General features: G+C 38.4%; 2 protein-coding genes and 1 pseudogene across 8 annotated transcripts; 2 read left to right on the forward strand and 1 right to left on the reverse strand.

Moving 5' to 3' along the window:
- Nucleotides 1-3,166: 3,166 nt before the first annotated feature.
- Snca (synuclein alpha) lies at nt 3,167-104,137 on the reverse strand. Of its 5 annotated transcripts, none has more exons than NM_019169.3 (6): nt 102,871-103,008; nt 101,607-101,753; nt 90,832-90,873; nt 85,283-85,425; nt 4,696-4,779; nt 3,167-3,762 (listed from the first exon to the last, which is right to left on the reverse strand). In NM_019169.3, exons 2-6 carry the CDS (start codon nt 101,725-101,727, stop codon nt 3,730-3,732), a joined length of 423 nt encoding a protein of 140 aa, NP_062042.1. In that variant the 5' UTR covers nt 101,728-101,753; nt 102,871-103,008; the 3' UTR covers nt 3,167-3,729. The 5 variants fall into 5 exon arrangements, with proteins under 5 accessions (NP_062042.1, XP_063141748.1, XP_017447989.1 ...); XM_063285678.1 differs by lacking the exon at nt 102,871-103,008 and adding an exon at nt 103,817-104,137 and having other exon boundaries at nt 3,171-3,762; XM_017592500.2 differs by lacking the exons at nt 3,167-3,762; nt 4,696-4,779; nt 102,871-103,008 and adding exons at nt 23,817-24,136; nt 103,817-104,023.
- Nucleotides 104,138-179,297: 75,160 nt separating this feature from the next.
- On the forward strand, nt 179,298-180,594 carry Eno1-ps7 (enolase 1, pseudogene 7; annotated as a pseudogene).
- Nucleotides 180,595-182,154: 1,560 nt separating this feature from the next.
- Mmrn1 (multimerin 1) lies at nt 182,155-257,555 on the forward strand. 3 transcript variants are annotated; one of them, XM_006236596.5, is made up of 10 exons: nt 182,155-182,173; nt 197,417-197,527; nt 209,926-210,752; nt 219,803-219,922; nt 222,411-222,517; nt 230,869-230,970; nt 232,485-232,658; nt 235,343-237,316; nt 255,227-255,376; nt 256,384-257,555. In XM_006236596.5, the coding sequence occupies exons 3-10, from the start codon at nt 210,172-210,174 to the stop codon at nt 256,803-256,805; spliced, it is 3,630 nt and encodes a 1,209-aa protein (XP_006236658.1). In that variant the 5' UTR covers nt 182,155-182,173; nt 197,417-197,527; nt 209,926-210,171; the 3' UTR covers nt 256,806-257,555. The 3 variants fall into 3 exon arrangements, with proteins under 3 accessions (XP_006236658.1, XP_001071128.2, NP_001414136.1); XM_001071128.8 differs by having other exon boundaries at nt 182,156-182,173; nt 255,224-255,376; NM_001427207.1 differs by lacking the exons at nt 182,155-182,173; nt 197,417-197,527 and having other exon boundaries at nt 210,109-210,752; nt 255,224-255,376.
- Nucleotides 257,556-276,954: the final 19,399 nt, after the last annotated feature.

The raw sequence follows: 276,954 nt of genomic DNA on the forward strand, positions 1-276,954 counted from the left end.
AGACTTTTGTTATGATTACATCAATATTTCAATTTGTATTTGGAAAGAAATGAGGAGGATCATCAGGAAATGCATCACTTAATTACAATAAAATATCTATCAATGGGCGACTATATTTCCTATATCAGAAATATCTCTCCAGATATAAAACTCTCATAGCACAAAGGCACCTGAAGAACAATAGAAACATCCCAATATATGTACCTTGAGTAGTAGAATCCACACTACTGCTTAGACATCTAGATGTTTCTTTCCTGTAGTGACACCTTCTTCCCTGAGACTTTGTGAAGGCTGGGACTCAATGTGCTTCCACTTACTAGAGAGGCAGTCTTGATCAGCGCTTTAGCCAGGAGGAGCTTAATCTTGCTCATGTAAAAAACGAGAGAGAAAATTCAATTCTCTGGTGTTGTTTTAAGAATTAAATGACCTAAAATTATGCATTAAAATCATACTTAAATCTACATTAGGCAAATAATGATTTCTGAAAGTATATTCAGAAATATTCTGAAAGTATAGGGACAGAGCTAGAATGATCAGGCCAGTCCTGATGTGCTGCAAAGCCCAAACCAGAAAGAAGAAAGCAGGCATACTCATCCCACATAGAAATACAGCTTCCCCGGGGCAATGCCAGGAGCGATGTGCTGAGTTTTCAGTAAGAAGAATATATTTTCTTCCTTGGGATAGGTTTACATAACACTGTTGCTTGTAAAAATAAAATAAAAAATATTGCCCTCAGGCTAAAGTGTCCCCCAAAACTGTCTCCAATATCAGATTCCAGTAGCAAGTACTAGCTAGGTCTTCTCGTTACTCCTGCCTTCTGACTTGGTTCCTTAATTAGAGGTTCCCAAGAGTCTCTGCTTAGTTTTGATGATTTTCGGGAGGGGTTCACAACTTACTCAGTATATTATCAGGTTATTTTTTTAAAAAAAGATAAAGCCAAATAAGGAAGGCTCAAAGGGCAAGATGATGGGTGTGGGCTGTGAACCTCAGGACATCTCTGGATCCTCACTTGCTTAGAAGCTGTCTAAGCCCTGACATAGGGACTTTTACAACGAAGTAGTAAAGATGGATCTTTGGTTCTTTTTTTTTTTTTTCCGGAGCTGGGGACCGAACCCAGGGCCTTGCGCTTCCTAGGCAAGCGCTCTACCACTGAGCTAAATCCCCAACCCCGTAAAGATGGATCTTAAGTTCTAGATCTTTTTCCTTCCTAAAGGACTGGAATAGGGTTTGAAAGCTTTAGGTTTCTAAACATGGTTTGACATTTCTGCTGGCCAAGGCCAAGACTCAGAACATGTGCCTTGAAATGTGTTCACACTTTGGCATGCTGTGCATTTGGAATTGAAGGAAAGAAAAAACTTTGGAATCTGAAATTGCCCCCACTTTTATCTTTCCATTCCTGAAAACCCTCAAGTAATACCCACCCACCTCCAAAGGAAAGAATGCTAACAAACAAGAAAAATACACACAGGATTTGTCAGCATTAGGTTGTATCTTGCCATTAGGTTGTATGGCATTTTAATTTAACCATAGTTCTATAAAACTTTATTTTTCCACAAAATTCAACCATAAAAATATAGTTTGTATTTTTAGCCCTCAACTCCTGAATACTCATCTATCATGACAAACTTTGGTTTGCTAAGTTTGCTCTTCATTTTGCCCATCTTTCTTACAGCGATGTCTTCTGCCATCCTTGTGCTGATTGAGGAAAATATAGTGCTTCTCTCTTATATATCAGCCAGCTTCAGAAGCCAAATTGTATGTATTTCACCAGAACAAGAGTCAGGAAATTTTTCAGCATTGGAAACTATGCCCAAACCATTGATGATAGACAGGCAGGCAGACAGACAGACAGACAGACAGACAGACAGACAGACAGATGGGCAGATTAGCTATTAGACTAAGAAATACACTTAGCAACCATATGGCTCACAAAAATCTCAATGCTTTTAAGGTATTCTGCCAGAAATTGTAGACAGAAACTACCAGTATATGTTTCCTGAGACAGTGTCTCAAACCCATGATCCTCCTGTCTCTGAATAGATTATTAGTAGTGTACTAGTTGTATGACACTGAATTTATATATTTCAATACATCACAAATAGTTACACAAGTTACTTGCATCTTACAATCTAGGAGAGAGACTTTTGAAAGAGACACGAGTTAAAAGTCCAACGTGTCCACTTGATTGTGTTGTGCGGCCAGCCGTGTGTCCAAGCCTGCTGTGGAAGGCTTTCTTTAAAGTCGTTGGTGGACTCATTACAGATCAAACAGCTCTGACTTGGGATTTCAAGCTGAAAAGCTAGAGCTTTAGTTAAGAGGCATCCTCAGACTGCACTAGTCAGGGGCAGGACCCTTATCAGGGCACGTGTGCACTGAGAAACCACTTTTAGGTGTTGAGTGAAAAATCAATGCTTAGGATAAAACAAAGCAAAGCAACAAAAACCAATTAACTGCTTCTATATCAACAGTCAGACACTGCTTAAGAGAAGAACTGGCTGGTTGATTACCTCCTCCCCAAAGCTCCCTGGGACTAAAGCACCAATGGGTACACATGGAGAGACCGTTGGCTCCAGTCGCATGTGTAGCAAAAGATGGCCTCCTCTGGCATTAACAGGAGGAGAAGCTTTTGGTATTGTGAAGGCTCTTTTTCCCAGTGTAGGAGAATGCCAGGGTGTTGAGGTGTGAGTGGGTGGGTGTGAATGGGAGCACATTCATAGAAACAGGTGGAGGAGGGATGGGGAATGGGAAAGGTACTTCCTGAGTTCTTCCTTACACACACACACACACACACACACACACACACACACACACACACACACACACATGTGTACATGCAATAAATTAAGCAGGTTCTTCCACAGCCTGCCTTGGATATGCTAATATGTCTTATGAATATGTAAAAGGGCTGTAGTCGCTATCCCTCACACCTTTCAGTTCCAATGAAGTGTTTCTCAGTGCTCCCACAGCTCTGAGCAGGACTGTATATCAAGCTGGCTGTGGGCAATGGCACTGGAGAATTCCTCCTGCAGGAGAGAGTTCCATCTCTAACACTTCCCAATTCTTCAAGATAGTGTTAAGACTTTACATTCTAGTTCATTTTGTCAGCTGTTATTTCATGTTCATGCTCCTGATACGCATGATTTTGTTACTAAAGTGAAACAGGAAAAAGGTTTTGCAATGAGATAATGTTTTATTTTATTTTAATTTCCACCATTTATATACAAACACAAGTTAATAAAACACGTCACAAAACTGTAAAATTCATAAATTAATATTTATAGGTGCATAGTCTCATGCTCACATATTTTAAAATATATATTAACAAATTTCACAGCACATCATTCTTCTTAGACAGAAAGAATCATTAAGGACATCTAAAAGTCTTATAGCAAATCACAACTTCTTGAGAACAGCAACAAAAAACGGTGAAGAGTTAGAAATAAGTGGTAGTCACTTAGGTGTTTTAAGTTTCTTCTAACATTTTAGGTTTGAAGCCACAACAATATCCACAGCACACAAGAGCCTGCTACCATGTATTCACTGTAGTGAGAGGGGAGCACCGGGATGCTGAGGGGCAGGTACAGGACTCCGATCACTGCTGATGGAAGACTTTGAAATACACTGTACAGCTTTGAGAAAAGGTCATGACTGGGCACGTTGGAACTGAGCACTTGTACGCCATGGAAGAACACCTGGGCAGATCTTAGGACAGTGGGTACAACGACATTCTTAGGCTTCAGGCTCATAGTCTTGGTAGCCTTCCTAATATCAGGAAAAAAATAAGAGCATGCCTTGTCAGTGAAGTGACAGTTATCAACTGTCTGCTTCACAGGAGGGAGGGCTCAGCCTTTCAATCAGATAAAATTGATCCTCAGCTCAGTGTTTGGGGCTTATCTGTCATGAACATGTATTGGTTTTTCCATACGTAGCATCTGTACGTTATAGGGGTCATCACAGATTATTAGGCCTAATTCTAGATATATCCTTTGATCTGTGATTTCGTGCTGCAGTATGAATTGGCTGGGGCTCTGATTTTCTCCTTTGCTCTGCGTTGTGAGCCGTGAACACCTAGGTGAGCTGCATAAAGCCTCCTCCAGAGCTCATCCTTCTCCTTTCTCCCCCATTAGGAAACCCCACCTTCATGAGAGGTTTCCACACAGGCTCATTTATTCTAAAGCCTGAGCCTCCTGGACAAAATCTAGGTAACATTCATAACAGGAATGGTACTTCCTCAATTAATTGATTATATCAGGATTCTACTGTTAAACTAAACCTATTATCAAACTCTTTTTCAAATGTCAATATAAACTTAAATGACAAAGTTAATTTGGGACTCTACAGTTTGTCTATAACCTTAATTATGTCTTCAGCCTTAATCTATCATATTTTATGTTTTCTAAACATGATTCATAACTGCCCATTGTTGCTCAGGCATTTTCATATGCCTTTGTTTCTGGTAACCTCTTGTGCTAGAATGTTCTAAAATGTTCTTCCTTTGACCTGCCATATCCCTTACTCTCTTCCACAAAGATTAAAATCATTTTCTCAAAACCCTTTTTATGATTGAACTACCCAAACCATAATATGAGGGAGATGTGATAGTGGCTGAGTGTTGCACATAGGCATTTACCTCTGAAGGTACCTAAGAAAATACCTAAGGGTATTTTTCTTGGTTTTCTGTTTGTAAGCATTTACCTCTGAAGGCATTTCATAAGCCTCACTGCTAGGGTCCACAGGCATGTCTTCCAGGATTCCCTCTTGTGGGTACCCTTCTTCACCCTACAGACAGGGAAGTGAAAGCACAGTAAGATAGTGTTTTCACTACTGAAGCATAACTTGAAAAAAAATTATGTCAGGTATACCTTCAAGGCGCTACAAGAAGTGTTCTCAGAAGTGCATTCTTCAGAATTACCGAGCCAAACTGTACCAAACCACCAGAGAAAAACATCATGCAAACATGGGTTACCAATCTGAAGCTTTCAAAGCTTTTGCCCAAGTAACTCATTACCCAGGAAGTTGCAAAGCAAAAGACCCTAAGTTCTCTCCATGAGCACAATGTTATAGTAGCAATGATTTGTAGTGAACTGGTAATGATGAATCAAATAATGGCAAAATATTCTATTTTTTTCTGAAATCATGATAATTCTCTAATAGGGACGACTTAATTTTGGTGTAATGTTTAACAGGACATTGTTTGTGGACAGAATCCACACAACACTTGAATCCGAAAGTAAAAATGTTCCAAGAAAGTGGAACTAATATACAGACACATCATTATGGTTTTCCCTAAATTTGTTAAGGCAAAGTCCATGTGTTTTGTAATTCATTGTTTTATTTTATTTTATGTGTAGGGATATTTGCCCTGTGTGTAGGTCTGTGCACTATGCATGTGTGGTGAAAACAGAGGGCAGAAGAAAGCATCACATTCCCAGAAGCTTGAGCTGTAGACAATTGTGATTCTCCATACAGATGCTAGAACATAAACTTGGGTCCCCTGGAAGAAAAACATATGCTCTTAATGACTAAGCTATATTTCTGGCTCCAATAAATTCATTTATAAATGCTCCCAAAGAAATAGTTCTCTTTGGAAATCTGGAAATTATACATACTTGAAGTTAAAAAAGAAGCCAAAGATTAGATTGGACAAAATTTCAGATTATCTCTCCACAGTGCTGACATCATAGCATTCAGTCTGACATGATGTGCCTTCTTTGTTTTCTCCATCAAAGGCCTTTTTGTTCTTTCCCGTTTGTTCCACCAAAGTAATTACTGAATGATAGAGTTCAGCAAATATTCAAAGAACAGAGATGTAACTGGAGCCTAAATGGGCTAATTTGAAGAGATCAAAGGATGCTTAGCTTCTGTGGACAATATGTTCTGTTTAAATGCTATCTCCTTCTGCTTTTATCATAGACATGAAGGACAGGTTGACAGAGGAAAGAAACAACAGTTGATACTAAGGCAAGATCAGACTCTAAAAATCATGTTTTGGCAGCTGGGCAGGGCAGCTTATAGACAATCTTATCCTGATGTACTGATATCACCAACATCTGTTTACAAACCCAGAGAATCCAATTTCCTCATACTTTCAACAAAATTCAAACTGTTCCTAATATATTACTCTAACAGTATTATACATGGAAGAAGTGTGTGTGTGTGTGTGTGTGTGTGTGTGTTGTGTGGTATTTCAACACCAGGACTTGATCACAAGATGCACATTACAAATGCAGCATGTAAGTTATCAAACTTTTGTGACTATGGGCATGTTATCCACACCACTTCTTAGCATCAACTAGCTTTAGTGAGAAAAGACAGCAGAGAGATCATTTTATTTGTATATAATTGTGAGAAGCAAGTGACACAATGAACCCCTCCCCCTGATGTTTAAATACTTTTTAGACAATTCATGTAAAGGAAATATAGTAAAGCGCATGTTCCGTGCATTTTTAAATGTAAACTGTGAGATTTATGTTATAAACTGAATGAGACAATACGGAAGGCTAATTCTAAGGGTTGCTAACTCTGATATTCCTGAATGAGTAGAAGAGAATCTCACAGACTGTGAGTGTCCATGCATACAAGGGGCTAACTGTGTTTGCCCTTCAAAGTTCAGCCAGATAACTCTGGATGTTGCATAGAAATTTCTTTCTGTGTTTACCATGTACTACAAACAATTAAAATCCATCTATGTCAACTTTAAGCATAATACCAACCAAGATGTAAATGATTAATGGTTGGTTACTTTTTAAAAACACAGTACATGTGTTTGTGTTTCCTAGTACTACCTTTTCGTGTGCTAAAGATTGTACTCCCTTGGCATTCATTTAGGTACTCTATTTGACAAATTCTTGAGGAATTATCTTTATCTATCTTTCATTTTAAGACATTCAAATATTAGTTTGTAGGAAAGGGTTCCATCAAATCATAAATGACCCATAATTTTTATAATAAAATTTAAACCACAGACGTGTCCAAAAGTTTATCTGTGAGCATGTTCCAGGAGAGTTAATCTTTTATCTTTTAAAATATAAATTCACACTCAAAAAAGAGAGATGTCATCTAAATAAAAAAGCAAGAATTTCTTTACTTATAAAAAAACCACTGACAGGTAACCAGTCTGTGGAAAACACCTGTAAGAAGGGCAAAGATAGAAGATCTAGGGTAGGTTGAGGTGTCGGTACAGATATAGTGGCCACGCAAAATACAGGCTCATCAGTCATTTTTCCTACAGAGCAAGTAGTCCAAATCCTGTAGCAAGTATATCAAACATGTACCTTCTCTTTTTCAGAGAGATCTGTGCTGCAATAGCACCTGGCTTCCTTTGCATAGCTTGTACACTACCTGGACTTTAATGTATAACATGCATGCTACTTGGACCTTACTGTATACCTTGCATCATACCTGGCCTCTAATGCATAGCCTGCATCTCACATTGCATTTAATGCACAGCTTTCATACAACCTGCCCTCACCCCATAAATAATTTGAATTCTACCAATTCCTTAATGCACAGCTTGAATCCTTCTAACCCTTAATGTATAGATCCCATCCTGGCTGCGCCCAAATGCATAGCTTGTATCCTACCTGCCACCTCCATGCATACATATCTTGCATCTTCCTAGTTCCTAAAATATAGCTTTCAAGTTACCTGGTTTCCAACCTATCTGGCCCTCATGATGATCTTGCAACTTCCTGGCCCTTAATGCATAGCCTGTATCATAACTGTCTCCCCATCCATAGCTTGCACTCTACTTGGATCCAATGTATGGCTTGCATCTTCCCTGTTCCCCCATGCACATCTTATATCATAACTTCCACTGAAGTTTTCCACAAAGTATTTTGTAGAGGATAATCCTTGGTGGCAAAGTTATAATACAGAAAGCATGGACTGTTCGTGAAAACAAGAAGTTAAGATCAGAACTGATCAGAATTTCCAACTGACCTTGGAAATTATTGTCCACTGTAAGCAATTGTTTGTAACCTTCACAGTGTCATTAGCATAAGAACATAATGTATTAACTGCCAGGATGAATACGGTAAAATAAAAGATGACCTTGCTTCAAAATTTCATGAAGGTAAAAGAAAATTGGTGTTTCTGAAAGACAGTTGCAACAGTATATAGTGATATTTTCAATGGTAAGGGCTAATCAAAGACCGAACAAAGAGAGAGAACTTCAGACCAATTTCCCTTATTAATATCGATGCAAAAATATTCAATAAAATTCTTGCAAACTGAATCTAAGAGCACATCAAAACAATCCTCCATCATGATCAAGTAGGTTTCATCCCATAGATACAGGGATGGTTCAATATATGAAAATCCATCAATGTAATTCGCTATGTAAACAAACACAAAGAAAAAGACCACATGACCATCTCATTAGACACTGAGAAAACATTTGACAAAATTCAACACCCCTTCATGATAAAAGTCTTGGAAAGATCAGGAATTCAAGGCCCATACCTAAACATAGTAAAAGCAACATACAACAAACCAGTAGCTATCATCAAACTAAATGGTGAGAAACTTGAAGCAATCCCACTAAAATCAGGGACTAGATAAGGCTGCCCACTCTCTCCCTCCTTATTCAATATAGTACTTGAAGTCCTAGCCTTAGCAATCAGACAACAAAAAGAGGGAAAAGGGATCTAAATGGGAAAGGAAGAAGTCAAAATATCACTATTTGCAGATGACATGATAATATACTTGTGACCCCAAAAGTTCCACCAGAGAGCTAAGAAGCCTGATAAACAACTTCAGCAAAGTGGATGGGCATAAAATTAACTCAAACAAATCAGTAGCTTTCCTCTACTCAAAGGCTAAACAGGCAGAAAAATAAACTAGAAAAATGACACCCTTCATAATAGTCACAAATAGCATAAAGTACCTGACGTCTACACCTATAACACTGAAAGCAACAAGTCAAGATTTGACCCCCACACTCCCACTGCTCTTAAACTAACATATGTTTTGGATGAGACCTGTATTTTGTTATAATGTCAGGAAGTGTTAATCAACCCATTAATAAAGGAAGCAACACAGTTGCTCTAGAGCAAATCATAAAGATGGAGAAAATAAAGACGAAGAGATTTAAAAGAACTTTGATATAATAGGGAAAGGTTCATTTAGGCAAACATCTGATTATGCTAAGTGCTTCTAATATAAAATATATCCCAGAATTCCATTTTAAATAAAAATAGCGTAGATGTATTTAAAAAAATATGTGGCTGAACAAAATTTCTCCAAAAGCCATAGTTTATTATACCAAACACCAAATTCTAGGAGTGGGATATTTTCTTGAGTTGTTTATCATGAAGACCTAAGTAAAGCCCCCAAACACTACAGGTTCTGTGTACATTTTTCTTTGTTGTCAGTTACAAGTAGATGATAAGGCTATGCTGCTGAAGACACAAAACAACCTGAATGCAGGCCTTAGAGAAGTCAATGAGGATCAGAGCTGGAAGCTTCCCCTCTGCTGGCCAGCTCTCATAGTCATAGAAAGCACTGTACAAGATGCTAAAAGTAAAAGACATCAATCTACTTATCTTATTCTCCAACCTATGAGGCCAACCTTCCAAACACAATATGTATTAGTGCTACTACTGTAGGGGAGGTTACCAATTGCTCTCTGGTTGAAATAATGACCTGCTTCAAACAAGGGAATCCAAGTCTAGTATTAAAAACATTATAAAAAAAATAACACCCCGGCAAAGGATATTGTAGGTCCTTGGACGAACTGAATAGTGCTGTTCAGCAAATTCACTTAGTATCAAACTGCCTTTAAGGATTCATGTTTATACTCTTAAATAAATGCTACTTTCAAGCCTTAATAAGATAAGCCTTTCCTTCCAGTGAACAGTGGTGAATGTAGACACTCATGGTTACAAAAGGCACTGAGTATTAGTGTTCAGCTTTAAACAATACATTTATACTGTCCCCTATAAGGGTCAGTATGCATTGAAGAAGTAATGGCAGAAAGATCGTAAGGGCCAGAAAAAAGAGATAGTGTTCCTTGACAAGACATAGGAATTTCAATCATGAAGGCATAGAAACTACAGCTGCCTACATGGTATATGTGGGAAAATGAGCCTGTCAAAGGTCAGGAATAGACAGAAGGGTTCAGATGACCCTATCTCTCACTGCTCTACTACTTACTACTGATGGTTTGGGGAAAAGGTAAATCATTGCCTTCAATTTTATACCCACTGATGATCACACCATGAACTGATATACAATCTCAACCAATACTTCACATAAAAGGATCTGATTAAACAAAATGGGTCACGAAACAAAACCAAAAGCCATGTATATGGGAAAAGGGCTACTGACAATTGTGGGAGTGAGGTCTTAATAGAGATAAAAGAGAAGTAGAATGTTAGGGAGAGAGTAATTATGAGGGGTGTGTGTGTGTGTGTGTGTGTGTGTGTGTGTGTGTGTATAAAATAGTCAAGTAAATTTAATTGAAAAAATGTACACACCATATATTCCATTTCCCATGTAGGGAAATCCACATATGTATTAATTGAAAAGCATATTTTACTAAGAGAAATAGCCATGTATTATATGGACACATTAAAAAGTAAACTCATCAGGAATGAAAATCTTGTTAGAAAGGAAGTGTAAAATATTTACCATGTATTCAGCCTTTTCTGTTGCCAGGTTTTGCTTTGGCCTAGATATTCACCCTATAGACAGTTTACAACTTGGAGGGGCTTTGTTATCTATGAAAATTGCTTAAGGCCAGGAGACAGTCCTTGAATAGTGCCCTTCTCTTTGCATAAGCCCCTGAGTAGGGTAGTTTGTGCTTGTACTCTCTGGGTAGGGTGTGGGGGGGGGCGATAATGGTGGGCACAAAGGACAAGTAGATCCCTGGAGCTTGCTGATTAGCCACACTAGAGTGGACTCTCAGTTCCATGTCTGCAAATGACTGCCTGTCTGGAACCTAAGGAAGAGTTCTCCCAGGTTGTCTTGAACTATACCTGCTTATTAACTGACAAACACTCATATACAGATCCAGGCACCCTATATTCGTAGATATATAAAATACAACTAAAGAGTTCAGTAATTGAGATTTTTCCCTGACCTTGAGGTCTACCTCTGGGTTAACAAAAACACAACTATAGCTTGATTTTAGCATCCACAGCAAAATAACGAGCCACACAGCTGACTGAAGATATGAGGTTCCCAGTTCATCCGAAAGGCTGCTTTATGATGACAGTGACTTAGCTGCCCTCACTCAGTACAGTATATCCAGCAAAATTACACCTAACAAGATTTTCTCAATGGGCAGAAAATTGCTACGCTATCAGTTGCATTGGAGTAGTAAAGATGGGAAACACTGATAAGAGATGCTGAAAACACTGTTCTCAGGTCACACCTGTAGACCGCTTTTTCAGGTTGTGAACACTAATTTATCCTGTTGGGTGACTTTCATGGAGATTCTAGCCCTACGTGGAAACAATATACACTCCTTCTCAATCAAACATGCACTTGTTCTACTTTGAAAGTCTGATCGCTCCCGTTCTTCATCCCTGAGGCACAGTGATTTAGTGTCAGCAGTCGTGTCAGAGGGACAGAACAGTATAGAGAATTAATAAATACTCCTTTACCTCAACGTTTTAAACGTTTTGAGAGATGATGAAAAACTATATAATATATTAAATAGATTTGAGGAATCTTTTTAGAGGGTTTTAATCAATTATCAAAAACCAATCGTATGAAACACTTGGCAAGCTAAGTAGGTATCCATGCAAAAGCATTTTTAAGTAGAGTTTTCAGGAGGTGACATGCTATCTTAATCTTCATTCTCTTTGGTAAGCAGCATAGTGCTTGCCCTTTTGAATGCACAACCCTGTCATTAGCTGACTCATCTAATGAGCCTACACAGCAAGGCAGCCACTGCTCGCTTTTATTCCTGTTATTTGAATATGATCTAGTGGGAATACTAACACACAATGGAAACCTCAGAATAACCGGCTTTATCATGTTTTAGGACTATTGAGGGAAAATATTATTCCATATGTTTACATATATACCTGAGGATTTTTACTATTATTTTAAACCCTTACAGATTGGGCTTTTAAAGATAAACTTCCTGGTTAGGGAAGGCACAGGGTATCATCAGAGTTCAAGTGGGATGATCTTGGGAAGATTTGCTGCACATTGGACTCAGAAAGAGCTAGCTACATCTTCTTTGCCAGTGTACTGGTTTTGAAAGAAAGTCCTAAAATTAGTAACTGAATGAAAAAGGTAGACATTGACCAACTATAAAACAGGATTAATGGTTTCATTTTAGAAGACCACAAAAATTGCTGAAAGTACTGAGGGGAAAATGAAGGAAACATTAAGACTTTAAAGGACCAAGGCACAAGTGTTTGTTTTAAACAAAGAAGGAAATAATGGATATTTTACCCTACTATTAGACTGATGGAAAATACTTCAGGCAAAACAAGATGCTTGCATGCAAAAAATGACTAGAGTTCTGAGGTTCTGAAGTAGACAATGAAGGCTTAGAAACCAATAGATATGAAATTAAGAAATCTTATAGGACAAAGGAAGGCTGTGTCTTCCTCATCTGAGTGATTAAAAGGCTTTAAGAAAACTGGAGCAAGAATGTGAGCAGAGACCAGGTAAAGTCTACCAGGCCTACCATCTGAAAAGAAAAGTTCCTTGCTTGGGCCTCAGCCTCTTAGATCAACTACGCTATCCAGTGTCTCCATGGAATCATCAGCACTGAGCAGGTAGGGCCTCACAGACCACAGCAATACACTTCAGGAGGATTTGCAAATACTGTCACAGTTAAACATTGTCACACAGTGCTGGTAGCCAGTTTTTTCCTCCTCCTCCTCCTCCTCCTCCTCCTCCTCCTCCTCCTCCTCCTCCTCCTCCTCCTCCTCTTCCTCTTCTTCCTCCTCCTCTTCCTCCTCCTCCTCTCTTTAATTTAAGAATTTTTCTGGGAACTTCAAACCTGTTTGAACAGATTAGTGCTAAAGGGGAACTCTAAACCAGATTATAAAGAAAGCCGATAAGCCAGGGAAAACGTGAGATGGTGGTTCGTGCCTATAATAATGCCCTTGGGGACTGAAGCAGGAACGGCAACGATTCCAGCCCCCCCTTCCTTACATACTTACATAGTACACTTCAAGCCAGTCTGGAATATAGAGTGAGACTTGACTTTAAAACTCAGTAAACAAATACACTAAATTAAATCTAAAAGAATAAGGTAATTAAAAGCAAATGCTTCTACATGTTTTCTTGCCCATCTTGCTTATAAATCAGCCACAGTTAAAACAAATAAACAAACAAACAATACTACCACACTCTCCTTGGTGATTACTACTAGGGTATGGACAAATTCCAAAGATCTTATAAACTTTACCTGAACTCAAACCAGTCCTTACAGAAGGCTGTCATCATCATCCCCATTTTATTCACTGCTAAACAGACTGCACCTGGTTCCAAAGTCTGCCCTCCTAATTATTATGTTGTATTTTTGTGAAACGTCTTGTAAATAAACCCTTCACAATAAAACATTAAGCCAGATTCTGTGAATGAGTTATAATTAATTTCTGAATACCTCAACTATCTCTGGTATTAATTAAAGCTTGTTACTATTTGCTCCAGGAAGAATGATCTCAGATGGCTAAGGGAATTGAGTGTGTGTGTGCGTAGTGTTTTGCCAAGAACAAAAACAGACCTTTTTATTTAGGGGGCAAAAACAAGTTGCTTCTAACGAAGAACCCCACTCAGACAATATTATCTTCTGAATTTGTAGTAAGTCATTTTATTGGTGGTCCTGACACTAGGAACTTTCAGAATAGTTCACATTATTATCATTTGAGTGTTTTCTTCTCCCCTGCTGACAAGGAGCAGAGCTTTGCTGAGCACTGAAGATGGTAATCCCTCCTAAGCCCCTGCATTAATGTCCACTTTGATTATTATAATAAGGCATCATGATCCATTAAGTCCATGGGGCAGATGCTATATCTAGTAATCACGTATTCTTTGCTTACTTATTCACATAGAATATAAAGGGAAAGAAAAGATTACTCCCTCATCATGGCTGAGCTCAATGTTGCCTTTCTCTTCTTCAGAATAAGGCACTGAATGTGTATTTATAGTCTTTTAATTACTTTTAAATCATCCATTATTTCTGGATTACATACATTATAAAACTCTCAATAAGTCACTGCACAGCTCTGTTCAACATTGTCAATGGATCTGCCATCAGTGTGGCTCCTTTAGATCTACTTATGAATGCTCAATAAGAACTCTCAGTTTCCCACAGACACAGAATGTCTACACCAAGACAATGTTAGCATCTTTATGATTGTGAGCAGTAGCTGCAGGCACTCTTATGTGGCGAGAGTGCATGTGTATGTGACAGAGAAGCACATCTGGAGAAAATTAACAGCGCTATCACTTTATGAAAGCTTCCTTACAAATCCACTTCAAGTTCTTTGGAAACTCTGGATAAACCATATCCCTCCCCACTCAGCACAAAGTATTTAGTAACTGACTAACCACGTGGCAAATGGTATCTGTGACATTAAACATGGGACATAAAGTTACCGGGTGGTAATGACCAGTTCATGGTTATATAACAGAATATTTACTGAGGGTCTATGTGCTTGAATGGGATATAATTTTGCTTTGTATTTCAATAAACATTATTTCATTGATGAGTACTCATTATTTTTATACAATCAAATTATAGCTAAGTTTTTTCTTTAGAATACACTTAATTTTTTAATCTTTTATGATAGAAAGTTTTTGTCTGTTTTCATCAATTAGTTACATTGGAGACACTACAAAAACCTCAAGCACCTCATGTGAGAGAAGGAACAGAGCAGAAACTGAAAATGCTGGTGCCAGCATCCTTCCCTCCCCCCTTACCCACAGCACCAGAGGCTGGAGTTCCAACTAAACACTTGGTGGGACATCTTTCCACCCTTGATTCAGAAGGATGAGTAGACTTTTATTGATTCTTATGGTATTGCCAAGAAAACAGCTCTTAATTTCAGTCACTGCTTCTCCTAAGTAAACCAGGATAAGAATTCTATGAAAAGCATGACCTTTTCTTGAGTCTCTGGGTTCAAACTTTCTGCAAAAGTCTATTGCTTATGTTGGCCAGACACAGAAAAGAATTTTACAATCTTAGAGCTGACAGATAAATCACACAGTGTTACTGCTTATGACAGCAACTCGATGCATGGAGGCCAGATTGGGAAAACACGACACATCTTGTGGTTAAGGGGTTATAAAACTTCTGTAAATGAACACTTAAAGTTAATTTATATGAAGAACCAACCAAATTATAAGGACATAGTATTTTATGTAGCAGTAAAGACTAAAACATTTTCGTGAATTTGAATAGAAAACGCTATTTCTTTACATTCTAATTTGTTGACAAGATCTATGCTTAATGCTGCCAAAAATACAATGCTCGTGCTAATATCAACCTATAGGTTCTTCAAAAGAAAGGTGAATTAGCAGTATAAACATTTATATATACTGCGAATGAGGCCAATAATTTCAGAGTATATAGTGATGTATAACAGATAGTTTCATCCCAAACACTATCAAATCTAGAAAAATTAACGATATTTCAGGACTGAAAAACAGAAGACTATAACCTTGATCTAGGGCACTGAGATGTAAAATTTTGATGTCCAAAATAAGGAGAGATTACTCTCAGAAACATTAATATTGCATATCTATATTTTGGGTCTGGCTGGGAAAACCAATGATGGGATATATCATGGACAAAATATGGCAGTAGGAGAGTGACACTGCCCCTGTGGGGATGGAAATTGGAGGCCGATGAGTACCTGGAACACTTGCCAGCAGGACTTGCACATTTAATAACCACAGTGACTTAACTGACCGACATAAGGCTAAAATTAGTTCCAGGTAAATGAGCCTGGCAGTGACCTGCAGAGTGGCTGCAGAACATGAGCGTCAGGTGCATGTGACAGTGAAACCTCATTTGGACAGGCTGGGTATTGAAAATGAAGATGCGGCGACTGTAATCTCCACCATTTATCATTTAAAGTCAGCAATGATTGCTTAAAAGTTGTCCATAGTTTGAAATTCTTTGCTACCTGTAAATTAATACATTTGTCAAGGTCAATATTATAGGTATTGAACAATACAAAATTTTTGAGACAAGTGACCTTACTGCTTACGAGAATAGCAGTAGCCAGAGCACAGTTCTCACACGGAATTCCCAAAGCCATAGGGAACATCCCAATCTCACAGGAATGTTTAAAGAAACCAAGACTCCCAATAACTGGATTCATCATACAAGGGAACTCTGGAGCTTAGGAAAATAGCATCTTTTAAGATTTATTTATTTTTATGTTCAGTGATGTTTTGCCTGCTTGTATTTCTGCGTGAGGGTGCTACGTCCTCTGAGACTGGAGTTACAGACAGTTGAGAGCCGCCATGCGGATGCAGGGAATTAAACCAGATCCTCTGTAAAAACAGCCAGTCTTCTTAACCTCTGAGCCATCTCAGATTTTTTAATAGTCAAGAATAACTATAAACAGATCGTCTGACTAAGGTTGCTCACTCACATCTGTCTTTTACTCAGAAGGCTGGGTCCACCTTCCAAGCCTAGTCATTACACAAGTATCCTCAGGAAGGTAGACCCAAGCAAAAGCAATCAGTGCCTTGTTTAAAATATGTAGAAATGTGAGATTGTATGTGTTCCAAGACTGTGTGAATATGGATAGGTAGCAAAAAGAAAAGGGACGAACCAATTGGTTTTTTCACATTTTTTTTATTTTTTAGATTATAATTTAATTACATCTTCCTTCTCTCTCCAAACCATCCCATATACCACACCTTTCTTTCCTTAAAATTTGCAGTCATATTTTCATTATTATTTCATACCTATATGCATTTGATATACATTTCTAAATATACATTTCTAACATAGCCTGTTGAGTCCATATAATGTTACCCATATGTATGTTTTCAATGCTCACTTATTGGATTTCTTGTCTGACAGGGACTGTTATTAGCTATAGAGAAAAAAGACACAATACATTTCAGGGCACATAAATCCTGTCTAAGATACATTGTCCGAAATGATTCTTCAAATCTGCTATGAATAAGACATTAAAGATGTCAGATCTATAAGTGTGTTTTAAAGACAAATAATAGAAGGCCCCTGTCCCTAAGGCACTGAGCAGAGTTGCTGTATACCATTAAAACATCAGTAATATTTATGATAATCCTTCATCATAAACACTACTTAATGCGAAATTTTCTTTTAAATAAATTATGGGGTCTGTTGGTTTCATAATGTGACTTGCTAACTGACAGCTGCTAGAATTTCTCTGGTACCCTGTCTATTTGAGTGAGAGACTCTCAGTCAATTAGCCATCAGTAGAGTAGCTGATATGGCAATGAAAGAAAGAAGGGGAGCTGCACGGTAATGAAGAGAGAGTGGCCAAAAAGCTCCAGAGAACAGCTGAACAGAGATGATGGGAGAGACGTCATGAAAACCATGAAGACTGTGAGGAACTAGAGATAAGAAGCTGCAGATCTAACCTCCTCTGAAAGCTCTGGGAAGAATTCAGGCATGATGATGACTTAGACCTTAAGCTCATATCCTAGCTGCTGTTAACGGCTGTCAACCCAAACAATCCAGACCGTGGAAGTATGCCACATTGTTTTAGCATGAGAAGGCTAGCAAGAAAGCTCTTTTTCAGAAGGCTACCACACTAGCCATGGTAGCTATGGATCCTAGCCTTGGTGTCCTACCAACAGGCTGTTATCACTGGTAGGACCTGCCTGCATGCCAAGAGCATTCTCTGGCTAATACATAAGCAATAGAACTCTATCCTGATGGGAGAGTCCAAAGATGACACACCTTTTCTGTTTTCTCACCAAAAGTGATAGGACCCAGAACAGGAAAGCAAAAGAAAAGGGGAATTCACTTATTCACCAAGTAACCCTATAAAGTAGCCCATCACAGTGTTGGTCTTCAAGCTCAGTCTATATCCATGCAGATGTTAAACTAAAGCATGAGTTTTAAGTGCTGGGATGTGGTTGTAATTGGAAAAGTTCTGTAATAGATTCTGGAAAATAAATTAGAAGGAAATTAGCCAACTGAGGAGAGAGGCGATGTGTAACTAGTGGTAAGTGGGCATTGTGGAGGAAGAAATGGAACATAACAAGTAGAACCTGGGCATTGCCCCTTGAGGGATTAGTCAGTCAGCCCAATGTCTTCTGTTTTCTCTAAAGATTAAAGACAGTATAAATTAATAGGATGTTTTGCATCTATAATGAAAAAATACTGTCCAATGTAAAAGATAGCAATGATTCTCCAAGGAGAATATTCAGATAGGTCCTACATAAATGACTCAGGTTGTGCTACAGTGTTACAGTTAAACTAAGCACATGTGTAACACACATGAAAAACGTATCTTATCAAATTCTTGAATTAAATTCCTGTGTTAAAATATTAGATGTAGAAGAAAACCAATAAAGACCTAAAAGAAAAAAATTATCATTCAGACATAAAATTGACATACACAAAAGTGTTTTTGCACAATGAGCTTTAAAAATTGAAAGTTGATTTTTGAAATGAAACACAATTGGATCTGTTTTTATTTATTTGTTCTGAGCAAATACTGTTTTGTATTATCCCTCTAGAGAAACTATTCTACCTACCTCATTTGATACATTCTTGTAACTTTAATCTTTTAATTAAATTTTATTTTTACTCCTCGAGATTTTCACACATTGATAAAATGCATATTGATCCTATCACTTACTTTTGATAACTCTCAATTCTGAGCGATTCCCTAGTGACATCTGTTGAATGCTTGGATTTTCCCCTGAAACTGTGGCTCTTCTTGTTTATTATTCATTCCTTAAGTCGTAATTCCATGCCTAGTACTTGAACATTCACTCTGTGCAGATTGGTCATGGTGTAGGCAGCACAAATATGAAGGCTGTGAAAGCCCATCAGTGTGGAGGAGCAGGACATACATCTCTTGTGCTAGCTGCTGCCTCATCAACGTCTCCTCAGGAGTATATATATATATATGTGTGTGTGTGTGTGTGTGTGTGTGTGTGTGTGTGTGTGTGTGTGTGTAGAGCGAAAGGGGGGATATATATCTTGTTTGTTGTTTGATTATTCGAGACACAGTTTCTCTGTGTAGCCCTGGGTGTCCTAAAACTCACTCTGTAGACCAGCATGGCCTTTACTCAGAGATCCATCTGCCTCTGCTTCCTGAGTGCTGGGATTAGATGACTTAGACACGTAAAATGAATCTGTAGGATTCACTGGAACAAGTGTGAAAACCACAGCAGAGAACTCAGTCATGTTTCTATCAAAAGACAGCATGATACAATCCACTGATTAGTGAATGAGGCCACTTCCATTGCACTGATAAATTATGATTTCATTAAGCACCTAATATGCTGCATATCAGCACCCCTATAATATGGGTTTTTTTTAAACAATTCCTCAATGAGAAACTAATTGGGAAAATTTAGGATTTCCCTTTTATTTTCTTCAAACACTAGCAAAATATGTACTGGATGAGTCAGCAACCTGCTAAAAGTGGTTGACAAGGGTTATTCATCACATGCAGCCATTTGTGACTATATTTGAAATGAAGCTGCTCATGGATTGCTCCCAAATTTCTCTTTCACTTGTCATTCCTTCTGCTTTGAATGTCACAGGCCATTGTTGCCTCAGGTCCACTTTTAAAAGTCTCCTATTTCTAGGAGAAAGGATGACTCTCTTGCTTAATGAACACACACTACTGTGTGTCAAGTCACCTGTGAGAAAAGGCTACCGAACTAGGAAAGCAACAGACGAGACACAAGGAGAGTACTGAGAACAGCAACTATAAGCCTTCCTTCTGTCTTGTAGCCTACAACATAGCTGTGACAAAAGGAACATGCATGGCCTGTGGCTAAAATGACCACTGTGACAACTCGATGAAAAGCAATTTGTTCTTTCTTTCTTGAAGGACAGGACAGCTATGAGCTAGCTTGGTCTCTAAGGTGATCTACACAATCATCTTGACTCTCACGGAGAAGATATTACTTATTGTCTTGAGAATCCATTGCCATGATTCAAGTTAGACGGGGTCACTGAGAGCAGGTTTTTTTTTTAAGTTTTAAAAAACCACTGGGGTGAAGTGGTTTTAATAAAACCAAATCCATTTATGTGGGTTCAGATTGACTGAATCTACAAGCCCAGTGAGTCACCTGAAGGCCACAAAGATTCCACTTAAAAAACAAACTGTAAAGGAGGGAACTGGGATTTATTTGGATTCCCAATTATGAGTTTAAGCCAAAAGGAAATTTAGTTAATGAGTTGTTTAAATATTCATAAATACAGTACCTCAGCAAGATTTTTCCAGCATTGCCCATTACTGGATTACTGAAGAATACTCTTTATGAATGCAATATATTGTTGTCTGATATCAACCTTTGCCAGCCATTCTCCATTTGCTGTCTAATAAATCTTATAGTATATATAAATATATCTTATATCTGACCCACATTATTCATTACTGCATAAGAACTTCCCAATTTTATTTGTAAGGAATCCCTAATTTCCACCATTTTAAGAGGCACTTTATTTTCTACTGAAATTCCCACAGGGACTTTACTAGCATTTGAGTTTCTGACATGCGCTGACTTTGTCAATTACAAACACCAACAGGAATGAATAGAAGGCCTAAATCAACATGGAATTTCAAGGTTTCAGGATATCCTGTGTCTTGAAAACCTCCCTCCTGTAATTATCTGAAGCTTTGGTTGGATAATTACTTAGGGACTCTACAGTTGTCCCTTCTCTCTACACAGGTCACCACATTAATTAAGAGAGTTTCACTGGGGACAGGTTGCTGCTCTGAATCTTAAAGTAATTTATTTTTAGTATTTTATTTCTAACAGAGGTGGAGAAAACTTTAAGATGTAAAGTCTGCTTCTCAGCTACATTTTCTCACACAGAGATTTAAAGGGAGGGGGAAAGCAAAGGAAAGAATCTTCTAGAATGAGCCTTCACAATTGTACTGTTACACATTTTTAAAAATAGGTCAGTTTGAAATTCACACATTTTTGATGACTTCTAATATGGTTTTCTGGCTGATTCATTTGAACTAGCATAGACATGGGAACCAGGTGCTGGCTGTGATCAAGAGACTAAAATTGTCTTCACACTGCACCACCATGGTCAGGTGAGAAAGCAAGACAAGAGTAAGCTGAGACCTGAACCGATCAACTGGAGACTGACCCAAATCCACCCGGAGGGCTTCTCTTGGGATGATACTTTGTTGAGGAAATGATGATTAAAGCATGTTTTCCATAGACTTTCTGAGGCTGCCCATGTTACAGTAAAATGTAACTTGACTGAAACTTAGACTCCCATCACTAATTGCCCCAAGAAGAAAAGGGATATGAGAGGAGTAACCTAATGCTGTTCCCTATTCTTACATCCTATTGGTGGGAACCAGCCTTGGTTCTTCTGAAATTATTTCTTTCCTATGTGGTAATGTAAGTACCCTCCCACATAAAGTGCCATGTTAGACTGTTCTGGTGTAGGCAAAAAGCCTTTAATCCAATGGGGTGGTGAAGAACTTAAAAATAGGGATATCATATTTTTATCTGCACCTTTTATAAATCTTTCCTCAATTTCAACGGCAAATTGAAATTGAAAAGCATAAATATGTGAGACAATTTAACTGTTTTTAAACTGAAAATTTTCAGTGATTTGTGGCTGAAATTTGAGCTCCGATAAAAAAGGAAATACTGTCCTAAGCATATGATTTTTTTATATCATAGATCAAATACATGTATTGTTTGACGTTGAGTTTTTTGACATCGAGTTTTCAAAGTACCCTTTTCTTTCATGTTTTAAGATTATAATATAATTACATTATTTATCACTTCCCTTCCCTCCCTCCAAGCCCTCCCATATGCCCTCTTGCTCTTTTTCAAACTCATGGAACCTTTTCCATTCATTGCTTTTACATGTATATATACACATGTATGCACACACACACACACACACACACACACACACACATATATATATATATGTATACATATGTATAATGTTACTTATGTGTGCATTTTCAGAGACAGGTAGTGTTCTATAGCCAGTTGTGCTCTTCCTTAGGGAAGGCTATTTTTCTCACAATGAGAATTAGCTGCCTATAGTTATTTGTATAGGGTTGAGATCTCATGGGCTCTTTTCCTTTCAGTTTACCATGTCATTGTTCTTGTTCAGTTCATGTTTAGGCAGTCACATTGGTGGGACTTTATGGGTACAGTTTCTGACATTACTAGGAGGCACCATTTCCCAGCATTACCAGACAATAAGTTATATGTACAATGTTGAAATATCCAGCATCTTAACAATTAAAGAGGCTGTAAGTAGAGGACTTATGTTGACACACATCTGAAGATTTATTCCTTGACAGACACACACTAGGAATTTCATGTCAGTCTTAGTAGGTGTGCTGAAGGATTAGACTTATTCTGCAGATGGTTAACCTAGAGCTCTCAATGGCAGAGGACAACAAGCTATGTCTAGGAAGTGTGTCTTTGTTCTGAGCTACCAGGTCTCATGGCTTCTCAAAGCACACTCATGTGTGGCTGCATGTTTAGGGGACAGCACGTCAGGATGGCTGAGAGCACTTACCAATCTATACCTCGTGGTCTGAAATCCCAAGAAGATGAGAGAATCCCTTCACTTTTAAAAATAATAGAAAGTGGCACTGAATTCATTTAGTCTGCATCATGCACATTCCAATACTACAGGAAAAGTATAATAGACATGTGGGAACTTTATAATTGATTTGTATACACACACACACACACACACACACACACACACACGTACACATACACATGAAAAATACTTTTGTTTAATTTGACATCTTACTCTCAAATCTAATGTGTCTTCTCAGAAATGAATACATCTTCTTACAAACTTCTATCAAATATTTAGAAGAAAGAAAGCAGATAACACAATGGATCCTTACAATACTGTCACTCTCAGATTGCATCTCTAGAGACTGGCACTTCTCCCACAGTGCTAATCAACAGGCAGCTTTGTACATTAGATACAGTTAAGCTGTAGTTATACAAGGGATACATTTAGGTCACACTTGAGTTAGGCATGCTTTCCTAGAGGTGATTCTGGGGCCCTGGATGATTCTTCATTTTTGTCATTTGTCAGTGTGCAGTTTAGAACTCGAGAACCAAAGCATGACATCCATTTTGTTTTTTCTATTTATGAATATGTGTGCAGGTACATATGGGATGGGGTGGGGATGCAGGCCACAGTAAATCTTGAGTGTCATTTTTCAGGATCTGTCCAATTTGTTTCTTGAACCAGGGTCTCTGTTTAGTCTGGGTATGGGTAGACTGTCCAGGAGCAGCAGCAATCTACCTGTCTTTGCCTCCCCATTGCCATCATACTCGGGCTCAAATTAAGGAATTTGCATTGTGAATGGCAAGAACTTCACTGACTTAGATATTTCCCCAGCTTGATATTAGTCCTTAAAGTGTTAGATTTTTAATGCACAGTTTTGATTTTATTAGTAACTATTTGACTAGAGCCCTAGCACGTCAGTTATATAGATAACTGGTAGTATTCTGCAGTGGAAAGCACAGGTTCCACTCCAGGTAATGGTACCCAGCCTCTTCCCACTGGTTAACCCATTTCAGTTCTTATGATGCAGTGCTTCAGTCTTCCCACCCGTTCCATGAAGTGATTAGATAACATCTTTGACATGTGTTGGTTTTGCTTCTGCGCAAGAATCAACACATCCTTTAGCGTTTGAAAAATGTTCCATTTAATGTAACAAGAACAACTGGTAAACTAAGGTGAAGTGGGATGGCATCGTTTCCTCCTCCAGTTTTTATAATCTGTACAATCTAAACGCTTTGAAACATCAGGAAGTATCTTAGTCTCTCTTTACAGGCTCCGTAAGTACGGTAATGTCTTCTAAGTAGGTAAGAAAGGATCCATAACCACACATGCCAGGGAAAGCTGTTTTCTGGGTCTCCAGCTGTGCTCTCTGTAACGACTCTTGACTCGAAGAGCAATGAGTCTGGGCGGATGGTTTGTGCACTCTCCCATGGGATAGCCCTGTAGGTCGATTTCAGAAATTGCACTGTCTTATTTATTTTTGTATTTGAACACACTATGCCCTTTGAAAATTGCAGATTAAACATGTCACTTGCTCAAAGAATCTTTTTTTCTGAAAATACAGGTACACGAAAAGAAACAAGAATAAACAGATGACTATCTTGTCAAATGGCCTCAGGAGCACATAAGCCACATTCTACAGCCGTAATTGAGTCTAGCCACAGGCAAGCCCTGGGGAGGCAAAGCTTTCATAGGCAGCATCTTTTTGTTCTGTTCCAAAGACAAAGGACCTCCCCAGATAGTACCTTTCCTAGGTCCCCACTCCTCTCTACACATAGACCCAAAGAGATCAATTATACTTGTTCCAGGAAGAAACACAGAAAATAGCATCCGTATTGCAGTATTCCTTTGTGAATAAGTCTGAAACTTGTGGAGAGGAAGAGAACTGTTTTGAGGGAGGCAGAAATAAAACAAAAACTTTGACCTTGCTACTTAAAGACAAGTGTTACTTAGAGTCAAAGGAAAAGATAAGATATTGAGTGTGGATTGTAACTGCATCCTTGGTCTTCTGAGATTACATCAAATGGATAAAGTGTCTAAAGTCTAGTGTGCTTGAACGACTCAGTGAGGAGATCAGTAGAAGATTGAAAAAGCAGACCTACTGTAAGGCGGCCAGCAGAAGGCAGAATCATAGCCATTTGTGAATAAACTTATGTAATACTGGTGTAAATGGATCTTCTTTTTATACAGTAAAATCTACAGCCTTGTCCTCAACAGTATAAAAAGATTTCTTGCTACTCAAAGAAACTCATGAAAGCAAATGCTTTGAGAATGTGGGAATTCTGAGTCTATTTCAATTGACAAATTTCAAGTTCACTTTTAAATTAAATGGCTAGGTTAATTAGAAGTGATTGATTTCCTCACAGTATTTTCATGGGTTGATATCATTGTACTTGATCACATTCACTCCATTGCCCTCTCTTGATCCTCCTCTCCTTCACACTGATGTCTTCCTTCTTCCTAAATGCTCCACCTCTGTCTTCCTGTCACGGTTAGAGCAATGTATATTTAAATCTAGGAGGAGCAGATCCTAGTTATGAGAGAAAACATGAGATATTTGGTTTCTCTTACCAGTGCTGTATTTCTCTTCCTCCCCTTAGCCCCCTTTTCAAACTTAGACAATGGAACAAGCACAGATACTCAACAACCAGAGAATGAATGAAAATAAGAGAATCCCTACCATACATTTGCTTTTCAATGATGGTTTTGAAGCCATCAATCAACCTGTTACAACCCTTCTAGTCACAAAATTACTTGAAAGCCCTTGGATATACTTTGAAATAATTTCTTCTTCCAGAATTCCAAGAAGGAAAGAAAATGCATATGCTCTAACTTAACAGTGATGCTTCTCTTTAGCAAGTGGAAACCTGTTTTGGCAAACATTCTCAATAAAAGTTAGCATTCATAAACATATGCATGTGTAAATTTATAAGCAAAATAGTAAAAGATCTTTACATCTGTATAATACATACACATGCATTTTGTGACCCAGCTCACCACTATCATCCCAATACTACTGTCTGTGATGGTTTGTATATGCTCAGCCCAGGGGGTAACATGATTAGAAGATATGGCCTTGTTGGACTAGTTGTGTCACTGTGGGTGTGGGTTATAAGACTCTCATCCTAGCTGCCTGGAAGCCAGTATTCTGCTAGCAGCCTTCAGATGAAGATGTATAATTTTTCGCTCCTCCTGTACCATGCTTGGCTGGCTGCTGCTGTGTTCCTGCCTTAATGATAATGGACTGAAACTCTGAACCTGTAAGTCCGTCTCAATTAAATGTTGTCCTTGTGAGAGCTGACATGGTCATGGTATCTGTTCACAGCAGTAAAACGCTAAGTAAGACACCGTCCAGGTTTGCTTCTGGATCATGTTTAGCTATAAGTAAAATATGTCTTAAGTTGGACCATAATAATTGTCTTCATAAAATATTAACAAGTCTATGCACAAGATCAAATTTTTCTTCTTACTATAACTGAACTAATCCATCAACCCTCAGTCTGCATCTCTTCTCTCCCTTACTCTGTCCTCGTCCTATGCCCACTTTCATGCAGTTAAGACAGAAGATTCTCAAATCTTTTAAAACTTCATACAGGATTTTTTTCTGCTTTGGATATGTCAATCCTACAATCTAATGGGACTATTTCTACTATTGTGATATGACTTGACTCTTTTCTTGTTTGATTCACATTGAAATGTAAGTTTTATATGAAATGAGCTGTCTTACACTCATATTTCATATGCTGTAATTTTATGATAATTTTAAAAATATGTGTGTGCGTGCATTCACAAATTCACAAAGGATGTACGTAGCTATGGGAGAGATTAAGGAAACAGTGCTAATTTCCAGCCTCGCATGAAGTATTGCACTACTATTCACAGAGGACACTCCAACCGGAATATTCCAGACAGAAGAAACTAGGTCATTAGCAAGGGGAACAGACTTGCATGGTTCCTTCCTGAATAACTCACAGGTAGCTGATTTCAAAAAAGTCAGCCAGGCAGATCAAAGCAAACTTATTCATTCTCAAGTGTATGAGATAACCTTACAGATGCTAATAAATCACCAGTGGTCCAGGAGGGAGGCTTAGGGCTCACAGATAGCATTTACAATGGAAGGAAATCAGGTTCAGTCTCAAGCTACCTGGTCTGAAGAAGTTCAGGGTAAGTAATGGAGCTGTGGGATGGAAAGAGTCAATGATTAACAGTTACCGATCCATCTCTATACCAACACTGTCTAAGACTATGAAAAGCCACAAACCAGCTTTAGTGCCTCATCAGGCAGCCACTCACTGGTCACTCCTCTCCTCCTCCTCGATACTCAACAGCTGTCAAACAGACAAGAAGTGAAGATGTGCATTCTTCTATCAACTAGTTTCTAACTAGTGAAACTCTATCAACATGGATTTCATCTGTCTCTAACCAATTTTCTTCTAGCACACAAATGTTATCATCACTGTCTTTAACCTGATGATGGAGTCCACGTAAGCATTCATTTAACTTTCAACAATGAAAAGCCTGCAACCAATGTGACAGTAGGGATGGGCTCTCATCTCTCTGTGTATTTCATGACACTATCAATGCACGGATTCCAGGGTTGTAGTTTTTCTTGAAATGTCAGTTAGCTTGAACAAGTTTATATCTTCATTGACCTGCTCTAAGTAAAATAGGAAGTATCTGATAGGCAGTGGCTATGGCTGACTACATAGCCAGCCACTAGATGTCTCCTTTAACGTCAAATGAATTATGTTTGTAGAAAACAAACGCGGCATAACTATTCATTTTAAAAACACACTTGCTGTCACATCATCAGTCGGTAATAAGTTTATATAAAGCTGAGTAGCTGTTAGAAACAAAGTTTATACTTAATTGAGATGTTGAATTGCTTTTATAATCTCAGGGATTGTTATTTTTTAATCTAAAAACAAATTTAGACAATCAATTAGATTTTAAATCCTGCTTAATAGGTTTCACAATAAACAGCAAATCTGTGTATGCTTTAAAAATGTGATTGATATCCTCTACAGGCATGAATGCTCACATGTACTCATTTTGTTAAAGATAATTATGACACAATTAAGACAAAAATAAAGACAGCTTCTAATCATGGATAATGGTTTAATGGGAACTTTTAATCACTGACATAATCTAAACACAAAGATCTTTAAGACTTCATCAAGTGTTAACAGTTTTTGTTCATCTACTCATAAGGAAGGTAATGAGATTCAATGAAAGAGGCATCATATGTGAACAGCTCCATTTTGAAACTCCAATTAAGCCATTTGAGTGGTTTATTTATGGCCCCAAGTCTGAGTCCGGCAGGTTTGTGTATCCTCCTATGTGGCCATATTGTGAAACAGTAGGGGGTTCGAAAAAGTAAGGCTCAGACATTCAGTCAGGCTTCCAGAGCAGTGAAGAAAGCTTCAGTTTGCAGTTATGGTGAATTTCAAAAATAGTAACACTGTTTTCAAGTCTATGTTGGTCCAAAGAGCAAAAATATACAACAGCACAAGAGAGTAATTAGAACTTGACTCCTAGTTTCAGACATAATTATTATGATAAAGATAAAATATCAGGACACATTTTTTAAGGTTGAAAATAGATTCTTTTCTCACATAATCTATCCTAATTACATTTTCTCCGTCCTCTACTTCTGCTATCGAGATCAACTTTTTATCTCTCATTGGAAAACAGGCTTCTAAGAGAAAATAATAAAGTATAACAAAGTAAAATATAATAGGATAAAACAAAAACGATCACATCAAAGTTGAACAATACAAACCACCAGAAAGAAAAGAGCCCAGGAGAAGGCACAAGACCCACACCTTCCCGCACTCTGAAGAAACATAAAAGCACTAAACTGGAAGCTGTAATGTGTATGTAGAAGACAGAGGGCTGCCCGTGTTGGCCCTGTGCTTGCTTATTCTGGCTCATATGTGCCTTGGTTTTTTTTTTTTTTATTCAAATCGCCATGTTGTCCGAGTGTCCTCCAATTCCTCATATTCTTTCTGCTTTTCATTCCATGGGGTTACCTGAGCTCTGAGAGGAGGAGTTCAATAGAGACATTGGATTTGAGCTGAGTATTCATGATACACTTCTTAATATATTTTCATTTAATTTATCTCATTAAATTAAAAATATTTAACATACAGAACTGTGGGTTTCAAGTCAATGAGTGCCAAATTATCACAAACTCATATTTACAGACCAATACATACATAGTATACTTTATTTTATATATATATATATATGTGTGTGTGTGTGTGTATATACATATATATATATATATATATATATATGGCATAGGATGGTGATTAGAAAGGCATGTTAAAACATATCCTTAATTAGAAAAAACAAGGAAATAGAAATATTTAATAACTCTCAGCTTCTGAGTGGACTTGATCAACACACTTACAAAAGTTTACTACTTTTATGCACCATCTTTCTCTACCATTAGCCTGGATTTCCTGCTGAATCTAAAGTCAGCCCAGCTTCTACTTCAGCTGCCTTTTCAGTCACACTCCAGAAACGTGGGCTGAAGGTTCCTATCAAGAAATCTTAAAAGCTGTGCTGGTACAGATGTTGTAAAGGGAGTTTCCAGTGGCTGCTGCTCAGGCCATCATCAGAACCCCCATCGGGAAAGGAAAGGTCAGGTTAGTGCTTAGCACAAGCTCAAAACAGTCCTTTGAGTACCACAAAGCCTGGCTCCTTTGTTGATCCTAAAGAATTACAGAAACTCAGTTTAGAAGAGGGTGTCTCTGCTATCTACAGTTCACAGATGATAGTCAAGAAAACTCCAAATGTAAGGGGAGATGTGACATGGATGTAGCAAAGACCAGGACCAAGAAAGCCAAAGTCTTGGATTCACCAGGATGATGAAAAAGCAGCATTCAAGCCAGTGGCCTCACTTCCTTATAATGCCCTTATGTCTCATCTCATGACATATCTGCCAGAGAATTCATATTTCCACTTAGCTCTCCTCTCTGCACAGCTTTTTCCTATCTTTACAGTCTAGTAGGTCAAGTAGGCAACTGACACTGGTCCCTCTCTACTCTGGACCTGTTATTGATGTGCATTCTTTCTCTCCCTCTCTTATTTTTCTTCTCCTCCTGCTTGTCCTCCTCGTCCCTCTCATCTTCATTCCCTTTTTGACTTTCTTTTTCTTGTTTTCCTTTTTTCTATACCTTTCCCACTAATTATTAAGATCAGAGGCTGACCTGTTTTATGGTATTTGAGTACATATTTTTACCTACTCTTTTTAGTGAACTAGCTGGAACCTCCACTCATACATGGCACTTCTCCCCTTTGCATCAATTATTCCCACACATATGTCCTCCCCCTCTAATTCTACCTAATAACCTAATACTTGTCACTGGTTTCCCATCATTTCTGAACTCCTTTTTCCTTTCCAACCATAACCATACTAATTGAGCAATGCCTCTGAAGTCACTTTACCCCTTAAACTAAATGGTAAACAAGTGTCTGGTTTTAGCCACCCCTTTCTTTAATATCAGAGTGGGTTCGCTGTTGCATAAAGACTTTCCATAGAGAGTACACAATGGCCAACTGGATATAGAACCTGGTACTTGAAATACCAGTCTGACAGACAAAGGAATCATCAAACTGTGCTACAACCTAGTGTCCTCTGAAAACAACAAGCACAGAAGGAAACAATGCAACCTCAATTAATTAAAACAAAGAATCTTAACCATTGTTTAAGCTATAGATTGATACGAAAAGTCCGTAAAAACCTACTTACACGGCATTTAGCTTGTATTACGTACTATAAATCTAGAGATGGATTTAAGTATGTAGGAAGGTGCACATTGAAAGCATGTTGAAAGATGGCCTTTGAGATTGATATACTTCTTGTTTCTCTAGAGATTAAATGATACTTTAATTAGCATGAAGATTGATGAAATTAAATGTTTTAATATAAATGTATAAATATTAGATGTTTAAATGTAATTGTTTGAAAGATAAATGTTAAGGAGGTTATATAACAAGCTATGACTTAATATTACTAGTTATCTAGATTTATGAAAATAATACATTAAAAGTTCTGAATGACACTAAACGTGTTTATAAATGAAATATAACTGTTTTCTCTTCAAATATGCTTTTATTTTGACATTCAACAATTGACAAAGCAAAAATCAGGTGGGATAAGTTGAAATTACAATTAAGTAAATTAGTCTGTGATAGCCAAATTCCCATAATTAGAGATAGATACATCAAGCATGATTGGATGTACACAGTCTCTAGTGTGCTGACAACACTTGCTGCTGTTGTCTCTAGAGTTAATCCCTCTCAAACTAGTGAATTTGCCCTAACAAACAATGCTAGGCATTCCTCAAGTATCTTTTCTGGATTCTTGTTCAAAAGTGGCTAGAGCTATGAATCTGTGTATACAATAAAGATAGGAAGTAGTCAGACTAGTAGTCAGACTTCTCTAGTGTCTTCCCTTATTACTCTCTTTATACATATTTATAGAGATATCTTTATATAAAGACAAATTTGATAGTTAATATATTCACTACTTTATGTGTATAATAATGAGAAGTTGGTCTAGTAATATGAGCATTGAGCAGAGTAATGGCAGTACATTTTCCCCTGGGGGCTATGTCTATTGAGGTATGGGAATTTTGACCCAGTAATGGTGGCCTGTATGACTTTCATCTTGTGGAGCAGGCCTAAGTTAAATCCAACCAGAAAGTGGTTGATTACTATTATGACATCCATGCCACTACTACACCAAGGGTCATGTCTTATCAAGCTGGGCATGGTTGTACTTCCTAGACCTCAAAATTGGTTAATACTGGTGACTGTCTTTCACCTCTGGTAATATTATCAAGCACTATGAATACAAAGTAGTAGAGAAGATGTTTCCAAGTGAATTCCATCTTGATTTCTTCATGTTCTATAACTCAAGAATGTGATTACTCCAGCAATAGGGTCACAATATCAGGTTCAAGACGATAAACAATAGTACTAGTAATAACCTGTAATGTTTGTTGATTTCCCCAACAATTCTAAAAGATAATAAGGCATTCCTCACACTGGGCTTCTATTTGTTACCATGTAGAGTCTAATAGAGTCATTATTTCCCTGCTATAGGTAACTATATTTACACCCTTTCTATATAGTGTATGCATATTTTAGAAACATTCCACAATAGTTGGCATCCATATGACATTTTTATTTTTGAAATTTTAACTAAATTTTTCCATTCACTTTCTATATGGTTATTATTCAAAAGGTCTTCAATAGTAGTTATTCCTTTCTATATTCCTTCTTCTGCCCCACTCTCCCATTTTCCCCTTCCATTTAATTCTTCCTGTCTCATAATTTCCACGTAACTATTTCTACCACTGTGCTGTTCCTCCCTTCCCTTGAAATCTTCCTCATGTCCTCTCATAATTTCCTGACCCTTATGGATAGTCCATGTGAAATACATATTTCTATAGTTCTAAACCAGCATGTATAAATGAGAAAAAAAACAGGATTTTCTTTTCTGGGTCTAGGTTATCAGAGAAAAGTGTTTTGGTTGTTTTGTTTTCTTTTGTGTTTTTTTTTAGTTTTTTTGCATCTTTTTCAATAGATGACAATTAACATGGAGATCTACAACTAGTCAAAGTAGAAAGAACAAAAGATTGAATAATGTCCAACTGTAAATTGGTCATCCTTATCAAATCAACCCACCCCAAGGGTCAGTGATAGTAAAGAAAGAGAGGACAGAAAGATTCTAAGAGCCAGACACTGTTTTCAAGGGAAACAGTGTTTTCTCTACATAACCGAGCAGCTGCATAAATGAACTAACAATAGTCCTCAAATTATGGACCAAACCTGTATAAGGTCAAGCCAAAAATAAAAAATCCCTGCATGAGGGGAATGTGTGCAGGAGGTCCCAATACTGGCCAAGGAGCTATTGTCAAGTGTTAGCTGTAGGGAGAGTGGGAATGGATTTTCTTTAAGAGTGCTTCTCCTGGTAACTAGACCATACACCAAGAATAACTAAACATCACAGATTGTATTTGATAGATGTGTGTGTGTGTGTGTGTGTGTGTGTGTGTGTGTGTGTGTGTGTGTGTGTGTGTGATAAAGGAGACACAGAGATGGGTAGAGAAGTTGAAGTTGGCGAACATGATCAAAATGAATTGCACGAAATTCTCAATGAAGTAATAGAAAAGTTGGAAAGTATTTTTGATAGAATTTAAAATTTTAAACTACAGATCCTTATTTAAGAGATGGTAAGACAGTTTATAAGAATTCTATGACTATAAGAAGTGTATTCACAATATAAAATATCTGGAATGAATAATGTCAACATTACATAACACAAAAGTGTTCTGAGATATAGCAACTGTTCCGAGTCACTTTTTAATTGTATTTTACCCACACTTGACACATTTAGGTTGATATAGCCTTTAAACAAATGTCTTCAGGGAGACCGTGAATCCTGACATATAATGTGTTGGAGATAGCTGTATAAGAAAACTAATGAATAAGCATGTTTATAGGTAGAGTGGGAGATGTCCACTTAAGTCTCCCAGGCGATGTCATGATTGTAATGCTAAACAGTTGCATTAAAAAAAAAACAGTGTGTTGGCTCCATCATCACTGTTCTAAAACAAGAAGTAAAGAAAAATATTGGAAATTTATAAACTACAATAAAATATTATAAAACTGTGAGTTTTCTAATACATTAGTAGGAACAAATATTATTTACAATGTGCAGAGAAATGTAAATTCCACACTATGTCTAGGGGACAATGTTTGGGGGATTTCTTGTGATATTAATCATCAATCAAAGTCTCTCTATCATTTTATTGGCTGTTTTCAAAGGAGATATGTGTGTGTGGGTAGTGGGGAGACAGAAAAAATTAGGTTGTGTGCCATTTCCTGATGCAAAAGCAAACATTTATGAAGTCATCCATGAGGCGATGGTTTCCTAATAACTAAGCATTCACAGAAATCTTCAGGGACTCGTGTTCTCTGGAGTGTGACAGAAAAGTCATCTGAAAGGCAGCAAGCCCATTTGCAAAGATCACATGCAGCAAATGGCCCTGGCATTGTTGCTACCGCTCAGTGACAGGTTTATTTTCAATCTGATTAGCATCTGAGGATGAAAAATGATTCTATCCTAAACCTGTCCTGCAATTTTTCTATGTAAGCCCTGTTATCAGGAGTCTTTGCCTATAGTTAAGAATGACCCTTCAAACATTGCAAAGGAGACACTGAGACCTATGTCTGCAAAACCATAGTCATCACCTTTGTTCATGTTGTCCTTTGACCATGATTGGGGAACTATATGCGAGAACAAAGGTTTATGTCACTGCCTAAATCCAGAGTGGGTTAGGCATCATTGGTCAAGATGGGTTACAGCTTTGGTGGAAAAATAGGTTATACTGACATTTAAAATCCACAGTTCTTACTCATTGCCTTCCTTTCATCCATCTGTATGACATCCAGGCATTTTCTGACAGAGACAATGAAAAACTCCCTGTTAAACACCACCAGGGGATACAGGCATTTGCTGAGCTGCAACAGCATAATCGCAACAAAGTAGGCAACATTGTCTGCCTTACTTGCTTGCTTGTCCTTCCAATTTGACTTGTCATTCCTTTATGGGAGTAAAAAGATCAAGTTCATATTATCACAGAAAGGACCATGGGAATTGTACATTCACATGCTGCCAGACTTGTGACTGCCGTGATTCTTCACAGCAACACTTTCATTTAAAATTGCTTCCATTTGTGACACTGCCTTCTTTTCTTACAAGATACTTTGGCACGTGCATATTATCAACATCTACATTATTCAGTGTTCTACACACTTCCTATAGTTATAGCATTAGTTGTTCAGTTTTAGTCTGATTATATTGGTTGTCATTAAAGGAACATCCATAAAGCTTCTACCACCATTAAGCAGGAAACAATTAAGAGATGTCATTTTTCTCTGACCATAAAAGACACTGATTTGCCATGGTGCATGAGTTTTTACTATTAACAGTAATCTATGCTGGCTGCAGTCCTGCAGTGACTGTTAGAAGTAAAGAGAGAATGGACAGGCCTGCTGGCTGGTTGGCAGGCTATTCTTCCCCCATCCCTTCCTCAAAGCTATGGTGGTGCTAGTTAGGTGAAGCTAGTTCCTCTCCTGTGGTGCAGTCAAATGAGTCATACGAATAGGGCACTGGATTGTGGACTGGACAGTAGTACCATGGGCAGTGGACAATAAGCAGAATGCAGTCGTACAGAGGACTTAGGGAAACTTCTAAGACAGTGTCTATTAGTTAGTAACAGGGCCAGTGAAACCTGTAATTACAGGTCTGTTTTATTTGACAGCACTCATTCAAAAGAGCTCATCCCAGAGCGATAATAGTGTACAAAACATCTACCAGGCTTTAGTTGTCACCTAACATCAGCTTTAATTTCTATTTCAACATTTCCACAAGAATGCAATGCAAATGCCATTCATATTTTGGGCATTTGTTGCAGTATCCTTTTCTTTTTATTTTTCCATTTAGATAAATGTACTCTATGAATGAGGAATTGTGGGCGATTCCAGAGCTAAGGACATCACTAACGAAAATGGAGGTTATTAGGCTGCTTAGCAGCGCTGTACACAGAGGGTCAGGAGATGCAAAGAAATGAGAGTTTCTCATCCCAATGCCAAGATTGTAATTTTCTACAGAGGACTGCTGGATGTCTTGCCAAACAACAATCATTCCTGTTGAGCTTTTAACTCTATATTTCCTCAGATATTTTCTCATAATTGTATTTACAGGATGAGCCTACATAATAAAATACCTGCCTAGGATGAGTACTTTGTCTCCTCAACATTTGCTCAATGAGTGAGGAGGCCACTGCTTATGAGAAATTATACTATTGAACTTAGAGAATGGATTTTAGAAGTGGTAAACAGTGACTGAGTGACTAGGGTTAGCACACTGCCAAATTCCCTACAATTTATTGAAGGAAGGTGGTATTGGACAGATATACTTTACATAAAAATTATCTATAATCTCTCTACAGCGTGGACTTTCTTGTTAACTTTAAAAATATAAAGTCTGTGCCATTACAAGCTATAAAACTTTCTGAACTTTGTAGCTATACTTTCTATAAGCACGGGTGCACCCATATAAAGTCTTAAGAAAATTTACTGTAATGTAAATTGTATGATTTTTCCTCTAAGAAATCTATGTGAGAACAGTTATGCTTATAAATACCAGTAGCCCTGGACAGATTAATATGTCTTTCAATAAAGCTGGTACATACCAAAGACATTCAACTTTGAAAGCCTCACTATGTAAAGTCAAATTACATTCAATTTTATCACTTTCAGTGAGAGAGAGAGAGAGAGAGAGAGAGAGAGAGAGAGAGAAGGAGGGAGAGGGAGAGGAAGAGAGAGAGAGAGAGAGAGAGAGAGAGAGAGAGAGAGGGAGGGAGAGAGAGAGAAGCAATGCTATGATGGCGGGATTGAATCGCTTGCACAGCAATTACTGTAAGGGCTGTAGTGAATCCATGCTAGAGGTCTTAATCCTAGTTAAGGAATGCTTCTACAAGCATTCCTATGCAGATTTATCTTCAATGTGAGCCTCTTCGAGAGGAGAAAGGAAAACAGAAAGAAATAAATGTTTCATTTCTCTCTGATCCGGAGAGAAGTAGTTCACTGATACTTAAGGCCTGTAAATTCACATAAAATGTGAACGTTCTAGCTGGTTAGTTACAGTGACAATAAATCTGCACACCATTTTCGGCTCTGTGGAACGCCGTAATAACATAGTTGTTATCCTAAGGTCTTTCCTGAAGTTGTGGTGAGCTTGTGTGCACTAACTGAAAGCTTTATCACACACTAACAGTTCAGGACCTCTCCCTCCAGAGAGCTGCAGCTCATCTTCAGCAGGCTTTGTCTCTGGTCAGCTGTCACAACCATAAAACATTACGTTTAAATGGCAATTGTACATTCATGCTGCAAATTTAAACTGTGAGTTTGGTAATTAAAAGATAATTTGAAAGTAAGGTGACTTTGTTTTAGGACGAAAAAAGGGGCTATAAGTCTTAATCCAAATCTTCTCACTTGCAGTTTGACAAAAACAGGCCCAAAAATATGAACAGTCTTCAAGTAGCTGGGAATGTGGGGATGGCAGTGCACATCTTTAATCTCAGTATTCTGGAGGCAGAGGCAGGAAGATCTTTGTGAGATTGAGGTCAGCCTGGTCTACATAGGAGTTATAAGATAGATAGAAATACATTGAGAAACACTGCTTCAACAACAACAACAACAAGAAGCAAACAAAGAAACAAAAAGCAAAAAACGGAAATTGCTTTAAAAATGAAAATACTATAGAATTTATATTTGCAAATAAAGGGAAGAAAGAAGCCACTAGGCTTGTGGAAACTGATAGAGGGAAAAACAATTCAAAAGGTTTTTAGCTATGGCTTTCTGTGATGAATGCTAAGAGCTACACTTATATATGGGTCTAAGAATAACGATCTAGCCTGCCACTGGAAGTTACACTGAGAATTTAATTCTTTGAGAGTTTCATACAACGTCTTTGGTCTTGTGCTCATATGTACTCATGCTCCCCTCTCCCTATCCCTTGCACATTTTTTAGGAGAGCCCCATATGTTGACAAACTGCCAGGTCATCTGGTCTCACTGTCTTTCTACCCCTTTTTCAAGAATATTTTCTGAGCCTTAGGTATATGTGTTCTTTGTAAATGTATTGAAAGCGATAAGCAAACAAGGGTCTGTTGCATCCTGGCCAGTTATGGATTTCTATACTGGTCTTCTAGTTGGCCTAAGTCCTATTAAATATGGGGAAATTCATGCTTGGTTACTGTAGCTCAGCCAACTACTTGAAGCAGGTGAGTCAATAGACTCTAGAAGAGAAGTTCTACTGCCACATTTCTAAGCAATATTATTCCTAGCTGTGTTCTAAATAGTTATCCCAACGCCCACAGGGAAGTGTCATTCTCACCACTCATAAGGAAAAATAAGCTTTATTTTGCAGCAGCAGACGGAGAGCATCACAGAAAGGTACACTGAATGCCGTTTGAACTATTCTACCCTCTTTAAGTTTCCAAAAGACCAGTGGTTTCATTCTTCCCTTTATTTGCAAATAAAAATTCTGCAGTCATTCCAAATATGCCAAAAATTATGTCATTCTGTAGTCAGTTCTTTCCAGGTTATCCTCTCTGATCCATATTTTACACACACACACACACACACACACACACACACACGCACACACACACACACACACACACACACACAAACGATATATATATCAGAACTCTAAAATCCAATTTAAGTCATGTGTTTTCTCTTCATGATATCATTGAATTGTTATAGGGTAGGCACTATGTTAAACACTTTACTTAAATCTGAGGAAGTAGGGGTCATTTTGATTCCTATCACACATGTACAAAAGCTAAGGGACACAAAAATCAAGATAACGCTGATCAAGACCTCACAGCAGGCAAACAGTCTATCTGGTGGGAAGGTTTTTGTCAACATCTACAATCAGGCATTTGGTGTAACGGCCATGAACCAACTTATTGCAGAAATTACACACAAACTCTTCAAGTTTCATGTTTGCCTCCCATGTGCTAGTGATAATAAATTTTACTTGCATTGGAAGCCAAGTGCTGAAAAAGTAGCAGCAGAAGAAAATGAAATTAGACCACAGAAAACCTGAATGTGTTAATAATATGCTTTACATTGCTTTGTAGGTTTTGAAGAAGTATGTAAGGATTGTAGTTGGAAATGTGTGGTAGTATAATATGGAGAGATCTAAGGAATGTTGAACTACGTTAATGTAAGCAAGCTTAGGCTACATATATGTGAAATTGGTAAAGTATGGTTGGCAATAAATGTGGAGGGCAAGATGGCACCCATTTTGACTATCATTGTAGAGTTGGAAGAGAGACTTGCATGTGGCCCTGCTCTTGTGGCGACGGTTGGCCTGGACAGTTCCTTTCAGAGGCAACTCCCTTCAGCGATAAGCTCTCAGTCTCATAGGTATCAACTAGAGAACATGGAAAGGGGAAAATGAGAAGCCGGAGTCTGCTAGGCTGTGACTAAGAGGTAGAGAAGATTTTGGTCCCTATGTCGGTACATATCTTAGTCATTGATAGGTTTACTTTAAATAATATTATAGTCTGTCTTTAGTTAATATATTAAATCCTTTACAATTTTGTATTTAAACGATACAGAAAATGGTCAAAATAGCATTTAATTAGTTATGTTTCCAAGTAAAACTCCTCACCATGAAGTAGAATTTGAATAGGCAAATGTTTATCAAACACAGATGACAAAGAGCATGATTAGAGATGATCAGGATCTTAGAAGACAGAAACATCTTACATGTAGGGACATATAGCTAAAAGCTATGGAATTAAATGTATTCTAAGGGGTACATTTGCAAAGTGGTTCTTAACTAGCAACAATAAAATAGTTGTCATAAATTTTTACCTTTACCACATCAGGATAAAGGCTCATTTAAAACTGCATCTTCCTTAGCACATCTTACAAAAACCCAAAAGCCTTGCTTCATGGAAGTAAAGTTATTCAGGGAATACTCTGGAGTCCCATAAGCTCTGTTCAACTAGGTCAAGGCAAAAGAGCAAGTCAAAAACAAAATGAAATCAAAATGTTCCAAACAAATATGGGTTCAACAAAGTATTTTTAGTATAAAAATTGGGGAAGCATGTGCTTGTACAAGACATAAAGGGTCTAAGAATACAGATGGGAACCTTCCTGGAAAACACATCTAAAACAGGTTTTGAAGGCAAACAAAGCCTGTTTATTAAAAGACAGTGGTTTTATTACAGCTCAAAAGGAAATAACCAAAGGAAGGCAATCTGTACCTCTTGACAGCTGTCCAGAACAGGAAAATAGGGAAGAAAGGGAGAAACATTACATAAACTGTAGGAAGCACACTTAGAAAAGGCAGAAGAATGAGAAAGTTATGCTCCTCTGACTAATTTAGAAAATGTGGTCTCATTATGACATAGCATAACTACACTCATAAGACGTCTGTCTCATCAAAAGGATAACTGTCCTGCCTATCTTCTATTCAAGGCTTAAGCTGAGTCTGCCTTACTCTAGAGTGGCCCTTTTGCTAGGTGACTGCAGAGCTCAATTCAATTAATTTATTTGTGCTTCAGATAGCTTTCAGTGTTAGTTATTGCTAGAAAAGGTAATGATTCTGAAGAAATCAAATCTTTTATCCTTCACATGTTTCTAATGTGGGCAAGGAGGGGAACAGAAGAAGACACTGTTGAAAATTTCACGGAATATGAAGAAGGCCATGGAGTATACAGAATGGCAGAGCAAACACATACCAGGCTCTTGCTGGGTAGATGATGAAGGATAAATGGTCACAGAAATGAGGGCTGTTCAAGTGAAACGCAGTCAACTGCTCAAGGTGAGGATACAATGAACCAATGCAGGTAAAGGGCACCACCAGTGCCCAGCACATACCAAGTGATCACCACTCAGCACTGAGGTTCTGTCAAACCTAGGAATTTATAAGACTATGCTTCTTATAATACATGTTTTAAGACAGTGGATATATTCTTTTCCTAGCTGGTATATCTAGTCTCTTCCAAATGCTATTAAATTAGTTGTATAATATTGCTGACTTTATAGTCAGGAACAAGGTTATGTTTGATTTGATGGCTGAGATAGAGAGAAAATGAACCCAGCAAGCGGGAGACGTGATTGACAGCTCCTAATGGTTCTTCATCTTATCGCATCTTCTCCACAATGCTAATTCTGTTCCTTGGCCATATTCTTATTTAATTCTCAACAAAAAGAAAATATCTTGTGTGGTGATCATAAGTGGTTTGGGAGTTTCAGAAAATGTACTGTGGTAGTCTTCATCTACAGGACATCAAAGCTAGCACGAAGCAAACATAACGATGGTTTTGCAGCTGTGACTGCAGAAATAGTCAGGTCTCCAAGGATAGAAGTGATGCCAGGTTGTGATTTCAGTGTTCCTCATTTTATATTTCTCTAAAAAGCATCAGCCAAAGAAATTCTGTGATTTTTGTAACCAGTGTAATTCCCTGCATTGACACTGAAGTGTGTTCACATTTCCTATGTGAAAATGGTACAGCTCTCACTCCCGAATGTGTTGCTCCCTGGATTCTGTATGAACTACAAAGGCAAGGAAGGATGGACATGCTAATTTACACCTATCTCGTGTCAGGGAAGTAGATGGCCTGGCCAAGGCTGTACTGACAAGCCAAGTGTTTCTTCTGCTGACAGCAGGGTCAAAATGGGCACTTCCTACTTTAATTACTTCCACCATGGAGATGAGAAGCTTGATGCTTGCTGGCTGTACATAACTAAGGTTCTGTTTAACTACTTTTCTAGCAAGATGTAGGATGCTTTTTTATAATTCATTGAACTCAGTGTTGAAGTCTGAGTTTCAGTTATCAATGGATGTGTCATCTTTAAGTGAACCCATTATGTTATTAGACTGTTGATGTTTCTTATTAATATAAAAAAAGTTGAAAATGCAAAAGAAAATGAGTTTTTTCTAGATAAGAAATGAATTTTCTCCCTCCTTGACTGCTGAGCATTCCCTATATCTGAGCACGCAAGTTGTTTTTGTTATCATGGGTGTTTCCACAGAGTAAAACTCATGTCATTGGCATATGGTAGCTGCTGATAGCTTTACACAATAAATACTGGGTCGTGAGAGTAAGAAACTAAGAAGGCAAACAAATGGTTACTAGCTCTTGTATCTTGTTCCATTGAGAATACATATAATATGGAAATGAGGGAGCAATTGGTTTATGGCTGTGTATCTAATTACAGCAAACATACAGAGGTATGGTTGTGGAAATATGCCTCCACAAAACTGATAAAGATCAAAATGCAAGGTAGATTCAACCCTGTGTAGCTCTATTCTTCCAAAATGTAAAAAATTTGCTCACACAAACTCACTGTTATCTGGCTGCAGTTACTGTTGACTTGGTACAAGCTGCTACCACTAAACCAGAAGCTGAATACTTTCTAACATGCAAACAGTAATATAAGGAGAATAAGAAAAGTTTGTATTAAGTTCCTCTTCCTCCCATGCATTTTACATGGATAGGCTTGAGCTTCATTCATAAACTTCCTAGTTTTTAGAAAATACACAGAAGAAAGAGACACATAGAGACCGTGTCTTTCTAAAGTGACCTACTCTCCATATATTGTACTGGAGGCCAGAATGGCTTCCTAAGCACCGAGGAAGCCAAAGCTTTTATTCTGAAAAGAAGATGGGATGTGTACTATTTTGAAGCTGTCTCTGTTTCCTATTTCTGAATAGAATTCTGGAATCAGGGCACAGCATTTCTGACCTTTGGAATGGAATCATTTTGCAGGGCCAGCCTGATACATGACGCTAAGCCCGATTTGGTGTTTGGCTTTAGAAATGTTTGGCAGTTTCTTCCCTCAGCAACAGGCACCCAGCCAAATCATTTCTAGCCAAATCCCAGAACCCAGTTATGCCTGTACTACTGAAACTATTCCAATCGCTGTCAAGAGAGGCAGAAGAGTGAAATACTGGCACTTCTAGGATAAATAAATCATTCATCAGTATATTCCACCATAAATTAGAGTTGCCAGTGGTTTTTCATGTCCACTATTATTGCTTTGTTTTGAAGCAGCACTTTGAGGAAATGGGGCGTGAGCGTTTTGATTGGAAATATTCAACTTCTGGACTGGTGGCTTATAAAACCCAGTTTTCAGGTTTTCCTTAGGCTGAATCTTTTGTGCTTTACACAAAGTGTGAAGGACTTGAATTTTTTTTCTAAAAAGCAGGAGAAAATTAATCAAATATCTAATGCTATTTTCCCACAACATTCTGTCTGGTATTATTTTTAACATTTTTATAAAGTTTTTTTTTTGTGTGTGTGTGTGTGTGTGTCCACTTTGTAGACACAATCATAGACGTCCACTTTGTAATATAACGAAGCATTTTCCCATATTTCATGTAATTTATTGAGCAGGAGTCCAATATTTTCCCTCTCGTGGCTTAATTATGTAGATTCTAATGAAGTGGCTAAGGAGGATAGTATGTTTTATTGAGGCTTAACGAAAAGACTAGAATAAAAATAGAGAATTTGCAAACAGCACCATAAAAATAATATAGTATGGATATAATGTAGAAGTCATAGTACTTATTTAAATCAATGAGGTATTCTTGCTTAAAAGACAGTTACTTAAAAAGATATTTTATATACAATGTAATATACATCAAATATAATGATATATATCCATAGATTTGAGAATTTATCTACATTTGAATAATTTTAAATTATTATAATAATCATTTCAAAATGTTTTTTCATTAGACTGCAAAGTTTTACCTAGATAAATATAGTTTTCCATAAAAATATTAAATATGTATACTATGTAATATAGTATGATATAATTATAAATATATAATCTATATAATATGCAATAAATATAATATACAATTAGAAAATATAACTGAATAATTACTTATAATATGAAATATATTATCATATTATATGTGACTTACATCATATACATATACAATATATAATATATAATGTATAATGTCATATTATATATTGTTAAATATTTTCATGGAAAACCATATTTGCTTAGTTAAAACTTTGCATTCTAAGGAAACAAGTGTTTTCAAAATGGTTGCTATAATTAATGACTGTATTAAAATTATTAAACTGTAGGTAAATTATTGATTTCATTGAAATAGAGAGTAGAACAGCTGTCACAAGAGGATAGAAAGGGTAAAGAGGGATAGAGGAGGCAGGAAGAAGCTGGATAAACACAGCAGTATACAGATAGAAAGGAAGACTCTGGCATTTCTACTACAGCATAATGTGACCACAGTTTATAACACTTTATTAGCTGTTTTATAGGGATCAAGGGGAATGACATTGGCAGTTTCCTAACAAAAAGAATGAGCAATAGCCAAAGCAATGAAAATTGTAGCCTGTCTTTAAAATAAATGGTGTGTGTGTGAGTATGCATGTGCATGTAAGTGTGTGTGTGTGTGTGTGTGTGTGTGTGTATTCATGTGTGGGGCAGAGGTACATGTGTACATATGAATATGTGGGTATGGGAGGGGAGGAGGAGGTGTGTATAGGCCAGTGCACAGCTTTTAGTGTTGTTCCTTAGATTCTGTTGACAATTTTCTTTCCAACAATATCTCTAGCAGGCTTGAATCATGCCAAGTAGGCTGTGCTGGTTAGCCAAGAAACTCAGAGGCCTTCCTATCATCTTTTCAGAGAGAGAATCATTCACATGTGTCACAACCAGTTGTTTTCAAATATGAGTTCAGGAAAACCGAGTCAAGTCTTTGTGTTTGTGAGGCACCTACAGTGCTGTCTTTCCTGGCTGGAGTCCCTGATCGAATATCACACACCACATATGTGTGTTAAATTATGGAGCAGCACTTTGTAGGGACACACAGTGAGGTTCCCATGAAATGAATTCAGAAAAGCTCTTGTTCAACCTATAGTTAGAAAAATGCAGCATGTCATGGGGATTCGTGGAACTCCCTTCTTTTTGCTGGTCTAGGATTTTTAGTGGGATTTGGTGGCAATAATGTTAGATTCCTTTGGCAAAAGTGAGATATTAAAAAAACACACTTAACCCCACTAGACTTGAGGCTCCAGGGAGTGAGAAGGTCTGATGGGGTGGGGATAGTGGGTAGGGACATGCTCTTGGAGACAGGAGTGTAGGAATGGTATGAGGAACAGTCAGAGGGTGGGCCATGAGGGGCAAAACAACTGGATTGTAAAGAAAGATTAAATAATAATAATAATAATAATAATAATAGTAGTAGTAGTAGTAGTAGTAGTAGTAGTAGTAGTAATAGTTTACATTTTTAGTTTTAGTCCATTGCACAGGCAAACTGTTAAGTCACAAGCATTTTCCTTCATTCAAAAGTAAATATTGGGCCTGCTTAGCACAGATACGTTTGTGCATCTCTTAAAAACAGACCCACACTTAGCCGTTCTTCACACTGGAGCCCTCACTCCTAGCATATATTTTGGGAGCTTTCCTTCATTCTCACCTTACAGTCTGCTTCAGTCCTTCACTGATTTCTCATTTGATCCATAACTTTAAACTGAAAATCCTCTGTCTGTGTATAATTTATTAATTATACACAGGTCATGTCATATTCTTAAAACCCTGAAGTGAGTATGCTGCCCAAAAACAAAAACAAAACAAAACAAACAAATAGAAAACACTGTCAATGTATACACATTGTCCACTAGCTATAGGGTTTCAACCAGCACAGAGCACTCATGCACCATGGGACACAGTCCATTGTCCAACTTCATCTATTGGTGTAGTGCAGAGGATGGCAGCTATTGTCCATGAGCTCACAGTGGAACTCTGGAGCCAGACTCCCAGACCACTATAATACAGTTTAGCTACTGCAAAATGAACATCATATGATATGGAACAAAAAGGAAGGACAGATAAGCATCCAGAACCAGAGGGGGAAGAGTGTTAAAGGAGAGATAGTGGTAGATAAATGATGGGAGCATTTAAGAGAGCTGGCTAAGGTAAGGACAAGGGTAGCAAAGCAGGTAGCAAGACCATGAGCAGAGAAAGTCTAGAGAAAGCAGTTTAGGGACTGCTGGCATTCACATCTGTATGCACTCCTGCAGAGCTCTTTGTATACTCTACATTCTCATGCAATTTTAAATTGGATTCTCCACTCATTGGTACATCTCTCATTTCTGGAGCATGGGCACGAGTAACCATACAGATGCTCTGTGGACATGGGGCTTGCAGGAGATTAAGTGGTTAAAGAGACTTATGACTTGCATAGAAACCAGGAGACCCAAATATCAGTTGTTAAAAAGCACTTGCTAGTAATTCCCCATCATAACTATGCTGAAGCATCAAAAGTGTATTTTAACCAAAGGGTAGAAAAAAACAAATAAACAGTAACATAGTTCCTGGTACTTTAAGACTTGGGATCTTAAACTATTATGAGAACAGCTCTGAGCAATGGCAAACCACCTCTGAGTGCTTCACATCCATTCCAGAATCTCTGGGCTCTCTCATTTCCCTCAAGGTTTCACCTCCTTTTGCATCTCAAACCTGCCAGAAATAAGGCTCAAAATACACCAAGTACCTGTTTAGGTAGCACTGGCAAGTGTCTGCTTCTGTCTCTCTTTTAACTGTTCCTTCATTCACTCTACTCCAAAATGATAGCCAAGGCCCAAGAGGCTCCAGTTGAGTTTAAGGTCAGCCTGGGTGTTCTCCATAAAAAGGACTGTTGTCTGTTTTGCTTTGTGATATATTTTGTGGAAACTGGCATTCACTCCCTGATGGCCATCCAAGTTGCATTTTCTAATACAATGGCTCTCTTCCCTGCACACAAGTGTGTATATGAGGGAGGAAGGGGGGAGTGAGTCTGTCTGCCTGTCCTCCTGTCTGTCTGTCTGTCTGTCTGTCTGTCTGTCTGTCTGTCAGTTACTTGATTTTGTTTGAGTCCTGCAGGAAAATCTTCCACATAACTGCATTCAAATCATATGTTTTGCATCTTTTGGTCAGTCCTCAATAGAATCCACTAGAACTAATGAATTTTCCGACATTGGCTACATGGCCTGACCATTTTGGATGCTTGTTCATTCTGCTTTCCTGTTAAAGAGGAACAGTCATAGAACAATTCCAAAAGAAGACAATGAAAAGATTTCAGAGTTTTCCAGAAACATCTGAATGCCACACTGTGGTGTGAAGTCAGTGTATGAAAACCAATAACAAAAACTTTGCATGTCATTTAAATTGGGGACTTTAAGAGTTACTACATCTGCTTGTAAAAGGATTGGTTTGATAAATTTCAAAAATCTTATTTATTACAAAAATTTTAAAAATATTCCTTTAAGAATACAGAATGTAGGCGCTTGTCTTTACATTGTATGGTATGTATGAGTGTGTATAGAATGTATGGTTAGATACAAGTGCAATGTGTAACATGCGGAGGTCAGGGGACATCTTTTTGCACTCTGTTCTCTCCTTCACCTTTGGTGGGAATTGAATTTGGTACATCATGTATGCATGATCTTTTACCTGTTGAGCCTTCTTTCCTGATTATATGCAAACCACTGCTAACAAAATAATTTTTGTTACTTGTTAAAAAACATTTGTATAGTTTTCAGTGTACAAAACAATGTTGTGTAAAGCAATTTTGGATGAATTCATTATGGACTTCAAATTTTAATTCCCACTTCTAAATTCTGCCCTAAAGTATTTTGCACATAGCCATCAGAGTTCCTTTAAGTTTCAAGTTCATATCCCTTTTCTTACTCAGAATTTTGAAGGACCAGATGAAGCTTAACTATTGTATGGCTATTCCTCAATCTACCCTTCCCCACTACACACACACACACACACACACACACACACACACACACACACACACACATCCATATGTATTTTGCTATTAATCCATAATGTTAGTTTCTTTGTGGACTATGTACTTGAGTATTCTAGTAAATCATCAATCATCTGTTATTAATTTTATTGACTAAGCCTAGTGTCTCTCTTAAACTTTGTATTTAGTATGTGAGTACATATGTGCTAGAGTGAGAATCGGGAGCTCAAAGGGTCAAAGGACAACATGTGGCATGGTGTTGTTCCTTCTACTAGGTGGATCCTACGGGATCAAACCTGGGTCATCAGACATGGCAGAATGTTTCTTTACCCTCTGACTCATCTCACTGATGCTAATACCTCTTTATTAATTACATAGAGTGAGTACAAGTCCTATGAGTGACTGCTGATTGAATTATCCTATCCTTCTCAGCACATAGAGACTCACATAAAATACCAGATTTGATTACAAATAAGATAATTGGTCGATTAAATGGCTGAACCTCACAAAGGCTTCAATAAACAATATCTAACAGGGGCGTTCACACGTCTTTGAAAACAAAGTTGGAAGTCCTGTGGCTCCCTGATTTGAGGTTAATTCATAAAGTCAGAACCTTTATAGATCCCCAAGGATACAATCACTTTTTCACAAAGAGTGAGAGGGGATCTAGGCTGAGTGGCAGCAGTTGTAGTACAAGCCATAGAAGGATGTGCCTAAGGGAACTATGGGTGTGTAGAATTTTTATTTCTATTCAGATTCAGTCTGCAGCAGTCTGTCCACTTTTCCCAGTTGGATAAGTTACTAGAGTAAGATGACCATGTAGAAGTTACCCAAGAGCACTTGTATTTCTGTTGCTTCAAATTGTGACTGAACTTAAAACAGTGATTCTCAACATACCTAATTGCTAGAACCCTTTAATAGAGTTTCTCATGCTGTGGTGACCCCAACCCATATTTTTTTTGCTTCTTCATTACTCTAATGCTGTTGCTGTTATGAATCATAATGTAAATATCTGATATGCAAGCCCAAAAGGGTTGCAACCCACAGATTGAAAACCACTGCATCATCATTTTAAATCCTTTCTATTTTGGATAAAAGAAAACAAGGTTTCCTTAAGCACAGCCCTCAAAGTAAATAATCCAAATACACAAATTTTACTACTTTTCCTTTCCATGTGCCTTTTATGAACATAACCTGAAACTAGTTACAAGTCTAAAAACTGGTCAAGCAGCATGCATGGCATGTCCTCCCTTTCACTGCCACAGAGTGTGGTATTTTATTAGTAGAAATAGGTAGAGTCTAATAAAGCATAAAGTTAATACATCTTCCTATTTGATCATTTGCATTTTGATGGTGTTGGGGGTGGTTGAACCCAGAACCTACGCTGGACAAGTGCTAGCACATTGAACAAGTATGCTACCATAAAGATAACTCACAGCTCCTAGACCTCACAGCTTTAAATGTGATTTAATGATTTTAGTGATGGGCAATGATAGTAGATAATAATGACAGTAGATGGTAAGACCTAGGAAAAAATATTCTTCAGATCTGAGAACAGATGGCTAATCATCATGACAGCAAAGAATATATTCCGGATGAGTGGCTGTCAGGCAGAACTTGTTTTAATTTTTTAACTCATCCGCCAGTTGAAATTCCATGCACTAGTGGAGCCAACAGACGCAGGGCTTTAATATGTCCCCCGTGCTTTGGAGAGTGTCTTGCTGCTTCTGCTCACCAGAACAGCAGTGTAGTCTCAGTGGTGTTTCTCTCTGTCCTCAAGCATCCTTAAGGAATTACTTGTTTCTGCATGACAGATGGGAAATAAGATGTCATATTAATACTGACCTTAGATACAAGTCTTTTCTGTAATTATTTTATTATGTAGAATTCTGTGCCTAATTCTTCACTAATTAGCTTGTCTAATGATCAAAGGCTAACTGAAAATTTACCATTTTAATGTTTGAAGTTGTAAGAGTCAAGTAAGAACAAAAGTTATATGTTTGTTCCAGTCATCAGCATAGTGCTAAGAAAATGTTATTAGGAATGAGAATGGTTTGGAACAGGGGCTGTGTCTGACTCTGTTACCTGCCTGTGGATCCTGTTCCCCTAACTGGGCTCTCTCGCCTGGTCTCAGTGGGATAGAATGTGCTTGGACCTCCATGAATTGATTTGCTAGTGGCTGGGGGATGGGGTGATATCAACAGGCAGGGCTCCCCGTTCTCAGAGGAAAAAGGAAAGAAGGAACAGAGGAAGGTTTGTGAGGGGGGTACTGGGAGGAGAATGGGGGTGGATATTGGGATGAGATTGGTGGTTTTCAATCTCTGTATTCTACCCATTCATAAGGGAATAGGAAAAACATATAAAATGTACAGGGGCTTTTCAATGTGAAGTTTTAACTCTCACATTTACTTTTCATGTTTAGAGGCATAAAACAAAACACATTCCTTCCTGGTATCCCTACATGTGTCATGATGTTCAGAGACTGATGGAGTTGCAACCTACAGTGACTCTTCCTTAGTTCTTGAAATCCACAACCTGTTGACCTTTTATGATCAGTTCTAGCCCCCGTCTGCAGATGTACGCTGTGAATGACAGAAAGTATTTCTATCTCTTTGAGTCCAGATGGATATAGTGAAGGCAGAGTTATGGACAAAACATTTTCATCATATTTTGTTCACAAAAGGTGATAAACAGTATTTAAGGATTTTGTTAACTTTAGTTTCATTAACTGCCTTTAATAAAATCTAAAAATATTTATTTTAGTGAAACATAATATTATATTGCCTATTAATTTCAGAAGTCTAATTAGGCAACCATATTCTTAAATTGAGGGTTTTGGAGAAACACATTTATAATTCGGAGCCTTTGCTATGGTGGACACATTAAAAAAAGAAATTAAATACCTTGTCTAGAGCACAAAAATTATGCAGAATGGGAAAAGTGTTTACTGAAAAGGAGGAAATGAACTCAGACACTTATCATATAATCAAAAGGTGGCATAAAGTGTTTATAAACCCACTGCAGGGGCTCTGAAGATGTTCAAGAGTCAGCCAGTATAGCTAAGAGTGATTCCATATTCAGTGAGAGACAGTGTTTCAAAAATATTATGAGAACAATGGAAAAAAGACATGTGATGCCTCCACACAGAAATGCACATCAGAATATGTATATGTATGTGTGCATGTGAGACATATGTATATCACATGTATATATACAACACACATATATAAAACATATACACATATACATACACACATATATCTGGTATGGAAACTGGAGAAGGCAATAACAAAAAGTCCATTGTTCATATGAGGCGCATTTACTTTTTAATATTGCTATTAAAGCACTATATATTACTGCTATCCAGCACAAATAGGTCTACTGACCATAGTATTGTAACTCATAATCTGGGTCCTGTTATAATGACTTCGGAAACAATTTTTGGATTAACAATCAAAGTATCCAAAAAATTATTTATGCCGCAGATACAATGTTAAAGTGTAAGAAGTCTAAAGTCAAACCCAGGTCACAGTCAAGATTAGGCCAAACAAAAGTAAATATATAATTTTACAGGAATAACCAGTGATGGAAGAGAATGTACAAATGGTCCCTATATTCCTCAAGGTAGGTATTGAAGTTGATTCAATACTGGTCCATAAACAGCGGCCGAAGCAATGGATAACTGGGAATGATCTGGTGAGAGGAGAGGCACCCGGGACCTTTGAGTCTTTGTGCATACTTAATCCAGTCAATTAGAAAGATCATGTGAAATGCTTTCTTCGCCTGTGTCCAAACACGGGGCTGGACTAATACATGGCCATGGAGCTCAGAATGTTACAACAAGGGATGGGGTGGGGGAAATGTGAGAATTCCTCTGCTCAGATAAAGAATGTCCTCTAATGAATCAGGAAACTGCCTGGATGTGAAAGAAAACATTTCTATTGGCTTTCAGTCCTACCAATTAGATTGCAGACTACAAAGAACAGGCGAGTGTGGTTTTTAAAGAGCTGTTGCTATTCTATGTTGAGATGGGAAATAATAAGGTGTCTCATTGTTGATTAACCTATGCAACAGCCAAAGAACCATCACAGGGGATAAAATGTGTGATGATACCAGAGCACAGGGAGATATGTAGGAAGATGGCTCCCCCAGTCAAAGCTAGACATGTGCAGGTGTTCTTTTTCCCATCTAGTTGACGACTGTAAATCAGTTAATCTGGATCCGGAGATAAAACTGAAGATAAAGAACAATGTGCATCCTGCCTGAACCTAGACAGTTAAGCTCAGCCCTTGTCCTGGAGACTTCATTGGCATCTTCTGAAACTTGCACAGACCATTAGGAAATTGTCATCATAGAAAATTACAATGTATTTTCCAATCAAAAAAAACTGCCATAAATATTAAGGAAAATGTCTTGTTGACTGATCCTTCCCATTAAATCGGAATTGAAAAACTTTAGTAACTCATTCAGAGTCAATATTATTTACTCAACTGTAAAACTTAAAATAATCCTCTTTTTTACAAATATTTTGTTTGGAATATATGTCTAGCTACTTATTAATTTTAATTTGCATACAGAGATTGAATATTAAAATAAATCAATTTCAGATGTATAAAATAGAACTATTAATTTACATAGTTTAGGTTTTACTTCCTAAGATAATATAGAAAGTATAAAGTTCTATAATACAAACAGTATTGGACTCATATGTCATGTAATTGTGGAGAGGAGGTGAATATATTTTAAATGTGCTTAAGGTTTATTTTTATGTATATAAATATTTTGCCTGTGTGTGTGTTTGTGTGTGTGTGTATGTGTGTGTGTGTGTGTCTGTGCACGTTGCACCTGCCTGAAGACCATGGAGATCAGAAGAGGATGCAATACTTCCTGGAATGATAGTTACAGACAGTTGTAAATCATGTTGGTGCTGGGAACTATGGCCAGGTTCTATGGAGAAACAGCAAGTGCTCGTAATGATATGTCATCTCTCCATCAACAAGGTGATAACTCTTTCATTGTTTTGTAGGAATTGAGATGCTCTTCTGGAGGAATATCATCTAGCTTTCTCTTTCTAGATCCATCAAGCCCTGGTCATCATATCACTGCATCAATCGCCTACCTGCACCCAAAGGTGGGATAAGATGTCAAGGTAACCTTTCTACAAGCCTCCAAAGATGATCAGATGGTTTTCTCTTACTGCTTTCCTTTTAACATATACCATATGAGCCCCATCTTGGAATTGAGCTATTAGTTATGTTCTGTGTCTAGGAACTGCTTCAAGTAAGTCTACATGTTCAACTAAAACACAAAGGCCAATGGATTACTTTAAATGGAGCTTAGTTAAAAGCAATATTATATGCTTGTGTCTAAGGAAAGTCTGTATAGTGAGTTTCAGGATAGCCTGGGCTACAGATTTAGATGCTACATTTTGAAACATAACCCACTCCAACCAAAAGAAAGAACAAGACTGGATAGATGGCTCAGCAGCTATGAAATCACTTGATAATACTGGCGAAAATCTGAGATTTGTTCCCAAAACCTACATTGTGGTCTACAACCTCCTGTTCCTTGGGATCTGACACTCTCTTCTGGCCCCTGCAAGGACCATGTACACACATGTATTGCACATACTGGTACTCACATATACACATAAAACAAATAAATAGTAGCTATTGACAAATATTATGACACATTAAAGGAAAGCTAATATACCTGAAATTTAAACTAAAGACCTTTTAGTGCACTTGTCTACTTTATTAATACAAAATTAATAACAGTCAAACTATAAAGAGTGTTACTGCTTTTAAACTGGTTATTTTTCCATGTTTCCAACAAGTAAACACTGCCTTACTTTATGCATCAGATACTAACAGCAACTCTCCTGCTATAATTAGATTCTAAGAAGAGGTGTAACACAATAAGACCCTAGAATTCTAAAACTATTTGCTACTGATAACCCCTATGTTCCTTTGGTAGAAGCAACTGGTTCCACTGACATCAAAAGATTGCTTATGAATAAATGCTTTCATGAAATTTTTACTGACACTTTCATGACCTGACAGGCAATTTTTTGGAAAAATGTTGTGAAAATGAAAGGTGAATAAATATTGAAATGAGAAATATTTACTAAATAGGATGTGTTAATTGTATCCATCAGGAATTCATAAAATTTTGAGTGGAAGTTTTGTACTTCTAGTATTTACCACAAATTTTCCAAAAGACTAGTTAAGATATAAAGAGGAATGCCCAACAAAACTATACTTATAATATTTAAAATCTAGTAAAATGGATTTGAATTTTTAAAAATTGAGTGGATGGAGTTTAATTCAAAAATAAATCAGAGAGGCTACCTGATTTCTTGACTGAATTGTAGGAGGGCAAAAGCAGATTTGGGTTTAATCCACTGTTAGCTGCCCAGGCACAGATTCCCCCTGCCTTCGGAACACTGCCATATTCTACCCAAAAGGCTTGTGGTTTGTACAGCCGCATATGTGAATTGACCTTGTGGATACTTTTGGCTATGATCTGTAACCTTTCTAATGAAGATACGAGCAATGATGACTGTGGTACAGCCACACTATTATCCTGCTATCATGCTAAATATTATATAATATGACATGTTAAATCTCCTTCCGGGTTGGGGATTTAGCTCAGTGGTAGAGCGCTTGCCTAGCAAGCACAAGGCCCTGGGTTCGGTCCCCAGCTCCGGAAAAAAAAAGAAAGAAAAAAGAAAAAAGGAAATCTCCTTCCTAGTGTTTTTGCTTTTTGGTCTCTGGAGACAGAACCTCACCATATAGCTGATGTTGGCATTAAACTCACTGTAGGATCCAGTCTACCTAAAACAGAAGCCCTCCTGCCTCTACCTCCTGTGCTGGATTACAGGTGTGTGCTACTGTGTCCCATGCCCAAGGTTGTTACTTCCATATAATATGAGTATATTTGATACTCTATTGAAAACTAGTCTACAAACATTTCACTCACCTAGCAATGAAGGCCTGAGTGGAATGGAATCCAAAAAGTTTATCAAAAAGTAAGGGATAAGTCACTATAAGCACTTATCTGAGTCTACTTACAGCTTACTTACCCACATAATAGTTTTGATTTCCTTCATAAATCCAAAACCTATTTCAAATAAAAGATAACCTAGGGATTCTAATTGGAAGAAAGTTCTGAGCTCCATTCATGAAGGCTGCCAGTGTCCTCCTGGCGGTAGATGCTTCTAGGGGTGAACCATACACAAGGAGCCAAGTTCAAGCTGCCCCACAGGCTGGCTTTAATTACTTGAATCTACGCCCAGTAGGACAATGCCTAAAGATGTTTTCATTGGAATAGCATATAGATTTGTTTACAGGGTTATGTTCTAGCCAAAAGGATGTCTGGTCTCTGAAATTGCCACTAGCAATACTCTCTGGAGAGGATTTGTATGTGAGTGGGTGGAAATCTGCAGCATAAAGGGGTATCCTCACATTCTGGTCATGGCCACATACATGACCAAGTCAATTATATACAGAGACACCAAGGTGATTAGATTGCTGCCTGTGAAAAACGCAACATTTTCATTGATAACATGTTTTCTTACTATGGTTATAAAACTACAGTCTTTACCCTAAATGATGATAGGCATAACATCTTTAAACAACAAAAGAAATAAAATAAAGGAAAAAACTGCTTTAAAAATTGCTCTCTTTGTAACTCATCTTTCTCTCTCATTGACATGATGGCAGTTAATGATGAGATTTAGCCTGCCTACAGCAATTTATTGCTACATTGTACTTGAGAATGCTCCATTTTACTTAAATGGCACAAGCTCTCTACAGTCATTATTTTTCGCACATTCATCTTTTGTGAGCTCACTGACAGAATTGTGTCCTCTTGTTAAATTCCTAGCTTAGTTTCAAGCCAAAGAAAAATGCTCTCAGTTCTCATCTTGAGGGACGTTTCTAGTGTCAGCCGCATGGTGTGCTTCAAAGGGGGCCAAAAATCTGTTCTACCTTCTCTGTCAGGCATGAACTCTATGGGACATTTTTCCAGCCTCCTCAGATTATGAATCAAAGCCCATGGTATGGATAAACAAATTATATGTGCTTCTCCAAACGAAAGATGGAATGATGGACACACTCTTGCATAGGGCTGTGGCCAGTAGCAGGAGAGAGATTAGATGCCTCAACTTCTTTGCTTAAGAAGCTCCCACTTTCAGAAACTCCCGTTATACATTTATTATATTTGAGCATTTTTATAGGAGATTCTATGAACCATGCTTCTTTTGTAGTTTAAGGATTACTTAATTCAAAATTCAAACCTGCAAAAAAGTTTCAACTAACAGTTTAAGGAATGTTATACCCTCACTACCAGAATCTCTAATCATAAACATTTTACCTCATTTGTCTTTTTTTTTCATTGACATTTTCTTCCCCCTTTATCCCTCTCCCTCTTGCCACTCCATCTCTCTCCTTCTCTTTTTCTTTCCTCCTATTCTGCATGTGTGTGTGAGTGTGTGCGTGTGTGCATGTGTGCATGTGCATGTGTGTATGTGTGTATAGCAAAATGGATGATGGGATATAACCCTTAATGTTCAGCATGTATCCCCTGGTAAGAACAAGACTAGTCTATACAGACAACATATAGTTTCTCATCAATCAGGAAGACAAGACCAACCACAACACTACTGTGAAAAACAAACAGTGTTAAAATTATTCTACTTAGTATTCGTTCCATTGTTTTGGTGTGACAGACAATCTGAAGCCATGTTTTCTTTTTCAGAATTCTCTAGACACCTCTTTCTTTGCTCTCCCACTTCAGTGGCTTCTGAATATTAACCTTGACCTCACTTCACGTCATTTTTCCTCACCAATAGGCCTGTTCAGATACCAGGCACTGCGGTTTTCACACCCCCATAGCCATATAGGGGTGGGTAGAAATGTCAAAGGGCACGTGAAAGAACAAGGGAGAAGTGGTGAACAGGCATACTTTCAGTAATGCCAGAATGAATCTGAAAATCAGGTATTTTTTTAAAAAATCCCTATCAGAAACCTAATATGGACATTCACATTTCACTCAAGATCTTATTATAATTGGGATGGTCTATGAACAATTTGAGAACAACAAATGTTCCTTTAAACCATCCAGTTGCGATAACAGTCAGAGGGCTGGCAGAGCCTTATTCCTATATGCTTGGCATTTAGCATCTTATAGCTTTTACTACATGATGCAGCACTGCCTGGTTATAAAATATCTGTGTAAGTCAACATGACTTTGGATCATCGCAAATCTTTTCTCTTAACTCAACATTGCAGAAGAAAACGGGTTTGTTTAAAGGAGATAGGAGAGTATGGTACACATTGAGAAACATTTGTTTCACAGTAAACACTTTCTCTCTATGTAGGAGATAGAAGGGTGCTGCCAAAAATATGTTCCCTTCAGTGAACATTCACAGCAGCTTGTCAAAAATTCTCACAAACGTATTAAGGCAGGACTGATTATCTGTGCCATGTTTTGCACAAATAATAATTTGGATTTTAAATAATTTCATCATCTATTCATTGTTTTAAATAATCATAAAAGTCTCTTGGTTTAATGCATTTTCAGCAAAATTAAAAAATGTCTTTGTTCCCTTCAATAATGCTGTTAGTTTCAACTGAAAGCACAGATAAAGAATATACAAAACAATCGTGTTTCCTAATGTGACATGAAAAGAACATGTCTTTTAGGTTATCAATGTACTTCTCCCCAATATGGACTTACCAAATATTTACTCTGAAAAGAAAAAAAAAATTACCTGAGAAGTTTTATTAAGGGTATATTTAGTTTTCAGGAAAAGTCCAGAATAATTCTTTTAAATTTACTATGTTATAATATTTAATGCTATGTTTTACCCTTCATGATTCCAAAAATCCATTCTCAAGACCTTCCTTTCTCTACCACCTCTAGCTGAACTTGAAATCCTTGCCACATCCATTTGAGTGATACATGTCCATTATTTAAATCTCAAGAAAAGTATTTTTTAAATTATTTATTTTTATGTGAGTACATTATAGCCATCCACAGACACACCAGAAGAGGGCATTGGATCCCATCACAGATGGTTGTAAGCCACCATGTGGTTGCTGGGAATTGAACTCAGGAACTCTGGAAGAGCAGCCAGTGCTCTTAACCTCTGAGCCAGCACTCCAGCCTATATGTTGGCAAGGATGTGGAGAAAGAGGAACACTCCTCCACTGTTGGTGGGATTGCAGACTGGTACAACCATTCTGGAAATCAGTCTGGAGGTTCCTCAGAAAATTGGACATTGAACTACCTGAGGACCCAGCTATACCTCTCTTGGGCATAAACTGAAAAGATGCCCCAACAAATAACAAAGAAACGTGCTCCAGTATGTTTATAGCAGCCTTATTTATAATAGCCAGAAGCTGGAAAGAACCAAGATGCCCTTCAACAGAGGAATGGATACAGAAAATGTGGTACATCTACACAATGGAATATTACTCAGCTATCAAAAACAATGACTTTACGAAATTCATAGGCAAATGGATGGAACTGGAAAATATCATCCTGAGTGAGGTAACCCATTCACAGAAAAACACACATGGTATGCACTCATTGATAAGTGGCTATTAGCCCAAATGCTTGAATTACCCTAGATGCACAGAACACACGAAACTCAAGAAGGATGACCAAAATGCGAATGCTTCACTCCTTCTTTAAAAGGGGAACAAGAATACCCTTGGCAGGGAATAGGGAGGCAAAGTTTAGAACAGAGGCAGAAGGAACACCCATTCAGAGCCTGCCTCAGATGTGGGTCACACATATACAGCCACCCAATTAGACAAGATGGATGAAGCAAAGAAGTGAAGGCAGACAGGAGCCGGATGTAGATCTCTCCTGAGAGACACAGCCAGAATACAGCAATTACATCGGTGAATGCCAGCAGCAAACCACTGAAGTGAGAACAGGACCCCCGTTGAAGGAATCAGAGAAAGGACTGAAAGAGCTTGAAGGGGCTTGAGACCCCATATGAAGAACAATGCCAACCAACCAGAGCTTCCAGGGACTAAGCCACTACCTAAAGACTATACATGGACTGACCCTGGGCTCCAACGACATAGGTAGCAATGAATAGCCTAGTAAGAGCACCAGTGGAAGGGTAAGCCCTTGGTTCTGCCAAGACTGAACCCCCAGTGAAGGTGATTGTTGGGGGGAGGGTGGTAATGGGGGGAGAATGGGGAGGGGTTAGGGGGATGTTGGCCTGGAAACTGGGAAGGGGAATAACAATCGAAATGTAAATAAGAAATACTCAAGATCATAAAGATGGGGAGGAAAAGTATTTTTAATGGGTTAGAGGATAGCTCAGTGTGTTAGAGTACTGTCATATCTATGAGGCTCTGAGGTCAAATCTCCAGAATCCATGTAATCACAGCTGCTACAGCTCCTGAGTTATGGGGCAGACACAGGAGGGTTGCTAGTGTTGCAGGCTGCCCTCCTAGCTCTGGTTCAGTGAGAGACCTTGTTTAGAGGGAATAAGGCAGGCAGTGATTAACAGGATGACCCTAGTATCCACCTCCACCTCTGGCCCTGTGAACATTTTCAGACAGGTAAACACACACACACACACAGACACACACACACACACACACACACACACACACACACACACACACACACACAAATACATTATACACATAAACTATCACACACATGCAAAAAAAACCCCAAAAAGAAACCATTCTAAAGTTTGAAACTATTTTCTCTATCATATTTTCCATTGCTATTATTTCCTTGTCTACTTACATTAGTTTTTTTTCAGTCAGCTTAATAAGACAAAAGATTCTATGTCCATCATAGGTAGCCTGGGATTACAGACACACAGTACTATACCTGGATCTGCACTGGTTCTAGTGATTCAGAGTCAAGTCCTCACATTCGGACAGCAAGAATCATCTCCAAGCCCTCAATTGCTGTTGTTCTTTTTAGGCTTCTTGTTTTGAAAACTTTATCCCTCTTGCTTAATTCAATTTCCAGTAATCAAGCAAAAGGTTGATAGTAACCATATGCCAAAGTGTTAATGAATAAGATTATTAATGAAAGGTTTTAGAGAGGGTAGCTTTCAGTACTGACAATAGGCATAAGAAGATATTTACCCTATCTTGTTCAGCCTCATATGAAGTTGATACTTTGATAGTTTCCAAATGAGTCAAGTTAAATTGTGAGATATGGGTATAAAGAGTGTACTGGATTTCCAAGACATAGTATCTTTTAAATAACATAAAATTTTTGATAATATTACCTAGCTTCCACATACAACCATTGGTACGTAGATTAAATAGGTTACTTTGTAGTTTGTAATATGGCACTCAGAAGTTTATTTAATCTATGTCTCAGTTGAGTGTGTGTGTAGAATCCTATTTGACCTATGTATCAGTTGAATGCTTGCTACAACTGTATCTCATTTCTAAAGGTTCAGTGGCAACATCAGGCCAGTGACAAACACCTTAGACACACAGGAGTAGAGATCAATAAGAAGTACTTATCAACCACTGTCTTAGAAAATATAATTTCTTGGATCTTCAGTTCAAATGTATGAATAGACAAATGACAGAAAATCTATGTACACAATGAGGATGGAGAAAAACGGAAGCTTAGAACAAACTCTAGCTTATCGTGAGGACCTGGTAAAATGTGTGTTCACAAGAAATGATGTGGCTAGGGGAAAAGGCAGATAAGAGTTAACTGGAAGGAAAGGCCAACCAGATAGACAAGTTGATGGTCTCCTACACTCTCCAGGCGAAGTGTCTCTGAACCTTCTGAATGAAATGATGGAAGAGAGAAAGGAATACAGAGTTGGAATGACAAGGAACCTAGGTTCATTTTATCGGAGAAAGCATAATTACAAACCTTAAATACATCTGTGATTTGTTTTGTGGATCACAGTGAACTACTGTTTCCAATGGTAGGAATGCTTATTTGAGAAAGAGATTAAGTTGAACGTTTTGTCCTTTTGAGGCAGAAATGGGGGATCAAAGGAAACATGTGGTATATGAAAAGAAATATTAAGTAAACAATCTAGCTAGAATTATAAATAAAATCATAAATGGTTTTGAGAACATATGGCATTTCTGGTGGGAAAGGCAAAATTGGATAATATGTCTGTAATCCACACAGTGGTTTAAAAGCTTAAATTGTGAAAAGTGTAAGAAACAATTTTGTGGATAATGCATTGGGTAATAAATAAGAGATGAATAAAGAATCAAATAATAACTAGACAGGAAGCTTATGTGCCTCATGTGCAAATATGTACAGGTGCAAAAATGTCAAGGTTACTGTCTCATGTGGCTGCATCACTATGCAAATCACAGCCTCTAAAAGTGCACAGTGAAGGCAGAAGTATTATGTGTTATATCACAAAATCCCTTGTGCAAACACTGTTATCCTATTACTTTCTTGTCCTGTTTTACATAACATGTCTGATTGTATTATGAGTGCTGTATGTGTCCTTTATTAACAGATCCTTGTATAAATCCCACAAGGATTTTTCTAAAGACAAACCTCACTTGCTAAATATTGTACACTCCTTGTTGAATTTTAATAAATCTCATAAACACCACCAGATGTATTTGCGAGCTGTCTTCTATTTTTCCTGCTGTCTCTCCCCAGGTCTCTTTTCACCTGTCTTTTTTGTTTGTTTGTTTGTTTGTTTGTTTGTTTGTTTCTTTGTTTCTTTGTTTCAGACACTGGCACCATCCTACTCCTGCCACACGTAGTGAAGAGGAACTATATGTAATGTACTGGGGCTTGTTGTGTCTCACACTACTGACATCTAAACAGTTGACTGAATCATAGAATATGTCCTGAGCATTAGAGGTTGGACAGAGAATTCTCAGCCCATATGCAACCTATGCTAGGAAGCACATCTCTCTCACAGATTGAGGTACACTCAGAGTCCCTTTGGAGAAACCTGTCCTACATAAAAAACTACTCTATGTCTGACATGTCTATACAACTATGGGACATTGATAAATCGGAGCACCATAAAGACAGACATCGGGGAGGTCATATGAGGTGAGGCAATCTGTTCCCAGACAGTCCCTAGGCACTTCCTGCCGGGCCAGGGTAAGCAGGCAATTGTCAGTTCACAGATGGCAAGCCCAGTCAGGAGGCCATTTTCACACAGTGCTTGCTGCTTGCTCCCCCTGCTCTCACGTCCTCTCTCTTGTCCTCCCTTTCCCAACTCCATCTCTCTCCTTAGCTCTCGTTCTTCCCTTTATGGTGACCTCTCCTGATTGTTTTACTGGTTGCTATAAGGTGCTTTTATTACCAACCTCCACAATTAGTCACTTAATGAAGTTGTCTAATCTGTGCGTACCATCTGTTCTTGCAGGATTTTTAATAAATACAGAGGAAGTATATACCACAATATTTAGAGAAAAGTAAAATTGTTAATAGTTACTGAGTTTTCTCTGTCTTGGCCCTCGTCACTGGGATGTTTGTGCACACAGCCTTGTAGTAATCATGAGCTAATGCTTTAGTTCCTTTTATACCTACATTTGCTTAATTGGAAAGATTATTAAAAACCTACTTTATCCTTCTTATGTGAGATGATACATGTTTACAATAAGGAGTAGCTCATCTTGGACATTGCAAAGACACCCAAAGGTACCCTAAGTTGGTGGACCCTGAGACCATGTCCTGAGCCTATGCCCTGAGCCTATGCCCTGAGGCCATATCTTGAAGCAGCACCCAGAGGTCATGACTTGAGGCCACGCCTTGAAGCCATGGACAGCATGTACCTTTGGTAGCATTCACCTGTCTAATGTTATAAATGAACAAGGAAGGAGAAATATATGACTGACTACTCCTTCAGTCAAGGGATCATTTCTAGGTACCTGTGAAATGTGATCAATACTGTAGAAGGACAAATGCAGCTAAGATGCAGCCTTAGCCTGAAGAAGGTATATAATCTTCCAAAGCAATTAGGATTATACATGGACTGGACATAAACTTCAATGTCAAACCATCAGTGTCACTACAAAATCTTTACAGTGCCTATAAAAGGTCTACTCAGCAATGCCACAACAAATAGTTGCTGAGCACACAGATTACATGGAAACTGAAGAGAGAAGACAAAATCTCTACCCAGTGCTCCAGTTTTGTGTGGAGCTATCAGAGCAAACACTTCCCCAGGTTCTAGGTATACGGCAGACATAGGTAATGCCTACCAATTTCCCATGGTTAAGGAACCCATTAGACATGTTCTGCTCCTCTTTATATGAGGAACACTATAGTACCAAGATTACTGTTTTATTTATTTACTTACTTACTCACTTTGCATCCAGCCCACTGCACCCCTCTCTGCCATCACCTCCTGCAACCCTTCTCTCACCCCCTTCCCCTTTTCCTCTGAGCAGTTGGGTGCTCCCTGGGTATCCCCCTCACCCTAGCACATCAATATGCTTCTCCTCCCACTGAGACCAGTCAAGACAGCTTAGCTAGAGGAACATATTCCACTTAGAGGCAACAACCTTCGGAGTAGCCCCCACTCCGGTTATTATGGACCCACATGAAGACAAAGCTGCAATTCTGCTGCATAAGTGCAGGGAGACCTAAGTCCAGCCTGTGCAGTAATGAGATTATTTTTAAGATACAAATTTTTTCTATACATTTTCAACCTACATATTTCCATTTCTAATTTTATCAAGGTGAAAGAAAAGGGATGACACAGAATGGTAAAGGATTTAAATGAGGCTCCTAGCATCTAGAAATACAGATAATCAAGAAGGTACACCCTTCTGATATACTATTTTTAGATATGCTTTGGGAAGAATAATAATGCAGAAATAAAAAGGATTTCCAGATTTCCCAATACCACCTTATTATCTTGCCTTACTAGGTTTACGAACTTTAAAGTTTTTAAAGTTAATGAGAGCTGAGATAACGTCACTGAAGATCACAGTTGGCATCCCCTTCTTTTATATGAGTCAACAAATGCCCAGCATGGAAAACCATGGCATCATAACTTCCTTGCCTAGTGGTGCCCCACCCCGACCATGTTGCTTCACTATGCAACCTTCCCCCTATCCAGAGGCCCCTACAACCCCTGCTTTATTTTCTTACTGGCCTCAGAATTTTGTCATTCCAAAACCATCACACTTTTTACATATTATCACATTCTTGATTCATAGTCTAAAGACTGTCTTATTTCATTTGGTATATATATTTACTTTCCTCCACATGTCTTTGCGCTATGATGGCCGTTTTTTAATCATCACTGAATAAAATTCCATTGAGTGGATGCATCAAGTTTTACTTGTTAAGAAGTTCTTGGCTGCCTCCACATTTGGAGAACTGCAGATAAATCTGGTAGCACACTACTTAGCAGGTTCACCACGTAGAAACATAAGTATTCAACACAACCAAGTAAATACCAAAGATTTTGACTCTTGGATCATATAATAAGTTCAGAGTTAGCTTTGTTAAAAACAAACAAACAAAAAACAAAAACAGAAACAAGCATCCACACTATATTCCAAAATGTCAAAGCATGCTTTGTGTGTACAGATGCAGTGCACGGGTTTCTCTTGCTAACTACCCCTCCTCTATGGACTAAAGATTTGGTCATCCAACAGTTGTATAATGAGCTTATCAGGCGGCTAGCTGTCATGTAGACTTTTAAGGAATGAAGGAAAGCAAAGCCAGAGACTCTGCTGTTCCAATGAATCACTGAAGAAACGAATAGATAACTATTGAAAGGCAACATGTTAAATGCAGAGAATATCAGAGTAGTTAAACTAAGATTTGTAATGGGTGACTTTTAAAATCTGACTTCTACATACACTGGACATAAATCCTTCACTACCCATTTGCTACTGGTTTAAATATTTCATAGGATAAAGATTTGCTAACTGTTAGGAATTTTGATTAAAAGGCCATATGTTGTGATATATCTGATTATATTCGTGAAAATACTATAAGTTAGAATGAAATTCCTTTGAGGCACAGTACTCTTCATGAGCCAGGTTGACATGGAATTTCAAGTCACTAAACCATTTATGAGATTTGGGGTATAACTGGAATTTTTTACAAACTTTAAAATGTATTTGTAAAAAGGAATTGCATCACTCTTTATGTAGCATTAGTGTTGACAAATAGAAATTAATAAATACCCCATGCACTTTAAACAGTAAAAATCTGAAATGCATGAAACCCTATAAAAAGTGTATTGACTCATTAGTGACAGTCCTTTCTTTGTAACGTTTATAACTTGTCAGGGTAATGTGACACTCACCAACCACAGTGCAACTTGGTTCATCCTAAATGTCAGGATGAAACATTAAAATTTCTAGACCTCAAAAGAATACCAAGGCTATAAACTCTAAGCTCTTTTATGGCAGGCACTAGGGCATTTATCACCATACCTCTAAAACGTGATTTTTCTTAAAGTTCCCATTATTAAATAACTAATGAAGTTGTGCGTTCCTGACACTGGAGAAAGCTACATTACATAGCCTCACTGCACAGACTCGTTCAGAATTCTAATTTCTTGAAACCAAACCATACACATACATTATCACATAGCATATGGATGGTGCCAAAATCTTGGGTCTCTTTGCCAGATGCTCTTACAGGCAGGATTTATACTTTGAGTGTTGTTTTTGATCATGGCTCTGTAGCAATAATACTGTTTTACTTTTTCCTTTTATTAAATAAATAACAACAGCAGCAAAACTCTTAACAACCTCAATTCTGTTTGCCACACTCAGTAAAAGTGAGTCTAGAGAGAATATCAAGATAAATTTGTGGACGATTTAGTATCTTAGCATTTCATCTTCAGAACTGCCCAGGGGTTAAGAGATTTGGGGAGGGATTCCATTGTGAACAGGAGAAAGGTACACTGAATAGAATGTCTAGTGCTAAGACGGACTGAGGAAACTATTCCTTTAGATTAATTCTTGAATTCAATATGGGTATGGAACAGAAAAGAGGAGTCAGAGGTGTCCCATGCAAATGCTATGCTCATTATTCTGGATCCAAGAAGGCATCTTAATCACTCTTGTATCTCAGGACTTATGACAACATGTGATGCTCCCTGGGAATCGATCACACAATTAGATTTTCATGTGATAGAACATAATAACAGACTAGGACAATGTACAATTTGTGTTTTTGTACATGCTGAATATTTACTTATATGGTTGCTTTGGAGAGAGTTTTGTTATTGATATTTTTATCATTTTCTGTGTAGGAATTACCTTCTCCTGTCACCCAAAACCCTCTGTGTGAATGGAACATTGAATATTAATATATTTCCAGCTTAGGTTGCATAAAAGATCTGAAGTGTGCAGACAAAGTATGATGCTGTTGGTACCTAGGCATTGATAGGTCCTGACCAAAGTATTATCATATTATCACTACCAGCTTATGGGAAATATAACTGGGTGAGATGATACAATAGAATTTCACTTGATCCTAGAACACTGAACATCAGCCAGGCACAGTGAAATGCACAAAAACCAGACACAACTTTTGGAGAAAACTGTGTTGTAGTAACAGTGATGATTTTTAAAACACATTTCAATTGTATCAAATATAAGTATTAAAAATTGTACATCTTTCAATTTTCCAAAAGGAAACACATAGAAAAGAAATTGAGAAAAGCAAGCACAAAATTGAGAGAAAACTTAGAGGAACTAACATCAAGAGCCCACAGAACAAAACCACATGATCATTTCATTAGATGCTGAGAAAGCATTTGACAAAATTCAACACCCCTTCATGATAAAAGTCCTGGAAAGAATAAGAATTCAAGGTCCATACCTGAACATAGTAAAAGCCATATACAGCAAACCAGTTGCTAACATTAAACTAAATGGAGAGAAACTTGAAGCAATCCCACTAAAATCAGGGACTAGACAAGGCTGCCCACTCTCTCCCTACTTATTCAATATAGTTCTTGAACTTCTACCAGAGCAATCAGACAACAAAAGGAGGTCAAGGGGATACAGATCGGAAAAGAAGAAGTCAAAATATCACTATTTGCAGATGATATGATAGTATATTTAAGTGATACCAAAAGTTCCACCAGAGAACTACTAAAGCTGATAGACAACTTCAGCAAAGTGGCTGGGTATAAAATTAACTCAAATAAATCAGTTGCCTTCCTCTATACAAAAGAGAAACAAGCCGAGAAAGAAATTAGGGAAACAACACCCTTCATAAAGACCCAAATAATATAAAGTACCTCGGTGTGATTTTAACAAAGCAAGTAAAAGATCTGTACAATAAGAACTTCAAGACACTGAAGAAGGAAATTGAAGAAGACCTCAGAAGATGGAAAGATCTCCCATGCTCATGGATTGGCAGGATTAATATAGTAAAAATGGCCATTTTACCAAAAGCAATCTACAGATTCAATGCAATCCCCATCAAAATACCAATCCAATTCTTCAAAGAGTTAGACAGAACAATTTGCAAATTCATCTGGAATAACAAAAAACCCAGGATAGCTAAAGCTATCCTCAACAATAAAAGGACTTCAGGGGGAATCACTATCCCTGAACTCAAGCAGTATTACAGAGCAATAGTGATAAAAACTGCATGGTGTTGGTACAGAGACAGACAGATAGACCAATGGAATAGAATTGAAGACCTAGAAATGAACCCACACACCTATGGTCACTTGATTTTTGACAAAGGAGCCAAAACCATCCAATGGAAAAAAGATAGCATTTTCAGCAAATGGTGCTGGTTCAACTGGAGGTCAACATGTAGAAGAATGCAGATCGATCCATGCTTATCACCCTGTACAAAGCTTAAGTCCAAGTGGATCAAGGACCTCCACATCAAACCAGACACACTCAAACTAATAGAAGAAAAACTAGGGAAGCATCTGGAACACATGGGCACTGGAAAAAATTTCCTAAACAAAACACCAATGGCTTACGCTCTAATATCAAGAATCGACAAATGGGATCTCATAAAACTGCAAAGCTTCTGTAAGGCAAAGGACACTGTGGTTAGGACAAAACGGCAACCAACAGATTGGGAAAAGATCTTTACCAATCCTACAACAGATAGAGGCCTTATATCCAAAATATACAAAGAACTCAAGAAGTTAGACCGCAGGGAAACAAATAACCCTATTAAAAAATGGGGTTCAGAGCTAAACAAAGAATTCACAGCTGAGGAATGCCGAATGGCTGAGAAACACCTAAAGAAATGTTCAACATCTTTAGTCATAAGGGAAATGCAAATCAAAACAACCCTGAGATTTCACCTCATACCAGTGAGAATGGCTAAGATCAAAAACTCAGGGGACAACAGATGCTGGCGAGGATGTGGAGAAAGAGGAACACTCCTCCATTGTTGGTGGGATTGCAAACTGGTACAACCATTCTGGAAATCAGTCTGGCGGTTCCTCAGAAAATTGGACATTGAACTGCCTGAGGATCCAGCTATACCTCTCTTGGGCATATACCCAAAAGATGCCCCAACATATAAAAAAGACACGTGCTCAAGACGGATGATCAAAATGTGAATGCTTCACTCCTTCTTTAAAGGGGGAACAAGAATACCCTTGGCAGGGAAGAGAAGGGCAAAGATTAAAATAGAGACTGAAGGAACACCCATTCAGAGCCTGCCCCACATGTGGCCCATACATATACAGCCACCCAATTAGACAAGATGGTTGAAGCAAAGAAGTGCAGACCGACAGGAGCCGGATGTAGATCGCTCCTGAGAGACACAGCCAGAATACAGCAAATACAGAGGTGAATGCCAGCAGCAAACCACTGAACTGAGAATAGGACCCCCGTTGAAGGAATCAGAGAAAGAACTGGAAGAGCTTGAAGGGGCTCGAGACCCCATATGTACAACAATGCCAAGCAACCAGAGCTTCCAGGGACTAAGCCACTACCTAAAGACTCTACATGGACTGACCCTGGACTCTGACCCCATAGGTAGCAATGAATATCCTAGTAAGAGCACTAGTGGAAGGGGAAGCCCTGGGTCCTGCTAAGACTGAACCCCCAGTGAACTAGACTGGTGGGGGGAGGGCGGCAATGGGGGGAGGGTCGGGAGGGGAACACCCATAAGGAAGGGGAGGGGGGAGGGGGATGTTTGCCCGGATACCGGGAAAGGGAATAACACTCGAAATGTATATAAGAAATACTCAAGTTAATTAAAAAAAAGAAAAGAAAAGAAAAGAAATGTAAAAAAAAAGAGCCCACAGAAAATGGAATTTTATGAGAAAACTATAGATATATAACCAGTGGGACACGAAAGCAGAAATTATAAACGTGTTTTTTCTGAGAAACGTATTTTGAAATTAATTTTAAAAGAAAAATTGATTCTGATTGCAGCAAAAGACCTGTTCATGTGCATGTACACAGCCTGCCTTGGGTTTGCTTAAAATGCTGGGTAAAGAACACTTAAAAATGAAGGAAGATGTAATTCCACATTAAATACGGTGAATAAATACAGCAAAATCTAAGCTGATGATTTATATAACCAATTCCCCAACATTTTTGTTGTGTTACAAACAACTTATTATGTCCAAGTATATGCCCATATCACAAGATGAGGTGTGGATGGGTGACCTGTGATTTCAGAATGTTTCAGGGCCAGCTTTGGACTTCTCTAACACTATCATCTAGATGAGGGTCAAGCAAGTACAAAAGTGAAAGACTGTGTCTGTCAAGTATCTGGCTTACATAATTCTCACTGGCATCCAGGTCCCATGGATGTGTTTTGTATCTAGGAATAAGCACTAATAGGTAGCAACATGATTTAACATGGTTGTGCTATAGAGTATCAATTAATTCTTTCACACCAAAGAGAAATTGTTAACTATGTTTTGAATAAGAATGGCCCTATAGATAAAATGGCATATATTTGAATGTTTAGTCATCAGGAAGTGACACTACTTAGGAGAATTAGGAAGTGTAGCCTTGTTAGAGGAAGCATGATACTAGGGAAGAACTTTGAGGTTTCAGAAACCCAAGATAGGACTAGCAGCTTTCTTTCTTTCTGCATGCTTCAGATCTGGATGTAGAACTCTCAGCTATTTTTCCAGCACCATGGCTACCTGTCTGTTGCCATGCTCCCTGCCACAATGACAATGGACTAAGCCTTTGAAACTGTAAGCTAGCCCCAGTTTTAAGAATTTCCTTTATAAGCGTTGCCTTGTTCATAATATCTCTTTCTAGCAATAGAACACTGACCAAGACACTTACCTACAGTGGTTTAAACCAGAACAAACAGCACAGTGGGCTAAATTTCTTGGGAATTTTGGATACACTTTTTTAATTAAAAAAAATGATGCTCTTGAAGATTTACCCCCCCCAAATGAGAAATTTCTAGATAGACTATTGTAAGCTATAAATAAAGGAGGTCATAGTTTTCCTTCTGGAATGTTGAGAAACCTCGGAAGTGAATACTCAGACTCACAAACGCTAATGTGCTTTGACATGTATAATGACATGAAGTGTCATTGGTGTATGAGCAAGTATCGCCTGCTGAAGCCCATGGTTTCAGCAGGGCCTCAAGTCTTCCACTCGAATGAAGAGTCCGGGACAAAGGCACACGGTCCTGTCAATCAATAGAGTTTCATTCACGGTCCTCAACATACCTTCTCAGTGTGTGTGTGTGTGTGTGTGTGTGTGTGTGTGTGTGTGTGTGTGTGTCTGTGTGTGTGTGTGTCTGTCTGTCTGTCTGTCTGTCAGGTGTGTCTGTCTCTGTGTGAGAGAGAGCTATGTGTGCATGTGTATATTCCCTCTCTCTCTCTCTCTCTCTCTCTCTCTCTCTCTCTCTCTCTCTCTCTCTCTCTCTTGTCACTGAGTAAACCATAGTGTTCCTTTCCAAGGAATTTACTTTGCTCTTTTTAAAAAGGCAGCCTGCCTAGCCAGTTAAAGGCAGTAAAGGCAGAAGGAACATGAAATCTTTTTTGAGTCTACCTCAGAGTTTCATTTTATTATTTATGATCTAATTGCTACAGGAAATCATTGGTATATCTGGATTTGAGATGTGGAAAATTGTTTTGGAAGGCATTATTTCCAAAGGAAAACCCACAGTTAAATGACGCTTTCACATATAAACATGTATAGTTCAAAAACTCCCACAATATACATGAGATTCCTGTTCACCTGTGAAATAAACCAATACACTATAGATGTGTCTAACTACTGGGAGTGTAATAATAGAGAAGTTCCAGAATGTGCTTTTGTGGCTTTTTGTGCCTTATCAAACAGGATAACAAGCAAATGGGGAATGATATGTAAGACAGGGATGTGTCCCCACTGTGAATGTTATTAATGAAGAGAAGAAGCTAACATTCAAATGGTACATGAAAATAAAGATAATAGCTATTATGTCCCAAATATCCCCAAACCCATTACTTAAAATACAATCACTAATATAACAGCATTACGAGGTAGGGCTCTTTATGGATAAGGTGCCATGAAGGATTTGTGGTCCAATAGCAGGGTATAAGGGGACAAATTTACCACTTCAGTTCTATCCACCTTGTAAAACCTCCCCTCAAAGATACAGTAACAAGATGCCGTCCTCGAACAAAGATGAGATCCTGCAGGACTTTAAACTCATCGATCTCTGATTTTACCAGTTTTACAGTGTGATGAGTAAATTCTGTGTTCCATAAATTACCCAACTGAATGTGTTTAGTTACCCTAGCACATACTGACTATGAGGACAGCTCTCTCCGAGTCCAAAGATAAGAATCAGCAAAGCCAGTTAATTATCAAGGCTCAAAAGATCAGAAATTCTTGTCAAATATACATAAGCCAATAAATTAACCACTCAGGCAATATAATCCATTGCTCTTAGAAAGTTTTTGTTTAAGATATTTTGATATTTAGATATTTTTGTTCAGGATATTTTGTTCTGATATTTGGATATGGCATGGAATTATCATTAGCCAACAGGAAAGAGAATTGACAAAATGGTATTTCATATTGATTTGATATTTATAACCAAGAGTAATATATAACAAAAAACTTTCCAGCTAGGAAGGTTTAATTATCCAAAGCTTCAGAACTTCACAAGAGAAATCTCATTACATACTAGAAGGAGACAAGATGATTGATGTCAATGCACTGGGTCCCCAAAATCAATCTTCTACATCACTACGCTTATAATACTTGGTACAGTGTTGAACACATAATATGAATTAGATAGGTCAACACATGCATGTGTGGATAGTAAATGAATAAACATCAATGGTCACAGCCATATTAATAATTTCAAGTCCTTCACTGCTAAAATGATTTTATGTGTCAATTTAATTGAAATTTAGAAACATACAATAACATTTTGTATCTTTAATTTCTAATTGTAATTAAATGAAGATAGCGCTTAGAAACACACACATGCATACATATGTGTATGTGTTTTAAGAACAAAAGTTTTACAAACTTTATTACTTTTTCATTATCTTGTCTTTTCACTTAATGAAGCAAGAGCAACATATTATGCCATCCATTACTCTTCTGCACCTTTCTGTTCAAGTAATTATTACATAGGATAAGCCATCATGTATTTGGCCCAGTGGCTATTGCCAAGCTTCTAGCATTTAAGAAATGTATCATTATCAATGTTTTGATAAATAACCTTATATCTAAATCTAGAACTGTTAAACTCTTGAACTCAAAATACACTGAGTGGAGAAGCACTTGCCGTGCTTTTCCACCAGTGTCCTGTGTGTTCCCAGGGATTCTTCTATCAATACATTCTTAACCTGTGTCACAGAGATTCTCAACATGTGAGCATCAGTAGAAAGCAGTGTGTCCTTCCCACACCAACCTCAGTTCCTGAGATTCAACACTTCAGTGACAAATTCTTGGGTTATCTGGGTTCAAATTAGGTCTTGGAAAGAAGTGTAGGCTGGCTTACCATAAGGGAGAAAAGAGCAGGGAGAGGGCTCTCCTTCCAAAGGCCATAGGTTGGGACTGTACCAGTGAGGCACCATTCAAGCACATAGAAGAGTGGTCACAGAGCTATTGAGGAGTCTGGAATGACTACCAAACACCAGGCAGAGCAAAAGCACTCTGTGTGTCTATTGTTTTTCCTCTCAGCAGAACCATAGTCCTATGTTCAATAGACCTTAGATAAGATCTCTTGAAGGTCTGTGTGGAGTTTCTCTATGGGACAGCTCCCACTTTTAGGATTTCTAGCACATTGAATTAGCACAAGGAAACCATTTCTGTGTGTTCCTCTATAATGTCTGGGAGGAAATGGGTTGAGATGAAGAGGATGCCAATTTCATAGTTGGTCTAGATGGGCCACTCACCATCTAGGCTATCAGAATATTTTCCAGGATTTGATGCAAAACCTCACAGGAAGACAGGGAATATTTCTTTGTCCTTCTTTCACAATGTTTTAAAATGTGTCTCCAAAAAATAGATTATGATATAACATGCTGAGTTATCATTCATTTACTTGCTCTGAATGTCCTTTTATCTGGGATCCAAAGCAGCTATTACTGAGAAGAGGAAAGCAGAGTGAGGAGGGTCATTATCTAAGCCATCTCCTATTTGTGGTTCATGAACATTTAGAATTATTCTCTATGCACGGTGCGAAGAGCCACTAAGAAAGATAAGTGTCTTATATTGCCCCTATAATATAATGCTAAGTACTTGGGTTTTTTTCAATTTAAAAGATAACTTTTAAAACTTTGTTTATACCAGTGTTTCTCAAAGTCATTTGAACTGAACCCTTTCCAATTATAACATGAAGATATCATTTAATAAAACCTAGTGGTTTTGAGAAATTTAAGAAAAAGTAACAAATGTATTATTGCTAGCCTCAATTGTAAATTTGATAAGATGTAGAATCATGTAGATTAGCCTCTGGAAATGCCTGTAAGAGGTTATATTGATTAGATAACTGAACTGGTAAAAACCAGTCCACTGTGAGTGGCACCATACCCTAGGCTAGGATCTTGAATTGTATAAAAAGAGCACATGACTGAACTGTTAGCATTCAACACCTTCTGCACTTGACTAGGTTTTTCTTTTTTTAAGTGACTCGATGTTTCAAGTTTTTGCTACCCCAGTTTCCCTGCCATGGTAGACTGTACCCATGATTATGAGTCAAAGAAAACCATTCTACTTTATATTGCTTAAGTCAGAGGAATTTAATCACATCAACATGAGAAAAAAACTAAATCAAGGGATGTGACTAATTTTATTAAGCCAAATAAAGTGACCTCCTCTCTGAAGAATATTACTTTCAGTGTTAAACCACTTAACAAAGCCAAACCACACAATTAAGAAAAACGATCTCGATAATCACATGTGTAAACCAAAGATATAAATGTGAACATCAGGCTCTGTACTGACAAATACCACAATTATGCTACAATCTATTTGATTGATTGTCTTTGCTGTTACATTTCCTTCTCACTCCAACTCTGTAGTTGACTGGCCAATTACAGAGGACAAGCTCTTATTTAGAAAGGTTAAATGAGTTGCCAGGGGGCTGGAGATGAATAATTGAAAAACAAGTGGCCTAGAATTCAAGCCACTGAATCGAGATACAAAACATTTTGAGCTCATTTCATTCAGCAATTATATTTCATGGATAAAAATGTCAGTGCTCAAAGCAGTGTGGTGACCTCATCCAGCATGGTGAAAGAGATGAGAATAATGCCACACTCCATGACGAACAGAGTTGTCATCTATACCCAGCCACAATTTCTATATGCCTGAGCAAACAGGGCATAGAAACCAGACACTGGGGCTAAAGGCCAGGACCAGATGGTGGTCAAAATGGATTGAGTAGCAGGTATGAAGTAGCTCTAACCAGAACATGTTTGAACTATCTTCGTCTCAATGTTACAGTGGCTGTCCTCCATGGACAGATGATTGCTACTATAAGCGATTCTAGAAGTTCTAGCAGAGATATTTTGAAAGGTATCTGAATTACATATGTTGTAAAATTAAAGATGAAATATTGTAGTAATTTTTAGACTTTGTTTAACAGATTGATTAATTCCAAGCTTGGTGGCAAAAGTAGGAAGCACATGCCTACCCCCAGACACTTAACAAATAACATACAATTCACTGAACAAAATCTGAAATATCAAAGCTAAACTGAGTATGCATTCCCCAAAGTAGTATGACAAGAAATCATATAACATACTTAAATTTTATTCTCATTTTTTGTGTGAACTCTCAATAATCAAATAGAAAGAAGTGTGTGTGTGTGTGTGTGTGTGTGTGTGTGTGTGTGTGTGTGAGAGAGAGAGAGAGAGAGAGTGAGAGAGAGGGAGAGAGAGAGAGAGAATGTGTGTTGCTGATGGTTTGTTATTGTGAATTTTCAAACTCATCCCCTCACAAGTATAGTTAAAATCTAAATTTCATTTTACTCCTCAAATACACAGACCTGCAACTGTATTCATTTGTGTGAACTGAGTTCTGAATAAATTAGCCAGATTATTTTAATAAGAAATACTAATGAAAGATAAGGTATAAAGGAAATTGAAATAAACTTAATTCTTCCCATTTTTCATTTATTTCATCATCTTCTATTCAACTGATTCCAGACTACATTTTTTTGTTTTAATGGAAATTAAATACTACCATGAAAATGTTATAAATATATTTAATGATTCTACTACACCAGAAAGTAGGGCGGATCCTTAAAGTATACCTAAATATTAAAGTGTTAATAAAAGTCATTAATAAAAATATGGAGTAATTACCTTATATCAGAATTGACAATTTATATTCACCTAATAGATTGATGATATATGTCATCTACTTCCAATTTTCATGATAATATATTCTAATGCCAACACAACAAGTCTTATTTACTTTATTTCTACTCCTGAAATTGTCAAGGGAAATATCAATAATTGTGTTATATCCTGAATCGTTGTATATTGTTGAATATTTGGAAAAGTATAGAATACGTTCTGACATTTATTTTGATAAGTAACAATACAAGCTATGTTTCTATGGGATTAGAATCAAAGCCTCCATGCAAAAAAGGAACAAATCAAATGATTTCTTACTCTTTGAATTTGGATAAGACTAGTGACTATCATGCAAACATATTTTAATCAGGTTCTGTCCCCATGTGAAGATTTTGCCACTTTGTTACAAATACAAGTGAGATGTGGAAAGACATTAAAAAGAATACAAGCAACTATATGAGTAAGTCTGGAGAGTTCAGGTATGTAAAGACAATATGTAATATTCAGTATATACAAGTAATTTTCCAAGAAAGTAACTTTTAGCCTCTGTTACTAAAAAATAAAGAGTAGTAATTCTGTGAGATTGCAAACATGTTAACTTGTTTGATTGTAGGAGTGTGGGGGGGGTGAAGATGAGTTTATCATTTTTAATCCCTTTAGTAAATAAATTTAATAAAATCCTTAACTTTGAAATCACCTTAAATATAATGATAGCAGTTCAAATGAAACCCTATCAAAGATATTACAAAAAGTTTTATGTGAAGACAGTAGCAATAAATGTTCACATGTGAACAATAAAACCAAATAGAATAACAATATCAACCAGCCAGACACCGACCCCCCAGAGCTCCCAAGTATTAAACTCCCATCAAAGAGTACACACGGAGGGATACATGGCACCAGGTGCATACGTAGAAGAGGATGGTCTTATCTGGCATCAGTGTTAGGGGAGGCCCCTGGTCATGAGAAGGATTGATGCCCTAGCATAGGGGAATGCTAGGACAGTGAGGTGGGAGTGAGTGCATGGGAGTGTGGTTGGGAGGGTAGGAAGGGGGCTGGGTTGGGGAGCACTCTCATAGAAGCAGGGGGACAGGGATGGGATAGGAGGTTAGTGGAGAAAAAACAGGAAGGGGGATAAAATTTGAAATAGATAAAATAACCAATAAAAATTTAAAAAATAACAATTCATGAAACCGTAGTCATTGTTCTTATGTAGCACTTGTTAGAGGGTCAATCTATACCAGCATTTGTGAAGAAGTAAAGTGGTTGCATAGTATAGCCTGTATTTGTCCACTGGTATGCTTAAAGTCATACTGCCATGCAGGCCTTACAGTGCATTTCTCTTGTAAACCACAAAATCCATTGTCTAGACTGAACATTTTTATTCAAGGTCTGTGTTGTGAATATTTCATGCTGTCAGATTATAAACCACTGAACGTAGAACTGGAGTGAAAGCAGTTTTATGTTCTCATGTTTAAACAGCTAAAATATTATGGTTACTAGTTGTCTGAGGCTACTCCATTTGCCTATGGCCTGTGTATTCTTTGTGAGATTGTGATAAAATGAATCAGCTAGAGGCAGTGTATGTCATCTGATCAAGCTTGATTTCAGGGTTTAAGAGTTAATTTGTGCAACAGTGCACACATCAATCATGCCAACAGGAAGCAGGGAGAAGAATGTCATTATCATTAAAGACCATGCCAAATATGACACTGTTCCTTCTGCCCTTAGTTAGCTATCTTCTTTTGAATCAGGAGATAATTATAGATGGTATGTGTTTTATTCTGTCTTGAAATTGAGTACTTCAAACATTATTTATATTCTAATGATGAATGTTTCAAAATTATCAAGTTTCAGAACTACCTTCTGATTCTGGAGAAAAATAACGAACACTCCTGATTCTTGGTACTTCAAGCTCACCTGTGTGAAAACTATGAGTTAGCATGTAGATAGGATGTACCTAAAAGGACAGGATGGAAGGCAGGGTGATATCATGTATACAAGGCAGCACACTCCAAAACTGATTCAGTCCATTCACACCTTTTTTAAACATGTTTAAACATCTGGCTACAACTTTTCTAAATTGAACTAGAGATATCCATTTATTTAGCAATGGTTGATTTGAACAGTAGGCTCAAACAGAACACCATTAAGCAGCTATAAAAGACAGACAGGCCAGATGTCCCAGACAGATGCTCAGTGACTAACTCTGCATTGTAAACACTGTGCCATTACTCAACAACATGGCGTCCAGCGTTCTTGGTACAACCAGAACTTTCTTTGTCAAAAGGGTTAATAGTTTCATCTGTTGTACATAATATCACTACTAGCTTTTATTTGTGCCAATGCATATTAGTCAGTTTCCACTAAATGAGCTTAGCAAGTTTACTAAGTTTGTAGCAACTGATAAGCTTTTACACACAGCACATTGTAGATCAGGTCTACCTATTACTGAGTCATTCATAAAATCTTCCATATTTCATATCATTAAGTGTTTATGGCTGACTGTTTATAGTACAATCATAACATATACATGTATTTTATATGTGCAAATTGATATATACATTACATCAAATAGAACTAATAAACATGTAAAGTGGTTTCAAGATATGAAGTTAATGTGCAAAACTAAGAATCAGTTTTATACAGATATCTAACTACCTAAGAAAGAAACCAGTGATTCATTCTAGTTAAATGGTGTCAAAAGTGTCAAGACTATCAACAAAAAAGAACATAGAAATAAATTTAATGTGTGTGTTAAAGCCTAAGTAGCTGAAAATTATAAAACATTCATTTTAAAGAATGAGAAGGCAGAGGTAAATGGGAAGAAAACCTGTATTTATGGATCTGAAGAATCACCAATATAGCCAAAATGGCTTAGATTTGGGATGTGACTCCTCCCCAAATTAAAAGTGTTACAATTTACAGAAATAGACAAAAACCATAAACCCGCAAGAGTCAAATCAGAGGATTTTAAATATCCAAAACCACCTTGAGCAACAAGCAATAACACCAGAATTTCAGCTCAGACCTGGAGGCATCAGAATGGGAGATTAAAACAATCTGTTACAAAACCAGAGGAACCAGAACAGCATTATACTGGCACAATGTGTGCACTGGAACAGAGAATGGTAAACCCACAGACTTGACAGCAGGCAAGCTTTGCCAAAAGTGTCAAAGGCACACAATGGGAAAGGCGGCTCTGAGAAGTCTTCAATAGACATCACTGGGGAAACTGAACAGCCAATTACAAAACAGAAAGTAGGCCTAAGCCCAAACACAACATTTAATACCTGAAAACTGCTATAACAAAGCATAAAGGAAAATTTCTCCCCATTGGTCTGAGCCTCAGACTGACAGCTTCTCCATGGCTAATTAGAATACTATCAAGATATAGGAGTAACTTGTAAAAAGAAGAAACAATTTGCAAATTGTGTATCTGTTCAGTGCTCAATAGAAAGCAAGTAACTTGGTTTAAAAATGAGCAAAACAGTGTCTGAGCCAGAGGGAATGGGAGACAGCAGGGAATAAAGGCCTTCTAAACATGTCAGGACCAACACACATAGGAACTCACACAGCCTGAGGAAACATATGCAGAGTCTGCACAGCTGCACCAGATGGAGTTCTAAAGATGAACTAATGGACACATGCCACCACCCCTAACCCAGAAGCTTGCTCCAATAAGTAAACACTTGCAAATAAAAACTTGGTTTCTTGGGAAATCACCATCTCTGACCTAAGCTGTATTAAAAAACAGTAGTGATAAAATCAATATGGTATTAGTACAGAGACAGGTAGGTAGATCAATGGAATAGAATAGAAGACCCAGAAAAGAACCCATACACCTATGGTTACTTGATCTTTGACAAAGGAACTAAAACTATCCAGGGGAGAAAGGATAGCATTTTCAACAAACGGTGCAGGTTCAACTGATGGTCAGCATGTAGAAGAATGCAAATCGAGCTATTCTTACCTGCTTGTACAAAGCTCATCTCCAAGTGGATCAAAGACTTCCACATAAAACCAGATACACTCAAACAAATAGAAGACAAAGTCGGAAAAATCCTCTAGAACACATGGGCACTGGGGAAATTTTCCTGAACAGAACACCAATGTCTTATGCTCTAAGATCAAGAGTAGACAAATGGGATCTCATAAAATTGCAAAGCTTCTGTAAAGAAAAGGACACTGTCAATAGGTCAAAACTATTGACAACAGATTGAGAAAAGATCTTTACCAATTCTACATATTGGTAAAATATATTTAGCCCAATAGGTAGAGGGCTATTCTCTAATATATACAAAGAACTCTAGAAGTTAGACTCCAGAGAATCAAATAACCCTATTAAAAATGGGGTATAGAGCTAAATAAAGAACTCTCAACTGAGGAATATCAAATGGCTGAGAAGCACCTAAAGAAATGCTCAACATCCTTAGTCATCAGGGAAATGCAAATCAAAGCAACTCTGAGATTCCACCTCACAACAATCAGAATGGCTAAATAAAAACCTCAGGTGATAGCAGATGCTGGTGAGGATGTGGAGAAAGAGGAGCACTCCTCCACTGTTAGTGGGATTGCAGACTGGTACAACCATTCTGGAAATCTGTCTGGAGTTTCCTCCAAAAATTGGACTTAGTTGTACCTGAGGACCCAGCTATACCTCTCTTGGGCATATACCCAAAAGATGCACCAACATATAACAAAGACACATGCTGTACTATGTTCATAGCAGCCTTATTTATAATAGCCAGAAGCTGGAAAGTGCCCAGATGTCCCTCAACAGAGAAATGGATACAGAAAATGTGGTACATCTACACAATAGAGTACTACCCACCTATGAAAAACAATGACTTCATGAAATTCATAGGCAAATGGATGGAACTAGAAAATATTATCCTGAGTGAGGTGACCCAATTACACACATACACACACACACACACACACACACACACACACACACACACACACACACACACACACGGAATGATCTCACTAATAAGTGGCTATTGGCCCAAAAGCTCGAAATTACCCAACATACAATCCACAGACCACATGAAGCACAAGAAGAAGGACGAACAAAGATGTGTCATTCTTTCTTAGAAGGGGAAACAAAAAAAATTTCACAAGAGGATATAAGGAGACAAAGTTTTGAAGCAGGGACTGAAGGAATGGCCATTCAGAGACTGCCCTACCTGCGGATCCAGCCCATATACATACAGCCACCAAATCCAGTCACTATTGGGGATGCCAAGAGGTGCATACTGACAGGAGCCTGATATAGCTGTCTACTGATAGGCTCTGCTAGAACATGACAAATACAGAGTCGGATGCTAGCAGCAAACCATTGAACTGAGAATGGGGTCCCCACTAGAGGAGTTAGAGAAAGAATTGAAGAAGCTGAACGGGTTTGCAACCCCATAAGAACAATAACAACCAACCACAGCTCCCAGGGATTAAACCACAATCCAAAGAGTACACATGGATATACCCATGGCTCCGGCTGCATATGTAGCAGAAGATGGCCTTGTTGGGCATCAATGAGAGGAAAAGCCCTTGGTTCTGCCAAGGTTGGACCCCCCCAGTGTAAGGGAATATCATGGCAGGGAGGCAGGAAGGGTTAGGGGAACACCCTCATAGATGCACAGAGACGGGGAAGGGTAAAGAGGGGGGAACTTGGAAAAGGGGATAACATTTGAAATGTAAATAAATAAAATACCCAATAAAAATTTACATAAACACAAACTCACATGCACATATTACACACATATAAACATGTAAACCGCACACACCATGCATACACATATATACTATATACACCAGAGACATACACAGCACACACACACATACGCGCACACACACACACACACACACACACACACACACACACACACACACACACACACACAAACACTGAATTAATTGGCTGGATAGACACTTATCAAAGAAAATATACAAATGACCAAAGGCTATACAGAAACCATTCATCATTAATCCTTAAGTAAATACAATTCAAAACCACAATGATTATATCCATTAGACTGGTCATCAAAAAGACTACTCACAGCAAGAATAACAAGGATGTAGAGAACAGGGAAGTTTGAGCACCAGATGCTAGGAATATAACTGAGTCATTACCAAGATTGTATGCAACTTCCTTAAACACTAAAATCCCAGCTACCATATTGTCTGATAATCGTATTGTTATGTATAAAGAAAGAAATCACTCACAATAGTTAAGATGTGGAAACAAACAAAAGGTTAATGTACCCCACCAGGTGATCCATCCCATCTGCAGCCACCAAGCCCATTCAATATTGCTGATGCCAAGTAGTGCTTGCTGACAGGAGCCTGATACGGGTGTCTCATCAGAGGCTCTGCCAGAGCCTTACTGATACAAATGATGATGCTTGCAGCTAACCATCAGACTGAGTACGACCCCAGTGGAGGAGTAAGAGAAAGGACTAAAGGAGCTGAAGGGATTTGCAACTTCCTATGACTAACAATAATATCAGACCCCACCAAAGCTCCCAGGTACTAAACCACCAACCAAAGAATACACATGAAGGGACCCCTGACTCCAGCTGCATGTGTAGCAGAGGAAGGTACTGTCTGGTACCAATAGGAGAAGCCCTTCGTCCTGTGAAGGCTTGATGCCCCAGTTTAGGGGAATACCAGAGTGTTGAGGTGGGAGTGGATGGGTGGGAGGGGAAGCATCCTCATAGAAAAAAAGGGAGGGGTATGGGAGAGGGGGGAATGGGGAAAAGGGGTAACATTTGAAATGTAAATATATAAAATATCCAATAAAAACTTTACAAAAAAGAGTAATTATAGTAAAAGATGTGTACAAATGCAATATTATTCAGTCCTCAAAATGTGTTTACAGATAGAGAAATAATTACATTTGCCACAGCATAGATAAACCTTGAGGACATTATATAATGCAAAATAAACCAGATACACAAATGTACATACTTTGTGATCTCTCTTCTCTGTAGAACGTATTCTAAAATAACATCCAATCCATAGAAACAGGTTAGCATGGTGGCTACCAAAAGCTGGGGACTGGGAAGAAAAAGCAAGATGCAGGTAATAAGTTATCAAGGATAAGGAGAGGGGAGGAAGGGAATACCCATGAAACTTAACATGTGACACAGTTCTTGCAGTTAATAATACCTGACTGTTAGCACAATAAGAGAAAAAGTCATTTAAGGCATTGATTATGTTAAATATCTTGATTACTACAAGAACTTTGGGTTGTATGAGTACTTGACATAACACTGTGCTGTTAACATGTGTTAGAAGATAAATACAATTTTCTACAGTTTAATAATTGTACCTTATTAAAGTTGGGGACAAATATTACCTTAGGCACCGCAAATCAGAGATGAAATTACAAAATAATAGGACCGAGAATGAACTGTTACTGATTAGTTCCGAACAAGAAGGCACAAATATGAAGAAAGGAAGGAAAGAAGAAAGTGTGCCTGTTCCCTTATCATCGAGGAAGCAATAGGACAAATACCCTCAGAAAGCATGTTGGGTATATCCAAGGTCACTCTAGATTTCCCCAATGTTCCTGATCCTTGAGACTCCAACAACCAAAAAATAAAGTGTGGCTAATTCCTTCTATTAGACAGCTGTGTATGAGCACTACTGATCCAAACCCTCTTCTCCAAGTTTCTTACAAATGGGCCAAACGGGGTCACTGACAATCAGTTAAAAAAGTAAAGGAATACATGGACTGACCCTGGGCTCCAACCTCATAGGTAGCAATGAATAGCCTAGTAAGAGCACCAGTGGAAGGGGAAGCCCTTGGTCCTGCCAAGGCTGGACCCCAATGAATATGATTGTTAGGGGAGGGCGGTAGTGGGGGGAGGATGGGGAGGGGAACACCCATAGAGAAGGGAAGGGGGAGGAGTTAGGCGGATGTTGACCTGGAAACCTGGAAAGGGAATAACATTTGAAATGTAAATAAGAAATACCCAATTTAATAAAGATAAAGAAAAAAGTAAAGGAATATGTGCTTGTTTCTTTTCATCGAGATAATTTTAACTAGAATCTGAAAGATGAAATAAAATATCTCAAATTTCATTAGAAACAAATTCAATTCTATTTAAACTCTAGATATGTATAAGCATCAAGAAATACAGCCATACTCACTGGCTTTTATGTGAGTATTCCATGAGTGATGAGACCTATTCAGAGCTTCAGTGCTGGACTGGGCTTTATCAGCTTTCTGATAAAGTAGCAGCACTGGGAGCTCCCTCACTGCATAAGAAAGGGGCTTGGGCACATAACACAAGCTTTCATCGCTACCAAATGGCCCCTGTGCTACAAAGATCAACCATTTAAGCACATACCCGCTGGGTTTCATCCCAATTTTTTTTACTGCAATTTCTGTTTATGGCTTCATTTTTATATTAGAAAATTTTAGGAACCTACAGCTAATTCCCTTAGGAGAGATATGTGCAAATGTTTCATTTTGTAACATTGTTAGATTTCTACTTTAGAATACTAAGCTAAGGAGTGGTATTTTAAAAGGTAGAAAACGAGTCCGAGTTGACAAAATGTGAACTGTTTTTAATAAACCATCTGTGACTTTTAATGTGTATTCTGAATGCAGGCAACGTGGGAAATGGAGTGAGGCATACGTCCTGGCCTGTATACATTCGGAAGCAGTAAGTTTTTCCACTAACTCTACTATTGCTCAACCCAGTCTATAGACAAAGGAAGGTATGTCTTGCTGTCATAGCTAGGCAAGTGATACCGCAGATAGATGTGTGCAAGGGTCATCAGGTAACTCACCTGACACTCACCTCCCTTCTACAAATCCCATATTCTTCATTGTACAATCAGGAGTTGGTTTTAAATTGAGGGTCTGTTGATGGCCTTCCTTTGGTGCTTTGGTGCATGTGTGTGTTCATATATTTTTCAGACAAGTGGTTCCCTTTTTTTCATTAGATTGTCAATGAATCTACAATTCCATTCTAGACTCCTCAATATTAAACTGATGTCTCTTAAATTTTGAAATATGGTAAAGATAAACATATTATTACAATTTCAGATGGAAAATAGGCATTAATATAATTATTACCACAAGCAAGATTACTACAATAGCATATTACACTCAAACAAAGCTGACTTCATTAGTCCTGTGTTCACATTAGCAACGCACTTCTCTGAGCACTCCCTAGATTATCTGGGATTGCACTTAATTGCTCTAACAATGGAACTGTCTGTGGAAAGCACATTATGGATTTCCCAGTCCTTTATCCATGAAGTTTATCTTGCCACCTAGGATGACTGAGATAAAGAAAGAGAGACTGAGATAGTCTGCCCACAGATGAAAGTGTCTTTCTTTTGGGTTTTATGATGTCCTCTTCAGAAGCCATTTGATTACAACTTTTGAATCAGTCAATACCCAAAGGTTTTAATAGCATCTATATGATTATTAATACTCAGAAAATTGTCATTTCTCCTTCTTTCTATCCTTAATAAGCACTTAGTAAGCGCTGAATTTGTAGTTAGTAACTTGCCTAGGCACATGAAGTATCAACAAACAAAATAAATATTTACATTATGATAGTGCCTACCTAGACAAGGAAATCTAAACAACATATTCAAAATAAGTAAATTATTAATTTATTTGAAATACAATGACACTTTATCGAACAAGAAGAAATAAGAGTAGAAAGATTAGGGTTTTCATGGGTAAGAATGGTTCCAACTTTAAATAAGTCAGGCATTTCAAGGAAGGTATCATTTAACAAAGACCCAGGAGAAGAGGAACTGAGAGCAAAGTGCATGCTTTGGGGGAAGAGCACGGGGAGAAGCCCGGCCAGGGGAAGCTGGAGTCCCTCAAAAAATGTAAAAGGACATGTGACATAAAAATGCAAAACTTATCCTACTGTAAGATCATGAGGGTTGTGAAACATCTTTTCGAATACCTAGAATATGTCACTACCATCCTATATTCATCCAGAAGCAGATTTAAAATTCTGATAATGTAAGAATCACCATATGAAGCCATGGTCTGTGTTTGGTATGCACTTTAAGTAGCCCAGTTTGCAAAATCATGTTTGGTACTGAGTAGTTATGTGATATGCAAATATGTCATTTCATAAGAGATTAAGTCATTACAAAGAAATCAGATAAAAGATCTTCGTCCTGGAAATTTAGAAATTACTCATGAAAACATTTTCTATTGCCATAAAGAGGAATTCCAGACCCACCATTCCCATGAAAGCAGCCATTCTTTCTGAAATGTCACTGATTTCTTAGGGATTACTACAGTGTTCAGTTCTGTAGCTTTCCTCCAGAAACTATAACAATCGGGGTTATTGTACAGTGTGCATGACCTTTCCCAAGGAAAACAGTGCATCGAAATAAGAGCCTTTTAAAGTCAGCCCTTCCTCATATCGTATGCATGCTTTCTTAGGCATGCAAGGACCATGGTGTCCAGGGTTATCACTGTAGCATAAAACAGGCAGCCATACCTTGCCCATCTGGTCCTTCTTGACAAAACCAGTGGCAGCAGCAATGTTCCCAGCTCCCTCCACTGTCTTCTGAGCGACTGCTGTCACACCAGTCACCACTGCCCCTCCAACATTTGTCACTTGTTCTTTGGTCTTCTCAGCCACTTAAGAAAATCAAGAGTGACAACAGATTAAAAGATGGTGGTGTCACAGAGACCTGACCAATTCCACTTCCAGCAGCTGTCGACTTCTATAGGCACATGTACCATAGGTAACAGGAGTCTGAAGAAACAGGACAGCAAGGTAGAAGTGACATGTTTCAGCCAAACACTAAACATGAGTTTAGTGCACAAATTAGAAAATATTCAGAAGTTAATTATAATCCATAACAACAAGTGAACTGGATCTGGTTTGCGTTGAAGTGAGAGGACAGAAAACATTGCATCCAACAGTGTCAAGTGGTGAGTCTGAGCACCTCTGCATGGTTTCAGCTCTGGGACCTCACTTCCCAGGGTCACTTCCATTATCCCTTCTAAGTATACACTTCAAACATATCTAGCGTCAATACTTTGAAAGTCCAAAATCCAAAATGTTCCTAAATTCTTCACTTTTGAGCAGCACCAATGTGATACTAGCAGAAACTTCATAGCATGAATTTTATTACATTTTGAGAATTATTCTAAAATGGTTAAGGTTTCTATTGCTATGAAAAGACACCATGACCATAGAAATGCTCCTAAAGGAAAACACGTCATTAGGGCTGACTTACAGTTTCAGAGGCTTAGGCCATTATTGTCATGGCAGCATGCATGTAGGCAAGGTGCCGGAGAACAGAGCTGAGAGTTCTACATCTTTATCTGCAGGCTGCAGAAGTGACCGTGTGCCACACTGGGCACAGAGTGGGCACATATGCCCTCAAAGTCCACCTCCACAGTGACACACTTTCTTCACAACACATCCGCAACAAAGCGACACCTCCTAAATGATGCCACTCTCTATGGCCGAGCATTCAAACACATGAATCCTTCGGGGTCATTTAGAGCATGAAATTGCCCTCAGACAATATGTACAAGGAATTTGAAATATAAATGCATTTCACATTTAGACTTGCATTTCATTGCCAACATGGCTCACAGCGGTGCATATATTCCCAAACCTAACAGCTGAAATCTCAAACAAGTCTTTCCTTAAACCGCCTTTCATACAAAGGACCTATGGGTACATATGTGCTCTTCATAGATTTTGGAGATAACAAAGGAACATGGTAGAGAAAAAGGGTGCATCTTTTAAAAATATTTAATTTTAATTATATATATTTTCTGGCAGGGTGAAGTATGTGCACAGTTATGCAAGTACACAGGGATGCTAGGTGGTGGTGTCACATCCCCTGGGGTTGAAGTTGCAGGAGGGTGAAAATCTCCCAGCATGGGTGCTGAGGACAAAATTCTGATCCTCTGGAAGTAGCCAGTGCTCTTCAGCACTGAGCCATCTCTCCAGACAAACAAAAATATTAAGACAGAATTTCAGTCACATTAGTGATAACACAGTATCTAGAGCTTTATTAAGGTGAAAATGAAGAGATTTGCTGAGTATACTTTTATTTTAATTTCGTAAAAGGAATATGGTTGTTTAACATGTCTTTAAGCAAGTTAAATTCAGAGATGATGCTATGAGTATTTCAGGTGGGACTTATAAGCAGAGAATTACTTAGATCAAAAATTTTCCATCCCATCCGAGAAGTACGTTCTATTGCTAAGTCACTCCTTCTTTTCTAGTCCCATGTACACATTATAGAAACACGAAATAAAAGTAATGCTGTTTCCATTGACTCCATAGTACCATGCAAGAAGTGAAAGACAAAAGATTATACTTTTAAAATAATTCTACATTAACCAAATAAATAAAAGAAGCTGTCTGCGCCTGAACCTCTGCACCCTATTTCCACAAACGCTGGCGTCTCCCACCTGGATGTCATGTTCGCCTTTCATTACACTACAATTTTTTTTGCTTTTGTATAAAATTTCAGACTGTTAGGTTTTTGAGTTCATATTGTCCTCTATTCTCCTACCTAAGCAAATAACACGTGTTTTTCTTCAAGCTTTCCTGAAAAGCCTGCCAAGGTCCCTGAGGAGAGGAATCACACCACATCAGAGCTATTCACATGTTATTGTCCTATATACACTTCATGGCATCAGCCAGAAAGGCCAAGAATTCAATGTCGTGGGCAAAGAAAATCATGTTGGAAAAGACAAGTTTTATAACTGAAGTTAAGTTGGTTTGTAAAGGCATAGAGATTACCCCTTAAAACCAGACAGTGTGGGGAAGCCTAACAGTCAGGCTTATTGCAACCAGCATTTACATAAGAGACTCTGTAGCTGTCTTTCAGGTTAGACCCCTGTGAGTCTGCATATAAACTCCTTACCATACTGTAGGTTTCCAGAAGTGCACTGGGCATCCACAGTCTAATTTTAAAGGCCAGGGTCTCCCTAGAAATTTTGTTATAAACATTGCTGTAATCATGCTGAATTCTGTGTTTCAGGTTATTATGTTTTTCTTCCAAGAATATGATAAAAAAAGTTTTGCTTCAGATGAACACATTTTTCTTGTTGAAAAATCTCAAAGCAAGGCAAAGATAGGTTTTGCCTTTTTGCATAGTAATATTTTTTGCTAGCCATAATTTCACTTTATATGCATACTTCTTTATTTTAAAACATTAATATGTTGTTTTAAAGCACAGAATTTGTTTAGTAAGTATAATTCATGCATGATTCCCATCAGTGCTTTATCTTAATAACAAATAAGGAACATTTTAAATATGGCAATGATAAGAGATAAACTTTAAAAATATATAAACATCTATAGGATTATCTCTTTTTTGTTTTGTTTCATTTATTGTTCTTGTCCGTTTGTTTGGCCTTTAAGGTTTTTACCCTGTTTTGCTACTCATTGACATTGCCTTAAAAGACAAAAGGACACAAACTTATTTGTACTTTTTTGTTCAATAAATGGCATTTATTTTGTGGCTAAAGACCTTGTAATCAGAATCAGAGTATTTACATCCCAATCAATAGATATGGTAGAACTCTAATTGACTTGTTTATCCCAATGTGTCAGTTTTGCCTGCTTGATAAACAGACTTCTATCTAATCCAAAGTCTTTATCTACTGTTCGTGCAGTGGCTCGGTCCCGTATCATAATTTGCTCAAGTGTCACAGCCTGTTTCTCCCTCCATGGCCCTATGCGTTTTTGGCCATATCATGCTGGCTATATCTCAGTGGCAAACACTGAGAATGTTACCGTGATATACTGAGTGTCTCCCTATCTCTAGCTCCATGTTTGGAGTTCTTTAAAATTATGGGCAGAGTTGTCTTGTTCCTCACATAATGCAATGGCATATAAGATATTTTATACATCTATATTGAAGGGTTATCTGGCTAAGAAAAATTGGATTTAGTAAGTAGAAAAGTTACCACCAGAGTTTCTAGGTTTGTATTCCTGCTAAAGAAGCTACTGGCATAAATCTTGGGAGAACTTCAAGAGTGGTGAGTAATTGTATAGGCTGTAGGATGCTCTCCTGCTTCTTTGTGTAAACATTACTAAGAATAATAGAAACATTTACTGGACAGGTGTGATGCAGCTCTGGTATGCCTTTTATACCCAGTATAATAAACCATCTATCTTCATATTGAGGGGATTACCAGAAACATTTATCCCTGTAATTGAACTTTAGGGTTTATATTAAATAATACTACTCAATAAATTAAGCAATTTATTTATATGCAATGGGGAGAAATAGTACTTACTACACCCTCCTTTCACGATGCATTTATTCATAGCCAGACTAACTGTGACAGTATATTTCATATTGTATATTACTGTCAGGGTTATTAACTGGTGGAATTGTAATGCACATTGCCTACAACTACACATGGTATCCTGGTTGCTTAACAGTGTCTTTCATAGTGTTTTATAACACTAGATTCATTTGACACAGTTAGATATTGAAAGGAAGTTTCAGTAGCAAATGTTTCAAGACCCCTGAGTTATATTATATTATGTGTCTTTATTTACTGTGGATTATTTCAAATTCTTTAACAAACTAAATGGATACAGCATTTAAAAATTGTCAGCATTATAAAATTATGGAAATGCAAGCTTGCTGAAGATTATTCTCTAGCAAATATTTGTAAAATGTTGCCTATTGCATAAACTTGCTATACCCCTCTTCCCTTTCTTGCTCCTTCAGTTTCACCCCCTGTTTCGCACACAGCATAAAACTTATGCTTTATATTCTGTTATTCAGGGAATATTAAACATTTCCAAGCTTGTCAATAGAGAATGCTGCATGATCAACATACTCTGAACCCCACCAATTGCTTCTCCTCAACACCATTGCTCTAGACATGTCTCTACCTGTCTAATCTCTCTATCCTACTACAGTCACGCTTAAGTTTCAGCCTCCAGAAACCAATGAGCCTGCTTACTCTCTCGCTATCTGAACTTTTTTGTGGGACAACAACTGAAAGAAGGGCTTCAGTGTTGCTTTTGCATCTGTATTCTATATCAGTGTGCTAAAAGAGATGAGCTGTTTTCTTCCATGGCTGGCAAATATTTCTCAGGAAAGGGCCACTGGAAGACACAGGTTGCCTCTGTGTGATGCTTTATAATCCAATGTTATATTACATGGTATAATGGCCAAGGTTTCCTGATCGATCATATTGCATTCCTGACAGGTCTCTTCCCATTGAAGGAAGTCTGATGCATGCCAAATGCACATTAGGGGGTTGGCTAAGACCAAATTATGGCAAATTGTTTATATTTTTTCTCTTTTGCTTTTCTCATCTTATTACTCTACTGTTTCTCTTCCTCCCCATAGTCACTTCATTCTCTTTGTCATTTTTGATCTTATTTTATCCTGTTAGTTTAGTCTTTATTATTTCAGTCTTACTGAAATTGTTTTTTAAATTATGCTAAGTGAACATAAGTACAATAAAAATACATAGTTATTTTAAATAACACACTACTAAATATATTTTCTAAAATGGAGCCTTAGTTGCAGAGGAAATGTTCTAATCAGTATAGTTTATGGTGCAAATACTACATACTACAGAAATGTTTGCACTAAATATTTAAAGAAAGAATAGCATCAGCACATTTTATTTATTTAGCCCACTATCCAAATACCAAACCATTACAATTAAATACCATTAACAAATTTAAAGCTATCATTCTCAGCCACTAGAAAATTTGGCTATAAGTTATTAATTCATATTTGTCTATTAAAATACTTCATAAACAGTAAACTTTAAAGGAAGCCGGTGTGGAAGATATGTTGGTGATGCCTGTAATATGGCGAGGTAGAAGGCTGAAGCAAAAGCCATTCTGGTCTATGGAGCAAAACTCAGCCTCCCCATACTAAAAGAAAACAATAGATTCATAAAAATAAATTGACCAAGGTTCCTCTGAAGACAATGGCTTTTACAACTGTATCTTGAACTATATATGTCAAGTGCAGTTAGCCTAGAAGGCATTAGGGATATCACCCCTGGATAAAAGACAACAGAGCTTACCTGTTGTCACTCCATGAACGACTCCCTCCTTAGTTTTGGAACCTAAAAAAAGAATTGAATGCATAAATATTAAACTGTCCTTGGATTTCTAACAGTCAGTTAAAAATTCTCAATATTCAGAAGTTTATGTACAAAGATAACCTCAGAAGACAAACAGCCACCATTTGCACTCAGAAATCACGTAAGTGGGAGACCTGTTCACTACCCCAGAGGAAAGTCAGCACAGGCATGTCCATGTTGAGTTCAGGAGGGAAAAATGCAGAGATTTTAGTGGGTAGCCAGCTGAGTTAATCAGCAGTATGATGGACTTGTGCTGTTCCAGGAGGGGTGATCATAGACACCAACTGGGCACTGTGTAGCTCAAAAAGCTATAAGCTACAATGGTTCATGTCATAAAGATCTGACAAATGCTTGAGACAATAGAGATGTGTAATTTGACCTCACATTGCAAGCACGGATGGGAACATCATGAGAAGCATCACTGATAAGTAAAAGTTTTGTGCCTTTATGTATCAGATAAATGTAAACTTAATTTTCTCTTCTAAATGAAGATTTTGCACAATATATAATAACCTTTTTTGATGCTTTATATATATTGATTTACAGATAGAAGGAAAGGGGAGATAACATGGGCATAGTAAGGTTCTCTGTGCAGACTTGAGAATGCTGTGAAAGTACAGCAGAGCAGAGACTGCACAACCCACAAACAAACAAACGAAAGGAAAGAAGGTCTCATGTCTGCCCAACCTCTGGTACAGATTCACCTCATCTCATCTCTGAGGCAGCCATTCAATACCCATTTCATGCATAAGGAAATTTAAATCATAATTCAGTTACTGGCCTCATGTTGTTGTGAGCACTTTCAAACTAGTTCTGTATGTAAGATAAGATAATTCTATCTATGCCATGGACCATTAATAAACAAATAAATAACTATTGCACATATTATCAAAGGTAAGTTTGTTAACCGTTTTAATAATAATCTCTCTAATGCTGAAAATTTCAGTATAATAAATACACTTAGGTTTAATTTTTTGCATGTTTAAGGTTCATTTGAAAAGCACCTGTTTTGATTTATACCAGAGTCTCTTCTTCTGTCATCCATATGTGAGTATCTGGCTGATTCCATAACACTCTATGGTTGAATGGTCAAATATGCACGGGTATGCAGCAAATCATTTTGTATGCTGACTCTGGTGATTGCTCAGAAGTGGCATGGCTGGAAATTCTATTTTTAACTTAGTGAGAATTCCCCACATACAGAGTTTCATAACTGAGTTTTACTTGGTAATAAAGAAGAATGAAAAGATATGTGTAGGGAAGCAGACAGATCATCATGTTAAGTGAAATGACACAACTCACAAAGATAAACATGGCATTATTTTTTCTCCCAGACATGCAATATAAAAAAATACAAAAGCAATAGTGCTCTACTAAAGATGCAGAGAGGAAGAGCAATGGAAAGAGAGAATAATGGAGGGGAACCTTGAGGAAAATACATACACAAATTGGGGAAAATCGTGTTGTACATACTTACATAAAAATGTCCTTATGGAATGGTACCATGAACAATGATTATTCACAACAAAAATAAAACATCAAGAACAACAAAGAAATATAAAAAGGATCATCTCTACAAATAATAGCAAGATGGCTATAAGTCTGTATATTCAATGCATATGTGGGAAGATCATTGTGAGCATGTGCAGCCAGCAGAGCGGGCTTGGAGCAAGAGTGAGGCTGAGAAGTGATTGGAAGCCTGAAAATCTCATCCTAAGACAGGATGAGTTAGGATCACTCTCTCCCTCACTTCTAAGGACAATCACATTGTTACAGCCAGATTACAGATTCATCTTCCTCTTTCCCAGTAAATAATTCTTGGAATGCCTCTTTATGTAAATGAAGCATCCCCAGCATCTCAGTTCTAGCCAATAATGTACGCCCACCCTAGAAACCCCTACTACTGTGCAAGCTGTTCTGTCTCACTGAAGCTCACCCCAGAAGTCAATCTGTTGTACTTAAGGTAGTCTGAAGCCTGACCCTCCTCTGCTCCACTCAGCCTCTTAGGCCAGTTGCCAATGATCTCCAAGAGAGAGGAGACCCACAGATCATAATAAGACCTCTCATTTTGTGCAATTAATATTGACAATTTTATATACACATAAAAAACCTTTTAAATATCTACATGTATGCATAATATACATATATATGCAATATATATACACATACATACATATAAGTAATACACATTTAAGTGAAAGTTATCCTATAGGGATGAAGATATACTTCTTATTAGAGCAATGTTTTCTGATGTTTAAGGACCTAAATTTGAGCCTCAATATTACCAAGAAAACAAAGAAAAAAGGACTAAAGAAAAGGAGAGAAGAACATTAACTAAAATAATCATATGTAGATACAGAAGAATGTAGAAGATAAAAAGACACGATGGCATATAAATTGAAAAAGATTTAGATCAAGATATGGGGGGAAATTATTAATCTTGATTTTTAAAATGCACTATTTAAGAAAAAAGGCTTGCTAAGTGTACAGGAAATAGGTTGAAAAAATTGAAAAAAAAAACATATCATATACATAACTTCCTAGAAGCCAAGTACTCAGTAATAAAGTACAGATACCAACATTTGTAATAAACATTCCCTCTACATAATTAATTTACAAAACCAAAGTCTTCTGTTTTGTGATAAACAATGTGACCAAATTCACATTCTTACAGTTTCCAGTTTAGAAGTTCATTATCTAGGGAACCAAATGTGGAAACTCAAGCATGGCAAGAACTCGGAGGCAGACACTGATGAAGAGGCCTTGGGGGAGAATGCTGCTTACTGGCTTGCTCTCCATAGCTTGCTCAGCCTGCTTTCTTACAACACTCAAAAACACCTGATTAGGGGTGGTGCAATCACAATGGGCTGGATGCTCCTCCATCAGTTGTCAATCAAAAAATATATTCACTAATATTAATGCAGGTAAATCTAATATAGACAATTCCTCAAGTGACATATCCTCTTCCCACGTATCTCTACTTCCTATCAATTTGACAAACACTGAGAGGTAATTTCTTTTTCTTTTTTCTTTTTTTCTCTTTTTCTCTTTTTTTTTTTCTTTTTTTCAGAGCTGGGGACCGAACCCAGGGCCTTGCGCTTGCTAGGCAAGCGCTCTACCACTGAGCTAAATCCCCAACCCTGAGAGGTAACTTCTAATTGCAAAATTGTTTAAAATTCAGAGGTACATTTCTACATGCTGAATAATATGATCAATAAGATGATGTAAGTACATATGCAAAATTCTGTTAAAGTATTTAGTAAATGTTTTTGAACATATATAAACACAGCCTTAAGTGAAATTTTTGTCTATCATATTTAAAATGATATTTTAGAAAGAAGTCAATTTAAAAAAAAACAAGCATATAGAGGAATGTTCAATTTGTAAATGAAGAATGTCCCCACCCCAGTACAGCATCCAGATTTAACTCTCTACTTCACTAAAGGACAACCAAATCTGCATCACGATCTTGGCAAAAGAATAAAAGTAAGTAGTTGACACAAAGCCCTGAGTGCTGTTTAATGCATGATACAGACATGGTGCAAGCTCTAGTTCTTACCCACACAAATGCTTCTGAAGGAGAAGCTGAAGCCAAAAGCAAAAGAAAGGTCAGTGAACTAGAAGCAGCGCAATGAGAAAGGCAAATGTGTTAACAGGAATGGACATGTTCTAGTGTTTTGCATGTGTGCTGTCTGGGTGCATTTCACAGACATCACTCATTTTGCAAGGGACTCTAGAGCTGTGAGAAGGACAAGCTGTGCTGTGTGGTGTGCATAATCTAACAATGACTGGGGAAACTGTATAAGCAGGGAAAGTTTCATGGCTATTAGTCAACTTATTAAACATTCTGTGCCTTTTTGAGTATTTTTGGAAATGATAATACAGCTAACATTTATCTTATATTTTATAGATTAAATTTTTTATTATTTTGCAAAAAAATATAGTAAGTAGTTTCAGCAATGCTTGCCTTCTTCTCATTGTGTATGCCTTACAGGGTGGGTATCTTTCTCATGTCCTAAAAACTTCCGCCTTTTAAGAGTCTACAGTGGTGTAGGGAGGGGAAAACAGCAGGAATAATGGAGAGCTTGAATATTGATCTAAAAGCAGGAGACCAAGAGTACAATGGGAATGACAGATAGCTCTTGAACCTGCAGAGTCTCCCCCTGTGACATACCTCCTCTAAGGATGCCACACTGAATACTCCTTTCCAAACTACCACTAGCTGGAACCAGACTCACGGGACTCTGGGTGGCATTCTTATTCATACAACTCTTCATGCTGTGATCTGACTCTGATAGCTCTTTTAGCACGGAGTTGAGAAGGCATTACTTTACCAATGCTACATCTGATAGAGGGCTAATATCTAAAATACACAAAGAACTCAAGAAGGTAGTCTCCAGAGAGCCAAACAGTCCCATTAAAAATGGAGTACAGAGCTAAACAAAGATTTCTCAGCTGAGGAATATCAAATGGCAGAGAAGTACCTAAAGAAATGTTCGACATCCTCAGTCATCAGGGAAATGCACATCAAAACAACCCTGATATCCCACCTCACATCAGTCAGAATGGCCAAGATCAAAAACTCAGGTGACAACAGATGCTGTCAAGGAAGTGGAGAAAGAGGAACACTCCTCCACTGTTGGTGGGATTGCAAGCTGGTACAACCACTCTGGAAATCAGTCTGGAGATTCCTCAGAAAATTGGACATTGAACTACCTGAAAACTCAGCTATACCTCTCCTGGGCATATACCCAAAAGATGCTCCAACATACAACAAAGACACATGCTCTACTATGTTCATAGCAGCTTTATTTATAATAGCCAGAAGCTGAAAAGAACCCAAATGCCCTTCAACAGAGGAATGGATACAGAAAATTGTGGTACATCTACACAATGGAGTACTACTCAGCTATAGGTATCAAAAACAATGATTTCATGAAATTCATAGGCAAATAGATTGAACTAGAAAATAATCATCCTGAGTGAGGTAACCCAATTACAGAAAAACATACATGGTACGCACGCACTGGTAAGTGAATATTAGCCCAAAAGCTCAAATACAATCCACAGACCACATGAAGCTCAAGAAGAAGTGAGGATCAAAATGCTGATGTTTCAGTCCTTATTAAAAGGGAGAACAAAAATATTCATAGGAGGGGATATGGAGGCAAAGTTTGGAGTAGAGACTGAAGGAACAGCCATTCAGAGCCTGCCCCACATGTGGCCCATATATATACAGCCACCAAAACTAAATAAGATTGATGAAGCTAAAAAAATGCATGCTGACAGGAACCAGATATAGCTGTTTCCTGAGAGGCACAGCCAGAGCATGTCAAATACATAGGCATTCCCAACAACTCATTTGCTCTCAGCAAACCATTGAATTGAGAACAGGACCCCAGTTGGAGTTATTAGAGAAAGGATTGAAAGAGCTGAAGGGGCTTCCAACTCTATAAGAACAACAATGCGAACCAACCAGAGCTCTCAGGGACTAAACCACTACCCAGAAACTATACATGAACTGACCCATGGCTCCAACTTCATATGTTACAGAGGATGGCTTTGTTGGGCACCAATGGAAGGAGAAATCCTTAATTGTGCCAAGGCTAGACCCCACCCCCAATGTAGGGGAATGTCGGGGAGCAGGAAGCGGGAAGCAGCGGGTGGGTGGGGAGGGGACCACCCTTATAGAAGAAGGAGGCATGGAATAGGGAGCCTATGTCAGGGAAACCGGGAAAGGGAATAACATTTGAAATGTAAATTTAAAAATCCAGTTTAAAAAAAAGAGAAAAACAATCAAACAAAACAGATTGATGCTTCAACAATGGGGAGAGAGAGAGAGAGAGAGAGAGAGAGAGAGAGAGAGAGAGAGCGCATTACTTTCTCTGAAACAATGGCTTCGAGTATGTCAAGATCCTCAGTGTACGCGTATACATTTACCTCCGGTCCTTTAACTGCATACATACTATCTAGGACTGCACTACCACATCTGCTACCTCTACTTTGCTTCAAGTTGACAAATACTAACCAGCATATGAGGTAACTGCTAATTCCAAAATTATTAAATACATAATTTACATTTCTGCAATCTGAATAGTCAGCTGTTTCTTCTGTAAAGCAATTGCTCCCAGAAAATTTCACTTGATCGCCTTGATGTGATTTCACCTCAGTTTTCCCTTTCTTAGCTGCATGTCTGTAAACTGTTACATGGATTTATCATCAGGGTACAAGAGACAACACACCCACAGGTGTTGCTCTATGTACGAATCATGTAACAGATGGAAAGTGGCAACTCATGGACAAATTCTGAATGCAGTTTAATTTAGTCACCAATTATAATTTCATTATTTTATTTTGAGGGGAAGAGCTATCAGTAATGTCTGTACCTTGAATAATTACTATTAATTTATGCATTACAATATCAGATGATTAAGTTGTGTTGTTTGAGACAGATGCTATTAAAGTCATAACTGGAAATGGTGAGGGCCAGGGCACCCTGAACAAGTTATAGTAGAACAACTTGCTTGAGAGAATTATTCTCATCTGTATTTTATCTTCACTCTCAACAATCTTTAAGACCATGACAAATGGAAAGAAATGCTCACTGAATGGTCTCTTGTCTGTCTTCTTTGTCTCAGCAGTACCATATAATTTGTCATTTGGTAAAAACCACGAAATGTCTCTTTAATTAAAGACAAATGACAGTCTTGAAAGCCCTATATCTCAAACCATACCTCACCTTTGTTGTCTTAATTATGAGTTATGTTCTAAATAATTTATCTTCAGTTTATAGGAGAGCACTAAGTGATAAGATGTAGCAAAAAGAAGTAGGTGTCAAGAAGCAAATAAGAAGTAAGATATGAAAGCTGGTGGACAATATAATAATGACTTCTCTGAGCCCAGAGGGTGCCTTGCCCTCCACCCTGTCTTGTTTTTGTGGGGTATCACAAGGGTGCAGACTGGAGAGGGTTGTAAGAACTGAATTATATCATTGGCTTTTATGTTGACTGCCTAAGCACATATAGTAAGTTTCACATATCAGACTTAAGAAATGTGACTAGAAAATATGATCCTGAATGAGGTAACCCAGTCACAAAAGAACACACATAATATGCACTCTCTAATAAGTGGATATTAGACCAAAAGTTTAGAATACCCAAGATATAATTCACAGACCACATGAAGCTCAAGAAGAAGAAAGACCAAAGTGTGGATGCTTCAGTCCTTCTCAGAAGGGGAAACAAAATACTCACAGGAAGAAATATGGTGACAAAGTATGGAACAGAGACTCAAGAAAAGGCCACCCAGAGACTGCCCTATCTGGGGATCCTTCCCACATACAGCCACCAAACCCAGACACTGTTGTGGATGCCAAAAAGTGCATGCTGACAGGAGCCTGATATAGCTGTCTCCTGAGAGACTCTGCCAGAGCCTGACAGATACAAAGGTGAATGCTCGCAGCCAACCACTGAACTGAGAATGGAGTCCCCAATGGAAGAGTTAGAGAATAGACTGGGGGAGTTGAAGGGATTTGCAACTCTATAGGAAGAACAGCAATACCAACCAACCAGAACCCCACAGGGCTCACAGGATCTAAACCACCATCCCGAGAGAACACAGGGATGGCCCCATGGCTCCATGCTCATATGAGCAGAGGATGGCCTTGTTGGGCATCAATTGGAGGAGAAGTACTTGGTCCTCTGAAGGGCTGATACCCCAGTGTAAGGAAATGCCAGGGCTGGGAGGTGGGTGGGTAGAAGGAACACCTTCATAGAAGCCGGGGTAGGGAAGAGGGGATAGGGGTTCTCTGGAGGGGAAACTGAGAAAAGATATAGCATTTGAAATGCAAATTAAGAAAATATCCAATTAAAAAAAAGAGATATGTGACCATGGTGCTCACCAAGCAGTGAAACAGAATTTGAAGGTGATTTTCTTCAACTTAATACTGTAAAACTAACATGAGGTGAAGAAAACTTTTTGACTTTAAATTCAATTTATAATGATACACCACACCATTGAGACTGTTGATTATAAAGCTAGAATATGTTAATTGAGATTTCTGTGCAAATATCACAAAGACAATCACCACACTGATTACTATGGCAGCTCTTCAACTCCTTGGAAGGCAGTTGTCCAACGCATGCTGTGTTATTAGAGACGTGACTTTTGCCAAGCTTTCATAAGTGCTGAAATTTAAAAACTTTTTCAATTACTTCTAACCTTTTATTTTTAATCTTTTGTTTTTCTGGTACAGGGATAGAACCCGGTGCTGCACGCTGGCAGACAAGCACTGTGCCACAGGAGCTATGGTCAAAGCCCAGATTATTTCTAATCCTTCCAGTTAGTTATTAATAATAGTTTCATATCTCAGGTGAAAAATTAGAAATCATGTGGGCTGAATACCTGTTAAATTGAACAGCTTCTCTGACAAGAGTCAAGGTTCCTATGAAAGTGCACTCAGTTACTACCTTAACGACCTAACATTAGTAACTGCAAAGCGATTGCGTTTTTATGAACTGTATGTGTGAAAAGGGGGAGGAGACTCAAAGATACTAAGTTGCTTCCTGGAGATGCTAATGGTAGAAGTCACGTGGCTTGAATTAAATTTCTGTCTGTGGCACGTTAAGTCCAGAGTCTACATGTCTTTCACTTTTCTACATCCTCTGGGTCAATCCTGACTGAAGCGGGGTCACACTGGCTTTTGCCTATGGTTGCTCTCAAACTTTGACAGTATAGCTGATTATTTAGACAATAATCAATGTAGTCAACAGTACAGCTGATTATCTAAGATTTTTCTAACATGTGCTTGAACATTATCAGAAGTTGACAAATATCTGAACTCTGATTCTTATCTTCACATACTACTCTTCATGCATGTGTTCAGGTTTTAATTAGACCCCAGAACATAATCAGTAGTGGATTAATTATACATGTGCTAAATATTATAACAGACATTGGTAATTTTAATATCCTCAGACATATTAAAAATCACACTTTCAATATAGTGGCCTCACACATAACAATGAAATTAATCTTTGAAAAACTAATCATTTTATTTGCCCAAACTCACAATTAACAATAAAAACAAATCAGTGTTCTACTTGGCAAAATCCATTTATGATCCAGAAAGAGTAATATATTAAATTAATATTCAATATCTTCTAAATTTGCTTAAAATTAGTGATCTACAGAGAAGATGTGCTTTTTAAGTGACTGAACTAAAAAAATTAGTCACGAGCTTGTAATTGCAAAATGTAAGAGAATTGAGGGTCCCCAAAATCTACAAATTCCTGCTTTTATATTTTAAATTCTATCTAAAACATTATTCTTCAGATTCATTTTTAAAAGAATACTCTAAAATTAGCTCAATGACACCTTTCTCTTACAATATTCATTTCCAGACTTTCTGAAAGGTTGTTTTAAGTAGAAAAAGAGAGAATTTACTCAATGTGAAATTATTCTATGAAGAATGGGACAAGGTGATCTGCTAGAAACACCAATGAGAAAGATACATTCATGAAAATGTCTGCAAATGTCAATTCCACACTGATCTTCTGGAGGGTCAGGATGACTTCCCTCAATTGGTACTCTGGGTAGCATCTCTGTCACTTTTGTCACCTGTCCTGCACCTTTTCAGTCTGAATGTTTATCCTAGGTCTTCTACCAAGGTAGATGTACTCCTAAGAAGGTGGAAACAGGTGCTCAAAAAAGGAAAGAGAGGTCAATGAACCCTGCAACTGTGCTCCCATGTGCACGGGGCCTCTGCTGCACATGAGGGTGTATGCATGTGTGTCTGTTCCTCCCATCCTAGTATTGGAAGGGATTTGTAAAGTTAGAGCCAATCTAACACAGAGAAAAGATAAAGGAAGTGTTGGCCTCTCTTTCAAGGTATACTGTCAGGCAAAATGGCACTATCAACCTCTTACTGTTCCCCGTATGCATGATCTCGGACAGGTGAACTGCACAAATCTTTTTGGGGTTCCTTGAGCTCCTGCATCCACACCAACGAAGTGATCCCTAAAGGGAGACATGCTGAGGCAGACTTGCTTTCCTTTTCTTTTGGGGGCCAAAGTATTTGTATTTTCACTACATGCAAAATCATGCAAAAGTCTTGTTTTAAACATTGTAATTCGCTAAACTTAATATTAACTATAGTGATGATGAAAGAAATCAAAGTCCCAGAGTACTTGCAGCTTGTTTTTTTTAAGTTGTTTGTTTGTTTTTGTTGTTTGGGTTTTGTTGTTGTTGTTGTTGTTGTTGTTGTTGTTGTTGTTGTTCTGGAGTCTCACATAGCCCAGACTGACATCAAACACACTGGTAGCTGACAGATGATCACCAACTCCTGATCTTTGGGCCTGCACTTCCCAAACCCTGGCATCACAGATATGTGCCACCAAGCTTGCTGCCATAAATGTCTTTGATTCATAAGCACATTCTTGGTTGTTTTTCATGGGTTGACAATTTTAAAAATTCAGTGTAATCATGCACAAGATTGTAGAAAAACAAATAAAAACCCTACATAAATGACAAAATTAATTATTCTAAGGAAAGAAAGCACTGTCCCTGTTTGTTTCTGAGAGTTAATATGCAGGTTCGGTTCGCGTTCTCTCACCTCCCCATAGCTGTCACTCTGTCAGCTGAGAAGCTGTGATGCGCACGAATCAGACAGCACACAGCAGTCACCCTGATTCATTAGTCACAGTGTCACTACCTACCTACATAGAGGACGCCCTCTTTTGTCTTCCCAGCTGCCTCTGCCACACCCTGCTTGGTTTTCTCAGCAGCAGCCACAACTCCCTCCTTGGCCTTTGAAAGTCCTTTCATGAACACATCCATGGCTAAAGATGTATCTTTGCTCCACACTAGAGAATACAGAATACATTTTGAATTAGAAATTTTGGGGTAAAAGAAAGCAAGGTTTAAAACAGCTAGAGAAAGAAATGAAATTGAGGCGAAAGAAATCACAAAAAAAAAAAAAAAGTATATGCCTCCCACCCCTCCTGCCTCATCCTGGTGTGAGATTTTTTTTTTTTTTTTGAGGACTGGGCACAGTGTTGATTGATTGTGAGCAGTTCACTCAACACTAGTAAAAAGTCATGCCACTTAAGAATGTGATGGATCCAGATGGATCACTTGGCTGTTCTCACACATTTCAGGAGTTACTGAAGAGGAGACGGACTTCCTCTACCCCATCAAGTTCCCATGGCCCAAAGGAGACATTCGAAGTAAAAAGACTATCTGGAAAAAGAACTGAAGGGTGAGGGAGCAGAGGTGGAATAGGGGCAAGAGGGAAAAAAGACGTAGAGAGGAGTCGTCAATCTTTGGAGAAGGAAGGGAGGGGAACTGTTTAATCCAGAAGTAGGGAACTGGAGACCAACTGCCTTCAGCCCAGTCTTTCTAACCTAGCAAGACCTTCCACCCACCACTAGCTAGTTGCTGGCTATCTGCCCAGAGCAGGCGCTGGCTGTCCATGCACTTGAGCATTATCACTTGAGCACCACCCAACCATGAAGCTCTGTCCTCAGCTGGAATCCTCTAGAAGACCCTGCACCCTGTGCTCATTAACCCCTTATCACCTGTTGCCTACTGTCCTCTGCACTTCTATTAATCACTGGCCAAATGCACCCTTCTTCCGCTATAGAAGGAAGATGAAATGCCCTGGGGCTGGAGTATAAAAGTTGGATGCTCAAATTCCACCCAATGCCCAGCACTCAGCTTCCAGCATCCAGCATCCAACATGAAACACCCTAGCGTTTCCGCTTGAAAAAAGCAGATGCCACAGGCAACCTGGCCTTTCCCTCGGGCTTTGAGAGGATGGCAGGGCACGTCTCCAACGGAAGGAAAACCGAGTGATGTACTTTCCAGTCACTGACTCTGTCCCCACGGCCAAGGTAGCCATAGTCTGTCTCCTCTAGGCGTCCAGGTTGTTAGCTAGGGCTCTCCAAGATCCCCAGAGCTACTGCATCTACAGGTACTTACCGGCTCTCTAGGCTTCCGCAGAACTCTGATTCCTCCTGTTTTCCCCAATCTAATTTCAATGCAAGAGGGGTGAAAGGCTCTGGGCTGAGGGGCAAGGGCAGGGGGAGCACCTGCTGGTCTCCTGCCGTCTGCTGCCGGGCGCTCTGGCTCCCTGGCTCCTTCACGTCGCCCCCGCAGCTGATTTGTCAGCTCCTCTCCCCGCCCCTCGCCTGCCTCGTGCCTTCGCTCGTTTTCCTAGGGAGGGGACGGGATGGCGGTGCGTGAGGGCTGTGGGTACCGGGAGCACGCTCCCCAGGAGGAGGGAAGAGAGGGTAGCCTGAGTTTCACCTCGAGTTCAGGGGGCCTTCGGTTTTATCGTGGCTGAACTTGAGCTGGCCTCTTTCCTATCTCATCCCCTTCTTCCCTGCCTCAGCCTGTTCTCGGTTCCTCTAGGCGACCCCCCTCCTCCGGACGAGCCGGGAAGCGGACACCAGAGGACTGAACCGCCTGAAATGATCTGTGTGCGGAGCCAGGCGAGGGGAGGGAGCACACACCCTTCGGGTTGCTTTTGTTCACACAGCCTGAGAATTCCATTTGTTTTAACCCCGAAGGAGTCTAAAAAGGTTCTTCTGGGTGTGAAGGGGAGCCGACTAAGGAAGAGTTACAGGTCGAGGAGGCAGGGGGAGGCTCAGCAAATCCTCTTTCCCACTCCACTATCACCATTTTCGTTTCCACCAATCAGCGGCTGCCAGACGCTGATTTTTTTTTCCCCCATCTGTGGAGCAAGGAATAAATAAACCCCAACCGTCGAAAACCAGCTGCCTAAAGGCTTTTTTGCACTTGAAAAAGTGGCTTACTATTGAGAACCCTGTTACAGGATTGGAAGGTAGCTCCTGTGGGATTCACCCTCTGGGACCATCGCAGGCAGTTTCTTCCTACTTAATGGCAGACTTTGCACACCTCTTACCTTTCCGACTTCTGGCTGCATGGAGTTCCAGCTAACAGACCTTTCTTCCAAGCCCAGCAGACAGGCAGATGGATGCACAGGCTTCGAGACAATTTCTGTGCTACTTAACACATTTTCATTTCTTTCTGAGATGAGCAGAATATCGCTGTTTGATAGCTGAGTAGATTTGAGTGCCAAGCTCCTCCCCCAGCCTTGCTTTTCTTGTATTCTGGACTTGTACTGGGCACTGTAAGCTAAACCAAGCTTTTACTGTATTTAAAAAAAAAGTAGAAGGGAAAATGTTTTCTCTGACCTTTGCAGTCAGTTGATTTCTGAATCCTGAAAAGTAAATAAATAAACAAATAAAAAGTTGAAATCTTAAAAAGCATTTTGAAATAAGGGGCAAGCAATTGTTTTTGACATGCTGTATGGGAAGGAGGTAGATAAAACCACAAATGCAAAGTAGAAATAATGTGGCAGAAATTCATTGCTTAAGCACTGCCTTCCATTCTTGCTGTTCCTTTTAAAAATCAACCTTTCTACACAGTAGTGGCACATACCATGTTTACTTGAAATTAGAGGAAGAAAGTGGCACACCTGCAAGTAGACAGGGTCGGTTCCTGGGCTCCAGTGTCCCCAACCTGGTAAGTTCGGACACCTGTCCTGAACAAGCCAGGTAAATAATGAAATACTGGAAACGGGAGTAATTCAGTGTGGCCACATTGAGAAGAGGAACAGAGAGGTTCAGGACCCCGAAGTTCATCTTGTTTAAGTAGAGGTCAGGAGCTGTGTGGGACTGAGTAGTACTGGTCAAAGTGTGCTCCCAGCCACCATCACTGTCTGCGCTTGAGTCTCTTCTGCAAGGTGGTCTAGGTATCTGATCTCTGATATTTCTTCCTGGGAGACATGCTCACCCTACAGCTGGCACAGGGCTTCAGCCTTTTGCTTCCCCCAGCAAATACCTGGAGGATTTCCAATTTTTGAGGGTCTATTTGTCAATAGTCTGAAGCCATGAAAGGATACAAGTGTCTCATTAGAATAATTTTTTCCCCAGGCCTGTTTTGGTTGCACCCGGGAGTTGATTCTCTGGCTCTAATAACTTGACCAAGTTATGTTCTATTTATCCAGGTTTATTGTTTTTCTTTTATAGGGAGAAAGTGAATTGTGATGCTGCCTCTCCTCTGAAATTTTAGTATATAAAACATCTAAACATATGTACAGTTGTGAGAGTAAGATTCTTACATAAATATCACCCGCTTCTGCAGCTTTTCAAAGAGACCATTCTGTGTCGTCAGCAGGGCTACTCTGTCACTACCAGCTCCTCTCCTTCCAGGCCTTTAAGCTTCTCATAGTTTTCCATCTGGGAACATTCTAGCGCACATTCACAAATATAAGAATGACTGAAATACTCACGATGACATCAAATGATATTCTAGATTGAAACGTAGCTTATAGAGTGAACTGCTCCAATTTTAAGTGTCTCCAGCTCTTGAAGAAGTCCATGTGATAGTATAGCATTTTGAAGAGAGACCATTTCAATAGCTAGAAGGTCCGTTGCATGTGAAACTAAGCAGTACTGGTTAAGGTGTGGTTCCTGACACAAGAACTGTCTGGATCCCATTATTTTCAGTCACACTGTCCGGCCAGTTGTCCGACCTGGGTGAAATCTCAAAAGACAAAAGATAAATGGAAATTTTTCATCCCTTTGAACTATCCTTATAGTTCTATTTGAATCTGTTCATATTCATGGAACATATTGCCTTTGCTTACGACAGTCAGTGTAATGCGTTGGTTCACCTATGTGATTTCACACATCAGTAGTTTATTACTTTCTTTTCTTTTTATATTACTGCCAATAATACATTTTCACGGTGACCTAGAGAATTCAGTTAGCTGGGGAGTCTACAGGGACAACTACTTAATGTAATTCCTGACATGACATATTTATAAGTCACAGCGATCTCCTCTTAAGCCTTGTGCTTCCAGTTAAAAGAGAAATAAAATGAAAGATACTTCAGGGCCCAACAGCCAATCAACAAGGGACTTACTGGGATAGTTGTGCTTCCTACATTGGAGCATAGCTTCATATCTGTGTTCTGTGCTTTATGTCTAGCAAAGAACAGAGCTGCTGTACTGTTTAATCATCACAAGGGGATAAATTTAGTTTTGTGTCACTTTTATAGACGGGGAAGCTGGAGCTCTTAGGGTGCATTAATCCAGTAGGCTTTTCCAGAGGCACAATCCTCTATCACTGTAAACCACTCTGGGAAGTCTCCCAGATCAGGGATGGAAAGCAAAAAGGTAGGACCCAGCTGTGTCACAAATAGCCCTCAAATGTGAATATGATCATAGAAAATCGGGGGCTAAAGTCCTCATGAAGACGCATATCAGTTATATTTGGAGTATCTGTATCAGCATTCTTTGGTGTTGCTAGACTCTATACACACGCACGCACACACGCACGGGCACGTGTACACAGACAGAAAAGACTACAATAAAGTTGTAAAATAATCTTCTCCATTTTATTATTGTAGTTCTGTTTTATTCTATCCACACTTCAAAGCACTGAGCACAAAATGCAGCTGTTTTAACTGTGCTGATGGTTTTTTAAATCCACCTGTAGATCCTTGTATCTGCATTTGTAATGGAGCTACAGCCCTGTATAAGGAAGAGAGGAACTGGGCATGCCTGCTGTTTTCTCCTTTCTGTTCCACACCCCCATGGGTAGCAAAGCCTTGCTCTGAAAATAACTTTAAAACTTAAAGTCAGTAACTGGCCTGTAGTGTAGGGAAGCGTAACTTAATGAGGCATGTGGGTGATGTGTTCATTTCTTACCAGGTGCTCTTCCATGAATGAAACCTAATATTTTACCATGCAAATAGCATTGACTTAACCGGGCTTAATCACATAATTATTCTGTAGATTAATGTTCTAGGCAAATATATACTTAACCTGGACTCCCTTTGATTTCCCATGAAACAAGTGAGTTTTGAGGTTTGTCCTGCAGTTAGCAGTGCGCTATTACAAAGAAAGCAGAGTAAAATGTCATGGGGAGAAGGGAGCTGATGGCAGAGAAGTGATTAAAAGGATGAAAAGCATTGATTTAATGTGTGTGAGTGACTACAGAAACAACATGTTTATCCTTGGGCTGCGCCTCTTAATACCTGTCTGTCCCTTGTTCATCTTCTATAATTACATAAGGCATGTGCTTCGGAGATCTGCATATATGTGTCTTAAAATCTTATATGGGAGGTGCGGGAGAAAAGCTCAGTATGTGGCTTTAAGATGATATATCATGTTTCATTTCCAAAGATTCATAAAATTGAGACACAACAATAATGTTACTCTGAATTTAAAAAGAAAAAGAAATGAATGTAGAGGGAATGTAGTATCTGAAGAAAATATGTAATTTGACCCCATATGCAATTTGTAATGTTTCTATTATTTCACAGGCAGCAGAAGGTAATAAACAACAGTGAAGAACACGTGTAAATTTTGACCATAGGAAAATAGCATGGCATACATGAATAATTCAGTTGGATATCATTCTAAACATCACAACTATTGCTAAGGCCTTATGAACATGAAGATGTACATGATTTCAAGATTAAAGATTACAAAACCAAATAGAAAATGCATTTGATATTTTGGAATCTAAGAAATTTATTTACTTCAGAATTTAGAAAAGATCATATTGATGAAGCCAAAAAATGCACTCAACTCAGGAAAGCAGGATGTAATTCTGAGAGAGGATGCCCACATGTAATTCAGATGCCAGATGGACCTGTGTGCTACTAAGAGCTAGCAGTAGGTTAGTGCTAGCATCTCACCTCTCTAATCTCCTCTGTAAAATAGACCAGGTATTTTTATTTGTCTTTTGTAAAGCCAGTATAAATAAGAGGATTCTTAGAAATAATTCAATTGAGTGAAATCTTTAAAATAACTGCATTTTTTGTTTAATTTAGTATATATGTTTATGTGGCGGTATGTAAACATGATTCCAGTGCCCAAGGAGCCTAGAGATAAAAGATCTCCCAGAGCACGAGATATAGGCTGTTTGAACCTCTTGATGTTGGTGCTGGGAACCGAACTCAGATCTTCTCAAGAGCAATTTGAGCTCTTGATTACTAAACCATCTCTTTAGTACCATGAGCAGAGATCTATATTTAAACCACTGTTTGGAGTGAGCTAGGAAGCACTTCTTGCAATTGGTCATTTTGAGCCGTTTGCAGCCCTGTGGCATTTCTTAGTCCATTAACAAGACTGAGATGTTTGTTACTGACATCAATAGTTTTATCTTACTATAGTATAGAAAATATTTCCAACCAGATATGAAGTTGATGAAATCCAAATTCTAATATCTCAGGTGAGCAAAATTGGGTAGATTGATATATTTTTCAGTAATATTTATGTTCAGAGGGAAACATAAATAGATAAAAAGCATATCAAGAGGATTTATGTTTTGCTGACAGCATTGCATTGGCTACTATGCCTTCCAAGGAGAGAAATAACAAAAGTTAATGAAATGAGCATGTTCGTTATAACACAACAGGCTCAGACAGTCTAATACTTTTTGCCTGTTTAGATAAATTGAGAGTATAGAGTGGCATTTAAAAGACTTCCTGTAAGATTACGTAAAATGCATCATCAGTCTTGTCAAATCTTGTTATTCCATATCAAATATGGAACAGGTGGCTAAAGAAATTAGAAAACGAAATTATGGGCAAAGTAATACTTTGGCTTCTAAATGTAGCATCTTCAAGTCCATTTATATTTAAGTCCTACTTCAGTTTTCTCATTAAAGTACAAGTTATCATGTGCTTGTATTTATATCAGAGTAAAAAAGTCTGAGTGTTTTACAAAGCGACTGTGTACGTCATGACTAAGATGGAGAGAACAGAGCTATTATTTTATTTGTCAAAACCTAGACTACAGAGCTAGGACTTTCTACATATTTATCTCTCTAATTCATACCATAAATATAGATGTTTCACAGATAATCTTTAAATAGTACACACAAAAATATACTTATTTAAACATCTTCACACAATGTTAATATCCAAAGAAAAATCTCATTTATTTTACTCAAATGTGCACAATTTCTCTTCAAGCAAAGAAACAGCATATAATTTTAATGTACTGAAATGGAGAGGAAAGGATCGAAGATACATGCAAAAACACATTTGCACACACACATATACTATATATGTTATATATAGTGAAACAATTTGACAATTCTTTCAAATGTAAAATGGAGCTGTGTTTAATGAACTGATTATTGTCAAAGTGTGTGGGGGAATAATTAAGTGAATGAGCATTCTAACTTCTTAAATATCTTGTGCTGTGGTCTTACCGTAGAGATGATTTAAATAGTTAATATAACACTCAAGACAGATTGGAAATCAATATGAGTTTCTGTGACAAGACATACAGACTTCATACTATACACATAGAATGTCTCAGTTTTTACTATTAATTAAAGAAAATTAGGTCAGTGATGATAGTAAACTTAAACTCAGCACTGTATCAATCTTCCTTGCAAACAAAGTTTTAATTTGACTAAAATTTTAATGTTGATTATTTTTCCTCAATGATTATAAAATATACATCCTAAGAAATTGTCATATGTCAAAGAAACACATTTTACCATTTTATAAACTGTTGATAATGATCCTGCACTTTTCATGAATGTTTTTGCCAAATCAATTCTCCATGTAAAATTTTTGCTTAGGTATCTATCTATGTCACCCACTCTCTATGTGAAAAAGTGTTTCATCCATTAGGACATGCATGGCCAAGCATCCTGTCCCCAGAGTCTTCTTAAGTATAGAGTGAACTAAAGCATACAAACAAATGGTGTAATGATGGGTGACCTACTTAGCTTATATATATATATCAAATGATGTTTCCCTAATCAAAACGTCGATCTGCATATGTGACCAGGGTGCTACTAACTGGTGAAAAAAAAGAAAAATTATGCAAAGTCTTCATTAGTCTTACTCAGGTAAGTAAGCTGCATTTCTACTTACATTTTTGCTTACATCTATACTGATTCCTAGATTGTGTACTTAGAGCAAAAGAAAATATAATTCTATAAAAAAGTGATGGATGTGGTGTTCAAAGAGATTGAATTAAACCTCTTCAACATATACTATTTCTCATCATATTTACATCACAAAATTTAAAAATATAGATATTTGAAATAAACAAACAAAATCACCAAAACTCTGTTCATAGATGAAACTATTTAAAAGCATTACATGCATATCAGTCTAAAACAGTTTCTTCTGCTTTCCCCATCAGTAAGCAAATCTGTTCGAATAGTGTACTGGTTATTCTTAGCAAGGTATTATGAACTTAGGCATATCTGAGAAGAAGAGAAACTTAACTGACACATTGTCTCCATGAGATTGACCTGTGGGTGTATATGCAGTTATTTTCTTGCTTTATGAGTGATGTAAGAAAGCCAGGTCTACTGTGAACAGTGAAGCTTGGACATGTAAGAAAGGCAGCTGAATGTGACTCTGGAAGCAAGCCTGCAAGCAGCACTCCTCCATGGCCTCTGTTTCAGTTTCCGCCAAGACTTCCTTTAATGATAAACTGAACCTTCACCTTCAAGTGGAAATAAAGCTTTGCCTCCAAAGTTGATGTCTATCATAGTAACACTAAGGAAACAGACAGAAGTTGGTTCCAGGAAGTGGGTTATTGCTGTGAAGAACCCAATCATTTTGGGGTTTGGAGGAATGTAGAAGAGTTTGGAAATTTGAATGAGAAAAGCAGATGAATCCTAAGGGCAGAGATTAAATGGCCTGTCTATTAAAAGCTTCAAAGACAGTGGTGCTAAGAGAGATAAATACTGTAGAAGCCTGGACCAAGGAGTTTCAGAGGGAATCAAGGACTTTACCAGCAGGTGGGCTAGAGGATACTCATGTGTGGCTTGTGGCCACCTTCTGCTCATTTCCTGAGCAAAATACTTGCCTGAGATTCAACTAGAAAGTGATGGACTAATTTTATTGGTAGAGATTTTAAGACAACATAATAGCGAATTTGAGGAATGGTTTTATTGATAACACTTATGCAGATCTACAATAAAAAAGAGCAATTGGAGCAGAAATACAAAATGTACAGTTTAGAGAGAAAAAGACCACTTGAATTTTTATGTTACAGTCAAAGCAAGTGCTGGAAAAAAGTTTATAATTATTAAAAAGATTTGTGCCATTAAGGACAGACCAACTTTGTATTGAAATAAAGAGAAGGGTGTCTTCAGGCAATACTCCACACACTGAGGTTTCAAGCTCCCTAAAGAGCCTAGATTATTTTTTGTTCCTTAGAAGCAATAAAATAAAAATGGTAATGTCAATGTGATTCCATTGCACCAGGGTCCACAATAATCCTAAGGATACAGAAATGACACACATACACTGGTTAGTGTTAGCCAACAGCCCTTTATGTAAGTATGACTCACTCAACAAGAGAGAAACCATGCCTGGTAAGAATTTATGACCTGCACAACAAAAGAGAAATCATGTTGGAAAATCAAAACCTAGCTAACTACCCAGGACTTGCAAAGTCATTAATATTGGAGAACCTATAAATAATCATAATCCCCAACTACATTCTACTATAGGTCATTATATTTATAGATAAGCATAATTCTCATTTTGCCTTGTCAAGGAAACTTCTCTTTGCAACAGACAGAGACTATTGCAATATATACATATTAGACTATTTCTAATTTTAAAATTTAGAAATGTGGAGCCACACACCAACTGATAGAACTGCACCACAAATTCTTTGGAGGTCCTTATGGAAAGGGAGCAGAGAGATTATAAGAGCCAGAGGAGCAGGGAGTTTGCTGTAACCTGTGTCTCTCAGAAATGTCAGAAACTATACCCAAAAGTCTCATCATCATGGCTGGCTAAACATGACCTGAGCAAGGAAGAAACCAATAAACATGCTAATGTGAATGGGGACTGAAAGGCGTCATACCCTACACAAAGAATTGTAGGGAGCTAAGGAGTGGTGAGACCGGTAGAAATATTGTTTCCCAAGGAAGTGCTATCCAATACCAAATGGCCAACCCTAAAAACATATAAACACAGTAACATTATACAGTCCAAGGAGGTGGTATTTTTGTGTTTAGGAGAATATACATATTATATATTGATTTTATACTTATATTAATTATTGTTATTATGGATACCATAATATTAAAATAATTATACACAAAATTCTAACATTTTTTTAAATGAGGCAGTGAATTTGAGAGCAAGTTGATATATGGGAGGGTTTGAAGTAAGAAAAGTGGAAATGATGAAATTATAATTTTAAAAATCAATCTGGAAAAGAAATGGAATACTACCTTAAGAAGGATTTTATTACTGTGAAGAGACACCATGACCATCACAACTCTTATAAAGGAAAGTATTTAGTTGGGGATGGCTTAGAGTTTCAGCAGTTTAGAACATTATTTCCATGGTGGAAGCATAGCAGTCTGAAGGCAGACATGATACTGGAGGAGCGAAGAGTTCAACATATTGATCCTCTGGCAGCAGAAGGGGACTGGGCATAGCTTGAGCACAGATGACCTCAAAGCCTGCCCCCACAGTGACACACTTCTTCCTGCATTGCCACACCTCCTAATAGTAGCACTTCTTATTGGCCTATGGGGCCAATGACATTAAAACTACTACATATACTTATCACAACACAGATATTTGTACATATTTTGTACACTATGTGCTATTAAATAATTTTGATGATTGTCAGGTAGGGTGGTGGTCTCTTAGAAATAGAACAGAAAAGATAATCAAAAGTGTATGTATTAAGGTATCAGAAGACACTCTAACACTGAAGAAGAATTTTTTTAAAAAATGTGACTAGTGAGGAAAATGAAGTTTGAATTTTATTTAGTAATCTTTAAATTGAGTTCTACGTTAGCTCCATGCTTTCTTTAAATCATTTAGAGAAAAATGACTCAGAAGAAAACAAACTATATTTGCCCATATTTAGTTGGAAATGAACTTGAAACTCGATTTCTTTAGGATTTGTCTCTTGACCACATCTGTCTCTTTGGACCCATATTGGCACTGAGACAAATTGGTTTTGTTATGTAGGAGAGTACAGTTAACCTTAAGTATCCGAGATTCTACACATCCTTATTATCTGGTTACTTCGTTCATTTTCAGGCCAGAAATGCTTGACCCAGAGCTGTTTATAAACCTTTGCCCACTTACCTTTATCTGTTTCTTTTTCACTCTTATTTTTCTCCTTTTTGCATTTTTGTAGACTCTAATGGAAGATCCAGCTTCAGAGGTAGAATAGTGTTCACAAATATCATAATTAATAAAGCATGGAAGTTTGTCTTTTAAGAGTTAAGGGCTGGAGTCATCTCTATTGCTTCAGAGAGTTTCTGAGGGCAGGCTATACGGGGTAGGAATAAGGACACTGAATGAAGACATTGACAGGAAAGGAGGCCTGAGAGACCATTTTTTGAAGCTTTGAAAATGAAGCCTGGATTGCAATAGGTACCCCAAGACTTCAGAGATTCCAAAAGAAGGAGTTATCTGACAGGGAGATATGCAGACAATGAGTGAAGCCAACACAAGAGAGAAACATATGTTGCAAACAACAAAGTGGGAAGTCTATAATTATCTAAGTCCTTACCACTAGCCATGGACATAGAGAATTTTCTGTTTACCCTGCTGGCTTCCAGTCTTGCTTTGTTTGGTTCAGCATTTCCCCACTATGCCTCCAATCCTCTCTTTAGAGATGTTAATATATATTTTGTGCCATTACGTTAGAAGTTTCTCATTTTGTTTCTTACTCTATTATTAAGAGTTTGCCTTCAGTCTGAGAAGACACTTTTGACTTTTAAACAGATATTGTGACTATAAAAGTCTTTAGGGACTTTTGAATTTGCACTAACTATGATTTGTATTAAGACACAACTATGGTCTATAGGAGCCAGAGAGTGGAATGTGGTGTTCTGAAGAAGAATGTCACCAAAGGGTTGGTTACTTGAGCACCTGTTTGTGAGTTGGTACTGCTGCTTGGGGAGGATCAGATGGTGCAGCTTTTCTGGAAGAAGTATATCATGGGGTTGGACTTTGAGATTCTGTAGCCTTGTCTAATTTCTAGTTTGCTTTTTGTCTTCATGTTACTACTAAGAATATGTGCCTCCCTCTACCTCTTTCTATGCCTCTTTGCTATGATGGATTCTTATCCGTATGGAACCATAAGCCAAATAAACTCTTCCTTCTATAAGATGCATTAGTTGTGGTATCTTATCACAGCAACAGAAAAGTGACTAATACAAATAGCATTGGACAAATATCCAACAGATATCAGCAGTATAGCTGTGTAAAGCAGTATAGTGTAGAAAGGCGTTAACAGAGAAAAATCAAAGAGCTCTCAGCCTTTTTCACAAATATCGTCTTTAATAAATAATCCTATATGTGCATTTAATTAGGATTGGTGAGAACAGGAGTGTCTTATGTTCTACTTTTGCTTCAGGGAGACAAGAAATGTGTTTGAGAATATGGCAAGTCATCAGCTTTTCTGTTTCCACACCGCACCTGCAGAATGCATCTGGTATCCACAAACAGTAAGGCTTAGCCAAAGAGGAGCAAAACTAAAAACTTCATGGCAGAATAGCAGGGCATGTGATCCTCTTCACTAGGGAAGGCTCAGAAGCTCAGAAACCTATCTCCAGGAAAATGTTTCTGTGTGAAGACATTTCTTCCCATCAAAGAAAGAAGCATCCTCCTTCATTCCTGTCTAGACAGCATACAAACACTTCTGCTCCTTCTTGCTGATAATGAATAGTGTCATTGGTGGAATACATGTTAATTTCCTCTATTACTTTTCCTCTATTACTATAGTAAATATGGCCCATTTCACTGCAGCCACATGATCAAAATATTCCTTCTTCTAGAGATATTTTCTACCTGTTCTTTTTTCCAAGTAGACAGAATGAACTTAACACTTTTTAGAATAGAGCTTAATAGCATAGAAAAAATGTTACACCTTTTAAGTGTTAATTAAAACCAGTGACAATTTTCCTATGAAATTTTTTCAAACTCTCTTGTCATTGTTAGATGATGTTGACCACATTAAAATTTGCCAAATGTTTAGACTTATCTAGACTTATTCTTTAGTTGTGTTAATGAACATAATGTGTCATATTTAGCTCACTCTGAATTCAGAACATAGGGAGTCAATTAGAAAGTATGTATTGAACTAGCAGAGATATTCAGTCCTCCACCTCTTTTACCTTAATTTTAAATTTACAATTCATGATGACCTTTTCTATAGCTCAGAGGAAGAAAAAATAATTTTTACTAAGATATTATTTTATGTTAGTCTACCCAGACACCAATAACAGACATCACTAACACCACTGTGTTAAGGGATGAGTTGAATCTTGTCAAATTATGTGCTGAAAATAACCACAGAAAAATAAAATATTTTGGAATAAATCTTATAGAGATTTTAATCCAGCAACCTGATGCTTTAGCAAGGGATCACATTCAAAGATATGATCCTGCTGGAATGCAGACTAGACACACAACTTTGATTCCTCTGTCTGGAATATTGACACACCTTTAGTACACATCATTAATCCCAAACAATGATGTCTAATTGAGGGACAGAGAAAGATTTCACAGAATTAGTCAGACGTAAGATATGCCTAACTCTCACAAGAACAGACAGGAAGGAGAGCCTACTTAAATAGCAGAGAGGGAGAGAGATTTCAATTCAGCTCAGTTCAGTTCACTTCAGTTCAGTTCAATTCAGTTCAGTTCAGAGCATCTCAGTTGGAAACAGAACAATTCAATTCAGTTCACTTGGCTGTAGCTGTGCTCAGTTCAGTTTAAAGCAGTCCATTTCGTGGAGTTCAGAGGCAGTCTTTCCAAGCAGAACAATTCACTCAGAAGCTGAGAGAACCCAATTTGAATCAGTCAGCTTGGAGAGGACTTTGAGCCAAAACAACTGAGTTGAGCCAGTCAGCCAGAATTCAGAAAGAACAAGAAAGAGTGAGTTTATTCAGCAGGAAGTCTTGGAGGTTAAAACATTCTAGGCCTAGGTTAGCAGATAAAGGTTGGAAGCTGAAGCCTTCAAGGTCTGGGCTTGAAGTATATTAGAATATATGGAGGCTAGAAGCTTCAAGGCCTGGGCTTAGGAATAGTACAGAGAAAGAAAACGTTCTGAGCTCAGCCCAAGCTGTGTATTACACATCTTGGATACAACTCTCATATCATCTCTCCATCTGAAGAAATAAAAGCAACATCTTTACAAAATCTAATTAGCGAAGTTAAATATTTAAAAATGAAAATATTAAGACACTGAACAAAAAGACTGAAGAAGATACTATGACAAAGACCAGCAGTACTCATGGATTTGGTTAGGTTTCAAATTGTGAAAAGTATCATCCTATCAAATGCAATCTATGGCTTTAATGAAATTCCTATCAAATCTCAAAGTCAATTTCTCAAAAATTTTGTAAAACTAATTTGAACTTTCTTATAAACACAATATGTGTAATATAAGCAAAATAATCCTGAATTTGAAACAGTAAAAACAAAAACTATTTTGATAGAGTTCAGCATACCTGATTTCAAGTTATATTACATAGACAACTAATAAAACATTCCTAATGCTGAGCAAAAATAGACATATAAATCAAAAGAATAGAATTGAAGGCAGTATTATAATTCCACAGTCCTAAAGTCACCTATGTTTGACAAATTGTCCAAAAATATACATTGAAGAACAGATAGTATCTTCAACAAATTGTGCTCACCAAACTGGATAGCAGTGGGTAGAAAAGTAAAACTAGATTCTTCTCCGTCACCTTGTAAAAATCCAACTCCAAGTTCCTCAACACAGATCTGATAACATGATTCCTTCAAAGAGAAAAGAATGTACCTCAACAAATAGGTTAAAGAAAGGACATTCTGAACAGGACACAGTTGAACAGATATATTAAGAATAACTGACAAATGGGGCTGTGAAACTCAAAAGAACACCAACATTTATGTGAAGAGACAACCAGAAAATTGAGGAAATTTTTCAAAACTTTTTAGCAGCTATACATCTGAGAAAAAATTAATTTTAAACATTATGAAAACAATTTAATCAAAAATAAGCCATTAAGGATATAAAGAGAGCTCTTAAATGAAGAAAGATAAGTGACTGATAAACATTTTAAAAATATGCCACATCCTGGGTCATTTGGGGAAATGCAAATCAAAACTCTACAAGATTTCATCTTACATCATTCAGGATTTCTAAAACCAATGGACAAATGACAAATTCTAGCATGAACATAGGAAAGGCAGACACTAGTTTATGATGGTGGGAGAAAAAGAAAACTGGAGCATTCACTATGAAAATTAAAGTAGAGTTTCTACAAAAGAGAAGAAGCAGGTCTCCCAAAGCATCAGCTATACAATTTTGGGACATATTCCCAATAGATTCTATAATCTACTTAAGAGATGTTTGTTCATCCATGTTCATTTCTTCTTTATTCATAATAACCATGAAATGGAAATAGTCTAAATGTCTGGCAGCTGACGAATAATGAAAATATGGTACCTAAATATAATTGTAACTTTTATACAAAAGTTGTCATTATACAAAATGTTGTTATTGTCATATCAGAGGCTTACTGCCTTTGTCTGCTAACATAGGCCTAGTCCTGGAAGTTTCTAGCCTCCACACAATATTATCTAGGCCTAGAATGTTTTCAGTCTCTAAGACTGAATGATGAATAAGCTTGCTTTTTCTTGTTCATTTTGAACTCTAGCTATTTGGATCAACTCAGCTATGCTGATTGACTCATTCTGGCTTCTCTCCCAGCCTCTCCTCAATTGCTCTGCTTGGCCTCATACTGACTGCCTTTGGCAACATGCTCTACTCTGTCTCCTCATTCCCTGGATTATTCTGTCTTCCTCTCCATTCAGCTTTTTCTCTTTGTTCAACCTGTCTCTGTTCAACTGTTCCAGTTAAACTGCCTCTTCTGTTCTCTTAAGTACCCTCTCTCTTCTTTGTCTTCTTATAAGAATTGGGCATATCCTATTCTGACAAATCTTTCTCTGAATCATCACTTTGTCTGTCCCTCAGTTAGACGTCACATTAAACATGGGGGCTTCCTTCGAGAAACTAACTTCACCTTTATTGTTTAGGATTAAAGGTTTGTACTAAGGGGCGTCTGTATTCCAGTCAGAGGGAATAAAGGTGTGTGCTAGGGGCTGAGCCACACAATTAGAAACTTTTGTCCAACAAACAACCCAGTATAAAGGTTCACAGTGTGGTCAAAATCCTGCAATACCTCAACACTATAAAGTCTATTCAGCTATAAAGAAAAATAAAGTTCTCAAGGACACAAATGAAGCTGGAAATAATCATCATAAAGTAACCCAGAAACAGAAAGCTAAATACTCCATGTTTTCTCTCATGTGTGGATTCTAGCTTTGACTTTATAGATATTTGCATTTGAGTGCTCATAAAATTCAAAAAATTTGTAAAGAACCATGGAGTAGGTAAGTAGAGGATTCAAGCAAAGGGTAAAATAATAAGGGAACAGGAATGTTTGAATAGAGGTAGTTATGGAAAGTTGGCAGGGAATGGGGAAGGGAGAGGTATGGGGAGGGATAAATGAAAACCTTTAAAAAGCCATAGGAAAATGTACTATTGTAGATGCTTCCTAACATTTGTACAATACACATATAAAAAATATTTAAATGATGCTATTCTATAAGAGATAGATGGTGTTTCCAACAACATCATCTAACAAAACCTCAGTCTGCATACGGGTTACCTCTTTTTCAATTGTTAGCGGGGTTCCATAGAAACACAGCCCATGCTCAAAATACTAGAGGCTATTAGCACTACACTTGATTACTTTGCAGAATTTGATAGCAATACTTTGTTGCTGAGCATACCACCCACTTGAAACATAGGATGTGAAAGATTAAGCTAGTTCTGACCTGAAGCTTCATATCTACAAGGTAGCCTTCATAGTGCTAGAAAGTCTATGCATGCTACCACAGAAGAAAAGTAATAAACAGTCTTACCTATGTGTCCACCCTGAAATCCACAATAACTAGTTGCCTGAAAAGATACACCCACTGGTATAATGGTGGTATGAATATTTTGATGGTAATGACCATTTTTGGCTGGATTTAAAGGCCACTAAGAACTAATTTCTAGTACTATGATCTAGGCTAAAGCCTTATGGCTGACTAGATGATAGGTCCCAGGGGAGAACTTAGTACAATAATTCTTTTAATTAGATACAGAAATAAAGTGACCCACTGATTTTTGTTTTCATACCCAAATAGTATATCACTGAGAGGTTTCTTTTTGTAGTAAATGGTGATTAATAGAGATTCCCACAGCTTTCAGTATGCAGTAAATAAGCTACTATGAAGGGTTCATCTTTAAAGGTAACAATTTTATCATACCCCATTGCTCCCAAGGCTTGAAAATCATGGTTGAAGAGTGGGACAGAAAGACTGAAAGAGTCAGAGGCATTAGACACCTACATTCAATAAAACAGTGTTGATGGCCATGACAGAGCCATTGCAAATATAAACCCAAAGCAACTGTGACTGCATATACAAAACTCGCACTAATACAATACTATTTAAGCACATATAGAAGAGGGACTAATGAAATTCCACTCCTGCCTGAGGAGCTATTAGTAACTAATAGGTTCTGGGGAATCAGCAATATGCTTTCCTTGCTACCCGTCCTCCAGCAGATTTTTCTACACCCTTGCACATTCAGACAAACAGTAATCTCAACAATGATCAGAGGGGCTTCTTTTTGCGATGAAGAGCTGTGAATGTAAAGATTCCTGGTTGCTTAAGACTCTACAAATAAGTTATTGTTAGATCCTCATCCCTAAATAGAACTTTTGTACCAATTTAAGGTTTTGTGGAATGAGAACTGAAGCGGGGAAGAGTATGATATGATGGATGTCCGAGAGAAGGAGTATGGAGCATCATCTTCAGACCATAACACAGACATTTTAATCAAGAGCTTACAGCAACTGAAGTTCCTGGCCCTAAACCTATACAAGACTGTGCCTGTTAACAGTCCACCTCCAGTAGGAGAAGGTTACTGTGGCTGTAGTGTCCATGATTAACTCCTGGCTATTGAGAGATACTGAAGGACATAAAGTCATTGTAAGGTCACCAAACTGCAATGATCACATACCCATTGTCACACAAATGGACATAGTGAAACTCAGTGAGTCACAAAACAAAAGAACATTGTGGGAAAGCGACTTTTAGGGATGATTTGATAAGAGTAAAGGGTAAATTAAAGAGTGGAAGGTGAGAGTTATCTGAATGCATTATAATCATGGAAGAATTTTTGTTTTTAAAGATTTACATAGCTGAATCACAAATTTTTACAGTGCTGAAGTCCTAGCCCTTAGTATATGAGGATACTACTATATTTAAAGAGGACATAAAGGTGAAAATGTGTCATTGAACATTGCCCAACTCTACCATGATTGATGTGTTTACAAGAAGAGTAGTCTAGAATACCTTAGAGGTAGACAGAGAGGGTGCACTGTGAAGGAGGTGGCTTGTGAGCCAAGGACAGCAGAACTAGAATAAATCATCCCTGTGACATCTGATATTAGACTTCTAACCTTCAGAACTGTAAGAAAACAATTTTTTTCTTGTTTCAGACACAGCATGTCTTCTCATGGCTACTTTAGTTGGACTAGGGGTAATATTTAAAAAAGTAACATCACATAACTAGCTGATAATATCACAAAGGGCTTTATCCAAGGAACCTAAACCTTGGAAAAGCTGAATGTCTGGCTCATGATGAACCAATAGGAATTATATTTATAATTTTGATCCTATTTACCAATACTCATAATGCAATGAGCTAGGGGAAGAAATACATGGAATTGATCATCAGCTTTATAAATTCTTGTTTCAGTTTGACTAGAGAGGTGGCTCAGCAATTAAGAGCACAGGCTGATCTTGCAAAGGACTGGAATTTCACGTCCTACATGGCAGCTCAAAACTGTCTGTAACTCCAGTCCTGGGAAAGTTAATACCTTTTTCTGACCTCCATTGGCATCAGGTACACAAATAAGCAAATAACCAAACATTTAAAACCATCTTGAATAATGTGTACAAGCTGAAGTTTATGGCTATTTTTCTAAATATTGTGCATCCAAGCACAGGATTCTGAAGTATAAAGCAGAGGCTCAGAAACCAGTCCTCTCAGCTGCTCATGGCTGATAATATTGTTTCAGCCCTCCATAATCATAAGTCACCAAATCACAGTGTTTTTACTGGAGAAGGTAATGAACCAGAGTACGGTCACATTTTAAAGAATGTGCTTGATTTCACCACTGATTTTAGAAGCAAACAGAAGAAAAAAAGCATTCGGTAACATGGACTCCCTGCACCATGCAGTAGATAATGCTCATGACAACTGCTAACTAGAGCAGAAACAAACACTTTTGACATACTCTAGGGGATCCGCTTTTAAATGAATTATTTTTTTTGTGTGAAATTTAAACTGTGGCCTAGTAGGTCCCTGTGTAGTTTGAATCAATGGCTGTTTAGTGAATGATTGAGGGCTACTTGCTTTTTACCCATCCCTGGTCTGCCTTGTAATCTCAGCTCATTGCTGGAGGTTCCCAAATCTGCCTTGACTATTGATCTTCTATTCACAGTCTTCAGGCTCTCACGTTCTTCCAGGACTTTTGTTTGCTTGTTTGTTTAGTTAGTTGGTTGGGTTTTGTTTGATTGTTGGTTGGTTTTGGTTTGGTTTTGTTTAAATTAGAGACAACTTGTCCAGTGGCCCCTGTGCTGACTGGCATCCCAGCACAGTAGTTCTGAAGAGTATTTGTCTTCAGAGCTTGGAGATTAATCCTGCAAACTTCATAAATGAGGATTTCTTTGTATGTAAAAAAGCCAGTTTTGATTCTCAAATGTTATTATATACTTTTATCCTTGGCAACTGATAATTTCCTGTGAACAAATTATGTTTAAGCAGTTTTCTTTCTCTTTTGTACCCACACACTCTCTTTAGCAATGTTGTTATCTTACTCTCAATAATGAACCAAATTTATATATGTATCAGAATTACTTGTGCATGTGTGTGGATGTTTGTGTACAGACGCTTCTCTGTGTGTGTGTGTGTGTGTGTGTGTGTGTGTGTGTGTGTGTGTGTGTGTGCGTGTGTGTGTGTGTTTGTGTGTAAGAAAAACTTTGAAGGTCTCTGCCATGTTTCTCCACATTTCTTCCCCAGGTGATGTACTGTTTGTTTCCTATACTTGATCCTGAAACTATAATCCTGGTAGGAGCCCACTACAATGATAGAACTACTGGAGACCACAGAGAATGTGAACCCTTGAGATCTGATTCGTAGGAGGTTGTGGGTAATTTGAGCTAGGACATAATTGGTTTCAATGTTCTTCAAATTTCTTGTGTTAACACTATAGCAGTGATTTGTGTCCCACTCTGTATGTCTTCCAACTAGATTCTGAGGAAAATAGAAGTTTAAAATGTCCAGTGTTTATAGGATCTTAAAGAAAGCAGTGTTAGAGCCAGGCCAAGTAGTTCATGCCTGCCATTCCAGCATTTGAGAGCTTTGGTCAGAGAAAGCAACAGTCAGCCAGCCTTGTCGACACAGAGTCTGTGTCAAAAGCGATGGGGAAGAAAGAAGAATCAGGAAGCCTGGTCACAGGAGGTAAAGGCGCTCAACAGCATGAACAGTAACTTCATTTCAATAAATATTTATGATAGAAGATATCTCAGCTATGTTTTCACCACCCAACATGATGATTGTGAAAGCAGGCAAGATACGTAGCATTGAATTGAACATTACAGTAGGTATTAAATAAGTTTGCATAAGCACCAAGTATTTCATTCTTTCTTCATGGATTCTCAAAAGCCCACCATGTATGGATATCTGAATTTACCAAACAAAACTGGAGAAAACGTCCTGTAACTTTTGCACTGTCACACCAGACACAGAGCCACTGCTCATTAAGTTTAGTTTTACTTTTCTTTTTTTTTTTTCAGCCACATTTCCAAAATTGTGTATCTTCAACAACATGTTTCTAAAATGTCATCTAGTCAGGGTCCTTGCCTGGTAGAAAAAAAAGAACTTAATCCTTCTTAACTATTGGCTATTAGTGTCCACAACCTCCTGTCCCAGCCATCTTCCTCCATGCTCACAGCAGCAAGTGTGTCTGGTCTGTAATTTCTTCCTGCATTTTCAGAAGCACATTCACTTCTCATGCTCAGGATTAAAGGACTTTCTCTGTCAGCTATTTGAGGCTCAAACTTCTAGGCCTCTTCCCTCAGTCTCTTTAGTTAGTAGAGGCAGTGGTCCTGCTGTGCACAGGCCACCCCAGAGGCTACACAAACCTGACTGCAAGCTTCAGGACTCTGACTTCATGTTAGAAAAGTACTAGCCTGGTGGCAATGCAAATGTACAGCATTTTTTAAAGCACTTTATTTTGATGACCCCAGCTTCTTGTCTTGCTGCAGACTTACATCCTATCCTACACTTATGAGTCTTTATGACTGGCTGTTCTGACCCATGACAATCCTTTACAATGACTGAATCAATTTCTGTAGGGAAAAACTTCATGGTTTTCTATTTTGGTAACATGTAACTGTTAGGAGTTATGAATTAGACAAAATATAGGTGTGGTTGGTTTAATAATAATAGTGTATATAAACAGCATTTTAGAGATATAGAAATGAATTAACATTTCTATATTTTAAGTTATACTTCAAAAATTCTTTACTCAGATTAATCAAATATGTAATAATATTTCTGTGATACATTTTTATTCTTCTTAGTTTTAGATCTACCTCAAAACCTGATTTAAAAATTTGAAGTAGTATTTCTTAATATGATAAAATTTTAGAAATCAGAAGGTTAAGTACTGCTTAAATAATTGTCATAGCTTCAGGTGCCAAGGACATGCAATCCTAGAGTCAACTAGAAAGAAGAATGTCAACTGAAGAATTGCCATGTTCATGTTTGCATGGATTTGAGGTATTGAGGTATTTCCTTTTCATTTAAATTTTTGAACAATATATTTTGATCATATTCTTTCCCCTCCTCCTTCTAGGTTCTTCCCATATAACTTCATGTTATCTGTTTCTCTCTCTCTCTCTCTCTCTCTCTCTCTCTCTCTCTCTCTCTCTCTCTCTCTCTCAATAAATAAATAAAAGAAAAAAATGAAACAAAGAAACAACAAACACACACACACACACACACACACACACACACACATACACACACACGAAATATAGAACTTTGTATTGGTCAACTGCTCCTAAGCATGAAGTCTGACCTGGAGTGTAGTTAATATACTTAGCATCACTACATTGAAGAAAATGACTACTTATCTCTCACGGTGGGTATCAGTAGCAAATGGCTTCTTAGTTAGGGGTGGGAATTTGTTTCCACTTTCCCTTCACCTGCCACAATATTGTCTAGCTGGAACATGTAAGTAGGGTCATAGTCTCTGAGTTCAGATACAGGAGAGCAACCAAGTATGGGAGGTACTATACCTAGAAAGGAGGACCTGACCTATATATAAAAGGTTTCAGGGTGAGCCAATGGGAGCAAGGCAGTAGGCAGTGTTCCTTCATAGTCTCGGCTTCAGTGACTGCCCCCAGGTTTTTGCAGTGAACTCCTAGCATGGCTTCTGTGGATGATACTGTATCCTGTAAACCAAAGAAATCCTTTCCTCCCCAAAGTTGGTATTGGTCAATGATTTATTACTACAACGGTGAAGAAAAATAATGACAAAATTGATACCAGAAACATGAAAGATTGCTGTAATTATTAAATATATTATTACTATTTGGAAGCAGTTGTGGAAGAATTTTGGAACTTTTGACAGGAAAAGTTGTTGAGTGTCCAGAGTTTAATGGGCTGTTCTGTAGAAACTTGGTGATGACAATGCTAAGGGAAATACAGGCACCAAAGACCTGGGTGTTTTATGGACTTTCAGAGGGAAGTAAATCTAGAAGAAATGAATGATTTTTTTAAATAGGCACCACTTACCAAAGTTAAATCAATTTAAATAAACCTATAATCCCTCATGACATAGAAGCAGACATTCAAAAGTCTCCCACCCCACTTACCCCCAAAAATCCCAGGGCCAGATCATTTGAGCACAGAATTCTACTAGTCTTTCAAAAAGGTGCTAATGCCAATATTCCACAAATGATTCCACAATATAGAAACAGAAGGAGCATTGCCAAATTCGTTTTATGAGGCCATTGACACCCTGATACCCAAACCATACAACGTTTAAACAAAGAAAGAGAATTACAAAACAATTTCCCTTATGATATGCTCATAATGAGAGGCAAGAATATGCAATAAAATACTTGTAAAACAATTCCAAGAACACATATAAAACATTACCTACAAGATCAACTAGGCTTCATCAGTGATTCAAGGATGGCTTAATAAACAAAAACCAATAAGAGTAATCCACCAAGTAAACAAATTGTAAAGAAAAATATACATGTTCATCTCAATATATGTAGAAGAGGCCTTTGACAAAATTCAGCACCACTTTATGATAAGTCTTGGAGAGATCAGGGATACACAGGACATACCTAACTGTAATGAAGACAGTTTACAGCAAGCCAATAGCCAACATCAAATTAAATGGAAAGAAACTCAAAACAGTAATACTAAAATCAGAAACAAGACAGGGTTATATACTGTCATTATATCTATTCAATATAGTACTTGAAGTCTTAGCCAGAGCAACAAGACAACTGAAGGAGCTCAAAAGGATTCAAACTAGAAAGGAATAAATTAAATGGAAAAGAGAAAGCCTTTTCAACAAATGTTTCTGGGCAGACTGGATGTCGGCATGTACAAAAAAATGCACAATGAGCAAGAAAAAAAGAATATTTAATAAATACTTATCATTCTGTACATAACTCAAATACACTGTACCTGATAGTAGAAAAGGTAAGTAATAGTTTTGCTGAGCAAAACAATAGTTCAAGCACTAAGTTAGATAGTTAATAAATGAGACCGCATGAAACTGAAAAGCTTATAGCAAAGGACACATCAATAAGACAAAGTGGCAGCCTATAGAATGGAAAAAGAATTTACCAGCTTCACATCTAGGAGAGATCTAATATCCAAAATATATAAAGAACTTAACCAACTAGATATTAAGAAAACAAATAATCCAATTTTAAAATATAACATATAAACAGATATAAACAGAATTGTCAATAGAAGAATGGAAAATGGATGAGAAACACTTAAAGAAATGCTCAACATCCTTAGCATCAGGAAATGCAAATCAAAACTACTTTGAAATCTTATACCTGTCAGTGTGACTAAGATGAAAAATAAAAGTTACAGCACATGCTAAGGAGAATGTGGAGCAAGGGAACACTCCCTTATTACTACTGGTAGTGAAAACTTGTATAGCCACTATGGAAATCAATATGACAGTCTCCCCAGAAAGATGGGAATCAATATCTGTGAAGATCCAGCTATGCCACTCATGGGTATATACCCAAAGAATGTCTGTGTTATCATAAGAACATGCTCAACCATGTTCATTATAGTTTTATTCATGATAGCAGAAACTGGAAACAATCTCAACCAAGGACTGAATAAAGAAAATGTGGTGCATTTACACAATGGATTAATACTCAAATGTATTTTTAAAATTGCATCATGAAAGTTGTAGACAAATGGATGGAACTACAAAAACAACATCCCAAGGTAACCCAGACCCAGAAACATAAATACAGGATTTATTTGCTTATAAGAGGATATTACCAATTAAATAAATGACAACTAAGCTAAAATCCATAGACCTAGAGAGATTAGGTAAAGAGAAAGGGTCTGGATGGGGTGCATGGATCTCCCTGGGAAAGAGAAATAGAATAGATTTCATGGGTTGACTGAAGGGAGCTGAGAACTGGAGCAGAGATGTTGTATAGGGGCAGGAGTTGGAATAGAGTGGGAGATGATTAGAATTTGGGGACATTTGAAGGGTGGTGTGGAAACCTAGCACAGTGGAAACTTTTTGAAATGTATGAAGATGATCCTAATGAGGACTCCTAAAAATGGGGCATACAGAGTCTCAACTAGTCATTTTATGTCACCAGGCAGTGACAGAACTAGGTTGAATTCAATTGCCTTGTTGGCCAAGAGGATCCCATGGAAATCCCCAAACTTGGGCTGATGCTGAGACTAAAGCTTGCTCTCCACATAAAGATGGTGAGGCCACATTGCTGAAGACAACTCTCATACAACTCAATGAACATGGAGAAGTTGGGCTGGTGCCTGTGTGAAGCCACTGCCCTAATTCTAGCTTCAGATTTAGGTGCAGAAAGGTACTCTGTAGCCTACCAAAAGAGAAATGTGAACACCAAAGGAGACACAAAAACTGAAAAATATACTATGGCAATAGTGGGAACTTGTGGGAGTAATCAACTATTGGCTGATCTGACTTGAGGCCCACTCCACACAAAGGAACTCATATTCAACATTACTTGCATAACCAAGAACCAGAGACTAGACGGCCCAAATACCTAGGGTAGAACCAAACACTACTAATCTAAAAATTAAATACTAAGATGACTCTTAATGCTATCCTCTATAATATATATCAGTGTCTTATCCAGTCATCACTAGAGAGACTTCTCTAGCAGCAAATTGTAACAGATGCAGAGACCCACAGCCAGACATTATATGGAGATAGAGTCCAAGTGGGAGATCTTCACCAAATGCCTTCCCTCCCCCTCGGTGCTCAGGGAATCAATCCAGCAGAAGAGGAATAAAAAACACTGTAAGAACTAGAGAAGATGGAGGACATCAAGAGATCAAAGTCCCCTGAATCAACTGAAAGTGCACTTAAGAGCTCACAGACACTGAAGCAGCAAATACAGGGCCTACATGGTTCTATACCAGTTCCTCTGTGTATACATTATAGCTTTTAACTTGCATTTTTATAGGAATCCTGACTGCGAGAATAAATGGATCTCTGGCATTTGTGCATGCTTCTTGGACTCTTTTTTTCTACTGTTGGGTTTCCATGTCCAACTTCGATATGATAGCTTTTGCTTCATCATATTATATTTCAGTTCGCCATGTTTGATTACTCTCTGTGTGAAGCCTATTCATTTATAATGAGAAACAGAATAGAAATAGGTCCAGTGGAGGAGAAGTGTTGAGGAACTGAGAGGAAAATTATAATTAGGATATATTCTATGAGAAAAAAATCTACTTTCAATAAAAGGGAAAAATGAAAGAACGAAATAACATCGAAGGAAAAAATAAATTAAGCAAGACCAATAAAAAAATCAAATGAGATATGCCAAATTGAATGGGGAAAATCTTACAAGATTCTACCCTAGATGAAGAGTTAAAGGCCCTGAATGGTCCTATCTAAACATATATACATACAAGAAACACTAAATAAATGTAGCAGGAATATATCATATATATTTGATAATTTTATATATCACATATGATTATACATATGCAGAAGATGATATGTATACGTATATATGTATTTAAATATTTTAAAAAGAGGGCATGGATTTAAGAGGAACTAGTTGGACAAGAGAGGAGTTGGAGGGGGCTTGGGAAAGGCAGAAATGATATAAATACATTATGCTCATAGGAAATTCTCAAAGGAGTGAAAACTAATTGGAATAAAAACCTAAAGAAAAGAGAAGTTAGACAACTGAACAAGCCTGTAAGCAGTGTTGTTCCATGGTCTGATTTATCTTTTGCCTCCAGATTTCTACCTTGATCCTTTGCCTTAACTGTAACCTGATACTGCAACCTGTAAGCCAAATAACAATGATTTTATTCTCCTAAATTGGTTTAGATTGGATTTTTTCATAGCAAGAGAGGAAAAAAAAACAAATGCAGTAATAAAGACTTTAACAGTTTGAATATGTTTGACCCAGGAAGTAACACTATTAGGAGGTATAGCCTGTGGCACTATTAGGAGGAATGGCCTTGTTGGAGAAAATGTGTCACTGTGTAGGACTTCGAGAGACCTTTCTCCTAGATGCCTGGAAGCCAGTCTTCTCCTATTTGCCTTTGGAACAAGATGTAGAATTCTCAGTTCCTCTAGCACCGTGCCTGCCTGGATGCTGTCAAGCTTCCTGCCATGATGATAATGGACTGGACTTCTTGTCCTTCATAAGAGTTGCCTCAGTTGTGGTGTCTCTTCACAGCAGTGGGAACCCCAACTAAGAGAGAGACATAGAAGATTACCTTGTTATTGTTACCATGAGAACTAGCATTCATATCTGCTAGCATAGTAAGTGCAGCAGGCAAAGATACTCTGGCATAAAGCATCTTTTCTCTGAACCATAAATTTGATGTCTTCTGGCAGTATATGAAAGAAAGAACAAAATTGGCAAATATTTTGCATCTACCCCCTCTTGAAAGAAAATAAATAAATGTTCACATTACCCCTTTCTTGATGTTCTATTGCTATAAAGAGACACCATGACCAAGGCAACTCTTATAAAGGAAAGCATTTAATTGGGGACATGCTTACAGTTTCACAGACTTGGTCCATTATCACCATGACAGAATTCAGACAGGCCTGGAGCTGGAGAAGTATTGGGGAGTTCTATGTCCTGATGCTCAGACAGCAGGCAAAGACGACAAGACAATGGACTTAGCATGCATGGGCTTTTGAAATCTCAGAACACACTCCCACTGACAGAACCCCTACAACAAGACTCCAACTCCTAATCCTTCCAAATAGTTCATCAACGGGGGGGGGGAGGGGGACTAAACATACAGACATAAATTTATGAGACCAGTTTTTTTTTTCAAAAAAAACCACTCTTTGCTCCATATAGTATTTAACTCCCTTAGTTTATATGTCTGAGGCTGTGAATCATTTTCTCCATTCTACATGAAACGTGAGGAAACTGGGTTCTTAGAGAGCTTTAGGTATAAGTTCAAGACCTGAGCAAGGATCTTCTGTCTGCAATTCCTGTACTTTTCCACTAACACAGGCTTAGCCTACTTTGTGCTCAGTGTAGTAATAATTGTATCAAAGAATAAATCATTCTGTTGTTGACAATGTGACTTCTCTGTCAAAAGGAACTGTGAGAAAACACTCTGATTGATCAAACCTATTTACATAATGTTGATTTCCTATCCTCCTCCTTGACTTTCTCTTTCTCCTCTGCCATCTCACCCTGTCTCTTCTTTTCACTCATTACCAAAAAGTTTAAAATTATGGAAAGTTCTAGAATTCTTTTAATATAATGCGATTACTTTAAAATTCATTGAAAACAGCATTTATTCGTTATATAGATCCATGTATTTATACATGCACACATATATATGTATATATACTTATGATCAATTCATTTATCAGTAGAAATTCGTAATACTTGTAGTTTTCATGGCCTATATTAGCTCCTTAATGGTCAATCTCACACTAACCTCACATCCTTTTCACTGGCATATAATATAACTTATAATTTAATGATGAATATCAATTAGATTCTTATTTGCATCTCAAAAAACATTTAGTGTCAGTTATTGAGAAATGCTTTATCTCATATTATTTTCAGAATGTGGTAAAAATTTCTCTGTGTTTCTTTAACCTTGTTTTAGGAGCAATGTTTTATCTCACATTCTCTACTAAATGTTGGCAAATTATTATGTTTCTTCAAGCTTGTTTTAGTAATTTAATGGCAACTTTGGCTTTGTCACACATTTTAGGGCTCGCCAGATGTCTCCGGGAATTAAGGTGCTTGCCACTAACCCTGATGACCTGAGTTCATTCCCAGAGACTTAAGTAGAAGACGGCAACTGCTCACACACATGCACACACACACACACACACACACACACACACACACACAGAGAGAGAGAGAGAAAGAGAGGGAGTGTGTAAATAAAATGTAAAAAAAAAGTATAATGGAAAGCTCTTTCATGTGTGCATATGTGTGTTGTAGGTGGACTTTTGTGTGTGTGTGTATGTATGTATGTGATATGTACATGCTAGCACATGTGCGCATGCTGTACATGCAAATAGATATAGCACATGTGGAGATGAGCATTGGACATCTTCCACTTTAGTTCTGAGACAGATTCTGTCACTGAACCTAAATTCATTTGTTCAGCTGGACTAATGAGCTGCAGAAATTTTCTGTCTACACTGCTAACTCCTACACTGGAGTTACAGTTACCCAGAGTTGTGTACAGAGATTTTACATAGATAGCAAGGACCAGACTAAGGTTCTCATTCTGGTGGAGCAGGTACCTTATCAACTGAAACAACTTCACCGACCCTGAAATAAGTTCTTTATTATTTGTTGACTTAGCACTTCAACTTTTAAAATCTTGAACCAACCATATACAGCCACTAAACCCAGACAATATAGCTGATGCCAAGACATGCATGCTGACAGAAGCCTGATATAGCTGTCTCCTGAGAGACTTTGCCAGAGCATGACAAATACACAGGCGAATGCTAACAGCCAACCATTGAACTGAAAAGGGGGTCCCTGTTAGATGAGTTAGAGAAAGGATTGAAGGAGCCGAAGGGGTTTGCAACCCCATATGAAAAACAATACCAACCAACCAGAACTCCCAGGGACTAAACCACCATCCAAAGAGTACACATAGACAGAACCATGGCTCCAGCTGCCTATGTAGCAGAGGATGGCCTTGTTGGGCATCAATAGGAGGAGAAGCCCTTAGTCCTGCCAAGTCTCAATTCCCCAGGGTAGGGGAATGTCCGGGTGGGAAAGAGGAAAGGGGAGGTGGGTGGGTGGGGGAGCACCCTCATAGAAGCAGGGGGAGGGAAATGTAATAGGGGGGTTATGGACAGGAAACCGGGAAAGAAAATAACATTTAAAATGTAAATTTAAAATATTCTATTAAAAAAGGAAAAGAAGTAACAATATATGGACTCAAAAGTTTATATTTAGCAATATTTAAGTACATACAAATAATATATACATAAATAATAAAAAAGGAAAGAAAATCTTTACAATTTAAAAATTTGAAATATTGCAATGGTTTTTATCAAATTTAGCTTTCAGTGTTTGAAAGGGGCTTAAAAAATCTCAAAATGGCAAGAGGAGAGTTGATATGTATTATTATCCTGTGTTTCCTTGAAATATGAGAAATCCCAAGATAGTATCAGGTATTTTCTAGGCAGAGAACAGATTAAATTTAGAGGACTTGATATGAGGTTTATAATCTAGATTGAAAGGTAGATTCTGAGTAACCATTAGGCAATTTTAGTACTTTTCTTAGTAAATACAGAATGTATACAAACATAAGAAAAAAAGATGTCAAGTAGCCAAATCAGGTTTTCCTCTGAACAAGCAATCTATATTCCATCTATGACCATTTTCTCACCCTCTCTCCATCCTGGTCATCACCCAGGGCCAGCATCTGTGTTTTATTCCAGGTACCACATTCCTCCCCAAAGCTATATCCATTTCTTATTTGACTCCAAATTATTGTCCCTTTAAATTTGAACCAATATAAACTAGTTTATCAATTAACTTAAATAAAGCTGCCATACTTTTCTTAAGCTCCAAACATATTTACACTACTGACTTGTCATTATAAAGTTCCATATTACCAATCAAATCATCAGAACTGTAGATCATGTGTCACAAATTAAGTCTTATAATTACATTTATAAACCCTTATTCTAGCAACAGCTGCTGCTAGTTTCCAAAACAACTTACATTAATTCTAGATCAACTGGAATTAGTCATTTATGTTAGGGTCTATAAAAAGTTATAGCAAGTATAGTAGTTATAATTATTTAACAGGCTATTGAGTGAAAGGATTCCTAATTCCTAGAATCTTTTCAAAGCTCCAAAACTGAAGAACAAAAGATGAAATCACTCACTGTAAAGAGATTCACCAATAATTGATACTGTGGAAATTGCCCCAGATTTTATTTTAAAATGTGGTCATTAAACTCATTTGCATTAAGTTCTTACTCCATTCCATCCACAGAGGAACAAGCTGAAATTATTAAGCTGGGATTTGCTCCAAGAAAATCAGAAATAGGATGCAATGAATCGGCCATGACTTCTTGTCCTGGGCAGATGTCACTGAACCTCAAACTCTGCAGGGTGCCTAGCCTGTCATTAAAATTGTATGAGAGGGGATATTAACATAGTCACTGAGGTTTTCTTCTGATCCAAAAATGGAAGAATCATTGTAAAGAATGTGTACAAGGCTGTGATGTCCCATACTCAAAGACACCTCAGGATTATCTATCTACTCCAATCTCCTTGAGCACTGATCATGTGGCACTCATACTGAGAGCACAGAGCTTTATAGGGGAGCTGTGAGCCTCCCAAAGGAGTCACTGGCATGAGAGATGAAGCATAAGATTTGTTCACTTGTTATATTTTTAGTTATTACATAATGTAATGTGTTTCATTATACCATTTTTATACATTTATATCATCCTGTGCTTTTATTCACCCTCCTCTCTTCTTTTCAATACAGAATGGAGGAGAAGACGATGCTTATCAACTGAACTGTACACAGAGAAGCACAACATGTCAAAGTTTCTAAAAGGCCACAGAAGCCTAAGGAAGCAACTCTGCTGAGAACATGGAGGGTCTCACAAACATGGACCACCACAGTGTAAACTGAGCTCTGCTGTGACCAATGAACGACAGACTCTGCCTCCAGTGACATGCAGGTCTATCTACCGCAAGAGTGGGAAACATTTTCATTTGGTTTACCAACTGTAAATTCCCTGTATTAAATTTGAAGACTAAAATTGTCCAGCTCAGATTCCATTAAAGAATGTGAGAAAATGAATCTACCACAGAAAAGGTGATTGGACATACTTATACTTGTAGTCAGCCCCAGTGAGGATAGTCAATCAAATGGCCACCAAAGTTCATGGCTGACTGCACTTCTGAACAGTAGGAGCTTTATGTCAGACACTGCCCTGCCCATGCAAGGTTCATGAGTCCTGGTCAAGGACTTGAAACTTGAAGGAAATAAAAGTTGTGGAGCATCACCACAAAATGAACATTGACACATAAGCAATACTTCAAGATTGCACAGTCCACGAGCAGCATCTTCATGTGTATCTCTCTCACTTTTTACTCTGCCCATCATGACTAACCCCACAGAATTTTGTCAAGATAAACCTCTGAAACTAGGAAGGTCTACTGAAACACAAAGGTCTACAGTCCCCTTCTCATATAAGTATTTTCTTACATCTCTATTGCTTCATCATCTTCAACAGAGTTCTCCTTTTCTGTCTAGTCATTGCTCCCCTAAAACTCATTTCTTGTCTTCATTTGAATAATTTGCCACAACAATCCTTAACTATCTGCCAAATATGAGGATGTGGAGAAAGAGGAATACCCCTCCATTGCTGGTGGGGTTGCAGACTGGTATAACCATTCTGGAAATCTGTCTGGAGGTTCCTCAGAAAATTGGACATTGAACTGCCTGAGGACCCAGCTATACCTCTCTTGGGCATATATCCAAAAGATGCCCCAAACTAAAACAAAGACACATGCTCCACTATGTTTATGGCAGCCTTATAGTAGTCAGAAGCTGGAAAGGACCCTGATGCCCTTCAACAGAGGAATGGATACAGAAAATGTGGTACATCTACACAATGGAATGCTACTCAGCTATCAAAAACAATGACTTTATGAAATTCATAGGCAAATGAATGGAACTGGAAAGTATCATCCCGAGTGAGGTAACCCAATCACAGAAAAACACACATGGCATGCACTCATTGATAAGTGGATATTAGCCCAAATGCTTGAGTTGCCCTACATGCACAGAACACATGAAACTCAAGAAGGATGACCAAAACGCGAATGCTTCACTCCTTCTTTAAAAGGGGAACAAGAATACCCTTGGAAGAGGATAGGGAGGCAAAGTTTAGAACAGAGACTGAAGGAACGTCCATTCAGAGCCTGCCCCACATGTGGCCCATACATATACAGTCACCAAACTAGATAAGATGGATGAAACAAAGAAGTGTAGGCTGACAGGAACCGGATGTAGATCTATCCTGAGAGACACAGCCAGAATACAGCAAATACATAGGTGAATGCCAGAAGCAATCCACTGAACTGAGAACGAGACCCCCGTTGAAGAAATCAGAGAAAGGACTGAAAGAGTTGAAGGGACTTGAGACCCCATATGAACAACAATGCCAACCAACCAGAGCTTCCAGGGACTAAGCCACTTCCCAAAGACTATACATGGACTGACCCTGGGCTCCAACTGCATAGGTAACAATAAATAGCCTAGTAAGGGCACCAGTGGAAGGGGAAGCCCTTGGTCCTGCCAAGGCTGTACCCCCAGTGAACGGGATTCTTGTGGGGAGGGTGGTAATGGGGAGAGGACTGGGAGGGGAACACCCATATAGAATGGGAGGGGAAGGGGTTAGTGGGATGTTGGCATTGAAACAAGGAAGGAGAATGACATTTGAAATGTAAATAAGAAATACCCAGTTAAATAAAGATGGAGAAAAAAAAACTATCTGCCAAATAAAACTTGGAATGCGCAGTAAATTTTCTTTACCTTTTCTGCCTTAGTAGTCAACAAGTCACTTAACCTGACCCCTTAATATTTAGCCCATTTTTTGAATATCATAGGATATTAGTACTTTTTCAGTATTCCAGGATATACAGAGATCAGCTGAGATATTAAGTCATGTGGGACTGAGAAACTACTAGATTCTAGGATGCTTTGTTCACAGATAACCATATTAGATTAGTTGGAGTGTAGCCTGTTAGTCATTTCAATAAATTCTATTGATATACAAATTTAATAATTTTAATATAATTTTATGCAAATAAGTATATTCATTTCATAAGTTCTGTGAATCTAGAGAATTCTAGCTAATAGAGGAAGTGTAAAATATTCCTAAAGAACTAAAATAAATGTACCATGTGAGCTGACTAAGCCACTTCTTTTCATGTGCTCCAAGGATTCGACACTTTACTCCACAGACAATTGCTCTGCCCTATGCATTGCTCTCAACAGCTAGGAACCAGAAACAACATAAAAGATTTTCAACAAATAAATGGATAATGAAAATACTCAGTGGAATATTATTACGCTGTTAAGAAAAATAAAATCATGAAATTTACAGGTAAATGGACATAACTAAAAATATTATTTTGAGTGAGACAATATGAGAAGATAACCACCACATGTCCTTTCTCTTTTGTAAATCCATGCTCCAGATCTTCAGATGGGATCATATAACCTGGAGTAATAGCAGAAAATAGGAGTGTAGAAAAAGGAACATACAATGAGAAAAGAGTGCTAGAGAAAGAAGAGCAGAATGGAAGTAATATGGAGTAATGGAAAGACACTGTTCGGGTTCTTTAACTAGGGAGAGAAGAGGAATATCGATACAGATGGAGAGAGAGAGTAGAGAGGAATAAATAACATTAAAGAAATATCTGGAAAAGACATAGAAATTATATTATGTTATATTTATCAAAAATAACATTTATATGTGATATTATATATGATATATATATATATGTTAACTAATAGTCAATAATGTTGACTAAAAATCATTTCTGAACTCGGTTCTATATATACCTGCTAGACTCATCCAGGGCACTTCAGTTCCACTGTATAAATGAGATATATATCATCTGTGGATACCAGATTCAAATCTTCAAATGTGAACATGTAACCTGAAATAACATTAGAAAAAGGAATACACACACACACACACACACACACACACACACACACACACACACACACATATATATATATATATATATATATATATATATATATATACACTAGTTGGGTGATAATTCTCCCTGCAAGAATTTTATACTCTAACAAAATTATATTTTAAATATATTTTTGGGTTGGAGATTTAGCTCAGTGGTAGAGCACTTGCCTAGCAAGCGCAAGGCCCTGGGTTCAGTCCCCAGCTCCGAAAAAAAAAAAAAAATATATATATATATATATATATATATATATATATATATATATATTTTTGAGTTTTTGAGTTGTTGGTCAAGAGAGTCCCAAAATTTCCCCAGACATTATTTCATATTCCTGTTGCCCTTGGTTTCCTTTAGGAAATTGACTTTTTCACCACAGTGAGGGAAAACTTACTACCACCTAAACAGCTTTTTATTTGTAACTTCTAAAAATTAAAAGAATGTAGAGTCTTCAGCCCATGGTTGCCTGGGTACATTTGTCCTTGGGTCTGAGGTAAGATCACACAACATGGCCAGGAGCACTTGGCACTGTAGGTGCTCACCTTACAACAGCCAAGAAACAAAGAGAAATAAAGGGCCAAGATTCCAGTATTCATTTGTTGTTTGATTCACAACTACCTAACTTCCTTCCACACATAAAAAGTTCTCCCAGCTTCCAATAGCATCATCCCAGAGAGCAAGCCTTAACATATGTGACCCTGTGAAGACACCCTATCTGAAGAATTCCACCTTGTTAGCGGGCCAGCATTTTATACTTCTGTTCATTGTTTACCTTATCTGGTACCCACCAGAAACTCATCATGGTTGACTAAATAATCCTTCCTGAATTCTGACCTCTATAGACTTGTTGGGTTCATCTATGACACCTCAGTTATGTTCATTATTTAAATATACCATAACTTGCCTGGATATCTTTCATCACCATGGTCATATCTAAAACAATCTTCAAGTTTCTGTCATGAAACAACTCTATTTCCAGGGCCTACCCAGGTCATTTCTTTGTTGAAGTTTATTTCTCCTCCATAGTCATTTTTCCACTTCTTCTTTGCACCTTCAGAAGATCTTAAATCTAGTTCCCGCATCTCCTCTTGAGACTGTTGACCTTACTTACCTATACAGTTGTTTTCTTAGTTTTTCTGCCTCTGTGCATCTTTATGACATTTCTTCAAGTAGTGCGTTGTAGATGGTCAGTGGTAGTTTCATGAATGAGTAAGTGATCATGTTAAAAAAAGAATGTCAGAATAATTTGGCTGTGCTAGAAAACCTGAAGTTGATTCACATAGAAAATTCCTAACAACAGAAACTTTCATTTTAAATACAAGAATTAGAAGTATAGTAGTCATTAAGGGTCGATTCACAGCCAGCCAACATGATTAACATGGGCTATGTTAATCTATAATCCATCATTTTGATGCTTTTGGTTGTAAACAAATAAAGCTTGTATGTCAACATCACCTCTTCTAATGTCAAGAATAAAGACTTTTGTAAACAAGAATATTTAATTCAAACCAAATGACAACAATAATACTGTAGGCATAGTCACTAATTATTCAGATAGCACCTTTTGGAGAATGGAAGAGAACACTGCTAATAATTAAACATATCAAAAAGGAAACACCCAGACTGTGCACTTGAAAGTTGGGCTGTGTGTCTGTTCTAGGAGAGTGAATGGGGATGAAAGAAAAGCATTTACCCTATTTTTTGACACAATTTAATTTGTCTTTTAATTATTTGGAGGTATTAAAATTAAAAATAGTAACGGATATTTATGCAGTTAGGAAGAAATAATGAGAGATAAGGAGAACAGACAGATAATGGCAAATCACACACAAAATACTAAATTGAGAGCTGTGATTAACACCAAGGTTCTGATTTGAAAACAGGCTGAACATGAGAATAAGGAAAGAAAGTCTAAATGGCTGCTCATTGCTTCTTGGATGTATTCGAGGGTTCAAACCTGAGATCCAATCTGCCCCCAAGATTGGTAAAATGCTGACTAGTAACCAGTAATCTACACTTGTAAAAGGGAAAGCAAAGCCAGATATCACTGGACTGCCATTAAAATAGCAAGGCTTGAGTTTTATCCTAGGCATAAATGCTATAAAACCTTGGGTGTTTGTCACCTATTTTAAAATAAACCATGTGAAAACTATCTGTATGTGTGTGGTCCGTGATGTGTGTGTGTGTGTGTGTGTGTGTGTGTGTGTGTGTGTGTGTGTGTGTGTGCGTGTGTAAAGTTTCTCTAACAAGGTGATCCTAAAATATGGTTAGTAGTGTCTTAAGTAAACATCTTATTAAAAGTAAAGAATAAATTGAACAAATCTATTCTGTTATTAGAAATGAGATAATAGCTGGGGTAAATTAAGCATGCTATTTTTATTGGACTTTTTATTTACATTTCAAATGTTATCACCTATCCCAGGTCCCAGATCCCGTCCAAAAACCCCTACCCTTTCCCCTCTCCCCCTTCTTCTATGAGGGTGTTCACCAACCCCACCACTCACCCCTGCCCGTCGCCCTGCCCTGACATTCCCCTACACTGAAGGAGAGGGCCAGGGTCCAGCCTTCGCAGGACCAAGGGTTTCTCCTCTCATTGGTACCTAACAAGGCCATCCTCTGCTACATATGCAACTGGAGCCATGGGTCTGTTCATGTGTACTCATTGGGTGGTGGTTTAGACCCTGGGAGCTCTGGTTGGTTGGTATTGTTGTTTTTATGGGGTTGCAAACCCTTTCAGCTCCTTCAATCCTTTCTCTAACTCCTCCAATGGGAATCCTGTTCTCAGTTCAATGGTTGGCAGTGAGCATTCGCCTGTGTATTTGTCAGGCTCTAGCAGAGCTGCTCAGGAGACAGCTATATCAGGCTCCTGTCATCATGCACTTTTTGGCATCAGCAATATTGTCTGGGTTTGGTGGCTGTATGCATATAAGCTGGATCACCAAGTGGGGTAGGCTCTTTATGATATGTGTAAAAACTAACAGTTTCGTGTTTTGAAAAAAATCTGTTAGTGGTCTTAAAATAAACCAACATTATATTATGTTCTTTTTAAGCATTTTTTCTGGTTTCTCAGGTTCGTCTTAATATAATTTTCATAGACTCCATGTTATTTTGTAAAGATCATGTTTGTTGTAGTATGGTGATGTGTAGTTAGTTTATTAATTTGGATAGTAAGTCCTCCCTATGCTAAAATAAAGCTAACCATAAATGTGTGTTTGTATCTATATATGTATTAATCTTTCATCTATCAGTCTAGCATCTATTTACTTACCTACTCCTCAACATTTATCTACCATCTACCAGTATAGGCGTATGTTTATTTCCCAACTATTTATCATTCTTCTACTAATGTGGTTATTTTCTATGCAGAATAAAAAGTATAGCAAAAGAATACACATATGGAAAAGTGCTTATAGGAAAGAAAATGGCTATTTGCCAGGAGCATGTTGAAGAAGGCCTTCTGAAGTAATACTTTGAAATTTTATTGAAGAAACTGAGTAAAGGTATGGAAATAAGGAGAAATTCTTTTCTACATAGAAAGACAACATAGATATTTCTGATTGCTATAATAGTATCGGAATTTCTAGGGATGTTATGAAATACATGGCGCCAGGTATTTTATAAATGAAAGAAGTCTATGCTCACTTCTCAAGAGTCAAGAACATACAAGGAACTGTGCAGCTTTGATAAGGACAAACCTTACCTAAGTCATGGCAAATCTAGTGCTACTGTAGTAGAGAACTAGAGGAAGAACAGGCATAGAGAGGCAGGAAGCCAGAGATTAGGAGTGATCTCAGATGGGGATACCCCAAAAAGCAGAACCAACCATTTCCACTCCCTCACCACACTAGGAAGCAAACTTTAAAGATGCACCTTTGGGAGTCAAACCGCATCCACACATGGACACTAGGAAAGAGGATGTTCTATTCCATTACTATGGAAACTGCATCTTTAGGATAATGTATTGGAGACATGGGGATTAAAACCATTGTGTCCCTGAAAGAACTAAAGATAAACTATTCTTAATCATTTTTAATTAAAATATAAGCACGTCATTTCTCCCTTCACCTCCCTCCTACACTGTCCAGGTCTGAAACCCCCCTCCCAAATTCACAGCCTCCTCTTCTTTAATAATTGTTGTTACATATATAGGTAAGCAAATAAATCAACAGATAAATATAAGTTACTGAGGCCAATCAGTGTTGCCTGCATGCATATGTTTTTAGGGCTGATCAGTTCATATTAGGTAGTCATTCAAGGGGCTAATCCCCATGGAAGGCTAGTTTTCCCTCTCTACAAAGCTATGAATGGCCTATAGTTCTTCAGGCATGGGGTTTTATGAGATCACATCTATCTACATTGGAATGAGAACTGTTGTTGGAATTGTTCATGTGTTGTTTAGGCAGCTGTGTTATCGAGGTGTCATTGGTGAAACTTCTTGAGTTCTACAGGAAGGCTAGCTAATGTTCACCCTATGTGCAAGCTATGGCTATAACAGAGCTTTCAGCTGGCTGTAGAGTGGAATATTCCCCCAGTACCTTGAAAGTGTGTTCTGTAATAGCAGCAGCGTGTTCACCTGCTTCTAAAACACGCAGTGAAGCAACAGACGTAAAAGGGAGTTGTCTCCTAACATGTTGCAGGTGCTTATGGTTAGGATTGCAAACAGATTATAACACAGTCTAAAAACAAGATCATCCTATGGCTGTACAAACTCTACTGGGAAGCATTACAAACAGAAACCTAGGATGCTTTTGTCTTTAGGGAGTTTATAAGCTAGTTGAGGATGGAAAGGACAGTGTTTTAGAATAAGATAGAATGTGCTCGGCCTGTATCAGGAAGCTTCTCTTTGTAGCTAAAAAGTTTCAGAAACGACTGCTATTGGGCATTGCACACACTGGGATTTTTGCAAGTTTAATTTTTTGTAATAAACTGTGTTTTAAATGTGTTTGGAGTATTGGAGATTAATAGATGTCTATTCATTGTGTGACTAGCTATACATAGAAAACAGGGCAGCCTTCACTACTGTTAGACTTAAGGAAAACTGTACAATATATATTGTTCATCTGAACCATAATAATAACTGGAATGAAAACAGGGATCCACATGTTAGACACATAGAGGAGATGTGGGGGACAGAAGTGCAGAGTTCTAAGAGGTCTACTACTAAAACCAACTGAGTTTGAAGATTAAGAATGCACCATTTACCACCTTCCTTACTACTTTGCTCAAGAGTAGGAAAATGTTCCTTTCACATTTTTAATTTTTGTTTTAAATCTTTGTGAATAAAAGTACTTAGCTGCTAACCTAGATTTTTTTTCAACATTTTGAACTAAGCAGAACTAGAGAGTGGGGCTCAGAGTTGAGCACTGAAAGGCTGGTGTTCCTGAAAATGCAGATGTGTGTTGGGAGCTGAGAGAATCAGGAAGCTCTGTAAGGAGGCTGAGCCACTGTGTTTGTCTATATTGCTGAGGGAGAAAGGCAGCAGATGCCCTACAGCACAGGAGGCCTGATGGGTGCCTGAGACAGAAGGGAGCCTGGAGACAACCAATCTGTGTCTTAGCAACAAAACACTTTTCTCAGCCAAGCTTTCCTCTTAGGCGTTTGAAAAACAGCGGCAGCTTTAATTGTGGTGAGGGAGGTAGAAAGAACAAGGGATTTTTAGAAGAGCTGCATTTTTCTGTGGATACTCAGTGAAGTTCTGAGAGATTCTTTCTGCTCTCTTGCCTTTCAAATCTGCAGAACACTATTTAGAAAAGCACCTGAGCGTTCACAATTTGGGACATCACGATTGGGGACATTAAGCTGCTAAGCAGACCTACATGGTGTCCTCCAAGGCATGCTCAAGCTTTGGCATCTCCACTCCTGTTCACTTTTCCAGTGAACAGAGTCAAGTTTCCTCTGTGATGGAGGGAACAGATTTGGAGGAACATCTGACAGAGTGAGTGATCTGAAAGTCAGATCCACATTACCTTCAACCTCTGTCTCCCTCTGTGTGTGTGGTTACTAATATATTCATCATAACATCATCAAAATTGGATAAACAGGTCTAATGTACTTCAAGACTGAATAATTTATATTTAACTCCTTTTCATGTAAGATTTACCCAACAATTTTAAATCATAAACAGTTCTTTATAACCATCAACCACATTTCCCTGATCTTTGAAACTCATTTAACTTTCACTAAGAAAACTGTGTATTTAAAATTTTGTTTTTTTAAAAATGGTAGTTTCAGTTGTTGGCAAAAGTTTGAAACTTGTTACATCTCAAAGCTGTATATCCAGGTGAATGTTTTCCAAACACACACATTCCGGCATTGTGTGGACTATAAAACAGAGTATAATCTTAATGTATAGGTCACCTTAAAACCCAGTGACACTGCACTTTGTCATGTTCTCCTTGAGATGGTTTGTATCTGGTGGGAATAATGGACTTATTCTGTTAATAAATTATAAACAGAAATTGTAAACAGTTTCCTCAATAAAACTTAAATGTCTACTCTAAGACTTGGATTTTACTGTTCCTGACTATTGTGAAACAAAATGAAATTGTAATTAAGTCAAATTACAGATCTACTAAAAAAAAATTCTGTCAAATTAGTCAGCGCTATGTCTGTGCCAACTGGGAAGCAAATAGCTTTTGTACTCCAGCTGCTATGTGAACCCCACAACAAGTTTTAAAATAAATAATTTGAAATGTATGGTTTATGTTGTGAAAATAATGTATACCTTTCAAGCATTCCAGTTACCATAACAACAGAGCAGAATGCATTTTATTTGATTTCAGTTCAATCATTCATTTGTATTTGGTTGTCACACCAAAAAATGAGAGATGGGGGAGGAAGAGTGGTAGTGGGAGGGAAAGAAGAAAAGAGGGAGCAGGGGGGGAGAGAGAGAGAGAGAGAGAGAGAGAGAGAGAGAGAGAGAGAGAGAGAGAGAGAGAGAGGGAGAGAGAGAGAGAGAGGGAGAGAACAGCTTCCCCACTGGATGCAGGCACAGGCTTCTGTCCATTGTTCTGTTCTTGTTGTTTATGCTTCAAGTGATGCTCCAAGTGCAGTAGCTGCACAGAGCTAAGAAAGGCAGGTTTGGGGGATCTGTTGTTGGTTTGTATGACAGGAGATTTTGTGTTAATAAAATGTTAGCAGTAGATTTTAGAACCTTGCTGAAAAGACTACTTTTTGCATCCTTTTCATCTTCTTATTTCTGCCTTCCATTTCCTGAAACACAGATGCACTAGGGAAAGCTATTGCTGACATTTTGGATCTGAACAACAGGGGACATCTGTTAAAGACACTAGAGTACTGGATCAGATGTAAGTTGAGCCTTGAACACTTTCTGGAATAGAATCTCCATCCAGCACTTGTTTGTCTGAGAACTTCCAGACGAGACACATTACTTCCATTTTATTTAAGTCATTGTTCACTAACATTTTTCCTGATGTCTGTACTTTAAATCAGTCATAATGTAAAGTTGAAATGTAAAATATGATAGAAGTCGCTATGCTTTCTCCTATCCCCTGGTAACACTAGCCCTATGCCTCATGCTAATCCTATAACTTGGTTGGACCACCTAGTCAATAGGAAGCTTAAATTACTGCACACTTCAGGCCCAGCCTGGCTGACCTCGAGAAGTGTCCACCTGCCCACTTAAAATGTTTCTTGTGAGACACGGGATGCTTGTGCTGCTTTGTTTATGAGAACATTATGTCATTCCAAGATAAATCTGAAGGCAGTAATGCAGAGTAATGACATAGGATACACTTGTCAGTCTCAAAAGAGTAAAGATAATCAAGTCATACTGCTAATGATTGCTGTCATGGTCCATTTGCCCACTGTGTCTGGAGTGTACATTCTTTATAATGTCCTCCAAATAACCACACAACTGATACGCAAATATAACAGAAAAATAAAAAGAGTAAATTTATAAATTGAAGTACAAGATTTGCTTCAGTTACATCTGAAGAGAAATTATGGAAAAAATATGTTAAATGGTACTAAAGCACTTTAATATTGAAATAAGTCCATACTTCACACACAAAATTAACTAGACCAGAGTCCATACAACTCAGTGAACTTCTATACAATTAGAAGAGAAATTCAGAACTAAAGCCATGTTAAATTGTGTGTAGCCAGCATCAAATATATATTATACACTATTCACTGCAAAAGCTAAATAAAATCTCTTACATAATAGGAATAATCTAACTTTATATCTTCTTTTGTAACTGGTCTCCATTTCCTGAATTCAGCCCTTTCTAGTCATGTATACTCATTCTTTCTTGTTCTCTTTTCTTCATATTATATTGTATATATGTGTTATATATATGTGTAAATGTAGGCTCTGCATTTGTGTGTGTGTGTGTGTGTGTGTGTGTGTGTGTGCGTGTTTGTATGTGTGGGCGTAGTTGGTTGGGTTCTGAATATGAGAGAGCATGTTATTTATTTTCTTTCTGAGATTATATGGCCTTGATTAACATTTTAAATTCTAAGACCATCTATATTCCTGAAATTTTTTTACTTCATTTTTCTTTAGAGCTGAGTACTATTCCATTACACATGCATTTATAAAGGGATAATGTTGTTGTAAAAATATAAAAAAATAAAAAAAGTATGGTTGTCTTTTATCCCGCTAGGTCCTGCACCATGGTGCCCCTAGATATCTGCTGGATATCTTGCCAGAAGCACACATTCCAATTCCCTGGTGACCCTGACCAGCCGCCCTGCACTCCATTACACTTAAATCTACACATGAATGAACACACAACACAATAACCTTTGACCCAATCGATAAGATATAATTCCCACTTAAACACACAAAGCTCGGCACCATCCATCCCTTAAAAACATTTGTAACAATCTGTAAAGATACAGTGTGGAATTGTAATGTCACCTGCCACATTGTCTTGCCACGGCTTCTCTCCCTCTCCCTCCTGTCTCTTCCTCTCTTCGTTTCAGTCTCCTCCTCTTCCTCCAAACTTCTCTCCCGCCCATCCTTCTTTCTCCTCCAATGGCAGGCCTCCTTCTATCCTGTACCTGCCTCTCACCTGTATTTTACAAATTCAGTGGAGAGAAGGTTCTGGTGAAGTCACTTGATTCCTGAGTATGTTCCTAGGCAGCTGTCCTTGGGGCAGTGGAATTAGCATCAAAATACAAATAACTCCAGGGCAAGTCACAACAGGATAAATATAAAATTTTCACTATTCTTCTGTTGATAGGCAACTAAGTTCTCTCCATTTTCTTGCTGTAGGGAGTAAAGCAGCAGTAAATATTGTGGTAGCACTTGGAGTTCCCTGTTCCAGGAATGAAATCGCTGGGTCACGTGACAGTTCCCTTTTTAATTCTTTGAGGAACCCATTTCCACAATGGCTGTATTTATTTGCACACCAGTCAAGGTGCAAAAGTCTCTCTTCCCACATCCTCTCCTACAGGTGCTATCAGATTTGTTCCCGAGAGGTATTCTGACCAGGGTGAGGTGACATTTCCTTGATGGCTATGGATATGGAAGCTGTTTTAAATAGGTACTGTCCATTTGTGGTTCTTTTTACTTCTCTTTCAAAACTGTCAGTTCATTTCTCATTTGTTGGCAGTTTTATTCCTTGATCGGTGGTCTCAACTCTAGGAGAACTGGGTGGTCAGGCCAGCCTATGTTGTTCTTCCAATGGGGTCAGAATGTTGGATTAAGAAAAAAAATCATGGGGTTGGGGATTTAGCTCAGCGGTAGAGCACTTGCCTAGCAAGCGCAAGGCCCTGGGTTCGGTCCCCAGCTCCGAAAAAAAGAAAAAAAAAAAAAAGAAAAAAATCACAATAACTGAGTGGTATGTCTGGGACACCATTACAGTCATGAACACACAGGACAGAGATAATCAACTGGGCGGCTCTAGTTCTGCCCACTGGTAAGCTCTGGAATGAACAAACATGCAGAAGTCATAAAACAGGAGTTGCTGGTTTCGAGCACTCCTGCTGATGAAGCAATACCCTGTCAGGGTCCGTGATCAATGAATTGGTCCTCTCACATTCACTAAGACACTCTCCTGGAGAACATAGGTGTGTACTGTCTCACCTTCCCTCTCAGTATGTCTCCTCTAGCCCCATGTGGTTTACCTCACACTAGTAGTTCATGAAGAATAGCTGATAATTTTCATTTGTTTTAACTCCACCTGCTGACTTCCCAGAGATACTTGCTTCTAGAGCCCTCTGGCCAGCATCCATTCCGTCCTGGTGTTCAGAGGCAATCGTCTAGCACAAAGGAAAAGGCTCTAGTGACATTGGTGTAAGTCCATAGGATCACGTTTTAATTTCATTTAATCTGACATGAATGCTTTCAAAATCAATGAGTCAGAATTGCCACATGTTAATTCTATTTTAAACGAGTATTTTCTTAAAGATACTGCAAACATTTCTCATCAAGACTCAAGGTTAGTAAAGCTATAATTTAAACTAATTGTTTTACTGAGGACACATGATTTTTTTGTTTTGTTTTGAGGGAGAAAAGTAGAAAAAAAATATAGTAAATTTAAAACTTGACAGTGCCATCTGTTGCTTAGAAACAAAACTGCATAGACCTTAAAATGCTAAATTTTAAGAAAAAATGTAAGGCCATTTTTCCACTGTTTTCAGTATATAAAAAAAAAGAAAAAATAGTGTTTTAGCTATGAAGTAGTTCTGAATGCACTACTAATATCTAATATGGTGTAGTTTTAAAGTTGTTACAGATGCTACATGAATCTTTACTAAAAATTATTATTAAAAATAAACTTAGTTTAAAGTATGTTTAAATAAATATAAAACAATAGAGAAAAGTGGTATGGATATTTTCAGTATTAAAATCTTATCTGTATTTAATTGTTAAAAAGTGGCATGCAGCCAGGCATGGTAGCACACACCTTTAATAACACCATAGGGAGGCAGAGACAGGCAGACCTCTGTGAGGTCAAGGCCAGCCTGATCTACAGGAGAGTTCCAAGTCAGTCAGAGATACAAAGACTAACCCTCTTTTGTAAAACCAAGCTAAATTAAGTGGATGAGTGGCTTTTACTTGACAAAAATAAGCAACCGAGAAAACACCTACCTATAGCAACCCTTGAGCACTTATTTTACTCTTAGAACAATTTTCAAAATCTTCAACTCGATTAAAAATATAGATTCTATAATGTACTTTTTAAGTAAAGTAATCTTCAAAATTCTTAAGTGGATTTCACTATTCTTATAGATAACAGGCAAAACACAAACAAAAATTGACTGATTAAAAAGCTTATTTCAAATTTTTAACATGAAATACTTTGCAAAATGCATGCATAAAATACACTTATGTGTTCTGGGTGTATATTTCTGTTTGTAGTCTTCCTGTGAAGTTTAACTACTAAACATATCAAAACTGTTATTACATAAAAGTTATTAATCAAGAGATAAAAAGAAAATTTAAATCATATATGAATTTTTATGATTAATTTATTACCATAAGTTCAAAGAGCTCATCTTTGAACTTTTTAAAGAGAAACATTTCAAGAATGTAATACAAGTTTTGCATAAGTAAAAATAATTTTTTTCATAAATATATTTAACTTTCAAAAAAATGTATATAAATAAATTTGAGGCCAAACTGGTCTACACAGAGGGTTGCAAACCAGACAACTGCATTACCCATCATCCTATTTTATGCATCATATTATTATGCATAATAAGACCATACTTTTTTCTTTACAGAAAATTTATTTATAGACTTCAACAGTGTATCACAGTTTCATCAGCATATTGCTCTGCAGCTTTCTTTGCCCTTTTGTTCAAATACTAAAGAGTCAGACACTGGGCCATGGGAAGGTGGCATGATCCTTGAAGTTCCTTTCTTTTGTGATGATATTGGCTTTCTCCTTTTTTGTAGACATTTTAGATGGGCATCACAAATGTTGTTAGATGTATGGACTGCTTAAGTTCTTCAGCAGAATGATCTCCCTTATTTGGATCTTCTGCAAGGCTTCATGGGGGAAAGTATGAGCTCAGATCAGTATTCCTTTAGACCCTACACATTGGCTGTAGATTTAGTGGATTTGTTTCACTCTCTGGGTTCACAGAGATGCCAGCAGTGAAAGACACTCTCTCATGAATACCAGCCACCCTGAGTTGTTCCAGGCTCAAGTCCCTGCCAGCTAGGACTTGATGTGGTATTTCACTGTAGGGCACCTCACTATGGTCATGATGGGACTGAACTCAGGGTGATAGGTAATGCAGCGCGCTTTTGGAGGCCCTGCCTTGGTCTGTGGATCTTGCATGAAGACTGCTTTACGAAGTGTGCACTTGCTTCAACCAATCCTTGTGGAAGAGGAACTTCGGGGTCATGACATTCTGGCTTGGTACGATGGCTGCCTCGGGTGCAGCATGAGACCCTATCTTAAAAAAATAGAAAAAAGTGAACCTTCCCTCTTTTATAGTTGGCATATATATAAGAAAATTGGTATAAGAAAATGTTAGTATACTAGAAATTATAAGAAATTCAGTTTTATTTTGCTATGTTACACAAAGATCTTCAATAAGGACCACACCTTTTTCTCTCCTGTTACAGAGGCAGTTGGACATCTCACATGTAGATCTTTGCTTATAATGTCACTCATTTGGAAGTAGAACTATAAAACCCCATTTTTATAATTATATCCTCTGTATGGTTATTCTAAGAGGGCTCTTAAAACATAAAAGTAGATTACCAATTTTACATGAACAAAGAATTGTGTTCTTTTACCTCTCATTTTTGTAGTTTCTATATGCAATGATTTTACATTAAGACACTTTTCCTAATTTAATCTTTGTGACTCATTACACAGATAAAAGAATGAATCATTTCTGGATGTTTCAAGAATAACCTGGAAATTTTCACAAAGCTAACTGTTTAGGCAAGGCTTCATTTCATACCACTGAAGTGTAACTTCTTTCTTATGTCACTCAACACACGTGAATGCCAAAGGAGAACAAATCAGCAGTCTTGCCACTGGGAAAAAAATGGTGCAATAGAAACTCCTTTTGCATCTCTTTAAAGTCATAAAAAAAGAAACTGAGGCAGGAGAATTTGCAGACAACCTGGGCTACACAATGACATCCTGCATACTCACATGCACATGCGTGCACACACACACCAAAAATCTTTAAAAGCTATGAAGCAGATTTTTGCGGGAGTCCCAAACTCGCACTCCCTGCCTCCAGCTCACTGCTCCCAGACCCCGTGGGAGAGAGAACTCACCACCGAGACAGGTGGGCACTCCTGAGACTGCAGAGCGGAGGAGACCACCAACACTGCCCACCCCTCCCAACATCCCTGGCCCAAGAGGAGACTGTATATGGCCTCTGGGTTCCCTTGGATAAGGACACAGGAGCAGGAAATCCACTGCATCTGAGACACCGCCGGAACCTGAGGGGACCGACCAGATAAACAGTTCACTGCACCCAAATCCCGTGGGAGGGAGAGCTAAACCTTCAGAGAGGCAGACACGCCTGGGAAACCAGAGGAGACTACACTCTGCCCACATCTCTGACTCCAGAGGAAAACACCAAACGCCATCTGGAACCCTGGTGCATGGAAGCTCCCAGATGGGGCAGCGAAGATCTTCCTGGTTACTGCCGCCACTGAGAGCTCATAAGCAACACCCCACAAGCAAACCTGAGCCTCGGGACCACAAGTAAGACAAACCTTCCAGCTCCAAGCGACCTGCCTGCTGAATTCAAGACACAGGACAACAGGAACAGCTGAAGACCTGTAGATAGGAAAAACTACATGCCCGAAAGCAGAACACTCTGTTCCCATAACTGGCTGAAAGAAAACAGGAAAACAGATCTACAGCACTCCTGACACACAGGCTTATAGGACAGTCTAGCCACTGTCAGAAATAGCAGAACAAAGTAACACTAGAGATAATATGATGGCAAGAGGCAAGCGCAGAAACCCAAGCAACAGAAACTAAGACTACAAGGCATCATCGGAGCCCAATTCTCCCACCAAAGCAAACACTGCATATCCAAACACACCAGAAAAGCAAGATCTAGTTTCAAAATCATATCTGATCATGATGCTGGAGGACTTCAAGAAAGACATGAAGAACTCCGTTAGAGAAACACAGGAAAACATAAATAAACAAGTAGAAGCCTACAGTGAGGAATCACAAAAATCCCTGAAAGAATTCGAGGAAAACATAAATAAACAAGTAGAAGTCTATAGAGAGGAATCACAAAAATCCCTGAAAGAATTCCAGGAAAACACAATCCAACAGTTGAAGGAACTAAAAATGGAAATAGAAGCAATCAAGAAAGAACAAATGGAAACAACCCTGGATATAGAAAACCAAAGGAAGAGACAAGGAGCCGTAGATACAAGCATCACCAACAGAATACAAGAGATAGAAGAGAGAATCTCAGGAGCAGAAGATTCCATAGAAATCATCGACTCAACCGTCAAAGATAATGTAAAGCGGAAAAAGCTTCTGGTCCAAAACATACAGGAAATCCAGGACTCAATGAGAAGATCAAACCTAAGGATAATAGGTATAGAAGAGAGTAAAGACTACCAGCTCAAAGGACCAGTAAATATCCTCAACAAAATCATAGAAGAAAACTTCCCTAACCTAAAGAAAGAGATAGCCATAAGCATAAAAGAAGCCTACAGAACTCCAAATAGATTGGACCAGAAAAGAAATTCCTCCCGTCACATAATAATACACCAATCGCACAAAATAAAGAAAGAATATTAAAAGCAGTAAGGGAAAAAGGTCAAGTAACATATAAAGGCAAACCTATTAGAATCACACCAGACTTCTTGCCAGAGACTATGAAAGCCAGAAGATCCTGGACAGATGTCATACAGACCCTAAGAGAACACAAATGCCAGCCCAGGTTACTGTATCCTGCAAAACTCTCAATTAACATAGATGGAGAAAACAAGATATTCCATGACAAAAACAAATTTACACAATATCTTTGTACAAATCCAGCACTACAAAGGATAATAAATTGTAAAGCCCAACATAAGGAGGCAAGCTACACCCTAGAAAAAGCAAGAAACTAATCGTCTTCACAACAAAACAAAGAGAAGAAAAGCACACAAACATAACCTCACATCCAAATATGATTATAACAGGAAGCAATAATCACTATTCCTTAATATCTCTCAACATCAATAGCCTCAACTCCCCTATAAAAAGGCATAGATTAACAAACTGGATACACAACGAGGACCCTGCATTCTGCTGCCTACAGGAAACACACCTCAGTAACAAAGACAGACACTACCTCAGAGTGAAAGGCTGGAAATCAACTTTCCAAGAAAATGGACTGAAGAAGCAAGCGGGAGTAGCCATTCTAATATCAAATAAAATCAATTTTCAACTAAAAGTCATCAAAAAAGATAAGGAAGGACACTTTATATTCATCAAAGGAAAAATCCACCAAGATGAACTCTCAATCCTAAATATCTATGCCCCAAATACAAGGGCACCTACATACGTAAAAGCTCAAAACACACATTGCACATCACACAATAATAGTGGGAGATTTCAACACCCCACTCTCATCAATGGACAGATCATGGAAACAGAAATTAAACAGAGACGTAGACAGACTAAGAGAAGTCATGAGCCAAATGGACTTAACGGTTATTTATAGAACATTCTATCCTAAAGCAAAAGGATATACATTCTTCTCAGCTCCTCATAGTACTTTCTCCAAAACTGACCATATAATTGGTCAAAAAACGGGCCTCAACAGGTACAGAAAGATAGAAATAATCCCATGCGTGCTCTCAGACCACCACGTACTAAAGCTGGTCTTCAATGACAATAAGGGAAGAACGCCCACATATATGTGGACGTTGAACAAGGCTCTACTCAACGATAACCTGGTCAAGGAAAAAATAAAGAAAGAAATTAAAGACTTTTTAGAATTTAATGAAAATGAAGGTACAACATACCCAAACTTATGGAACACAATGAAAGCTGTGCTAAGAGGAAAACTCATAGCGCTGAGTGCCTGCAGAAAGAAACAGGAAAGAGCATATGTCAGCAGCTTGACAGCACACCAAAAAGCTCTAGAACAAAAAGAAGCAAATACACCCAGGAGGAGTAGAAGGCAGGAAATAATCAAACTCAAGGCTGAAATCAAACAACTAGAAACAAAAAGGACCATAGAAAGAATCAACAGAAACAAAAGTTGGTTCTTTGAGAAAATCAACAAGATAGATAAACCCTTAGCCAGACTAACGAGAGGACACAGAGAGTGTGTCCAAATTAACAAAATCAGAAATGAAAAGGGAGACTTAACTACATACGTAAAAGAAACCTTACTAAAGCTCAAAACACACATTGCACCTCACACAATAATAGTAGGAGATTTCAACACCCCACTCTCATCAATGAACAGATCATGGAAACAGAAATTAAACAGAGACAGACAGACTAAGAGAAGTCATGAAACAAATGGATTCAGAGGAAATTCAAAAAATTATCAGATCTTACTATAAACGCCTATATTCAACAAAACTTGAAAAGCTGCAGGAAATGGACAATTTCCTAGACAGATACCAGGTACCGAAGTTAAATCAGGAACAGATAAACCAGTTAAAGAACCCCATAACTCCTAAAGCACTAGTAGCACTCATTACAGGTCTCCCAACCAAAAAGAGCCCAGGTCAAGATGGGTTTAGTGCAGAATTCTATCAAACCTTCATAGAGGACCTCATACCAATATTATCCAAAGTATTCCACAAAACTGAAACAGATGGAGCAATACCGAATTCCTTCTATGAAGCCACAATTACTCCTATACCTAAACCACACAAAGACCCAACAAAGAAAGAGAACTTCAGACCAATTTCCCTTATGAATATCGACGCAAAAATACTCAATAAAATTCTGGCAAACCGAATCCAAGAGCACATCAAAACAATCATCCACCATGATCAAGTAGGCTTCATCCCAGGCATGCAGGGATGGTTTAATATATGGAAAACCATCAATGTGATCCATTATATAAACAAACTCAAAGATAAAAAAACCACATGATCATTTCATTAGATGCTGAGAAAGCATCTGACAAAATTCAACACCCTTTCATGATAAAAGTTCTGGAAAGAATAGGAATTCAAGGCCCATACCTAAACATAGTAAAAGCCATATACAGCAATCCAGTTGCTTACATTAAGCTAAATGGAGAGAAACTTGAAGCAATCCCACTAAAATCAGGGACTAGACAAGGCTGCCCACTCTCTCCCTACTTATTCAATATAGTTCTTGAAGTTCTAGCCAGAGCAATCAGACAACAAAAGGAGGTCAAGGGGATACAGATTGGAAAAGAAGAAGTCAAAATATCACTATTTGCAGATGATATGATAGAGTATATTTAAGTGATCCCAAAAGTTCCACCAGAGAACTACTAAAGCTGATAAACAACTTCAGCAAAGTGGCTGGGTATAAAATTAACTCAAATAAATCAGTAGCCTTCCTCTACACAAAAGAGAAAGAAGCCGAGAAAGAAATTAGGGAAATGACACCCTTCATAATAGTCCCAAATAATATAAAATACCTCGGTGTGACTTTAACCAAGCAAGTGAAACATCTGTATGATAAGAACTTCAAGCCTTTGAAGAAAAGAAATTGAAGAAGATTTCAGAAGATGGAAAGATCTCCCATGCTCATGGATTCGCAGGATTAATAAAGTAAAAATGGCCATTTTACCAAAAGCAGTCTACAGATTCAAAGCAATCCCCATCAAAGTAGCAATCCAATTCTTCAGAGAGTTAGACAGAACAGTTTGCAACTTCATCTAGAGTAACAAAAAACCCGGGACAGCTAAAACTATCCTCAACAATAAAAGGACTTCAGGGGGAATCACTATCCCTGAACTCAAGCAATATTACAGAGCAATAGTGATAAAAACTGCATGGTATTGGTACAGAGACAGAAAGATAGACCAATGGAACAGAATTGAAGACCCAGAAATGAACCCACACACCTATGGTCACTTGATTTTTGACAAAGGAGCCAAAAACCATCCAATGGAAAAAAGATAGCATTTTCAGCAAATGGTGCTGGTTCAACTGGAGGTCAACATGTAGAAGAATGCAGATTGATCCATGCTTATGACCCTGTACAAAGCTTAAGTCCAAGTGGATCAAGGACCTCCACATCAAACCAGACACACTCAAACTAATAGAAGAAAAACTAGGGAAGCATCTCCAACACATGGGCACTGGAAAAAATTTCCTGAACAAAACAGCAATGACTTATGCTCTAAGATCAAGAATTGACAAATGGGATCTCATAAAACTGCAAAGCTTCTGTAAGGCAAAGGACACTGTGGTTAGGACAAAACAGCAACCAACAGATTGGGAAAAGATCTTTACCAATCCTACAACAGATAGAGAGCTTGTATCCAAAATATACAAAGAACTCAAGAAGTTAGACCATAGGGAGACAAATACCCCTATTAAAAAATGGGGTTCAGAGCTAAACAAAGAATTCACAGCTGAGGAATGCCTAATGGCTGAGAAACACCTAAAGAAATGTTCAACATCTTTAGTAATAAGGGAAATGCAAATCAAAACAACCCTGAGATTTCACCTCACACCAGTGAGAATGGGTAAGATCAAAAACTCAGGTGACAACAAATGCTGGCAAGGATGTGGAGAAAGAGGAACACTACTCCATTGTTGGTGGGATTGCAGACTGGTACAACCATTCTGGAAATCAGTCTGGAGGTTCCTCAGAAAATTGGACATTGAACTACCTGAGGATCCAGCTATACCTCTCTTGGGCATATACCCACAAGATGCCGCAACATATAAAAAAGACATGTGCTCCACTATGTTCATAGCAGCCTTATTTATAATAGCCAGAAGCTGGAAAGAACCCAGATGCCCTTCAACAGAGGAATGGATCCAGAAAATGTGGTACATCTACACAATGGAATATTACTCAGCTATCAAAAACAATGCCTTTATGAAATTCATAGATAAATGGTTGGAACTGGAAAATATCATCCTGAGTGAGGTAACCCAATCACAGAAAAACACACATGGTATGCACTCACCTATAAGTGGCTATTAGCCCAAATGCTTGAATTACCCTAGATGCCTAGAACACATGAAACTCAAGATGGATGATCAAAATGTGAATGCTTCACTCCTTCTTTAAAGGGGGAACAAGAATATCCTTGGCAGGGAATAGAGAGGCAAAGATTAAAACAGAGACAGAAGGAACACCCATTCAGAGCCTGCCCCACATGTGGCCCATACATATACAGCCACCCAATTAGACAAGATAGATGAAGCAAAGAAGTGCAGGCTGGCAGGAGCCGGATGTAGATCTCTCCTGAGAGACACAGCCAGAATACAGCAAATACAGAGGCGAATGCCAGCAGTAAACCACTGACCTGAGGAATCAGAGAAAGAACTTGAAGAGCTTGAAGGGGCTTGTGACCCCTTATAAACAACAATGCCAAGCAACTAGAGTTTCCAGGGACTAAGCCACTATCCAAAGACTATACATGGACTGACCCTGGACTCTGTCCTCATAGGTAGCAATGAATATCCTAGTAAGATCACCAGTGGAAGGGGAAGCCCTTGATCCTGCTAAGACTGAACCCCCAGTGAACGTGATTGTTGGGGGGAAGGTGGCAATGGGGGGAGGTTGGGGAGGGGAACACCCAGAAAAAGGGGAGGGGGATTAGGGGTATGTTTGCCCAGAAATGGGGAAAGGGAATAACATTCGAAATGTAAATAAGAAATACTCAAGTTAATAAAAAAAAAGAAAGTATAAATTAAAAAAAAAGCTATGAAGCACTGGCTTCTTAGACAATCGAAATCAGGCACACACACAATGAGTCATGATTCAGAACTCAAATGAAATGAAGGGCACTGTGGCTGCCCCAGGTTGCAGCTGAAAAAGCAGCCCAGCCAGGGCACAAGAGGAGTAGGCAAAGACAGGGACTCTCACAGAATTAGGGTGAGGCACTGGGTTATATGGGAAATTCAAAGTTTAAAGGAAAGAGACCTACTTGAAGTGAAAGTTCGAGAAACTTTTCTAGAGCTATCTGCTATCCTTTGAATTCTGAGGAATACACTCACAGGAGAAAGCTCTCCGAATCCAGAGAAACGCTCACATAGAAGATGTGAAGGAACAGTCATAGGTTCATGGAGCACTGCCTAAGTCTGCCAGATGAGAATCAAGTATTTCACAAGGAACCGGAGTACTAGGGCTAGTACTTGGATTTATCTGATTCGTTGTAAAAAAAAAAAGTCACCTTCAACCAAATGCTTCTCTGGTTGTGATTCATGAATATTAAAAGCCAGAACTGTACAAAACTTTAAACCCAAAATGTATTTTGTCTACAAGACATGATGGAGTAGGGAATGGCCAACCAATAACCAGTCCAATTTGACTGGGCGAACACCAATCCCTGACACTATTAATGACACTTTGTTATGCTTGCAGACAGGAACATGCTACCCTCTGAGAGGCTCTCTGCCCAGCATCTGACACAGACAGATACAGACACCCACAACCGACCAGTGGATAGTTTGGGAATTCTTATTGAAGAAAAGGGGGGAAGGAATGCAGCCCAGAAGTGGGTAGGAAGGGGATAGGAACTCCACAGGAAGACTAACAGAGTTAACTAACTTGGACCCTTGGGGCTCTCAAGAGTTTGAACCACCAAACAAAAAACATACAGAGGCTGGACTTAGGACTCCTGCGTAACTGCAGCAGATGTGCAGTTGGTCTTCATGTGGGTCTTGAATAACAGGAGAGGGGCTATTCCCAAAAGCTGTTGCCTGTATGTGGGATATGTTCTTCTAGCTGGGCTGCCTTGTCTGACCTCAGTGGGAGAGGAAACACCTAGCCCCACAAAGACTTGAAGTTCCAGCGTGGTGGGGATACAGGGTGGGGGGTGGGGATGGGGTTAGAGGCAACCTCTCAGAGAAAAAGGGGAGGAGAGATGGGGGAAGGATTAAGGGAAGTGACAGGGAGAGGGACAGTGAGATAGATGTAAAGTGAATAAAAATTAAATCAAAAATAAATAAAAGCAAGAACTAAATGTATATTATAAAAAATTGCCATTCAGCAGAAATTTTCACAATGTCTGACATATATTTCCAATTTACTAGACATACATAGATTTAAAAAATACAACTGATTGAAAGAAGAAAATAAAACAAATGCAACCTGAAGTGTCTGTATGGATAGCACTGAGTGGCTGAAACTATGACAGCTGGAAGGTATTGGGCAATTAGGATGTCACACAGACTTGTATTTTTAATATATTTGGTTTATTCAAACATTTCTTATATCATGCTAAGGTAGACAATAATGACCCACCTCACCAAGCTATCTCACCAGCTGTTTGGGCAGGTATGCTGCTACAGGGATCCACTGGGGATCTTCTTAAGTAAAGAAGCTTGCAGGCTCAACCCATCTCCTCGAAAAGTTCTTCAGTCCTATGACAGGCTGTGAGGATGACACTGACAGAGAACCAGGAGGTAGATGCATGAAAGGCCAGCAACTCTTGCTCACAAGACGGCATGCATGAGCTCAGCAAAGTGCCAGAATCTGAAAGATAACTGAAGCCAAGGGTACATACAGAGACCAGTCTTAAAGTCCTCTTGCCTATGGGTGTTAGCACAGAGTTTCATAAGCCATGTCTCAAGAGCACTGAAGTGTGATCCTAGAGACCACTTCCAAAGTTCTAATCTTTGTATCTTTTCATTGAGCAGTAGCTTTATGCTACCAGGGATCCTAGCTTGAGACTGTTTCCCGAGCTAATTGAGTTAACCAAAACCACCTTAGTAGTAGTTCATTAGCATATTAAACCCTGTCCTAGGACAGACTACTATCTGAGCTGCTTGGTGGCCTGCCAGGAGATTGTTTCTGAGATCTAGCTTTTCTCAGAGCTGTCTGGTGGCAAGTTCAGACATCATGTCACTTCAAGTTACATAAAATTGTTTCTAAGTTATACTAAACAGTTTTTAGGCCATGTTCCTAACACGCTGACAATAGTTATGCATTAGATGTGGGTAGTATCATTTAAAAATGACTTTTTTGGCTTATAGAAATAGCTTAGTCAGAAATCCCATTACGCCCAAGGCTGGACCTGATAACCAGAATCCAGTGACATCACTTATTCAAGATAACCAGACACAGGACTGTGGAAGCAGAGAACAGCAACCATTTGACAGTAGCACTCATTTGACAATATACAAACAGAGCCAAGCTAGTCATCATGTTTTTGCCTCTCTTATACTGCTAGAAATGGTGGAAAGATGCTACCTGCAGTTACAGTGTCTCCTCCAGGATATCTTGCTAGCATCAGACACTACCATTAGAGACTGGACCTGAGTCCTGGCTAAGATATGTTGCACAGATGAGCAGTCTTGGAGAGTTGGACTTAAGACTATGGTTAGAAACTTGGCATATGAGCCTTATGTGTGATGACCCTTACCATAATGCAATGTAACTTTTATTATACAACTGTATACATCGACCTTCTTGCTCCTGATGTTAGACCTGGGTGTTAAACATTATAAGTATATTCCATACAGTCAAAAGGTTAAAGGTAAGACACCAAAGTCATAGAGATACCTCAAATTGAATAGTGTTTGAGCTGAAAAATATTGGCTGTGGTTAGTGTTGGATAAGTTAATTGCAAAGAAAAAAATCAGTAGATGTCATAGTTTGAATAGGTACACCCTAATAGATTTATGTTTTTTAATAGCTGACATAGGAAGTGGCACTATTAGTAGGTGTGGCCTCGTTGGAAGAAGTATTTCTAAGATCTTCCATGCTCACTGTGACACACAGTCTCCTCCGTGCTACCAGTTGATCCACATGTAGAACTCTCTGCTCCTTCTCCAGCCCAGTGACTGCCTGCATGCCGCCATGCTCCCCTCTATGATGATAATGCACTAACCCTCTGAAACTGTAGGCCAGTCACAACTAAATGTTTTCCTTTATAAGAGTTGCCAGGGTCATGGTGTCTCTTCAAACTTAATGGCTTTAAAACCACAGAGTTCTAAAGAGCAGAAATTGTAGCAAATAATTTCTGGTCATTTTACAGGGCCAGAGTCAAGGTATCAGCTGAACTATGGGACTTTATGGAGCCCAGGGTCTTGCTCAAAACCCACACCTTTGTGATAGGATTTAATTCTATCTTTGCCTGATGGCTGCCAACTGGAGGCCACTCCTGATATCACATGCTAAACACCCCCTTCCATTTTCAAAGCCAGAACCAGGCAATCCCATCTCACAAATTCTCTTTTGAAGTTTAAATTGCCTTAGTCATGACCCTGGTCCAGTCTAAGAACCGAGCTGATTATCAGGTCCACCAAGGAAGCCCTCTGTATATTAGACAGGCACACAGGGCAGAGGGCAAAATCAGGGCTGTCTTAGGATTCTGGCACCTGCAGCCAATAGCAAAGCTTCAAAAAATAATGATATCAACACTATAAAAGTTGTGTGGAGAAGAAATACATTTTTATTTATATTATAGATTCAAACACTCTTCTCCTGACTTAAAACACTCAGAAAAGCAGTAAGAGTCTAGAACTTAGACTATCCATCAAGTTGACCTAGTTGCTATTTTTTAGAGTATTTTACTTTTCAAATTCATGTTGAATATCTAATAAAAGAAGCCATAATTACTGCAAATAAAAATGAAAATATATAAAGCTTGTTCTCTGAAAGCATGAAATAAAAATGAGCACACAATTTGTAAATGTGTAGAACATGCTGGCATGGTAGTACGCAGGCGCTTGCACATGCGCATACACACACACACACACACACACACACACACACACAGAGGAAAAGGTTTCAAAAGGTGGCTATAAAGACAGAAATGAAAGAATGAAGGATATTCCTGGAAGGACAAGTAGCCTTCCAAAGGCCCTCACGTGAGGACATCCAAAGAGGCCAGTAGGGCTGGCTCACAGTGTAAAGAAAGGTATAGAGATAATGGCAGAGGGTCACCCAGCACGGTCATGGGAGTCATCTAAGGAGGTGATCCAGTAGTCTACTGGCAATGATACACATAACACAGTCCCAAAACAGAGCTCCTCTGCCTCAACCACCTTATCAATAAAGAACGGTAACAACCACAACGAGCAGCTTTTTACTCTGCAGGCCCCCTCACTAATCTGCCCTTCGGGCCAACATTTGTTCAGTTCCTTCGAAACAAACCAGAAAAGGGGAAAGTAATAAAAACCAACGCCCATGTGCCCAATCGTAAAATGAAATTTTTGAGATTTTACAAAATGAGGATTTATTTATTTCCCCTCTGACTGAACTATTTTAAAAGCAGTTTTATAACATTGCACCACTAACCATATACTCTAAAAAGTCCTTTCATATGTAATTATAAATTCATTAGCAAATGTAACTAAGTCAAATCATTCTTGCTTATTGAGCCTGGAGTTCATAAGCAAATCTGTTGAAGTCATTATATATATATATATATATATATATATATATATATATATATATATATATATATAATCAATGTGTTTGTATCAATATAAAGCATTTAAAATCAGTGTGTTTGTATCAGTATAAAGCATTGGTGGCACTTATTCATGGGTAATAATAATTTATCTAATATCAGTTTTGCTTATAGTTTCATCAAGGGATATGGATACAACTCCAGGTTGAATGCCTGCATAGATAAGACTCTGGGTAGGAGCATCAGCACTGCAAAATAGCACCTTTGCAACTTTTTTTCTTTCTTAAAACAGTAAACTTGACGAGGGAATTGAATAGCTACTTAGATTACAAACATCCTAAAAGCACCACCAAGTAGGACATTAATTGAAATTGTGCATCTGAAGCTGTGTATTTGTATGATTTTTTTATTATTCTTATTACTAGTACAGCCTATTCATTTTACTAATCATGTAAACGTTCCATGAAATGTAGAGAATGCTTCCAAAGCAGTCAAACTTGATGGTGAAGTGGCTCCAGCAGGGATGTAGCTACCCAGTGTTCTCCCAGTAAGCATTTGCTCTAGATTTGTGATCAGGAGCTTTGGATCCTGCTTACATCATGATTCTTAGATCTACCATCCAGGTAGCACATTCACAAATAACGTTTGATCTAGGCTACAAGATTACTCAGTAATGAATGCCACAACTCTTAGAACACTCTTCATGTGCTATTTCTATATCATCCTGTTAGTTACAAACACTTTCTTTAAGCTACATTTCTGCTCTCTTAGTTAAAAGTCAGCAATTCTCTTTTCCTTCATGTACATTTTGCATTTGCTTTACCTTATCAAACATTTTTCAATAGCAAATCATCTGTGGGGAACGTGAAGACCATGTAGTGCTGATGACTCCATTCAACAAGTTTCAGGGAAAAAAAATGATTTCATGCCATCCTCCAGGTCACAAGACTGAGCTTATGCTGATCAACAAACTCTACCATGATTCATCCTCCTTGCCTGCTTTTCCAACAATCACGTTGAACAACAGTCATACATCCATCTCTTTAAGTTGGTGGGACAATTGGAAGAAGTTGATGTGTTCAATCACAGATCTATCTCTCAAATGGATTGTCAATTCTCTCTCATAGCCTAGAGCCCTTGCGTAATCATATATAAAGAGATATTAAAGTGAATGCTACTATTGAGGACATCTTAAGGCTATTGTTATTGAGTGTTTCCTAATTGCAAAACATTCTCTTCTTAATGTTTGATGTGAGAGAGCCCAGTTTGCTATGAGTAGTGCAACTTTGGGTGTATAAAAAGGCAAGATTAGGGAGCGGTGGAGTCAGTAAGCAGTGCTCTTCGTAATCTCTAGTTTTGCTTCAAATCCCCACCTTAAATTTCTGCTTTGGCTTCCCTTGATATCTTAGAAAATTAAATAAACTCTTTCCTCCCAAAATTTACTTTTATTCATAGCGTTTCTCAAGGGAACTGAAAAGTAAACTGTTATTATTTCAATGAACACATGAGACAGCCGAGGATTGCAAAGGAAAGTCTTAATTGAAGACAGATACTTAGCCTGTACTGCTGCTGCTGCTACTGGAGGAACAAGCATTACATGTATGTATGTATGTATGTATGTATGTATGTATGTATGTATATGTATGTATATGTATGTATGTGGCGTGTGTGTGGCATGTGTGTGTGTATATATATATATATATATATATATATATATATATATATACAGTGTATGTGATGGATAGTTTGTACTTGCTTTGCCCAGGGAATGGCACTGTTGGGAGGTGTGGCCTTGTTGGAATAGGTGTGGCCTTGTGGGTCTGGGTTTTAATACCCTTGTCCTAGCTGTCTAGGAGCCAATATTCTAGCAGCCTTCAGATGAAGATGTAAAACTCTCAGCTCCTATTGCACCATATCTGATTAGGTGCTGCCATGTTCCTGCCTTAATGGTAATGGACTGAACCTCTGACCCTGTAAGACAATCCCAATTAAATGTTGTCCTTATAAGAATTGCCTTGGTCATGGTGTCTGTTCACAGCAGTAAAACCCGAAGACAGTATGTATATATGTATGTATGTATGCATGTATGAATGTATGTATGTATGTATATATGTATTGTAATAATTATAATACAATTATAATAAATCAATTATAATAAATAATGTATGTTAAGTTGTTAATAGGTGTTAATATATTCAGTTCTTGTAGGTGACTATCTTTGCAAGTCATAGTCTCATGTCCAGGAAGAAAGGTTGTATTTAGTGGGAGGAGCAATCAGGTATGACATTAGCACAAACTCTTCCCTAAGCAGAGATGATATTTAAAGGCAAAAGGTAAATGCTAAATCTAGAAGTTAGGAAAGTAAAACCTTCATTTCTGATGAGTGATCTGGGTAGTACATTACATCACATACTATAGAGCTCTGTTGATGTGCTTCATCACTGGTGCTGTGATGTCTCTGGCCACACAAAAAATTATGTAGTCCAGTTAGAATCTATACCTGTAAAGCTCCAGCCACATGACTGGAGTATAGTATAGCGTTTATTCAGGGTGTGGGGAGGGGAGTTGAGGCGAGTAGAGAGAAAGAGAAAGAGAAGAGGCCAGTCATGAGCATGTAGAGAGGGAGGTGGGAGGGGAATGGGAGAGAGGGAGAAGAGGGTAAGGGAGTGAGAGGAGAAGAGAGGATTGCAAGCAAGTGAGGAGGGGGCAAGCAACCCTATTTGTAGTGAGTCAGGCACACCTGGCTGTTGCTAGGTAACTGTGTGGTGGAGCCTAGATGAAATGCCAAAACAAGGACTGACAATCCCTGTTAAGGACAATAATCAAAAGTAATTCCTACTTAGCCCTGTCTTCTCAAAAGTTTCTCCACCTCCCAATAGCTTCAAGTAGGAATTAAGCTGTTAATACAAAGACAAGGGGTCATTTCACTGTGCCATACTGGAACCCAAGTATGAGTGGAAAAGAGAGGCGGTCAGCAATTAGGATGTCTACATGAGATTTGTCTTTTGAATATTCTCAGTTTTTTCACAGAAACATTCTTTACAATATCATGCTCTGGCAAAGTTAAACAGGCTTCTTACCAAGGGGAGAACACTTACTAGAGCAGAAAACGCTGCTGTACAGTTCCATTGTGGAATCTTCTCCTTGAGCTCCCTTCTTGGAGCTTTGCTGGTTTGACACTTGTCTGAAGGCACTAGAGAGCTTCAACCAGCAGCTAATACTTGGAGTAGGGCATATGTGAGCTCAGTAAAGGTGCCAGAAGTTCAACAGTAATTGAAGACTACACAGAGAAACCAGTCTATAAGGCCATGTCTCAGAAGCATGGCAATGTATTCATCAGGGCCATTTGCAAAGATCCAACTCTTGTTCTGGTTCATCAGGTAGCAGCCTTGTTATCAGGACTCACAGCATAGCACTTGGTTCACTAATGTATTTATGCCACCTTGGGGTTAACTCATTAGCATATCAAAGCTGTCTTTGACCAGCTCTCTCTGAGCTCCCTTGTGGCTGGTTAGTTAACACTTGCTCTGGGGCCTAGTTCCAATCTGAGCTGCCAGGTGGCAAGCTTCTATCTTACAGGTATTATGTTATTCTAAGTCACACTAAATGGCTTTTAAGTTATGCAAAATGTTTTCACTTATATTCCTAATAGAAAGCCACTTGAATTTAGAGTAGATTTTAACATATGGTCTGATAATGCTGAAAGTTTATTGTACATGATGTTTTTAATGCATCTGCATTTTACCTGTGTATTGTCACATAAGGTTATGTGTAGAGGTTTTCTTTCTTGGCACAATTACTAGTTGATTACTTTTAAAGACTGTCCGGGGGGGGAGAGGAGAGAGAGAGAGAGAGAGAGAGAGAGAGAGAGAGAGAGAGAGAGAGAGAGAGAGGGAGGAAGAGAGAGAGAGAGAGAGAGAGGGAGGGAGGAAGAGAGAGAGAGAGAGAGAGAGAGAGAGAGAGAGAGAGGGAGGGAGAGAGAGAGAGACTTGATCTGACCTAAGGAGGGACCATGTTTATTTACAGTAAGGGGGCATCTTGTTACCCTCATATGTGGATATCAAAATGCCTGTGCTGGAAGATGGGATTCAGAAATGGGATAAAATTCCTTCTACAGTCTTTAAGGGAAGCTGGGAAGTATAGTCCTTCAGTAGGAAACTCTCATTTCTAACTCTGAGAGGATATAAAAAAAATCCAGGGCATGGGTATTATGGTTTTTGTTGAGAAATTTCTTTGTCTAATGAGATATTTCTGGGTCCATTGAAGAAGGGTTCAGCTGGGTTTATAGCATTGGAAGAGTCTTAAGCTGATCTGATGCAATATATCAGGCAATTTCTACCCTGTATTCCTAAAGAGGAATTAAAATTAATGGCTGAGAACAATTGCTAGAGGACTGTAAGCAGATGATTTGGTCACAGAGTAAAATAGAGATTTCACAGGGAGGTTGAGGGAGAGGGTGAAACAGTAGTGGGAGAAAGTGGTCACAGAGTTAATTTAATAGTGACTGGTCCTATTGCCGGGACTACTGCATCAAAACGAGCTAGCAGAAATAGAATAGATCGAGTGAATATCAAAGGAAGGGAACAGAAGAAAAATAGAGAGAGGACTATTGTAAAGAAGTGGACCTGCCCTGGGGTAGAAGGAATGAAGGTTCTTGTAGTCAGAGTTTCTCCACAGCACCTCAAAGGTCTTTTTCCAAATGCATCTGGAACAATTAGAACTGTTGTAAGGTGAGAGCTATTGAGAGATGTATGGACCATTTTGTTTGGGTATAAGGTAAATTTCAGTAAATAAAGAATTTAAAAGACAGGATAAACATACATATGAGGATAATAAGGTGGAATAAAATGATCCTGAGGTGGGTCTATGATGGGAGGGAACTAGAAGCACAGATGTAGCAGGAGGCTTGGGGTTGAATTTTTTTTCTGGTTTCTGTCTCTAGGCACCACTTCAAGCCAGTTAAGATTCCTTGGCTTGAAAGCAGCATGTGTGGAGGACATAAATTCATCTAAGTCAGATCTCGTCCTTTTTACCTTTGGAGGACTGCATGAGTCAAGGGATCAAGCCGGTCCAAAAAGCTGTTAAGCTGCTCTTCGCTGAGGAGACACAGAGGTTAATTGAAGCCAAGGAAGCTTCAGTTCAGCTGAGTCCCCCAAAACAATGTGCAGAGGTACAAGAAGAGGATGAGGTAGAGCAGTGGTTCTCAGCCTTCCTAAGGCTGCAACCATTTAATACAGTTAGTTGCACATGTTGTGGTGCTCGCCAACAATAAGATTATTTTTGCTGCTGCTTCATAAATATAATTTTGATACTGTTATGAACTGTAATGTAAATATGCTAGTTTTGATCATCTTAGATAATCCCTGTGAAAAGGACATTTGACCCCAAAGGGGAGGCAACCCAGAGGCTGAGAACCAGGGAGTTTATGATCTATGGTCCATTAGTCCCCTTTTTGAGGTCACTCAGACATGTTTTATGGGCATGGGGGAGTCCATTTCCCAGGAATTACTTCAAGGCTGACAGAAGAGCAATGAGAACAGAAGTTAGAGTGCCTCAGAAGAGGGGCCGTCCCAGGGGCCATGATAGTACATAACAGCAAAAATCCAGAGTATAATCCAGGTGCTAATAACTGTAGAACTTTGTGGGGAGCATTAAGAGACAAAGTTACATGAGGGAAACTTCTACATCAAGATTAACATAAAACATTATACGGTTAGTTATAAAGTTAATTTAAAGTTAAATGCAATTGATGGGGTGGAGGGTCATGACCAGAGTTCTGAGGAACAGTAAGGTAACTACAAGTGACTGCTTCCATCAGACTCCTGCATAAGGAACAAGCAGCTGGAAACTTTGTAAAAGATGTCAGTTAGAGCCACCACCTAAGGAATGACTCCAAACAGAAAGTATCTAAGTGGTATTTCATACATAACAAAACAATCTTTGAGTATTTGTTTTATGTATTAGCAATACTAGCTATTATTGGTGAACAAAACAAGACTACCTTAAGTAAAAGAAAATCTTTGAGTTAGAAACAAATTGATAAGGCAAAGTTTCAAAAAATGGAAACTATTACCTTAAATAGCCATATGAAATATTTGAAAATATGCCAGTATGGATTTTAACAAAATCTCAAACATTAAATTTTACCAATAAGGAATTGGGAGCTAGATGCTGCGATAAAAGCACCCAGATGCACTTTCTCCACAGAGAAAGGGTTTTTCTCCTCCATGCTGGCATTTCAAAAACCCTCAAACTGAATGTCCCTCCTTTCTATTTCCTGTGTGTGTCTCTATCCATCCTCCCAACTTCCTCTTACTTGTTAATTTTTCTATGTTCATTTCCTGTCAACTAGTTGATTGCTCCACTGCTTGCCCTCTGGTTAATTTTATTTAATCCGGTTTACAATGAACAGAAAACACTTGTATTAAAGATGTATGCTAGGGTTGAACCATACCACAATTAGAAACAGGTTTTTCAAAAATACAAAATAATCTCAAAGGTTCACAGTGTGATCAAATATCCTGTAACACAATACATATTTTTGTCAACATCAATCATTATTCCTATATTCCAGCAGATAATTGTAAGATTTTTAATTTATAATTTAAAATATATACAATCAGGAGACAGTGATGCATTGTTTTCTCCTAAACTGGTACTTTTTTAGAACACAGTGGTTCTCAACCTTCCTAATTCTGTGACCCTTTAATATAGTGCCTTATACTGAGCCACTACCCAAAGACTATACATGTACTGACCCTGGGCTCCAACTGTATAGGTAGCAATGAATAGCCTAGTAAGGGCACCAGTGGAAGGGGAAGCCCTTGGTCTTGCCAAGGCTGGACCCCCAGTGAACGGGATTCTTGAGGGGAGGGCAGTAATGGGGGAAGGATGGGGAGGGGAACACCGATGTAGAAGGGGAGGGGGAGGGTTTAGAGGGATGTTGGTCTGAAAACCAGGAAAGGGAATAACATTTGAAATGTAAATAAGAAATAACCAATTTAATAAAGAAAAGTTGGAAAAGCAAATATATATACATATATATATGCACATATATATAGTGCCTTATGTTGTGGTGACCCCCAATCATAAAATTATTTCGTTGCTACTTCGTTTTACTACTGTTATAAGTTGTAATGTAAACATCAGTCTTTTCTGGTAGACTTACCCCTGTGAAAGAGTTGTTCAATCTGAGACCCACAGGTTGAGAACAATTGATTGCTCCAGACCATCCTAAGTTACTATCCAAGTTAGTGATGCCATGTTAAGAGTAAACGATTCATTTTACAAAGATTTATAAAATTAGCCTATTAACAGGACCTTTAAAATCATACCTCTACGTTTCCATTCCATAGAACCAACCAACAGATGAAAGATGAAAACCGTCAGTCATATGAAGTCTGTAATAAATAACTTACATGTAACATGGACTGATTTAGCAAAGAAGACTGAGGTCAACTCTGTTCTTCTTTATGGACAGATCTCTAGGTCACCATAAAGCATATTACTTAACATCCCTCAAGTAGATTGCTGAGAGGCATAATTTGTAATATAAGATGACAAAATCAAGTGAGCTTTTGGATTTGGACTTTCTTAGAAAGCATCCCACCCTCACTGAAAATGCATGTACACTACTTGTAGAGTTAAAAGTAAGAGAGCAGGCAAGGACCCAGGAGCTCTGTATCTGGCCAGAGCCCAAATTATATTCCCAAAGCACTGCAGATGAGCGAAGGTTGGTCAGAATCTCCTTCCTCTGAGTCATCTTCTCCTGAATGATCTGAGCGTATAGGATTGTGACAGGACAATACAGATGATTCTCCACCTTGTCTTCTTGCTAAGGCTATTTCAGATTTAAGTAAAATTTGACCTCCTTTGTAGAGAACCCCATAGAAATTTACCAAATTATATTTCAGGGACCTGAAGTGACAATACCTCAGCTACCTTATCTTAGCTTTTGTTAAACTTCTTGCTTCTGGGCAGCCCCACTGCAGCTGCTGAGCAAGATATCAGAATGCATTTATTTTTCTTTCAAAAAACCCATGCTCTGGATGCTCAGGGTACCATTAGGTCTCCAATACCCTAGTGTAGTCCCAACCACAGCCAGCTAGAATTAAAACTTTCAGTTGGCTATAAACTGTACCTGAGTAGTCATCTTTGATTGGTTCCCTATAAAGTATATCACTTAATAGAATCACTCACCAACTCTACGGACATGAAATCAACTGTCAAAGAAACCCATACCATGTGGATATTCTGAATAAGTTTCCAAAGCTGTGAGTTGGGTGAGACTCTCTGGCATCCATTTAATAAGGGAACATGAGTGGTTAGTGTAGAGACCCTGAAATTAGCTTTTGCTAAGAGGAAAAATTGATCAAAGTCAAAGGGCATTCTAATTGAACTAGCGTATAGATACCATAGTACCTGGGCAGTAAGCTATGATGGTTTGCATATGCTTGGCCCAGGAAGTGGCATTATTAGAAGGTGTGGCCTTGTTGGAGGAAGTGTGTCACTGTGGGGTGGGCTTGGAGACCCTCCTCCTATCTCCTCCTAGAATGCTGAGGCTGTTCCTGGCTTCCTTTGGGAACTCAGCTCCTCCTGCACCATGCCTGCCAGGATACTGCCATGCTCCCGCCTTGGTGATAATAGATTGAGCTTCTGAACCTATAAGCCAGCCCCAATTAAATGTTGTCCTTTATAAAACTTAAATTGATCATGGTGTCTTCTCACAGCAATAAAACCTTAACTAAGACATAAGCCTATGAACAAGGCTCCCCTATGTACAGCATTCTCATATGGCAGTTCAGGAGATATTGAACAGGGCAGGAGTAATTGCTTTTTGGCTCTCTGTTGTTTGAGACATTTAGGATGTGGTGTGTATATGCTGAGATACTCTGTTGTGAAGAGAATCAATTCCCTTATCAAGTACAATATGAGGAGTTATGCACTTTTATACAAGAAGAAACTTTCTGGTCAGGACCACACAGCCAGAGTTGTTTAAGCTTATTCTAGTAGGATGATACTCCATCCAAGGGAAGTACTTGAGCCAAGGGATTCTTGCCATGCAATTATACTATAAATTTAACCCATTTTACTCAAGTCTCTAATCTTTAATAACCATTTTTAAATATATCTGACTTTTAATATTATTTTACATTAAACAAACTTTAAGGTTACTTTAGATTTATTTTGATTTGTTTTGAGCTTAATTTTGAATTAATGCAGAATACTATATGATTAGGGATAATAGATAAAAAAGTTCTCTCTCCCACTATATAAATCCAGTACATTTATATTCTCAGTATGGTTGATCATTAACTTGTATATCTTATCTTTAATAGTTTATAATTAGGAAATAACTCCTTTATAAGATTAGGATTTTTAATATTATTCCAATTTCAGTTTAAGACATGAAAATTATAATTCTGGAATTAAAGATCTTTTAAAATCAAAATGAAGTTTAAACAATAAATATAGTCCACAGAGAGACTGGTTACCTCATTTTATGGACTCTTTTGTAATGTAATTTTTATAAATGCCATTTTAAAAATATGAGCCAGTTTCAAAGCCTGGTGTTGCTTACTTAGACTAGTAAAACAGAAACACAATAATAAGCAGAGACCTTGATTGTTCTTGTTAATCTATGGGTATTGTCTTAGCTGATTTATAACGTGGTTATCTTAACCAAGCTAGTGGTGAAGTCATATGGGGGCTGAGTTGTCTGGCTACCAAGATGGTGATTGCCACATGGTTGTTGTTTACTTCAAGGTGGGCTTAAGTAACTAACCAAGATGGCAGCAAGTCATGTGATACTGTGAGGTGATCTCACCAGGCCCATACCCCTTCCAACACAAGAGTTGAATCCAAGTTATATGCATGGTATGTTATATAGAAAATTAAGATTATCTATACATCCTTTCTCAAACACACTCAATAAACTTATAAATCCTAAACCACAAGAAGTTCAAGTTTTAACAAAACTTTTAAAGATAATTTTAATAACCAAGAAAAAGGGGAGAATTTAGAGAGTTAAACACTTTTTTCCCTCCATTTTTATTAAATTGGGTATTTCTTATTTACATTTCAAATGTTATTCCCTTTCCTGGTCTCCAGGCCAACATACCCCTGGCCCTTCCCCCTCCCTTTCTATATGGGTGTTTCCCTCCCCATCCACTCCCCATTACTATCCACCCCCCAAAAATCCCATACACTGGGGGGTCCAGCCTTGGCAGGACCAAGAGCTTCCCCTTCCACTGGTGCTCTTACTAGGCTATTCATTGCTGCCTATGAATTTGGAACCCAGGGTCAGTCCATGTCAGCTTTAGGTAGTGGCTTAGTCCCAGGGAGCTCTGGTTGGTTGGCATTGTTATTCTTATGGGGACTCAAGCCCCTTCAAGCTCTTTCAGTTCTTTCTCTGATTCCTTCAACAGGGGTCCCGTTCTCAGTTCAGTGGTTTGCTGCTAGCATTCGCCTCTGTGTTTGACATATTCTGGCTGTGTCTTTCAGGAGAGATCTACATCCGGCTTCTGTCAGCCTGCACTTCTTAGCTCCATCCATCTTATCTAGTTTGGTGGCTGTATATGTATGGGCCACATGTGGGGCAGGCTCTGAATGGGCGTTCCTTCTGTCTCTGTTCTAAACTTTGCCTCCCCATCCCCTCCTATGGGTATTTTACTATTCAGCTTTCAAAAACAATGACTTCATGAAATTCATAGGCAAATGGATGGAACTAGAAAATATCATCCTGAGTGAGGTAACCCAATCACAGAAAAGCACACATGGTATGCACTCATTGATAAGTGGATATCAGCCCAAATGCTCAAATTACCCTAGATGCACAGAACACATGAAACTCAAGAAGGATGACCAAAATGTGAATGCTTCACTCCTTCTTTAAAAGGAGTTAAACAATTTTAACCTGTATGTAAAATCAATTCTTAGTTCCTCTCAAGCCCAAAGTACCTTTTCCTGGGCTGTTTGGTTTTGCTCCCATTTTTTCCATCACAGAGTCAGGCGGCCAGCCTGACCAAGGACAGAAACTATGGAGGAAACTTTTCAACAGACATGCTTGGGTCAGAGGCAGATGGACCAAATCCAAGTCTAGAGCCAGTATCTTCAGTAAAGTAGAACAGCATGAAACAATTTTCCAGTATTATCCAACCCCAAACATATTTGAACCTTTGAAAGATTGAACATAGTGATAAACACATCCGTAACCAATTTGTGTGTGTCTACAGAGCGAGCAGACAATTTGCAAAGCTATTAAGGATGTAGGCAGGATTGTCCAGACTTGGAGAGGAAGAAACACAAGTAGCCCAAAGGCATAAGGCAAAAGGGCTCCGTGCTATTTTAGAACAAGTTTGAAGGGCCACAAGAAACTGTATTCTGGCACTAAATTTTATTGTAGAGCAGATACTGGAAAAATTTTTAAGTGAGCTGGGGTTTTATAAGAGAAAGGAACTTGGGGCCAAATTGCCATTTCATCTTAAAGGAGTTACCAAAGGAATTAAGGAGCTAAAACCTCTAAGTTCTGAAATTAGAGCAGCTGTAGCCATTGTCTAAGGTATGCTGAGGCCAAATTTGCATCGAAAAGCATCCGAACAAGCCAAAGGAATGTTTTTCAATACAGAAAAAAAAAGGGGGGAGGGGGTCATGACTAAACATAGGACCAACAAACAGAGCTCAGTGTTCAATTGCATGGAGTGCCCTCTATGTATGGAAATGACAAAATTCTCTTGGCATCTTGGCACTTAAAGTGGTGTCCTGAACCTATATAACCCCAGCGTTTAGCAGCTACAAGGCCAGTAGAAGGTTATCAAAGCTTTCTGCTGAATGAGTGGTCTCAAAGTCAATAATGTCTCCTGTGGGGGTTGGGGATTTAGTTCAGTGGTAGAGCGCTTGCATAGCAAGCTCAAGGCCCTGGGTTCAGTCCCCAGCTCAAAAAAAATAAAATAAAATAATAATAATAATAATAATAATAATAATAATAATAATAATATAATAATGTCTCCTGTGCCTTTGGGTTTGCTTGTGGTGAAACTCCAGTGAGCTCTGAAGCCTAAGGCACCTCTGACTTAGATTACTTTGTTCTAGCATTTTGCCATATTACATCCATGTATTACTTGAATACAACATGGTACCCTGTAGAGAGCTGTGACGTGCCGTGCCTCAAAGATGGCGCTGGTTTCTGCCTTCCACCCTCCCAACGGTGAGCACTCCTTGCAGTAAACAAGTCCTTATTTGGCTATGTCTGCCTGGTCTGCTAGCTTCCACATAGTGACAGCCTATCTACATGACCCACGTGGCTTGCTAGGACTGGCCAGTGCTAGCTATTTAAGTGTGGTGCAGGGCATTCCCCCGGGGGGGGGAGGGAATCAGAAGAGATAGAGGTCAGAAGATTGTATCAAGGTTCCTGAGTAAAACTGCTTGAAGAAGATCTCCTGTGGCCCTGTCTTCCTTGCTGGTCGAGGTTGGGCGCGGCAGTATCCCACTTAGATCTGACTATATCAGGGCAGTGAGGTGAGAGATAGGGCAGAGAGTGGAAAGAAAAGGATGCCTGGGAGAAACAGGGAGCATGTGAGAATGAGGGAGATTGGTCCATTGGTGGGCTTGAGTTGCTAATAGGCTTGGATTGTGTATCCTAAGTTTTGTCTCCATATGTTAGATTATTTGTCAAATGCAGCTGAAGAGAGAAAAGGCAAAAAGGCTTGGCTGACCATAGCCTGAATCATGTTTATTCACAAAAGGGAGGCTCTTGTCTCTCCTGTGTGCAGACGCTCAAAATTCCGAAAGGGGAAGATGAGATGAGCTCCTTTACAGGGCCAGAAGTTGGCAGAAATAATTTTGTGGTCTGCAAGGGAGACAGGGAAGGGTAGCTGTTCAGCAGGAAATTGGCAATCATTGATGCCTACAGTTTCTAGAAATTTGGAGCATTTTGAGTTTAAGATTTTCCGATTAGGCTTGCTCATGCTGCATATCCCAAAATTAAATACAGTGGGCATGATCATTTTACTACCATGGGATTTAGTGATTCTTGAAAAGCATGAAAAACCAATAAAACAAAAACAAAAACCATGAATATTTGTGCTATATGTTTTTAAAAGAGATGTTTATCAGAGAAGAGAGTTTCATAAAAACATATACACATAAATAAGTTTATAAAAAGAAAAGAATAGAAAAAAGACCCCATGGAATTTTGTATATATTTACATTTATTGCAATGCGTATTCCTTTCTATGCTTTATTCGAGCTAATATAGTGTATATATGCATACATATAAACTAAATTATGTAGCTTTTCTATATTATACATGTAAATGTACATATATGTGTGTATATGTATGTGTGAATGTATAAATTTATATAATGAATAGATTCTTATGCACGTATTGGGAACATTATACATAATATATGAGGCCTGGTAGATATAATATGCTATTATGCCAGAGTGATAATAAATATCCTCATGCTTTTGCAATTTTAAATAAGTTTGTAATGATATTTTATAAAATAACATCTATTTACAATTTCCTGCATCAGACCTCCACAGTATACTCTGTTGGAACTCACAGCCTTCTGTTTGTGTATTGCCATAACGTTAATTATGCTTTGTCATTCTAATGGCAAATACCTTCTCAAATAGCTTTTCCTTTTTCAATTTTGTATTGAAATATATCTACTCATGCATAAATTTAGTTTAAAATGTAATTTTCAAATCTAACAGTCATATTTACTTACAACTCATTTCATTTGTCCATTTGTGATAAAATAATGAATTGGTAAAGCAAGGAAAAACTTGTATACCTTGACTAAACAAAATAGGTCATTAACAAATAGGAAAAGTGGTAATCTATCTGCCTTTGGTGCGACATGCTTCTAGAGAATTCTACAGTAGTGATGAGATCAGGATGGTCAGATGAGCCCAAAGTAGTAGTTCTGAGAAAAGCTTGAGGCCCCCAAAGGAGAGGGGAGTTCTGTTCCTGGTTTCTTATTATTTCTTCTAAATAAGAACCTGTGCCTCTAGAGAGTGAGAGACCTTGGAACACTCATCCATAAATGGGATTCCTCCACCAGATCCCTCTTCTCAGAGCTCAAGGAACCCTGGGGAAGAGGATGTGAAAGAGTGTATTTGAATGGAGGACATCAAGAAACAGACTCTAAATCAACCGAACTCAGAGTCTAAAGATGCATGCTCAGGTTCTGTGTGGGTCTGCACCAATTCGTCTGTACTGGTATATGATGGGTTCCAGTTCAGTGGTTTTGTGGGATTCCTGAGTGTGTGAATGAGTGGATTCCTGGTTCTTGTGCCTTCTCTTGGGGTCTTTTCTTTATGTTGCTTTGTTTTGTTTTGATTGTGATCATTTTTGTTTTGTTTTATTACATTATTGTATTGTTATATTGTTAAAATGAGTAAATATATGAATTACACTGAGACATTTGGAGGGGGGAAAGAACCTGTGCCTCAAAGCTACATGCAACTATGCAAGTGAAGAAGAGACACCTGAGTACCTTGTCATTGGGCCAGATGGACCAACTAGTTTATGCCCTGGTTTACAATGCACACTATTCATTCTTTTCCTGGTTTCTTCAAAATTTTTTTCTTGGAACTCACTATGTGAACCAGCCTGGCCTTGAACTCAAGAGATCCACCTGCTTCTGCCTTCTTAGTGCTGGAATTAAAGGTGGAGGTCAACATTCCTGACCCCTGAGTTCTTTAAATGTTCCCAGACTAGCAGTAGCCTCCTGGTACCCTTGGTCCTGAGACCTGTGAATGAAATTCTCTGAGAAGAAACTGGGTGGGGCCATCAGCAAAAAATTCCTAGATTGAGTTTCTGTGACTATAGAGACTAATGAATTGGATTTTCAGTCCTGTGAAGAGATCAAATTTCAGGTAACGGCAGAAGATAAATACTTTACCTTGGGCTAGTTTTATCTTCTGGAACAGTCATTCCTTGCTCTACTCTGTATCTGAGCACCTTGTGAACTAACACCAGAGCATTCATTCTAGACTCTGCCCCACAGTTATCTAGCAACAGCCCTGACTCACTATAAAGAAGCTGTTTGGCCCCTCCTCACACTTTGAATCCCTTAGACTCTTATCCTCTTACTCTTTTATTTTCTTACTCTCTTTCCTCTCTGTCCCTTCTCTCCCCATTCCCCTCCCCACACCTCTCTCTCTCTCTCTCTCTCTCTCTCTCTCTCTCTCTCTCTCTCTTTCTCTCTCTCTCTCTGTGTGTGTGTGTGTGTGTGTGTGTGTGTGTGTGTGTGTTTTCATGGCCAGTCTCCTCCTCCTTCTCCTCCTCCTCTCCCTCTTCCTCCTCCTCCTCTTCCTCTCTCTCTCTCTCTCTCTCTCTCTCTCTCTCTCTCTCTGCCTTTCTCTTTCTCTATTCTCTCCTCAACTCCCCTCCCCATCCATTGTGTGACTCACAGGGAAGGGATGTCCCAACATGGGCCCACAGAGGCAACCCCTTCCACCCCACCATACTAGGCCTCTACCAAACATATCCTGGTTCTTTCCTTTTTATAAAACACAATAGTGATAATAAAGGAAAAACTCTGAGAAGCTATTAATTTAGTAGAACATTAGTTTCCACCAAAGCAAAAGCTAAGAATATCATCAGATATGATCTTAGGCATATATAATAGCTTCCCTGTCTCATTGTACTCTCCTCCCTTGTGAACCCACCAATATATTTTAAGCTTGTCTTGCTCTATGGCTTTCTTTGTTCTCTAAAACTATTTTAAAAATGCTTTAAAAACTGCTTGCACATTAGAACATGGAGTTTGCAGTAACCTAAATTTGTGTCTCTGTGCCATGGTCACTCAAGATAGCTCAGAATAAACTATTGTTACAGGGAGCTCACTAGAGATGACCATTTAGACACAGTTTATAGCCAATTAAAAGTCTTTAATCCAGCTTGTATTTAAGAACCAAGTGTCACATCAAGAGTATAGGTTAAGAGATGTTTATAGGCATAACCCACCTCCTGGTATCTCACTTGTCACCTGATGGGGGAGGTTTATTGCAAGCAAGTAGTTCAACAGAAGTTCTGATAAATTAGCTGGGCCCTTGGGTTCCTAGAATAGAGTTGGATAATTTTCGGTGAGATTTTCTGTCAAAGAGATCAAACTTTACTTAAACCTAAAATGGTCTCAGCAACCATAAAAGATGGAAGAACATCCGCACTGTCTCACCCTGTCACGGTTGAGACGTGTCACTCTATATGACAAACCTTTCACTCTTCTGTAGTACTAAGCCTTTCTCACATCTTTAAGATTTAGAGTATACTTTCTTTTAACTAAACCTAATTCCATGGACCTGTGCCATGTGTCTGATAAGTGTTTGTATGTATCCTTGGTTGTTTTCATGTATTGTTTGTATTAAAGAATTTTAGCAAAGAGTGATCACAGTTTTTTTTTTAATTCTTTTTTATTTTGGTTGTTTGTTAAACTATTTGAATATAATGATCATATATTAAGCCCTGGAAAATAGCATACTATTTTATAAAATTGAGTACTCCAAATATTTTAACCTGTAAATGATATCTTTGATGATATTAAATGTCTTATAAATCTTCATTGATATGTACATACATTTTGATAGGATTTCCCTCCAAAACAGATTCTAAATATCACCTATGGAAATTTTTATCTTATTGATATATAATTGGTAACAGAAAACTAATGATTCTTCAAAATATTTTTTATAAAAATAGAGAATCTAAGGTTTTTTATTAAGGTTGAAATGTATAGATATATGCATACTAGATGTTTATGATATATATTAAAAGATCTTCATGCCCTATATTTCTTAACAAATAATGATGGTCAAAATCTTGGTTTATTAAAGTATATCTTATATATGATTACATATGTAAATTATCTGTCTGCATGTGGTTATATTTTATGTACTTATTGCCAAATTGGCTTATAAGTAAATGCTGATATAAATTAAAATTATTAACTTGGTTTGGTTTCATTTTAGTTCAACGTAAACTAAAATTTTAAGAAATAAAATAATAATAAAAGATAAAAGTATATTTAATCAATATGGCCATTCTGGTGAAATAAATTAATGAAATGAGTGCTCCATTTAAAAGGGAGTTTTTTGCATCTGGAAGAGTTCAGATCATAGAGAAAAAAAACACCAACTGGTCCTGGGCTATTTGTGAAGGAAGGAAGAATAACAAGGAATAGTGGAGATTATGGGCTGGGCGGCCAGAGACTAGAGAAGGATCTGGATCAGCCTTGGGGCTCTGATAGTGTAGGAATAATGGGGCAGATAAGAGGGGCCATGAGAGTACAGAGCTTTGAAATGTATGACAGGTATGTGTGATTAGGGCCTTGAGGGGTCTGAAGGGTAGCACTGGCTTTGACATACTGATAGGCACAATTGGTATATCCAGTAGAAAACCTCAAGTCCCTCCTGCCAGAAACAAAAGGAACTATTCCTCTAGCAGAGGAAAAAGTTTCTGAGGAATGCTGGCTTTTACCTAGCCACCAAAAACAAAACAAAACAAAAACAAACAAACAAACAAACACACCTTCTATAGTCTCACTAGATTCAGTTTTGGACCAAGTCAGTGGGCCTGTCCTTTTCAGGGGGAAATGGGGTACCATTTGGACTTGACACACAGAAAGCTGTATGTCCTAGCATCTGGAGTCTTTCAACAGTTAACTGCCAGAGTGCTTGTTTTCAGCAGCAAACAATGGACTCAGTTGGACAGTTTCAGCTCTCAGAGGAAATCAGTGTACAAGAGGCCAAAATTCACTTGGAGATGACAAACTGAAAACCAGGAAGCCTTGAGCTCCCAAAGCAAATAGGGAGTCTCAAACTAGTCACCTGTCCTATGAAAGACCAGGCTTTCAATATTAAAAAGAAATATGTAAACTTGTGTCTCCCAATAGTTTTCGGGAGATCAGATTAATCAGCAAACTCACTGGCAAAATTTGAAATGGGAAGCAAAGAAACTGCATGGGCTGTCAAAATGATTCAGTGCTTAAGAGTATGGGCTTCACTTCTAGACGACTCAGATTCAGTTTCCAGTGTCTACCATAGTCATCTGCAATTTCGATTCTAGAGTATCTGACACACAAACGTACAAATCATCCACACCCATAAAGCAATAATTATCATAATAAATACTTTTTAAAGTAATTGCAAAGGAATGTAACTGACGGAGCCCACAGCAATGTCTCCAGGATTGAGCAACTAGCTTCCTATCTACTTAAACATGTTGTATAAGAAATTTTAGGCTCTCCTTTCTTTGCAACAGTCAGAAATTTACCATGTCTATTCTCAAGATCCATGTCAGAGAGATCTTTGACTCCTGTAGGAATCCCACTGTTGAGGTGGATCTGTACACAGCAAAAGGTCTCTTCTGAACTGCTGTGCCCAGCAGTGCATCCACTGGCATCTACAAGACCCTAGAACTCCGAGACAATGATAAGACTCACTTCATGGGGAAGGCTGTCTCAAAGGCTGTTGAGCACATCAATAACTCTATTGCACCTGCTCTGGTTAGCAAGAAACTGAATGATGTGGAAGAAGAGAAGATTGACCAGGTGCTGATTGAGATGGATGGCATCGAGAATAAATCTAAATTTGGTGCAAATGCCATCCTGAAGTGTCACTGCCTGTCTGCAAAGCTAGTGCTGTGGAAAAGGGGGTGTCCCTTTACCATCACATTGCTGACTTGGCCGGCAACCCTGAAGTCATCCTGCCAGTTCCAGCTTTCAATGAGATCATCAACTGTTCCCACACAGGCAACAAGCTGGCCATGCAAGAAGAGTACATGATCCTGCCTGTGGGGGCATCCTGTTTCCGGGAAGCCATGCGCATTGGAGCATAGGTTTACCACAACCTGAAGAATGTCATCAAGGAGAAGTTGGGAAAGACACCACCAATGTGGGTGATAAGGGCGGATTTGTACCTAACATCCTGGAGAACAAAGAAGACATGGAGCTGCTGAAAACTGCAACTGCAAAAGCTGGCTACACTGACCAGCTTGTCATCAGCATGGATGTGGCTGCCTCTAAGTTCTACACAAGTATAACCTGGGCTTCAAGTCTCCAGATGACTCCCAGAGGTACATCACACACGACCTGTACAAGTTTTTGATCCAGGACTACCCAGTGGTGTCCATTGAAGACCCCTTTGACGAGGACGACCGGGATGCTTGGCAGAAGTTCACAGCTAGTGCAGGCATTCAGGTGGTGGGTGATGACCTCACAGTGACCAACCCTAAGTGGATTGCGAAGGCTGCAGGTGAGAAGATCTGCGACTACCTCAAAGTGAGCCAGATCAGCTCTGTGGCTGAGTCTCCGCAGGCTCAGAGACTAGGTGTAAGCTAGCCTAGTCCAATGGCTGGGGTATCATGATGTCCCATCAATCTGGGGAGACTGAGGACACTTTCATCGCTGACCCAGTTGTGGGGCTGTGCATGGGACAGATCAAGACTGGTGCCCCTTGCTGATCTGAGTGCCTGGTCAAGTACATCAGATCCTTAGATTCGAGGCAGAACTGGGCAGCAAAGCTAAGTTTGCTGGCAGGTCCTTCAGAAACCCGCTGGACAAATAAGGCATGGACTGGAGATCCCTGTGAGAGATGGCATCTTAAGGCAGATAAGAAAATTAAAAATTCCAGGGCATCTAGTACTGACTCATTCACCAGCCCTCCAAATGACTCCAGACGTTAGTAAACAAGTAACGAGCCCTACTCCTGTCATATTGTCCAAGTCCTTATTGTATACTACTCTAGTCATTGTGTCCTGCAGATAGAGTTCCAGCGAGCTGGAGCAAAGCCTATCCAGATGTTTATCAGGTACAGGAGTTTCATCAACTCTAACAAACATTTACCCTAAAAGGACAAAGAAGAGGCCTGCTTTGGGAACAATGAGGACAACCTGACCTTCCTCCAGCCTCAATAGCCCTGCTCCAGGAACTAGCTGACCATAAAACACTATCATGAGGACAATCCTGTGACTTTGAGAGTTTCCCCTTGTGACATTTTTTTTTCTTTTTTTCGGAGCTGGGGACCGAACCCATGGCCTTGCGCATGCTAGGCAAGCACTCTACCACTGAGCCAAATCCCCAACCACGTGACATTTTTGGTATTTCCTTCTGACATCCCCCCATCTCCTGGAGCTTGTGACTTCTTCCTTTAAAAAGCCCTTCTCCCAGCCACTCGGGGTCGACACCTCTGTCTCCTGCGTGGGATATGTGTCGGCCCGGAGATCTCCATAATAGATCTCCGTAATAAACCTCGCCTTTGCGTATTACATCCAAAATGGTCTCTCTGTGCCTGGGGTCCGCAACTTCCCGGGACTTGAGTAAGGGTCTCTCTTCGGGGATCTTTCACCTGGAGCTACCAGATCCTCTGTCCCTGATGTCATCCAGGTGGCTCAAGACTGGCCCAGTGCTTGCCTCTCCCATTGCACTGCTTCCTTGGTTGTCCAAGCTTTACAAAGTGGTCACATGATTGGTGTGAATCATTGCTTCTGTCACCTGACTTCCCAGGTAGTGTCTGGAGCCCTCAGAACTCCAGTGTAATCTCTAGGGTGCCCACCATCAAGACCCCTTCCCCAGTGGTTTACATGCAAAAATGAAAGCCGCAGGACCCCCACACCGCCAAAAAAGAGAAATTTTAGATGCTTCAAAAAGAGGGCTTCTATTTGGGAGATCTTAATTATGAGTGATGGAGACCACAACAAGGCTCCCAGAATGCCCCACGGGGTTGGAATAACAAGTATAAAACCCAAAGCTAGAGTCCTAGCTTCTCAACTGAGAAAAATCACATTTCGATTTGTGTTCAAATATTATTAGCAAATTATACTATCAGTTTTTGGAGGTGAAATCTGCCAAGTCTTGCATTATTCTAAACATGCATGGCACAGGCAGCTAAACCTTCATTGTGGTGGGGACTTAGCTTTGCTTAAAGGACTTAGCTGTCCAGGTCAGTGTCCTCAGGCTTCCTGGTGTCTACATCTTTGCATGAAGTTGCTTGGCACTCACTGACTGGAAATAAGAACTTCCCACCCCTAAAATCCCCCCTGCTTTACTTCCTCAAGTGAGTTTATGCATGCAGATGCGTAGGAGAGAAGCCCTCAGAAGCTCACTTGTTCCCATTCAGGCTCTATCCATGGACAAAAAGCACTAAGGTAAGAGCTACTGATGGTTTGTTTTAAAAATTAACATCCTGCCTAATGTTTTAATAAAAATGTCCTATCATTGCTTCTGATGAGATTGCAGGTCTTTCTTGAGTATTGGCAGTTTGACTCCTAGTGAATGCATGCCATGCCTTTTTTAGAATCATTAACTTCCTTTAAATATGTATACTATTTATAATTTGGACAATATGTGCATCACTGATTTTCTGACAGAACTCAGGAGACATAAACATGGCCTGAAGAGACTCAAAGTAGTTATCGTTTGGTTTTAGCTTAGGACACTCAAGAGTTTATAGACTGAATCAAATACTCTACTAAATCAACAAAAGTTGCACCATGAAACTTAATCTGTGGATGTATTTACTTTTTGGAAAAAGGAAGCCTGGAGTTACTGTTGGGGTCTAAATCTCGGCTCACATCCCAACAAACCACACCAAACTAATACAGTTCCATGTGGAGAGGTTTAATGAGAGAAGAAGAATAGAAGAACAGAGAGAGGAATAGAGGCCAGCCATGAGCATGTGTAGGGAAAAGGGGAGGTGAATGGGAATAGAAGGGACAAAGGGAAAGAGGGGAAGAGTAGGAAGCAAGAGAAGAAAGAGAGTGAGGAGGGGGCAAGCAGCCTCCTTTATAGTGCCAGGCACAACTGGCAGTTGCCAGGTAACTATGGGGGTAGAGCTTAGACAGAATACCAACAGTCACTAAGTCTCAGTTAAAGTGTTATAGTTTACACAGTGCTTAGTAGAATGTTGAACAGAGTCAGCACAGAGTTAGCAATTATTACCTCAGGGAGGCCATGAAATAAGAGAGGACAGAGAATAAATTTAGACTCACGATCTCATGTGATTCAGAAGGCTTCCCAATGTAAGACAAAGAATAACTTTGCTGTGAATAACAATGAAATTCATGGATTGAGGGGATGGGTGTATGCCAAGCCCTTGAAGAGGCAAAAAAGGGGAAATACGATGATAGATAGATGCCTTTCCATTGTCTTTTAAATAAAAGACAGATGCTGAGTATTAAATAAGGAACTTTTGTGTTTTTGAAAGCTGTCAAGATGACCTAAAGTTGTTCCTTAGAGTGAGCCCTGGACTGGCTCAGCTGCACTGCCATGGAGGCTTACCTGCTACCTACTGTAGAAGTAGATAGCTTTACCAGTCTGCAATCCCACCAACAATGGAAACCATTCTGGAAACCAGTCTGGAGGTTCCTCAGAAAATCGGACATTGAACTGCCTGAGGATCCAGCTATACCTCTCTTGGGCATATACCCACAAGATACCCCAACATATAAAAAAGACACGTGCTCCACTATGTTCATAGCAGCCTTATTTATAATAGCCAGAAGCTGGAAAGAACCCAGATGCCCTTCAACAGAGGAATGGATACAGAAAATGTGGTACATCTACACAATGGAATATTACTCAGCTATCAAAAACAATGACTTTATGAAATTCATAGATAAATGGTTGGAACTGGAAAATATCATCCTGAGTGAGGTAACCCAATCACAGAAAAACAAACATGGTATGCACTCATTGATAAGTGGCTATTAGCCCAAATGCTTGAATTACCCTAGATGCCTAGAACACATGAAACTCAAGACAGATGATCAAAATGTGATTGTTTCACTCCTTCTTTAAAAGGGGGAACAAGAATATCCTTGGCAGGGAATAGAGAGGCAAAGATTGAAACAGAGACAGAAGGAACACCCATTCAGAGCCTGCCCCACATGTGGCCCATACATATACAGCCACCCGATTAGACAAGATAGATGAAGCAAAGAAGTACAGGCCGACAGGAGCCAGATGTAGATCTCTCCTGAGAGACACAGCCAGAATACAGCAAATACAGAGGCGAATGCCAGCAGTAAACCACTGAACTGAGAACAGGACCCCCATTGAAGGAATCAGAAAAAGAACTCGAAGAGCTTGAAGGGGCTCGTGACCCCTTATAAACAACAATGCCAAGCAACTAGAGTTTCCAGAGACTAAGCCACTACCTAAAGACTATACATGGACTGACCCTGGACTCTAACCTCATAGGTAGCAATGAATATCCTAGTAAGAGCACCAGTGGAAGGGGAAGCCCTTGATCCTGCTAAGACTGAACCCCCAGTGAACGTGATTGTTGGGGGGAGGGTGGCAATGGGGGGAGGTTGGGGAGGGGAACAACCATAAAGAAGGGGAGGGGGGATTAGGGGTATGTTTGCCCAGAAACCAGGAAAGGGAATAACATACGAAATGTAAATAAGAAATACTCAAGTTAATTAAAAAAAAAAAAGAAGTAGATCGCTTCACACTCATTGATGTCTTACCAAAGAATATGTGCTAAGTCCATTTGTGTGCAGTCACCTTTTAATTTGTGACTGAGCTCCTGAGAGCTGAGGGGATATAGGGTAAGCAATGAAGGAGCAATGTGGGATGATGCAGGAATCAAACTCAAAAGTGGTTTAGATCAAGGTGCCATGCTTTTTAGGCTGTTTTATGTATTTTTGAATCTGACTCGAATACTTCTTTCTAGGCATCTGGTTATTTCCTAAATTTAATACTAAGAAGAATAGATCTAAAGAGAAAAACTATATTTACACTGTGTGTCTATGTTAATTAAACAATTAGCTGTCTTCCCATTTCTTGCAGTGAACAATTCAAAGAAAGACCAACTTAGGCAGATTCCTTAATAGAAGAATGATATTTTACTTAGTTTTTATAATTTTGAGATGAGAGATATATTTTTACCCTTTGATTTTTCTACTTTAAATGGATTTTATATTGTACTCATAAACTGTTTCCGTGAATTTGACACAAGCTACAGTCATTTCAGAAGAGGGAGCCTAACTGGAGAAATTGCCTCCCTCAGTTCCCAGTAAACAAATCTGTGGGATATTTTCTTGATTATTTGTGATTTGGGGAAGGTGGAGTCCTCTATGGAAGATGCCTCCTCTGGACAGGTGGTGCTGGTGTTAAGTTTCAAACTCAGGCAAATGGTTTGGGTGCCTATTTAAGGCACCAAAGCAGACCTAACCTCCTGGCTCTCCCAGCATCCATCAAGCCTTACTTGTTACAGGATATGGCTGGCATACCCCACCGGCTACCCTGAACTCCACAGTCCAGAAGCTAGGCTTCCCTTCTCCCATTTCCCAGAGACTCTTCCCTATATAAGTCAGACTTTTAAGTTACCCTCCCTTCTTTTTGAACCTTTGGCATCCTGGCTGCTCTACCTGGTTCCCCTCTCCTCCCTTCTTTTCCCTCGCTACTTTCAAGACTCTCCCAGATGTGTCTGCTTCTGGCTGTGCTCCCTCACATATCTAGAGTAAACTTTCTCCTCCACCATCCAAAGGAGCAGTCTGCCTATTCCTTTTATTTTTTTTCATTCATTTCAGAGCTATAATAATGAAAGCTGGGTTTTCCTCTGTGTTCTTCCTTCAGATCCACCTCCACATTTCTGCCCTGACTTCCCTTAGTGATGGACTGTGATAGAAAAGACAAGATAAAGTTTACCTTTGCCTCTCTAAGTTTATTTCAATCATGCTTATTATCACCATAATGGAAAGCAATCTAGAACAGAAGCCAGTACCAGAGTGTGGGCTGCTGCTCTGACTGATATGATTATCCTGATTTTGGAGGCATTTGAAACTCTAGGCTAGAAAAAGCATTTGAATGCCCAGAGCAGGTTGAGTGGTGTGGACGTCCCACAGAGAAGGCTACTAATGCACAGGTTTAGGCCAATAGAAAGTCCTTACTAGCTTAGCCATCAGCTACACTGGGTGTTTGGGATCCTAGTGTAGCCCTGAGCTTTTCTCATAGTGAGCTTTTAAGCACAACAACTATATCCTGGGTTGACATACTTCAGTTAGGGAGAATAGTTAGCTAGAGGCAAAACTTCAGAAGCCGAAAAGCAAGGCTAGTACATTTAGAGACTGTCTGTGTTTTTGTTTGGTATGTGTTGCTGTCTGTGTGCTAAGTTTTATGATTAATGATACATCATTGTGACTTAATAATGACGTCAGTTGTGCTAAGGCTGGGGTACCTGTTCGAGTGAGTTGGTTTGGCGTCACACTGAAAGTGAGGAAAACTCTGTGGAGGACAGATTGGCAGCAGTGCTCTTTGCCAGTTTTTTTTTTTTTTTTTGCTATCTCTGAGTATTTATTTATGATTTATAGCCAAGGTCTATGAGTTCCAGCTTCCATAGAGCACACCCTTGTCCCCACTTCCCACACACAGATTTGGATGGGCTTAGAAGCCCAGTTATACATCATTGAGTTCCATTAAACAGTGTCTTTGCCAGTTTTTAACACAATGCAGTTCTCCATTTGTTTCAAGAGTTGGGTTGAGGGGTTGGGGATTTAGCTCAGTGGTAGAGCGCTTGCCTAGCAAACGCAAGGCCCTGGGTTCGGTCCCCAGCTCCGAAAAAAAAGAACCAAAAAAAAAAAAAAGAGTTGGGTTGATTTCTTTGCTAATGTTTTGTTTCAGTGCTGAGTTCTTACACAGTTCAAATTAGCTCCACGCTGAGCTTCCATGATTCCTTTGATGCTTCTTTGGAATGCTTTTAACCTTCCCATTGCTTGGTATTAGTGTGTAGAACTATGATAAATGTATGTATACTTAATTTTCATGTGTGAATTTGCTCAAAATTTCTTATCAACAAAATTTATAAGACGTATTTGAGAGGGTTAGTGTCCATAAGAATGGACAAACCAGCAGAGTATGCTTTCTTTTCCAACCACTGTGCTTAATTCTTTTGTATACCTCATTGTATAGCTCATCGATAAGACTTCATACAGAACTGGACTGTACTTTATATCAGAAAGCATAGCCTTTTATCGCCATGAGTGAGTCTAGCTGTAAGTTGTGGATGCCTTTCTATATTTTTTTTTGCTACTTAACACAGATTTCACTGTGAACTAGTCTAATTTCAACGAATGCTTTTATCTATATGGAGATACATGTGCATGTCTCTCTCTCTCTCTCTCTCTCTCTCTCTCTCTCTCTCTTCCTGGCCTTCTGCCCTCCCTCTCTCTCCTTTCTTTGTATTGTTGGTTTTATGTGATAAACTTCATTTTCAGACATAAGTTAAGACTGAATTCTAGGGCCAGCCTTCAGGAAATCAGATATAATAACCTTTTGGATATACTGTCATTCAGTTCACTGTTTTTGCTTTTTAATGCTAGTGAAGGAAATATGAGAGTTATTTCTCAGTTTCTGTGATAACATAGCATGACAAAGCAATTTAAGGACAATTATTTTGGTTTATGCATGGTTCCAGGGGGCTAGATGTCAATAGTAGTGGGAAAGGCAGAGCAGTCAGAGGCAGAAACTGAAAGATTACATTTATCTCAACTGAACATAGGGAGAAGAGAGAACAAAAAGGAATTGGGGTGAGTTTATAAATTCTCAACACTCACCCAGTGATATGTTTCTACCAGCAAGGCTCCATGCATGTTTAGTTCTATAACCTTCCAAACAGCACCACCAGCTGGGGACCTTTTTATTCAACTTCCTTAGTATGTGAGCTGGAAAGTTGGCTTGCTTTTTAGTAAATAGTTCATTTTGTAAGTATTCCAGGACTTATGGTCTCGTAAATTTTATTCGAATGTATTATCTTGAGTTCTTAAAAGGAGATTGGTAATGTTTATATGGTTATTTCAATATTTGGGAAAATTTATACTAGAATATTTGTGCCTGGATATTTTATTGACACCTTTTCATTGTTATTAAGACCTTTTAGGCTTGTTTGTTTGTTTCTTAATGTCCATTTCTGTCCGTTTTAACAAGTCCTCAAAAATGCGCATGTTTATTTCACTTAATGCCAAACATTGTCATAAAGTTATTCCAAAAACACTTTTAATGTTCATTCAGTCTATAATCTCCATTCTTTTTCCACATTAAAAGCTAACAATACCCTGTCTTTTACTTATTAAGGCTTGACTAACTTATTACATGTTACATATAATGACATGTTACAAATAATTACATGATACATGTCATTATAAAATTTGCCAAATCCCGTGGGGGGGGCTAGATCATCAGAGGGGCAGACAACCCTGAGAAATCTGCTCACATTCCCTACTCAAGAGGAAAACGCTTAGCTCCATCTAGGCCCCCTGCCCACAGGGACCTAGGAGCAGTAGAAGCAGGACCCATCTGGTTGCTGCCCTCACAGAGAGCTGAAAGCCAGCCCCGAGGAGCTACTACATGCCTGAGAGCAGAGGTAAGACCAATTTTTATGCTCCAAGTGACCTGCTTGGTAGACTCAGAACACACAAAGGCAGGATTCCTCTGGAACCAGCACTTCTGGTATCTAGCTGGAGCCCGAACCTCTCTGATCCCAGCCCAGAGCTCCCTGCTCCCAAATCCCGTGGTAGAGAGAGCAGAACACCCAGAATCCTGAGACTGCAGGGCAGGACAGACTGCCACTTCTGCCCACCTTTGCCCACATCCCTGGCACAAGAAGAAGCTGCATAGTGCCTCTGGACACAGGAATATAGGAAGCAGTCATCAACAGGAAAGTCCTGGTTCTGGCTGGCACCCTGAACTGAACTAAACTGGTCACACAGTTCTCTGTACCCAAATCCAATGGGAGGGGAGCTAGACTATCAGAGGGGCAGACACTCCTGTGAAAACAGAGAAGACTACTCTGGTATTACATGTTACAGATAATTACATAATACATGTCATTATAAAATTTCCCAAATCCCGTGGGGGTGGAGAGCGCTAGACCATCAGAAGGACAAACACCCCTGAGAACTCTGCTCACATTCCTGACTCAAGAGGAAAACGACTGTGCCATCTGTTCCCCCTGCACACAGAGACCTAGGAGAATTAGGGGCAGGACCCTTCTGGTTCCTGCCCACATGGAGACCTGAAAGCCAGCAGATGGGAACAACAACATGCCTGAGAGCAGAACACCCTGTTCACATAACTAGATGAAAGAAAACAGGAAAACAGGTCTACAGCAGTGCAGACACACAGGCCTATAGGATGGTCTAGCCACTTTCAGAAACAGCAGAACAAGGTAACACCAGAAACCACCCTATGGTGAGAGCAAAGCAAAAGTACCCAAGCAACAGAAACCGAGACTACTTGGCACCATCAGAGCCCAATTCGCTCACCAAAGCAAACACTGGATATCCAAACACACCTGAAAAGCAAGACCTAGACTTAAAATCACATTTTATCAGGATGATGGAGGACTTTAAGAAGGTTATAAATAACTCTCTTAAGGAAATACAAGTAAACAACTAGAAACCCTTAAAGAAGAAACACAAAAAATCACTTAAAGAACTACTGGAAAAAAACAACCAAACAGGAGAAGGAAATAAACAAAACCATCCAGGAGTTAAATATGGAAATAGAAACAATAAAGAAAGCACAAAGAGAGAAAAACTTGGAGATAGAAAACCTAGGGAAGAGTTCAGGAGTAATAGATGCAAGCATCACCAACAGAATATAAGAGATAGAAGAAAGACTCTCAGGAGCAAAAGATACCATACCCCCAAACAAACAGGAAATCCAGGACACAATGAGAAGATCAAACCTAAGGATAATAGGTATAGAAGAGAGTGAGGACTACAAACTTAAAGGGCCAGTAAATATCTTCAACAAAATCATAAAAGAAGAATTCCCTAACCTAAAGAAAGAGATGCCCATAAACATAAAAGAAGCCTACAGAACTCTAAATAGATTGAACCAGAAAAGAAAATCCTCCTGTCACATAATAGTCAAAACACCAAATGCACAAAACAAAGAAAGAATATTAAAAGCAGTAAGGGAAAAAAGGTCAAGTAACATATAAAGGCACACCTATCAGAATTACACCAGACTTTTCACCAAAGACTAGGAAAGCCAGGAGATGGTGGACTTATGTCATACAGACCATAAGAGAATATGAATGTCAGCCCAAGTCACAGTATTCAGCAAAACTCTCAATTAACATAGAAGGAGAAACCAAGATATTCCATGACAAAACCAAATTTACACAATATGTTTCTACAAATCCAGCCCTACAAAGGATAATAAATGGCAAAGTCCAATACAAGGATGCAAGCTACATGCTAGAAAAAGCAAGGGAAGCAATCTCCTTGCAACAAAACCAGAAGAAGAGGAGCACACAAACATAATTCCACCTTCAAATACGAAAATAACAGGAAGCAACAATCACTATTCCTTAAAATCTCTCAACATCTTTGGACTCAATTCCCCAATAAAAAGACAGAGATTAACAGACTGGATAGGTAAAGAGGACCCAGCATTTTGCTTCCTACAGAAAACAAACCTCAGACACCAAAAAAAAGACACTACTTCTGAGTAAAAGGCTGGAAAACCACTTTCTAATCAAATGGTCTGAAGAAGCAAGCTGGAGTAGCCATTCTAATATCAAAGAAAATCAACTTTCAACCAAAAATAATCAAAAAAGACAAGGACACTTCATATTCATCAAAGGAAAAATCCACTAAGATGAACTCTCAATCCAAAATATCTATGCCCCAAATACAAGGGCACCTACATACATAAAAGAAATCTTACTAAAGCTCAAAACACACACTGTACCTCACACAATAATAGTGGGAGATTTCAACACCCCACTCTCATCAATGGACAGATCATGGAAACAGAAATTAAACAGAGACATAGACAGACTAACAGAAGTTATGAACCAAATAGACTTAACAGACATTTGTAGAACATTCCATCCTAAAACAAAAGGATATAACTTCTTTCCAGCACCTCATGGTAATTTCTCCAAAGTTGACCATATAATCTGTCACAAAACAGGCCTCAACAGGTACAGAAAGATAAAAATAATCCCATGCATCCTATCAAACCACCACGGACTAAGGCTGGTCTTCAATAACACCACTAAGGAAAGAACGGGCACATATACTTGGAAGTTGAACAATTCTCTACTCAATTATAACTTGGACAAGGAAGAAATAAAGAAAAAAATTAAAGATTTCTTAGAATTTAATGAAAATGAAGGTACAACATACCCAAACTTATGTGACACAGTGAAACCTGTGCAAAGAGAAAAACTCATACCTCTGAGTGTCTCCAGAAAGAAACAGGAGAAAGCATACATCAGCAGCTTGACAGCACACCTAAAAACTCTAGAACAAAAAGAAAGAAATACACTCAGGAGGAGTGGAAGGCTGGAAATAATCAAACTTAGTGCTGAAATCAACCAAGTAGAAACAAAAAATTTGAAGAATCAACAGAACCAAAAGCTGGTTCTTTGAGAAAATCAACAAGATAAATAAACCCTTAGCCAGAATAACCAGAGGGCACAGAGAGTGTGTCCAAATTTACAAAATCAGAAATTAAAAGGGAGACATAACAACAGAATCAGAGGAAAGTTAAAAAAAATCATCAAATCCTAACACAAAGCATATATATTCAACAAAACTTGAAAATCTGGAGGAAATGGACAATTTTCTAGACAAATACCAGGTACCAAAGTTAAATCAGGAACAGATAAACCATTTAAACAATACCATAACTCCTAAGGAAATAGAAGCAATCATTAAAAGTCTCCCAACCAAAAAGAGCCCAGGACCAGATAGGATTAGTGCAGAATTCTATCAGACCTTCCCAGAAGACCTCATACCCATACTGTCCAAAATGTTCCACAAAATAGAAACGGACAGAACACGACCAAATTCCTTCTATGAAACCACGTTTACTCTTATACCTAAACCATAGAAAGACCCAACAAAGAAAACTTCAGAACAATTTCCCTTATGAATATTGACACAAAAATACTCAATAAAATTCTTGCAAACCGAATAGAAGAACACATCGAAACGATCATCCACCATGATCAAGTAGGCTTCATTTCAGGTATGCAGGGATGGTTCAATATACAGAAAACCATCAATGTAATCCATTATATAAACAAACTCAAAGATAAAAAAAACACACATGATCATTTCCTTAGACGCTGAGAAACATTTGACAAGATTCAACACCCCTTCATGATAAAAGTCGTGGAAAGAACAGGAATTCAAGGCCCATACCTAAACATAGTAAAAGCCACATACAGCAAACCAGTAGCTAACATTAAACTAAATGGAGAGAAACTTGAAGCAGTCCCACTAAAATCAGGGTCTAGACAAGGCAGCACACTCTCTCCCTACTTATTCAATATTGTTCTCAAGTCCTAGACAGAGCAATCAGACAACAAAAGGAGATCAGAGGGATACAGATTGGAAAAGAAGAAGTCAAAATATCACTATTTGCAGATGATATGATAGTATATTTAAGTGACCCCAAAAGTTACACCAGAGAACTACTAAGCCTGATAAAATCTTCAGCAAAGTGGCTGGGTATAAAATTTACTGAAACAAATCAGTAGCCTTCCTCTACACAAAAGATAAACAGGCTGAGAAAAAATTAGGGAAATAACACCCTTTATAATGTTCCCGAATAATATAAAATACTTCATAGTGACTTTAACCAAGCAAGTAAAAGATCTGTACAATAAGAACTTCAAGTCTCTGAAGAAAGAAATTGAAAATCTCAGAAGATGGAAAGATCTCCCATGCTCATGGATTGGCAGGATTAATATAGTAAAAAATGGCCATTTTACCAAAAGCGATCTACAGATTCAATGCAATCCCCATCAAAATACCAATCCAATTCTTCATAGACTTAGAAAGAACAATTTGCAAATTCATCTGGAATATCAAAAAACCCAGGATAGCTAAAACTATCCTTAACAATAAAAGGACTTCTAGGGGAAATCACCATCCCTGACCAAAAGCAGTATAACAGAGCAATAGTGATAAAACCGGTATGGTATTGGTTCAGAGACAGGCAGATAGACCAGTGGAATAGAATTGAAGACCCAGTAATGAACTCACACACCTATGGTCACTTGATTTTTTTCACAAAGGAGCCAAAACCATCCAATGAGAAAAGATATCATTTTCAACAAATGGTGCTGGTTCAACTGGAGGTCAGCATGTAGAAGAATGCAAATTGATCCATTCTTATTGCCCTGTACAAAGCTTAAGTCCCAGTGGATCATGGACCTCCACATTAAAACAGATACACTCAAACTAATAGAAGAAAAAGTGGGGAAGAGTCTCAAACACATGGGCACTGGAGAAAATTTCCTGGTCAGAATACCAACGGCGTATGCCCTAAGATCAAGAATCAACAAATGGGATCTCATAAAACTGCAAAGCTTCTGTAAGGCAAAGGACACTGTCGTTAGGACAAAACAGCAACCAACAGATTGGGAAAAGATCTTTACCAATCCTACAACTGATAGAGGGCTAATATCCCAAATATATAAAGAACTTATGAAGTTAGACTTCTTCTTATAAATAAGGCTTCTATGAACATAGTGGAGCACGTGTCTTTTTTATATGTTGGGGCATCTTTTGGGTATATGCCCAAGAGAGATATAGCTGGGTCCTCAAGTAATGCAATGTTGAATTTTCTGAGGAACCTCCAGACTGATTTCCAGAATGGTTGTACCAGTTAGCAATCCCACCAACAATGGAAGAGTGGTCCTCTTTCTCCACATCTTTGCCAGCATCTGCTATCGCCTGAGATTTTTATCTTAGCCATTCTGACTGGTGTGAGACGGAATCACAGGATTGTTTTGATTTGCATTCCCCTTATGACTAAAGATGTTGAACATTTCTTTAGGTGTTTCTCAGCCATTCGATGAAGCTAAGAAGTGCATGCTGACAGGAATTGGATATAAATCTCTCTTAAGAGACACAGTCAGAATATGTCAAATACAGAGGCAAATGCCAGCAGCAAACCACTGAACTGAGAATGGGACTCCCATTGCAGGAATTACAGAAAGTACTCAAAGAGCTGAAGGGGCTTACAACCCTATAAAAACAACAATGTCAACCAACCAGAGCTTCCAGGGACTAAACCACTACCCAGACACTATACATGGACTGACCCTGGGCTCCACCTACATGGGTAGCACTTAATAGCCTTGTTGGGGCACCAGTGGAAGGGGAAGTCCTTCATCCTGCCAGTGTACGGGATTGTTGGAGGGGCAGTAATGGTGGGTGGATGGGGAAGGAAAACACATATAGAAAGGGAGGGGGACTGGGTTATGGGGCTGATGGACTAGAAACCAGGAAAGGGAATAACATTTGAAATGTAAATAAGAAATACCCAATTTAATAAAAATAAAAGAAAAAAATAAAATTCCCATTAACATTTGAAATTATACTATTTTATAATATACTGTATAGTATATCAATATATAAGTATAATGTCCTAAACACAATATCAGCTTTGAAAAATTTATTAATTCTTAATATTGCCTCCTTTTACAAATTTGGAATAATTTGATCTTTAAAATAAAACTTATTTCATCCAATTTTACAACTGAATTCATCTCTTCAATTTCATCCCTTTCCTCTTTATGCACATAGGCATTACAAGTGAAACAGTTATGTGGGTTTCTTTCAGTTTTTTCTTATTTAATTCAAAGTTATATATGTTCCTTGTGTTTGTACCTCTGAGCTAGACATAAAAGAGTGATCTTTAGTTTTAATATACCTTAGCACTTTTCAGTGTTTACCTTGCTTATATAATTCTTTAATGTTTACAACATGTTATACTTAGAATTTTCATTCTTTAAAATGTGCTGAGAAATTGTTCCTGAGGCAACACACATCCTAGCTCAAAGTGTTTTCTGCGTGTGCATCCGTCCATCTTAAGCATTCTGTGCATATCAATTAGAGTAGCTGACTGGTGGTTTTACTCAAATACTCTGTCTTAATGCTTGTTGTCCGTGTACTTGTAAGTGAGAGCTGCTTACCTCTCTGATTGTCATTATGGACTGGCCTTCTTCTAACTTCAGTTCTGTCAAATTTTGCTTCATCTATTATGAAGATCTCCCAGATGCATACAATTCAGTATTATTTCCTACTTTTAATGAGCTGCATATTTGAAGATCTGACCATTTGTCTCTCTTGGTGACTTAAGTTGAACTAATTTTTAACTTGTATTTCCCCCTTTGCTTTAAAAGTATTTCTGTAACATTTATAGAATGCACTTCTTCAAGGCAAGAGATACTGGTGTCTGGTCCTTTCTGTTCTGGTTCTCTGACCTTGATGAGTACTACCCTTTAACCGGCATTGCTATTCAGTTTGCATTGAAGGTTTGTTGTCTGTGACTTGGTTGGCTCTGTCTCCTGGAGGTTTTTAAACCATTTTTCTAAACTGTTAATTCTCTCCTCTCTTCTTTTGCCCTTTGTTTGTGAATTGAATATTTTTTAAACATCCCATGTTAGGTCTATTCATTGACATTTTCGAATTTTCTTGCAATAGTGATCTCCAATTTAACTTACCCTGGTACACTTTCAAGCGTTACTCTCCTGTTCACAGATAGCAGAAGTGTTCTGTTGATGCTTCCTCGGAGTGCAGACATCACTCTGCACTTCACCTATAACTGCTGTCGCTAGTGCCACAGGAGCTGCGAAGTTCGTTCCAAAGCTACAACCTGTGGAAGCTCTTTCAAGCATTATAATTGGTTATGCAATTAAGATAACATTCCATGTTTTTGGGGCACTTAGTCATGTCACTTTTCTGATGGTTGGCACTCCTTCCTGCCAGCCTACTTCCTTCTGGAGCAATTCCTCTTTTGGTGTGATGAATTTCTATAGCATGCCTTACAGGAGATCGCCCTCGTCTCCCACCTCTTAGGATTTGCTTGTCAGTATCTTCATTTCATCTATACCAGGAAAGAAAATTTTTAAAAATGCGTATTTTTTAATTTATAAATTATATATTATAAATTAGTCTTCATTTCATTGCTCTTTCCTTCCACTTGATTTAATGAAAGATCAGCTTTAATCATTTGGCTCTCTATATCCTGTCGCTTTCCCCTAACTGCTTCCAATTCTTTTTTCTCTTATGTTTCAGGCTGTTGTTTCCTACAATTTGCCTAAATTACTTCAAAGGCAGGGCTGAAATTCCACAATTCATCTCCACAATTTGGAAGCAATCCTACACTGTTCTTTAAAAACTTACCCTTTGCCTCCTTCGCTTATTTCTTGCAATCATAGGGAAACGTGTGTGCTAAAATGTGAAATTGTTCCGCAGGTTCATGAACTTGGTACCTTTGCTGTGTGTCTGTCATTCTTTGTCATGCTTTGAATAATAGCATCTGAGCGCTCTTCAAGTTAACCCCTGTTCTCCCTGCCATGCTACTTCAGCCTCTGCCTCGGTTGTTTGTCTTCACCTGCACTTAAATGTGGTTAAGTTCTCACTAACACACGCATGCTCCCTGTCTTCTCCTCTACATCCTGGCATAGCCTTTTAAATTTCTCAATACTTATTGTTCTATTAGTTTATTTCCTGAGTTTGGATCACATTTCTGTAGGAAAGGCAATGAGTGAGGTAAGAGGTCAACGCAAATGTACATTCAAATCAACATGAAAGACCAGGAAGTGTGCTGTTAGTACTGACTTCAAAGGCACATTCACCCTGTCCTGACCAGTCTCCTTCGGAGCTGAGTCACTCCAACTTTCATTCTACATCTAATCTGAACACAAATGACAACACCTTTAGTAACTTTGAGCTTATGAGGATCTTAAAATATTTTGAAATTACACTTGGGATTTTCCTTGCAGGCAAGGTTTTGGAGAATGATCTATTCTTTACTACACAAACAAACAAAAACCCAGAAACCCCTCTGAACTGGTATGGTATGAGTGCTAAATTTAACAGTAATGCATGCTTCTTTGACATCTAAAACTGAAAGGCCTAGAACATCCTGACCACGGGATGATTTTGTCCTGTCTGCTTCTCAGGATAAGGTCCCATGACTCTTTTATCAAGAAGAACAGGCACAGTTCCCATTTGTCACGAAAGAGTGGCTTTCAGCAAGCTGTGGACATGCAAAATTATTGAAGCAGGTTGAGCTCTCTCACTTGCCAGGCTGGGGACACCACTGTTGGTGTGAGTTCATTTCACCTACCTGTGAGGCTGTGAACACCACTCTTGGGTGGCATAGCTTGCCTCTGCAGCCTGTGAAATGTGCTGTGAGCTATGCAGTCGTCCCTAGTGTCTTGCACACAAGAGGAAGTGCTGTCACTTGAATCCATCCACTGTTGGCTGTTAAGTGTTTACCCATGGAACTCCTCTCCTACTAATAGGCTGAGAACATTAAACACCAGGAAGTGTACTGTTATTAGAACTTCAGGTCGGGGGCTAGAAAGATGTATCAGTACTTAACAATCTTTGTTGCTCTTGCAGGGAGCCCGGTTTCAGTTCCCAGTGCACACAGTGGGGCTCACAACCATCTGCATCTTCAATTCTTCAGTTGCTGGAGAGCTGATGCCTTGCTCTGGCCTCTGCAGGTGTCAGGTATGCATATGGTGCACATACATACAAGCAGACAAGGCATTCATACACATCAAATAAAAACATTGAAAATGAGGCTGGAGAGATGGCTCAGCAGTTGACAGCACTGACTGCTCTTCCCAAGGTCCTGAGTTCAATTCCCAGCAACCACATGGTGGCTCACAACCATCTGTAATGGGATACAATGCCTTTTTCTGGTGTGTCTGAAAAGAGCGACACAGTGTGCTCACATATATAAAATAAATAAATCTTTTTAAAAAATTGAAAAAAAAATTGAAAATAAATAACATTTTAGGCAGGATTTTTTTTTTCTCAGCATGAAATCAGTCTGTTAAGTTTTCTGATCTTAGTGACTCACATGTAGCTATCCCTATCTTGGCTCATGTTGTTGCTTTATATAATGGCTCTCATTATCGGTCGTCCCGTTCCTTCTCTGACACTGCAACTCAGGAGAACAAGACTTGTAAGGTGACATGTTACTTTCCTGTCAGCGTTCTAACCTGGTTGTGGTTCAGTCGATGTCATTTGGTAGGAGTAGAGTCATCTGGGTTTGTGTGTTCGATTGGTTTCTGTTTGGAATTTTTTCCCCTACTTTTCCAAGCTGTTATTTCTACTTCTCTGCCTGCAGCAATTGTGTACATGTATGTAATGGGTATGTAAAGTATATGACTTTATGCATGTACTATGTGTATTGCATGTACTTGTAGGATTAATGGTAGGGTCCCGCATCTGTTCTGTCACAGGGCTTGGGCTGCTTGGGAAGGCAGTTCCTGTGAGAAGCAACAGGACACCACTCCAGGGGTGAAGCACAATCTGAGGATGGGACCTAGCTGGAGCTGGCTCGGGGGTCCCCAGGCCTGCAAGGAAGCTGGAGTATCAGATATCAGGCTCTTGGGCATCCAGGCACTGCAGAAGAGCTGAGAATGGAGTGGGGGACCACGGGGGCCTTCCCTTTGGTCACCTCATTATAATGGAGATCTGGTTGAGCCTACATGACCTGTGGTCACATCCTCTACCTGTGAAGGGAATTGGGGTTTTGCCCTTATGTGACTGATGGTCACATATATATGGAGGGCTGCAGGCTAGTGACCAGCCTGGTTTCCTGGGAGTCAGGGGAAGCTCCTACTGTCCCTTTCATAGTATTCGGCTTCAAACCTCCTCAACCGGGAACTAAGGTGTCTTTCACTGCCCCACATATTCTCCTTTTACCTTTTTTTTTTTTAATGAGAGACGTCATCACTGGAGTGATCATGTCATTTGTAGTGGAAATTTTGGGTGGGATTGGAATATCAAAAGAAAGCACTACAAAGGCAGAAAGGGTAGCACAACTAAGCCAGAGTGGTGAGGAGGGGTGAGGGTGGGGCTTGTGAAGACAAAGGATTATTGTATCAATTAAATATTCCATGGGTTGTACAGTTTGAGGGTATTAACATTGGTTTTAAAAAAACATTTTGCTAGTCTAACTAGACATCATGTTTTCCTTACTATCATGTAACTTTACCAAAGTTTAGTAACCATTTGGCTTTGGCAAGAGAGTTCATCTGTAGCTGGAAGATCTCAAGTCTGTCTTCTGAGGGTCTCGGGTATCATCTGTGAATCTCAATGTGTGTCTCAGGAGTCTTCAGTCAGATGAGGTGTCTGGAGGAAGGCAGCTTTGTTGTCCCAGGCAGGACCGTTCAGTCTCAGCTGGATCTGTGGGAGCAGCACTGTAGAGATATACCCATAGGGTGTTCACAACAGGGGATCAAAATCCCAGCAGGGAGATGTCCGCATAGGGTGGGTAGCATGTGTTAAGTCTGTGATGGTTTTCTTGGGAGCACTTCCTGGTCTGCTGTTATGAGCCTAGAAAAGCAAGGGTGTTTGAGTTTAGTCATGGAAGGCATTCTTTCTGCTTTGGATGGCTGAGGAAGAAAATATCTTGTTAACTTTGTATCTGGGAACAGTCAGTAAGAGTTTGTCTGTGAAAGAAAACTGGTTGTTAATTAAGGATTAAATAATAGTTATCAGTATAGTTAGCTTGACCTGTGGGAATAGATTAGATGACTTTTTTAACTTCAAAGGAATCTAAAACAAATTGAAATTTTTTGGACATAAATCACGAATGCTAGGGAGAAAATTTAAACAAAGAAGCATGAAAATTTTGGGTTGAGAAGCACGAACATTGTCTTAGGTGCTCCTGTTAGAGAGAACAAGGATTTAAACAAACCCTGAAAACTTTCGGGTTTCAGGTGTTTTTTCTATCGTTTTTGGCTGGCCTAGATGTAGGGGAGGGGCCACTCTGCCTTGCTTTGGCTGTGGCTGTGTGCTCTAAGCAGACAGGTCTCGTGTTTTCATTTGTTTTTTTCTTGGCTGATATATCCTAAATGTAGAGCAAAAGGAGATGAAAGGCCAACTTCGAAATAAAACTCAAAGGAAGAAGCATAGAGACTTGATTGCACAGTTAGGGCCAGAGGGAGTGAATGGCAGCATCCTGTAGTAGGTGTGTTGTTAGCCCAGCAGCAGCAGTCTCCTCAGGGAACCTTGGGTTGAACCCTAACTGGCAGGCAGGGGAAGCAGAGAGCTCTCAAGGCAGCTGTTGTCTGAAATGCAGCTTTGTTAGCTGTGTTTAAGTCTGGGTTGTGGGGCTGGGTGAGGGGCAAAGACTGGAGGCTAGTCAGCATCTCCATAGAGCAAGTTACCAGAACCAGTTCCTATGTGTCTCTGTGGGTCACCAGCTGGGGGTACACTTTAGCTGGGTTTGCTCCATGTTGGTAGCACCAGTTGTAGGGTTAATGGTGGGGTCCTGCATCCTTTCTGCCACAGGGTTTAGGCCACTAGAGAAGGCAGGATGCAGAAAGTTTGACCTTGCTTACCTCATGCCCTCGCAGGGTGGGTGTAGGGCTATGAGAAGCCGCAGATATGGAACACAGCCAGAGCTGGTTGGGGGTGACCCGGTGTCTGCAAGGAGGCTGAGGCCTTTGGGTTCTCAGGCTCTTGGGGATGGTGCGGACAAGCTGTGAAGGGAGTGCCCCCCCCCACGGGGCTGCATCTAGCCTGGGGCCTAGGAGAAAGGAGGTGGGGACACTTAAGCTAGTCCCGAGGGGAAAATCTTTGGTGTGATAGGGTAATGGGTTTGGTTGCAGCCACTGCTGGGAGCGCAGGGATCTCTTCTGAGAGAGATTAGGCAGCAGCTCTGTAGGCAAAGGGCTTCTCTGTGGCTCCCCATGATAGATCCCATGAAAAGAGGCAGTCCCTGGTTTCAAGGTATTTATTGTCATGGCTGAAGGTGGATAAATAAAACTGTACCCCACTTCTCAGAGTGAGCCTAAGAGTAAATACCTTTTCATAGAGGAGTGTCTGGGAAGGAAAGCTTCATTGGTTAAGTCTCCAGGCCTTTAGGCTCCTCATTATAATTTTACATATTACATGACCTATGGTCACATCCTCTACCTGTGAAGGGGATTAGGGTGTTGCCCTTATGTGACTGATGGTCATATATCTATGGAGGGCTGCGGGCTAGTGACCAGCCTGGTGTCCTGGGAGTCAGAAGTTCCTACTGTCCCTTTCAGGGTCTCCAGAGTTCAAATCTCCTCAACCGGGTACCAGGGTGTCTTTCACTGCCCCACATGTATACATGTGTGTGGTATGTATATAGGTATGTGTGACGTTAGGTGTATATGTTTAAAGCATTTGTGGGGGTGGATATAGATATAGATATAGATATAGATATAGATATAGATATAGATATAGATATAGATATAGATATACATATACATATACATATACATATACATATACATATACATATACATATACATATACACATACACATACACATACACATACACATACACATACACATACATATACATATACATATACATATACATATACATATACATATACATATTATGTGTAGGGCTGTGTGTGTGTTTTGTGTGTGAAAAAGAGATGCATGATGTGTGAATGTGTGCAGTGTATGTATGTGAACATTTGTGCATACATGAGATGTGTATATGTGTTTCATATGTGACATGGGTGTGAGGTATGTGTGTTTCTATATATGTGAGGTGTATGCTGTATACTCATGCTTGTTTTCATGTATATTTGTGGGATGTGTGTATGTATGTGTATGAGGGGGTGAGGAGTGTGGAAGGGGAGGACTAAAAATGGGGCTATATGTATATGTCATGGTGTGAACATGTAGATCAGAGGTCAACCTTGGCATGAGTTCTTACCAACCACCCTGTTGAGACAAGATCTTTTTTTTCCCCAGAGCTGAGGACTGAACCCAGGGCCTTGCACTTGCTAGGCAAGCGCTCTACCACTGAGCTAAATCCCCAACCCAAGACAGGATCTTTACTTTGTGTTCCCACTGCATATGCCAAGATGAATGGCCCATGAGTTTCTTGGCATTCTTTCCACTCAACTCAAAGCATTGGAATTCCAGACATGTACTACCGTTCCATGTTCTGGAGACATGGCCTTGGGTCAACACCCTTGGAAACAGTGGTCCACCTCAGCAGATTTAGTGTTTTTAACTATTTATGTTTCTAGCTTGCACATTCTCCAGGATTTGCTGAGTATTCCAGTAAGAAAGCTGCAGAAAGCAGAGAAACCAGAGGTCTTCAGGCTGTGCTGCCTTAGGCTGAACTGTCACTCTGTTTTTGTGTCCCATTTCAATAATATTGTGTGTGTTTTATAGATAATATCTGCAATTTTGAGAAGTAATTGGAAAAAACGACATGCTATTTTAACATTTCTAGAAGTCACTAATGATTTCATTTTGTCACAGATGTGAATTTTCATTAAGAAACAAAATCCTCTCATTTCTAAAGTGATCAAAATAAATCTTAAAGACTTTGAAGTTAACTCTTTTACTCTGCTGTTCTACTTACATGACCAACAAAGAATAAGAAATAGTTTTAGAAAATATCTGTGTAGATGCTGTGCTAAGAGGTGTATATAGTTATCATTGTCTAGCTTCCAGGCTTCTGCAAGTATTCAAACACACAATTCTAGGGGTGTAGGAAGTCCATTATGAATTGGTTACAAAGGCCCCAGAGAGCCTCAAAACAACAAAGGTTCTTGTTTGTTTGTTTGATATGTGGGAGGGGGTTGTCTGCATGTAAGTCTGTGCATCACAAGCAGGCATGCCCACAGAGAGCATAAAAGAACATCAGGCTTCCCCTAGAACTGGAGTGGCAGATACTTGTGAGCCTCCCAGTGTGTGTTGAAAACTGAATCCTGGTCCTCTGGAGTAGATGCCAGTGAGCTTAGTTGCTGGAGGCTTCAGCCTTCAATGGAGAATCCTTATTGCCCACCAGGTCTAGACAGGCTTCTATCTCTAGAGACATGACATATGTTAGTTGCAGGACACAGAGAAACCAAACTGAAACCTGGCTAGAAACTTCTTCCTTTCTATCCAGCCTTGATAGTGCTGTAAGGTACTCTTTAAGCTACAGAGGAAGAAAAGGAATTAACAGCTTTGCTCTACTGTGATCCATGTGAACTCCAAAAACAACCAAGATGGGACAATTGTAGCATGGCTCTTACGGAGGAACTGGTTGATTTATAATGGGGTTTTAGGCCCATTCCACAGAAGCCATCATACCTGGTATTATAAACTTGGTTAAAATCCACGCTGGGAAGTCATAGACCCCAAGGAGAAATCTACTACCATTGTTTGGTTGAATGTCTCTGTCTTAGTATTACTATTGCTTTGATAAGACACCATAACCAGCTTTGGTATAGGCCGCATACTCTGCATGCTACAAAAAGAGAAACAGGTAACCAAAACCCTGTTATCTATCATGGTCCTACATGTAAGCTATGCTAGGGCGATGATGGCACAAAGCTTGTGGGAGTAACCAACTGATATGTAATTTGACTTAAGGCCTATTCCTCAGATTGAACCTATTCACATCCCTGCTTTAGTAACCAACAACTTGAGAGTAGTTGACTGCTGGACCATGGATAAACTAAATTCTACTACTCTTAAATGAAACAAAATAGAAATATATTGATTCCTAAAGACATTCTGCTATACTCAGAGATCAGTGCCTTTGCTCAGCCATCATCAAAGAAGCTTCCTCCTGCAGAGGATGGGAAGAAACACACCAGGCTAAATGTCTGATTTATATGCAAGGAGAGCTTAGAACACCCAGTCCTAAACAAGATGTCTCTATTAAATCTCTCCCCTCAAAGCTTAAGGAACTCTAGGAAGGACAGGCAGAAAGAATGTAAGAGGCAGAGGGGATAGAGGACATCGAGAAATAAAGGCCCTTTAAGCCAACATGACCAAAGCTCGGCGTGTGAACTCGCAGAGACTGAAGCAGCATACACGAGCTTGGTACAGTTCTGCACAAGGTCCTCTGCATATGAATTCCAGTTTAGTGCTTTATGAGATTACTCGTGTGTGAGGGAGAATCTCTGACTCTTGTGACTTCTCTTGGGCTCCCTTCCTTCTGATGGTTTGCACTGTTCAACTCTGATGTGATAGGGCGTTGTCGTTGCTGTTGTTGTCATTGCTGTTGTTGCTGCTGCTGTTGTTGTTGTTGTTTTGCTATATTACATTTTATTTTGTTATATTTTATCATTATCCCTTAGAAACCTATTGTTTTTCTAATGAGAAACTGAAAGGAAGTAGACTTTAATGAAAGAAAATGTGGGAAGATACTGGGCAGAATAGAGAGGGAGGAAACCCTAATCAGGATATACTATGCAAGGTAAAAGGAGAACTTTATTTTCTTTTTTTTTTCTTTTCTTTTTTTCAGAGCTGGGGACCGAATCCAGGGCCTTGCGCTTGCTAGGCAAGCGCTCTACCACTGAGCTAAATCCCCAGTCCGAGAACTTTATTTTCAATGAAAGGGGGAGAAAAGAAACGATTAAACAAATAACAAACAAAAACAGCAACAAAAAACTGTACATTTTGGACAGGAAACGATTTATTTGACTTATATATTCTAAGTCATAGACCATTTAGAGAAGCTAAGGCAAGGACCCAAACCGAGCAGGAACCAGAAGGCAATAGCTAATAATATGGAGTCCATTCAGAAGTGCTGATGTTGGCTTGCTCCTCATGGCTTGCTCAGAATCACCAACCCAGGGGTGTCCCCAGCTATAATGATCTGGACCCTCACACATCAATCACTAATTAAGAGCATACCCTAGAGACTTGCCTACAGCTGGATATTCTGGAAACAATGTCTTAATTGAGGTTCCCTCCTCTCAGATGACTCACTTCACATAAAAAGAGTCAGAACAGTGTCAAGGTGGTCTTTTAAATATTTATAACCATAGTAATAGATTAGTGCCGCTGTCAGTCTTGGTCAGAAAAGCTTCTGTTTGTAGTGGGTGATGGTTAATACAAAGACTCTTAACTGGCCAATGTGCTGGAACTATCGGTATATCGCCCTCACTGAGGTAGGTAAATGACTCCAATCTATACTCATTCAGCAGCCCTAATAAAGTACAGTGGATCTCTCTCCCTCTGTCCCTCTGTCCCTCTGTCCCTCTGTCCCTCTGTCCCTCTGTCCCTCTGTCCCTCTGTCCCTCTGTCCCTCTGTCCTGTCCCTCTGTCCCTCTGTCCATCTGTCCCTCTGTCCCTCTCTCTCTGTCTCTCTCTGTCTCTGTCTCTGTCTCTCTCTGTCTCTCTGTCTCTCTGTCTCTCTGTCTCTCTCTCTCTCTCTCTCTCTCTCTCACACACACACACACACACACACACACAAATACATGAAAATAGAAAGGGTCAGGAAGAAGGGATTCAGTGGCAGAGGGAAAATGGCAGAAGGGGACTGTGGGAGATTTAGTGAAAGAACATCATGTATAGATATGAAATTGTGAAGAAATAAGTAGATTTTTAAAAATTAGATTAAAATAAGAAATCATGAAATAGAAACTGTGGGGATTTCTGTTTTATTTTGGAAAGGCTTGCCTGGGAAATCTGGTTGCAATCTGTCATGACTTCCAAGCAGTGTTCCTGGATAAGTACTGTCTGCTTCTTTAGATCAAGAGTCCACTTCCCTTTGTGAAGCTGAGAGGATGCCACATTGCCCCTCCCATTCTTAGCAGTCAAACAGTAGAATGACTGAACGAAGGAACACAGTCGTAACTTCTGAGATGATACCTGGGAAACACCAGGTACCTAGGATGATTGTTCCCCAGAGACTCCATCCCAACAAAGAAAGGGGCAAAAGGTGTTTGCAGTGGCTGTGGCAATATCAGCTCTTACAGTGTTGTGTAGGACATAACAAGTCACCAGACCAAAGACATAAAACATGATTCGACTTATAGAAAAGTTACAGAATATAAAAAACACCCTATTTCATAAATGTGAATAGGAATCAGTAGATTATTTCAAGTTTCTCTGTTGGTACTGTAGATGTGAGAATGAAAAGCTAAAGGAGTTTAAAACACCTGAGAAAGCAAATTAAGGCAACTTGAGAATTACTTTCTCCAATTTCCTCCTAAATTTAAGTATTTATTGACGATTTTTATTAAATGGTAAGGGTAAACATAAACATGTTTTTCATTAGTTACTAATGTTTCAGCTTATAAGTTGTTTAACTTAAGTTTAATTTTGTGTAGTAAATTTCTTCCTCATGCCTTTACTGTGTAACTCCCTTTGTCTATATGAAATTCTAAGGGTTTTAATATTTTCAATAATGAAAAATTGTACAAAGCTGAAAACTCTGGAATCTGCCAGGATTCTTTACGATTTATAGAGAAAGAGAAGAATAAATTTTTATTTAATATGTTTTAAACTATTTTAAGAAAATGAACTCCACGTAAAGCGGGAAATACACTGAACCCTCTTGCTTGGTGATTATTGTTGCAGACATAAAATGGCTTCATACAGAACGTGGTACAATCTACAGTCGTGCCCTCCACGTGAGTCTTAACAGCACGTGCTGTACTTTGTTCTAATTTAATAAGTGCTTAATGCATTTCATTTTATTAGAAGACTGACTCGTGTAGATTGTAGGGGATATGAGAAAATAAAACAAGTTGCTTATCTCATTACCTGGAAGTAAGAAATTATGCCGAGTCTATTTAATATTAATTTCAATGATAAAATGCCAAAGATACTCAGATGGTACAAAACATTGAATCTCATGTTTTATTTCTTATAAAACATCAAAATGGATAAGTCGGTAGCACAGTCTAACGGTATAAATGCTGCAGTGTGATAGCAGAATTTTGTCAATAAAAAATAATAATAATAGTGTTATTTGAAGTATAAAAACATTTATTTTATTTTATTTCTTGATTGTATACAAAATAATGGGCTTCATCATGTCCCCCAGCCCACTGTTCTTTCCCATTCTCATTGCTACCTGCCTGTTTGTACTTTGTCTTCTCCCAAATAATTCTTTCCCCTCTCCCCCACTTCTCTGACTCCTTCCCTCTTTTCCCTGTCTCCCTCCCTCTCCTTCCACTCTTTATCTCTTGTCTTTCCCTCCCTTTCTCCTCCTCTTCCTCCCTACCCCTCATTCCCTTTCTGTCTCCCTCTCCTTTCTCCCTAGTTCTCTGGCACCTTCCTTCCCTTCCTCTCTCTCTTAACCACCTTCTCTATCCCTCCCTCATTAGCATCACTTTCTATATGGTATCACCAGGAAATAATATACTGATATTATTAAATAATACATCTCTTTAGCCCAGGAGTTTTATCTTTAACTCTTTAATAAGTCTCAGAAAACAGAACTTTCTGAGGTTGGGCCTTTAATAGCTTTTGTAGTGTAAGTGTTTAATGAATAAATCTGATCCATACACCAGCAAGCATACTCAGGGGAGTTACAAAACAGCAGGACTTAGTAGATCAATAATGACATGCTGGACCTTTAGCATATTGATCACAAGGTCATTTGCAAGCCTGCATGGATTCAAGCACACATATCATACGGTTCAATATCTCACAAAAGGCTAGATGTATTGGTCATTACCATCCAATCTGATGACCATTTGTCAGCTAGTTGGTAACATGTATAAATCCAGGGAAGGAGCTCTTTGCCACCAACACTCACTTTATTGTGGCTAGGATCAGGTGGTCTCACTAAACCACGGAAACAAACAAATACAGAAAATGGAAGAAAACAGCATGCCACTATTCTATGTTTCAAACATTTGGAAGTATTTGCCCATCTGTTTCTACAGATTCTTGTATCATGGATATTAAATTGCACTTTAACTATATGGTTAAAATGCTTTCCTAGAGGTTTTCTGAGTTACTGCCGATATATATATATATCTCCTCAGTCTGTTTCCTCCTCTGTGTTCTAAGCAAGTCTCCTATCATGTCTGTTTTTTATGACTGAAAACCAAGTTCATAGGATAAACTTTTGCAGTTTGGGGCTCTTTTCTTTGCCACAGTTTCTATTTCTGCACAAACATCATGACCAAGAAGCAAGTTGGGGAAAGGGTATATTCACCTTACATTTCCACATTGCTGTTCATCACCAAAGGAAGTCAGGACTGGAACTCAAGTGGGTCAGGAAGCAGGAGCTGATGCAGAGGCTATGGAGGGATGTTACTTACTGGCTTGCTTCCCCTGGCTTGCTCAGCCTGCTTTCTTATGGAACCCAGGATTACCAGCCCAGGAGTAGCACCACCCACAATGGGCCTTCCCACCTTTGATCACTAGTTGAGAAAATACCTTACAGTTGGATCTCATGGAGGCATTTCCTCAAGGGAGGCTCTTTTCTCTGTGATAACTCCAGCATGTATCAAGTTGACACACAAAACCAGACAGTATAGCCCTTTTGCTTCTGGGGTCAAGACTGGATAGAGTTTCTGGTTATTCTGTTTTGAAGTCCATATCAAAGCCACAGCTGCTGGCTCCTGCACTTTGTTTTAAATCACATTGTATCTTACACATTCAAGGCAGTCAACAATGCCATCATATAAATCAATGGCAAAAGTTGAGGCTGGAAAATGTACTTGGACAGGTATTTGCCAAATCAGAGAAAATTATGGTTTGTTTCAAACATTGGTGTCCAGTGCCCATAATTAGGAATAATAACACATAACTGTAATGATTTATCACAAGTAGGCAGCAGCAGTTTTTCAGTTTTTCAGTTTCCCATTCATACACACACACAGACACACACACACATACACACACACACCACATACACACACAACATATACACACACACACCACACACACACACACACTACATACGCACACACCCCTCACACCACACACACAAACACACATACACACACACACCACATACACACACACCACATATACACACACACCACACACACACACACTACATACGCACATACCCCTCACACCACACACACACACACACACACACACATCACATACACACACACCACACACACACACACACTACATACACACACACCCCTCACACCACACACACACACACACACACACACACACACACACACGCATATACACACATACTTTTCTATGATCAACAGTGTAACAGACCACAAATAAAGTGACACTGGACCTGATCTCCTGATCTTCCTTTAGAATTTTAGTGCCTAAGAGAAAGTCCCTCCCATGGAATTGGAGCTCATAAATGATTGAATGAATGAATGTGTGAGTGACAAAGACTGAGACAATGTCAGTTTGTCTAGTGTCTGTTAGGGTTCCCTAGAAGCTCCCTAACATCTAAGTTCTCACAGAGAATAGAACTTAGCTGAAGCCTAATCAACCTTAGAAAACATTTTCTGAACTTGATTTTCTATTGCCTACAACTCACCTGCTCTTGGTTTATAGCAACAGTGTAGCATTAATGATCCATTTAAATGACTATGTTGTTTCTTCTTTGATTTCTCAATGGCAAATTCCCGATTATACACTATCACTCATATACCAGAGATTAAAAAGTACAGACTAACTACTGATAATATAAGTATATTATTATCTATAACTGTATATTATTACTAAATACTGTTATTTGTGTCACTGGTAAAGCTTTTAGAGATCAAAGATTTAAATGGTTTTTGTATGGCTTTATAGTTTCAATGCTTAGACTTCTTGTTTTTAGTTATAATTTTTGAGATTAACTTTAAGTAATGATACAACCAAGACATAGCATAAAAACCACCTCAGCAGTGGTTCAGGAAAGGACACAACAGCCCTAACACAGTGTGTGTGTGTGTGTGTGTGTGTGTGTGTGTCCATTGAACAGTGTGGCCTTCTGGGTGTGGTGCAATGGGAAGAAAATCGTGACAAAATCTTTTCTTTATTTCCTGATGCAAAAGAACAAAACACTAAACTCTTTCATCGAGCCTGAAGAATTTCCACCCTTCATAGCCAATGGGAAGTTTCATTTTAAAGGTGGAGACACTTGAGTGTACCTTGGAAAGGGAAAGTTGTTTCATGGTCTCTCCTGTCTTTTCCTGCTGATAATTGCCCATGTTTCCTCCTTTCCCCTCAGCTTCTCAGAGGTCCTTCAGCACATCCATTGATCCATCCTAGGAGGGTCACAGATCGCAGAGCAACCACAGAAACAGGAAAACCAACTTCCTGAGTACATTGCAAACACAGAAACCTGTTTCCTTTGCGCAGATCAGGTTGTCAAAAACCAACTTTAAAACATTCAGTACGGAAGTGGCTACCAGAAAGGCTGGAAGAACTTCGCCTCACAGTTCCATATGAATTTTTGTGTGTAAACTTTACTGCCATGCAGGGACAAAAGTTTCTTGTCCTGCTTTCTATTTTATGGGGCATGGTCTTTGGCCTAACCAACACTCAGCATTCATGGGCTGTACCTGAGGATGAAGACTCATCACCGACTCGGAACTCCACTTCAGCACCTGTAAGTGAAGTACTAAGCCTTCAAGTGCTCTCGGCCACTCAGAATCCTCCCCCTGAGGTTCCTTTAGCTCCTGAGAGACCTTCTGAAGACACTCTTCTACAATCAATACTACAGCCCTCTGAGTCAAGCACCCCTCCTGAGGGGAGAAGCCAAACACCCACACCCACAGAGAAGACAGGGACAGCATTGGCATCATTGCCTCTTTCTCTCCAGGGCAAACCCAGCATCAAGCCCAGCTCCGGAGCAGAAACGGTCATGCTTGCTAATGCCACGTTGAAATTCCTTCAGAGTTTTTCCAGAAAGTCCAATCAACAAGCAGTCTCCCCTAAGTCATCTGGAGACATAGGAAACAGGTCTGCAAGGGAAACACACCTCAGGAGAAGTGGTAACAGCGGAAATCAAAGACCCAGCTATCAAAAGTCAAGTTTTGAAACAACTAGAGGAAAGTAAGAAACATTCTGTTCTTCTGTCTCTGACTATACTGTCTAATATGTGTAAATGCTACAGGTCCCGCTATGAAAGGTTATCATGAAAACTTCACTTAAGAGGACTTAGATGTCTGTGGCTTATAGAACAGATGATGAGGAAATCATTGTCCAGTTATCCCAGAGGGTTACACTTGTCAGGAGGACAATGAATCACAAAGCCTTCTTTTCTGCTTGATTTAAAGTGATAGCTGTTTGCATTGCTGAAGTAAAATAAAACTAAGTTTAAATGAGCAATGTAACAAAAGTCTCAAATGGACCCAAAAACAAAACACAGAAAAACGCACGCCAAAGCAAATGAATGTTTTATTCTCATATGATTTACTTATCTGTGTATTTAGAGGTATATGCCAACCGGTACATAATTTTACCCATAGTGAAATAGCTTCAAGTGCCTAAAATGAGTTAGACATTGCACCAATAATACAATAAGTTTTAACTTAAAAATAGTAGTTCACACCTAATGTGTGAAAGGTGTTTTAAGCAAGCTGTTCGCCAGAGAGCATAAAGAGCAGGACACCAGGAAGTTAAAGTTGGCACATTTGAGTGTCTGGGATTCTATAAGTCAAGTCTGTTTATTGATAGAATTTCAAGGTCATAAGACTTTAAAAATATACAGATATGTATGATTTTTAGCTAAAAAAAATCCACTTAGAATCTGGAATAACCCAGTTTCATTGTGAAACAAATGCTACCTACCAGTCATATTTATCTTGGATGAGTAGATGTCTTGTATAGCAGCTAACACACATTTTACTTAGTAAGAAATTCCTAATTAACTAAAAATGACAAATGGTATCTATTGAGAATCTTTTCTAAATTGTTTTCATGCATCATTTCTACTTACCATATTTTACTGGTATCTGGAATTAAATGTTCTTTAAATGCAAAACAGCTCCTGAACATTTATAGGAAATGACCGTGAGGTTTTCATACGTCTGCAATTAGGAGTGTATTTTAAGATAGAAAGCCAATAAAGCAAATGAAAAGACAATTCAACTAAAGAGCCACTTAAATAAGAAGTGTACATCATCGTATCATAATTAAAATTGCTATTTAATCATTTTATAAATAAACGTTAGACTTGACATTAAAATTGGTTCAGACTTTGAAGTAACATTTGTTATTTTGCCTAAGATCCTTACTCTCAACACTTGGTAAGACTTATTGATGTGACCATTATTTATGCGTGTCCATCATGTGCCTGGCATTCTGCCAGGCCATACAAAGAATTTGAATGTCCTATCTGTATGCATTTGTATTTACTATAAAAAGCAAGTACTAACATAACTATAATTTCCCAAAATTCAGTATTTGTTTCGAGAAAACTATGTTTGAAATACAAATAGTTGAACAGCAATTTACCCTATGGGTTCCCTAATGAGAATAATCAAGTTGTTTATATAATAAAGTAATAATTGATTTAGAGATTTCCTTCTTTGCTGTCCTGAAGAACCTGTATTTCTCTTTTAGTAATCTTCTCTACTCAGTCTAAGTTGCCCTACTCACTCGGTCGTCCAAATGATAGTAGTATGAGAGAAAAGCCAGGCCCCTCTCTCTCTCTCTCTCTCTCTCTCTCTCTCTCTCTCTCTCTCTCTGTCTCTCTGTCTCTGTCTCTGTCTCTGTCTCTCTCTCTCTCTCTCTCTCTCTCTCTCTCTCTCTCTCTCTCTCTCAATACATGAAGATCCAAAGGAGACTTGAATTGAAATAATTTTTTTGTTTTCATTTGATTAACTATGATAACATTTATATGGCATGTCTCTCCCTCTCTCTCCTCCCTCTCTCTCCTCCCTCTCCCTCCCTCCCTCTTCTCCCCAAGCCCCCCCGTGTGTATATGTGTGTGTATGTGTGTGTGTGTGTGCATGCGTGCTGACCTAGTTAGCGATTACATATAACAAGAACTCCATAACAAAGGGAACATTCAGTCATGGTGTCTTTCAAGAGAGAGTAAATAATTGACAAATTCGTTTAGTTATATCTCAGGGCAAAAAGATGAGCTGGTTTCAGAGGCTTGGCAGCCAGCTCCTCTAGGTCACTCCCTCAGTAGAAGAGAGGCCGTCATCTTAATTGGGAGGACAGGGTGAGTGTATCATTCTTTATGAATCTCCAAGGGCTCTTGGCTGCCTCCAGAATGTCTTTCAGATTCCTTACCCAGTTACTCACACAACCTTGCATGTTGTCCCAACACTCATCTGCTATCACTTTCAGTCCGTTCAAACTTTGGTTCTTTGGTTCACAGTATACTGCATCTTCCTTTCCTCTCTCTTTGTTCAGATAGCTTGGTCTTTTCCCAATATCTATTCCTTTTACACCCAGTCGTTGCCTTCTGGAGCTATTAGGCAGCCCCTCAAATGTCCACTGTGGTTCTCAGAATTATCACTTTACTTACAACAGAGAAGAATTTGTTTGCTTGTTTCTTTATTGTGTGTGTGTTTGTTTGTTTGTTTGTTTGTTTGTTTGAGACACGGACTCTCTGTGTAACCCTGGCTGTCCTCTAAGTCACTATGCAGACCAGGCTACCTCCAGCTAACATCTACCTCTGCCTCTAGTACTAGGATTAAAGGCATGCACCACCACTGCCCAGCTCTGAGAAAGATTCTCACAAAGAACTCATGATCTCTTTGCATGTAGGGACTACTCTGAGTGTTATTTAAGTCTCTTTAATGTGACATGCATGATAAATAAACACAGGGTGCTCTGGCATGGGTGGTATGGGGTATGTAGGAGAGTGGAAAAGAGAACATGAAATATGGGGTTCATTTGTGAGTAGAGCTATTCCCTAGAGTCTCAGTGAGAATGAACACTGAACCCATCAAACCTTCATCACTCTATTGTGTTCGCGATTGAGTAAAAATTCTTAGCGAAAAGGAATACTTGCATCTATAATAGGTTCTCTTCTCCAAGATTCATGTGAATTATTTGCATCTTACTTGGTTCCCTTTTAGCACTCTGGGGGCTGTCAGCTACATAAGATCTGTGGTTTCCTGTCTGGCAGAAGGGGTGTTTGTAAATGACCAAGCACATTAAAATAAGCACAAAAGATGAAATTAGAACTGGGGCATTTCTATGTAGGACAGACATTTGCTGGACACCCAACATGTTCTCAATGTTGTGATCATGCTAAAACTTAGTGTCCGTGAACTCCTCCATACAGCACACTCATAAGACCCGGAACACATGGTGACAAGTGTAAGGAGGAGGTCTAGTCCACTGTGACCGCCCCTTGTTCAATGGGACACATGTGTTGTTAACATATGTAAAGCTGAAGAGAAGAAATTGAGTCAAATGAGCCAACCATTCTGAATGGGGTCAGGAGACCTTGACTGGCGATAAGAGATGGAATGAGGTACACAACTACCTGTTTCACTTGGCGTACACCCCCACCCACTGTATATGAGAATCCCAATTGCAGCCATCTTAGTGAATGCAGCTGGTTCTGTAACTAGAGGCCTCAGTAGACGCTCTACATTTTCCTGTCTGTAGAAATACTTTCTGATCTATCAGCAAATCTCTTCTTGCTGTAGCTTTACTATGTTCTGTGTCACTCTGCTTCTTGTCTTGTCCTCATCCCACCCTTCTAAGTTACCAGTGTCCACACACCAGTGTCCCACTCATGCTCCACATGATGACAGTTCTTTTAAACTTGAAAATCAGGCTAATGTTTATCATTTCACATAATGATTCTCTTTATGATGACTAAAATGAGCATTTTAAGTATTGACACGAAAGGGGAACTGACGTACTTTATCATCTCACACTTTAGTAAACTTAAAATGAAAAAGAAATGAAACCAGCTTTAATAAGGTATTGGGAATAGTAACTGACTGGTCAATGGATACATTTCAAAACACCTTCTGAATTCTCAGAAAAGTGTTTCTCAATGTTTGGGGGCATCTGGAGCCTCACCATCTTCCTCCAAGCTCACAACACCCTTTGAGACCTCCAGACTCAGGACTGAGCAAGTTCGCATCCATCCTTCCAGGACCTCAGAGGATGTATTTATTCTTGAAATGTTCCCCTATGAGTGTTTAGAATAGGACTCCTTTTTCTCTTTCAACATTGATTTTGATGTCACCCTCTCTGACAGTCTGACATCAGCCCCCTGGCTCACTGTCCCCTTTTTATCTCACCCACATTTTCATTTAGAACACTCACCTATGTTTGCAGACAGCTATTTGACTTTCATGAAAGCATGGGCTTTGCCTGTCTGACTGGCAATTCTATTCAGTGTTTGGAACAGAGAGAGGAACAGAACAAAGACAGAAATCAAGGAACCTGGGGGGAAATGGATTAGCGTGCAGTCTGAGACCTCAAAGGGCAGTCAAAACAGTACAGAGAAATATTTCATGTCATGAGTGTGTGTGGTACTGAAAGAGAATTAAGAATTAAGAAAAGGGTTGGGAGTTTTATGTAGCTCAGGCTGGCTTTCAACTTGCTGTGCTGCTAAGGTTGGCCTTGAATTTCTGGCTCTCGAATGCCAAGGGTTGGGCTGGCCGGCGTGCATGAGCATATCCAATGATTCCGTGGCAGATGCTTACACTACAGCCTTCATTTGAATGACCACAGAAAGGAGAGGAGAAAAGACTGTTCTACACACAACAGGACAAAAACTAATTTGTGAGTTCTATTGAGAAGGAATAAAGTAAGAACTGAAATATCCAAGATTTCAGTGATGTGATACAGAGTTTACACGAACTCCTTGCTCTAGTCTGAGTGGCCTGGCCTCTGCAGGATGGTGGGAAAGAGATGATAGTCATTGGGCGCAGGGATGGAAATAAACGCTTGTCCAAACAGGACTCTGTTTTTCTGGATGTCCTCAGTCCACACAGTATTTGAAACTTTCTAGTTAAGTCTGAGGAATTCAGACATCCAAAGGAGATTATTTCACTTTGCAAAATTCCAGAAACATCCTTACACTAAAGAAAGCTTTCATCTTGTAGACATTCAGATGCTTCCGTTACTGTCAGTGAAAACAAACACTAGAGTGTCTTCTGCATTTTAATATCTCCCATTAGTTAGGGACTTTCATTATCTTTCATGGTTAGTAAATGTATACATTTAAAGTTCTAGAATTAAACAAGTGCTTATTCAAACTGGGTAATTAAATAGGAAACTTCCGGATTGCCACACCTTTTCCTTTTCTAATTATAAGGCTGTAAGTTAAAAATGTATTATTTAAGAAGACATGCTGGAGAAGTCAGTTGATAGGAAGGACTAGTCAGCTAAGCAGAAAAACAGACATCACACATCTAACCAGTCTGCTAGCTGGGAAAGCCTGACCCCTGCTGGAACTGAAGCCATCTGCCACACTCTGCTGAGGTCACAGTCTAAAGAATACCAGAATAAAAGAAAAATAAAGTTTGGTAATTCTTTTAAAAGGTCACATCACAGTTTGACCACAGGTGTGTGTGTGTGTGTGTGTGTGTGTGTGTGTGTGTGTGTGTGTGTGTGTGTGGTGTCCCTTGTCTTGTTCAATGTAAACCCATGCTTTTCGTTTTTACTTCTTTTGTTCATACTATATGAATTTCTTTGAATCTTCTCATTAATGTGTAGTAAACAATATGGCATTTCACGCTTTTAAGTTTGTTTAGCTTTGACAAAGGACTTCTTTCCCTCAATCTTATCAAATAAAATCCTTGCAAAATACTGTATAAGATGTTAAGAATACTTGCGTTCCTAATTCCTTGTGACTGTAAAGACATTTTGAATACTAACGTCATCTTGAGAGCTGCCCTCTCTCATTTGAATCAAGCATAGGTGGCGGTGACAGCCTTCTGTATTTGTTTTCTGGAGATTATTGATTTGGAACAGAGAATCAATTATAGTTAAGAGGGATTTCTCAGGTGATTACATGGAAGCCATGGCTATTTATGTATAATATATGCAGTGTACATGTATGTATAGCCACAAAACCATTTCCTTACCGTTCTCAGCGATGTGTTCCAAATATGTTAGTCTCATAACCCTGTGACCCAGGACACACTGTTAAGCTTTTTGTACAGAAAACAAAGCTACATTGAACAGATACATTAGTACACAGCAGGCTTTAGATTAAGCTTTTAAAAAATTCTTGTGTGTTTGTTAAGACTTTTATGGAATAAAACGTGATCTCTTTTAGAGTGAGCTTCACGAGCTCTGCAAAAATGTGCAACCTATTTCTGGGGGTGCCACTAACATCAATTTAGTCTGTTGTTCACATTTACTTTGAATTTTCTTTCTTGGTTTTCAGTCAGGATTACTTATCTAATGATAAAAACTGTTTTCCCCTATCTTTCAGAAATTTTCTGATACAGTTTTTTTTCCTTTCTTGTGGATTCTTAATCTTGGTCTCTTGAAAGTTTTCTAGAATTTTTGATTTATCTCATTGGTTTACTTACTCATTCCTGACATCTAAACATAGAATTTCTCGATGTAGATTCCTGTCTGTGATACTCCATCCTCTTCATCTCATCTATTGTGATGCTTTCTGTGGTGTTTGGGCTCTATAAATTTATTTTATGTTTAATTAAAAGGAACCTATTATATTATTCCCCTTTCATTTCCTCACTCCAACATCTCCTGTACTATATCCTACAATTTGCCCTCAAATTATTGGGCTCTTTTTCTTTATTATTGTTACAAATAAACACATACACACTGCAAATCCATTTAGTTGCTTATATGTAAGTTGCTTATAAGTTTTTAGAGCTGACCACTTGGTATTTTAAAAACCAATTAAGATCCTCCCTGGAGAAGACTAACTCATCCCCTCTCAGCAGTTGTTAATTGCCTATAGCTCTTCATCCTGTGGGATTCCCCCATTCATGGTGCCTTGTCAACTGGTCTTGTCATATTTGTGTCTTTAGATTTCTTTATTGTAACTTCCCAGTCATAGCTAGAAGACACATGGATTTCCAAATGCATCTCAATAATGGAATGCCAGGAAAGAAATGTTAATCAAACAATGAAGTCCCTCTATCCCAAGTCCCTGCTTCAGGGAGAGCATTGGCTTGATTTAGGGTAGGGGTACTCTGGTTTACATGACCACAAGTAGTCATCTATAGTGCTAGGAGCTTCCCCACCACACTGTCATTTCGAGTCAAATGACAGAATAAGGAAGCGTAAGATCTAAAAACTGCATATTCAGGATGGCATTCATCTGAATTCCAAGAGCTTGCATACCTGAACTTGATACTTCTGAGACTGTTGTCCTGATTTCTTACAGATGTGTTTCTGTGTGGTCACTGTCAGGGGTACCCTCATTGGTTGGTCCTCTCTGGCTCACAAGATGAATGGACATGGTTGGGATGTGATTTCATCATTTTTCTTTCTACACACTCATTTCTGGAATTTGATGAGATGTACTTAAGTCAGGCTTGACTGTGGATTTGCTCTCAAGGAATTCAGCAAGTGTCTTAGAATTTTTTGAAAAAAAAATGAACTTCGAAACTATCTTACTTTTCATTAAATGTTTATTCTACCATCATCTTTCTCCCTCTTACCCTCTTTAAGAACTCAAGTTACATAATCATATAAAGTGTTCACGGTTGCATTTCTGGACTTTATATCTTCTGCTCTGCATAGCATATTCGTATGGCTCATTGGATTTACTTCGTTAATGTCCAGAATGCTGGTATACACTCTAGTTAGGGTTGACTGCACAGGCTGTGTTGTTTTTTATTAACTATTTATCAATTTTAATTACTGTTTCTATTTCCATCCATAGCATCTCTGATTCATTTAATTTTTTTCAACACTGAAGTTTTGCTGCATGTATCATCCCTAATTTTTTACATGTCATTATGGTTTTATTCATTTGACTTTGTGCTCAGCACTGCACTAAATGCTATTAATCTTGCATCCAGGATCTGTTGTAAAACTCTGGAGAACCTTGTGCTGACTTTCATTTTGACATTTCTGCCATGTCCCTCATCGTATGAATTCTCCACACATATCTAACTATTTCTTAACAGAAATCTAATTTTTATTTCATTCTGAAGGTGTTCTCTCTTTGCAGACACACCCTACTGAGCTGCAATTTCAAAACTTCTCCCAGCAAAATACTAAGCTATATATTAGGCTTATGTCACATGCAAAGAAGCACATGACTGTATAGTTCACTATACATTATCCAGAAACATGTTTTTATAGATACACCTATGCCATAAAATACATATTTTATAAATACATAGATATCATCTGAGACTGCTGTATCAGAGGCAAAAGTATACAGTTACCTTATAGAATATTCTGGTTTAATAGAAAGCTTATGTTTTACTTTATTAAGTGTCTGATATTGTAGAGAATTGGGACATGCTTCCATTGGGCTTCCTCATGGATTTGTATGACCAATTGATTTTCCTTTGTATGGAATATTAGATTGCTTCTGTTGGTTTATTTCGAAGCACATTTTTCTTACTGTTTGCTACTTCAAATAAGATCAACTTAAATTTGCTGATGATGCATAGAGGTGTGTTTTCTACTTAGTGGAATATTAAATTATTTTGCCATATATTATGAAAATATATGATGAACTTAATTATATTGCTTCATTCTTAATTTTTATCTCGAATATTTTTCTTTAAAGCTATATCATTAGAAAATAATCTACTCTTACCTTCTTTACTTCTATTTTCATCATTTAATATATTTTCTGTCTTTCTACACATGATTCAGTTTGTTAGCTTATTATCTTATTACCCAGTACCCAAATTAATAGAACTAGATTTGATCTTTGCTCTCAGTACAAGCACTTAAACATAAGAGCAGTCTTGAATTTTTGTCTTAAAATAATAGAATGCAGGCTCTAATTTAGTTCTGATTATTTTCAACATGTAGTATTTTTTAAAATTTCTTTGGGTACAACAATGAATATGCATTTTCTTTTCCGTGTGGATGTTAAATATTGGTTAATAAGCATTTTTCAAAGCATGTTATTGATATATCAAAGTAGTAAAAGTCTAAGAAAATCATTTTGACAAAAATAGTATTAACAATGATTTCTTTTCTACCAATAATGATTACTCCCTCAGGAATTGGTGTGCTCACGTACATACCAAGTTATCCCCAACCGTGATACTGGACACTCATGGCTCTAATGTAAACAGTGGGAGAGGATCCTGTGGCTGGCCCAGTGGACTCTGCTCCCGAAGGTACACAATGTTTTCTGAAAATAGACACTGTGCATGTAAACTGGAAATACAAGGGATAGTAATCCAGACACTGTTTGGCTGGGTGGATAGTGCTTAGATTAGATACATGACCTTCAGTAAACTAAAATGTGGTTACAACTAACAGTAAGATTTGTGTTTTCTATATTTGCTTTGAGAATCATGTGAGTTAATATTGTTATATATTTTCTGTCTAGTATTCCCGTATTTAGGGCATGTTAACCTTCTGTTATGGAATCTTCCATTCTTTAGTCATTCTTACAGCAGCTGTGTAACCTAGTCAACAACCCTGAGCTTAGCTCTTCATGAAACACATAGATACTTTCAAAGATTTGATAATAATTTTTTTGTTCTGGGTAAGAAAGAAGTCCATATAAAATTTGGCTTGTATTTAAAATATAGAAGGCCATTACCTGTAATTGTGCATGAGAAAGCAGCTCTATTGTTCATAACATATTTGAACTCATATATTGTTTTATATTATATATATATATATACATATATCTTACAGACACACACACACAATTGTTGTAAAATGTAAGACTGAGTTCTTGATAAATTCTCTGAATCCACATACAGACTGTGGCCTGACTAGAGATGTTCATAAAGAGCCTACAGTAAAAGCTAGTACTTCTACTCAAGCCCTGAGACCGATGTTACACAAATTATCATACAAATAACTCAGAAAATGAGTTGCGTGCATCAGCAGTTCAGAACAATGCCCAGTAAGGACACATAAAATCCAGGTGCTTCTGAGTCCCTTGAGCACTGGGATTCATGGTCCAGAGACCTGAGTACATCTTAGGGATTTGTGATAGCTAAGCTGTGGCCCTGCTTTCAGCTGTTTTTTTTTTTTTCCTCTGTGACGATTTTCCTGCCAAGAAAGATACAAAGAACATATTGTTAAATCTTAGGTTCAAAAATATTGCCACAGTAAGCCTTATCATATTGTTCTTCTGGATTCAAGGTCAATTCCTCTTCCGTTCATCACACTTTTCTAAACCCAGCTATTTTATCCTTGTCCCTCTCTCTGGTCTTCTTTGCCCATCTCAGTGAATCTTTCCATTCATTCACGATTTCAGTATTTATATAATAGTTGCCTGTTTTTCCTTTGTTATATCAACATTACATGCAACAGACATTCAGTTTACCAGAGCGTGAGCACTGACCCTCGAGCATGATTCAGCCAAATTCTAAGTTCTGGGGTCAACCCCACAAACTAAATAAAGTCTGTATCTTCCTTTCATACTTAGCATTATCAGTTGGGCTAGAGATAATGTTTCCTCCAACAGAACTATGTGTTGAATATGACTTATTGAAGGATATATAAGGGAATGACTAAGCATGCTTTTAGGGCTGGAAGGAATCTTGTAACTTATTCTGCTATTAAGGCACAACCTCCGCCATGCTGACATATCTGTCACACTTCAGCAGAAACTGAAAACCAAGCAATGCAGTTCCTTCCCACACAGCTCCTGAACAGGTCACAGAGTTGACTGTGACAAATTTCAGGAGCATATCCCTCACACATAAAAGCCAGCTTAAAATTCTAGTTCCAGCAATTTTAGATATGGACATTTAAACAAGTTATTTTTATCTGTTATAGGTGTTCTTCAGGAGACCACATTAATACTGTCTTTATTATAGTAGTAATGTGGGGAGTAAGTAGGATTATGTCTACCTGGATCATACACCTTTTAGATAAATACCACCTGTGTGGTTAAGAATATGTTATACTTATATCTTAGATTCACATACACACAAAGCCTATAATTGAGTACTATTTGTGTATTATATCCACTGTTTTATTCAAATGTTGTAATTTATTCATTTTTATTCTGCAATTTAATTTTATAAATAATATTTTCTCACATTCAAGCCACCTCTCTCTCTCTCTCTCTCTCTCTCTCTCTCTCTCTCTCTCTCTCAAATCTTATATGAGAGGAAAAGTAGATCAGCATAATTTTGAATCTTGGAAAACTAAAAAGTAAAGTTTGAAATGAGAGCAGTTATCCTAATTTCAATTTACACCAATATAACTTATTTCACACAACTTAATTTATCTTCTGGAAATATAGATCTTTTTACTGTAATCATTTAGGAAGTAATAGGAATGGAAATAGATAAAAAGTATTCTAATATTATGCTTTAAATCTGGAATTAAAGTAAGTTCTAACCTTGATCTAGCTAGAAAACATTATTCACAGAAAAAATATCATATCTTTAGAAACTCCATGACAGATCCTAATTTAAAATACCAGTAGTGAAACCATTCATACTTTCTTTGCATATTCAAAACACCCTTTTAGCTATTTTGAATATAATACTGACGACAGAATTATGGATTTATATTACTACCAAGGCTAAATGACTACTGCATGTTAGGAATTATTCTAAGTACCTTATTTATAAGTCTCAATTCTATTTAATGTGAATCAAATAATTTTGTATCAATTGCTTTCTTCTCCAGATCTCAGAAGTCATCCAATGCTGTCTATAGAATGCAGCATAAGATTGTCACCTCATTAGAATGGAGATGCTGTCCTGGATACATAGGGCCAAACTGTCAGCTCAAAGGTATATGCCAAAATAACATCATAATGACAGGATGCTGAGAAACGAACTATTTTGAACTAAGGAAAATTAGTGAGAAGCCAAACATTAGGCCTGTTGCTGGTTTAGAGCTTCCTGTGTGAGAATCACCCACCGTCTCATAACCTGCCCTTTCCTTGTTCTTTGTGATGGTTTTAGGAAATAAGTAAGAGGATTTCTTTGCATTGTTTATTCTTAAGAAAGACACACCTTCTAGAGATTGTTACAAATTTTAGTTTATATTTTAAATAAATACGACTAGAAGTAACCCATATAAAACAAATTATACAAGCCTCTGACTTTATTCGGGTTCAACTACTTGATGTAATGGGGCTGTGAATGAAAGGAGCCATTTTTCTGAAGCTGAGTCTTCAAGAGTTTTCTGGTGGAAGGCTGATCAAACACACAGTAACCTGCTATGACCTAACATCTATGTGACTGCTATTTTGCTTTCTCTTTAAACAGGTTTTCTTTGAAAAATAAGATGTGGCATCTGCATTCATATTTTAAGTGAATGAATATTACAAGAAAGGGCATTAGTAGTGCTGGGGAATTCAATCAATAGTGTATGAGGTTATGATTAAAAATTAATGTATTTGTGGAGAAACCATTATGAGTCACATTAAGAAACAGAAAATCATATAAGGGAGCTCTAAGAATCATGCAGTTTAGTCGGGGATATTATTCATGCCTGGCCAGCCCATGCAGTGAGGATCTGTGGGCAGCTCTGAGTCTGGTTTAAATTTCACAGATAATGTAAAATCAAACACATTTTCAGATGGTAGCGTGAGTGCTTTACCATTTACAGAAAACATAGTCCGTATTAAAAATATTTGGAAAGGAAGTGGTACAAAATATTTTAAATAGATGCAAATATGCTTTCAAAGAACTCATTTTTATTAAGTGTGAAAATATATTCAAGTGTTACCGTGCATTTGTTCCTTACTTAGGTTTCTTTTTTTTTTTAATGTTATTTAAAAAGCTTGAGAATAGTAGTAGAAATTATGTTTAAGGTCTTTGTTCTCTTTTACATGAAAGATACTTTGATACTATTAACCTTATGATTACTTCTTAAAGATTAAAATACTGGTTTGCAAAGTGTCTTTTTAGAAACGTAGATTATCATTACACATGCCATTGCACAGAATGGCTGACTGCAGGTGGCAGGGAGCAAAGCAATGGATCAAAGCATGTTACAGGCTCAAATGCTGAGAGCTGTGCCTGCCCCCATTCAGCCTCATGTACTTGCTAATCGATTCTTAATTATTATAGCAGACTGCATACATGTAGATGGAAAAGAAGCCACAGAAATCCAGGATGGTAAATATTAAAAACAAACAGAGAACCAAGAAACAAAACAAAGTGATAATTTGAATATTTGCTGTGTACTGACATTCCCTTCTTATGGGGACAACCAAGTGTTTAAATGTAAATTATGTATGTGCTGTAGTTAAACTTACCTCAAATTCTTCCTAAAAGCCACCTGTGGGTGGCTTTAATATTAGATTTGTAGTTTGTTGTTCCAATACATTTTAGAAAACAAGATCTCACAAAAGCTTCAATAATGACCTCCTGTCATAATCACTTAATTAAAGCTACACAGAAGGTCATATCTGCTCATTATGCTGTTATGAGGAGGCATTTTCTTATAGAAATATATGTGAAAATAAGGCCAGGGTGGCAGGTTTGCCCAATTATTTCAAATTGTCATATGATCGATTCTAATGTAGATTTGATTCCAAAAGGATGTCATGTTGCTCCGTCAAAACCCTGGCCATTTGTCTCTTACTTTTATTGTAGTCCACCAAGTACTTGAATTACTTTATCTGTGCAACTGATACTAGTAGCATCAAGAGCCACTGCCACATGTTGCCCCGAACCATTGTTCACTAATTCTCTCCTGGTTTATTTTTTCCTTCACACTTTCCCACTCTGATACCTACCTCATAATGCCTCAAGCTGTCCGCCTGCCCATTGCCACCAGCCTTTCATTTTATACAGTGGATCAAGTTGTTCCGTGAGTGTAGTGTTGGACAGCGCTGCCTTTAGTGTATTGTGTGTACTGTGTGGCAGGCTGCCTCAAACAAGACAAGAATAGTCAATCTGTTCCATTCTTTAAAGCTCTGTTAAATCATCTAGTTTGGTTATGTAGAAAGCTGAATGTGTAGATACAATAGAAATCATTCCAGGGCTTGTTCCTCAAAGTATCACAGCATTATTTGTTCATAAAAAATTTGTAAAGTACCACACACACTTCATAAATCTCTGCTTCCCAAATTAGTTTTATCTCCAGAAACAAAATTAATTTTATAATATAAATATGATAATTTCTTTTGAACTCGATTGCAGTGACAAATGTTATGATAAAAAAAAGCATACAATGACTATCAGTAGTCTGTTGGCAAGAGGAATAGCCACCTCTTCCCAGCTCTTCCTCTTTCTGAAACTTATCCTCTGAGTGTTTGCAAGAGGTGCTGCCCGTCAGTCTTGTGGGGCGTGTCTTCCTGACTCCTCGTGTGCTCGTCTGCTATGCGTGTGCCTGAGCACAAGTTATCAGAACACAAGAGTTCTATTTGCAGCCTCCTTTCTAAATAGAACAATATCAAAAGGAATCATGTGTTGGTGGTGGTAGTGTTTTGGGATTTTTGTTTGTTGGATGGTTTGTTGTTGTTGGGTTTTGTTTTTTTAGTTGTGTGGCAAGAACTTTTGGAGAAAGAAAGACAGCGAGAGAGAGGGAGCAACAGAGAGACAGAAAGAGAGAGACAGAGACAGAGAGACCGAGAGATGAAGAGACAGACACAGAGACAGAGAGAGCGAATAAAGAATAGAGGACAGATCTAACATCAAAGCATTAGTTTTCACTTCTGTATGGCTTCTGGTAATGGACACAAATCTTTCTTCTTTCCCTTTAGGAAGAATATTTTATTTTGCATAAATTGTATTAGAGACCATTTTAAGTGGCGTGTAGTAACATACCACTTAAGCCTGAGATGAAATTTGCAATTACGCACTTCTCCAGTAGATGTCTCTAAAATATTCTGAAGTGGGAGAAGGAAATTATGATTTGCTACTATATAACAAAAGAAAGTAATTTCTCTTCAGTTGCTGTTGGATTAGAGAGGGTTCTTTTGCAACAAGTGCTCTAAACATTAGAGCCTACACAGGTTTTTTTTTTGGAACCAGAAAACAAATTCTATAAAGTTACATTTAAAAATATCTATCACAGATATTATGAATACTGAAAAGATATGTGCAGATATGGAATCAACTAACCTCTTATTGTACATTACAAAGACATAACAAGTATTTTACTTTTCAAGTGTAAGAATATTTTGCCACTTATAAAACAACCATTGAATTTGTATTTTAAATACATAGTTTCTTTTTTATTGGATAGTTTATGTATTTATATTTCAAAGGTTATCCCCTTTCCCAGTTGCCCCTAAATATATAGTTTCTGTAGTGAGATTATTTTAAAATGAATTCCAAACTGATCAAGCTGAAATTTAGCCTTTGTAAAAGAGGCAAATTATGTGTTTCTTATATTTTCACAAAACTGGTTCTTTTCAGTATTGCTCAATGAGCATCTTGCTCCATAATGTCATATAGCTTTGGGCTAAAGGATATTGACCCAGAGTCTTTGAAAGCCGCCCTGCATATTTCAGTTTACCTAGTCCATCTTCAGGTGCACGCTGAGCATCTACCCTGCTTTTCACCTGATGCTGCACAAACAGCTGGAAGTCAGTGTCGTCAAGGAAAGGCTTCTGGCAACAAGCAGCCAAGAGGCAGCATCCTCCTTCTGAGATACCACTAATGACTTCCTCCACATGGCTCAAAGGGCATAAGAAAAAAATATCTTTAAAAATGCAAATAAGACCTGTCTAATTAAAGAGGAAAAATACCTAATAAGAAAGCTGTTGCTCTGGACACCTGCTGACCTTAACTCTGAGTCCTTGATCACTAATGTCAGAGGCTGCATTGCAGGCAGAAGCATAAGACCAAAGGAGCACAATTAAAATCTGAGGTTGCCTTTTAAACATAAGTGTACACTGTCTTTACAGTTTATTGGCTTAAGTCAATCCTTTTCTGAAGCTGTGTCTGTCACATAAAGAGGACAAGGGAAAGAGACCTAGAAATTTACACTCTACGAAACCAAACAGTCTGTGTTTATGCGAAAGGGAAGACAGATTACCCGGAAGCCCTCGGCAGTCCTTGTGGCAGAGAATACGTCTGGGGAGACAGAAAATTTTCTAAAAAAAATAAAAGAACATCGATCAACCTGGCTCCTCATCACAGGAGAGTAACAGACTCTGTCAGAAATCCTGTCAGCTCTCTGCAGAGGCTGGTCAAAATCCTAGAGTGAATTGGGATGAATGAAAGTATTGAACTTGAGTTGACAAACACAGCCAGGAAAAGATAACATGAACTCTTACATTTGTAAAGCAGGCATTTCAAGTTTTTAACAACCTTGACAGGGAACAAATTCCTAAGCAGAAAGGTTCTTATAACAACCAGATCCTACGGATCTTTATGTGGTGTTAAACTGCCTTCAGTTTGGAGGACAATTTTCTTACCTAACTCATATGGGAGCACACATACATTTGATTTTTAATTTTAATAATCTTTTTATTGGATAATTTTTTATTTATTTACATTTTAAATGTTATCCCCTTTCCCAGTTTCCCGTCCATAAACCCCCATACATTACCAGCTACCCCTTCTTCTATGAAGGTGTTCCCCCACCTATCCACCCACCCCTTCCCGCCTCCCCGCCCTGACATTCCCCTATACTAGGGAGTCAAGCCTTGGCAGGACCAAGGGCTCCTCCTCCCATTGGTGCCCAACAAGGCTGTCCTCTGCTACATATGCAGCTGGAACCGTGGGTCTGTCCATGAGTACTCTTTGGATGGTGGTTTAGTCCCTGGGAGTTCTGGTTGGTTGGTATTGTTCTTATGGGGTTGCAAACCCCTTCAGCTCCTTCAATCCTTTCTCTAACTCTTCTATTGTGGATCCTGTTCTCAGTTCAATGGATGGCTGCAAGTGTCTGCCTCTGTATTTTTTTGTTCAGATCAGTCTTTTTAAAACTTCACCAAAATGTGGAAAAAGATTCAATTCTTTACCATAGAGGAATTGTTCCTCAAAGAGTAGAATATATTAAAACTAAGGAATTTTGCTTGATTTTTCTGTGCATTTTTCCTTGTTCTGGGTTTGAGGTAAGGTGTCTTGTAGTCGGGCTTGAGGCAATTGCCTGTAGGCGTAGCCATCTCACTGAACCTGACAGATTTCTTTCCTCTTCCAACTTGTAATTAGCTGAACAGTGGTTCTCCTCATGTTTCTTGGGTTCTGTTTTAAGACTTCTGAGTTCTCTAGCCCGTCACCACATATTTCTCTGTTTATAACACAAAACTCTTCTTTCCAGGATTCATGAATGATATTTAATGCTGTTTTTATTCTAAGGTAAATAGAAAATTAGACTTCAGCGTTCAGTGTTCTCTTCCTTTCTGTTCCTCAATTTACCTCATAGCTGGGCTTCTTACTTCCAGAATATTTAGAGTTGGTTTAAACTAGGCAGTACAGGAACAACTATGATGGTAGGGTAAATCCTTCCATTCATCTTAAATAGGCCCCTCCATCCATAGAGAGCACATGGGGTAGTTTGAATAGTAATGGCCCTGATAGACTCATATATATGTATGCTTAGTCACCAGGGAGTGGGATTGTTCGAAAGACTTAGAAGATAAGAGGCATGGGCCTGTTGGATAAAGTCTATCATTGAGACACCAGGCCCACTCTTTCTTTCCTTCCTTCCATCTGTCTGTCTATCTATCAAGATATATATATCAAAATATATGCAATCATGCTTCCCACCAGGATGATGATAGACTAACTTCTGAAACAGTAACCGCAACAGAACAATAACTAAGGCAGCATGCATGCATCACATATGTGTGTCTGTATCAGACATAAGACTGCCAGGTTTCTAGTCCTAGCAAGATGCTAAGTGTAATGTAGTGTTATAACCCCTGTACTAATGTATATGGTATGGCACATCTGATAAAGAGTAAAATAAGCGGGTTTGATTTTGTTGTCATTAAGTAATCGTGTTTGAAACACAGGTTAACTTTGGCAAATTATATTCAGACTATGAGTACAAGAGCTATGGGAAGAGATAATGGTAGTGTTCAACCATTTTCTCACTATTTAGTGATATTAATATATAAACTATAGTAAGAATGAATTCCTTATTTTCTTATGTTAACACATATATTAGCCACAATAAATATAAAACCACACGTCATATCACAGAATTCATAAACATAACCCACTCACACTAATAATCCCTAGTGACATTTGAAGCCCCCTGGATGCTGCATTCTTTTTCTTTGGCCATGGGTGACACCAGAAAAATGTACCATTCAGAGAAATGATTAAACGTAAGAAACTGCTATGACTGTCTCTGAAGAGCTCTGTGATGGTTTGCATATACTTTGCCCAGGGAGTGGCACTATTAGGAAGCACTTGTTGGAATAGGTGTGTCGCTGTGGGCGTGGGCTTTAATACCCTAGTCTTAGCTGCCTGGAAGTCAGTATTCTGCTAGCAGCCTTCAGATGAAATGTAGAACTTTCAGCTCTGCCCACACAATGCCTGCCTGGATGCTGCCATGTTCCTGCTCTGATGATAATGAACTGAGCCTCTGAACCTGCAAACCAGCCTCTTTTAAATGCACTTTCACTTTTTCTTGCTATGCTCTAGCAGCAGAAAGTAAGCAACAAGGAAATAGAAAGGCCTTTGCTACCATATTAGTTTGCCCTGCTATCAGTATTTACAGTTTTGGTCTACATCTTCGCTGCTCAGAGAAGCAGGGGGCATAGGAAGGTGTGCTTGCAGAACATGTAGATCCCCAAGGGGTTTGCAAGCTTTAGCCTACATTAGAACCATGTGGCCAGCTGGGTCAAAGAGAGATTGGTGACCCACCACAGAGTTCTTTAAATTGGGTTAGGGCTGCAGGCTCAGAATCTCCCAGGGAATGTTCTCATTCTGCAGAGACTCAAATTTTGCAAACGATTACTTTTCCCTTTAGCTATGCACTTGAGTGAACAGAGATGGAAATTGTCAGAAATGTGTTTTATTATACCATACACGGAGAAGCCATGGCAGGAGAGTTACTCAGTTACTTCGTAGATACCTTTGCATAAATCAACTTGAATTTAGATCATAAGAACCTTATTTCTGGGGCGTAACAGGAGATTAATCTTTTTCCTCCTTATTCTAATTCCCAAATAACTGTATTTCTAAACTCGACATCACTTTCTTCAACTAAATGAGTCATCAGTATTGAAACAAACTGTACAAAGGGGAAATTCATTTATTTATCCCAAGCCCTAGAAAAATAGCAGTGCATAATTCAATGTAATAATGGAGACAAACACAAATTAATAGCAAACCATGGACATGTTTTAGGGAACAGGAAAACTTAGGGATTGTCGGCATGGTCACATGTGCATCTGGAGGGGGGTCGTTAACATGCACTACAAGTACAGTTGCATTGTCACAGAATTTCACAGAGAAAGAAATCCACTAGACAGCAAATGAGTATTTGCACATGTCTGTGTGCAGGCATCATTGAATAAATTTGTCCATTCAAAGCCTGTATATTAAAGATGTATTATTTGAGATGTTCAGTATTTTAAATGAGTCTCCTGAAAATTGTTTTCCTAGGGAAGTATTATATAAACATTTACAATATTAGATTTTTAAGAAATAGGGCTTCTTAAATATAGATATAAGGATTTTGTTTTTATGGAATGTCACTGTCTTTAAGGGTTGATTACCTTGGAGATACACCTGTAATTGTTTAATTGGACCATTAGTTTATTAGAAGCCATGTATCATTTTTAAATATTGGGACAATCTATTTAAGTGGCACTGTTAATTAACTCACTGATTTGGGATTAGGAAAGTGTATACAGCTTTAACTCCTTACAACAGGCACCAGCTGGGAAATGCCTTATTGAAAAATCAGTCCACTTACAAGGCTGCTGCTGTTTTTACCATAATGGATTGTAAAGTCCACTCATATCACAGGCTGTATCTTCAGAAGCTTCAATTCATTTTTTGCCCACATGAATTTCGGATATTTTTTTCAAGACTGAATTAGAGCTTTGACTTCTGAGTGCATGTGGTATTACACTGTCCTACAGATGGGGCGGAGCAGTCTGCTCTTTATTACGCTTCGATACACAGGAAAATGAATGTCAGTCCCATTATCACGCAGGACTGGGAAACAGGAGGCCCTTCCAATGCTAATACTTGATACTCTCTCTGTTTCTGTCTAGCGGAAGAACGGCAGCAGTTAGTGCACAGTAACCAGGCTGAAAGTCACACAGCTGTTGACCAAGGAACAGCCCAGCAGCAGAAGCAAGACAGTGGTGACCCAGGTCGTAGACTGTAATTACTGTAACCTGTGATTGTCAACAGCATTTCAGTGGTGATGATTAACTTGCTTCTTGGTTCTGTTATGTTTTTGCAAATTGTTTGGAGAAACTGCATTGGGTTGCAGGTTTCAGGTGAAAAACCTCAATCATACATCCCGGTGACCTGGGGAACAGAACAGTGTTCCGAAAATAAGCGCAGCTTTTGTTTTCCAAACAGTGAGATCGTTGAAGAGTCTTGATGTCGAAGGAACAATTTCACTTGCATTAAAGAGAACTTGTGACCAAGATTTTGTACTGATCAAAAGCCAGTCTGAGACGTGTGTTCTGTCCAAACACAATCCTTTGCTATCTTACGCTTAACTTTAACTCCAGAACAAGGTTGGCTAGTGCCAAGAGCACCTCTTCAAGAATATATTTGAATAGAGTTTGGTGAACAAAGAAAGACCTTCAGTTGAGAAATGGAATTTAAAGTGATCTCCTTTTTAAAAAAAATGCGATAGGTCATCATATTAAAAGCAATATGTCAGATTCAGAAAAACAAACATCATGTTTTCATCATGTGAGAAATCTAGATTTGCATATACTCACAGATATATATATATATATATATATATATAGATAGATAGATAGATAGATAGATAGATAGATAGATAGATAGATAGATATAGGTATGTATATATACATGTATGTATATATATACAGAACAGTTTTCTTATTGTCATGCTTTCTGGTATATACATGTATATATCAGAAGGCATAATGGATGATAGTAGGGGAGCTCCTTTGGGAGGAACAAGGAGAAATCTTCCAGAAGGAACGTGGTGACAAGGAAAAGATTAATGAAACTTTAATATGAGTGAAGTATGCTGATAAATGTGCAGGAAGTGCCATAATGAAATCTGCTGTTTTGGATGATAACTCAAGAAATCAATCTTAAAAGGTGAATTTGGGTAATGTACCTAGAAATCGTTCTGTAATTTATATTGTGATTCTATATAAAATGCCATCAAGTCTTTAAATCTGTACAATGCACATGTAAAGGAGCAGTGGATATTGTTGCTGTACGGAGTGATTTGCTCTAAATTGGGATCTGCCTCTCATCGAGGAATAATACTTCAGTAAGCAATGAAACACTAGGACTACTACAAGGCACATATATATAAAACGACATATTTTTAGTGCTGGGACATGATTTAAGAATAGCAGTGACCATTAGCTGGGTGATACCAACCTCATTGCTTTGGCTTTCCGACCTTCAATACTGTTATTTATTCTGAATGTCTAAGATTTTTTTAAGAAAGTCAAATTATGTAAATTAAAGACAATATAACATAATATTTTTATAAATGTATCCCATGAAGTTGCTTCATCGTTCATGCTGCCACTCACTGTAATATGTATTTTTAAATCTATAAGTACACGTATGGTCTACTTAAGTTTCCTTTGTACAACATCAATTTTTAGAGGTTTTAAGTCTACACGTTGAATGGTCCCAATGTTCTCTCTTCTACATGCAGCCATGATTCATAAAATGGCAGAGCAACTGAGCCAGCAGGAGAGGAAGCTGATGCTTCTGCAGAAGAAGGTTGACAATGTTTCTCTGGCGGCTGGTGACCTGAGGAATGCATACCTATCCCTAGAAGAGAAAGTCAGTAAGGACAACAGCAAGGAATTTCAATCTTTTTTAAAAGGTAAAAGTAAACAATATTAAAACTGCATTCTCTTAAGACACAAAAAAATTCCTCACCGATATTGTCTCCTGACATTTGAGAATTTTGCTTTAAATGAAATAACCAAGAAAAGGGTATTTTAATCTGGCAATTGAGAATACATAACTTGAAAATAATTGAAAATTGTGCATTGCTACCCAAAGACTATTCCCTGGACTCTGACCTCATAGGTAGCAATGAATAGCCTAGTAAGAGCACCAGTGGAAGGGGCAGCCCTTGGACTGGCATAACTTATATTTAGCCATAGTTAGGATGAGCCCACAAGTCTATCAAGGTTGTTAGAAAGGGTGACCCTGGCGTTGCACAAAGGAACACCCAAAAGGGAATGCGACAATTACAACCTAAAACCTTTAAAAGACTAAGTATCAATAACAACAAACAGAATAATATTGAAGTTACATGAAACAAGGTCACATTGAGTTTAGAGAGCTGCCCTACAGAGGCATTAACATAAAGCACGATGACACATGTTTTGCAAATTCAGAAACAGCTAAATGTTTCTTTATTGATGAGTAGTAGAAAGGCAGATGGAAAAAATGTGAGCAGAAAACACATTTTTAAGTTAATGCTCTGCTTTACATCTTTTCAAACGCTGCTATGATTTTGAGATTTCTTCTGTGATTTTCCTCATGATACCCTAAAGAACAATAGCTGAAAAGACAACTATATTTTCATCTTGTCCTCATAACCTTCAGCAAGATCCATAGTGGTCTTATCTATGCATAGTATTCCTAGGCTGTCAATCATACTCTGACCTCCGGATCATGTCGCTTTGTGAGAGTTGAGATTAAACATCTATCAGCAATTTTTTTCACCTAGCTAATTCAATGAGGCTTTTTATTTTTTTCTTATCAATCTTGAAAGCGCTGTGGGTTTCCAATGTGTAATTACAAATTCAAAAATCTAACCCTCACTGGTACATACATTTTCTTGTACACTATCAAATTTTGGAAGCTTGAGAATTGAAAATAATTTCAACTTACAAGAAATGATAAAATTATTCTGTGGACTATAGAGACCTGTTTATACTATATAGACATACTATATAGCAATGCCATACAATGCCCTTACATTTTTTAAGTTGTCATTTTGCTATCTATATAGGATATATAAATATATTCATAAAAAAACTTGTTAAATAAATGTGGAACTGGCAAAATGCTAGCCAATACTTCTGACTTGTTAACAGATAAAAAGACAGAATTGTTTTTCTGTATAATTTATCTCTATTTAGCTATTCAAACTTTTCTAACTTAGCTTTTCTTCATAGTTTGCTGCCATGGATTAGTGAATGATATTTCATGGTTTTTATATTTTTATTCTTTTATGCTTTTCTATACTTCGCAACTGTACATCTATTTAATACGCTACCATGGATGTGGTTTACAGGATTTTTTTTGTTCCAGAATAATTAATATCAAGACTTTCAAGAAAGATGTTTTGTTCTTCTAAAATTTCTCAATTACAATACTTCATACTTGAGTATTTGTGCTTGCTACATACATTTTAAAATGTGAGACCATGGATCCAATTCACCAACTTTATGAACTGTCTACCTAACAGCCATACCTTAAGTGGTGATGACCCACAGTGTGGTACTTTCTTTTTAAAAATCTCATATATGATCATTGTACATCTTTCGGTAAATTTTAATGAATATTTCTTCTATTTATAATTCTTTGTAGCTAGACTTTACAATTATGTTTTATTTTTCCTGTTGTTTTCATATGAGATTTTTTTTGTTGTTGATTGGTTGGTTTGTTTGGTTTGATTTTATTTTAAACTTTTCAAACATTCTTTCTATTTATATCATTTGGAATAATTCAGGCCATTTTGCTTCATCTCTATCTCCTCTCTTTTCTCAATCCCTTTTCTTTCTCTCTTTCTTTTTTCCTTTCTTTCTTCCTTTCTTTCTTTCTTTCTTTCTTGTTTCACACAATCTCAATGTGTGAGCAGATACATTTCTACATGTTGGAACTACTATCATGTGTTAATTACCGGCAATTTTTCTTTTCTTTTATGCCAAAAGTTAACATCATGTTATAAACATATCTTAAATTCCTGTTGTAATGTGAGTGTCTCTCATTCTGTAAAAACAACTAATTTCACTACCTGATATTTTAAGCCATTTTGATGTTTTACAGATATTTATATTTCTTTCCACTTTTTAAAGTTTTTCTCTGTGACTTGTGAACACGCGTGAGTCCACAATGTAAGTCTTGCACCTAATTACTAGACACTTGACTATACAGTCCCATACTGATACCAGGTATTTACTCAAACAAAAATCCCAGCCCCACCTGTTTTCACCACAACTAGACCTGGGATTGCTGTAAAGCAGAGTCTGTCACTGCAAGGAATAGCAGTTCCCTTTTGCCTTTCACCTTTAGAATCATTGCTGTACTCTGTTTATGTGTTCTACATGGTAATTGACTTTTATGTCAGATTTCTGTTAAGAATGTGATTATCTCTTATGAATTCTAGTATTTTTTTCAAATGTCATAAATCGACATGGGGAGAGATTATTTTCATTAATACATATAGTTAGTGTCTGACTTTAAAACTTTAATCTCTCTACAGATACATCTTTCTGATTAAAACTATGTTAAAAGTATGTTTACTATTTGTTATCTTATTCTCCCTAGCTCTAAAATCAAAGAGTATTGACGATCTGCTAAAGAATATAGTAAAAGACCAATTTAAAGTCTTCCAAGATGACATGCAGGAGACTATTGCCCAGCTCTTCAAGACTGTGTCAAGTCTATCCAAGGACCTGGAAAGTACCAGGCAGGCAGTTCTACAAGTGAACCAGTCCTTTGTTTCAGTAACAGCCCAGAAAGACTCTGCATTAATTCGAGAAAATCAGCCCACGTGGAAGGACATCACAGAACTAAAGAACAGTATCACGGACATCAGGCAGGAAATGGCCTTGACCTGTGAGAAGCCTCTCAAGGAACTGGTAGCAAAGCAATCTCATTTGGAAGGCGCACTAGAACAGGAACACTCACAGATTGTTCTGTACCACCAATCCCTCAATGAAACTCTCTCTAATATGCAGGAAGCACACACGCAGCTGTTATCAATTCTACAAGTATCAGGAACAGAGAATGTTGCCACTGAGGAATCTGTCAACAGCAATGTCACTAAATATGTATCTGTGCTACAGGAGACAGCAAGCAAGCAAGGTCTGATGCTGCTGCAGATGCTCAGTGATTTGCATGTCCAAGAGAGCAAGATTAGCAACCTCACCATCCTTTTGGAGATGGAGAAAGAATCCGCCAGGGGAGAATGTGAAGAAATGCTATCTAAATGCAGGCATGACTTTAAGTTTCAACTCAAGGACACAGAGGAAAATCTGCATGTGTTAAATCAAACGTTGACTGAGGTTATCTTTCCCATGGACATCAAGGTGGATAAAATGAGCGAGCAGCTGAATGATTTGACATATGACATGGAGATCCTCCAGCCTTTGCTGGAGCAGAGGTCATTGCTTCAACAGCAGATTATACATGAGCCAAAGGAAGACACAGTTACTCGCAGAGAATTACAAAACCTGATTGGTGCGGTCAACCAATTGAATGTTCTTACCAAAGAACTTACAAAAAGACACAACTTACTCAGAAATGAAGTGCAGAGTCGCAGTGAAGCCTTTGAAAGGCGCATCAGTGACCATGCCTTAGAAACAGAAGATGGCCTGAATAAGACAATGATTGTTATAAACAATGCCATCGATTTTGTTCAAGATAACTATGTGCTAAAGGAGACATTAAGTGCTAAGCCATATAATCCCAAGGTTTGTGAGTGTAACCAAAACATGGATGCTATTTTATCGTTTATTTCTGAATTCCAGCATTTGAATGATTCTATTCAGACTTTGGTCAATGACAATCAGAAGTATAATTTTATTTTGCAAATTGCCAAAGCCCTTACAGCTATTCCTAAAGATGAGAAACTAAGCCAGTTAAACTTTCAAAAGGTTTATCAAATGTACAATGAAACCACTTCCCAGGTGAGCAAATGTCAGCAAAACGTGAGTTATTTAAAAGAACATATGCTCGCAGTAAAAAAGAATACAAAAGAGTTTGAAACTCGTTTGCAAGGCATTGAATCTAAAGTGACCAAGGCACTCATACCATACTATATTTCATTTAAAAAAGGTGGTTCACTATCGAATGGAGATCCTGATCTTCAGCTGAAGGTATTAAATACCAGATTTAAGGCACTGGAAGCCAAATCCATCCATCTTTCAGTGAGTTTCTCTTCGCTTAATAAAACTGTCCATGAACTTTCAATGGCATGTTGTAATGCTTCTACAAGTACGTATGGGCAGAATGCTTCCATACCCATGTGGACCAAAGGCTCTCTGACAGACAGTCAACGTTCTCTGAAAAGTCTGACAGAACTTGTGGAATCAATAGTTGAAATGAAAACTCAAGCCGTCCTATCTAATTTAACTTGGAATGTTGATCGATTAGTATCTGATAGTCTGGCAAATATTGTCAAGCCTCAGAAGCAGATAAAACTGCAGAAGAAACCCAACACACTTAAGAAAACAGTGAATATGACGACCATCCTGATAGGCAGAACACAAAGAAACACGGACAGCATTACACATCCTGGTAAGCTGGAATTGAAAAACAACTTTGAACCTCTTTCATGTTATAGGGTACATGCTATTGACCAGATCCTAATGTATAGCCAGGCTGAGGCATGGAAGGCACCTACTTGTACTTGAGCAGAGTAGGGAAATGCAAGGTGACTGATATACTCTATCACATCTGACTGAACATGTTAGATGTCATTGCACAGATGTATTCTAATAGATGTTGTCTACATGTTTCAACTCTTTCTTACCAGAACACTATAAAATAATTAAATTTTCCCTTAAAAAGCATCTCTCTATATCACCAGCTAAAGAAATTTATTATACAATGAGTTTCTAAAATAAGGCCATAAATTAATTTGAACCTTAGTGGGTAGAATTTGAAATAAGTTCTCAATAAATATCTCAAAAAGGTGAGTGCCTAAAGGGACTGTTTAGAAATTGGATTTAAGTAGACTCCAGAAGGCAACGGAAGTTAAAAAAAACAAACAAACAAGAAACCCTGCACTTATATACAGTTTTGTAAAGTGTGAGATACTTGTAAAAGTTCAGAGCAATGCTTTAGCTGCAGTGACACTATGATTCAGAAGCTCGGAGCTGCTGCACTTCCAAGCACTGTCTCACAGACCAACACTGGGACACAAGTTAGCACTGTGCTAATTAAATGTGGGCCAACACAGTGAGGGTAGGCAGAGACTTGGAAGGGGAGTTGAAAACTGCTGTGATAGTGTAATCAATAGAACACAGGAGCAGTGGAAAGAGTAGGGACCCAAGAGTCAGGTCTTAGTGTAACACAAAGTTTCTAGTTTAGTTTGTAGACTTAAAAAAGAACACAACAAACAAGCAAAACAAAACACAATCTCCTTCTGTATCTATTTCTTCTGCTGAAATGAAAGGATTGTAGTCCTTACTCTACTGGGTCACTGGGAGACATGTACTGCAGATTGTCACCGGTGAGAACAGCCACTGTTCACAGCCTGGATGCAGGGCATTTGCAGAGGAGAGAAATGCATTATGAAGTCGGGAAACTCTGTAGTGAGAGGACCGCAGTGCCATCAACAGATATATCTGACTTCTCTCACTTGAGTGATTGACTTGATACTTGAATTTCCACTGATAGGAAATAACACAGCTCTGATTTTTATTTTACTGATTGGAGCCTTAATAAAACTCCTTGCTATTTAGTTACTTATTTATTTATTGGTCAATTTTTATAGTCTTATTTTCTGAGGTTAATAATTAAAATTTCTTTATTGCATCTCAATTAAGACACCAATAATGCTGCTGCCAAGACAATAAAGAAGCCTTGGCCCAGTTCCACGCGTGCTATAGCAATCCCTTTCAGTGAATTCACTTTCTTAGGAATGGGTTCTTTCAAGTAGATCTGTGTTTGATCATATGGTAACCTGGCCCTGCTGCTGTAGACTATAAACTGGTGGGACAAACAAGGACTAGATAAGGCAGTAAAACCAGGGATGGTGGCTAAAGTACCTCAAGGCCTAGAGGATGACTCACAGGGTAAGTGCTTGCTATGAAAGCCTATGGGTCTGAGTATAAGGCTCCAGAACCCATGAAAACAGCCAGGCATGGCTGTGAACATCTATAACCCTAGCACAGTGGACCAGAGACAAAACAGGTCCCTGGAGCTCACTGGCACACTACTCTAAAAGAAATGTTGATATCCAGGTTCAGTAAAGAGACCCTGTCTCAAAGAGAAAGACTGTGAGCCATTGAGGAAGATATCTGGCAACACCCCCTGGCTCATTAGTAACATACACACAAGTGCACATACACAAACATGTATACTACACAATACACATTGGAACACACATAAAAGTAAAGAAAGAAATTGAGAGAGAGAGATATCAATATAAAATAAAATACTTTGTCTGATACACCTTTATATCAGTTGTTCTGTACATCAGGAAGCACATTGGCTGTTTTGCTCTGTCCTTTACACCTATCTTAACCAAAAGCACAAGATGTAGTAAATTTCTCTATGCCATTTGACTTTTGATATTGTCAGGTAAAACCTGCACTGTGTTTTCTTCCATATAACTAAAACCAGGGGATGAAACCATCACTTCTAGAACCTCTTTGTCATATTATTTATATCAGCAATATTTACAAAATATGATTTTGAGAGAAAAATCTGTGTATCGGTTTTAATTTTTATAAATGATAATTTACTTTGAGGTCTGGTGCTAATACTATACTATTTTACATTTTTTAAAATTAACATTCACTCACTTCAGGCTTTGTACTAGATAATATTGATTTATTCAACAACACCTACAAGACAAGTATTAACATCTTACTTTAAAGGATCAGGAGGAGGCATAAAGATAAACCACAGTATCTTCCAGTTATCAGGTGCCCTGATCTACTGCCTCAAGCTCCATCCTCAGGTGCAGGGATGGGAGACAGTATTCATCTGTCTTCTTCTGCTTTTCTCTCCTGCATCACATACTCTTCAGAATATGGCTAATACCTAGCATTTCATGTGGTCAAAGTTGATACTCCAGGGAGTTTCCATTATCAAGGATTTAAAGACCAGCAGTGCTGCTGCTGAAGTCAAGGTACTGTTTGACTTTACTGTGAACTTGCAGCAGGCACTTACCAAAGTTGCATGAATTATTCATGAAATCTGATTCTACTGGTTGTAGTAAAAGGTAGAACCTACATTCAGTTATGATAAAAATAGTATCTACCAGGTCAATGCTGAGAAGCTCTTCTGGCTTAGTCACCAAATACTTGATTTGTTTCTAAACAGTATTCAGATAGATTTCAAAGATTTTTGGTTTTGTTTTAGTATTATGTTTGAAGTTTGTTTTGTACAGCAATTGGCTGGCTGCATTCTCAACCCTCCCTAAAGTCTTTATAGAATTGTTTCCTTCTAGAGTATTTTCTATTTAGATGATTTCTATACTACTTAGAATAAGACTTTTAAGTACACATTAAGATACACTATATTTGATAAAAATGACCTCTGTTTAAGATGACTAACTGTAAATCCCTTCAGTTATGAAGACTGATTGAATTTAGAACTCACCACCTATTTTAGAACATCTGAGAACCACACACATTCGGGGATCCTCCGGTATAACTACAGTGCCTGCAATTAGTTGGCTAATTGCAGAGAGAGAGAGAGAGAGAGAGAGAGAGAGAGAGAGAGAGAGAGAGAGAGAGAGAGAGAGAGAGAGAGAGACCAGCTATTGAAAAAGAAAAAAGAAAACAAAAAAAATGTAGGAAGACTCAGAAAATCCACCAACAGGCTTCTTTGTGTTCCTTACATGAAGGAGACAATGTCTTTATGATCTTTAATAAAGTAAGAAAAAGAGTAGTAGAATGTACAGTATAATTCTTCATAGAGAAGCCCCTTGGCTTTCAACAACTGTCAGTGAGCCTGCTATGCTTAGCAGGCATAGAGAGGCACCCTCCACAAAGGTATTCACTTAGAAGAAAGACCAAATTCTAAGCACAAAACAACTATTTAAGGATGATAATTTTTCCCAGTTTAATTCATATATATAGCCCTTCTTTTCCTTTGCAACAAACTTCTTTTTTGTATTTTAGTTAATATATATGATTTATACAGAACAACAGCTTTCAACATAATACTTTCATGCATGCTTATAATGTATTTTTCTCATTTCACCTCTCCCTAATTCCCTTCTGTTCTTTAGTTAGCCCAACACTTCAAGATTCATTAACTCTTTTGTGTGCATGGAAGTCTTAAAGATATTCTTTGTATCAGAATTGGTTATAAGTCTATTTACTAGGAATGACTCCTCTTGTTTCTATGGATAAAATATACCAGAGTTGAAGAAAATATTAAATGAACAATTTTGTGTTTTATAAAAAATACCAAGATATGTTTTATAGATCCAAATATGGTGGGGGGGGGCAGGGGAGGCATTGCCTCCATGGGCCCCATGCTTAGGTATCTCTTCTCCATGAGGTACCAGCCAGAACTAAATTTGTAACATTGCCTGATGGTAATGGGGGGAGATGGAACAGGTTTCGGCTGTTTACCTTCTTCCCACCACCTAGGCTTGCATACTTGCACATGTTAGAATCAGAGGACCTTCCTAAGCAGTAATGCCCACCGACAGCAAAATTTGAGAGATTACTGGCTCTGCACATTAAATACACAATAAGTCTATTTTACTTGTGGTTCATTAATTCTATTTTCATTTGAAACATTGAAAAATGGCATTATATTTTATGTATTAATCAAATTATTTTTTCCATCTTTATTAAATTGGGTGTTTCTTATTTACATTTCAAATGCTATTCCTTTTCCCTGTTTCCAGACCAGCAACCCCAACCCCTCCCCCTCCTCATCTATATGATTGTTCCCCTCCCCAACACCCCCCATTACCGCCCTCTCCACAAGAATCCCCTTCACTGGGGGGGGTCCAGCCTTGGCAGGACCAAGGGCTTCCCCTTCCTCTGATGCCCCTGCTAGGCTCTTCATTGATACTTATGAATTTGGGGCCCAGGGTCAGTCCATGTATAGTCTTTGGGTAGTGGCTTAGTCCCGGGAAGCTCTGGTTAGTTGGCATTGTGGTACATACGGGGTCTCAAGCCCCTTCAGCTCTTTTATTCCTTTCTCTGATTCCTTCAATGAGGGTTCCGCACTCAGTTCAGTGGTTTGCTGCTGGCATTCGCCTATGTATTTGCCATATTCTGGCTGTGTTTCTCAGAAGAGATCTACTTTCGATTCCTGTCAGCCTGCACTTTTTGCTTCATTCACCTTATCTAGCTTGGTGACTGTATATGTATGGGCCACATGTGGGGTGGGCTCTGAATGGGTTTTCCTTCAGTCTCTGTTCTAAACTTTGCTTCCCTATCCCTTCCTAAGGAAATTGTTGTTCCCCTTTTAAAGAAGGAGTGAAGCATTCAAATTTTGGTCATCCTTCCTGAGTTTCATGTGGTCTGTGCATCTTGGGTAATTCAAGCATTTGGGCTAATAGCCACTTACCAATGAGTGCATACCATGTGTGTTTTTCTGTGATTGAGTTTCCTCACTCAGGATGATATTTTCCAGTTCCATTCATATACCTATGAATTTCATGAAGTCTTTGTTTTTGATAGCTGAGTAATATTCCACTGTGTAGATGTACCACATATTCTGTATCCATTCCTCTGTTGAAAGGTATCTTGGATCTTTCCAGCTATTATAAATAAGGTTTCTATGAACATAGTGGAGCATGTGTCATTGTTTTATGTTGGAGGATTTTTTGGGTATGTAGCCAGGAGAGGTATAGCTGGGTTCTCACGTAGTGCAATGTCTAATTTTCTGAGAAACACGCAGAATGATTTCCAGAATGGATGTACCAGTAGGCAATCCCACCAACAATGGAGGAGAGTTCTTTTTTCTCCATATCCTCGCCAGAATATGCTGTCACAGGAGTTTTTGATCTTAGCCATTATGACTGGTGTGAGGTGAAATCTCAGGGTTGTTTTGATTTGCATTTCCCTTGTGACTAAAGATGTTGAACATTTCTTTAGGTGCTTCTCAGCCATCCGTTATTCTTTAGCTCTGAATTCTTTGTTTAGCTCTGAACCCCATTTTTTAATAGGGTTGTTTGTCTTTCTGTAGTCTAACGTTGTGAGTTCTTTTTATATTTTAGATATAAGGCCTCTCTCAGTTGTAGGATTGGTAAAGATCTTTTCCCAAACTGTTAGTGGCCATTTTGTCCTAACCACAGTGTCCTTTGCCTTACAGAAGCTTTGCAGGTTTATGAGATCCCATTTGTCAATTCTTGATCTTAGAGCATAAGCCATTGGTGTTTTATTCAGGAAATTTTCTCCAGTGCCCATGTGATCAAGATTCTTCCACATTTTTTCTACTATTAGTTTGAGTGTATCTGGCTTGATATGGAGGTACTTGATCCATTTCAACTTAAGCTTTGTACAGGGTGATAAGCATGGATCGATCTGCATTCTTCTACATGTTGACCTCCAGTTGAAACAGCACCATTTGCTGAAAATGATATCTTTTTTCCATTGGATGGTTTTGGCTCCTTCTTAAAAAATCAAGTGACCATAGGTGTGTGGGTTCATTTCTGGGTCTTCAATTCTATTCCAATAGTCTATCTGCCTGTCTCTGTACCAATACCATACAGTCATTAACACTATTGCTCTGTAATACTGCTTGAATTCAGGGATAGTGATTTTCCTGGAATTCCTTTTATTGTTGAGGATAGTTTTAGCTCTCCTGGGTTTTTTGTTTTTCCAGATGAATTTGAAAATTGTTCTGTTTAACTTCCTGAAGAATTGGATTGGAATTTTGATGGGGATTGCCTTGAATCTGTAGATCACTTTTTGTAAAATGGCCATTTTTACTATATTAATCCTGTCAATCCATGAATATGGGAGATCTTTCCATCTTTTGAGATCTTCAATTTCTTTCTTCAGAGAATTGAAGTTCTTATCATACAGATCTTTCACTTGCTTGGTTAAAGTAACACTAAGGTATTTTATATTATTTGGGACTATTATGAAGGGTGTCATTTCCCTAATTTCTTTCTCAGCTTGTTTCTCTTTTCTGTAGAGGAAGGCTACTGATTTATGAGTTAATTTTATACCCAGCCACTTGGTGAAGGTGTTTATCAGGTTTAGTATTTCTCTGGTGAAACTTTTGGGATCACTTAAATATACTATCATATCATCTGCAGATAGTGATATTTTGACTTCTTCTTTTCCAATCTGTATCCCTTTGACCTCCTTTTGTTGTCCGATTGTTCTGGCTAGAACTTCGAGAACTATATTGAATAAGAAGGAAGAGAGTGGGCAGCCTTGTCTAGTCCCTGATTTTAGTGGGATTGCTTCAAGTTTCTCTCCATTTAGTTTAATGTTAGCTACTGGTTTGCTGTATATGGCTTTTACTATGTTTACATATGGGTCTTGAATTCCTATTCTTTCCAGGACTTTTATCATGAAGGGGTGTTGAATTTTGTCAAATGCTTTCTCAGCATCTAATGAAATGATCATGTGGTTTTTATCTTTCAGTTTGTTTATATAGTGGATTATGTTGATGGTTTTCCGTGTATTAAACCATTCCTGCATGCTTGGAATGAGGCCTACTTGATCATGATGGATGATTATTTTGATGTGCTCTTGGATTCGGTTTGCCCGAATTTTATTTAGTATTTTTGTGTCGATATTCATAAGGGAAATCGGTCGGAGGTTCTCTGTTTTAGTGGGTCTTTGTGTGGTTTAGGTATAAGAGTAATTGTGGCTTCATAGAAGGAATTCGGTAGTGATCCATCTGTTTCAATTTTGTGGAATAGTTTGGATAGTAATGGTATGAGGTCTTCTATGAATGTCTGATAGAATTCTGCACTGAACCTGGCTGGACCTGGGCTCATTTTGGTTGGGAGACTTTTAATGACTGCTTCTATTTCTTTAGGAGTTATGGGGTTGTTTAAATGGGTTATTTGTTCCTGATTTAACTTAGGTACCTGATATCTGTCTAGGAAATTGTCCATTTCATTCAGACTTTCAAGTTTTGTTGAATATGGGCTTTTGTAGTAAGATCTGGTGATTTTTGACTTTCCTCTGATTCTGTAGATATGTCTCCCTTTTCATTTCTGATTTTGTTAATTTGGACACTCTCTCTGTGTCCTCTCGTTAGTCTGGCTAAGGGTTTTATCTATCTTGTTGGTTTTCTCAAAGAACCAACTTTTATTTCTGTTGATTCTCTGTATAGTCCTTTTTGGTTCTACTTGGTTGATTTCAGCTCTGAGTTTGATTATTTCCTGCCCTTTACTCCTCCTGGGTGTATTTGCTTCTTTTGTTCTAGAGCTTTTAGGTGTGCTGTCAAGCTGCTGATATATGCTCTCTCCTGTTTCTTTCTGCAGGCACTCAGAGCTATGCGTTTTCCTCTTAGCACAGCTTTCATTGTGTCCCATAAGTTTGGGTATGTTGTATCTTCATTTTCATTAAATTCTAAGAAGTCTTTAATTTCTTTCTTTATTTCTTCTTTAACCAGGTTATCATTGAGTAGAGCATTGTTTAATTTCCATGTATATGTGGGCATTCTTCCCTTGTTGTTGTTGAAGACGAGTTTTAGCCAGTAGTGGTCTGATAGGACGCCTGGGATTATTTCTATCTTTCTCTATCTATTGAGGCCTGTTTTGTAACCAATTATATGGTCAGTTTGGTAGAAAGTACCATGAGGTGGTAAGAAGAAGGCATATCCTTTTGTTTTAGATAAGAATGTTCTATAAATATCTGTTAGTCCATTTGGTTCATAACTTCTGTTTGTCTATGTCTCTGTTTAATTTCTGCTTCCATGATCTGTCCATTGATGAGAGTGGGATGTTGAAATCTCCTACTATTATTGTGTGAGGTGCAATGTGTGCTTTGAGCTTTACTAAGGATTCTTTTATGTATGTAGGTGCCCTTGTATTTGGAGCATAGATATTTTGGATTGAGAGTTCATCTTAGTGGATTTTTCCTTTGATGAATATGAAGTGTCCTTCCTTATCTTTTTTGATGACTTATTCTATATTAGAATGGCTACTCCAGCTTGCTTCTTCCAACCATTTGCTTGGAAAGTTGTTTTCCAGCCTTTCACTCTGAGGTACTGTCTGTCTTTGTCTCTGAGGTGTGTTTCCTGTAAGCAGCAGAATGCAGGGTCCTCATTGCGTATCCAGTTTGTTAATCTATGTCTTTTTATTGGGAGTTGAGTCCATTGATGTTGAGAGATATTAAGGAATAGTGATTATTGCTTCCTGCTATATTTGTATTTGGATGTGAGATTATGTTTGCGTGCTTTTCTTCTCTTTGTTTTGTTGCCAATACAATTAGTTTCTTGCTTTTTCTAGGGTGTAGTTTGCCTCCTTGTGTTGGCCTTTACCATTTATTATCCTTTGTAAGGCTGGATTGTAGAAAGATATTGTATAAATTTGGTTTTGTCATGGAATATCTTGGTTTCTCCTTCTATGTTACTTGAGAGTTTGGCTGGATACAGTAACCTGGGCTGGCATTTGTGTTCTCTTGGGGTCTGTATGACATCTGTCCAGAATCTTCTGGCTTTCATAGTCTCTGGTGAGAAGTCTGGTGTTATTCTGATAGGTCTGCCTTTATATGATACTTGACCTTTTCCCTTACTGCTTTTAATATTCTTTCTTTGTTTTGTGCATTTGGTATTTTGACTATTATGTAATGGGAGGAGTTTGTTTTCTGGTCCAATCTATTTGGGCTTCTTGTATGTTTATGGGCATCTCTTTCCTTATGTTAGGGAAGTTTTCTTCTATAATTTTGTTGAAGATATTTACTGGTTCTTTGAGCTGGGAATCTTCACTCTCTTCTATACCTATTATCCTCAGGTTTGATCTTCTCATTGAGTCCTGGGTTTCCTGTATGTTTTGGACCAGTAGCTTTTTCAGTTTTACATTATTTCTGACAGTTGTGTTTATGATTTCTATGGAATCTTCTGCTTCTAAGATTCGCTCTTCTATGTCTTGTATTCTGTTAGTGATGCTTGTATCTATGGCTGTTTGTCTCTTCCTTTGGTTTTCTATATCCAGGGTTGTCTCCCTTTGTGCTTTCTTTATTGCTTCTATTTCCATCTTTAATTCCTTCAACGTTTGATTGTGTTTTCCTGGAATTCTTTCAGGGATTTTTGTGATTCCTCTCTGTAGGCTTCTACTTGTTTATTTATGTTTTCCTGAGTTTCTCTAAGGGAGTTCTTAATGTCTTTCTTAAAGTCCTCTATCATCATGATCAAATGTGATTTTAAACCTAGATCTTGCTTTTGTGGTGTGTTTGGATATTCAGTGTTTGCTTTGGTAGGAGCATTGGGCTCTGATTATGCCATGTAGTCTTGGTTTCTGTTGCTTGGTTTCCTGCTCTTCCCTCTCGCCATCAGGTTGTCTCTGGTGTTACCTTGTTCTGCTATTTCTGACAGAGGCTAGATGGTCCTTTAGGCCTGTGTGTCAGGAGTGCTATAGACCTGTTTTCCTGTTTTATTTCAGTCAGTTATGGGAATAGAGTGTTCTGCTTTCAGGCATGTAGTCATTCCTGTCTACTGGTTTTCAGCTGTTCCTGTGGGCATGTGTCCTGAGTCCACCAGGCAGGTCGCTTGGAGCGGAAAGGTTGGTCTTACCTGTGGTCCTGCAGCTGAAGTTGCTCCTGGGGGGCTGCTTCTGAGCTCTTGGTGAGGGGGGCAACCAGGAGGGCCTGTGCTGCCTTTTACTGGGTCCCCCATGCACCGGGGTCCCAGATGGTGTTAGGTGTTGTCCTTTGGAGTCAGAAATGTGGGCAGAATGTATTCTCTTCTGGTTTCCCAGGCGTGTCTGTCCCTCTGAAGGTTTATCTCTTCCTCCCATGGGATTTGGGTGTAGGGAGCTGTTGATCAGGTACCTTCACGTCCAGGTGGTTTCTGGACAACAGGGGATCCGCCGGTTGAGTGCCCCTATCTTCTGGTTCCCAGAGACCCTATACAATTTCGTCTTGGGCAAGGGATGTGGGCAGGGGTGGGCAGTATTTGTGGTCTCTCCCATTCTGCAGTCTCAGGAGTGCCCACCTGTCCAGGCAATGAGCTCTTTCCCACAGGATTTGGGAGCAGGGAGTTGTGAACCGGGATCAGAGATTTTTAGACGCTCTCAAATTATTTTTTAAGATTAGTCAATACCACTATGAAAATTTTTCTGATACTATATGACTTAAAGTGGAAATTTCAATTCCTAGAACTGGGTGGTGGCATGCGGGGGATGGCTCAATGGGTAGGACTGCATGTTCTGCAAACATAAAGATCTAAGTTTGAATGCACAACACCCATACAAAACCACAAAGAATAATGCACATGATAGTGACCCCCTTATTGGGGGAGGTAGATATAACCAGACCCTAAAATTTTCTTGCCAGCCTAACTGAGATAGTGAGCTTCCCATTCCCTGTTTCAAGGGAATAAGGCCGAGAGCCACAGAGGACACCCAATGTTCTATACACACATTCACACATACACAATCATCAATCAATCAATAACATTTGAACTTCTTTGATTTAGATTTGAGAGAAATGAGCAGGCCAATCTTGTTTGGAAATTCTCAATGTGGTAAAAATTAATCAGGTGAAAATACCAGTATACAAGGGTCCCAGAAGAGGGTCAGGGAGCACAAGCTTAGTAGATGTTGACATCTGGGTATATTTCCTGACCTGCTAAATCAAATAGAACTGAGGAAAAGTACTCAGCAACCCAGTGTTGAGGAACAATTTGATAACACAGGGCAATATCAACACTGCCTTATAATCACAGTAAACTGATTCTCAACAAAGAAATTACATAGGTAAAATTATGTGTCCATTTATTGTTTTATTTTTCAAGAATTTGCTTGAATAATATCAGAATTCAAATGTATCTCAAGAAATATATTGGAAAACAACTTCCCAGATTATAGGTACAGTAAATATAATTTGTCTTTAACCATGTCATGGTAATGTAGTGTTGCACTAAGACTCATTTACATAAGCTTTTATCATCAGTAAGTGTCTGAGCTTGGATTCCAAAAGAAAGTAAGTTCATCTCAGTTTTCAACTCTTCTATGGCTCTCCATGTCCTGAAAAAAAATCTGCCTACAGTTACACAACTCAGTTTTATTTTTATCTTTTGAGTCATTTTCAATTTTACTCTATTTTAACTATTGCTACATGAACAGAGCTCTCTGTGAATAAGACCTGAAAAGTAAGATTGTTGGGGCACAGTCCATCTTTCAAAAGAATTTGATAAATGTTACAGAGCTTATCTTCAGAAATCAATTTACATTCTCTAAAACAACTTATAAAAGGTTCTGAATTTTGTACTATATACACAGCAAAACATATGTGTATATTTCACAATAGAAGGCCTTAACAAGCAATGACATCTACATTTTTTACAATTAGAGTCATACATTTTACATTTGCGTTCACAGTGGTTTAGAGGCTGGTGCAGTAGTTTTAAAAGCATTACATTCCAGAGCATTTGGAGGGAAAAAATAAAAATATTAATCATAAAATCTAACAATGACAAATGGATACCATCTTAGTCATATATTCAATTTCTGTGAAGAGAAACCATGACCAAGGAAATTTTTGTAAGAGAAAGCATTTACTTGGGATTTGCCCATAGTTTCAGAAGTTTAGTCTATTATGGTGGAGAGCAGGGTGCCAGGCAGGAAGGCCCTGGAGCAGTAGCTGATAGCTATATTCTGTTCCATAGGCAGAGAGAGAGAGAGAGAGAGAGAGAGAGAGAGAGAGAGAGAGAGAGAGAGAGAGAGATTAAGATTGAAATCTGGTATAGACTCTTGAAAACTCAAAGCCCATCTCCAGTAACACACTTCCTCCAACAAGGCCACACCCCCTAGTTCTTCCAATCCTCTCAAATAGTTCTACTCGCTGGTAACTAAACATTGAAACATATAAGCCTATGGGGGACATTCAAACCACTAAAATTACTGAATGCATAAATCAGATGTGAAGAGTCTAATACAATTGCCAGTCACAGCTGTTTCCTTGTGGTTGTTCCTAGGTAGGAAATTGAGACTCACAAAATACTTTTCCCTCCTTTCCTTTTCTCTTTTCTTCTCATGTCTTCTTTTCTTCTTTTCTTCTTTTATTTACTTCTTTGTTTTTGCTATAAGTTGCCCACATCTACTTTTGCTGAAATTTATGTACTTTAGCCACATTCTCTTGGCCTACATCTATGGAGGCTCAAGCTTTCCCTCACGCATGTTCTTCTTCCTTCTTTTTCTTTTCTTCCCTCCTTGTGGTCTCCTCTCTCTAATCCGGTGAAAAATCTCCTCCTCACCTATGTCTCTTCTCCCAGCTATTGGCTGTTGGCATCTTTATTCACCACTCAGAATGAACTATGGGGCAGGGTCCCAGGGGCTACCGCAGACTCCAGGTTTTGGGAACCCTCACTTAGCATTACAGTAGACAGTAAAAGACAAAACCTCAACAATCTTATGCCTTTGTTAAAAAAATATCCTAAGTCATGTCAGTGCCTAGAATAGTTCTATACATTTATGTTAGTGAGCCCAATATGTGTAAGTAGGATAAATTTGAATACTGAATACAAATGTACATTTTGACACTTCCATGACTTGTCAGGAGGGGAATGTGAAATACTTCTAGAGCCATGGAAGAATAAGTCTTATGTAAGAAATGGGGTAAGAATTTTGTCACTGAAACCAAGATGAAATATAAATAAAAGTGGTCCTGTAAGAGCAGTCACCTAGTGGCAAAGTTATACAGAGAACGGTAGGCTGCTTTCCCCAGTGTGCTGTGAAGCTGTCCAGAGGCAACAGGGCATGACCCCTCACTAATCCCCTTGAAACTTCATTGTGCCATGAGCAGGGATCGCAGTCACTAGCCCTTTGCAATGTTATCGTTTATATCAGTGTTTATCTACCTTCCTAATGCCACAACCCTTTAATATAGTTCTCATGTTGTGGTGACCCCCTAACCATAAAATTTTTCATTGTCACTTCATAACTGTAATTTTACTACTGATTATGAATCATAATATAAATATCTGATTGCAGAATATCTGATATGAGACCTCTATGAAAAGGTTCTTTGACCCCAAAGGTGTCATGCCCCATAGTTGAAAACTGCTAGTTTAAATGAAGAAATATAAAGTCAGATTCTGATGCTGAAACAGAAGTAAATAAAGTACACAATCTATTTCATATGTAATAAATACAAATAAAAGTAATGTAGAACACAGAGTGTGAGTTCAGTCATGAAACTCCTTTTGAATAAGTTCTGAGTGAGTGCTGAGAAAGACTAAGGAGATGAAGTGTGCATTCAAGTCAGTGCCTATCTTCATGCACCTCACACATGGATCAGGCAGTTACAGTCACAAATGCCAACTGTTCATAAAGGGAAGGTACTCTGAAATGGAAAGACCTCTATAATGGGTTCAAAAATAGCCCAGACTTTTATGAAATATAGTAATAGAATGAAGAGGAGACTGCAAGTCATATTCCTGAAATGGAGTCATGATGTATTCTAGATCGGAATGCAGATACCAGAACAAAGTGAGATTCCCAAACTATCTGAAGACAACCGAAAATTAATTTTAGTAATGTTCCACATAGGGAAATTAGCAGTGAAAGATTAGCCATGCTACTTGCACAAGATAGCAGAATGTTGAGTCAGTAAAACCATTCAACTAATTGTAATGATCCCAACCAAACCCATAAGGTCTTTGTGAAACTGCGAAGACAGGATTTGGATAAGGAACTAACCACCAATTCAAACTTTCATTAACTTGTTCATTCATCCTTCAAAGCTTTGCCATTTTGCATATGCCTTCTACTGTGGGAATTCACAGTGATGTATTTAAGGAGTAAACTTTGAGCCCTGATGTCATAAAATGTGACATTCTGTTGGAAGTAAAAACACATGAACGATTATAATCAAGTGTGATAAGTTCTATGGGAGACCTCATATGGCATCAGACAATAATTGAGAGAGTGAAGGTAGCTGTAGCATCAGGGATGAGGAGAGGTGAAAAAATTGTTTTATTGAAGTTCATCTTTTTATGATACTTCCAAAACAAATTGCCTATTGAACACCTAACCATTTTTAAAGTACTGTGGAAATAAAGGAGAACAGTATGAGTCATAGGATGTGTAAAAGTTGAGTTGTAGCAACCTATGTGTAATTCTAACTGATGTACTGTCATAAACCATGCTTGCCTGTCCATGAGGCCATATACCTGAAATAGAGTCATGTTGTATTTCAGCGCTGATTGGATGGCACATACACAACAGAAATGTGGAACTGGTATCTAAGCTGGTATGGGTTGCTGACACATTAACCCAAAATAAAACAAGGCAGTTTCTATGGACAGGAAAGCCAAGTCAGTATTACTCATAAACACATGTTCAAATGAATTAATGTAGACTTTTAAAACCCTTCAATAACATCAGAGTGCAGATGACCTGTTATGACAAAATTTGAGACAAATATAAAACCTATGAACATATTTTTCAATGGAAGAAATGAGAAATCTCTTCAGAAGTAGCAACTAACAATTAACACTGTAGTCTCTACAACCAAGACTCAACTGGCATTATGTGTTCAGTACCAGGTATCACAGACATTACATGTTAAAATGTGAGTTACTATGTCTACAACTTGAAAGTCAGAAATACCTTAAGTAGCAAGTGAGGCAAATAATGCAACCTAAAAGAGAAAGTGTGGAACAGTTGTAGAAGTCAGGAGGAATCCTGGTAGATGAACAGGAGGCACAGGGTAGAAGTCCTAGTAGGCAACTGTATGATTACAAGAAGTTTGGACTACTGCAGGAATAGGATAAAGTTCAGTTCCTCAACAAGACAGAACTGGTCCTTTCTTGCATATTAGTGACTCCACAGAACAGTTGGGATGCAGGATAGACAACATGCTCTACAATGCTAAGAGATGAGAGCAAAGTGAGCATCCATCACAGAAAGTAATGGGACAGGTGAAGGAGAGCTGAGTGTGCACAGTAGACATTGAGTAGCAAGCACAAGTCTTGTCTTTGAAGAAGGAATTGGAATGAGTAGAAAAGGAAAGAAAGCCGTCATTTCACAGAGCCTGGGTTTTTTCTCCCTGGAATAGGTTTGATGACTTCATAGACCTAGTCTATAAGTGAGATTGATTGACTTCCTCATCTGGGAAAGTAAGAATTGTAGAGCTGATCAAGCCACAGAAGTGATTCCTTATCCTGCAACTGTATTGCGTAATCGATCATTGCTAGTGAAGTGCATTAATGGAGCAGTGTTCCAGTTGATCATGGTGCTAGGTCAGAGAATGGGAAGACCAATGGAAATAGTGCTTTGCAGACAAGAATTCACACTTCAACAAGCAATGAAATCTTGCTGGTTGTTTTTAAGCTAGCAAGTAGTAGACTAAGTTCTAGAATAAGGGCTAACTTCAAAGGAAAAGCTAGAAAGCCTGATTCAAGGGGTGAAAGTGTTCAAGAAATGCAGGCCACTTTAACACACTTCTTCAAATATATTGCATGTAATATACATAAATATATAAAATCTTTTGCCTAAGTTATTCACATACTTTTCTAGATGAAAGAAGTATTTTATAGAGAATATGTAAAGAAAATTCAAATCATTTTAGAGTTTTCAAGGAACATACTAATATATTCTCTTTAAAAAGCATTAATACAGTCATGAAGTTTGATCATGTTTTGAATGAATGGCTAATACACATTTAAAAACAGACAACACAGAGATATATAAAATAATTATTAAACAAAATAAGTTCGTTTTAAATTACATATATGTTGTTATATATATATATATATATATATATATATATATATATATATATATATATATATATGTAGTCACAAGGGATGTAATTCAGTAAATAAAGTATCTGACATACAAGTATGAGGTCCTTAGTTCAGATCCCCAGTACCCATGTAAATAGCCAGGCATAGACTGTGTTTGTAACCCCAGAATTGGTTGGAGGTGGGAAGATTGTGGGACTTATTGGCCAACCAAAGTATCCAAGTATATGAGATACAAGTTTAATGAAAGGCCATATCAAAAACTCAGGTGGAGAATGATTAAAAAGACACCCCACACCAACCTCTGATCTCCACATGCACACATATGCACCTAATAACACGGCTGAACACACACTCAGAAAAAGTGTTTTATGCACACACACACACACACACACACACACACACACACACACACACACAATGAAGGTTTGTTCAACTGTAAAATAATAATAACAGTAATAAAAACAATAATAATGCACATGTTAGATAATTAAAGGAAACTAGATGTCATCAAGATGAGTGAAATAAGCCAGGCTCAAACAAAAGTCGTTTCCTTCCCATGTGGAGTCCTGCCATTTCATATGATAACAAAGCAGGCTATACAGGATCCACAGTTCAAGTGATCTACAATCACGTGTTGAAATGAGTGAATGTTAACTTTACATCACTGCCACAAGGTGGCGCCATAACAGTAATGTGGCCAGTCAAGGGAGGACTCTTCCAGCGTATTTCTCTGACAAATTCTCATAATATTTTGCCGTTTGTACTGCCATTGTTACTTGGAGTTTTTGCAAAATTAAGTATTTCCTGTGCTCTATGGAAACTGTAACCTCAGAAAGAGTTTTGTGTGTGATCATCAGAGGCTCTCGCGAGCTACAAATACAAGTCACTAAGTTTGTGTCTTAAAGTTTTGTTTGAATTTGTCACTCGTTAAAACTGTAATTTTCAAAATAAGGTTCTATTTTTAGGTGATGAAGTATGAGAGATTGTTTGGTTTGCTTTGGTTTTAGTGTTAAACAGGTAGATTTGGAAGAATGGTCAGAGGACTACAGCATTTACGACTCCCACAAAGAACACTGGTTCTGCCCCCAGTACCCATACCAAGCAGCTGAAAACTGCCTATAAACCTCCTTCCCTGAGACCCAAATCCCTCTGCTGGGGTGAAGAGGAATCTGCCACATACACATCCACTCAAATGTGCACACAAACATCTAAATGTTTTAAATAATAACACATCCTTAAGAAAATAAAAAGGGATCTTTCTTCTCTAATGATTCAAAACCTTATCCTTTTTTTTTAGTTCAAATATACTTAGTTCTGTATTTCGATAGTTATATCTGTTTCAAAGTTAACCAAAAGTTTAATACACTCATATATAGTTGATCACAAAATTATCCTTGCATCACGCAATGGGATCAAATACGGGGGTTTTGCATGAAGTCCCGTTCCCTCCTTGATAAGTGGCAGAGATAAGAGATCTGCACTATGTCCCAGGCCCAAACTGGTGAGTGGCTTCAGTCTAAGGACTCATTTTCCTTCTTTCAAATTCAGCGTTTTATCTACCCCTCTCACAACTTGGGTTTGAGACAACAATCGATTATCCTTTTTGCTGTGATTCCTTTTCAGCAGCACAGGAATATTCCAGTTGCAGCAGCTTCCCTTGCCAGAACGGTGGCACTTGCATCAGCGGGAGATCCAGTTTCATCTGCGCTTGCAGGCACCCGTTCATGGGTGACACTTGCACCGTGAAGATTGTCGAAGAAAATGCCTTAGCACCAGGTACAGACATCACCTTCTTATGCTTCTCGGTGTCACGCACGAACACATGCTGGAAATACTGTGAAAGATCATCTGTGCCTTCTTAGCTTGTTTTCCATGTTTTCTTCACTTCCGTCAATTGGTGTTGTTACACATTTGCTTTGAGAGCATAGCACTCCCGACCCTGAGGCTGCTGAACAGGAAAGGCTACTGGAAGGCAGTTGACACCTGAGTCTGATGCTCACATCCCACCCGGAAAGCAGAGAATTAACTCCCATAAGTTGTCCTATGGGACGCGTGCGGCCTGCGCGTGCACGCGCGTGCGCGCGCGCGCGCGCGCACACACACACACACACACACACAACACACACACACACACACACACACACACACACACCATTCATACAATAATAGCAAGTTTTAATGTAGCACTCCATCATCCAAAATATATTATCTTTAGTGGCCACAGAATATTTCAAATCAGATCTTACCGATTTCCTGTTGCTAAGAGTTCATTTTAGTCCATTTTAAATCTTTCCTAAGTGTGTGTGGCATTAATTACATAGAAACTTACTTCTGCCTGTTTCTCCTTCATGAGCCTGGCTTCATTTCTCTTTGGTCTCAGCCTCTAGAAATTATCATGGAAACTTGTCTCTCTATCCTTGAGGTTTTAGTTCTTGTAGGGCATCCGGTGCATCCCATAATAATTGTTCAGTACTTTGAATTTCTTTATCTCTAGGGAGTGCAATTCAGCATGCAAATGACCTTGCAGGCATTTATACAACAGAGTTGCCAGATGTCACAATAGATCCTGATCTAAACGGAGAAACTGAGACTCCTGGAGACTGGGTGTTTCTACATTTACCCTACAGCAGAGGCAGGCACCCAGACACATGAGCATTCTTCAGTTTGATAGAGAATTTTATGTTTCTGTTAAGTCTGTGTGACTGAGATAAAATGAGAACTATATGAAGTAAAACAAGATAAAACCCTGAAAAATAACTCATGTCATGTTTTTCCTTGAACAGATTTTTCCAAAGGATCTTACAGATACGCTCCAATGGTGGCTTTTTTCGTATCTCACACTCACGGAATGACGGCACCTGGTCCTATCCTGTTCAATGATCTAAGCGTCAATTATGGGGCTTCATATAACCCGAGAACTGGCAAGTTCAGAATTCCATACCTTGGAGTATATATATTCAAATACACTATTGAGTCATTCAGTGCTCATATCTCGGGGTTTTTTGTGGTGGATGGAGTAGACAAGCTTAGATTTGAGTCTGAAAATACTGACAGTGAGATACACTGTGACAGAGTTTTGACTGGGGATGCCTTATTTGAATTAAATTATGGACAGGAAGTGTGGTTGCGACTTGTAAAAGGAACGATTCCAATCAAATATCCCCCTGTGACCACATTCAGTGGTTACTTGTTATACCGCACCTAAGTTTGTGTGAGAGGTAGACAGTCACGTCTACTCCAACGCTCTCTGCCCTTTTATTTATCCTTGCATGCACAGCAGCTCTACTGTGGTATTTCTACACTAAATGAGATTTGTCATCGAAGAGCCTGAATGCTTGTTTCACAAAATGATTTGGATGTCTTGCGCAGAAAGGGGTCCTTTCTCCTAAGGGGACACAGAGGCATAGAAAATAAGTGAAACCACTCCCCCAAACATGTGTCTGTCACCCCAGACGTGCCTACCTGTGCTCCTTCCCTGGGACTCTTTCCAGTGTAAAATGAAATGTCACAGCAGATTTCACAAAGCAACTCAAATTTTGTTATATCATGTACTTATAACCATAGAAAAGAATTTCCTAAAATAACAAACTCAAATAAATTATTCAAAGAAATAAAATCTCACGTTTTAACTTTTAACTTTCCTTTCCTGTTGAGTTGATCAGTTTTATGAACTAAAATTTGCATCTGGGTTCAAAAGTAAGGAGAGTGAATTATAAATATGAAGTGTGTTTAAATACTGTCTTTGAAAAATTGGAAAATAGAGACCTAACCGATTCCTATTTAGACATTTACACCTAATTTTATGTGCGCTACTTCTCTGCCTCTGTTATATAAATCTGCATGAAGACAAGCACAATGCTTTTTTATTCATATTATTCTATTATACTGCTGTGGAGAAATTCAGGTGTCCTTTTGTGGATTCTTAGTCTTAATAATAAAGGGATTTAAAGATGGACTCTGAGGGAAGCTCAAGTGTCATTTCTTTAAAGTTTGAGCAAAAAGTAACAACTATACAGTTGGGCAGCTGCTAAGAAGAGAAAGACAGAGAAGAATGAAAAGAAACTATCTCCTCTCTCTGCCTCTGTCTTTCTTCTCTGTCTCTGTCTCTGTCTCTCTGTCTGTCTCTGTCTCTGTCTCTCTGTCTCTGTCTGTCTTTGTCTGTCTCTGTCTCTATCTCTCTCCCTCCCTCCCCCTCTGTGTGTGTGTGTGTGTGTGTGTGTGTGTGTGTGTGTAGTGTACAGATCTATACATGTATGTTTTTGCACATGTGTAAACATGCTTGTGGATGCCCTAGGTTGGTATTGGGATTCAACCTTGATCACTTTTTCACCTTATTCTTTGAGACTGAGCTTCTCAAGCAAACCAACAGCTCTAGGATATGACCAGGCTGGCCAGCATGCTCTGGGGGCTCCTCTGTTACTGGAATTACAAACAAGACAGTCACATACAACCAGCATCCTGTGGGTTTTGAGAAGCCAACTCTGATCCTCACTCTTGCCCATTAAACTCCTAACTATTAGGCCCTCTCCCCAGTCCTCTATGCCTTCTTGATCTAGGGTTCAAGAAAACCAGGACGTTTAGCAATGAAGGTACAGAAGCAGATGTGCAGATATAAACTTTTTGTAACCAAATTATATTGTGTTCAACCTCTCCTCTAGCCCACCACTCAGTAATAGTTCTCTGAGATCAATAGTTCTTGATCTTCTTTGGCAGCAGTTCAGTCCCATAACAAACAAAAAATATGACTCAACATCTGTAGACCTGTCCTCTAGGCAAGCAGACAGTACACATGAACTGGCAGCTACAGTCCAGTCCTTTTGGCAGGCAGACAACAGGCACAAACCTGCAGCTGTAGTTCAATCCTGAAGAAACACCCAGGCTCACCAACCCGCCTGAGGTGAGGCCATGGAAACCGGAAGTTGCTGCAGGAACCTCACATGCAGTTCTTGGGAGATTTTCTCTCAATGGCAGTGTTACCAGAAGTTGAGTTCAACAACCCTAAGGAAAACCAATCAGTATATATATGTTGTAAATGAAAAATAGTGAAACAGAGCAAACCAAATACCGTAGGTCATATTTATACTCCGTCATCCCAGGTCTTTTCCCACGTTTGCTAAATCAAAGCATCCTTTCATCTGTGTCTGCTTCAGGAAAAGTCATTCACATGTCTACTCCAGCAAAACATCCTTTCACCAGTGTGCCCCCAGCCAAACACCATGTGACATAACTGACTTTCCAAAGAAAGTAAAAGTCTCCACTTCCTAGACACATAATGGAAAAGTAGAGGTCTTCAGCGGGAGTGGCAAAGCCCAAAGTGAAAGTGAGGCGTCCCCAGGATTTTAACCAATATTCAAGAAAGAGAAAGTCAGTGTTTAGGATACAAGTAAAAGAAGCACTGCTCCTCACCATCAACTACAGGAAAACTTCCGTGAGAGGTTTAGGAGAATCTCCAGGGAGACCAAACCAGGATTCTCAACTTTAGCACTGAAATTTTCAGAAGGAAAGTTAGCAGCATTGGGAATTGTTTTAAAGATATTTTAGTACAGGTTTAATGAAGAGGGTTAGTAGAAGAGGGTGCCTCTGCAGACAGTAAGGTGGACAGAGGACAAACCTGAGTGTGTGACACCCATCATGGGTGTGTGCTTTCCAAGAGAATACGCATCTGTGAGACTTTGGTGGAACTTGTGGGCATGATCTCAGGACTGGGGGGTCCTTATCACAGTGATCAGCATCTGGCAAGATTACAATTAATAAAGGAAGAGTCCATCCCACAGGGATGGAAAGGAAGTGTAAAATTACTGGAAAGAAGGTCAATTTCTTTTGAGAGTCTCACCCAGTGTCTGGGGAAAGGAATGAGCACTGCACTGGGGAAGGAGCTTTGAGGAAATCTAAGTGCACTATCGCATTAAGGAGACAATTATTCCACTAATCTTCTTTGCATGTCTTCTCTGAACCACTTTCCTGTGGAATCTCCTAACAAGGTGATTCACAGACAATGTGGAATAATTCTTAAAGAAGGAGACAATAGATGTAATGTTCTAATCTTTGTGGCAGAGCAAAATATCCTGTCTCTACCTAGGGCCAAAGGTAGAACTCAGATTTCTTTTTTTTTTTTTTTACCATAAAGATGTAGCTTTCTCTTAATAGATCTCAACAAAGCCCGGACACCAACCACCCTTCTACATGATACATTAATCCTAAGGAGGGGTGGTTGGGATGTTTTTCTTCTAAGTGTTACTAGGGAAGTGGGAGATGGGAACCACAGCAGACTATGAGGATGAAACTCATCCTCATAGACTTCAAGGCTACTAATCCTTTTCCGGCTACCTGAAAGTAAGACATGGAGATCCACTCCTATTCCTAAACAGGTAAGTACTAATCTATATGATGGAATAGATTCTGAGATGCTTGATTCCAAAGAATATGCATACACAGGGGGTCTCACTGACTTCAGAAACACGTCAGGTAGGAAGGTGTCATGTCAGTAGCAATGAAGCTAACAATGATTATCTTTAGAATAACATTTTGAGAATGATATTCTATTCATATTTGAAAAAGAATTTCTGAATATATTCTTATGAGTAAAAATAATGAGAACATTTTTATACTGCCATCATTTCTCATGAATTAATTTTGATGGTCACTGTATCTCCATTAACTATCTATTAATCTATTAAATACATGTTATTTCTTGCCTTCCTCATTCTGCCCATGAGAAATAGAGGCACATTGAAGCTGAGAGTTTTTTTCAGTATAGCAAAGATGAATGTCTGGACAGAGGATAAACTTTTTATTTTAAATTTCTGTAAGTACTAGCCAGTTGACCTTTCAATATTTCTACCAACCATAGTTCATTGATATATAAAACGGACCCACATACCCTCATCAAAGCTTACAACTTTTCAAATGAAAACACTAGTTTCATTTAATAGATGATAGGTTGTTTCTCTGCCAGTGAAATGAGCCAGTTCAAGCAAGACTAAATATATTAAAGGGAGGTTTATTGAAAAGCTATTCTTGGGGCAAGTTGACTAGCCCCAAGGATTGAGCGAAGGGGAATCATCATAAGGAAAGGCAGGAGAAGGGGGAAGGAAAAAAGAGAAAGGGCACTGCATACAAAGAGAGTGAAGAGAAGGAGAGGGAGAGTGGGAGGGAGAGGGAAGGGGAGGAGGAAGGAGACTGAGGTGGTTCTGGATTATATAGGGCGGGGCCTCTAGGGGAAAAAAGTTGGGAGCAGGATATGCCATAGGGACTGAGGGATGCTTGCTGGGAGAACATGGAGGTCTGGTCAGCTTTGACATTTAAGTATGCACCTCACTCCCTTGTCCCAGGATCTAAAACCAAATGTCGCAGCATTTTGTTGATTATAAATCAATAAGGGATGCTGTAATTGTCTATGGCTACTTCCTGCTGACATTGGGGTGCCATTTTGGGGGGATTGTGGGCAAAAAACTGGAAATTTGGGAGGAACTGGTTGTTTCACTGCTGCCCACAATCTTTGGGCCATCTGGCGGCTTAGAAATTGCAGGTCCAGTAGAATCCTCTGTGACTGTAGACAGGAGCACCTGTGGGTAGCAGTTTTGGAGTTTTCTGCACACAAGTTCTGAGGGATCACCTGTATTTTAGGGGCAGAAGATAAAGTTAAGGGGCTTAGGGAGAAAAACTTATTCTTGATTGTACATTTGAAACTTTTAGGCCCAGGGATCTTGGGAGTTGGAGGAGCGGTGGGAGTGGGGCATTCAGAACCAAGGAAATAAAGCCCACTCTCAGAATTAGGTAGGTGGGGAGAGAAACAGGCCATTTGTTATCTTGAAATAATAATTATCTTGAGTCATGTTCAGCAGGTTTCAGGAACAGTACCCACTAAGCATATCTGGGTTAGACAATCTGCCTTTTCCCATGACAAGCTCCCTGACCTCAATTCCTCAATCTCAAGCCAGTGAACTTGCTGGGAGTAGCTTTCCAATAAAACCCGGCTGATTTCACTGGCTGAGAAATAACCTATCGAGAAACACCAAAATTAAATTAAATTAAAAACATACACCAATACCAGGAATATACATGAATATTTATATAGCACTTTTATTGGTGGTAGCTCAAAACACTATGTCACTCATGTGTCAAAAAGAGAATTAGAAAACTATGTGTTCATATAGTGGACAAATACCAATTAATGCTAGGTCATTATGGCACCTATCCATGATGAAAAAAATGATGTAGAAAACTGCAAACTATCACCGATTCTGCAAGTGGGATTTGTGCACATGGAGGCCCATGCACACTCAGAGCAGATGGAGGTTATAGGGAAGAGTGTGGACTAGAGGCTGAACCCAGAAGGGCTTCAAGGACTTCTCTCTGACTGCCTATTGATCAGTGGTTTTTATGACCGTTCAGAAGGCAAATGTTTTCTGTAGTCCCTGACTAAAATATTTACCATAGTGCAAATAGAGAGTAAATATACTTTTTCTGTCTATTGGAACTGTCTGTATCTGTGCCAGTAGTGCAATCTTCTGGATTGCAAAGTAAGGAACCAGTTGAGCCATGAGTTTTCTAATTAAATAACTGACATGTATCATTAGCTGGGTTTGAGGTATTTGAAATTTTAATGGTTAACACTAATCTTTGCATACCTATGTGTGGAATATAAAGTAAGATAACAATGTCACCTAGAGCTAAGAGGTAATACAGCAACCCTAAGTTGTTTGAACTTGCTTGCTTGGGTTTTGAAAGTTGACAAATATTATTTAAGCAACTTTCTGCCATGGTAAAAGTATTCAAACAGTAGAAGAACCCAGCACAAGGTGGAGGGGAGACCTCTTTTGAAGGGATTTTGGGGATCCTGCTTGAAGTTTAATAATAAAGACTCGGAGATATCTACATAGTTTAAGGCTGTTGGTCTTTTGCCTGGGGCAGTCTGTCAGCTGGCCTCTAACTTAATCTGACTTCTCTGCCTCTGTATCTCTCCATGTGCTTCGCATTGCCTCTCCCCAGCTCAGTCCTGTCTTCTTTGTCCCTTTGCCTAAGTCTCTCTCTCCCTGACAGCCACAGCACTGGCAGCCACCAGGTCTTCATTATGCAAAAGGCTACATTCCTTACTCAACTACTTGGTTTTGGGGTTCACCTTCAGGACAGCAGCTTGCCTTACTTTCAAATGCAGGTGACAAATTGACATTTACATACCCTGCTAGCTCGCGCTACTGGCTCCAGTTAATAATTCAAAACACAAGCACACACTTTCCCAGCCAGAAAACACACTATGAGGGCTGAGTTCTTCTAAGGAGACAGTGGGCTTCTTCCTTCTCCGGCCATGTAGATTCACTCACAGAGAACTCCTCATGCCATTCTGCTCAGCAAGCTCCGGAGAATTTTCCAGATTCTGACTTCTGACACCATTATTTCATCTGTGCTTAATAGATAATATGATGGAGATTTAAAACCATCTATAACAATCTAAAAACAAATACCGTGTGAGTCAGTAAAAGCGTGTATTGAGTTGGTACTCCCAGAGTCAGGAAACTGTTCACCCCAGTCCACTTCCCTCATGTTCCAGAAGAACAAAAGTTAATCTTCTTAAGGACTCCTCTTTTTGTTGTGCCTTTGACCTAATTTATAGTCCAGGGAGTTGAGATTTCATAGTTTAAAGCCCTTTGTTAGGACTGTAATGATGGCCCTTCACTACAGAGCACCTTTTGCTCTTGCAGGGGATCTGGTTCAGTTCCTAAAAGCCACACAATTACCCATATAATCCCTTTCCTAGGTGATCTGGTGTCCTCTTCTGAGGGGTCCTGAATACACTCTGACACACACACACACACACACACACACACACACACACACACACACACACTTAATTAGTTAATCAAACAAATAAGTGTTTGTAATAACCATATGTGCCTAAATATATTTTTTCTCCCACCAATCCAAAGGAGAAACATCTCATTTCCAAAGAATGAGCTTCTTTTATTTGGACATTAATAAATGATTCAAATATGGCATGCAGACTTTTTATGGTTGGCTATTTAATTTTCTTGGTATGGTGTTGATTATTTTTCAAAAAATACTAGTCCAGAGAATTCTAATTTGTAATTGTAAATATTCAGTTAAATTATACAAATATATATTTATGTCTTATATACCTCATTTATAAAAATGTCCTTTTACTAGACATACATATTCAAATGTATATTTCCTATCATTTATATATTACAAATTATCACTCATTTATTATCAACTATTATGAAACTAGTTAAATTATATATGAATATGCAATATACAAGCTTTTTCATACTCTGTCAGCTGAGTGTGAACATAGTAGGAGGCTCCCTCGGCTCCTACAATGAAAACTACTGTTTTATTAGTGTGTCCTTCCTCATGCTAGAAAAATAGTCAGTAGTGTCCTGTCACCATCAAAGCCAATTTCAAATGTAGCAAAACTGTCATCAATCAAAAGCATTTACCTCCCATCTGTTATCATGGGGTACACATGAGACACATTAAAGTGAAATATAGGCCTGCTATGCTGGCATGTGCTATTTAGTCATGTGGCTCTCCTGGGCTTCACACACCGGCTGCATCAGTCCTAGAAAGGTTATTAAGCACCATTCCTCAGTGCCTTTACCACAGCTTATTGAGAATTCTCCATGAACCCTCCTACAATCCAACACGGTAGATTTGCATTCATTTATCTAGGTTGGCATGCCAACTGAATACAAAACTCTGGAAAAAGTCCAAATGTAGGGGGCTTTATGATTTGCATATGAATCCTTTCATACGTTGTGAAAGCCCAGGTATTTACCTGGGAAATGTTTTGTTGGTGGTAGTTGCAATAGTTTTGTTTCGTTTTAATTTTTGTTTCATATTTGATTTTCCGAGACAGGGCCACAATCTATCTGAGGCTTGCCTCAAGCTTGTTACCTCCTACCTCACCCTCCTTTGTACAAGGATTATAGGTGTGTGCCACTAAAAAGGAACATAAAGCCAAGGTTTGCATAAAACATTTTCCAGATACCAATTGTCTTAGTTTCAGCTGTCCTGAGGAAACACTATTGTCTTCACGGCTTTCACAGCATATATTTCTCCAACTGTAGAAGGTTAGAAGGTGCCTGTAGACTTGGTGCCTGCTAAGAGATGTTCCTTGACCTTCTGAATTCTTTTTAGGATATCTTTCCATGGAAAAGATGTAGATTAAAAAACTTTCTCTTAGGAAGGCTCAGCCCAGCAAGGTGTGATGGTTTACACAAGTGAGGATAGCACTTGGGAGACTGACGCATGTGATCTCAAGTTCAAGGCCAGCCTGGGTTGCATAATGAGTTCCAGACCAGTCACACATACACAATGAGACCCTTATCACACTCTCTCTTGTCATTCTCTCCTACTGAGGCTATTCTCTCTAATGGAGGCCCCATATGTATGGGCTCCTCTAAATCTAATTACATCTTGAAGACTTTACCTCCAATCACATTCTTTTGGAATGAAGTTTGAATACACAAAGTTCTGAGGGGAGCAAGCATGTCATTCACAGGATCAGGTTTCTACTGCAGCAGTAGTAAGAATGGTGCTCTAAAACCCTGTTCGCCTTAGTTGTGAACTGTTTGCATAGACTACACACCGTGTATAACAGAATTCCTCATTACTTGGATTGACACAGTCCTATGCTGCTTCCACTGAATATAAGTGACATGATCTAGCGGTTGGAGTATTTTCACAGTGCAAATTTAATTGTGTTACTGCCATTTCTTTTTAGAGATTTAAAGTAGATTTAAAATATACATCAACTTCACTCAACAGTGGAAAAAAAAAACCATCATACTATATAACCCAGGAAAATGTGACTTTTGGGGCCTGTTCAACTTTGTTTACTGTTGGAATTTAGAATACCAACAATGACAAATAATTCTTAACTTTTTCTGGTTTTATAATTTATTTTGCGTGTATCCCTCCTATTAACTTCATTAGAATCAACATCTTAATTGCCCACAATATATATAAAGATCACTGCTTGCCTATTTTGTTATCTATATGAAAAATGTAGATAGATTGAAAATGAAAAACAGTTGCCAGAAAATACATATAGGGAAACATTTCTATTAACTAGCCATCTCTAATGTGATCTGATATATCTAGTGTGAGCTAAATGCATAATTTATGAGAAAAATATTAAACATAGACATAGCATTTCACATTAATTATACGTGTGTCAAAATCATGTTGCTTTCTTGTCCCAATCTCTTCAATCTATTGCTATAAACCAAGTTTCATGGCTTGTCAGAATATTCTTGCTACAGTGAAACATGTCTCACAAAGACTTCTATATTGTCTACTGTCCAACTATCTGCTATATCTATTTCTCTGTAGATTTACTATTTAAGTGTGTATAAGCCTTTACTCCTGCTGATGAGCAGTTAAATAGTATGGAAATTATTCTGTAGAAGAAATTCTAAAACCCTCCAGAGATCTCATGCCTTTTTAATGTGACTTTCATTGCCCTTTTCTAAGTCTTGCTATTAAATGCTTAAATCATGATTCTGATTCATAAACTCTAATTCTATTTCCTTTAAATAGTTGAAATACTAATGGATCATTGTTGAATTTTTCCTTGTCGCAGGTTCTCTGCTAAGAGCAAATAGCAACTCTGCTCCACACAACAAAAGTAAGAAGGGTAACTATTGTGTATCTGTATAACTGTGGTTCTTTTTCTTCCCTTGTGATGCACTCTAAGCACATGTGGATGAGAAAGAAAAGCATCATGAACAATATACCCATGTTTACTAAGGGCACAAAAGACATCTAAGGACAAGCTGTCCTTCTGAATTTAAGAGACACAATGTAAATATCTCTTCCTATTTAAAAACGTATTCCATAGTTGGGTTTAAACAGCAATGTGACGTGACCATGATGCCACAGAGCATTACAGATGGCACAAGGGCATGTCAATGAAGTTCTTCATTTTATGGCTAAGGGGAAAACATTGAAATCTCCAATTACACACATAGAAAAGGAAGAGAGTGAGAATAAAGAATAAATATCACAAACCATGAACAAAACGTTTCCTAGGAAAGTTCAATTTATTCACTGCAATGTAAACATGTTTGCATTCACAATGCCTACACCTCCTGATTGTTCTTAATCTATATATGATGTCTACATTTCAGCTATTGTGTCGTCCCCTTTAATAGAGATTCAAGGTTGTTGTTTCCTGCTTTCATTTTGCATTCTAACAGTTTCTGTATCTTGCAGCTGGGGCCTTACTGTAGTCTTGCAGCTTTATCACTAAAATGTATTGTGTCAGCCAATGCACACATTGCCTGATAAGTGGCCTGTGAGCAAGCTGTGCTCAAAAGGCAAAGGACTCCAAAATAACTGTTGTGTGTAACTTTTCAACCCTGCCTAAGCTCCAGAAATGAGCCTAAACCTGCCCTAAACTTCAGTGGCTCAGCTCCATCTAGTTCCTGCTAAACACCAATGACCACCCGCCTATAGGAGCAGCAACAGGCCACTTGATTTTTCTCTCTCCAAAGCACGGCGAACTCTCCTCCTCTCTTGCATCTGTTTCTTATCCCCCAGAGACCCAGAAGGCCTATTCCTTCTGTCCAGCAATTGGCCCATGACTTCTTTACTGACAGATCAAGAACCAATTGGGATACAGGACCTTAGTTAGCATCAGAACCTCCCCACACCCACCTACTAATAATGACTCCTTTCCATGTAAATAATTCTGCAGATTTTAATTTTGCCAAACATCATTGGTGTTATTGTTTTTGTTTCTGCTGTTGTTACCTGGAGATATTAAGCTTTCTTGTACCTGGACAGCAAAAGATGTTCTTGATGCTGCAATCTTAAGTCTCCATTTTCCCACCATGACTGGAACATTTACAGAAGGAAAATAAAGGCAGAGTGGGGGAAAGACAAGAGTGGCCATGGAAAGAAGAAGGAAGGAGGAGAAAAAAAGAGAGTTGTGTTAATCAGTATTCAGACTAAGATTGTGGCCAAATCTGTTCTGAGGTAGTGTGAAAAAGTGAAAATCACTGGAGTAGAGATGCCAGGACCAGCTTGTCAACTTTCCTTCAGCCAAAGGATCTCTCCTAGTGCAGGAAATCTGTAAGAGTCTGCACATATATCATAGTGCATACTGGAGCTCTTTGAAAGCTCCAAACAGCCTCAAACTTTCAGCAATCCTCCTGCTGCAACCTTTAACATACTGAGACAATGTTGTGGTGTGCCACCACACCAGCTGGCAGAGGAAGTTTTAATCACTGTATGCTCATTCCATCTGCCATTTGGCAAATCTGTAACTTTGTCTTGAAACAAGTCTAGGACATTGCCCTTTGGACTTTGGGGGATTGCTACTCTGATTGGCTCAGCGGTGCTGTCGTAAAACAGGCTGAAAGTTAGAGGACTGCTTCACCTTCTATGTCACTCCATTCTCATTTATCACTCTTAAAAAAAGTTGGCTACTGTCTAACAAGAGAAAATTTGCTCTTACTATAAAGTTTCCTTTAATGGTTTCCTGCTTTAAAAAAGATTATTGGTTTATTGTTCAGCATATTTATTAGGCTCTGAAATGGAGACCCCTTAAAACAGAAAGCACAGGTGGCTGAAGCTGGAGTAATATCAGTAATAGAGCCAGCCTTGCTGTTGGATATGTGAGGGAAGCTAAGAAAGGACAAGGACAACTTTCCTGTGTCCCCTGAGTGCTAATAATAAAGATAATGTTATATGATGTCTTAGCTGCCTTGGCTAACAAAAGATTACTGAGAATTGTTTTAAATCAAATCCACACTGACTTTAGTTTAGCCTGAACACAAAGTACAGTTTCATAAGCATTAAGGAGGAAATAGCCCCTACATAGTCTTCTCACTTTCAAAGAAAATTCTTCAAAAAAAGACACAAGAAAACAAACTTCTATCTACTGAAAAATGTATGATCTCAGTGTGCATCTGTTCTTGGACAGGGTGCGATGCTCATGGGAAAATGCATGAATAGGTAAATAGTTGGGGAAAGATGCCCAGAAGACAAGACACCTGATCAGCCCCATTCTGTGTCAGAGGCCTGCACTATCCTTCTCTGCCTTCAGCTAAGAGAAGCTCTTACACTTTCTTTCCTAAACAGACTGAGGGACCAGATGAGGAGCCCAGGCTACAGTAATAGCATCTCAGAATAATTTTTTAAGCATTTCAGTGGAAACACAGAAAAACAAAGGGCAATTCTCTTTCCTTTCCCACATCTTTTCTCTCATCTTGCCCTCCATATTCATCAGCTGTGTTTCTGGGTGACTTCTGACCTTTGCTGATTGCTTCTCAAACTGCTGGCATTTTCCAGCAACCACAGAGCCAGGAGCCAGGAGGCCTAGACACACAACACTTGTAGAGTCTAAGGGTCTTCCATACCAAAAGGATCTTCCCCAGGTTTCACTGACAAGAACCTTTTGACTCCTCTCTGACTTTCTCTGACATCAAGCCTAAAAAGGGTGTAGGGAGACCCCTCTCTACTCTGCAGCTTCTCCATTCTCACAACCCTGCCCTCACCTGGAAAGGGAGGTCTAGACCTTCACTTTCTCGGTTCTGTTTCTCTGTAATCCCCACCCCACTTTCTTTTGTCCATCCTCTTCTTCTGTTTGCCTGCTCTCTCCTTTTATTCCTTCCCCTCCTTTCTTCCTTCTACCACTCTGCCCTCTCTTCTTCCTTCCTTTCTCACTCACTGTCATCTCTGTATTGTGCTGGCCTTCTATCTCTTACCTTTCTCAGTCCCACCGCTACTTACTCACACATGTTTTCATAAGGCTTCCTTCAGAGAGTGTGCAGATTATATAACCCTGTCATACCCTCTCCCCTCTCAAGTTTGGCTCATATTTGTTAGTGCCCAATACTGATCCAGAACATATGTACAAGCAACTACAATAGCTTTAAAAGTAGTCTCTATTGTATATAATGTGGAATGTGTCTAAATTGTGTTTTGTTTATAAGAGTAAGGGACCTGTTTCCTTAGCATCAGTAACTATCTAGACAAATTAAATCATTACTTGAGCAGCATTAAAAAAAAACAAAAATAAAAAAAAACAGCAACAACACTTTTTTTTTTACAGATCTGGTTTTAAGAAGATATTTAATTTTACTAAGGCGAGGTATTTTTTATGTACAAAGATGCAAGAATGACCAAGATATTTTAAAGGACGGGAAGAAAACTTTTAAGTAGAGTGCACAGTAATAGTGACTTCTACAAAAATGTAATAGAAAATAATACAGTTACAATCAGGACATAGAAGTCAGCAGAGCAAATTCCAGTCTTAAAACCTATTTTAAAAGACCATGCTTTTGCTTCCTGTATTTGATGCCTTTTGAATTTGCAGAGCTCATGATACTGCAAATCAGTCCATTTCAGTTGATGAAGATTCAGCCTGATAAACGCACAGAGTCTGCGCTGAAATCAATGTGCTGACAGAACATCTGTTACAACTTCCCTTCTTGTTATTTTATTTTAAATTTACAACTTATGGAAATTAAAATAGCACGATTAAAAAACCACAAATTTTTGAATGAAGGATAATTTATAGACCTCTCTAAATAACAAACCTGCTTTACATATGGCTGAAATCTTTTAACAAGATTTCTGAACACCTATTTGTTAGTTTTCCTTATTAAAAATAGTATTTAATATATTCATAGGACATATCTGCTATAGAAAAGACTTGCATAATCAGCTATTCAATGAATTATTGGTTATTCGGCAGAAAGTTCACAGACACAGAGCATACTTTAAGCAGTTTACAAGGACCACATAAAGGAAACCATTATTTCATGTTTTTTTCTAACTAAAGATTTAACTTAGAAGATAAAGATATGAATAAAGTTCTAGAGATCTGCTTACAGTTTGTACAACCAAGGCACATTACAGAGAAAGAAACATGTTACTTTAAGCAGAATTATCCAAAAAAAAGTTCCATAGCTTAGATTATAACACAGAAATAACAGTTAACAATGCTATTATATGCCAATAGAATATTCCCTAAGACTGTGAAATGCCTTGTCATTTCCTGTTTATAAACCAATTTAATTAAATTTGTAATTCTGGATACTTATAAAGTTAGATAAACCTTTTATCTTGGGCAACAATGGCCAACTCAAGGCTGGCACAGGAACCAAAGGAACAGGAACATGCAACAGGTAATGTGTATTGAGTTTTGGGTCCTATATTAATTCTTTATTTTTGTTTTTTATATGAAACAAATCCTACAGGAGTGTAAAAGGGGAAGGGGGGCTTAAACACAAAAGGTATTAAAATACTGTTGCTAGGCTGGGTGCGTAGCTTAGTGGTAGAATGCTTGCCAACGTAATTTTAATTCCCAGTATGACAAAAGTGAACAGAAATGTCACTGCCAAAAGTTAAAAGAAATTCTTGCATAAAAATTTAACCCCTACATAGTGAGTTTCAGGAAAGTCAAAGCTACCTGAAAGCAAATCAGTTAAAAAGCATTCTATTAGAGCGGGAGTTGTGGCTCAGTGATTAAGAGCACTGATTGTTCTTCCAGAGGTCCTGAGTTCAAATCCCAGCAACCACATGGTGGCTCAGAACTGTCTGTAATGAGATCTGATGCCCTTTCTGGTGTGTCTGAAGACAGCTACAGTGCACTCATATAAAATAAATAAATATTTTCTTTTTTAAAAAGCATCTTCTCTGCTTTTCTGCCTCCTCTAGTTCTACTGTACTCACAGTTTCTTTATGTAACGGAACCGCAAATGTTACAATGAAGAGATGAGCTCGGCAGACCAAGCAAGCACCCGTGCAGCCATAAGCTGTCAATAAGAAGTCATTTTAGACCCATAATTAGTTCAGTCTGAAGATGCTTCAGGAACGTTTCTTGATTCATTTCTCTCATTGGCGAATTTTTAGATCTCGCCCTGAAAACATCCTCTCTCTTTCTCAACAACACTTGACTGCTCTCCCAGCATTCAAGCTTAGACAGGAATATTGGCAGCTCAAGACTGTCGAAGCTCCAGAGCAAGAGCTTGTCTCATAACATAAAAATTCCCTCCTCACTCAGGCAAACCGGAAAAGAATTCATTAAACTCATTCCTAAATTAATTAAACTGCTTGAAGTAGAACATATAGTGTTTCAAACAAGACTGTCGAGTCCACCCCTGGCTCTGCCTTAACCTGCTGTGTGACCTGTGCTTATTTTTTTCATCCCAGCCTATGCTTCATCTCCTATCAAATGAATAATAATTAAATGTGTCTAATTCAAGGCTTTGCAGGATTAACTTAATCAGTAAGCACACAGCATTTGCTTGGCACACTGACAACACTTTTCATGTATTTGGTTTGGGTTTTTTTTTTTGGTATTTCTGGAATGCTTTACTTAGCAATGATGGCAACAGATATTTTAAACAATCTCAGAATGTTTATGTACATACATAATACAGTGTCTCTGAGTTTCAGGACATGGCATCTCAGAACTATAAATTCCAATGTATTATCTAATAGGATTTTTTTCTAATGCCAAAGAAATTATATTTGAAATAAAATTGTTGCCATGTTCACTTGATGCAAATATAAGGAGCATAGCAGGAAGAATTTTATTTAGGATCTCTTGAGCAAGATGATATGAAACAAAGTATAACACTAAAATAATTCTCATTTGTGTTTTTAGCAAGCTACCGAAGCTTTTTTTAAATATAAGCCTGTGGTCTGCATAAATCACAGAGTATTAAAGTCCATCCACATGAATGTCTGCATAGTGGCTTTAGTTGAAAGTCACATATGCCAACCCACTAATAATCAATATATTTGAGAAGAGTAAAATGGAAATGGGAGTAAGTTGAAGCTACTTTAGTTGTGATACAGATGATGATTTTAACAATAGCAATAATAATTAATCATAATAAAGAGACAAAACAAGATAAATATTAATAAAGAAATTAACAAACGATGCCATGTGCCTTTTATCCTCAGCATGGTCTTATACAAATATACACTACTTCTGACACCTTGAAATTTAAAATCTCTATAGTAAAAACCAGATATTTACATAGAATTTCTCAGCTACTTTTGCACTTAAAAGATATTATTAATCTTAACTAAAACTGAAGGAAAAAATTATCATTCGAGAATTAAGAATTCTGCTTATTTTTTATATTGAATAAATGTAGCATTTTATGTAGAATTGCAAGAATAAACAAAAACTAAAACATAAATATTAGATTTCAAATATTAAAAATATATAGAAGAATTCAATTTTTAGAAATCATGTTAATATTTTAAGATATAATATTCATCATAATTGTGACAAAATTTTAGAAAGAAATGAACTTAGTGTATTATTGAGGAAGAACCATGTCATTTCAATGCAGGTGTCTCTCAGACATAGTATGTAGATTACTCTAGCCTTGAATTTACAGAGATTTTCTTCCCTCTACCTCCTGAGTGCTGGGAATAAAGATATGTGCCACCATACCTGCCCTAATTCTTTAATTTTATCTTTGGCACCCAAGAAAACTCTAATACCCAACTCGTGTTCCTTATAAACTAATAAGATACTGTAAAGTAGTGTCTCCCAGTTCCTCCTCTTAGAAAGAGGTAGCAGTTTGGAAATTACTCATCAAAATCCGTTTTTGTGTGATGAGAGGCTAGTGCAGATCCTAAGCTATCAATGGCAATGAATTCTGGGAAAGCAGAGATATAAGAAATGACCATTCAGAGACTGCCCAACCTGGGGATCCAACACACACACATACACACACACACACACACACACACACACACACACACACACACACACACAGAGTCAGAATGTCTAAGATCAAAAACTCAAGTGACAGCAGATACTGGTGAGGATGTGGAGAAAGAGGAACACTCTTACATTGCTGGTGGTATTTTCAGCTAGTACAATCACAGTGGAAATCAATCTAGCAGTTCCTCAGAAAATTGGACATAGTACTTGTTGGTATCAGGAGTTAATTTCTCCTCCAGCAGCAACAACACCTGGTCACTGTTGCCATGGCTTAAAGTCCACTAAACAGTAAGGATGTCATTCCTGGTCCCAGATACCTAGCCAACTACTCAGGGATAGTAAGTACATGTATTTACCAAGCCAGCAAATTTCCTAACTGCTACCTGGCCAGGTATGATGATGCAGACTTTAATTATAGTGCTCCCAAGGCAGAAGTGGGTAGATCTCTGTGAGTTCCCAATGAGCCTGTCCTGCATAATGAGTTCTAGTTCACCAAAGGCTACAGTGACATCCTCTATTAAAATATTAATTAATGATAAGTGACAATTGCTATTTGCATTCTAAATATTTATTCTTTAAAGGGAATTGATGATCTCACCCCTCATCAAAACACGTCTCTTTGCAATAAATGATGACTATTACAAGAAACAACTAACTGTGCTGTAGTGCTAAGCCCCAGTAGAAACTCTTAGCTCTTACAGCTAAGCATCAGGGAAGATCCTAAAAGAGATGGACCAAAGATTTTAGGAGTCAGAGAATCAGCAAGCCTGCTGTAGAAATGTGTCTCCAATCAATTACAGGAAAACTTCACCTGAGATACTTTTAACAATGTGACCGAGTAAATAAGATCTGAAAAAGTAACAATAACAGCATTAACAACAACATCAAAATAAAAACAAATCATCAATGGGCATGCTAACATGAAAGGGGTAATCTCTCAGGGACCTGCCCTTAAAGAACTACAGATAACTAAGGAATGATGAGAGCAGGAGATTAGTCTTTCCCAGGGATGAGCTCCACAACTCATTATCCAATATCAAGTTGTCAGCCTTGAAATCAAATACATCAGCCAACACTACATGAACTCAGCAGTTGTATCTACATATTTGCCTATTTATATGTATGTGTGTTTGTAAAAACAACAACAGCAATAATAATAATAATATCAATAATACTAATAATAATAGTAATAATGAGGAGCCATGAATTTGAGAGGGAGCTGGAATGATGGACATGGAAGAAGTAGGAGGGATAAAGGGGAGGAGGAGATATGATGGAATCATATTTGAATTTTAAAATATAAACAAATAATAATCACATACAAATTCATGATACAAGTGATTAAAAAAAAACCCTGGTCTTCTAAACAAAGGGAAATCCATCAACCTAGTCCTCTGCTAAAATTGTACTTTTTGGTTGTAAGAGGTACAAGATTTATGAAAGCTAACAGCTTTTTTAAAATATAGCAATAGAGAGAGGCCATTTAACTACAACAGAAGTACACAGGGTGGGATGCGTTTGCGCTTTAAATGTGTGACTTACGCAGGGAATGGGGAATTTGGAGCTGCCACCGCAGATGTGCAGACATGGCAGACGGATCAATGTGTGCGAAGGTTACTTGAAAAGAACAAGTGCAGAAAGAGCCATCAGAACTGTGCTGTCTACACATAGCAAGCTAGAACGACGCCAATGAGAAAGCTGCCCCCCTTGTACCCAGGTGGAAAAGCAATTCTTCTCACCAGTAACTGAGACTTGGTGCCATGCTGGAGGCATACAGAGCATCCTTCTAAAGTAGCCCTTACCTCCCTGCAACTCCTCCTAGTGATCCTCCTGCAATTGGCTGCAGGCCACAGAGTTCATCATTTCTTCACACGTTTATCATCCTTTGACCGAATCGGATAGAAACTTTGCTTCTTTCCCTGGTTTTTGCTCTATTTTGAAGTCCCCACGGGCATTTAAAATTAGCACATGAATGATTTCTGCTTTTTAAAAAAAAAAGTGTAAGTTCAAATTCAACCCTTGGTGTGGGCCATACTCCAATCTAATTGCGGTTCTTATACTGTGATGGGCATGACAGCCGACGTGCCAGCCCAGGACAGAGACTTCAGAAAAGCTTCCACCTGGAAAACAACCTGATCCTGGAGTTTTAGGCCACAGAACAGCATGAGTGTTAATTTCTGTTGATTAAGCATCCAGGCTGTGGTATTTTGTTTGTCAGCTGTAGCAAACTAATTAATGCTCACACGTTAAATACACATGTGTAAAGTAATTGAGTCATATCTTCTCTTATCTACGTGTCTGTTTCTTCAGTGCCGTGAATTCCCCTGCAAGAGATGGTATCGCTTACTTATGTCAGCATAAAAAAGTTCACTAGAGAGAGAGAACACATAAATTTGATCTCATGGACAGCTTATGGAGGTGGCATTATGGTTCCACGTTTCCATGAAGCAATTTCCTTCTCTAGCTAAGAGCATTTGAAAGGGTGCTGACCACAGCATTTACACAATTGCCTTCGGTCCAACAGCCTTAATGAGAAACTGATGTCTGTGTTTTCATCTCCCCACTGCGTGGCGTCTGCCTCTTTGAGCGTATTGCAGCAATCATTTGCGTGTGTGCACTAGTAACAGCATGCTCTGACAATCCCACTGCTGAGCAGGCTATTACCTTTGCTTTCTCATAGTCTTCCTACTCTTTATAAATAAGACGTTTTTAATTTTCAGAGAATCTCATACAAGCATACAATGTATTTTAATCATATTCATACCTCACTGCTTCTCCTTATGCCCACCCCTCCAAGTTCTGTCTTCTCCTGACAATTTCAGGTCTTTTTAATTTTTTTATACCCCACTGATTTCAATTTTTGTTTAGGGCCATACACTGGAGCATAGTCCACCTGCCTGCCACAAGCCTCACCCTCAGTGAAAACCCACTCTTCCTCCCCAGAAGCCATCAACTTGCTAAGAGCTCTTCAGCTGCCTGTGGGGACTTGGGACACCCTGTCTGACCCATACAGGAATGTTGATTGGCTTAATCATGTATGTACATGTCTTGCCCATGAAAGCATGGTAACTGTGTGTTCTGAAGACCAATAGTCCGATCATGTCGAGAAGAAGGTATGCGATTCCAAGCAAATGGAATTGCAACCTCTGGAGCCTCTATGCCATCTGACAGAACATTGCTTGCTCTGAGCCACTGAGCATCTCAACAGCCCTCCTTTCATATACAGATACATTTGACCTTTAGGTAAATTTATTTTATATTCTTTGAAAACATCATTCAGCAAAGGACAATGATATTTACAGCTGGGCCAAGTGCACATAACTCATGCATCTGAAGTTCATTCTGTCCCCTGGACAACTTTGCTGCAGACATTACCAAACTTAATATTACCAAACTAAAACTGAAGGCTGAATGATACATGAGGAAGAATATTTTGGTTAATTGCTCATTGACTTTAAAAAGGAAATACTTCTGTCTTTCGGGACTAGGAACTATACAAGAGCTTACGTGAAACAATGTGAGAATTAAGATTTTTTTTTCTGGAGATTATTAAAATGAGTCTTCTCACACATTTATAAAGTGGGATAGGTGAATGATGAAATTCATAGAAAAACATGGCTATTGAAATGTA

This window comes from Rattus norvegicus, chromosome 4, assembly GCF_036323735.1.
Source record: "Rattus norvegicus strain BN/NHsdMcwi chromosome 4, GRCr8, whole genome shotgun sequence".
Lineage (NCBI taxonomy): Eukaryota > Metazoa > Chordata > Mammalia > Rodentia > Muridae > Rattus > Rattus norvegicus.

Bases quoted from the DNA above. Each gene is read 5' to 3' on its own strand.
- Mmrn1 (XM_001071128.8), top strand. From the start codon at position 210,172: ATGCAGGGACAAAAGTTTCTTGTCCTGCTTTCTATTTTATGGGGCATG. The intron at 230,971-232,484 runs GTCGTAGACTGT...TTCTACATGCAG, and splicing joins GCAAGACAGTGGTGACCCAG to CCATGATTCATAAAATGGCA. The intron at 237,317-255,223 runs GTAAGCTGGAAT...ATTCCTTTTCAG, and splicing joins GGACAGCATTACACATCCTG to CAGCACAGGAATATTCCAGT.
- Snca (XM_017592500.2), bottom strand. From the start codon at position 101,727: ATGGATGTGTTCATGAAAGGACTTTCAAAGGCCAAGGAGGGAGTTGTG. The intron at 90,874-101,606 runs GTAGGTAGTGAC...TTCTTTTTTTAG, and splicing joins AGAGGGCGTCCTCTATGTAG to GTTCCAAAACTAAGGAGGGA. The intron at 24,137-85,282 runs GTATGGCTGCCT...ATCGACCTACAG, and splicing joins AGAAGGACCAGATGGGCAAG to GGCTATCCCATGGGAGAGTG.